The sequence below is a fragment of the Mercenaria mercenaria genome, chromosome 2 (genome assembly GCF_021730395.1).
Source record: "Mercenaria mercenaria strain notata chromosome 2, MADL_Memer_1, whole genome shotgun sequence".
In the NCBI taxonomy this organism is placed as follows: Eukaryota; Metazoa; Mollusca; class Bivalvia; order Venerida; family Veneridae; genus Mercenaria; species Mercenaria mercenaria.
In genome coordinates, this window is record NC_069362.1 from 25,614,653 (window position 1) to 25,839,942 (window position 225,290).

Here is a 225,290-nt window from a genome sequence, read left to right on the forward strand (position 1 = left end):
GAAAATTTACACGTACTATAGTTCGATTACGCTTTATCCAAAATAATGATTAGCGTATTAATATGTTAAAGTTCTAGTACTAAATTTTATGACGTCATCATGAAATATTAACTTGAAGTTTAGCAGGAGAACGAAAGTAAAAATTTGTCTTCTAGTAGTTTATCGACCGATTTACAACGGTTCAGAGTTCAGATGGTAAACCAGATGATGAACAATACGAATCATGATGGTTACCCCTCATAAATAACAAGTTTTAGATGCGTTTTGTAAGATTTACTAAGAAACTACTTTTAAATACATAAAAGTTTTTAAGTAAGTTTTTTGGACCCAAAAGAGTAAACTTGAGACAATAGTTTCAAATTCATAATTGTAAAATTACAACGCAATCTCTAAATCAATACAATTACAACCTCATGTATCGGGCAACGTTCCGCAAACGATCAATGAAGCATGTACAAATAAACTTTTACCTGTGACATGCCTGGGGCTAATTTCCACTACCGGACACGGTTTTATGGCTCTTTAGCCTGTGTATTGCTGTCAAATCAAGCCAACTGCGCTGGTGTATAAATTTGTAAATTGAAGGGCCCATAGTAATAAAATTCGTAACTAGCCAGCCAGCTGGGGGGGGGGGGGGGGGGGGGCCCCCTGGCCCCCACCTGGACACGTGCCTGGAATGCCTTATTATACAATAAATCATAAAAATAAACGGAACTTTACGTTATGTGCTTCTTTGTAACGTCACAGGATGTCTGGCGTCAATTCCGCTTTCTACGCTGAGATTAGAAAATGTTACAAGATGTAAATCAGCGATATTATACCGATATACTATGCCCGACTCAGTTCTACAGTTTGAAAAGCATTTTTAACTGCTCTGTTATTCATATCAGTTGTTTGACAAAGAACTAAAATGAGTAAAATATTTTCATCTATTGCAGATATTTATATCAGAGAGCAAAAACTCTTAAACAACGCTTGTTTCAACAAATATTCAATTATCCATCGTATCGGTAAATGTCTGTAATGTACAGTAGTCTTTCTTTTTTTGAATATTCACTACCTAGTGGTATTCAACACTGGCACCAGATCAGAAAGAAAATGCCTCCGTACGTGTTATACCCTACCCCTAGGTATTCTATAAGAACCATGGTCGTGAACGGGAAATTATACTAACCCGTTTCGATCGTACATTTCTCAACTTAAACGCGCAGTTCGGTGAATGGGTATGTAGCATATTGAACAAGCGATAATTTATCTTCCATCGTGCACCAGTCACATTGTCTCAATATTCCATATTGCTGAGATTATCAACATATTTTATGCTTTCGTCAACGTTACAGAAAAAACTTGCTTGACCTTCCCTAATGAACATCCGGTCTAGAGGTCACAACAGTGTGCACATGTTTGGCGAAACGTAAACAAACAAAAACAGAATTTAAAAAAAATCACAATTTTACACTAAAACTCGAAATGATGAATGAAAGTCATCTTGTATACGATATTTAATTTGAAATCGTACATTAGTCTGCATCTGTTCTGTTTATTTTATTCATTTTGCACATTAATGCTGCATTTTCACATTTTAGCGAACACGTGTAGTAAAGTGACGATTGACATACATTTTCACAACAGCCAATCAGAATGGTTTTTTAATCTAGAACGGAACTTCACCAGGGAAGTTCAAGCAAGTTTTTTGTGTTACGTTGAAATTACTATAAACTACGCGTTGTTTTTCTAAGATAAGATGTATTGAAGAAATGCGACCGGTACTCAATGGAAGATAAATTACCACTTGTTTGATATCCATAGTACACATTTACCGCACTGCGTGTTTTAGGTATGAAATGCGCGATTGAAACGGGTTAGTATATTTTCCCGTTCATGACCATGGTTCTTATAGAATACCTAGGGGTAGGGTATAACACGTACGGAGGCATTTTCTTTCTGATCTGGTGCCAGTGGTATTCAACACCTTTTTCTAATAAAACGGAAAGAACACAATGTTAATTATTTAAAAAATATATATCATGGGCTGAGCGCGAAACTGTTGTATCTTGTTCTTTATTCATATACAGTTACAACAGTTTCGCGCTCAGCCCTCGATATATTTGTCACCTTTTAAAATAATTAATATATGTATTAAATTTTCAGCAGATTTTTATTAATGAAAATAAGTCTAAAGTCATCTGTTTAATTTACTTCAGTGTGCAAACAATGATCACACAGACAATTCTCTGTTAATTACAGTACAATAGTGGGACATATACATGACTGTATCTATCAAAATATTTTGATATCATTTCAAACAAAGATTGATCAAACTTTAAAATACAATACATTTGTATATACTTACCTTTTACATCTACTTCGAGAAGCGCAGTTTTAAAATCTGAGTTTGAAATGCTGAAATTCATCTTAAAAAGTACAGTACAATGTATTTAAAAACCCAGCAGGCTTCCTTCCGAGACACTACAGTTTACCAGCTTAAAGACATTTTACCAGCTTAAAGACATTTATAATCAGGGGTGGTATAGTACGTCATCAACAGGTGCGTGCAACACTTCCCGATGCGGCTTTTTTGTGTCAAAACATCTCGATTCGGTGAGTAAACTTGCGATTATTTCATTGGTAACGAATAGATTTGGAAATGACATATAGCCTAAAGTACCCGCATGTGTCTCTGGTTTATCACTGACGTTTGCATTTTTCAAGAAAGTCTTACGTTTAGGAGAACATTCGAGCACAATGCACTTCATGAAAACACTTCCCCATTCATCACACCATATTATATCGCATAAAAAGAGTTTTCATGTATTTCTAATGACTAAATGACTAAATGCCCTGACGGGTGTTCTTTTATGACAAACAGAGGTCAGTGATACCTTAATTAATTATTGGAGTCTATAGTTTCAAAGAAATCAATAAAATAAAACTTCGCCTTCCCGGTTCACCAACTGAATTGATGTCCTTCCCGGCTCACCAATTTCCAGCATGACTAACATCGGGCTGGTGCTCATGTAAATGCGGCCACGCTTGCCTGCAAGATCTATTAATTCGAATAAGTAATTGTTAGAGTGCTTGCACTAGATGGTCTGTAAACTTCTTTAAGCATTTGAAGATAATATTGAAAGAACGAGGCATATCTTGAACATATGTTGTATACTATAAATATGCATATGTATGATATATGTTCTATCATGTCCTTATATTTGTTATTTTAGGTACATGAAAGATGAAATAGGAAACAAAACTTCTAGTCTGCATCAATGGAATTGTCAATATATGTTAAAAAGGATTGCTGAGTGATCGGCATGCAAAACATAATTCACGTATTATGTTTTCCAAAAGCTGTACGACATAACATTTGAGAAGTGGAGAACATCCTCTAATGGAATTACCCCAGACAAGGATTTCAACGCTCAACTAGGTCTCCGTACACGACTATGTCGGTTGCTGTTTGAAGGTATGGATATAAATAACTGATTTAATTTCAATAATGTTACAGCAGATAAACCTTAATAAGGGTTATAGTTAGATAGGCTCTTCAACACATAATATAAATAAAAAAGTATTTTGGAAACCATTAGTTAACTTGTTAATCTAATTATTTTTTCATGATAACTCTACGGCGTGTCATCGAAAATGGTCGAGTATGATGGCTTTGAATCCGAACTTGAGTTCAAGGCAAGACTCGATGAGACAAATAAGAATACGCATTGATAATATGCTAAGTAAAGCAAAATTATATAGTTAAATTATTATCACGTGCTGTTTCTTTAAAGGAGCAACATTTTAATATATTTTTAAAGGTAAAAAGTCGCACCAGTGCAGTTCAGTTTTTAATGATATGCTACTATTTAATTTTGTTTAACGTTTCAGGGCCACGTGATCATCACAATTGCTAGGGAAAATGAGAAATTACTGTATCGCGCCAACGAAATGTTCTTATTAAGGAGTTTTAGATGTGCGCAGGGAAAGAACAAGAGTGACTGCAACCGAATTATAATTACCACGTAGTAGAATGGGACATCGATTGAATCTACACTAGAAAGCGGTTCAGGATTTAACATTTGACTAATGTTCAGATTTTGCTTGCAAATCTTAGTGCACAAAATTACATGTTAAAACTCGAAGTGAGCTTGAACAATAGTAGAACAGTTTTACTTGCAATGTAAATTATTTTACTTTTCTTAAACTGTTTAGTTGTTGAAAATGTTGTTGTATAACACATTATTTAAAATAGGAAATTTTACTGATTTTTTATTTAAACCCTTACACAGTGGAAGCCGTTGTGACATACACATAGGCACATACACTTTCAAGACATAGCAACATTTTCCTTTTTATCAGCTAATGTTATTTATTTTATGTTTTTCGGTGGTTTATCGAAATATAACGGTGAATTATATCCTGATAAACTCACTGGCCACTCAGTGAAAATTATCAAATCTGATACCCGGATTAATGTCAAAAAGTTTACCGAGCGTACTGAAAGCCGGAAACAATATGACGATGACGTCTTTAAAATGACGTCATCTTTGCGATGCTTCCTGATAAAATTTCCCGCAAATTTCGACATTTTATTGAAATAAACACAACAAAAGTAGAGTTTTAGACATAAAATAAACAGAAAAATTGTTGGTATCGATGTAATATCACGGTAATTTCACTCGCGAACACCAAAAGTTGTTATTTTCACTCGTGGCTGTGCCACTCGTGAAAATATCACTTCTGGTGCCCACTCGGTGAAATTATAACGTGATATTACACCGAAACCAACAATTATCCTCTATATATTCACACATCATCGACGAAAGTTGATTTATTACTTGATTATAGCAATTCTTAGTTTTATACACACTTATGCGAGTATAATGATAACGTTTCGTTAACTTTGGACGTAATTCTTTATAACTAAGCATTTACAAAAATGAAATTCACCTTAAGTTTCATTAAGATCGCATATCAGACAAATGCGTTCCACATTGTATGCTTTAATTTTCTTCGATCAAGAAGTAGTGTACATCTCTATGTCACATATTCTCAACAAATGGAAATATTCAGACACGACAGGGAACCCTAAAATAATTACAAAACTTCTGTGGTAATTTTAGTGTTAAAGAAAAACTATAAAAGACTATTGGTAATACATTTTGTATATTATCACATATTCTTAAACGCACAATACCCTGAACAACATGGTTATTTAAGGTGTTTTATTTTAAATGGCCGTTTGTTTTCATCCACATTCTGAATAGGCGACAGCAGCTTTCTGTGGAAAAAATGTCAAAGAATATGTCAACATCTATAGAGGAAGGAATTACACGAAAAAGAAAGCTCTGAATGTTATTGATAAATTACCGTTAAAACCAATTATTGCCATGATATACACCATGTACATGTTTTTGTAATTATGACAATTATAAAAAGGTTGAAGTGGAGATGCACTGCCTATACTTCATAATCAACAAAAATCAGAATAATATAATAACTCTTGAAACCATTTTGCGCAACTACACTAATTATAACTCAGAAATTTCATTAAAAAAACACAAAAATTGATAAAGTGGCAATGTAGTATAATCTGTGAACGTTTATTGACCGAAACATAGAGATAACAAGAATATTTATATTGTTGTGTTTTACCCATTATGAGCATTAGTGTCAACTACATTTCATACAAAGTTTAATACTGCTGTTGCCTTTCATCAAAATCTGTCAAATGTTATTTAGAAGAAAGGAGAGGCACTGACAAGACTCTGTGACTTCAACACAGACAGACAAAACAAAAAATGTTTCAATAAAAAATCACAATTGTTTGAAGTCACGCAGAATCACATTAAATTCCGTCTACAAAAGCTGTTCATGGCTAAATATTGTGCGGTAGTGGTCACACGTAACAGTGAGCTGTTTTAAACGGTGTCTGCACATATTATCAGTGAGTGAACCTCGAACAACGACTACTTTTGTGGTCTTCATTTCTGACTTTTTCTCAAACATCCACAAGCGGGTATTGTTCTTTCTACAATTCTGATTTTTTGACGTGAATTATTATATGCAGTTTATGTTCATCTGTCTACGGATATCATAATGCTGAACCCCAAGTGTTCGGCTTCATAATTTAATTCTGATAAACAGAATATCTCGGGTGTTTCTGTTGTGATCTGAAAAAGAAAGAGTAATTTCTGTCATAATATAGCCCTTGAAGGTAATTTAAGCACTGTTTTTCTGACATAAACGTTCATTGCTAAATACTAGTTTTGCTGGTATGGCAACCGAAGTACCATGCGTCAAAATAAATTGAAAGGCTACATATAATTAAGTCAAACACGATGCCACACGGGCGGTGAGCCGGGAAGTGCATCGTTTTACCTGGTGAACCGGGAAGGCGAAATTTTATATTACTGATTTCTTTGAAACTATAGATTCCAATAATTAATTAAGGTGTCACTGACCTCTGTTTGTCATAAAAGAACACCCGTCAGGGCATGTAGTCATTAGAAATGCATGAAAACTCTTTTTATGCGATATGATATGGTGTGGTGAATGGGGAAGTGTTTCCATGAAGTGCATTGTGCTCGAATGTTCTCTTAAACGTAAGACTTTCTTGAAAAATGCAAACGTCAGTGATAAACTAGAGACACATGCGGGTACTTTAGACTATATGTCATTTCCAAATCTATTCGTTACCAATGAAATAATCGCAAGTTTACTCACCGTATCGAGATGTTTTGACACAAAAAAGCCGCATCGGGAAGTGTTGCGCGCACCTGTTGATGACGTACTATACCACCCCTGATAATCAAACTTTGCAAAGCATTTGATGATAGAGAGGCAACATATATATGATTTGTTCGTGACATGCGTAAAGCATTCGACAGAGTATGACATAATAGCGGCCTCATTTCCAATGTAATGTTTTAAATTGGTTTTCAAATTATTTAAAAAAATAGAAAATAAAAAGTTTTTGTCTTCTCCACTTATTCATATGAGAAATGTATAACCGCCGGTGTGCCACAAGGCTCAGTATTAGGGCCTCTGCTATTTTTGATATGCGTAAATGACATAGCTGATTCACTAACAAGAGTCACACATTTATTTGCAGATGATAGTTCACTAGCTGTAAATTCTCGAGATATAAATTACATCGAAAGTATCATCAACTGTGATCTTGAAAAAAAATATCTATCTGGGCAAAACAATGGTTGGGGCAGTTCAACGCTTTTAAGACTGAAGTAATGTGCTTTTCACTATCCAGAAATAATCGCGATTCTCCTGATATATATTTTCAAAACACACAACTAAATGGCATAAACACATTTCAGATGTAGCATCGTTTGCTCAGAAATTCTTGGAACAGTGAGAATGCCGAAGTTTAAATAAAAAGAAACACGCTAAATCAAATTTATATATCATAATTAAGTCCGGTTATTGAATATACCTCCTTGTTATGGCGATAGCTGTACTTTCTACAAAAATAAAAATTATTGAAAGTATTCAGTATTGTGACTGGTTAACTAGGTCTGTTTTTCTAGATCAACTTCTTCGCGAAATTGAATGGGTCTCATTGTCAAACAGGAGGAAAATGCAAAAATTAATCTTAGTTTATAAATACAATCGTGGATAATTACTTGGTTACTTGAATGATATCTTTCCAGAATTAGGTCGTGATATAATACGAGGGTTGTTAATTTAATTCCCGGACGACCGCAGTAACTCTTGGACTATTTGATGTTTAGAAATAATAAAACAAGCTGTCTCTTTAATGATTTGCGAATCCATTTTTCCCACTCAAAAACGAATAAATTTCCGAATTTTTAGCATATTTTTTTAAAAAGTTGAAGTATATCAACAAAATTACGGCGCGGGCCGGATCGGCGTTCCTTGGGTTGCTATAGTTAATATAACTTCGAAACTGTTGCAGATTCGTTTTATATATTTTCTACACATATTCACAATATAAAAACCTCGCGTTTTATGAAATTTCAGTACAGTCGGATGATATTGTCGAAATTTAGAGCGGTCGTCCGGGAATTAAATGAACAACCCTCGTACATATGATTTAAGAATTAGTGAAAACTAGCATGTGACTACAGTTGCTCGACTTCTCCAAATTTAATCTCGATCTGTTATATCATCGTCTATCAAAATGTGGAATAATTTAGATATGAACACAATACTCAAACGCTTTCATCGTTTAAATACAAACTAAAGAAAGTGTTCAAACCGCCAGAATATCCGTCATATTTTCTTGTTGTTGACAGATTTCTTCAAATACACCATACGAGAATCCAGAACAATTGTAGCAGTTTAAATGCAGACTTGCGTTTAACGGTTACAACTATTTACGCGATAATTCTTCGTATAATTGTGTGTTTCCTTTAGAAAACCCCGACCATTACTTTTTAGTAACCATTGTACTCGGACCTGAGACGTATCTATTTATTAACACCCGTGTGCATTATGGTACAAACTTTATAAAACAGGCATTTCAGGAAAAAAATCTGAAAATAATCATATCTATGTATGAATTGGTAAGATGTATAGTTAAAATTGTTCAGAATTGTCAGACTTTATCAATGTAGCTGTCGGATTGAAGCAGGGAGATATATGTTCGCCTTTCTTCTATTCTCTATTTATAGAAGACTTAGAATTTTTTTTTGAGTTTTAGAGTTTATTCATTATGCATTGGACCATAGGTCCTTGAGCATACATGCAAACATAAATATATATTTACAAATAGCTACATTGTCAAGTATCAGTTAATTGAATATGATGTAAATATCAGTAGCACATCAATATTAGGAACTGCAATATTATATCATATACATATTAATTCATATATTATGTATCATGTATACTGGGTGAGGAAAGAGAGGGTTTCTATCAATTACAATAATAACAATATTGATTTCTAATGTCAAAAGCTTTATGTACAAACATCGCTAAGTTCTTATTAAGGTATAGGTCCATGTTTCGGAGAAAAAAGTTCGAACGTCATCAAATCATAGAAAGAAAGCATTGTTTTACATGAAAATTTAACAGCTTATAAAACATTTATATTACTCTATAAAACCATTGTCAATTTACTGATATATTTACTGAATTTCGGAAAGGGGCTGCATGAAGGGGCCGCATTTCTGGACAGTTCAGCGCCTTTAAAAACTCACCATTTTTTAAAAGCTGTTACACGTCTTCGTTTTGATGCATTTGCAACATCGTGCGAGTGTTTAAACTTTACATAACTAGGTAAAACATCGTTTTTGACAATTGTTTACATTTATTTCTTTACAAATGGCATTCTTATTTAAAGGGGGAGAACTCATTAAGAATATTTTAAGTATCCAACTCTGTGGGACAGAACAGTAAAACATGTATTGGACAGATAAGTTGTGTGTCAAGTTGCAGTTCATTCGTTAAAAAAATCTGTTGTTTTGTGATATACTGCTAAACCTTAATATGAACATTTCCTGCAGCCATTAATTCAATAAATCTTGGTATATTTGGTCTTGACCAGTAATATTTCTTGATATACTTTTTTCTCAGATCATTATAATGTGAGCATTCTAAAATAAAATGAAATTCATCTTCTAAGCTATTACAATAGTGACATTTTCTTTCATTATAAGGGATTGGAACCGGTTTATGCCATCTGCCTGTTTCAATTTCTAGTCTGTGAGATGAAACTCGTAATCTACAAAGTGCATTTCTAAACTTACTTATGTTTACTAATTTTAAATATGGTTGAAGCTTGAAACTTGAAAACAAAGCGTAACTTTTTGCTTTTGTTGAATCATTAATATCCGCCCTCCAGTTTTGAATAAATACATCAGTTAATCTAGTTTTTAGTACAGATGTAAATGCATCATTATCACCAACTTCCTGAAATAACCACACATCATAAAAGCCAAGGGATTGTAACAGATTTTTCACAGATTTTGCCCAGGAGTTACTATTTGGTTTTACTTCTAATTGTCTGCACATCAAACCATAAACAGCCTTTACATATTTTTCATTCTTCATTTGTATAATTTTCAACCAATATTTAATAACACCCATAGCCCTTCTTGTTAGCAGCGATGTCCTACCTAGCTCACCATATATAAAGTTATTTTGTGTTTGGATTTTGACGCCAAGTAATCTTTTACAAAAGCTTAAATGTACCCTTTCTGGCACCATAGATTCGTTTAACCCCCAAATTTCTGACCCATAGTTTAAAATAGGTAAAATAAGCTTATCAAATAATTCCAACTGACTTTTTATTGGCATACCTGGGTACTTAACAAGAGCTGATTTCAGTTTATACATTGCCTTTGTAGCCTGTCCTGCTAATGTATCATATGTCATTTTAAATGAGCCACCAGTGGTAAAAACTATTCCTAAATATGTAAAATTATTGACAATATCTAAAACCTGACCTTTAAACAAAAATTGTAGATCCTTTTTTAACTGTCCACCTTTCTTTAATATCATAATTTTTGTCTTTGTTGAATTTACACTTAGTTTCCATCTATCACAATAATCTTCTAACAAAAATAAACCCTTTCTTAGTTCTTCTTCCGATTCTGCCATAATAACTATATCATCAGCATATAAAAGTAGAAACATTTTTAACATTCCAGTATCTATTCCATTAAACCCGTGTATCATAAAGTGTTCTTCAATATCATTCAAAAAAATCGAAAATAAAAAAGGAGATAGTGATTCACCCTGTCTTACCTCTAGCAAACATGAAAAATCTTCATTACTTATCTTATTATTGTACTTTACTCTTGATCTTACATTGCAATATATAGATTTAACAATATCAAACATTTTACCTCTAATACCTATTTTTATGAGTTTATACCAAATAATATATCTCACTAAAAAATCAAAAACTTTGGTAAAGTCTACAAACACCGCTTACATTCTTTTATTATTATTCAATAAATGATTTATAAGGTCATGCAACACAAAAATATTATCGATACTTCCCATATTTTGTCTAAAACCTGCCTGTGATTCAATATACACATGATAATATTCAGCCCAAGTATCCAATCTGTTATTTATAACCTTTGTAAATAATTTACCAAATGTACTTAGTAATGTTATACCTCTGTAATTACTAGCTGTATCAATGTTACCTTTTTTATGTAAAGGTACTACAAAACCTTCAGTCCATGCTTCAGGAAAATACCCAGCGCCAAACAATTTGTTAAAAAAATGAACATAAGATAGTCAGAAAACTGTCACACATTATAATTATATTTACGAACTAGTCCTAATTCAGCTTTTAATATTAATGAGGTGATGTTAATATTGTTGATGTACGCCGATGATATGGCACTATTAGCAGAGACTCTGGAAGACCTACAGTGTAGTTTGAACTCTTTGAAAGAATATTGTGATAAATGGGAATTAACGGTTTATGAAGAAAAAAACTAAAATTTTTCTGTTTAGAATAAAAGAAAACGAGAAATGGTTTTATAATAATACACCTTTAGAAATGGTAGAAGAGTTTAACTATTTAGGCGTCGTGTTTAGCTCTTCAGGAACTTTCAGTGTCAACCAGAATATGCTCGCTGGTAAGGGTTTAAAAGCAATGAACATGTTATTATATAATTTGAAATACTTTGACCTGAATCCGAAAATATGTTGTCAATTGTTTGATGCATTTGTTGGGACTGTTTTGAATTATGCATGTGAAATATGGGGCAATACCAAGTCGAAAGAGTTAGAACGCCTGCATTTGAAATTTTGTAAAAGACTGTTATATGTAAAAATGTCTGCTAGTAATGCAAGTATATATGGTGAATTAGGCAGATATCCATTGTATATAAACAGGAATATTAGAGTAATCAAATATTGGATAAAAGTAATCAACTCAGATAATTGTATTATGAAGGCATTATATTTAGAGGCTTTAAAAGACTGTAATAACGAGAAAAGAAATTGGGCATATAATGTTAAATCATTGTTATACAGACGTGGTTACGGATATGTGTGGGATAATCCATCAGCAATAGATCAAAAACTATTTCCAGCTATATTTAAACAAAGACTAACTGATGTGTTCAGACAAGAGTGGCATAAGAACCTCCAAAACAATAAAACATTATAGCTATACAAACACTTGAAGAAAAATTTTATGTATGAAAGTTATCTAAATTCAATGAACAGTAAATATTACAGAAGTTTACTAACAAGACTTAGAACATCGACACATAGGCTTAGAATAGAAACTGGCAGATATGGCAGAAACAGGATAGAGAGAAATGAAAGACTATGTTTAATATGTGACAACAGAAGTTCTGACATAGAAGATGAATACCACTTTGTTTTAATATGTACAAAATACAGCGTATTAAGAAAACTTATATTGCAAAGAGATATAGAAGAAATCCTAGTATGTGGAAATTTATTGAACTATTGAACAGATAGAAAAACTTTAAACAACTTAGCAGCCTTTATCAAAAATGCCTTAAATATACGATCTGCCACTATTAATGATATTTTGTGATTATGAGATAGAAATATGTTTACTATGCTTTATTTTATTGTGTATTATATATTTTGTTACTTCTACAAAAAATGTTTTATGAAAATGTATTATGCTATGTGCATTGATGTAGCCAACAATATTATTTTGATATTATTTTTGATCGTCCTCACTATACCTTCAGAACGTTATATGATATTATGTATATATGTTGTTTTTTTTACCTTGTATTAGATTGTAACAGATTTGTGGACGAGGAACCATAATGGCTCAAGTCCTTAATTTGTGAAATAAACTATTCTTCTTCTTCTTCTCCTTCTGTATTATCCTCTTAGTGCTAACAAATTACTCTTTTAAGTGACGGAGACAATAAAAGGCAATTTCGACGTGTTCACTGTTTTAGGTTTGAAAATGACTAAATATGTTCTATATTTAAATTAGAATACATTTTAAACAATTGCTGTCTGATGTGCATATGGGGCTTAACGGTAGGAAAATATCAACGCAGGGCTTTTCTGTTTTCTTCCTTCTCTCTTTTTTCCCCAAAAATCGAGTGTATCTTTATCTGTTTATTTTTTTTTTATCTTCAGTTGTTTCATTTTATTTATTTTGTTAACTTTATTATTGTATCAAATGTTCTTTATAAATATGTATCTGAATGTTACGAAAATACAAAGAAAACAAGCAACTTCGATGGATTGGTATCCCCCGCCGAATGGGTTTAGGGTGAGGAACGGCAAAGAAATATATCCGGCAAAAAGTTAGGACTGTTACTAAGAAGCAAATAATTTCATAAGTCAAAATCAATTTAACAGAAAACAAATGTTTAAGTGTACATAATAAATGTATGTTACGTTGATCCTAACTAAAGAAATTATTTTGAATGGAATATGTTTACTGTAATAAGCTTAGCTTTTAGAATTAAATGGAGCTATTTGAAATGTGAGCTTGAAGTGTAACTAGAATGAAATATTGTATTCGAGTAGTTTGGCACCAAGTGTCGCTGTTTAACATGTACATTTGAACCAGAGCACAATCTAATAAGAAATCTGGAACGTGGGTGGTGGCGGGGCTGAGGGGTGGGTGTGGTTACAACTTCACATGCTGATAAATATTCACGGAAGGTTTAAAAAATTTAAACAAAAAGGAATGAACAAAAAAATTGTTGTTTTTTTTTTCTTTGAAGGGGGTGGGTGGGCATAGTGGTGGGATGGGGATTGACCGGGTGAGGGTAAAAAACTTCAGATATTGATGGAAAATAAAAAAAAAATGAAGAAAAAAAATGTTGGGGGGAGGTGAGATGGGATGCTGCATGATCAGGGTGGGGGACTGGGTGGAGGAGCCACGTGGGGGAAGGCTACAACATTGCAAGTTGATAAATATTCATGGAACGTTTGAAAAATTCTAAAATAAGGAATGAAAAAAAAATTGGTGTGTGTGTGGGGGGGGGGGGGGGGGGGGGTAGGGGGGGGGGAGGGGTTTGTTATGAACAAATATGTGGATTTTAAACAATTAAAGGGCAATAACTCTGAAGCTACTAAAGAGATCCTGACGAAATGGTGTGTGCGATACCATATTATAATGATCTAAATTCGGTTTAAGTTTCATAGTTCTAGGTCAAATATATCCCAATTTTCGAAGCAGAAATTGCAATATTTATAGTACCCTATATAGTTAACACCAGAAACTTCTAAGGGCTATAACTCTGGTGTTACTAAGGCAATCTGACTGAAACTTGACGGGCCGCATAATAATGGTTAACATGTATGTGAAGTTTTATTTAAATATTCCCAACTATATCCCTCCGCCTTTGGCGGAGGATAATAATGCTTATTTTGTTCAAGTTAATCTAAGTATGACAATCGGGAAGTGCCAATACTCTAAGGTTGTTTAAACTTGTGGTCCGACCCTTTTGCTTCTATATATAATCTGTATAGCTATGCATTTAAGAAATTCTTAAATTCAGTTCGCCCTTTACATGTATGTCTTGTATACTTATTGCCATATGAAGAAAACAATAACATATGATTGAATTAATTCAAATTTACTCTGAACATAATTGAACAGATTTTTCTAGTAAGATGAGGCTGTTTCCTGCACGGTTCGAAACACAAGAACGAGTATCTTAAACATAATTCTAACCCTTATTGGTAACCAATGGAAGAGACTTTAAAACTTCGAAGCTGAGCACGTGCAATTTGACATTTCCGAAAGTTTCTAAAATGCGTATCAAAATTTAAAGTACCCCTAGATCTCATCTGCCACATAGTAAACATCCAGCAACATTTACAGATGAGAAGTTGACCTTAGCTTAGCCTTACTTATTTGGCTTATTGGGATTACATCAGAGGAAACAGTTGTTAGAGAAATTTAGTATATTACGTACAGTATTAAAAGTAAAAGATAAAAGGACAGTATGCTACAGTTAAAATAGGACAGAATGGAAGAATTACACAGTGACCACCGCCAGCCTCTCTGTAAAGATACTGAAGCTGGGGCTATTACTTATTTTATAATCTGTTATTTTGATGGCGGGACAGCGACAGTCAAAAGTTATCACGCGGTTCCAAAACGTGCTATTATTTGGACTAACCTTAGCTAACTGTTGTTTAGTTCCATACATGCTAAATTCAGTTTTTAAGGTGTTCATTTTCAACTTAAACTCAGTCATTCACAATATTACATCATTTGGACATTCCTAAAGCTGTAAGAGAACATTTGACTCATTTTTATTTCCAGCCTGACCGGCGCAGCAAAAATAAATTGACTTTTTTATGGTACGACACTCTGTACGGATTTTAGCATATCGTTAAGACAGAGTTCATTCCCTTTATTAAACTCGGTCAATGGGTCAACCGGATGCTGTGGACTATTTTTTATTTTCGATGTATTGCATTCTTTGTACCTTTATTTCCGCACGTATCTGACAGCGGATGATAATTTTGCTGTACAATTTCATCATATATCTGACATCACACCAGTTCAAGTTTTTATTCAGTTCTCTTCAGAACTATTTTAATTGCGCGATATCACTGCACCAGGAAGATCCGCCATCAAGGAAAAACATAAAATTTGTGACAAGAAGATGTGATTTATTCTTAAAGAAAAGAGTGACGACATATGTTGACTGGTGATATTTTATACTTGTACATACATGACTGCTTTAACGTTGTTGATAACGTTGTTTTATTGTTTTTTGTATTGAAAAAAATGACATTGTAACCTAGCAATTGAAAGTCTTTTTTTTTTTGAAATTATTTTATTTAGTGAAATGATGTGATCAGTTTACACGGATTAGTTACTGATTTGAAAGTTAATCTGAAAATATGGATGTAGTTAGGTCACTTGTCAGCAAAAACAAGAGACGCTACAAGGAGGATGGTTTTGATCTTGATTTGACTTGTATCCTTTTTAAAAAAATTTTTAAGTGAAAAGAAAGTGCTAAAAACTCAGGTAGCTCCTGCTAGTGACACACACTTTTGTTTACTGAGCAAATACATAAAATAATTTTCAGTTTTAGTGTGAAGTGACTTTTAATTGTGGTAAGTGTGATAATTGGAAAGAAGATTCTTATCAGTGATACGCTGAGAAAAAAACATTTCTAAGACTTTTCTTGATTAAAATGGTTTTTGTGTCACAGGGTACGAAAAATGTGCAGTGAGACTGGACTTTAAATCTGTGACTCTGCACATACAGAGCACTTGTTCTTTCTACTAAGCTGCCTACACATCTTCTCCCTTATTTAGTGAAACTTTTAACTTGTCCTAAATAGATCTGATTCTGACATAACTCAGGGCCCATAACTCATCATTTTATAAGTTCATTTTAATTTAAATTTTACATTTTTATGCCCCCGAAGATGGGCATATTAAAATGGCACTGCCTGTCTGTGTAAATTCTTGTGCGGGCTGTAACTCTGTCATCCATAACAGTGTTCACGAAAGACCCTGAATATTCACAGGACAGTCAGTCTGGTAAACATGATTTTTTTACAGGACCGGATAATATTTTACCAGACCGAATTCTTTTTAATAAATTTGGTATCTGATCTTTAAAACTGGTATTTATACATAGTCTATATCGACAGCATAACACGAATCTACATCCTTTTAGTTTATTTCCACAAATTAACTGAAACAGATTTCAGACATTAAGTTTTCAGGCTGTAAAAAGTCTCCCTGTACTTTGATTCAGTGTTGTTATATTTTCTGGTCCTTTTGGACCATGGAGTCCATTCAACATTTGTGTAATAGATTTAGAGTCCAGCTTAAGCCGTTGCTAGGAGGGCGTGAGAGATGTTGCACATTTCATTACCTCTCGCGAACAGACTCTGTCAAAACGAGTCTGCTGTTATTCTTCTTGGTTGCATTCTTTGCTTCCAAAGGATCTTTTTACAGATTTTATTCATATTCATTTGCTATATCATCGCTGTCTTTTCCCCCACAAGTCTATTGTTTGCCCCAAGTCACATTGATGTTGACATATAAAGAGAAAGATGACCTCGGAATTTCCGGAAATTTCCGTCTGGTTCCCGCGTACATAAATCGAGTACCATCCATGATTAGTAAGCATCCATTGATAACGCGCGTTCTTAGAATTGTCGTGACGTCGTAAGGGGTTTCCACTGTTTCTATTTTTAGTACCAATGAAACCAGCGCTTACTAAAATATAGTTTGACATCAATTTCTCGGGATTCCATGTTACAATTTAATGATGAAAGTCAAACTTTCGCGAAATCGCGGAGGACTTTCTTCTTATTTTATCATATTGACCTGCAATTTTTATCAGACACTCGGTCTTGTGAACTTGATATATCACGCCGGACCGGATCAAAATTTACCGGAAATGTCCGACGGTCGGACGGCTTTCGCGACCTCTGCCATAAAAGGATTTTAAAATAACTAATGTTCACAATAATGAGACAACGTGTCATGCGCAAGACCCAGACCCCTAGCTCCAAGGTCACACTAAGAAGTCAAAGGTTAAATGGGTCTGTTTCTTGTCCAGTCCATAACTCTTCCATTTATAAAGGGATTTTGATATTACCTGGCGTAAATGTTCGTCACAGTGAGACAACATCCAGACCCCTAGCTCTAAGGTCAAGATCACACTTGGAGGTTAATGGTTAACATGGTCTGTTTCTTGTCTGGTCCATAACTCTGCCATCGATGAAGGGATTTTAAAATTACTTGGCATAAATGTTCCCTATAATGAGATGACATGTCATGCGCAAAACCCAGACCCCTAGCTCAAGGTCATACTTAAATTAAATAATTCTAAGTCAAAGGTTATCGTGGTCTGTTTCTTGTTTGGTCTATAGATCTGCCATTTGTCTTGAGGGATTTTAAAATAAATTGACATTAATGTTAACCATATTGAGGTGTGTCACGCTTATGACCCGGGTCTCTTAGGTCAAGGTCACAAAATGATTTATACCTAAAGTATTCTGGCATATTTTGCGCAGACAACTGTAGCATTCTTGGGCACACTTCAGGGGCATTTGTCACTAATAGTGAAAGAGCTTGTATCTGGATGTTTCAAAATGTCAAGGGCATTACTTCAGCATCATTTTTTTTTTTTTTTTTTTGATTAGGCAAAACTTGGGGTGGGTAGTATGTTGTTTAGAAGTAAGAGAAATAATTAGAATATATGATTTCATAATAGGTGCAAAGTAAAAGTAGTCTATATGTATACAAAGTAGATTCACAGAGTAAGAAATTGAAACTCAGATTTGGGTTATGAAATTATAATTTTGTTGTATTCCTTGATTTGGTTATTAGATATATACCCCAACATTATAGCAATGGGGTTTCCAGCAGAGAAACTAGAAGGTGTCTACAGAAACCACGTGGATGATGTTCTCAGGTAAGATAAAATATGATAGTGAATTACTGTGAAATTTTCTTGGCATAAATTTTCATGGGGCAAAATAAATGGATTTCAAAACCTTAAGATAATATAAGTGGATGTTTTATTGGCTTATGAGGATCTTATTATGATATGAAGTCCAGAAAAAATAGCGTCCAGCAAAAAAACAATGATTTGACAGGATCTTTTCCTTAAGAGTATAGAGTATGAGGCAAGAGGCTTTTTAGCTCGACTATTCGAAGAATAGTCTAGCTATTCTACTCACCCTGGCGTCGGCGTCACACCTTGGTTAAGTTTTTGCATGCAAGTACATACAGCCATCAATTAAAGGCATATAGCTTTGAAACTTATTTTTTCTATTTCTAGGTCAATTACCAACCTCTCTGGGTCAAGTCCCATAACTCTGAGATGTATTTTGAGCAAATTATGCCCCCTTTTGGACTTAGAAAATTTTGGTTAAAGTTTTACATGCAAGTTACTATCTCCAAAACTAATGCAGATATTGATTTGAAACTTCACATGTGTCTTCGGGGTTATAAAACTAGTTGATAGCAGCAAGTCCCATAACTCTGACTTTCATTTTGGCCAAATTATGCCCCCTTTTGGACTTAGAAAATTCTGGTTAAAGTTTTGCGTGCAAGTACATACAGCTATTTCTAAAAGGCATATAGATTTGAAACTTACTTTTTCTTTTTCTAGATCAATTACCAACCTCACCGGGTCAAGACCCATAACTCTGACATGTTTTTTGAGCAAATTATGCCCCCTTTTAGACTTAGAAAATTTTGGTTAGTTTTTCATGCAGTTATTATCTCCAAAACTAATGCAGGTATTGATTTGAAACTTCACATGTGTCTTCAGGGTTATAAAACTAGTTGATAGCAGCAAGTCCCATAACTCTGACCTTCATTTTGGCCAAATTATGCCCCTTTTGGACTTAGCAAATTCTGGTTAAAGTTTTGCGTGCAAGTACATACAGCTATTTCTAAAAGGCATATAGATTTGAAACTTATTTTTTCTTTTTCTTGATCAATTACCAACCTCACTGGATCAAGTCCCATAACTCTGGCATATATTTTTGGCAAATTATGCCCCCTTTTGGACTTTGAAAATTCTGGTTAAAGTTTTACATGCAATTTATATCTCCAAAACTAATGCAGATATTGAATTGAAACTTCACATGTGCCTTCGGGGTTATAAAACTAGTTGATAGCAGCAAGTCCCATAACTGATATGCATTTTGGTCAAATTATTCCCCCTTTTGAACTTAAAACTCTTTTGATATTTAACCTTTTTGGGTAATATTTTCCTGCTTCTGGGACAATATTTCGAATAGTCGAGCTTGGCTGTCTTACGGACAGCTCTTGTTTGAATGGTTGTTGATTTTAATTGACTTTCATAACCACTGAAATATGATCACCAGACTTCCCCATTCTAGGCTGTTTTTTATATTATGTCTCCCACCACACAGTGGTGTGGGATGCATATTGATTTACTCCAGTCTGTGTGCGTGTCTGTCTGTCTGTCACAAAGCTTGTCCGAACTCTAAGTCGAACATTTCTCATCCGATCTTCACCAAACTTGAACAAAATGTGTTTGACTATAAGACCTCGGCCAAGTTCGATTACTAGCCAAATCGACCAGGCACTTTTGAATTAAGGCCCTTGAATTACTGATTGAGTCCACTCGTCCAAGCCGTCTAACTGGGTCCATTCATCTAAGCCATCTAGAGAAACTAGACATTTTTCATATGGAGCAGTTGTGGGAGACATACGCTTTTCTCAAAAGCGTCTTTAGTTTCTTGAAGTCATTTTGACAAAAAAATCTTCTGAGTTCTGTTTCCACAAATTTGTGAATACTGTACACCTTCGTCTGTAGGCAACTTCTTTCAATCAGACCAAATTGCTGTTTTTGCTACATTCTAAATGACCTCTCAGATTCCTGTATGTACAATGTCACATAACATGATTGTGTCATCATCTCAAACCAATCTGTGTTGTTCTGGGAAAATTAGCAAGAATATAGATTATAGTATCAATGCTATTGAATTTAGATGAGGCTTGATTTTTTTCTCATGTGAAACAGCTGTTTATATAATTTTGAAGTGCCAGTACTCTAAGATTTAAATTATTCTGTGGGACTATGTACTTGGAATTACTTAAATAACACAATTACATTTCACTTTAGAATGTTATAAATACTTTCTAGTCATAAGCTATCTTCTTCAACTTACTAAATATAACCGTGACAGTAAGTGTATATTGGTCAGTTAATATCCAGGGTTGACAGAATATCAGACAAAGTCCTGATTATGTACTTAGCTAATAGCTTATTTTATAAACCACTCGAAAGGTCATTGATACCTGTTTACCAGATTAATGTCTCCAGGAATATAATAAAAGGCATTTAATACTGGGTGTTGTTTGGTCAAAATTTCAATGAACAGTATTGGTTAATTAATATCAGGGTTCTCACTAGCAATTTCAAGTTGCAGTCCTGGGACTCCCAAAGCTGAAAAAGTTGCAGTCCCAACTACTGACTAGACTTTTCGTCAAAACACAGGCCTCTAATTTGTACTGTCAGATTAAATGTAGACCGACAAACGTTTTGTAATCGCAATTCTTCACCCAAATATTGTTAAGATGAGATAAAAAGGTAAAGGTAAAATAAGTAAAATGTAGTCAAAAATTAATGTTGGGACCCACCCCCCCCCCCCCCCCCCCCCCATCCCTGCTGTTTCTGGTCTTCCTGGACGAAATCCTCCTGTGAAATTATCAAGGTGGACAAAATCCCCCTTGTGAAAATATCAAGTTGGACAAAATGCCTCCTGATAACTTTTTCTTAACCTTTTTATTTCAGAATGGAAACGTATATAAACATACAGTGAAAAGAAAATATATGAACAATTATTCTTATATTTTAATACTTATTAAGAGCATAACGTTAAAACATTCGGTCTAAAATACATTAAGAATGCACAGTATGTCTATGATCAACATATTGATAAATGCTACTTCAGTAACATCAGAGATTTTGCAAAAAAATAATCACGTTACTAAGACCGACATCAACATCATCTTAAAATTACTTGGACATTCATAATTAAGCGTAATTATCACATTTTCTGAAAAAAAAAACATCTTGAAAACTGCTTGGTAATTAGTACGTGAGAAAACAATCGAAGTTACTTCAAATACTACGTAATCCGTCGTAAACAATTAGAAATTGTCACCTATGCAATCATGCCGACAATCACATGTATATTCAAGTTGATCATACACATGCTATCTCGCGGTGTAGTGGAAACGGGCAACGCTGATTGGCTATACGCGGCTATCGGTGACAAGCGAGTACCTCTGCCCACATATTTTGTTTTCGAGTCAAACCTTGTGTATTCGCAGGTTTACGTAATCAATTAATTTTCATTGCGTCTTACTGCAGAAACGTGCGTTCGGGGACTCCCAAGCTGCAATAAACACGCGTATACCGGGACCAATTATGCGTACAGGGACGCCGATTTAATTACGTAACTATTTGTAATTAGCTTGTGGAGATATTCCTAACTGCTGTAAATATATTTGTAGGCAATACCCAGTTTCTTTATATTCCATTGCAAGCAAGCACTTGCCTTATTTATTGTTAGTTCCTGGATCTAACTAGCATAGGAAAGATTTAACCCAAGGCTATCATACTAAAGGATTTAACCCAAGGCTATCATACTAAAGGATTTAACCTAAAAGTTCCATGCTAAGATCTAAGCCAAAATCAGTTCCATGCTAAGATTTAAGCCAGAAGCAGCTCAATGCTAAGATTTAAGCCAGAATCAGCTCCATGCTAAGATTTAAGCCAAAATCAGTTCCATGCTAAGATTTAAGCCAGAATCAGCTCCATGCTAAGATTTAAGCCAGAATCAGCTCCATGCTAAGATTTAAGCCAAAATCAGTTTCATGCTAAGATTTAAGCCAGAAGCAGCTCAATGCTAAGATTTAAGCCAGAATCAGCTCCATGCTAAGATTTAAGCCAGAAGCAGCTCTGTGCTAAGATTTAAGCCAGAAGCAGCTCTGTGCTAAGATTTAAGCCAGAAGCGGCTCCATGCTAAGATTTAAGCAAAAATCAGCTCCATGCTAAGATTTAAGCCAGAAGCAGCTCAATGCTCAGATTTAAGCCAGAAGCAGCTCTGTGCTAAGATTTAAGCCAGAAGCAGCTCTGTGCTAAGATTTAAGCCAGAAGCAGCTCTGTGCTAAGATTTAAGCCAGAAGCAGCTCCATGCTAAGATTTAAGCCAGAAGCAGCTCAATGCTAAGATTTAAGCCAGAAGCGGCTCCATGCTAAGATTTAAGCCAGAATCAGCTCCATGCTAAGATTTAAGCCATAAGCGGCTCCATGCTAAGATTTAAGCCAGAAGCAGCTCAGTGCTAAGATCTAAGCCAAAATCAGCTCCATGCTAAGATTTAAGCCAAAATCAGCTCCTTGCTAAGATTAAGCCAAAAGCAGCTCAGTGCTAAGATTTAAGCCAAAAGCAGCTCAATGCTAAGATCTAAGCCAAAATCAGCTTTATGCTAAGATTTAAGCCAAAAGCAGCTCAATGCTAAGATCTAAGCCAAAATCAGCTTTATGCTAAGATTTAAGCCAAAAGCAGCTCAATGCTAAGATCTAAGCCAAAATCAGCTTCATGCTAAGATTTAAGCCAGAAGCAGCTCAATGCTAAGATTAAAGCCATAAGTGGCTCTGTGCTAAGACTTAAGCCAGAAGCAGCTCAATGCTAAGATTAAAGCAATAAACTCTATAGATTCTAAGTAGCTACCGAAAGATTTAAACCAAAAGCTGTATCCTAGGGACTGAGAAAGGATTTGATGCAAGACCTCCTAGCTAAGTAACCAAGATTGTTGGGACATGATAAATTTGGAGAGAAATATTATATGAGGTTCTTTGGTTAAACTAGTGTACCTACGGTATGTCACCACAAAGTTGAAAAAGCCATTCTATTGAGTGGATGTTGTGTGTGTGTGTCAGTGGGAAACATAGAAATGAGGACTCTCAGAGCTCCAGATAAGCTTTTGGTGCAATTGGGTATTTACCCATCACTTTTTGTCTGAATAGGGTATTGGAAATTTGAATTGGGTAAAAATAATATCATTACCCAGCCTTTTCAGAAGTAATTGGGTATTTGCTAAAACCAATTGGGTATTTTACCAATCTCGCACTAACAATTGAGTATTTTTTTGCTTACAGTATACATGGTATATATCATTAAACAGGACTGACTAAGTATTTTACTGTTTAATACAAAAATGTATTTAAAATTGTAATGAATGTTTCATACTGTTGTTTTCTTTTTCACTTTTAATGCAGTCTGAGATCAGTTCATCCACAATATCCCGAACGATGTGGTCACCGCAATATGCATTCTCCCAAAAGATGTCATCCAGTATTGGTGACACTACATCGTCACAAACAGATAACTGTCATTGTTGAACAGCAAAATATCCCACTAATTTGTTTGTTTGTGCTGCAACAATGTTTTTTCCTGCAACCTCTTTACATTTTATCGGCGTAAAATTGTTTACAAAGCGTCCAAATAACACCGATCAGCCGACTGAATGGTCCTGTTATTTTTCCGATAATTGCAACCTGTTCTGCAGTAACGTATAACCAGTCAGTCAAATCTAGCGTTAAAGTCTCGTACCCGTTCTAGTTATAAGGAAAATGCGATACGCAAGCTATTTTTTACGAATTGGGTATTAGGAATTTTAATTGCGTTTCAGTACGCACACTGTATGAATTCAGTTGGGTTATCTGCAATTTTAATTGCGTAAATACGCAAATACGCAGCTTATCTGGAGCTCTGGGACTCTACATGTAGGACCCATTTGTCTTGTCTTCCTTCTGACTTTGGTATTAATGCATATGTGATCTATCAGTTATAGGCAGTAACATATAAGATCACAAGGGGATCCAGTTTTGATATTTAAATTGAGATGAAGTTCTTTTCACATAAATGTTACAGTCTACTAAAGTCATTGAAAATGAGCATGTTTTGGTGTATGACAATCTTGATACACCCCATATATTTAGAGATATGGTACTTATGTGAGATGTTAAAATTTCATAAATATCAGTTTTTTCACTTCAGAAAGTAATGAAGAAGCTCCTGTGAATTTGTAAATTTTCGAAGTTCAATGATCTGAGAATATGATTTCACTAAATGAGCCGTGCCATGGGAAAACCAACATAGTGGGTGTGCGACCAGCATGGATCCAGACCAGCCTGCGCATCTGCGCAGTCTGGTCAGGCTCCATGCTGTTCGCTAACAGTTTCTCAAATTCCAATAGGCTTTAACAGCGAACAGCATGGAGCCTGACCAGACTGCGCGGATGCGCAGGCTGGTCTGGATCCATGCTGGTCGCACACCCACTATGTTGGTTTTCCCATGGCACGGCTCAAATGATCTACCAACGCTCCCAGTCTTTATCCTTAAAGTCACAGGCACCTTTATTTGGACCGTAGTTAATTTGTGGATTTTGGGTACAGATCTGTTGTCCATGTCTGTTCTCACAGCCAAGAATTTTTCCAGGCAAAGTAATTGTCTTGAAACTTAGACCGAGAGAGTTTTCTGTGTTTGGCTGGTACTTTTGGCTGTTTGACATTTGCCCCATTTGTTTTCTTTGGAAAATGTATGAATTATTTTACAGATATTAAAGTACTATAAATTTCCTCCTCATCAGCTACATACTTTATAATGTTGAACTTTGAGATCTATTAGTTATTTCAAGTTAACCAAGTGTGTGGCCTTCATTGGTGTCAGAATTTTAGACAGGTTATCTCAGAACTTTTGAAAATTTGCCATTAGATGTTTTATTGAATGTGAATTGTGCCAAAAACTGTTCAATGAGAGTACTAACTCCTTTTCGAATGTTATTGTTAAACAATTTGAGGCATTTTGGTTTTTGGAATTTCTTTTCTGTGTTTTTGTTTCCTGTGGTATTTGGTACAAGTATTGACACCTATTTTACATGCCATTGTTTTTGGCTAGTGCACTACAGTTTTATATCATGGGCCTGCCAGACAAAACATCTGACAAGTTCGGGAATTTAAAAACTCAAATAGTTTTGTTCAAAAGTGCCTGCTGTGGTAGGAAATTGTATTGTCATTCTTCAACTGTGGCAAAAGTTTAAGCTGTAAAGGTGAATTTCATTTGGCTATATGGTTATGGTTGCTGATTTCAACTTCTTGCCTTTAACTTCTGTGGGTTTTGAACCTTTGTTTTGGATGTAGAATTCTTTCATGGGAGGAAGTGATCCAGTTGGCTTTCAAAACATCAGTGGTTCTGCACAGGTGTCTTCCTTTGCCGTTAATATTGTTAGAAGGGAACCTGGTGTCTTTCTCTGCCGTTAAAAGCTGGAAAGTCACTTTATTGTAACCTTTACAAGAAGGAAGACAAATATTTTCAAAAGAATGGTCTTAACCATGAGACAGCCAAAAATAGTTTCCATTTAACACGATGATATTTGCAGTTTTTCACAATGTACCATCATTTATGTTATATAATATGCAACTAGTTACATTGAAATAAGTTACTTCTTTTGCTACATGACATTATACAAAGAAAGCCAAACTGTTCTTTTTTCTAAAGAATGATCGGGAAATTTTTGTATTTTTTGCAAATTATATAATGTACTTTCAACAGTCTTATGATACAGTTTGTAGCTGTACTTTATGGTTTATGTAATTGTTTCTACTTATAGCTTGTTATCTTGTTTGAGGAGATACAGTGCTAATTGTGCAGCATGATATCTAAAACTTGTTACCAGTATGGATGCTGACATTTGCAGTATTGTGATTAAGAGCTAGAAATAGAAAATATAGACTTCTTTTCATCAGCTGTTTGATGGATCTTTGCCTGCAGTATTTCAGGCTTCTCCAGCTTGTTCAAATTAATGTGTTTGTACCAAATTTGGGGTTGCCACATGAGTTGCTTTATATATCTTCACCAATGCATGGCTTCGATGTGCAGCTTTTGCTATCTGTCCTCATAACAAATTTGTCCAAAGAACCAAATTTAGGACTTTTAAACTAACTCTTTCAAATATGCTAGGGAGTGTTAAGATATACTTACTAATAGCATGAGTTTTCTGTTCTGCTGCCTAGTTTGTTCAGTTTTAAACCAGGCTTTCTGGCCTCGGGGTAAGCAACTCAGACATATATGAGTCTGTTCTGATAACATTATGTTCCTACTATAGTTTTTGACTGCTAAGATTTGTACAAGTACTGTCCCTAGAAAACTTTAAAAATTCACAATATTAATGATAGCAATTTCATTTAATATGTTATTAATGACTTTACTAGAGGGCTTGCCAGATGTGCTGAATCGTAAATAAATTCTGCAGTAGTCTGCAGTTACGAAGAAAATAGTTGTTAATTTGCCTACAAGTCTGAGAAACTTTTTTCTGAGGAACTGATGAAAATGATAATATTAATAAAGGATTATATACTGGTATGTAGATAGGCAGAAAACTCATGTTGTAGAATGAGTATGTTGTAGATCAAGTTTTTTGGGGGCTCCTAGATGGCTATCAGAATTACCTTGTTATCTAGAGTGGAGATGAGATTTTTATTGCCTTACCACACATCTGTGATAAAAGCTGATGAAAGTACTTCATGCACTTTGATAGAGGAGAAAATGGAAAACTTGTTGTGAAGGCAAATAATTAATATTGTCCAGAGAATAATGATGGGAGTGGAGTGCTGTTAAATCTGTCATCAGCTGATGTTTTTGCATTTTGTTGAGAAAGGCTGATAAAGCATATCAGATATAAGTCAGTTTCCATTTTTGTGTAAGTATTCTGGATTTTACCTGAACTTGACCATCTGTGCCCCATTTGCTCAAAATTGTTCTAGGCCTTGCAGAATGTCATTTGTTCCCTGCAATTGGTTTTTACCTGTGCCTGAAATAGAAAGGAATGTCTCACTTTGAGTAAATTTATGAAAGAAAGTTTTGGATAGCTTTAAAAAGTAGCAAATCTCCAAGTACTTTCTGTGTTATCTATGCTTCCAAAGGACCTTCTTGTAGATTTTGTTAGCTCGACTATTCGAAGACATACAAGTTACTATCTCCAAAACTAATGCAGATATTGATTTGAAACTTCACATGTGTCTTCGGGGTTATAAAACTAGTTGATAGCAGCAAGTCCCATAACTCTGACCTTCATTTTGGCCAAATTATGCCCCCTTTTGGACTTAGAAAATTCTGGTTAAAGTTTTGCGTGCAAGTACATACAGCTATTTCTAAAAGGCTTATAGATTTGAAACTTCTTTTTTCTTTTTCTAGATCAATTACCAACCTCACTGGGTCAAGTTCCATAACTCTGACATGTTTTTTGAGCAAATTATGCCCCCTTTTAGACTTAGAAAATTTTGGTTAAGTTTTACATGCAAGTTATTATCTCCAAAACTAATGCAGATATTGATTTGAAACTTCACATGTGTGTTCGAGGTTATAAAACTAGTTGATAGCAGCAAGTCCCATAACTCTGACCTTCATTTTGGCCAAATTATGCCCCCTTTTGGACTTAGCAGATTCTGGTTAAAGTTTTGCGTGCAAGTACATACAGCTATTTCTAAAAGGCATATAGATTTGAAACTTCTTTTTCCTTTTTCTAGATCAATTACCAACCTCACTGGGTCAAGTTCCATAACTCTGACCTGTTTTTTGATCAAATTATGCCCCCTTTTAGACTTAGAAAATTTTGGTTAAAGTTTTACATGCAAGTTATTATCTCCAAAACTAATGCAGATATTGATTTGAAACTTCACATGTGTGTTCGGGGTTATAAAACTAGTTGATAGCAGCAAGTCCCATAACTCTGACCTTCATTTTGGCCAAATTATGCCCCCTTTTGGACTTAGCAAATTCTGGTTAAAGTTTTGCGTGCAAGTACATACAGCTATGACTAAAAGGCATATAGATTTGAAACTTATTTTTTCTTTTTCTAGATCAATTACTAACCTCACTGGATCAAGTTCCATAACTCTGGCATGTATTTTGGGAAAATTATGCCCCCTTTTGGACTTTGAAAATTCTGGTTAAAGTTTTACATGCGAGTTTCTATCTCCAAAACTAATGCAGATATTGAATTGAAACTTCACATGTGCCTTAGGGGTTATAAAACTAGTTGATAGCAGCAAGTCCCATAACTGATATGCATTTTGGTCAAATTATTCCCCCTTTTGAACTTAAAACTCTTTAGATATTTAACCTTTTTAGGTAATATTTTCCTGCCTCTGGGACAATATTTCGAATAGTCGAGCTTGGCTGTCTTACGGACAGCTCTTGTTATTTTAATAGTAGATTCTCCATCCTTTTCCTTTTACAAGGCAGGCTAAGTGCCAGGTGTTGCAACCAAGTCTTGAACTAGGCACAGTATGTTTCAATGATTACTGAGATCTGTATGTTTATATTACTGCAGGATAAAGCGAATTAGTTACTAGAAATCATTGAGATAATCTTTTATCAGATTTTATACCAAGCTGTTCTGCAGGTGTAAGTTTTCTGTAGATCTCAAAAAACCAAAATATTTGATACCATCCCATTAATAATTTCAAACTATATCTGTGTAATAATTGTGTTGTATTGTCTGAAACATGTCTTAGAATATTAATCTAGTATATACAGCCATTGACTTTTTTAAGTGCAGAAATCTGTTTTTATTGAGTCGGCTAAAGGCTGAAAGCCTTTTGACGAGTCCTTGCTGTTCAGCGATTCCCTAAATGGACCGAATAACACGTGAAGGGATGTAGTTCCATTAGATTTCTCAAACTTCAAACAGTTCACTGCATGAATGAAGTTAAGTTGTGTCAATTCCCTTTGCTATGACCAATATACGATGTAATCTGTCATATTTATGACTTGTAATTGTGCAATACTCGAATGTAACTCATTAAGCATAAATGTGCATTTTAAGAATTGCGCAGGCTTTCAAAGCTTGGGTAACATCCAGCGAAAGACAAAAAATAGTTCCACAGGGCTCCAGATAAGATGCGTATTAGCGTAAATTACGTATAGAAATAATGCAAATACGCATGTCTAATAATTTCTAAGCGTATAAAAACGTATATAATATTACAGAAACGCACACAATGCTTTTCTAAAAACAAAATCTGAATCGTCTGGATGCGTTAGGTAACATAGCCGATCAGCCATAATTCTCCCACATTGAACGTAAACACGCATCGTATGATTTGTATAAACTTTGCGTGGGTTGAATTTTGCAGTCAGTAAACGGATAAATTATCGGAAGAAGAAGCTCTTACTGGTTTGTTTAGTTACTACTGATATTAAAAATGATTTTAATTCTTATTTTTCGAGAAATAAACAAATCGGCGAAACATTAAATTGTATTTTCTTGTAGTTTTTGAAATCGAAAGTAGATCGTCTATGTTCGGCTGCTTTCACGAAACGAAACAACTTTTTTATGAAAAGATTTAAATAAGAGGTAATTTAACCGTAAACTTCAATGTCAGATACTGCCAATTGCTGCTAAATGTCTTCGTTTCATCACAATTTGTAAAATATATTGTTGAAACTGGAGAAAAGTGTAATCGTATCCGGATATAATATTTTGGGTAAATATCGAGCTGTGTTATGAAATTTTAAGAAAAAAACTAAAAACAAACTGAAACTGGTAGACTATACTGTCAGTACATCAATCATTAGCCGACTCAGGCCCTTCAGGCCTTTGATTCCAATATTTATGAGAGCAGACACAGCATGGGGCTGAAAATGGTTTGATGATCTAGGGCTTTTAGCGTGACTGTTTTAAATTTATTGTAAGCTTGTTTTGGTGTGTCCACATCACAAAAGTTTTGCACGGAAGCAGGTTTCTCAAAAACTGCACAGCCAAATGCTGTCCAACTGCATACATGTCATAAGCATGGCTTCTTCTCAAGAACCTCGTTGCTGGATTTTCACCGAACTTGGTTTGTTGCTTATGTGAAGTTTATTCAATTGTTTACAGTTTGGCTGTTGTTAGGGGCCACCAAATGTGCAAATTTAGCCTTGTCCGCACTCTTAAGTCGAACAGTTTTCATCCGATCTTCACCAAACTTGGTGACAATGTTTGTGGGCATAGTATCTCGGCCAAGTTTGATAAACAGCATGGCCCTTGAATTATTTGAAAAATTACGAATTTAGCCTCTCTAAGTCAAACACTTTTCATCCGATCTTCTACAAACTTGCAGATAATGTTTGTCGGCATAATATCTCAGCCAAGTTCGATAACCAGCCAAATAGCACCAGACACTCCTGGAGTATGGCCCTTGAATTACTTGAAATCTGCGAATTTAGCCTTGTCCGCTCTCTAAGTTGAACAGTTTTCATACGATCTTCACCAAACTTGCTGACAATGTTTGTGGGCAAAATATCTCGGCCGTGTACGATAACCAGCCGAATCGCCCAGGCACTCTTGGATTATGGCCCTTGAATTAGGCCAAATTCGATGACGGGCGTATTTTATGACAGTCTGCCACTCTTGTTCATCTTAGAAATTTTTGGTAAAGCTTTTGTAATTTAAGCTGGTGTTATGCGGAAGGGTCTCGCAGCTGTTGTTCGGTGCATGGTATGTTGATCCAGCATTTGTTGAAAGTATTGCTTATTGTGTCAATACCTTTTTTCGGATACATAAACTAATAGTTTTTTTTTCATGTATCATATAATTGGTTTCTGAGGTTAAAAACATCACATAGAAAATATTTGTGGTCTGCCTTTAGCCTAGATCTACTTTTTAGTGTGAATGACACATCAATACTTGATAATTGTTTTTGTCCAGTCATAGAAAATTAGTTGCAGGGCTCCAGATAGATGATGTATACACATACCAAAAAATGGTAGCTACACTTGCAGCAAAATGTCAGGTACAGTTTGCTTGAACCTTTTTAAGCGAATTATTCTAACCCTTGCATAATTGTCCTGAAATGAAGATTGACATGACCAAATAGATTTTTGTTACAATCAGATTGTTACGGACAAAAAATATATACATTTATAATTTATATATATAGACCTTAGATAAATCCCTGATACTGCTACAGATTTGGAAAAAAACATCAGCTGAAGCATTATATTTTTTTCATCATCATTCTGCAGCTGGCTTCCTGTTAATTCTTCAAAATATGGTTCCACTTATTTTACACATTAAAAAAAGACAGCTCATTTTGCAAGTGAATAGAATGTTTACCATCTGGGATGAGTCTTTTATAATCAGGAATGCCAATCATGATAGAGTACCAGAATATTTTCCCACGCATCTTCTCATACCTATGTTACCTCAGCACAACAACATGACCTGGTTCTGTGTTCTTTCTGGCATGTCTTTAGATTCTAATTTGTTTTGACATTACCTTGCATCTTTGTTAATTCTTGTAAACACAAGAGTTATTACTTGCTGCCTGTTATCAAGTGCTCTATCATTTCCCCTTGTACTGTTCAACTTCAGTTTGGTTTGGTTTACTCTGCTAAATTTCTAAAATGGATTGGTCCATCTTCCGATTTGGACAGTAAAAATCATTATTTGAAGGGATGTTCCCTGAAAATTTACTGACTGAATAGCGAACAGTGCAGACCATGATCAGCCTGCATGGATGTGCAGGCTGATCTTGGTCTGCACTGGTCACAAAGGCAAAATTACTTGCCGCCAGCGGACTAAAGGTTAATAAAACGCATTTTGACATGACCTTTCTAATCTATTTCCTTTCGCTACAGGCAGATCTGTTTTCTATATCTATTCTTTTTGACTTGGACATGACATGAAATATTCATTAGTTGTGTTTTACATTGGCTTTTACCTTGACCTTAGATCAGAACCATGTTTTCCTTGTCCATACTGGCATTATCTGTCTTGGATGACTGCTGTTACCTGTAAGTGATCTTTTACCGAGTTTATGATGAGCAGTTAGGAAAACATTGAAATGTAAAAACTCCTCCACCCAGAACACCCCAACTGACCCCACTAAAATAACCATTTGAGTATTAAAGTTTCAACTTGTATGTTGTTCAAGCTGGACATGTTATATTCTTACACACACTACAAATGATAGGTAATCAAAATTATCTAAAAATTGGAGATTGATGTAACCAAATTTAGAATTGTGGAAATGTTTAACTTTTACAATATGAAAAGTAAAATGTAATTGAAACTTTTTAGAAAGGAAGGGCACTAAAACTTTCTCTGACAGTTGTCAGGTTGTACCTGTAGTAGGTCAGGACCAGTCATAAGTATCATTTATAAAAATACTTGACAAACACTTGATTATTGATCAATTCACTTGTTTTGAAATATTGAAACAGGAAGAATTTTGAAATTGCAGTTTTCATTATAATTGCGTGTCAGTGTCCAGGTAGTATTACAAGCCTTAGGTAATGCCTTATAAGGAAATTGTCAGTGACACAGTTACGCTTTTATGTTAGGGTGTGATCAGTGATGCAACTATTATATGACTAATTTTCATTAAAATGATATCATGAATGCTTTAAATATACCTGTCCTGGTTTCCCCAAATATTATGATATATCAGGTAAATTTATGAATGATACTAAAAAAAAAGATAGAATTTCAAAAACAAAATTAGATTTGGTCTTACTACCTTACAAGCCATAATTTTATATAATTGTACAACAGAGTATTTTTCAGTAGTAGATTTTTTTTAGAGTAAATGTATAATGTTTGTGATAAGAAAACTATGTAATACTTAAAAATGCTTGCTTGTTGATATCAGTTTGTCAAAGGGAACGGTGGTCTAGTGGTTAAGGTTTTGGCAGCTGAGCTCAGAGATCATTGGTTCGCGCCCCATTGGGTCACGACTCATGACCGCCCCTTGTATGACAGCACTGGTTTTTCCCAGGAAGCGGACATAGTTTAGCGATTCAATTAAGCTACAAGCTTCTAAAATGAATTAGTATGAAATAATACACTCACTTTAAGTTGCAAATAGCCAAAATAGTCGATGTCTTCCAAACTTCTGTTGCTATGTTGGCAGGTTATTATGGTTACTGGTATGAATATTCTTACAGGAATACTTTCAGAACTGAATGTAGATGTCTGTTGAGAAACAGGTATTCTCTATTTTATTGTGCATGTTTATGCTAGTCTGGATGTAAGTTAGTAAGGCAGATAAGTGATAATATGGTTGAATGTATAATGTGTACAAACATTATTCCCTTTGGATGGTTACAAAAATATATAACTTATTACATTACACCTGCTTTAATAATTCCCTTTGTGTATGAAATCTTTATTACCCCACAGTTGCAAGCTTGCTGTTTGTGTATTGATGAATATATATTTCCTCTGTTTTTCAGGTTTCTGGACTCCAAGCACAAAGACCATTACAGAGTGTATAATTTGTAAGTAAAGTGCTACCTCATAGCTGAAAAGTTAGCTTATTATTATTGTAGATGTGTCTGGGACTGTTTGCTTTATTGATGAAGGAAGATTGACAACACAAGATTATATATTATATGTATACTGGAGTCAAAGAAAAGCAAGAAATTCTGCTAAAAACTAAAAAAAAAAAAGAGTATTATAATTTCTTTATCGGAACATCTTGGGCTTTGTTTAGTGAACAATTCTTCAGTTACATAAAATCCAGACGGAATTTGTTTGATTTTAAAGTAATGAGGTTTGAAATTGTGGTGAATGAAAAGTAGTTTTATTGAAAATTGATTACGCAATAAAATCATTGATGAACATGAGTTTTCACAATGGCCCAATTATGGCTTGCTGCACATAAATATTAGAATTAACATATAATATGAAATTTATTTCACCACCCAGCACTTCCAGCCAGCCCACTTAGCTCATTAGGGAGAGCACGGATCTTCGGATTGCAGGGTCGTGAGTTTGATCCCTTGGCAAGGCGTGTGATGAAAATCCAGGAACACTGGTTTAGTTAACTGCCTATCGTTATATAACCGAAAAACTGTTGAAAAACTGTGTTAAACCCAAAACTGACACCACCCAGCACTTCAACATTAACAGTATTGTTTTAGGTGAAAATTAGAATGAACATCATAATTCCAGTCTTCACTTTCAGTTTAAATTACATCATAATATAAAGCTGAAAACCCCAGCTTGCACTTCCAGTTTAGTATCATTGTTATACTTGAATATGAGAATACAGTTGAATGCCCCTGTTAAGTCATTGTTTTACTTGAATGTTAGAATAAACAACAAAATATACAGTTGAAAGTGCCAGCTTACATTTTCAGTTTAATGTTATTGTTTTACTTGAATATATTAGAATTGATATCATAATATCACTTTAACAGTATTGTTTTAAGTGGATATAAGTATAAAATTGATACACCCACCCTCCACTTTATTGTTTTGTAGAAAAATTCCTGTCACTGACATGTAAGGTCAGTGGAACAGTTATTTTACTGCTATTGTATTAGTTTTCCTTGTACTTGTAGTGATTGCTGAAATTTGACACATTTCTTTAAACAGAACAATTTGTGGTTTACTACACCCTGGGATTATAATAAAGTATAAGTACCAGTTTAAGGATCATAACGTGATGTAATACTTCGATTTGGTCTGTTAACAAATTTTTATATTTAGAGCTGTGTGTCATTTATATGGTGGGTGTTGATAATACAGAATTTTGAAAATGAAATTTATTGAAATATAGGAAAGTTTTATGGAAAACTTTGTTCTGTCTGAATGCTATATCTGTTCCTGTTGTATGTGTTCATTATATTGATCACATACACTAGAGGACAGAATTCTAGACATATTAAAAAAGAAAAAAACAAAAACATTTTATATATATTTTATGAGTCATTTAAAGCACTTTGAAGTTTATATGTAGTATTATGTATCAGCTGGTGGTAACATGAAACTGGTTTAATATTTGGTAATGTTCATTAAGTTGCTTTTGAACATAATTACTTTGAAATACAGAATGAAGCATATCCATGTACGGAGTAGATTACGTACAGAGTAGTTTATGTACAAAAAAATTCTTATCTGTAGAAAATATACCTAACATTCTTTTAAAGGAAATGATGAAAAAAAAACTGAGCTGCGCCATGGGAAAACCAACATAGTGGCTTTGCGACCAGCATGGATACAGACCAGCCTGCACAGTCTGGTCAGGATCCATGCTGTTCACTTTCAAAGCCTATTGCAACTAGAGAAACCATTAGCGAACAGCATGGATCCTATCTGTGCTGGTCTGGATCCATGCTGGTCGCAAAGCCACTATGTTGCTTTTCTCATGGCGCGGTGCATTTAAGTTGTTAGAAATGTTCTACCTGCTAGTTCAGGAAGAAGCAGTCCTTATTTTGAAAAACGTTATTTTTATGCCCCCAACATCTACTGATGCGGGAGGGATATAGTGATTGTCCTGTCTGTCCGTCCATCCATTTGTTCGTCCGTCCGTACGAGGTTAACCAAATGAGACGGTTTCGTCTAGCATCAGTACCCCTAGAATGACTTGATACTAATACATATGTAACCTGTGACCATTCCTCATCTTCAGACATCACCTGACCTCAGTTTGACCTTGACCTTGACCTTGACCTCATTTTGGACTGAGGTTGCTTTATATGGGCCATCTTTTGGTTAACCAAATGGGACCGTTTCGTCTAGCATCAATACCCCTTACAAGAATGAATTGATACTAATACAGATGTAAACTGGGACCATTCCTCATCTTCAAACATCACCTGACCTCAGTTTGACCTTGACCTTGACCTCGTTTTGGACTTAGATGCCACGGGTGGGGGGGGGGGCATCAAGCGTTTATTGAACGCAGCTCCTTGTTAATAAAGATTTTTCTTTAACTAGCACTCAAATGATGTCCATTTAAAATACCTGTCACTGTTTGCTGCATCAGCCTCAATGTACAGATGGCTATATGTAATGTTAGCTATGTGCCTGTTTATAACTGTACTTGATTATGTGATACTGTACTTACAGGTGTTCAGAGAGAAAGTATGATGGGACAAAGTTCCACAATCGTGTTGTTATGTATCCCTTTGAAGACCATCACCCTCCACCCCTGGAACTGATCAAACCCTTCTGTGAGGAACTCGACACATGGCTACACACGGATCAGAAAAACATTGCAGCCATCCATTGTAAGGCTGGCAAGGTACATACTCAGTGCAGGTTGTGAAAAATCCTTTCTTTCCCTTTTCACAAAGTTTATTGCAGATGCATGTAGTCTCCTGGTATTTTAGTTTGACTATACAGTATATGGAGAGCTTTCTATGCCTTTGGACTGGCATCTGTGTCAACATCAAGAGCTTTGCACTTTCACCTAATCTCACAGGATGGATTTGCTTCAGTCATGTTTGTCTGTCAGTCTGTCCATCTGTCAGTCAAAAAGTTTGTCCACACATCTCCAGTGGATGCATTTACACTAAACTTCACAAGAGATATCAGTGCCAAGCGTAGTTGTGAATATAGTCAGCATTTTTGGTTTAATGATTTTCAGTGGAGTTAGGCCCTTGATTAATGGTTAAAAAATTAATGCAAATTTAAAGGATTTTATAAATTATATAAGTTTGACATTAAGGTTGGTTTCCTGCTCAACTCCTGATGATAGTAAATGTAGCATAGAGTGAATACACCAAGATTATAATTCTTCACAATTTCCAAATTCTTAAGCTCAATGCAAACTCTAACAGTTTCACTTCCTTATAAGAAAGATGTCTATTTACTTAATAGAAATGCTACTATAATATGATGTTACAACTTATACAAACAGATACGTAATTTAATGCCAAGATGTTTACAGATGATGTAAATGACTTCCAGAAGTGATGCACATTTACAGTATACTTGTAGGTTATTAGGTTTGTATCGAGAAATATTCATGAGTTCTACAGTGGAAATATTGCTCGACTTTTGGAATGCAGTTTATTGCATGGAAGAACAAGTGCATATTTTTCATTGCCAAACTAATAATATTGTTATTGCATACACATCTTCACTATTAATTATGCCATCTTTTGAAGACTGTTGGTTGATAGACTATATGGTTTGTGATCAATAGCTAGAAAAATGTTTTGGCGTATAGTTGTCAAACAGGTTGATTACATGTGGTCAGTAGATGTCCACAGGTGCCCGTCCAGTCTTGGTGCCCATATGGGTGCTGCCCCCCCCCACCAACCAACACACACACACACCCTGAAAAAAAGTTAAAAACCACTGTTTTAATCCCAAAACAAACAAAAAAAATTGGAAAAAAAAATTCCTATATTATATTCTTATATGGAAAAGGTGCTTGTGTTGCTGCTATGGAGGTTTACTAGGACACGCTGTGGAACAACCAAAATGTCCAGTTCAGTAACAGTAGAGGCTACCTTGCTGCAATTTACACATCATGCATTTATAAAATAGTAAACAATCTTGTTCTGCCTAGTCAACAGCCTTAAATAACTTGCATTTAAATTCAAAAACAAGCCAAATTGTCTAGACACTTGCAAAATAAACAGTGACAATCGGCCATTTTGTTTCAAAATGAAAGTAGAAAACCTATTCCTTTCGTGGCATCTTAGAATTTAAATGTAAGTTATTTAAGGTTGTATACTAGGTAGAATAGGATTGTTTACTGTTTTCTAAATGCCCGATGTGTAAGTTTAACAGCAGGGTAGCTTGCATTGGTACTGAACTGGACATTTCGGTTGTACCACAGCGTATCCTAGTAAACCTCCATAGCGTTACGGCAACAAAAGCACCTTTTCCATGTAAGAGTACTATAATTTACAGAAAATTTTTGTTTTCAATTTTTATTTCTTTTTATGCTTAAAACAGTGTTTTTATTTTTTTTCAATTTTTGCTTTGGCGAGGGCGCACCCATATGGGCACCAAGACTGGACGGGCACCTGTGTAGATGTCCCCTAGTATTTTGTTGGTCAGTAGGTTAATAGTCAAGGTTGCAGTGATATGGAGAGTGGAAATGGTTTCTGCTTAATAACTAAAAAATGCTTTAGTCTGCTGTCATCAGACTTCAAAGAGTCAGTGCCTGTGATTTAGATGACCGCTGCTATTTTTGGGGTCAGTAGGTCAAAGGTCAAGGTCACATAGTTAAGATGGTTTCCTTTCAATAAAAAAAAGACTGGTTTGGCCTACAGTCATCAGACTTAATAGGATGATTGCCTTTGGTGAGTAGAGGATCCCTATTGTTTTAGGGATCAGAGGTCAAGGTCATAATGTTATCTATACTGAAAATGGTTTCCACTCAGTAACTAAAGAACACTTTGGCCTTCGGTCATCAAACTTCATTGAATGATTGTCTGTAGTCAGTATATGACCCCAGACACAACAGGCTTTTCAAGACGTTAAAATGACATCACAAATGACATCATGCACCTGATGTGAACATTACCTATTAATATAAAAAAATAGACATCAATTGTAACTTAACTGAGCTTAAAAATGAGTATGTAATAAGGATTTAACAAGGAAAGGAAAGGAAATGGAAAGGAAATGTAAAGGAAGATTATATTTTGAAGCACTGGCTGAACACAAAATGATATTTAATACCATTTACCTGTTTTGATTAACAAGGGAGTGAAAATACATGCAATATATTTTGAATTATTTCAGGGGAGAACAGGGGTGATGATTTGTGCATATTTGTTGCACAGAAGAAGGTTCATTGATGCCAAGACTTGTCTAGACTACTATGGTAAAACTAGGACAAGGGATGGAAAGGTATGTTTAGGTCACTTTGTTATAAATATCTGCTCATCTGTGGGGAGGTATATTGATTTTGTTTTGTCAGTTTTGTAGGGGGTACAGTAGCTGAGTGGTTAAGGTCACTGACTTCGGATCACTTGCCCCTTAACAATGTAGCTTAGAGCCTCACTGGCAGTGTTGAATTCTTCATGTGAGGAAGCGTTCCAGCTGCCTTACAGAAGGCCTGTGATTCTACGCAGGTGCCTGCACATGATGAAATAATGCACAGAGGGGCACCTTGGGTCTTCCTCCATGACCAAAGCTGGAAAGTCGCCATATGACCTAAAATTGTCAGTGCGACATTAAGCCCAACAAAAAACAATGTTTTGTTCAGACTACATTATTGAAACTATGGTTGGAACTTAATTTTATAGGATGTGCCAAGGCTACTAATGCATATTATCGACATTTTCTTTTGTATCAGTGTTTGAGAATTGATAGCCACTTAAGGCCATTTTATATGCCCGAAGGGACGTATTTTGTGATAGCGCATGTCATCTGATTGTGAGCAGCTTGCTTCCACTCTGTAATTTAAGACTTCTTTGACCTATGATCAAACTTGATATGCACTTTGCTCATGAGAAGTACATGACCCCTATTGATTTTAAGGTTGATGGGTAAAGGTCAGTAACTTTTGTTCAAAATTTATATCTGCTCAGTTTCTTGAAGCCCTTCACATACACTTTCAAACTTGGAAGGCACATTGCCATTGCCCATGGGCAGGGAATCACCCTTACTGATTTTGAGGCCAGTGAGTCAAAGGTCAGTTTTACAGTGACTTACTACAGAATCTTTTTCCATTCAGTATCTTGTGAACCTGTTGGTCAAGGATCAACAAACCTAGCAGGCATATTGCTCATAGGCAGTGAATGAAATCTAAGTGTAGGTCAGTGGGATTTTGAGGTTTCTAAGCTATTAAAGGTGATCTGAAAGACATATTATATGATGGCGCTTGTCATCAGTCCATCATTTTGTTCGCTCAGAAACTTCAGAATGTTTAGATCTGTGATTCTCAGACTTGAGAGGCACATTGCTTTGAACGCCTCATGCTTTGAATGAAAGTGATCTTTTAAAGGTTTGTTTTTCCAGACTTCTCTACTTTTTGTAGATGGCCCGGTGGTCCAGTGGTAACACGCTTGACAGTCAATCCAGAGGTCTTGGGTTTGAATCCTGGTTCAGATATTTGAAATTTCTGAAATGCTCTTGAGTGTCTCCCACCTAACCTAACTAAGCGGCCAGTACTGGTTTTTCCATGGGTTACGTTAAAAACCAGACTGTCCATTCAAAAAGAGCTAGGCTAAGTTAGCTGGACAGACCTATATCTAAAAGGATTTCTCACTCGCTGTCTCTGGTCAGATCACTGTGTGTCTGATGTATTTGGTGCCCTGAGAGGCTGCCTTTGTACTATGTAACCATGTGTTTATTGTAAAAAAGGTGCTTTATAAATCTGGTATAATATATTTATATATTATGGAATTTCAATGTAATTACTCGAGAATGGTGAGTACATCCCTAGTATCACATATTCCGTCAGTTTTATTGAATAAATGATTTTTTTGATAAGTTCGTAAACTAAAATTTTGCAGATTGCTCGCTTGACACTGCTGGGTGAATTGCACTAAAAGTTGTATTATGGGTATCAGTGTTATGCACAGGGCATCATGTTAAAGAACTAGGCTGTCTAATCACAAAGAGTTATAGATTAAGTTAGCCAGACATGTGTGTATCTAAAATTTCACTCTTTCTCTATCTCTGTTCTGTGAGCATTTGTCTTATTTTGTCCTGGTCAGATTGTGCAGTATCTGTACTGGTAGAGGAAATAATGCTGCCATTGACTTGCGTTGTATGTATGTACGTGTTTATAAATGTAAAAGACCATTTAAAATATTTATCATGAATAGGGTGCTATATTATAATACAGTATAATTATAATATAATAAATTATAGTTTTGCATATTTTGTTGTTTTTTTTAATCTAAAAATTTTAAGATTGATTCAAAGCTTAAAAAGGAAAAAAAAATATTTCCACTTTCTTTAATATTTCTATAGATATGCAATGATTTAAAAGTCACACCCCAGTATGTTATATTTATGAGACAGTTATTTTACTTCCTGAAAGATATATTGTTTGCAACGCTACAAAAAAATGTAAAGAAATCCTTTGTTTACACAGTGTTCAGTTTGGTGAATAGCATTTTGCATATGTTTTATCTATAGCTTATTTGGCCCAAATGTTTTATCGGAACTATGCCATGTTTTACCTGTTGGTTGTTGAAGAGGTCATGAAGTTCACAGATGGTTCATTACTTCCTAAATCTGCTATAACCCTGTGACGACATTCTCTTTCCAAACATGCACTTCAGTCTCAAGTAGTAAATGCATAACAATTGCGTCCAGACTGCCCTTTTGATGCATTTCCGTTTTCGTAATTACTTTGATGCATTAGGAAATGCAGTATTGACTGACTGGTTCCTAGATTGCTTGAAAACTTGAAGGAAATGTTCGCTTTCATATTGAATGTGTTAATGGTTAAATGTCAATGCTTTTAGAAGTAAAGAAGTATTTTTAATGAAAACCCACAAATACAGGTTAAGTATATGACAGAATGTAGTTTAACTTTTAGCCTGCTGGTGACAAGTGATGCTTTCTTTGCGATCAGTGCAGACCAAGATTGTTCGCTATTCAGTCAGTAAATTTTCAGTGAACACCCCTTTGAATAATAAGTGTTATTGCCAAAATTGAATGATGGACAATTCCATTTTAGAAATTTAGCAGTGTAAAGGTTAATCAAAAAGACTGAATAATATTTTCCAAATGTTGATAACAAAAGGAGGTCCAAACAAAATCAAACTTGATTTCGTATGAAGGGTATATTGTCACTGAGCAACCAAGTGTCATTTCTATATTGAGTAACAACATTTCAAAGTGCTTTCACAATGCTTACGCAGAAAAATCTTAAGTTTATGTACCTTTCCCTTCGTTTGTCATTGGGATTTGTTGTCTTAAGTTTGAATTTAAAAGTGCAACACTCTTCACATAACAGTAAACAGTAGATCATACGTATACTTGAGATAAATATCTGTATTATATTGTTAGATGAAAATCAGGATATTTTGTCAAAAATCAATTGTTCATGTGATTCGTGATCGCTTCTAGATGATAGTATATACGTAATTGAATTTTTTGACACGTAATCATAAATTTCAAGCTGACTTCATAAACATACCATGTAAGGATTTTCTGGGTAGTGTTTATATTTTTAAGCAAAATGAAAGTGAAAGTAGATTATGCAGATAATACTGAGGGTTTTTACAAAGTGATTATGTACAAGTTGAAACATTCACGGTAAGAAAGTATAAAACTCCATCAGTAGAGCTTGCAAACAATGCATTGGTCTGTCATTTTAAGATTGGAAGAAAATATATAGCTTGCTTTGTCTGTCACTGTTCAGACTACTTGAGAGGGGTCTTCTTAGTACAGTGATTAATGTCTCTGACTTTGAATCACTTGTCTTTCTCCCACCACCCACCACCCACCACCACCACCGTCGCCACCACCTTCCCATTGTTGTATGGAAACCTCATTTGGGGTGTAGAGTTCTTTTATGTTAAGCAACCATTCACCTGGCTTTGATTCTACTCTGGTACCAGAAATGAACGCAGAGAGGCATCTTTGCTCTTTCTCAGGTTGGATTTCTGGAAAGTAGTTAAATGACCTATAAAACTCAAAACCCTACAAAACTGACAAATCAGTCCATTAAGATCGCTTAAAGAATTAGAGAATTCATATACATGTACTGTTTATTAAAAAGTTAGAATACACTGCAGGTGGTTCTGTAGTGACAACTTGATTACAAAACAGAGTCTGAAAACAACGTACATATGAATGTCTATAGTTTCTCTAAACACTGTAAATGTCTTCCTTCCAGGAGAAATAGTAGGAATTATGGAAGATCATAATGATTAACACAATTTTGTATGACAAGCTCTATTTATTTTATTCTAAAAACTAGTACAATGTCTGTACCAGTTTTAAAGAGAATATAGAGAATTATGGAGAGTTGATATTAAAAACACAAATGTTTTGATATGAACATGCTTAATATTTATCTAAACTGATACATGTCTGTACCGTCAAAAAAGTAAATATAGAGATTTGATGAAGTTGAATTACAAAACCAGTGTTTGTAATGACATGCTCTATATTTTATCTAACACTGTACATGTCTGTACCCAGTCAAAGAAGAAATATAGAGAATTATGGAGAGTTGATATTAAAAACACAGTGTTTTGTATGACATGCTCTATATTTTATCTTATACAGGTTGTGACTATACCCAGTCAGAGAAGATATGTTGAGTATTATGGAGTTGATGAAACACAATGTATTTCCGGACTTGCTGTATATTTCATCCATTACAGGGTGTGTCTGTACCCAGTAAGGGAAGAAGATGGAGAGTTGATGAAACACAGTGTATTTGATGACATAATCTATATTTTTTCTGTTACAGGGTGTGACTATACCCAGTCAGAGAAGATATGTAGAGTATTATGGAGAGTTGATGAAACACAATGTATCATATGAAAGAAAAACTCTACTATTCACAAAAGTGAAGTTCATTACCGTACCTCATCTAAATAATGGCACCTGCAGTAAGTACTTGTAAATTATCTGTAAAGCCAAGTTCATTCTTTACAAATATAAACAACCATAGACAAAATTTATGTCAGTATCTTTTTCATGGGTCAGAAAAACTGCATAAACACAAACATAAGTTTTCTGTTCTACATTGTTACTGTATACTTTGACAGAAATTTAAAGGTCACTGATAATTTGAAGCTGTGTCAGTCTGCTAGTTTAGTGGTAGTGAGTTCGATCTTCCTTCTTGATGACCTGGAAAAATCACCTTGATAATTTGCAATTGATTCATAAAAGAAAAAATAGAAGTCAGTCTTGGCATTGTGCCCTTCTTGAGAATGACACAATTAAGGTTGTGAACTCGTTATGACAACTGGCATGTGATTTCGGCATTCTCCAGTTGTTACAAAAATAGCAACCCTGTTATGGTTGAGGGATGCTGAAACAGCATACGTCAGTAAATAATCACATGGAAATTGTTGATTGTCTTTGCTGTCCCACTACTGAAAGGTGCTGATTTCGTATCATGCGTTTTGATGGTGTAGGGGTGGGAATAGAAATGTGTGGAAACTAACAATGATTTACTTGTTATGTATTATGAAAGAAATTATTCACCAGTTGATGATGCCAAATTATTCCTCAGCTTAATATTAAAGAAATTGCATTTATTGGATACAAGGAGGTAATTGTAATTGGGAGAATGAGTTTGATGTCAACTTAGATATAAAGATAATGCTGCAGTCAATTTGATTAGGATTTATTTTGGCAACTACTGGTACATTAACATTAGCAAGGAAAACAAATGGCATGTCTTGCATTTGTTGATATTTTGTACAGGAAAGTAATTAACAAGCAAGAAAATCTAGTTCATACCAGTTGTTGGCAGTGCTAAATTTTGAACAAAAGATGTTAATAGTTATGCAAGATGTCTTACTAGAGATAGGTTTACAATTTTCATTCATATATAGCCAGGTTTGGTCAAAGGTTATATGCATATTCTTTATAAATGGACAGTTTGCTATTCAGTTTTTAAAAGTAGGTTGACAGTGCTGTCAGTATGTAATTACAAGATTACAAACTTTTGTTAATGTTACACATTAACGGTGAAAGCAAGCTTGTTTATATTGACACCTTTGTATTGTTCATATAACCGTCTCATTAACAATACTTTCTTTTGCTGGAAAGGTTTATATAACTCAGACAAATGAGCCGTGCCATGAGAAAACCAACATAGTGGGTTTGCGACCAACATGGATCCAGACCAGCCTGCGCATATGCGCAGTCTGGTCAGGATCCATGCTGTTCGCTTTCAAAGCCTATTGTAGTTAGAGAAACCATCAGGGCTCGACACTAACGCTGATCCGCTGGTCCGAGACCAGTGCTTTTCTGGGAGGACCACTAACTTCTTGTATCTGTGTGGTCCGATGGACCACCGAAAATTACAAGCAAGTCATTTTTAAAATAAATTAATAAACATTGAATTGTTCACGGTACCAAAGTACAGCAGTTTAAAAATAGAATTTGGTTTTCCCCGTGTTTTTTTCTTGAAATTTGGAATGCCCGGATGTAATGCTGGTACTAAAACCTGGGAACGGAACACGGTAACTTATCTTTCATCAGGAATGAATATATATCAATTTATGTCCCTGTATTCATTTTTGATCTCACAGGAATACCTAGTCTGCAACTATTGAGGTATCAGTACAGTCTCCAGCGTTCGGTAGACCCGAGGTTCCGGATTTTGACCCGCGAAAATTGAGAAAAAATTGTATCTGACCCTAGGGCTGAGTACCGCCTTGACAAAAATACCATGGTATACCATGTTTATTTCCTAATTACCGCGGTATATACCACGGTATACCACCATATTTATCGTAAGACTTACAGCTGTGGTAGTGGTCATAAAAATATTGAAAAACTCTCAGAAATTATTTATTATGAGCAACAACGGAGACTAGTTACTTGACTAGAATTAAAGAAAAAAATGCACTGGAATATTAACTTGACTTATGACTAGTTAGATTAATGACCCTTAGTATTTTTTACCAGCGTGTATTCGTCGGAAGACGCCATATTGTCTCTAGGGAAGCACTGGGTCACATGTATATAGGTCGCGCTTGTTTGAAGTTCGATTCGTGCACCCGTTTGAAAAACCAGTAACGTTTAGGAAGGCTTCATCAGATCGTTTTCAAACAAAAAATAATAAATTTCTACTCAACATTTTTCATACTATTTATTTCTTTTTTAATACATGCAAATACATACTGGGATATTTAAAACTATCATCATTTAAACAAGAAGTCGGGACTTGCCGAATTTACCAGACTCAAAGTAAAAACAAGTGCGCCCATGACGTCATGATCATCCATCTATACGGAATAATCTAGAGGTTTTCGAAGGTTTTGATTGGGGATCACGCGGTCGATCATACATGTTCAATTGCACCATTGGGTGGTTATTTTTGGAAACTGTAATAGTAGCATGGGAATTCCAGAGATATAAATCGGAAAATCATGCATGGTGTTACAGAAGGCTACATAGACAATGTAAATTAAAAATAAACAGAAGAAAGGATAATGTTGATTAAATACCGGTATTCCCCGATGGAACCGTGGTATCGTTCCACGGGAAGATGGTACCACGGTTACCGGTATACCGGTAATACGGCGCACCTCTATCTGACCTGCACAGAAAATGCCCCATGAGTCGGCTTGACCCGCGGAAATTGTCTCGAGTTCGAAAGTTCTGCCCCTGTACCAATCAAAATCCCGATGAATTTAAATATTGTTCGCCGCCATAAGCGGAAGTATGACAGTGGCGGAGCGTCGTATATTAACTAGCAACTGTAATATGTCAGTCACGCCACGAGCCGACTGTTGTCATCTCGCAGTTTGTATTCAGTACAATTATAATGCCCGTCATTATCATAAGCGTTTATTGTTTAAAGTTAATTGATAAACAGTGCGAAAAACAGTCTATTATCGTGTTTGTAAAACTTGTTAATTAGCAGTATGCTGTATTGTTATGTGCTTGACATGTTTATATGAGCCGGTCGGCCGTTACGATCTATAGCATTTTATTTAATTTATTATCATTACCGAGGCTTTGTTTGGGCCAAAACAAATAAAAATGCTTTAAATAAGCAGAAATTATAAGCATTCAATAGGTATAATGGAAAAAAAAAGAATTTTGTAACACGTATTTTATCAAGAATTTAATGTTACTTTCGTTTTCCATGATTTATCACCCGTTTTCACGGCCGTGATTTTCGGACATTTTTAACGAGATTTTCTAGTGCAATCTTAATAAAAAGTCAATAAAAGTCTGCATTTAAGAAAAAATGACAACTGTTGCAAAAAAAGCTCTTATTTTGAAGCATTTTTCGAGAAAAGGCACCAAACCCCACCTACTTTTCATATATGGCCTGCAATGTGCAAAATAAGACAACTTAAAATATGAATTGCTGAAAAAATCTTCTTTATTGACATCTGTATTTTAAATTTTGATTTTCAAATTATTTTCATTAATTGAACGGCAGATATTTATCAAAATAATAATATAAAAATCACGTTTTGCAGTGTTTGTAAAAGGTACTCCATGGAAGAAGAGGGGGTCTCATATGTTACTGGTTGCGTTAACTTAAAAAGAAACCGCATCCATCTAGGTAGGACCACCTGAAATTCTGTCTGACCATTAGTTTGCAAAAGCTGCTGGTCCTTCGGACCACCACTGGAAAAAAGTTAGTGTCTAGCCCTGACCATTAGCAAACAGCTTGGAGTCTGAACAGACTGTGCGGATGCGCAGGCTGGTCTGGATCCATGCTGGTCGCAAAGCCACTATGTTGGTTTTCCCATAGCACGGCTCAAATGCACCAATTGCTTTGTTATTTCAGATGTGTTCTATGATATATTTGCAAATAAAGTTAAGCTTGGTTCATCAGCATTGTTCGAGGGTCAGCAGTCAAAGATGGGTACAACATTAGAAATGCCACTTTCAAAATCTGTTATTGTGTGTGGTGATTGTTGTGTGGACTTCTTCCACAAACCTCCGCGGATAGGGAAGAAGGTATAGTATTTTTTATACCTCAGGCATCTGGGAGAGGGAAATATAAACTTGTGTCCATAGGTCACACGGTCTGGAAAACATTGTTTGTCTCATTCATTACTAGGCAATGACAATGTATTTATTTGCTAATGGCCACCAGCCCATAACAAGATCACTTTACAATTTTACAATAAACACATAGACTGGTACCTAGGCAGCACTGGGTCCGAGATATAAAGCTGGGATAGGTGTCCAATCTAGAAACTGTATTGGCTTTAAACTTGGAACATAGGTGGGTGGTGAGAGGGTTTGCAGAGTGCAGCATTTCACATTACTCATATTTCGCATCTTGTGCCTTAGTATCCTGTCAAATTTATATCACCAACTGCTGTAGATCTTCTGGCATATTAAGCCCCACTTGTTTGTTTCACTCCTCAAAAGCAAATCCAGAGTAATGATAATTGAAATTTCTACTTGTCAAGATTTCCATATGAACTTTGTTATAATCATTAAACATTATGTTATAGTCTTTTCTGTTGTTCTAAACACAGTCATATGATAAATGATATATTGGTATTTGACTCATGGGCGGAGCAAGAAAACATGTATAAACCTTTGGGTGAACTTTTAAAGGTTTGCTTCAACATTGGTATCATAACAGTTTGCTGCCAGAAACAAGTGTAAGACTGTTAACTAATTTGCAAACCTTTGATTTTTAGCTCGACTATTCGAAGAATAGTCTAGCTATTCTACTCACCCTGGCGTCGGCGTCGGCGTCGGCGTCACACCTTGGTTAAGTTTTTGCATGCAAGTACATACAGCTATCATGTAAAGGCATATAGCTTTGAAACTTATTTATTCTTTTTCTAGGTCAATTACCAACCTCACTGGGTCAAGTTCCATAACTCTAACATGTATTTTGAGCAAATTATGCCCCCTTTTGGACTTAGAAAATTCTGGTTAAAGTTTTACATGCAAGTTACTATCTCCAAAACTAATGCAGATATTAAATTGAAACTTCACATGTGTCTTCGGGGTTATAAAACTGGTTGATAGCACCAAGTCCCATAACTCTGACCTTTATTTTGGCCAAATTATGCCCCCTTTTGGACTTAGAAAATTCTGGTTAAAGTTTTGCATGCAAGTACATACAGCTATTACTAAAAGGTATATAGATTTGAAACTTACTTTTTCTTTTTCTAGATCAATTACCTACCTCACTGGGTCAAGTCCCATAACTCTGACATGTATTTTGGCCAAATTATGCCCCCTTTTGGACTTAGAAAATTCTGGTTAAAGTTTTGCGTGCAAGTACATACAGCTGTTACTAAAAGGCATATAGATTTGAAACTTATTTTTTCTTTTTCTAGATCAATTACCTACCTCACTGGGTCAAGTCCCATAACTCTGACATGTATTTTGGGCAAATTATGCCCCCTTTTGGACTTAGAAAATCCTGGTTAAAGTTTTACATGCAAGTTACTATCTCCAAAACTACTGCAGATATTAAATTGAAACTTCACATGTGTCTTCGGGGTTATAAAACTAGTTGATAGAATCAAGTCCCATAACTCTGACATGTATTTTGGGCAAATTATGCCCCCTTTTGGACTTAGAAATCCTGGTTAAAGTTTTGCGTGCAAGTACATACGGCTATTACCAAAAGGCATATAGCTTTGAAACTTATTTATTCTTTTTCTAGGTCAATAACCAACCTCTCTGTTTCAAGTTCCATAACTCTTAACATGTATTTTGAGCAAATTATGCCCCCTTTTGGACTTAGAAAATTCTGGTTAAAGTTTTACATGCAAGTTACTATCCCAAAACTAATGCAGATATTGAATTGAAACTTAACATGTTTCTTTGGGGTTATAAAACTAGTTGATAGCATCAAGTCCCATAACTCTGATATGCATTTTGGTCAAATTATGTCCCCTTTCGAACTTAAAACTCTTTTGATATTTAACATTTTGGGTAATAATTTCCTGCTTCTGTGACAATATTTCGAATAGTCGAGCTTGGCTGTCTTACGGACAGCTCTTGTTGTAACACTTTTCACAATAATCTGTAGTTTGTTGCATTTGATTTTTAAACATCTGTAACATTTTAGGTGTTGGTTCGCTATAAAGATTAATCAAACTGGGAAAAGTGATATGAACTTAAGGCTAAGCTGTCAGTCAAAATCTCTTTTTCATAAGCTGGTAAATCTTCATATCAGTGTCACTAAATGGTAAACAAACTTTGCTGGCTTGAACTCAGATAATTAAAACACTACCATTCACTCGGGATAATTGTCAGGTCCTTGCAAAATCCCTATATAATTTATTTTGTTTGATGGCTTGAACTACCGATAACTCTGATTAACTCGAATATATTTTGCTGGTTCTGTAGAGTTCGAGCGAACAAAGTTCAACTGTAATTGTATGGTGTTGCTATTGCAAAACATGAAAACATTGTACTCCTTACAGGAGCGGATATTTCAGTGTTGGTTTAACACGTTCTTCATAAAGGATGAGGAATACTGTGAAGACGAGAATGGAAAGAAGAAACGATACTTGACACTCACAATGACCAAAACAGAACTAGATAAAGCTAACAAAGATAAAACAAACAAAATCTATAAAAAGGATTTCAAGGTATTATCAGTGTAGATTTTTTGTTGCGAAATAAAAATAGTGATCTTAAATTCTTACTTCAGTAAATTTGCTAGTCTATCTTTGAACTTGATTTATACAATTATGAATTGTTAGAGGGATATCACTTGTCAGTGTGACTAAAACACAAAACCCAACTAAAACATTAAAGCTCTAAAGTACCAGTTGCCTTTAAATTAACATGTATAATTATAACGAGTTAGCAACTGGTTAGTTGACAACAAATTGTCATTATACCTAGGGAAAACAGAATCAATTTTATTTGGCTTATAGCCCAGGTTAAAGAAGGACTCTGACCTTCATATAGTATGCAATGTACGGTGATTAAGCTAGCCGACTCTGTTGAATATTTGGGTGCATTATTGGATCATTGTTTGAGTTATGAGACTATGGTTACATCAATCATTAAAAAAGCAAGTGCAAGACTTAAGTTTCTGTACAGAAAGCAAAAGTTTTATCATTGTACACTAAGAAAATGCTAATCATGTTCTTGATCCAGTGTCACTTTGACTATGCCTGCTCTGTATGGTACTATGGTATTTCTCAGAGTCTGAAGAACAGGCTCCAGGTTTCTCAAAACAAGATCATTAGGTTTGTCCTTAGACTTGATCAAAGAAGTCATATTAATACAGAGCATTTCTTACAGTTGGGCTGGTTACCTGTTACAAATAGAGTGGATCAAATTACTCTTAAATCGTGTTTATTCCCCACGAAGGGAGGCATATTAGTTTTCAAATGCCCTTCCGTTCGTTCGTCACAACGTTAACTTTTTGCATGAGGGCACTTTACTCGTGAACCACTTCACCCAGGACCTTCAAACTTCACATGCTGATAGTACTTATTGAGTACATGACCCCTACTGACTTTGGGGTCACCAGGTCAAAGGTCAAGGTGCTGCAGGGGGCATTTGTCACCATTAGTGACAGCTCTTGTTTTAAAATACATTCAGGTTCTGCCCCTTCTTACATGAATGAGTATTTTACTCAAGTCAGTTCTGTACATAGTCATAATACCAGGTTTAGTAAAGGGTCATGTTTCAGTATTCCTAAAGTCAAAGGATTTGGTAAAAAGTCATTCTGCTACAATGGTTTTGCAGATGTCTGTCGGTCGGTTGGTCTGTCGGTCGGTATGTAGACCAATCTGTTTCCGGATGATAACTCGAGAATGCTTGGGCCTAGGATCATGAAAGTTGGCAGGAAGATTGGTCATAACCTGCAGATGACCAATATTGATTTGGAGATCTGTAGGTCAAAGGTCAAGGTCACAGTGACCTGAAACAGTTAAACAATTTCCAGATGATAACTTAATGATGCCTGGGCCTTGGAAGATGAAAGTTGATAGGGAGGTTGGTCATGACCAGCAAATGATCCCTATTGATTTTGAGGTCAATAGGTCAAAGGTCAAAGTTACAGTGACCCGGAACAGTTAAACGGTTTCCGCATGATAACTCGAGAATACTTGGCCCTAGGAGCATGAAAGTTGATAGAAAGGTTTGTCATAACCAGCAAATGACTCTTTTTGATTTTGAGGTCAGTAGGTCAAAGGTCAATGTCACAGTGACCTGGAACAGTTGAACTGTTTTTGAATGATACCTCAAGAACGCTTGGGCCTAGGATCATGAAAGTTGATAGGGAGGTTAGTCATAACAAGCAAATGACCCCTATTGATTTTGAGGTCAGTAGGTTAAAGGTCAAGCTCACAGTGACCCGGAATAGTTAAACTGTTTCTGGATGATAACTCGAGAACGCTTGGGCCTAGGATCATGAAAGTTGATAGGGAGGTTAATTATGACCAGCAGATGATCCCGATATAGATTTTAGGTCAGTAGGATTACGGTCAAGGTCACATTGACCTGGAACAGTTAAACCATTTCTGGACGATAACTTGAGAATGCTTGGGCCTAGGATCAGGAAACTTAATAGGGAGGTTGGTCGTGACCAGCATATGACCCCTATTTATTTTGAGGTCAGTAGGTCAAAGGTCAAGGTCTCATTGACCCAGAGCAGTAGAACTTTTGTGTACAGTGACCAAATAATTTCTATTCCTGGTGAAATTACTGAATGCATCAAGGGGAGCATTTTATGTTCTACAAGCTCTTGTTTTATTTATACTGTGATTCCTTTACTGAAACTGCTAATAAATTTGCTCAATTACCTCCAATTTACTACAAGGTGTTGTGCCTTGCTAGGACATGTCATCATTCATCCAGGACCACAATGGAAATAAGGGGATTCACATTCCCCTTTTTGTGTCATCCTGGGTATATGAATACATGTCCTGGTACATTGTTTGCTATTATTGGTATTTTATGTTTGTAATGATTCTTAATTGTCTTTCAATATGTTTTAATTCCTATTAATTGTGTATGTGATATTTGAAATTCTTAATTTGTGTTGTACCATTCCATGTATTTAATATACTGAAAAGAATGAATGAATCAATCAATCAAACGGCTTGATGTTGCAGGTGGTGTTCTATTTTGAATACCCAATTGATGGAACATATATCAACAATCCAAATGGTGTTAATAGATCTCGGACTGAAGATAGTTTATTTACAAGACCCATCGCTAGGAACGGTAATACCAGTAACGGCAGTATTAGAGGAATTGGTGCCAAACCAAGTGTTACAAGAGGTTCGCCGGTTGAACCTATGAGTAGACTACATGTTTCTGAAAGTGAACCGGAGTGTGACTCAAATACGGTTCCTGGTCGGAAGGCTCCTCCAACAACTTCTCAGTCGTATCCGGAACTAGGGAAGTTGGAGAACACTAGTACTTTAGTAAATGCACAAAAACATCTACAAGTCATAAATAAACATACCAAACCTCAGAAATTGTCACCTACAGGTGATCGAAGAGGAAGATACTTGCCCGATACAAATAGTGACAATGATATGGCGTCAACGGGTGAAAGTGAACAGGAGGATAATTTCTCGGACAGTGACACGGATGATGAATGGGATGGATGTGAAGTGACGGCTGTATAGTGATGTTTTTATTTGCTGTCTCATACAGGAAGTTAAAGCATAATAGGTTAATGAAATATTTATAGAACGGCTATACCTGTATGAGGCAGTACAGATTGTTAATGTGATGAATGTATGGCAGCTTAAAAGTAAAATGAAGTCACCTTTGAGTGATAAAAGCATGTTTTGATAAATACAACTGGTTATGGCTTTAAGAGCAGAAAAAAATTAAACATATGTGGGATATAAGCAACTAACTAAATTTAAATGCATTTATTTTTACAGACATAGCAGTATAAATATTAGTACAGGAGTTGTGAAAGGGCCATTTTGTTTTTCTGGGACTTTTTCGTTGTAAATTTTGCCTGTTGTAGATAAATTGCAATTAAATTAATTAATCAAGGCCTCAACTAAAAGTTAATAATTTTTAATGCTAATTTAGTTTATATCACTGGATTTAACAAACTAGTCTACTATTATTTCAAATCATGTTTCAAGGATATGGCATTTTTGTCATATTTGCTTATTATTGTCACCAGGGGTGATAATGATCTTTCTTTTATATGATGCAGAAAAAGTTACCTGTTTGGTGGAAACAGTACAAATTTCACAACAAAAAAAAGTTGTGGAGAACTATTTCAAACAAGCCTTAGTGAAAGACATGAACTGTGTTACAGGTCCTAGCCAATACCAGAACCTGTAATTTTCCAGCATTGGCAAGTCACACATTTTTAGTTTAAAATTAAATCACATGTTGTTAACACATAGTACTTTTTTCTATAGCCTTTCACATGTAAGTTTTGATATAGAAAATGTGGCATTATCCAAAAAGGTTTAATTTTGAACTTTCAGATCATTTCATTTTTTGAATAAATTGTATATATTTTCACTTATATATCATTGCCAAAATAGAAAGTTTTTGTTTTAGTAGGAAAAAACTGTAAAATACTATGTTATATTAAGCAAGTTCGTATCCAGAAGTGGACTGTTCTCACGTGTACAGTGCTCCTTAAATCGTGTTCTAAAGTCTTTTCTTATCTGAATGTTCTAACTTAAAGTAAGCTTTTGGGCAGAAATATGTTTGTATTTAGATGTACCGTATTTGCCTAGGATATTGTTCAAGCATCCAATTTTATATTCAGTCTGTGACAGTTGATTAAATGACCATAATTTCCTTTCTCAGGGAAAAAATATATGAAAAACTTTTAATAACATTAAGTGCAGGAAGAAATTATTTCAAATATGTAAAACAGTCTGAAGAGCTTGTAGTATATTTGTGATAATAGAAAAAATTGTTTGCCTGAGGATTTTGAGACACCTCAATTTTACCTTTTTACTACCACAAGAAATAAAGAAATTTCATAAAATATTAACCTAATTGTTAATTTTTATTGAAGCAAACTTATTTTATTTCCAAGTACAGGACAAAAGGAAGTAAAAAAATTAGCCTAATTTTTGTTGGAGTGAATGTAAACATTTTTACTTCTAAATAAAGATGAGATATGTTAATTGAGGAAGTAAAATGAACATGACTGTAGTTGATACATATAGAGAGAGATTTGAAATCCTGATAGCTGTAAGTGGTATGTAAGTAGTGTCGTATACAGGTTGAATACTATTACTCATGTTTATTTAAAATAAATCACACCATATCCTTTGATAAACTATAATTGAAATTTTGTGGTTTTATAAATAGTCTTTACAGAAAGTTGAAGAAAAAAAAGAGGGAAACTTGGGAGAAAACATTTTCTAGAAGGTAACACTCTGATAGGTGAAACGGTAGTATGAAATGAGTCAATTTATATTAAGATAATTAACCTTTAGCCTGCTTGCTGCAAGTGATTCTGCCTTTGCAACCAGTGCAGACCAAGATCCATGCAGGCTGTTCCTGGTCTACACTGTTCGCTATTCATTCAATAAATTTTCGGTGAAATCCCATTCAAATAATAAATGGTATTGTCTAATTCGTATGATGGACCAGTCAATTTTAAAAATTCAGCAGACTAAAGGTTAAAAATTTATTTTACAGCTACACACCATTTGTCAGTAACTCACCAGCTTTTGACTTGTAATGTGTAGTGACTTTTTCAACTGAGATTTCAAGTTTGACTTTGAACAGGAAACATTTTACAAAACTTAATAATAGGACACGGAAGAAAGCCCTTAGATGATTAGATAAACTCTGATGTGATGAAGTTGAACTTTATCCAGTTATGTCAAAAAAGGATACTTAAAAATAATACAAATTTAATCTTTCGTTCTCTCTGTGAACAATGTCTTTCAGAATTTTTTCTTTATTTTGTCTAGGAAAAATAAATTAAGATTTTTGAATGTAAAACAATTTAGTTACACATGTTTAACTTAACATGATAGCAATCTTGCGAAGGTTTTCAGTCAACACAGTAATTATGCTGTACATATATTACATGGCATTACTTTGAATATGTGCCCATTTTCAGCTTAACACTCATAGAAATTTCATTTTATGTATTTTGAATTAAAATGTATATTTTTATATGTTCTCATCTTTGTGTATATTAATAGACTAAATCAAAAAAGATCAATATTTAGTGATATCAATAAATCATGTTTATATTCTGTTGTTAAACATTAGCACTACAATGGCATGATAGTATTTTAGCAACAGTATTTAAGTGCTAATTTATCTCAGATATGTAATCTGCATGTTTTTTATAAGATTTTTTTTATATTGAGTGCATGGCAGTCCAGATTTAGTCTTTTATAAGATTGGGTAATGTGTTTGGAAGGGGTTATTTTGCAGTCGGAGCAACATGCAAATTCAAACCTATTGTGAATAATGAATAGCATTATCTCCAGTAGTATGAAGCCAGAATTTTGAATTAAGTGTGCTGTCTATCAAACTGAAATAATAGTGACAAGAAAATTACCCAATAATCAGTATTTTATCATAAAACAATGATCTTTTGATGAAAGTTAAGCCAAAAGTTATTAACAGAGTATCTTAGATTAGAAAGGATGTTTAGTTGAACTTTCAGCATTTAAAAAAAATTGCTTGTCAGAAAGACATGACCCACTAAACAATACTGTCAGTGAGGATTTTGAAGGGCATTTGATGTTAGCAGTTTGTTTCAAAAAGTTCTTTCTGTATTTCCAAAATCTGATGTTTAGCAAATAAATAATGTGGACAGTTCCAGTAGATGTTATCAGTACTTTATTGTTGTTTTTCTTGTTCAAAAATATTCCTGTTATAAATGTGTTTGTGAACTTTGCCAGGCACCTTTTAACCTTCAGCCTGCTGGCGGCAAGTGATTCTGCCTTTGCGAAAAGTGCAGACCAAGATCAGCTTGCACATCTGTGCAGGCTGATCATGTTCTGCACTGTTCGCTATTCAGTCAGTAGATTTTCAATGAAGACCCCTTTGAATAATAAGTGGTACTGCCCAAATTGAATGATAGACCAGTCCATTTTAGAAATTTAGCAGAGTAAAGGTTAAACATTGGAAGCGATTATGTTATATACATCTCTGAAGATGAGGGAAACATTTCTCTGCATTTTTTTCTGTAATTAATTTCAGGCTGTCTTTCTCTAGAGGAAATTACATTAACCAAAGCTATCACCATTTTATGATCTCTGCCGCAGTAATTGTATTTTATGTACATTCTCGTCTAGTTTGTAGTAGATGACTGAATAGGTTGGACTAAAAGAAGCTGTGTAATCAATTACGATTTTTGTTGTGTAAATATCTAAACATTTTTGCAGGGATTTAGCATTTGAAAAATAGTTGATTCACATGAATATTGTATAATATGTATATTTAAAGCTATATTGAACAAAATGTATTCCACCGCTTTTGGAATAAAAAATCTTAAGGAAAACAAAAATTGAATTCTTCTGTAACAAGCACAACACTTGTTACTCGGGTTGATATTAAATATGTGTAATTGTGAGAAAATCCTATAAATAGTAACAAGCATCTGTTTTACTTCAAACTTAGGATTTACAAATGATGTAAAATTTTGTTTGTTTAAATTTTGTGAAATTATCAATGTTCAGAATGTTAAAACCTCAGATACTTGTTAAAATGAAAAAAAAATCACACACACAAAAATCACATATACATGGACCTGTGGACCTGCACAAATATGAAATTACTACCTCTCTAAAATCTTAGAACTATGTAAAGCCAAATATCTACATAGGGCGAATCACAGTTGAAGTCTTACCAGTATACTTAAATCTTGTATATTTTTTAGCTTGACTATTCAAAGAATAGTCTAGCTATTCTATTCACCCTGACGTCGGCGTCACACCTTGGTTAAGTTTTTGCATGCAAGTACATACAGCTATCATTTAAAGGCATATAGCTTTGAAACTTATTTTTTTCTTTTTCTAGGTCAATTACCAATCTCACTGGGTCAAGTCCCATAACTCTGACATGTATTTTGGGCAAATTATGCCCACTTTTGGACATTGAAAATTCTGGTTAAAGTTTTACATGCAAGTTGCTATCTCCAAAACTAATGCAGATATTGAATTAAAACTTCACATGTGCCTTCGGGGTTATAAAACTAGTTGATAGCACCAAGTCCAATAATTCTGACCTTCATTTTGGCCAAATTATGCCCCCTTTTGAACTTAAAACTCTTGATATTTAACATTTTGGATAATATTTTCCTGCTTCTGGGACAATATTTCGAATACGGACAGCTCTTGTTAATTCTGTTATTGTAGATAACTTATAAATAATTGGGACTACATACATGGAGATTTTTTTTGGCTTAGAAATGTTTCATAGCCTTTAAACAATTGAAAATTGATCAAAAACTAAAGCTCTGTAGTGAAGTTTTGTTCATTCATACCTTACTTCACCATCCCTATCCCAAGATCAGATAGGTGCCCGTCTGTGATGAAATAATGCACAGAAGGGTACCTGGGGTCTTCCTCCACCATTAAAGCTGGAAAGTCATATGACATATAATTGTGTCAGTGTGACATTAAACCCAACAAGATGAGATAAACTGTTCTCTTTATTTTATAGTTTTGATAAATATTTATCTGGTTTCAAGGTATTTGTTAGTGATAAATCTATTGTTTCTGAGAAAGAATTTACATATAAAACAAACATTTAGTTACTGATATGTAGTGACTTTAGTTACTGGTATGCAGTGACTATCAGCAGAGGAGAATAAAACAGATATATATTGCCATACTTATCAAATGAAATCATCAAAATAATGTTTGTCTTCCTGTCTAGTTGTTAAGATTTGTATTACTTTTTGTGTTATATAAGCTTTGACTCTTTTTGTTTTTATGTCCCCGAAGGGAGGCGTATTAGTTTTCAACTGTCGGTACGTGCGTTCCTTCGTTCGTCACAATGTTAACTTTTTGCATGAAGGCACTTTACTAGCGAACCAGGACCTTCAAACTTCACATGCTGATAGTACTTATTGAGTACACCACCCTATTGACCTAGGGGTCACCAGGTCAAGGTCACAGGGGCCAACGTTAACTTTTTGCATGAAGGCACTTTACTCGCGAACCACTGCACCCAGGACCTTCAAACTTCACATGCTGATAGCACTTATTGAGTACACCACCCCTACTGACTTTGGGGTCACCAGGTCAAAGGTCATGGTCACAGAAGCCAACGTTAAACTTTTTGCATGAAGGCACTTTACTCGCGAACTACTGTACCCAGGACCTTCAAACTTCATGTGCTGATAGTACTTATTGAGTACACCACCCTATTGACCTAGGGGTCACCAGGTCAAGGTCACAGGGGCCAACGTTAACTTTTTGCATGAAGGCACTTTACTCGCGAACCACTGCACCAGGACCTTCAAACTTCACATGCTGATAGCACTTATTGAGTACACCACCCCTACTGACTTTGGGGTCACCAGGTCAAAGGTCATGGTCACAGAAGCCAACGTTAAACTTTTTGCATGAAGGCACTTTACTCGCGAACTACTGTACCCAGGACCTTCAAACTTCATGTGCTGATAGTACTTATTGAGTACACCACCCCTACTGACATTGGGGTCACCAGGTCAAAGGTCAAGGTCCAGGGGCCAACGTTAACTTTTTGCATGAAGACACGTTACATCGCGAACCACTGCATCCAGGACCTTCAAACTTCAATTGTGCTGAATGTACATATTGAGTAACTACCTTACTGACTTTTGGTTACTCAGGTCAAAGGTCACAGCACAAGGGCCAACGTTTAACCTTTTTGCATGAAGCACTTACTCGTTGAACCACTTTCACCCAGGACCTTCAAACTTCACATGCTGATAGTACTTATTGAGTATATACCACCCCTACTGAGTTTGGGTTACCAGTCAAAGGTCAAGGTGCTGCGAGGCATTTGTCACCATTATGTTAAGCTCTATGTTGTGTTCTTTTGCAAAACGTTGAAAGACAACAGGCTTTGTTTGTATACTAGTATTATGTGCCTTGTTTTAGGGTAAGTTAACTGTCCACATTTGTGCTACATTCTGATGAAATCTTTAGATAGGTATTTTGTTACTGTAACTAGATTTATCACTTTGGTGTTAAGATCATGTTTCATAATTGGTGAATTCTGGAAAGAAATATGCATGTTTGCAAAGATTTAGATTTTTCCCAATTTATAAGTTTTCATACGTCACCTGAGAGTTTGTTAATTCTGGATTGGTTAACATTTTCTTTAACCTCTAATGATCAAACTCATCAAGTTAATGTTTTCCTATAAGGGGCCATTTAGAATTGCAGTATCTTTTTAAAATTATCCCCCTTGACAGCTAGAGTCTTTATTTATGCTATATTTCTACAGAATATCCATGAAAGACAGTGTTAACATTTTCAAAACACATTTTGAAATTTGCTTATGAAATAATCCTGTTAATATAGGTAATTTTCAAGATAGATCTAATTGCAAATATTTCTAATGAACAGAATTGTTACAAGCAAAGAGAAAAATGTACCATAATATTTAACATGTTCTTTTAATTGAATAAGGCTACAGCCAATATACATCCATATAATTCATCATTACATATTCCAAAACAAAGTACAATACATGGCCCTGTGAAAGTTGGATGAAACTTTAAGTAATATACAGTTTATAGGTTTGAGCTGAACTTTAATATTGACATGATGGTATCTTTCTTGATATCTCTACATTGATGACAGAATATTGACACTTCAGTGTTTATTTGTTATCTAATTTATCAAAACAGTGTTTAAAGAGTCTAACCTGTGTCTACCCTGTCTGATAAAGGTTTATTGATCACAGTGTTCTTGAATTATAGTTGAAAATTCATTGATCCCATTTTGTATCAGATAGTTTTACTTATTTAACTCTTAGCCTGCTGCAGGCGAATTTAACAGCCTTTGCAAACAGCTTGGAACCAGATCAGACGCCGATTAAATCGGCGTCTGATCAGGTTCCAAGCTGTTTGCTACTCTGACAATATTTCTTCCAGTTTTGGAGCAAATTGAATGAACTTTACAATTTTAGCAGACGACATTTCCAGCAGACGACAATTTATCTAGCATGCTAAGGGTTAAGGCTTCTAATATATGGAAAACTTAAGCGTCTAGTAATCCAGGGGTTAAGTATTTTTAGAGCAGGATGAAAAATAAAATGAGCCGCGCCATGGGAAAACCAACATAGTGGGTGTGCGACCAGCATGGATCCAGACCAGCCTGCGCATCCGCGCAGTCTGGTCAGGCTCCATGCTGTTCGCTTCTAAAGCCTATTGGAATTGGAGAAACTGTTAGCGAACAGCATGGAGCCTGACCAGACTGCGCGGATGCGCAGGCTGGTCTGGATCCATGCTGGTCGCACACCCACTATGTTGGTTTTCCCATGGCACGGCTCAAATTAAGACAGGATAAGGAGGAAGTATGTTACAAGATTTTGCTCATTTAAAGTTAACTGAAAACTCAAGACTTGAGTGTTTCACGTGTGTTGAGAGACATTAGCAAATGTATGAGTTTTTGGAAATCTCATTTGTTAGCATCTTGTTACAGGGCAGAGCAAAATATTGGCATGGTCTGTTTGATATGTTCTGAATATACAGAATGTTAAAACAACTTTGCTGTAAAAGACTGTATTGCCCTTTAAGAGTTTAAGTGAGAAAGTTTGTAAATTCATTGTATTGTACAGTTCATACCTTTCAGGTGGTCTAGTGGTAACACGCTTGACTGTCAATCCAGAGGTCCGGGGTTCAAATCCCAGTTCCTGCACTGGAAATTTCTGAGATGCTCGAGTGTCTCCCACCTACTAGAGCCTATGTTCCTAGGAAGATGTTGCGTATCGTGTATACACCGCATTTAAAACCAACTGTCTATTCAAAGAGCAGCATAGGGACACGTCTGTATCTGAAAAGTTCTCTCTGTCTGTTCTGGGGGCTTTATCTCACTCTGTCCCTCTGGTCAGATCGCTCTGTGTCTGTACTAGTAGAGGATGATTTCGCGCCCTGTGTGGCTGCAGTTGCTGTAAAGTGCCTTTGAACGTGTTTATCATGAAAAGGGCGCTATATAAATCTGGTATAATAATAATAATAATAATAATAATAATAATAGTTACATCCTTGATACATGTAAATAGAGAAATACGGAAAAACCAGGCCATGCCAATTTTTTGACTGCTATATACATTTTGTCGTGTCATATTCGAGATTTAATTTTGATATAAATACAGTCATGTTATATAAGTGTTGTCTGATCACATATCTAGGGCAACAAATTGTGTATATGTTATTGGTGACCATAATTTAAATCTGTTGTAATTGATGAAAAGTGAAATAAAATATTTTATTTTTAAAATCTTGCATATTCATTTATCAAATTCCACCCAAACAACAATGACCTGATAAAGTCCCTTAATGATTCAAAGATTGCAGCTACTTAAGGAACAAATTGTTATCATAAAGTTAATACCCATTTGGAAAGTACTCTGTTCTTTGATTCATATAAGATTAGACATTTGATCTCGGACAACTTAACAATTTTTAGCTCACCTGAGCACGAAGTGCTCAAGGTGAGCTTTTGTGATTGCCCTGTGTCCAGCGTCCGTCGTCGTCTGGCGTCTTCAACAATTTGAATGTACACACTCTAGAGGTCACATTTTTGGCCCAAGCTTACTGAAACTTGGTCAGAGTGTTACCCTCAATAAAATCTTGGAACGAGTTTGATATTGGGTAATCTGGGGTCAAAAACTAGGTCACCAGGTCAAATCAAAGGAAAAGCTTGTTAACACTCTAGAGGTCACAATTTTGGCCCAATCTTAATGAAACTTTGTGAGAACGTTATCCTTAATAAATCTTGGACAAGTTTGATATTGGGTCATCTGGGGTCAAAAACTAGGTCACCAGGTCAGATCAAAGGAAAAGCTTGTTAACACTGTAGAGGCCACATTTATGACTGTATCTTCATGAAAAATGGTCAAAATGTTAATCTTGATGATTTTAAGGTCCAGTTTGAATCTGGGTCATGTAGGATCAAAAACGGTCACCAGGTGAAATCAAAGGAAAAACTAGTTTACACTGTAGAGGCCACATTTATGACCATATCTTAATGAAACTTGGTCAGAATGTTAATCTTGATGAACTATAGGTCAAATTCAAATCCGGGTCAGGTGGGGTCAAAAACTAGGTCAAATCAAAGGAAAAGCTTGTTGACACTCTAGAGGCCACATTTATGACTGTATCTTCATGAAACTTAGTCAGAATGTTAATCTTGATGAAGTTCGAATCTGGGTCATGTCTGGTCAAAAACTAGGAGACTGGGTCAAATTAAAGGAAAAGCTAGTTAACACTCTAGAGGCCACCATATCTTAATGAAATTTGATCAGAACATTAATCTTGATGATCTTTAAGTCAATAGGTCAGGTGAGTGATACAGGGCCTTCATTGCCCTCTTGTCTATATTTTAGTTACATTTAGTTTCTCTTTAATTTACAATTATTTTATCCAGGAATGCATTCTTTCAAACCTCTGTAATGACCAACAGTCATCTGACCAATGTTCATAATAGAAATCCAGTTAATTTACTAATGTCAAGTCACAAAATACACCATCAGTACTGTAGCTCTCACAAAATACATTATCAATGGCTCTTGATTCCTCATCACATTCTGATGCTTATTTTACAATTTCCATTTCCAGTATATTTGGAAAAGGTTGTAACTTTCATGTTTCATATGAATTCTTCCAGTAAGACAGGACTGTTACAGGATATTACTTGATGACATGGGAAAACTATGAGGATACTTTGAAACTTTTTATGTAGGAGAAGGGGAACTGCTATGACAAAATGGTAGAGATTGCGTATAATCAAACCTTGATGGTGCCAGAATCTTCCTTAAAAATCCTGTTCTGTTGAAATGCAGATTGTTGATATGTATGTAGAAATGGTTTCTCCAACTCACAAGTCTTAGATTTTTATACGCCCAAAGGGACTTATTATGTTATGGTCCTGGTGTCTGTCCGTCCGTTAGCAATTTCGTGTCCGCTCTGTAACTCTTGAACCCCTTGAAGGATTTCAACGAAACTTGACACAAATGTTCACCACACCGAGAAGACATGCAGAGCGCATGGTTTGGATATCTCATTTGAAGGTCAAGGTCACACTTAGGGGTCAAACGTCATATGAGTGTGTTTCATGTCCGCTCTGTAACTCTTGAACTGCTTGAAGGATTTTAAAGAAACTTGGCACAAATGTTCACCACACTGAGGCGACGTGCAGAGCGCATGCTTTGGATGACTGGCTTCAAGGTCAAGGTCACACTTGCGTGTCAAATGTCATATATGACTTTGCTTTGTGTATATTGCTATGCATTGCAATGCTCTTGTTTTTATTTGGCAGATCCCTTTTTGTTCTTTTACAATATTTTTTTTTTAATTACTTTCCTTTTTTATACGCCCGAAGGGACGTATTATGTTATGACGCTGGTGTCCGTCTGTCCGTCCGTCCGTTAGCAATTTTGTGTCCGCTCTGTAACTCTTGAACCCCGTGAAGGATTTCAAGGAAACTTTACACAAATGTTCACCACACTGAGACGATGTGCAGAGCGCATGTTTCAGATGACTTGCTTCAAGGTCAAGGTCACACTTAGGGGTCAAAAATCATATCAGTTTGTTTCGTGTCCGCTCTGTAACTCTTGAACTGCATGAAGGATTTCAAAGAAACTTGGCAGAAATGTTCACCACATTGTAACAATGTGCAGAGCGCATGCTCCGGATGACTTGCTTCAAGGTCAAGGTCACACTTGAGGGTCAAAGGTCATATATGACTGCTTTGTGTATATTGCTCTGCATTGCAATGCTCTTGTTTTTATTTGGCAGATCTCTTTTTTGTACTTACAATATTTTTTTTTTGAATTACTTCCCTTTTATGTTACTATAAATAGCTTATTTTGAAACTTTTTTATTATTGGCCGTAGGGAAAAACCGAGACCACTTTTCTGTGGTACAACATGGATGGTACCTCTAATTTTAAGGTGTATTTTTACATACCTGTACCTGATAAGGATTATTTTGTAGACTTTGAATAATTTTTTTTGTGGACTTAGATTTGTTTTTTGAAGTTTTCGTTTTGTTGTTCCAGTCCTTTGGGGCTACAACAGTCAAGTTCTTAAAATTTTGCTCCCATCCTATGATGTAAGCCGCTTGGCGGCGCTCTTGTTGTTACTTTAAATAGCTTATTTTGAAACTTTTTTATTATTGGCAGTAGGGAAAAACCGAGACCACTTTTCTGTGGTACAACATAGATGGTACATCCAATGTTTAGATGTATTTTGACATAACTTTACCTGGTAAGAATTTTTTTGTGGACTTGGAAATTTTTTTTTTGTTTCTGTCATTTGGGCTTCAACAGTCAAGTTCTTTAAATAATGCTTCAATCCTCTTTTGTACCGGTAACCCTTCGTGTGTATATTGCCCCGCTTGGCGGCGCTCTTGTTATGAGATTATTATGGTCTGTGAACAAAAAAAGTGTTTTTGAGATAAAAAAATATATTTTTGTTAAAGTGGTGAATGCTCCTAATCGATGATTTCCTTACATGTTGCATTGTGTTTTACAATGTGTACTTTCAAACCAGGATACAGAATGAACCAGGAGTGACTATATTAGTGCTTAAATCTAGTGACCTACTTAATTAATGAAATGAATGGCCAACTCAGCTTTTCCATTGGGTTTACAAGTATTTTTATTAACACTTACTCATATTTTAGTGACATAATTATAAATAAATATTAACTTAAAAGCTGAAAAATACTGCATACATGCGGAATTCTTGAAATTGCAACCAAATGTAAAAACTCTTTCGCATAACACTGCGAACCCAATTCTGAAGCAATTTCAAAGAAATATTTCTTGTGTGAGCCTCTACCAAGTTCCTTCAATTTATTATGTTTTATTGATAATATAACCACCAGGGAGCAGGGCTTTACCCTGTGTGGCTGTATGGAAAACTTTGAAAATCTTCTCTCGTGAAACTGCTGGCCTGATTTCAAAATAATTTTACAGCTATGTTCTTTAGGTTACTCTACTAAATTCTTTTAAATTATTCTGGTTACAAAAACTTGTAACCAGGCGGTGGGGCTAGTTATCCAGTATGGCTGTTTGAAAATTTTCAGCTTTGAAACTGCTGACCTGACTTCAAATTAATTTCACAGAAACATTCTGTGGGTGATCCTCTGCCAATTTTCTAAAGCTGTTCTGATTTGTCAAAAAACATGACCTCCAAATGCCTGGGCTAATTTTCTCATTGGCTATTTGATCTCAGAAACTGTTGGACCAATTCCAAAATAAGTTTAATGTTCCTTAAGTGACTCTCTACCAAATTCTGTTTTGTTGAACAACTTGGCCACCAGTGGGCTGGGCTAATTTTTCCAGTATGGTTATATGGAAAACTTTGAAAATGTTTATTGAAACTGCGGGCTGAACTTCAAAACAATGCCAAGGCAATGTTCCTTTGGTGACCATCTACCAAATTATTAGAAAAAATGAGCAATCTAGGGCCATCATGACCCTCTTGTTTAACAAATAGTTGTGGATTACTTAGGGATCACACTTTTGGCTGCACTGTCTGAAGATGTCCATATCAAAGATACCACTATAATAAGTTACATTTATCACATTCATTTTGAAAGGTAGGAGGCAAAGATAATGTTTGGTACTTGACGCCTGTATTCTGTATCTTAACCCTAGAAATGGAGATAGAAGTTTTTCACTACTGATGTTGAACCTTCAACAGTATAGTATTCTCCACTTATGTTCACTGAATAAGCCTTGTCATAGTAATCTGTCACTGGTTGTAAACTGTAAGGGATTAATTTATTCATACCATTGGAGTTTATTGTATTTCAGTAAACTTTGGGCTAAATTAAGATCTTGCCTGCAGTAAACTTCTTTGGGGGTAGGCAGCGGTTACTTCCCCTGAGCATACTCTTCTCCAAGGAGAATTTCCGCAGCTGTCAAAATTGAAAAGATTACATTGGTATTACAGGTAATTTATGGTATTTTATACACGTCTGATTATAGATTCCTTTATTTTTTTAAGAAAACATCTTTTATCATTAATATCCTTACTTAGATTTCCAAATTTGCAATCATGACATCTCATATTTTCTCTGCTTTAACTAAAAAAGGCAGTGGCCTAGGGGTCCGGTAACTGGACCTCTAGACAACCCGTACACGGTAATCAATATGAATAGTGAGAACGGTATTTACAAAGAGGAGACTATATTGTATCTTTAAAAATGGGAGATGTTTTCAAAAGTTTGCTCTCGTATTTTTCTCGTTGTTTGACGCATTGGTCCAGAGGGCTCAGGGCTGTAGTGAAAGTAGGTTTATAGGCCACTTCCAACAGCAAGGCTGTTGGGATAACCCATTAGGGACGTGGTTAGAGTGTCCACCTATGGATCATGAGGTCCAGGATTCGAGCCCCAGTAGGTACCTTGGTATTTTCTCTCCCAGGGTTTACTTTAATGGTGTCAGAAGTGTTTGACAGACTCGTGCGTAATGCATGGAGTATCATTCCGGAGAGCTGGTACGCTCTGATAAGTAAAGGGGGATAAGTGTAGTGATAGTAGGTTTATAAGCTACTTCCAACAGCCTTGCTGTCGGGTTAACCCTTTAGTGACATGGTTAGAGTGTCCGCCTACGAATCATGAGGTCGGAGGTTCGAGCCCCAGTAGGGACCTTGGTATTTTCTCTCCCAGGGTTTACTTTAATGGTGTCAGAAGTGTTTGACGGACTCATGCGGTGTGCATGGAATGTCATTCTGGAGAGCTGGTAAGCTCTGAAAAGTAAAGGGGGAGAAGTGTAGTGATAGTAGGTTTATAGGCCACTTCCAACAGCCTTGCTGTTGGGTTAACACTTTAGCGATGTGGTTAGAGTGTCCGTCTACGGATCATGAGGTCCCAGTAGGGACCTTGGTATTTTCTCTCCCAGGGTTTACTTTAGGGTTAAGACGATTTCCTATGGAGGTGAAGGCCCCTGGCTACTCCCATTGTGGTGTGTCCTTGGGCAAGGCACTTTGTCACGATTGCCTCAGTTGACCCACCTGTAACAGGGCCAGATTCAGAAATTTTTGACTGGGGGGTGGGGGGGGGGGGGGCACCAGTTTTGAACGTCATCGCCGAGGCGCATAGCAAGTTATTGTAGGGGGTGCCTTTGCCCATGTTAGGGGAATTCAGGTGGGTCTTCTCCTGTTTTTGTTTTAAAATACAGGTATGAAATGGTATCCTCAGGTGCATTTACTGGTGGGTGTACTCCCGTCATATTAGGGGTGTCAGGGGGCTCTCCCCCTGAAATTTTTGAAATACAGGCATGAAATGGTGGCCTCTGGTGCATTTTTAGGTATTGTAGGGTTATGTTACTCCCCTCTTGATTGGGTGGTCAGGGGGCTCTCCCCCTGGAAAATTTTGAAATACAGGTTTGAAATGGTGGCCTCTGGTGCGTTTCTGGGTTAAAATTTTGAGGAAAAATATTCCATTGCCAAAATAGTAGGTTGAATCTTTGATGAGTATAGGTCACTTGTCAGCCAACCGGTGGGGCAGGACCCCTCGGCCCAACCCTGGATTCGGGCCTGTTTAAATGGGTACCAGCAAATTGCTAGGGGTAAGGTATAAATGGTTTTATATCTGTTCTTAAAATAGGGTCGCTCAAAAGCTCTACAGATTTATGTTAATTCATTGTTTCACAAAGCGATGGTAACAAAAATTTACCTTTGTAAGTGACAGGAAACAGAAGCACTTATAATTCTTTAATCCTAAGATCGCAAATTTAACCTTTGATAAATAATAAAGAGCAATTTGTATGCCGTAATCAGAAAATTTTATCAAATTCTTGTTTTTTTGGGGGGAGAGTGGGGTGCCAATGAATTAAAAGATAAACTTAATGTTTCCTTTAGTATTTAAGACATGGATTGTGCTCATGAATTGTTGAATTCGTTTTACTGCTAGAGTAAATTAAATAGCGGTGACTATCCGAAATCGCTGTTAGAATTTCAAATTCAATATGAAAAAATCAACAAAAAAATCTGAAGCTGTAGCAAACAAATGAATATTATAATTCAGTCACACTGGACCAGTGTTGATGAGTGATTTCAATTATTTGATTTATTCTTACAATGAAATAAAATTTAAGGTTTATGTATTTGCAACAACTTAGAAAATATTTGAAAAACATTGTCCATTGTAATCTCTGAACGTATCTGGGTGTGTTGTTAAGGTTTATGTATTTGCAACAACTTAGAAAATATTTGAAAAACATTGTCCATTGTAATCTCTGAACGTATCTAGGTGTGTTGTACCTCAAGACTCGGGCACAGGAGTCTGAAAACCAGACCCCTAGCCTCTTTCTAAAAAAATCATCTCCTGTGTATGTGTAGTGTAGTAGTGGTATTATAGTGAACTCAACCATGTTATAGATTTTCCCATTTATTGCACAGCGTACCAGTATAATATTAATACAAAGAAAACTTAAAACATAAAACAGTAAAATCAGGAACATGAAACAATACAGATTGTAATACAACAATTGCAACATGGAAATATGCAGATTTCACAAAATACATCTCTCATGGTTATTACTAAAAGAACAAATGCCACATAAAATTGCTTATCAGATACGTCTATAAATAGTACACTTAAATATAATGAAAAGTAAGTTTACTAAAACGTAGTTCTAAATGAACTTGTGTTCACTCGAAAATGATTCTAAAGAATGATGTATAGTGGGCCATGCAAATGTTAGTTTGCGCCAAAAAGTTGTTATTCGTGCAGAAAGCATAGCTGACCAATCAAAACGTATTCTGTCTTACAAAACAAGTTCATATGCACGGGTGGACACATGACTGGACACAATAAAACAAACATGGATTACAACACAATACAACGGAACACAGAGTACAGACATGATACAACGGAGAACTGATACGATAGCTTTAAGGATATATTATATACACAAGTATACAAAATTAATTAAATCATTTCATAAATTTAGAATAAACAAGTGAAGCTTGACTTAACTTCAAACTTCCCCACTTTGTTGGAATGTCTCCTACATTCTGGAAGCTAACAGTAATAAGTATCAAATGAAATATTCCGTATTATAAAAAGAAATTCAAATTCTGACTTTCTGAATAACAGAATAAAATTTGAAGTGGGAATCATTGTTCAATTAATTCTGAATTCAAAATAAGTCAATTTAAGTATTGGAAAACGGTGTGTAATCCATTAAGGGCAGTTAGTAACATTCCAACAGGAGTTGTCTCTCTTGGTAAAATCTATATTTTATACTTGGTATCAGCATAACATGATGAAATAAGTTAAGCTCCTCATTTTCTAAGATAGAAGTTTTAAAAAATAAAATTGTATACAACAACTGACAAGATGCAGTATTCTAATGCTAGAGAAAGCATTAAATCTAAATTATCAAATTTTGCCTAAACTTCCGCAAAATACGTCTGACATAGAAATTATTTTGCAGTTATAGGCAAGATAAAAATCCTTTCGCAATGATATATATCTGAAAAGGAAGTTTCACAAAAATAAATCAAACAACTTGAAAATATGTAATTTATTATGCTGAAAAATGAAAACTGCAAATCCTGAATGTTACAGCTCATTTCCACACATAATCTATATTTATCAGTCTGCATTTATCAAATACTTGTAACTAGGAAATGTTACAAATAGCTGAAATGACACATAATGGCTGTTTCTAGGTTACAAAACACCAAATTTATAGGTTATAAAACACTAATTTGTAAACAACCCTGCAAAATGAAAATAAATATTAAAGTACTCTGTTTTGTCAATGGACTGTTGATAAACCCATTCTCCGTAGGGTTCTGGTTCTGGTTCACGCCTGTTGTATCTGGCATTTGCTATGGAGAAAATGTTTGTAGGGTTACAACTGGTGTTACAACTGGAACTGGTGTTTGTAATAACTGGTTGCCTTGGGCAAAACCAGAAAACACTTACTTAAAAGTACATTGTGTATTGAATATCAACAAGGTGATAAGTCAATCACAGTTTTTAACTCGTCTGATTTTTGAAAAAGATCTACGAGGTATTGTCATCACTTGATCATCCGCATTGGTTAAAATCTTTGTTTAGGTCAATCTTTTCTCAAAAACTATAAGAGCTGAAGCTTTGAAACTTTACATACTCGTTTATCATCATTAGATGACTTAGTAGGCCAAGAACCATAATTCTGATTTACATTATGTCCAAATTATGGCCCTTTTTATACTTAGAAAATTTGAGTTTCTTGGTTAAAATTTTTGTTTAGGTCCACCTTTTCTCAAAAGCTATAAGAGATACAGCTTTGAATCTTTGCACACTTGTTGACTGTGTACGTAATGAACCATAACTCTGATATGCATTTTGTCAGAATTATGGCCCTTCTTGTACTTGGTAAATTTGAGTTTATTGATTAAAATTTTTGTTTAGGTTCACCTTTTCTCAAAAGCTATAACAGGTACAGCTTTAAAACGTTTGCAGATGTAGAAATGTATGTCAGTGGCAGTATTGCTAAATATCTGGTATTCATCAGACAGAATAGTACCAGGTAATCAATGTTTTTCATTATTTTTGTAATTCGTTAAATGTAATGAAAAATCATATTCCATTACCTACTTTGCCTTCAACATGAAGAGTGCACCTAATTAGTTGCGTTGACAGCTTTCTGTAGATATTGGTAATCTGTACCAGTTATTAACTAAGTTTATACTGATTGTATTACATTGCACCAGAAATGGAATGTAGGAGTGATCAGTGCCAAGCCTTATTGTGCATTATGTCAGCCTTTTCTGTATTGATGATTTTCAGCAGAGTTGTGGCCCTTGATTCATCAAATTTTATGAAGTTTTATCCACTCCATTGTATAATAGGGTGGAATTCCACTAAACTTTACAGGAGAGATTAGTGCCAAGTCTCATGCAGATTATCGGCATGTTCCGGTTCAGTGATTTTTAGCAGAGTTATGGCCCTTGATATTTAATTTTTTTTTTTTTTTGTTGGATTTAACGTCGCACCGACACATGATAGGTCATATGGCGACTTTCCAGCTTTAATGGTGGAGGAAGACCCTAGGTGCCCCTCCGTGCACTATTTCATCACGAGCGGGCACCTGGGTAGAACCACCGACCTTCCGTAAGCCAGCTGGATGGCTTCCTCACATGAAGAATTCCACGCCCCGAGTGAGGCTCGAACCCACATCGATGAGGGGCAAGTGATTTGAAGTCAGCGACCTTAACCACTCGGCCACGGAGGCCCCTTGATATTTAATAGTTTACACTGTTTACACTACTTGTTATATACAGTTAGGCTGCATTTCACTAAACCTCATGAGTGATTAGTGTGAAGCATAGTTGTGCATATTATCATCATGTTCTGGTTAAATGGTTTTCAGCAGAGGCTTGACTCTTGATTAGTCAAAACTCTTTGACCAGTGCTACTTTTCCTATACCACTGGTTGGAGTTCCACCAAACTTTACAGGAGTTACCACTGCCAAGCCTAGTTGGAATGTTATGGTTCAGTGATGGTGTAGTTATGGCCCTTAAATTGTAGCATTTTACAATTTCTGCATGGTAAGTGGTTGGAGACATACATTTTTCATGAAAAACAACCTCTAGCTAGGTATTGAAGGGGATACTTGTAGTCCATGCTGAAATATAACATTAGACATAAGTTGTTTTTTTTTAATACCAACTTTTATCTATATCTCAAGTGTCGGAGTTGTGATTGGAGGTAAAGTGTTTTATCAAAATAAAATGCTAGGACTAATGAGTGATGCTGGTCTAGGATTTAACATGGCTCTTTAAGGATTGTCTAGGATTTACTCTGTAATCTGCTTAAAAACTGATCCTTTAACAGGTATATATAATTAGTATTGATGTTGCATGTTTGCTTGGTAATATATGAAGCTTGTACTGCAGTTACTTCATACAGAGTTGTTGTCCTGAAGTAGTGTGAGTGGAATAAAGCTGGAGTAGGAAGCACCTGTTGTACTGTCCATACATTAAATTGTGAACTAAAAGATAGCCTCGACTTACAAAGTCTGTTAGGATCAAGAAATCTATAATAAAATTTGTTTCTGTTCTTATATGGACACTGCAATATTTCTTCTTCTATGAACACCCCTGTTTTCTGTAGACTCAGCTCAAGTCAGAGATAAGGGAGAATGTAAAAATCGTAAGAAAGTGCTATTAATAAGGATTTAATTTTGAAGAGATTCATTTAAAAAAAACAAACCTATTTGCCGATGATCTAGTCAAAATAGAAATTAGCTGTATTGGAGATAAATGTACTAGCCATTTATATTGTTAGTTATTTCCCTTTGTGTCTAAAGTTAAAATGCTATATTTATTGTATTTCAGTGTAAACTTATAAGTGAAATATTTCATGTTGTATCAAATATCTTTTGTGTTTAAATGTTCAAATTAAAGTGTTAGGTCATTACATATGCCTGGAAGCTTTGACAGTTTTGATCTATAACACCCTTGCCTGATCCCTTCTCCAATTTGTTATACAGATCCATTCCATTATTTTTGGTTTGGCCAAAATAGCTATTTTGCCAGGATATGAATAAATGGATTTCAGCTTTTGAAGATTGAATGAATGGGAATTTTATTTGTTTCTATGCCACCAGCATCTACTGATGTGGGAGGCATATAGTGATTGCCCTGTCCCTCCGTCCGTACGAGGTTAACCAAATGGGATCGTTTCGTCTAGCATCAATACCCCTTACTAGAATGACTTGATACGAATGCAGATGTAACCTGTGACCATTCCTCATCTTCAGACATCACCTGACCTCAGTTTGACCTTGACCTTGACTTCATTTTGGACTTAGGTTGCTTTATATGGGCCATCTCTTGGTTAACCAAATGGGACCGTTTCGTCTAGCATCAATACCACTTACAAGAATGAATTGATACTAATACATATGTAACCTGTGACCATTCCTCGTCTTCAAACATCACCTGACCTCAGTTTGACCTTGACCTCGTTTTGGACTTAGGTTGCTTTGTATCGACAAGGATGCCACCGGGGGCATCAAGCGTTTATTGAACGCAGCTCCTTGTTTTTTCTGGATTTAATTTTGCAGATCTTCAAAAAAAAACTTGATATATCTGCATGACTAAGCTAATGGTCTGTAGCACATCCCATAAAACAGGTTGTACTATGTGGTTACCCATGGCCTGTGGGCATGTGGCATTCAGTAAAGTTGTCCGCTCTTTAATTTGAACATTTCCTATCAAATATGCACTAATCTTGATAACAATGTTTATGGGCATAATATCTCTGCCATGTTTGATAACCAGCTGGATTTTCCTAGAGGCTCAGGAGTTGTGACCCTTGAATTACTAGGTATTGTGAAAATTGACAGTGTCAGCTCTTTAACTTGAGAAGGTCCTAGTCAGTGCATACCAAATTGCTCATAATGTTTATGGGTATGGTATCTCAGCCAAATTTGAAAACCATTTGGATTATTCAAGGCTGTCTGAAGTTACGGCTTTTGAATTACTCAAAAATGTGAAAATTGCTTGCTCTCCAACTTAGTAGTTCTGATCCAATATTAACCATTCTTGCCCACAGTGTTTATGGGCAAAATATATGAGCCATTTAGATTCATAACCAGCTGGATACACCCAGTTCTTTTATGTTCCTGTCTCAATGTTGTACAGATGCTTCTGCTTGGTCCTTGTTGTGGGTTACAAGATCTAAAAATAGAAGAACTTTTAAACAACTTCTTATAAACCACTTAATGAATCTCACCAACCTTGGTCTGTAGCATCCTTGTATTATCCTCTCTCAGTTTGTTCAAATGCTTCAGCTTGGCCATTTTAGTGGCAGCAATAACTGAGAAAAAAAGATTACTTCTCCTTTGATCATTACAAGTTTGCCCTGTAGCATCCTGGAGCACCTCTCTCAGACTTGTTCAAATAGTTCAACTTTGTCCATTTCAAGGACCTTCAGGGCTTTAAAGAAGTATTAATAAAAACTTTTAACAAAAAATCTTTCCTAAACTTTGTCTGAGGCATCCTTGGATATACCTTTCTCAGTCATATTCAGAAGTTTCTACTTGACTGCAGGTAGTAGCTGCCAGAACTAAAAATAGGAAAAAAATTCAAACAACTTATTGTCATGATCTGCTTTATTGATTTTCACCAAACTTCATCTGTAGTACCCACTGTAGAACCTCTTCCTCTCTCTCGAGTTTTTTCAAATGGTTACACTTTTTTTAAATAAATAAGATAAAGTAAATAGACTTTTTTTAAATCTTTTTTAATGAACTGCATTATGGATGTCAGAAGCAAGGTGAAAAGGTCGTGGTCCTTCTCAGGTAGGTGACTTTAAATAGACTTCATGGTATATTTCTGTAGAGTATGTGTGACCCGATGTCCAATGACATCATTCTTTTTCTGTTATTGTGAAATGATCACATATTTGTTTCTAGTATTTTAATAATTTGCTGAAAGCACCTAATAAAGTTGGATATCTGAAGAGATATTTTAGTAATTACCTGTATATGGTCAGACAGACTGTCTCAGGTATCTAACAAATGTAGCAATTAGAGAGATACATATAACAGATATTGGATATCTAAGTCTTGAAATGAGGACTTTACCAGATATTATACAAGTATTTTCACAGGTTAGCTGCAGAGTATTACAAAATATGTTGATTCTCAGCTATATAAGATCTCATTAAGCTATGGTCTGTTATCTGTTTACACCAGACTGTAAAAGAAGTGGTCATCAGTTCGGTCCTTAGTTCCTCCAGTTAGAAACACATATGAGCCGCACCATGAGAAAACCAACATAGTGCGTTTGCGACAAGCATGGATCCAGACCAGCCTGCACATCCACGCAGTCTGGTCAGGATCCATGATCTTCGCTTTCAAAGCCTACGGCAATTAGGGAAACCGTTAGCGAACAGTATGGATCCTGACCAGATTGCGTGGATGCGCAGGCTGGTCTGGATCCATGCTGTTCGCAAATGCACTATGTTGGTTTTCTCATGGTGCGGCTCATAAAGTCATTCAGATAACTGGAAACCAAATCATGTGACATGTGTGCCAGGGCTCTTCACACCTATGAAAGTTATTATGGTTACAGACGAGACATTATCTCAGTAAATTTCCAATGGCATCATTAGTTCAAGAAAAAAGAGCATAATTATGCAAAATTTGGTCTGGCGGGCAGTGAGTTATCTATTTACAAAAAGCCTGAATACAGATACACGGAAGAATTAGAGGACGGTTGTGCAGTTTCATCAGGTCCCATGATGGTAATAGGCTTCACCAAGATCCAGAGGTCCAGGATTCAAATTCTGGTCCAGGCACTGGAAAATTCTGAGATCCTGTGAGTGTGTGCCACCCTACTTAGAGAGGCCAGTACTGGTTCTTATAAGGAAAGGAGGCTTACTTTGTATCAATGTTCTACAGTTGGAATGTTAAAGACCAACGTTAACTATTCACAAAGAGATAGGGTAAGTTAGTCAGACATGCCAGTATCTTAAATTTCTCTCTCTTTCCATGTTCTGGGGACTTCGTCTTGCTCTGTCCCTCTGGTCAGATTGCTCTATGTTTGCACTGATAAAGGATGAGTTGGGGCCCTTGGCCATTGTATACCAGTATTTTATGTATATATGGATGTAAAAGCACCTTTGAACATGTTTATCATGAAAAGGGTGCATATAAATATTGTAGAATATAATATATCATACACTCAAATGGCTCAGTCTTGTGGAGAAGTTGTACAGTCATATCAGCACTGGTGGCTGCTATAACTGAACATAAATTTATACACGCGCTTTCAACAGATTTTTAGCCCACCATCATCAGATGGTGGGCTATTCAAATCACTCTGCATCCGTGGTCCGTCATCCTTCCGTCCTTCCGTCTTTTAACAATTTCTCGTTATCGCATCTCCTCAAAAACTACTGGGGGGATTTTGACCAAACTTTGTCAGAATGATGAATTGGTACTCTAGTTATGTCCCCCTGTAAATCAGACTGGTTAAAAAAAAATTTGAGTGAGTTATGGCCCTTTGTTTATTTTTATAGTTTACATAGATTTATATAAGGAAAAACTTTGAAAATCTTCTTGTCCAAATCCACAGAGCCTAGGGCTTTGATATTTGGTATGTAGCATCATCTAATGGTCCTCTACCAAGATTATTCAAATTATTCCCCTGGGGTAAAATATGGCCCGCCCTCTGGGTCACATGGTTTACATAGACTTGTATAGGGAAAAATCTTCCTGTCCAAACCACAAAGCTTAGGGCTTTGATATTTGTAATGTAGCATCATCTAGTGGGTCTTTACCAAGTTTGTTCAAATTATCCCCCCTAGGGTCAAATATGGCTCCGCCCCAGGGATCACATGGTCCATATAGACTTATATAGGGAAAAACTTTTAAAATCTTCTTGTCCATAACGTACAACATTCAAATAAGGACCACATGTTTATTTTTGAGTGGCAAGATGAACCTTAACATGAGTTGACATTGATCTTGACCTAGTGAACTACTTTCACATTTCTGTAGCTACAGCCTTCAAATTTGGACCACATGCATAGTTTTGACCTTGATTTTGACCTGGTGACCTCCTTTCACATTTCTCAAGCTACAGCCTTTAAATTTGGACCACATGCATAGTTTTGGTATACTGAAATGAACTTAATTTGATCTTGAGATTGGCCTAGTGACCTTCTTTCACATTTCTGAAGCTACAGGCTTCAAATTTGGTCCACGTACATATTTTTGTGTTCTGAATTGAAATTTGACATTGATTTTTGCCGAGTATCTACTTTCACATTTCTCAAACTACAGCCTCCAAATTAGAAGCACATGCATTGTTTTGTGTACCGTAATGAACTTTGACCTTGAAATTGATCTAGTGACCTACTTTTACATTTCTCAAGCTGCAGTTTTCAAATTTAGACCACATGCATGAACCATATGCACAGTGTTGTGTACTGAAATGAAATTTGACCTAGATTTTGACCTTGAGCTAGTCTTGAAATTTAGAACATTCAAAAATGGCTCAATGGTGGGCGCCAAGATCACAAAATGGCTCAATGGTGGGCGCCAAGATCACTCTGTGATCTCTTGTTTTACATGAAGTGGGGATCAATTGCAGGACACATTTCATCACATTGAAAATTAAAGTCCTATTCTGGTGTATTTCTGATACAATATTGGTTTTATTTGTAATCGCTCCCTTGGTTCCCATAGTAACAGAATAATTAAAAACAAGACTTGGCATATTTGCAGGAAATTAATTTTCTGTAGTGAAGAATTTATTCTTGTTGGGTTTTAAAGACAATCAGATTTTGGTCAAGTACCAGATTTGTTTGAAACATTAACATCACACTTTTAAAATTTGTTTTTCTTATCTTGATGGAGATATTTAAGCATAAAGTATTAATATAACACTTATTATATTATACTTATTAAAGATTTGCATTGACAGTAATATATTTAGGTGAAATTCATTAGGAAAGTAAGTTTGGAAAATTATTACTGTTACCTCCCTTTGAGATTTGGTTGCACAACCAAAATAGATTAGGGGAAAATATACAGTAAAACACCGCTCGCTCGAGGTCGCAAGGGGATGAGCAAAATGCTCGAGTTATCCATGGTTTCGAGCGACCCAAACATTGACCAACATACGAAGAAAACTAAAGTTTGTTTTACCAACTGTCATTGGGACCGTTTGCAGAGTAAACGGTGATGCGTAATAATAATATACTTGTGACATTTTTCAAAAACAAACGTATTACAAACGTTATCTATTGATAGACGTTTCAATATATAATTTGTAAATGGCACATGTGAAGAAACAACTAAGATTTTTTTTTATTCATCAACAAGTGCATATCATAATTATCGTCTGAATTTTATGAAACGGCTATATTATTTCCTTCATTTGCATGCAAACAATTGCTGATTAAAATACTAAGATCTCATAACTATCTTCTCGATCCCGCAGACAAGATGCTTTAAGTAATCAGTAATTGATCGATATTTGATCAATAAAACTTTTCTTTAAGATTTTATCAATAATTATTCTCATCATAAGATCAACTATACCGACAAACAAACATTTAAGATAGTCTGGGAATAGACTATGCAATTTCAACGGTGTGTGAAAATGTTTAATTAACCGACACATTCTGACCGCCGAAGGTGTGAAAGATTTTGACACCTCTGCTCGAGTTAGCCAGAAAGTAACAAAGAGTAAATTAACACACAGGGACCAGGTGTCATGCTCGAGCGATCGAGTTATCGATGCTCGACCCAGCCATGGTAATATCACATAGAAAATAGAAGGAAATCGGCCGGGACCACATGAATTGCTTGAGCGAGCCCGGGTGCTCGAGTCATCGATGCTCGAGCGAGCGGCGTTTCACTGTAGCTACAACCAGATTAAAAGTTGCCATTTAGTTCAGATTGTGGAAATCCCTGTGTCAAATGCAAATGTAAATCTGGAAGTTATATTGAAATAAAAGAAAAAACTCAGATTTTTATAGATTTTAATTTATGGCAATATGAAATATACAAAATTTTATTAATATCAACATACATTTCTAATAGGGATCTAACTTTTTTTGCCTCCACTCTCCCCCCCCCCCCCCCCCCCCCATTGTTTTGGGGGTGGGGTGGGGGGAAGGGGGCTTGGAGTTGCCCTGTCCATCTGTCTGTCCAAAGTCATCAATCCTCACAGGATTGTCATTCCGCATGTGAAGTTGTGCACCTAGTGTTTTATTTGAGATTTCACACAGCTACACCAGAGCTGTAGTCCTTGACTTAGTCCAAAATATGCATGAAAGGGCATAAAAGTTTGTGTTGCCTGAATCTCAAAAAAGGATTTGACTTAGAGTTGTAAAACATTACTTGGAAGAAGATAGGCTCCAGAACATTACAATATTGATATATAGCGTGTGAAAGTGTGCACCTTCTGTTTTATTTTGAATTTCACACAGCCAGACCAGTGTTAATGGCCCCTATTTTAGTAAAAAATATGCATAAAAGGGCATAAAAATTTGTGTTGCGTGAACTCAAAAACTATTTGACTTACAGTGGTAAAACATTACAAGATTGACATAAAGCATATGATGTTGTGCACCTTGTGTTCTATTTTGGATTTCATAGAGCCAGACAAGAGTTTCGCCTTGACTTAGTGAAAAATACATGTTAAGTGCTGATAAGTTTGTGTCGCATAATATTATGTGTTAAAACATATAAGACCTAGAGTCATGAAACCTGTAGTAATATTATTCAGCATGTGAATTTGTGAGTTGTTTTTAGATTTCACTATGCAAGACCAGAGTTGTTGCCCTTGATATAGTCAAAAAATGCATTAAGGGTATATAAGTTTATGTCACATGTGTCTCAGAAAATAGTTGTCCTAGAGTCATAAAACATGCGAGGATTGTTATATAGCATGTGTTGTGCAGCTGGTTTTTACTCAGCCAGACCAGAGTTATGGTCCTTGACTTTCAAAGTTTATGTTGCAGTTTTCCTGAAGAGAATTTCGCCTAGAATCATAAAACCATACACAGTGAAGAAAAGGGGCACCAGTGTCCTGTCGGCACACATCTAGTTGTTTCTAAAATAGATTTATAACAAAGCATACAAAAAGCAAAAAAAAAGGAAAATGTCGTAAAATGCTCAAATATGATTGACCACCTTTAACATGATATCAATACAAGTCATATAGCATTTTTCCAGCTTTTGATGAGGAGGAAGACCATAAATGGGCACCTGGATAGATCCATCATCCTTCTTTAAGCCAGATGGATGACTTCATGATCATCACATGAAAGAAATTCTATACCCTATTGTGAGGCTTCGAAGCCAAAGCAGTGATGGGCCACCAGTTAGAAGTCAAAAACCTTAACAACTCATCCAGATTGAGCCCCTCTCTATTTCTGTGGGACAGCCAACATAAATTTGAAGAAGATAAAAATATTTATTTCTTTCTTTCTCATAAATGTATTAAAATACATATAGATTTTTGGGTTATATATTTGTTACAAATGTAAGTAGCTTGTTGAGCATCAAAATTGTTATAGTGGACGCAACTTGACCCGATGGTTGACCTTTGCATTACAATACATAATGAGGCACAACCTATTATTGAAAAGAAATGTACGTAAAACACGGGCTGCACGAGAAAAAGGAAATATAAATTTATGTAAATATAAATTAGTATATTGGAAAGTTTTAACTGATCAAATGCTAGTATATATACTTTGATACTGCAATGTATACAGACTAATTCAATATAAATATACACGGCTACCCTAAGCACCCTTGATTACTATAATGAAATAATCGATATGAATAATCAGCCTAAGGTCAACCATCGCGGTCAAGTTGCGACTACTAAAACTGGAATAATAAATATTGACTGTTATGTAGAGGTTGTTGTTCTGGAGAGGTAAATTTGACAGTATATTTCAGCTTAGGTATGATGTTATTATAGAGAGGTTTTTGCTTAAGAGAGGGCCACTCTGGAGAGGTTGTACTGTATTTCATGTTTTTGTAGCATCATCATGTGAACTTTTCTCCTTCAGTAAGTTCTTTTCAGCTGAATAAGGGGCTATGAAATGGGATGTATGCTGATGATAAACTATTTATTTCTAGAAATCCGTAAACTGATGATAGTCTATTTTGGCAAATATAATTATAACTTTTCACATTGTTTTAAACAAACCAATTTGGTAGTTTTGTTGCTCAACCCGAGTGTACAGAAATAAGGTTTCCTGTGCAGAGGTTTGTTGATTTTAGTTGAAACCAAATGACCTTTATACTGTTAATGTATCAGAAAGGCCTGATCATCAAGTTTAGATAAAAATATCTTAAGAGTTAGGTCCATGTTTCGAAGAAAAAAGTTCGAACATCACCAAATAATAGAAAAAGAAAGAATTGTTTTACATGAAAATTAAATAGCATATAAAACATGTATATTATTCTTTAAAACCATGGGCAATTTACTTACATACATATTCCGGAAAGGGACTGAATTAAGGGGCCACACTTCTGGACAGTTCAACGCCTTAAAAAACTCATCATTTTTAGCTCACCTGAGCACAAAGTGCGCAAGGTGAGCTTTTGTGATTGCCCTTTGTCTGTTGTCCGTCGTCGTCAACAATTTGACTGTTAACATTCTGGTCAGAATGTTACCCTCAATAAAATCTTGGACGAGTTCGATATTGGGTCATCTGGGATCAAAAACTAGGTCACCAGGTCAAATCAAAGGAAAAGCTTGTTAACGCTCTAGAGGTCACAATTTTGGCCCAATCTTAATGAAACTTAGTCAGAATGTTACGCTCAATAAAATCTTGGAAGAGTTCAATATTAGGTCATCTGGGTTCAAAAACTAGGTCACCAGGTCATATCTAAGGAAAAGCTTCTTAACACTCTAGACGCCACATTTGTGATGCATCTTCATGAAACTCGGGTCAGAATGTTAATCTTGATGATTTTCAGGTCAAGTTCTAATCTTGGTCAGGTGGGGTCTAAAACTAGGTCACCAGGTCAAATCAAAGGAAAAGCTACTTAACACTCTAGAGGCCACATTTATGACCATATCTTAATGAAACTTGGTCAGAATGTTAATCTTGAAGATCTTAAGGTTAATTTTTAATCAGGATCAGGTAGGGTGAAAAACTAGGTCACCAGGTTAAATCAAAGGTAAAGCTTGTTAACACTCAAGAGACCTAATTTTAAGTTTGAAACTCATGGGAATTGATCAGAATGTTTGTCTTGAAGACCTCTAGGTCAGTTTCGAATCTGTGTCATGTGAGGTCAAAAACTAGGTCACCAGGTCAACTCAAAGGTAAAGCTTGTTAACAATCTAGAAGTCAAATTTATGACTGTATCTTCATGAAACTTGGTCAGAATGTTAATCTTGATGATCTTTAGGCCAAATTGGAATCTGGGTCAGGTGGGATCAAAAACTAGGTCGCCAGGTCAAATCAAAGGAAAAGCTAGTGAACACTCTGTAGACCACATTTATGACTATATCTTTATGAAACTTGGTCAGAACGTTAATCTTGATGATCTTTAGGTCGTGTTCGAATCTGGGTCAGGTGGGGTCAAAAACTAGGTAACTAGGTCAAAATAAAGGAAAAAGTAGTTAACACTCTGGAGGCCACATTTATGAACATATCTTAATGAAACTTGGTCAGAATATTAAACTTGATAATCTTTAGGTCAATAGGTCAGGTGAGCGATACAGGGCCTTCATGGCCCTCTTGCTCAAATACTGTTACAAATTGTCTTCGTTTTAATGCATTTGCAACAATGTACCAGTGCTTAAACTTTACATAACTAGGTTAAATATCGTTTTTGACAATTGTTTACTTTTATTTCTGTACAAATGGCATTGCCTTTAAAGGGGGATAACTCTTTTAGAATATTTTAAGTATCCAATTCTACTGGACAGAACAGTAAAAAGTGTATTTGTTGTTTGTAAAGATATTGTTCGTTTACTAAACTTTTCTGTGGTTTTGTGATATACTGCTAAACAGATTTGCAGATGCTTTTCTGGTTTATATTTACTTTTTCCTATTTTGATTTTGGTGAACAATCAAGGCTTAGCTTTGACATCTTGTATCTGGAAGCCTTATATGGCACAATGGGAGAGTCACGCTGACTGATGATTTATGTAGAGATTCTACGGATGACATAATGGAAAATGATTGATGATGATTATTCTTCTTTGTTTGTAAGACAAATCCCCACTGGGGGATTTAAGTAAGTTGTGTCTTGTTTAGATTTAGTTGTGGGTTGATCTTACAAGGTTGCTAGTGTAACAAAAGGGAAAACTGATTGAAGTATTAACATTTATCATGCTGGACATGAGTGATTCTGCCTTTGCGGCCAGTGTAGATCATGATAAGCCTGCACATCTGTGCGGTCTGATCAAGATCTGTACTGTTTGCCATTCAGTCAGTATCTTTTTGGTAAGCATCTCTTCGAGCAGTTAATGATACAGCCCAAATTGAAAGATAGACATGGTCATAATAGAAATTTGGAAGGGTAAGAGTTAAGAAACTATTTATTGATAATATTATTGATACTGAATGGTGTTGTGAAATTTATTAGAAAAGTAATATAACATAATTATAGTAGTCTACACAGTCATGTAATTCTGAAAACTCAGATTCTTTACAGATAGTTAAAAGATGCAAAACAGGCCCCAATTTCAGGGAAGTGATCTCTGGAAAGTAAGCTTTTTAATTGACTTAAAGATGCGCCACAAAATAACTGTATTTTTTTTTATTTCCATGATGGTAATTATACATGACTTGCATGAAAAAAATGAGAAATACAAGTACTTATAAGCTTTGATAATGTGGCAGTTGAGTCCAGTAAGTCCAGGGGTGTTCAAAGATAACCCATCACAGATCTATTGTAAAGCAATCATTGGATTTACCTGTATTGGAAAATAAACAGTGTCGATTGTATTGAGGTCAACTGCCACATTATCAAAGTTTATTAGTATCTAGTTACAAATTGACAATGACATATTATATGAGGCCAAGACAATGTGTAAGGATTGGATGGATATTTGATGTTTTGAAATTTGAACGTCACCAAATCTTAGAATGAAAGCAGTAAAAGGTATATTACTCTAAAAGCCAGTATGGTCAATTTGCTGATGTGTGCTTGAATACCTGAAATATGACCACAAACTTCTGGACAGTTCAGCACATTTAAAAACTCACCATTTTCAAAGAAATGTTACATATCTTTGTTTTGATACATTTGCAAGAATGTCCAGGTGCTGAAATTTCTAATAACTATGTTAAACATCATTTTCAGGAATTTTGAAAATTGATTATTTCTTTTTCTTTACAAATGGAATTCTTTTTTAAGTGAAAGGGGGACAACTTTTTGAGAATATTTTAAATATGGGATGGTACTGGACACTAAGATAAAACATGTTTTGAACAAGTGGACTGTTGGTAAAATTGTTGTTGTTTTACAAACAATTGTGAGAACCTCATTTCACGGTTTTTAATTCTCTTTTTATGGAATAATCATGTCTATTGTAATTGTTTCCCATAGATTTGATTGCAAATGGTCGTTTGTCAAAAAATGTGTTCGACGGAAAAATAGAAAAAATGATTAAATCAAAGAAAAACTTATTTAATTTTCAATTTAAGGAGTGTCATTTTTTTCTATTTGTCTTGTCATATGCAATTTTTCACAGTTTGCCGTTAAAAAATGAACATACTGACTCATGAAAGAGACATGATTATTCCATTAAAAAATAGATTATGAACCATAAAATGAACATCTCATAATTGTTTGTAAACGTACAACATCTTTACCAACAATCTCTGTCCAATACATGTTTTACTGTCCCCTACTGTCTTGCACGTAAAATACTCTCAAAAAGTTGTCCCCCTTTAAAAAAGAACTCCATTTGTATAAAATTAGAAATAAACAATTTTCAAAATTCCTGAAAACTATGTTTAACCTGGTAATTTGAAATTTAAGCACTAGGATATTACTGCAAATGCATCAAAAGGAAGATATGAAACACCAACAGTTACTGTTCTATGAAAATTGCGCTGAACTGTCAAGAAGTGTGGCCCCTTAAAGTGGTCCCGTTTCGGGAATTCAAGCATACATAAAAAAATTAACAATGTTTTTGTAAATAATATACCTGTTTTATAAATTGTTCAATTTTCATGTAAAATGTAAAGATTTGGTGATGTTCAAATTTCAAAACGTCAGATATCCATCGAAACCTATAATTAATGGCTAAATATAATTATAGCAGTATGCAGAGTATTTGCGGTATTAAGGTAAGTTTAGACCACACTATCTTTCAGACAGTTATCTTTCTATATTTTTAGCTCGACTATTCGAAGAATAGTCTAGCTATTCTACTCACCCTGGCGTCGGCGTCGGCGTCGGCGTCGGCGTCGGCGTCGGCGTCACACCTTGGTTAAGTTTTTGCATGCAAGTACATACAGCTATCATTTAAAGGCATATAGCTTTGAAACTTATTTATTCTTTTTCTAGGTCAATTACCAACCTCACTGGGTCAAGTTCCATAACTCTAACATGTATTTTGAGCAAATTATGCCCCCTTTTGGACTTAGAAAATTCTGGTTAAAGTTTTACATGCAAGTTACTATCTCCAAAACTAATGCAGATATTGAATTGAAACTTCACATGTGTCTTCGGGGTTATAAAACTAGTTGATAGCACCAAGTCCCATAACTCTGACCTTCATTTTGGCCAAATTATGCCCCCTTTTGGACTTAGAAAATTCTGGTTAAAGTTTTGCGTGCAAGTACATACAGCTATTACTAAAAGGCATATAGATTTGAAACTTATTTTTTCTTTTTCTAGATCAATTACCTACCTCACTGGGTCAAGTCCCATAACTCTGGCATGTATTTTGGCCAAATTATGCCCCCTTTTGGACTTAGAAAATTCTGGTTAAAGTTTTGCGTGCAAGTACATACAGCTATTACTAAAAGGCATATAGATTTGAAACTTATTTTTTCTTTTTCTAGATCAATTACCTACCTCACTGGGTCAAGTCCCATAACTCTGGCATGTATTTTGGCCAAATTATGCCCCCTTTTGGACTTAGAAAATTCTGGTTAAAGTTTTGCGTGCAAGTACATACAGCTATTACTAAAAGGCATATAGATTTGGAACTTATTTATTCTTTTTCTAGATCAATTACCTACCTCACTGGGTCAAGTTCCATAACTCTTAACATGTATTTTGAGCAAATTATGCCCCCTTTTGGACTTAGAAAATTCTGGTTAAAGTTTTACATGCAAGTTACTATCCCCAAAACTAATGCAGATATTGAATTGAAACTTAACATGTTTCTTCGGGGTTATAAAACTAGTTGATAGCATCAAGTCCCATAACTCTGATATGTCCCCTTTTGAACTTAAAACTCTTTTGATATTTAACATTTTGGGTAATAATTTCCAGCTTCTGTGACAATATTTCGAATAGTCGAGCTTGGCTGTCTTATGGACAGCTCTTGTTAAAACTATGCTGAAAAGAGATTGATTGAATAAGTTTGCAGGTGAAGTTATAAAAAGACATTAATTCAGGAAGGGCCTAAAGTGTCCACCTGTCACGTGGTAGAATATCTTTATTATACCAGTATTATCAGAATGATTTTGCAGAAGTTAATGTGGGAGGAAAAAGTAGGTCACTAAGTTGTGGTGGGCCTTTAAGTACATTTATTTACCCAAGAAAAGCAAAAACTTAAGCATTAACGTACTTAAGTCAATTAAAATTTAGTATTTTCATGAAAACAGGGCCTGCTGGTTTTTATTTCGTACTTGAATGCAGTGTTACAGGGATATTATGTAATCTGCTGAAAGGCTGACATTTCTAGTGTATGATTGGTAAAAAGAATAGCTTAATTTCTTAAAATTTTTATCAAATTTTATTATGGATTAATGGATAATGTAGTAAAAAAACTTTTCTATATATTATAGAAAATTGTGTTTTGCATTTTCCTTTCGATAATTAAGTCACTATAAATTTTTCTTTATATTAGTCCTTGCAACAGGCTTAAAATTACTATTTTGATGAAGGTATTTTTCTTTGAGCAACAGTAGGTTTTATTGGAGAAATGATTAAAAAAGAAAGCCTTTCAGATTCAAATTTTACCATATATTTAGCAGAATTATTAGATTCTATTACTTGTTGCCATTGTTAAATTTGTCTTCAGCATTCTATATTTAAGTTGTATTAATTGCAAAAAAGTGCTATTTCTGCTAGACAGTATTTACTGTTTCCTTAAAATGGCTTATAATTGCACCATAAAGCATATATTACCTTTACACTGGATACTGAATTGGGTATGATATTGTTGTCATTAGGAAAATCCATTTACTTTACAGCTTTCTCGTTTGTAGATTAAAGGTTTCCATTGACGGCCATCCTGTAATGACTTCTGCTCTGAGGTGACATTTGCCGTCATGCAGAGGCAGAGGAACATAATAGTGTGGGATTTCCTCGATGACACAAGTCAGTGACACAAGATACAGGTTTGTTATATTTGATTTTTCTTTCAGATTTTTTGTTGTTGTTATATTCAAGCATGACTATTGTCTTGTGATTTAATACGGAATATATTTTATTTCTTTCATATTAAGCTTGATTGTAAATTATTTCTTACAGCCTTTTTTTTTTTAAGATGAATGATATTAGTTATATAGCATTGTAGGAAAAAGAGAACCAGATTTATTCTCTTTTTTACAAAAAATGAAATAGAATTAAGAAGAAATGATGTTTTTTTTATTTATTTAAAAAATGGTTAAGCGTACAGTTAGGTTCCTATTTAATTTTTTTGTTCAGTGTTCTACTTTTTCTTGTTCACATGCAACATATATTAATTTTGTTTTCACATTTTTAACATGCCTGAACCAAGACTTCAGGGTAGCTGAAAAGCCTCTCTGTGGTTGCAAGACCTAGAATAGAAAACAAAATTTAGAGGGACTAGCCCAAACATTTTAAGCAAAAAATAATTTCCCTCAAAAATCCGTAAAAAGTGAGTACTCAGAAAGCGAATAGTGGTACAAACTTATTGACATAAGATTTTTGCAAGATATTCTTATAAATAACCGAAAATGCAGAAGGTAGTAAACCATTGCATACTTTTGAAATAGTTCAGAAAAATCAAATTCTTTAGCATTTTTACCAATCTCTAACTTTTATTTTCACCCAGAATGATTTGGCTGGGTGTGAGCCATGGAGGGAGTGCTCTCTTGTTCAGGTTAGACATCTTCACTAACCGGTTGCTTTCAGCAGTTGTGAAGTTCTTCAGAGGAGTTGACCGTTACTGACTAGGCAAGTTTAGTTTGCCTTATGTGCAATGTGATGCTGCATACCGGAGCCGGTATGAGGCTGGTTTGGCTTTTACATGGCTTTCTGGGATACTCATGGTGCTGGCTTTGTGCTGGTGTAACGGTCAGTTTTTTCCCCGGTCAGTTTTTTCCCCGGGGAAAAAACTGACTAGTTAGTTTCTTCCCCGGGGGAAAGAACTGACTAGTCAGTTTTTTCCCCAGGGAAGAAACTGACTGGTCAGTTATTTCCCCCCCCTAGTCAATTTTTCCCCCCAATCGCGACTGGTTACTCTTGATCATTCTTATGGGGGGAAAAACTAACTAGTCAATTCTTTTCCCCCTCATCAATTTTCCTGGCTAGTCAATTATTTCCCGTTAGTGAATTGGAACTGGTTATTCTTGGTTATTCTTAACTAGCCTGTTTTTTTCATTTCCGATAGTCGGTTTTCATTTTAATTGCATATAAAATAAGAAATACATGTATGTTTCATATTTTGTGTAAATTAAAGAAATGTTTTTAAATGAACTTATTTTAATTTCTGTTGTATTTTTAATTTGCCTTTTTCCTGTTTCAATTTCTTCTAAGGTAAGGAAATTACTGCTGGTCAGTTCTTTTCCCACGTAGCCAGTACTTGACCAGTAAGGCCGGGGAAGTAAATTGACCAGTCAGTTCTTTTCCCCCTAGCCTGTACTTGCTCTGTTAGATGGGGGAAGAAATTGACTGGTCAGTTCTTTCCCCTCAGCCAGTACTTGACCTGTTGGGTGGGGAAATGAAATTGACCAGTCAGTTCTATCCCCCCTAACCAGTACTTGCTTTGTCAGGTGGGCGAAGAAATTGACCAGTCAGTTCTTCAAGAACTGACCGGTCAATTTCTTCCCACTTAACAGAGCAAGTGCTGGCTAGGGGGGAAAGAACTGACTAGTCAATTTCTTCTCCCCACCCGACAGGTCAAGTACTGGCTAGGGGGGAAAGAACTGACCAGTCAATTTCTTCCCCCACCCGACAAGTCAAGTACTGGCTGGGGGGAAAGAACTGATCAGTCAGTTTCTTCTCCACACACCACAGGTCAAGTACTATCTATATATAGGGGGGAAAAAACTGACTAGTCAATTTCTTCCCCCACCTGACAGGTCAAGTACTGGCTAGGGGGGAAACAACTGACTAGTCAATTTCTTCGCCCTCCTGACAGGTCAAGTATATGCTAGGGGGAAAAGAACTGACCAGTCAATTTCTTCCCCCACCTGATAGGTCAAGTATATGCTAGGGGGAATCAACTGACTGGTCTATTTCTTCTCCCCATTCAACAGGTCAAGTACTGACTGGGGGGAAAGAACTGACAGGCCAATTTCTTCCCCCACTGACAGGTCAAGTACTGGCTTGGGGGGAAAGAACTGACCAGTCAATTTTTTCCCCCACCTGATAGTTCAAGTATAATGCTAGGGGGGAAAGAACTGACCGGTCCATTTTTTCCCCCACCTGATAGGTCAAGTATATGCAAGGGGGGAAAGAACTGACTAGTCAATTTCTTCCCCCACCTGATAGGTCAAGTATATGTAAGGGAGGAAAGAACTGACCAGTCAATTTCTTCTCCCCACCCGACAGGTCAAGTACTGGCTACGGGGGAAAGAACTGACCGGTCAATTTCTTCCCCTACCTGCAAGGGGGGAAAGAACTGACTAGTCAATTTCTTCCCCCACTTGACTATATGCTAGAGGGAAAAGAACTGACTGGTCAGTTTCTTCCCCCACCTGATAGGGAAATATATGCTGGGGGGAAAGAACTGACTGGTCAATTTCTTCCCCCACCTGATAGGTCAAGTATATGCTAGGAGGGAAAGAACTGACCGGTCAATTTCTTCTCCCCACCTGAAAGGTCAAGCACTGGCTAGGGGGGAAAGAACTGACCAGTCAATTTTTTCCCCCACCTGATAGGTCAAGTATCTGCTAGGGGGGAAAGAACTGACTAGTCAATTTCTTCCCGCACCTGACAGGTCAAGTATATGCTAGGAGGGAAAGAACTGACAGGTCAATTTTTTCTCCCCTACCAACAGGTCAAGTACTGGCTAGGGGGGAAAGAACTGACCGGCCAATTTCTTCCCCCACCTGGCAGGTCAAGTACTGGCTTGGGGGGAAAGAACTGACTGGTCAATTTTTTCCCCCACCTGATAGGTCAAGTATATGCAAGGGGGAAAGAACTGACCAGTCAATTTCTTCCCCGCAACTGACCGATATTAAATAGTAATGGCAATCAAACAGCAGAAGTTTAAAAATTTGATTTGACAAAAAAAAACAATGATTAAAGTTACAAAAAAAGAAACATATAGGTTTATTCAAATGAAAAACAATACCCGTTTCATCTGAAATTTAAATGGAAAATGAATAGACACTTGTATCCCAAATAACAATACCAAAAGAATCCAGTACTTGAAGGGAAAACTTGACTAGGGGGAAAGTACTGACTAGTCAGTTTTTTCTCTGGGGAAAAATCTGACTAACTAGTCAGTTTCTTTCCCTACCAGAAAACTTATTCCAAGGGGGGAAAAAGCTGACTAAGGGGGGAAGAAACTGACTAGTCAGTTTTTTCCCCGGGGGAAAGAATTGACTAGTCAGTTTTTTCCCTGGGGAAAGAACTGACTGGGGGAAAAACTGGGCTGTTACACCGGTTTCTAATTTTAGCGATACTGTGGTGCAGGTAGTGATATATTTTTAGTGGTGCCAGTATGGTGCCGGTTTTGAACTATTTGTAGATAGATGCCGGTGGTACCAGTGATGATCTATTATTAGTGGAGCTGGCACTTTGCAGTTTATATAAGATCATGGCCAAATTCCATCAAGAGTATTGAGAAAAGCGTAAGGTGTTTTATGCAAACAGGACACTTGTCTTGGATTAGCTTAATATTTATTTATTTACACAGAGCAAGATGAATGCATAGTTCAGTACTGCATGGCTGATGCACAGCTTCTCCACATCTCTCTCTGGCATAACCACTTGTTTGTGAATCAGTTTTATTCTGTGACTGTTCAGTCCGTCTTCTACATCTATATACATGATATAGTCCAGTTTTTAATGTATCCCCCATGATTTTTTTAGGAGTTGGTCTAGTAGTTCGAATGTGTCCCCTGGTATCATTTCCAGTGATTGGCTGTATGTACCAGGGGCATCCTTTCTGATAGTAGATATATTGCCAGAATAACAGCTTTGTGAACGTTTGTCCAGATCCTCTTTCCTGACAGAATGCTGAATGCATTTTCGACATTTGTACCAAGTGTACTGTTCTCTTGTGCCTGTTGAAAGATTCACAGTGTTTTTTATGATTTGGCACAAAGTAGTGTACCGTGCCTCTGTTGTAGGAGTTGTTATGTCGAATGATTGACTTGACTTGAATGGTCTGGACATTTTCTAGACATTTGTATGGCATTATTAATGTGCTGTTTAAATTGTGGTTAGTTATATCTCCGTATAACTAATTAAGCTAAAAAGTGTGTGTATTTGCACCTGAAAGTTAAGTGGTTCGTTACCAATGCTATCTTTGTACTTGCATATTTATGGGTAGCATGGGAATGACTCTAAGAAAGACATACATGTATAAGTTAAATTAGGAAGCTCGGATGTTCTCACGAAACGGTATTTATGTGACACCCCCATTGTTCTCTCTATTGTTCTATCAGTCACATAAAAAGAAAAAGGTCACATAAACAGAACGGAATGAATGACATCAAAGAGAAAGTACCGTTATGAAGTCACTTAACCATCATTTCGCGGGCATGTGGATCCAAAAGTATTTCCTGTTACATCTACTATTTTCACCCACCTTATCATTTTTCAGTGTCATATATACATTCTATGCCAAACTTGGTGGAAATTAACATGTTGAAAAATTTCACCCGTACTGTTGGCTAGTAGCCTTAAAATATTTTATCTATTGTAGAACCAACATTTCTCACATTTTATTGACATGTGTAGTTAATAAAAATTGATCATTTCGTACTGATCAGTTTCTAGATTTTGTTAACCTGACCAATTCAAAAGTATGCTAGTTTATCATATCTAAGAATTGCTATAGTGTGTTATATTCCACTTTACGTTTTAGCCCACCTAAGCCGGAAGTGTTCATGTTGAGCTTTTGGGATTATTGAATGTCTGTCATAATCTTTAAAGAACGTCTATTAAACCACAAAGCTAATTTCAGGGACGTCCAGACTTCACAGGAATGTCTCTTGGGTGGTTCTCTTTTAACCCTTTAAAATCTAGGTAATCCATGCAAAATTCTGGTTGCCATGGCAAGTGAAAAAAAAAAAGAGGAAAACCTTTAAAACCCTTCTTTTCAGAAACAGCTGGTCCAGTTTCAAAATAATTTCAGAAAAGTATTCCTTGGGTGACCTTCATGCAAAATATTTGATTACCAATTGTTTTGATTTGTTAAAAAATAGGTCACCCATTCAAATCAAAGGAAAAACTTTTTAACACTAGAGGCCACATTTATGACCCTATCTTCTTGATACTTGGTCAGAGATAAAAATAGAAAATCTCAAACAACATCTCCTATAACCTCTGGCCTGCAGGTATTGATGTAATTCCCTGCAAAAGTTTCCTGGGTGACCTTCAACCAAGAGTGTAAATACTTTCCTGATTATTCAAAATATGATATATTATGCCAACCAGAAAATAGAAATATCTTTGAAGGATGTGTCCTTCTACATAGCCGTTTCAATTTTTAAAAAAGAAATCACAGAAATGTTCTTTGGGACACCCTCTTCCCAGACTGTTCAAATTCTTATGATTTATCAAAAAGTTTCTGCTTAAGCTAGAAATAGATAAAACCTATAAATGCCATTGTCTTGTAAACTGCTTGTCTGATTTTGAAATAATTTAAAAGAAACCGGTCAGTATACTAAATTTGTTCGATATATTCTGGTATATAGAAAACATAACTACTGCCGGGTGTAGTCGCTTTTTCCTATATATTTATGTATAGTGGTCCCTATTATGTACGTGTATAGTAAAAAAAAAACATTTTCTTTTAAGAAACCACTGGCCCAATATAAAAATGATTTCACAGATATTTTCCTTGCACACTTAATTACAGTTGTTCAAGTCTACTGTTAAACTCAGGTTAACAAACAAGGACCATCACGGCCATCTATTTTAATGTTGCTCATATTTACCACAGATAATGTAAGATAATTAAAGTTTGTTGATCAGAAACTTACCTTTCCTAACTTCAGATATAGTCGTTTCAAATATAGTCATTATAAGCTTAGCAAGATTTAATTCCTTAAATTTTGTTCTTTTTCATGAAAAATACCTGAATATGGCTTAAAACAATATTGGTTTTTGAACCACTTCATGGATAATTAGTAATGTTGATCAGAAGCGTTCTTGTATGGTTTGTCTTGATTGCTTTTATAGCCAGAACTGAAATTAGAAAAAAAGCTTTATAAACAACTAACGTCAAAAGCAAGGCCTAAAGGTGAAGGTCAGTCAGTTGTCATGGCATTCGTGTTTATGATAAGAAAGTTTTCGTAAAGCTTTTGTAATATTGAGGAAGGTTTTGAAATAGTTGAGTGCTGCCATTATAGACAAGCTAGTAACATATGAAACTGTGATTTTCACCAGCCAGCAATTTGGGAAACAGATCAAGGCTCATGGTGCATGTCTTTCTAGAATGATTATATACTGATAGACTGAAAGAAAAACAGTAAGGCAGCAATGTTGAGACAAATGGACTGTTGTTTTCTTCTGATTTTTAGCTCACGTGAGCCAAAGGCTCATGGTGAGCTTTTGTGACCGCTCAATGTCCGTCGTGCTTCCGTCAACATTTTTAGCTCACCTGTCACATAGTGACAAGGTGAGCTTTTGTGATTACCCTTTGTCCGTCATCTGTGTGTCGGTGCGTCAACAATTTCTTGTCTGCACGATGGAGGTTTATGATTTTATTTTAACCAAACTTGCACACAACTTGTATCACCATAAGATCTCGGTTCCTTTCTTGAACTGGCCAGATCCCTTTATGGGTTCCAGAGTTATGGCCCCTGAAAGGGCCAAAACTAGCTATTTTGACCTTGTCTGCACAATAGCAGTTTCATTTATGATTTGATTTTAACCAAACTTGCAGACAACTTGTATCACCATAAGATCTTGGTTCCTTTTTTGAACTGGCCAGATTCCATTATGGGTTCTAGAGTTATGGCCCCTGATAGGGCCAGAATTAGCTATTTTGACCTTGTCTGCACAATAGCAGCTTCATTTATGATTTGATTTTAACCAAACTTGCACACAACTTGTATCACCACAAGATCTTGGTTCCTTTTTTAGAACTGGCCAGATTCCCTCAGAGGTTCCAGAGTTATGGCCCCTTAAAGGTCCAAAATTTGCTATTTTGACTTTTGCAGCCATATAGAGACTTCATTTATGGTTTGATTTGATACAAACTTCCAAAATATCTTCAACAACAATAAATCTTGGATTCCATGACGAATCTGTCAGATCCAGTCTTAGGTTCCAGAGTTATTTTATATCTGATAACCTCCCCTGATTGTAATCAAAATGGATTTATATCAGTAAGTACTTATAGGACTTATTTGAAAATTCATTATTGTTATTAGTTGGACTGAGACAATTAGGGTAGATAACTATGGACTGATTTTATGTCAAATTATTTCCCTTTATTTCAAATTAAAATGGGTATATTTCCGTAACTAATGAAGATACTGATCTGAAATTTCATTTATGTCAACAGATGGACTTGGACAATCAGTGAAAATACATATTAACTGAATTTATGACAAATTACCTCCCTTTATTTTTTATCTAAATGAATACACCTAAGCAGCTTCCAATGAGATTGGTATGAAATGTTATTTATGTCTTTCATGGTAAGAAATAGTCATTAGATAACTCTATATGAATACTTTACTAATATATTGTTGTATAGGCTTGTACTCTGTATCTTCTACATGCATATACCAATGGATGATTACCTCCCCTGATTTTAATAAAAACTGATTTATCTCGGTTAATATTTATAGAACTCATTTGAAATTTCATTATTGTCTTTAAATGGACTGAGGCAATCAGGGTAGATAGCTATGGACTGATTTTATGTCAAATTACCTCCCTTTGTTTCAAATTAAAATGGGTGCATCTCAGTAACCAATGAAGATACTGAATTGAAATGTCATTTGTGCCATCAGATGGACTCTGACAATCAGAGTAGATAACTTTTGACTGAAATTATGACAGATTACCTCCCTTTATTTTATGTAAACGAATATATTTCAGCAGCATCTCATGAGATTGATTTTAAATGTTATTTAAGTCTTCCAGGGTGAGGAATAATCATGTTATTACAAAAATGCAGCATTTGAGCCTAGGACCCTCAAACTTGGTATGGAAATTGGCCCTGACTAGGTCAAAAGGGACTGTTACAAGAAAATGTTTATCCTTATGATATTTAATGTGTATGCCTATGTGCTCTGTGTCAAAACTTGATCATATCACTTTGAGCAGTGGTACTCAGGTGAACGATACAGGGCCATCATGGCCCTCTTGTTAAAAAAAAAATCTTCTTAAAAACCACTGGGCAGAATTACACCAAACTTCACAGGAATGATCCATGGATGGTACCCTTTCAAACTTGTTCAAAGAATTTTATTCCATGCAGAACTGTGGTTGCCATGGCAACTGAAAGGAAAAACTTTAAAAAATCTTCTTGTCCAAAACTGCAAGGCGTAGAGCCTTGATATTTGGCATGTGACATCATCTAATGGTCCTCTATGAAAATTTTTCAAATTATACCCCTGGGTTTAAAAGAGGCCCCACCCTGGGGTCCCAAGTTTTACATAGATTTATATAGGAAAAAACTTTAAAAATCTTCTTGTCCAGAACTGCAAAGCATAGAGCCTTAATATTTGGCATGTGACATCATCAAATGGTCCTCTATGAAAATTGTTCAAATTATGTCCCTGGAGTGGAAAGAGACGCCTAGGTGTCCCAAGTTTTGCATAGACTTGTATAGGAAAAAAAGTCAAAAAATCTTCTTGTCTGAAACCACAAGACCTAGGCCTTTTATATTTGGTATGTAGCATTGCTTTGTGGTTCTCTACTAAGATTGTTCAAATTATAACCCTGAGGTTAAAAGAGGCATGCTCCGCTCTAGTCTTTTACATAGACTAGGAAAAAAACTTTAAAAGTCTTCTTGCCTGAAACTGCAAAGCCTAGGCTTTTGATATTTGGTATGTAGCATTGCCTAGTGGTTCTCTACCAAAATTATTCAAATTATTCCCCTGGGGTTAAAAGAGGCCCTGCCCTGGGGGTCCCTAGTTTTACATAGACCTATATAGGGAAAAAAATTAAAAATCTTCAAGGCCTAGGCCTTTGATATTTGGTATGTAGCATTGCCTAGTGGATTTCTAACAAGATTGTTCAAATTATGCCCCTTGGGTGAAAAGAGGCCCCGCCCCGGGGGTCACTTGTTATATGAGTTATATAGGAAAAATACTTCAAAAATCATCATGTCATATTTCCTAGACTGTTTAATTATAATTACCTGATGACCCAAAGTGATAAGGGTCACCTAACTATGACATAGATCTACTGACCTACTTTCTTGTTTTTTAAGATACAGCCTTGAAATTTGGATGATATGATTCAAATTTTATAATTTATATTGATTCTTTTAGTATTATGAGGAGTATATTAAATAATAACTTTTTGACAAACTTCATATTTTGCCATCACAGATTCGAGACTTGACAATATTTCTGCAGCTGAATTTGTTACCAAAAGAAAAATTGTAGTTGTCAATTACAGTGGCTGCAGTGAGTGCTGACAATTAGTGTGTCTCATAAACAAGTTAAAAGTATTTCTGGAAAAGGTTGTATTGACATTTATTGTTTTGTTATTGAGTTCCTTCTCATTCTGCAGATAATGTCAGACATTTCTGGTTACCCTGACATAAACTAATAGTGATATATGTGTGGCTTTTTCTTGAAATCGTCAAATCATAATTCACAGCTTGCATTGCCTTTTATAGATGACAAGTAAATGCAGAGTTATTGCTCCTGATTTGACAATGATTATTGATGGCATTAGTGCTGTAAAAACTGTCACCTTCTACTTTGGTTAATTGTTGGGAAGTTGTTTGTTATTTTTAAACAGGTTTAAAAAAACCAAAACAAGTTATTAAAATGGGGTATGTTTTTATTTAGGCAAGCAGGTGGTGCCAAACTGATTGTTTCTGCTCAATACCTTTATTTTTAGGCTGGCGATATTCGCCAGACTATTATAACCATATATCGAGTTTTTGTAAAGTTCAACAGGTGCTGAGACTGACAACACAAAATATAATTTCATGTGCAATTCAAATAGTCCGCCACGTTAATCAGTTTTGCCATAGAGTTGTATAAAGATTGTTAAACTTACCTGTTTCAATAGATCTACTTGCGCAAACATATTATAATAATGTTTTATTTTTCTAACGGTAAATACTTGAAAGATAACATTAGAAAATATTACATAATGATGGTAAATTAATTCGCCTCCATGAATGAAATGTCCGTATGAATGGAACTAACTCAACGTTGACCGCTTTGTTATAGATTATGACCTCGGTCTAAAAGGAGCTAAGTAAACAAACGCTGGTTCCGAGAAACAATCGTCGATATGAATTATACTGCGCATTATTCGACGACCTGACATAATGTAGAAAATATGAAATATGAAATATTAATTAAAATTAACTAATAGTGATATGAGTTATGTCAGGTCTTATATTTAGGGCTTAAGTTTTAAGAAACTATTCTTTCAGATCATTTGCTATAGGTACTAAGGGACGTAATCGCTGCGTGATTGCCACAGTAATGTGATAAGAAACAAGAAATAAGACCACATTATACCTGTTTTTAGGCTATTTTTACATTAATTCGTTTTAAACATTCTGACGAATACTGAAAGATATAATGTAAAAAGCACTTTGTCACCAATTTGCTTTAAGGGTGGGGGGTGTAGATGTAGCGAGTTTTGTTTAAACACACGTTTTCAACTTTTTTCAGGTTATATTAAGATAGTGGACCCGTATTGGTAATGTTTAACAATTGCACTAACTTGATACGGTTCTGAAGTTAACATATTTCGCATTGTGATTCATCTTTAAATGACTTTTACCGTGTCGTTGTTGTTTGTTTGTTTTTTATTTGTTAATTTTGTATGTTATGTCTTTTTTCCTCCAGCTGAAACAGAGACAAATTTCAATGTGATAGCCATTGTGCAGAACGATCACAGAGAATTCATTTTACCAAATATTTTTCTAAATGAAACCTCAAAATATTGTGTAACAATTATAAAACACTGGGGAGCCTCGAGTAAAAGGATTTAATCGGAAAGAAATTATATAAGCTCCAACTTTTGAAAATTATGACTTTGCTCTATGCATTCATAAAGAACCATAGGGCAGAAGTAAAACCTACCTTTATATATTTATTCAAAACTTTGTAAAAATAAATGCAAAATCAAGAATCTTTACAAATGTAATTAAGTATTTTTCAAAGATGTCTAAACATTCACCCTTCAGGTCAAATTCATTTGAAACAGCAAAAAATGACTAAGAAATGGCTAATCAAATTAATTTCCGCTTTTGTACGACAGATCAATAATAATAAGCTTAAAAAACCAACAGTGTATCTTACTCGAAAAAAGAAAAATAATGGACAAAGTTTGGTCCTAGTAGGGTTTGAACCTACACCCTCCTGAAAAATAAGTTAAAGTTATCTCATGATAGGAATTGAATACTCTTCAAAAATACATTATTACGGGTACGTCAATTTTCCTAACCATCGCATTAAGGAAGCAACATGGCTAGACAATAATCATTAACAGTCCCGTTTATAGCAGGGTTCGAGCCCAAAATTTCCCTCATACCGACAAGAAAATCGCCCCATTTGATCAATGTTCATACATTCACACATAATGTGTGTGTTGGGTGGGGGTTTGCATATCGAAATATAGATGTTGTGTTTGTTACCTTTATATTTTATCTGATATTATGTCCCTCAATGTTTATTATCGCTTCGTAAGAAACATATATATACGGTTATGGCACGCCAATTGTCCAATAATAACGTTAACCCAGGTTTACGGTAAAAAAGTAGACTTAACAATTACAGGTAAACAAGGGATTTCAAACGTAAAACCAGGGTTTTCTAATACTTACCCATATTTTCGGGCGAAAACACGCCCGTGAACCAAGGTTTCAACTAGGTTTTTCAATTGAACTTTGAATTTCGGCCGTTATTTTAAGTTCACGAGCGTGAACCTATGTTTACGGGAGTAAACCAGGGTTCTCTGGTGTAAACCATAGCTTACGAACGTGAACATATGTTAACGACCGAGAACTTAGGTTTACGACCGTGAACATGGGTTTACAACCGTAAACATAGGTTAACGCTGGTGAACATATAAAAATGACCAAAAATCATAGTTTTGTTCGAGAAACCAAGTCTTTCGAACTTAAACCTACGTTCACGTTCATAAACTATGGTTCACGCTCGTAAACCCAAGTTCATGGTCGTAAACATAGGTTAGATAGATAGATAGATTTATTTCAACATAAAATGTACAATTTACATGGCGACTTATAATTAAAACATACAATCAAACAATAAACAAACATGTATGAATTAATATAGCCATGCCAATCAACATTATATGTTAAGGATTACACAAAAAAGAGTTAAAATAAACTCTTATTTCCATTGTGGTCCTTAAGATATAGTATTGTATGACATAGGAAGAATAATTTATCACAGTAAAAAAATAATCACAGAAAAATACCCGAAGATAAGTTTGTATAAAAATCCTATACTTAAAAATGATTGACTAGTATAAAAAATGATTGACTAGTAAAAAAACACAATGCAAAAATCTATCTATAATGCAATCTAACTAAAAGTCATATTAAGCTTAAAAAATGTTCCTTAACCTTACGTTTAAATGAATACATGGTTGTGGCATCCCTAACATTTTGTGGCAGACTGTTCCATAAACAAACACGTCCGTATACAATGGTTCTCGGCAATCAAATTATCAAACAATTACAGTCTTTGTCGAAAAACTATGATTATAGAATACTAACATAAATTTTCGAGCAAACACACAGTATAACGGACTTAAACTATAGTTTACTCTCTTGGACCCATGTTTAAGTCCGACAAACTAGGTTTCTCGATTGAACTTTAACTTGAATGCACAAGTTAGTCAAGATCACAACAATACCCAATGCTCGCCTTAGTTTAATATGGAAAACCCATAATATCTAAGATTTTGCAAACACCTTTCCCGCACAGTTTTCATTCAGTGGTTTGTGATAGCCAGCCTTTCTGTACTTTCAGTACTTTGATTGGTTGAGGAATTGAAATGAAACTTGAGCTGTCTATAGGTTTAAAGTAAGAGTAAGTTTATGAGTTGCATTTGGATTCAGTGGATTGGAAGTCAAGGTCTCTGTTACTAAAAATAGAAAAAAAGCTACTGCTTAATATCTTTTAATACTTTAGATTGATGTATTGGAATTAAACTTTGCATAAGAAATTACATCATTGTGCAATGATTGAAGCATTGGACTGTTGTACGTTTTGTTATGTATGAGGTATAAAACATTAGAGGATTGTTATCTGGCATATAAGGCTGGTGTTCTGTTTGGGATTTCACTCAGCTAGACCAGAGTATGGTGGCTGATTTCTGCCATTTTGTGTATTCGTGTCGGTGAGGCGAAATGTCAAAGTAACAAAAACACGAAAGGTTGAAATGATGCTTATTTGTCGTGTGTTCACCTATCGACCTCCGAGGCGAATACACGAAGTAACGAAACATTGAAGGCGAAATAACGAAATTTCAAAGGCGAACATACAAACTTTTGTATTAATCACTTTTCGTATCGGCGGGTATTAAAACTTCGTTATTTCGCCTTCAGTGTTTTGTTACTTCATGTATTCGCCTCGGAAGGCGAAAAGCAAACACACAAAAATTGAGCTGTTTTCGACCTTTTGTTACTTTGACCCGCCGACAGGAACACATGACAAATGTTTCGTGTAGGGTCTGCCTTAATACACTATAATAATGGCGCAAAATGGGGCGTAATGCATATATGAATTCAGTGCCAGAGCTGAAATACATGAAAAGTGACATGTTTTATTGCATATGAAACATTTAATTTCTGTCATAAATTGAGAAGAATTTTTGTATAAATGGTAAAAAACATTATCTAGATAGCATTCAAAGTTCAGGTCGGGGTAATGATATGCCCCGTAAAACTGACAGAAGCTTTTTGTGTGTACATATAATAATAGTGATAAAATATCTACACAATGACATCTGTCATGGAATATAAATCATTATCTTTCGTTTTAGGACAAATATTATTTTATAAATGGTAAAACACATTATTTAAATAGCATATTCATTTCAGCAGCATATGTGTATATAATTGTTACACGCATGCCTACCGGAAGGCGAATACACAAAAGGACGAAATTGCACATTTGTCGTGTGTTCATGTCGTCGGGTTGAAGTAACAAAAGGTCGAAAACTGCTTATTTCTTGTGTGTTCGCCTTTCGAGGCGAATACACGAAGACACGACAAAAGAAGGGCAACAACCGAAGTTTTGATACCCGCCAACATGAAAAGTGATTAATACAAAAGTTTGTGTGTTCACCTCTGAAATTTCGTTATTTCACCTTCAATGTTTCGTTACTTCATGTATTCGCCTCAAATGTCGAAAGGCGAACACACGACAAATAAGCAGTTTTTGACCTCTCGACCCGCCAACACGAACAAATATGCATTATTTCAACCTTTCATGTTTCATTACTTCGACATTTCGCCTCGCCAGCACGAACACACAAAATGGCAGAAATCCGCCACCATATAGTCCTTGACTTAGTGAAAAACACAGAAGTGCTTAAAAGTTGTGTGATAGGAAGTTGGGATGCCAGTGCCCTTTTGACACATATCTAGTTGAAATTTGACTTCAGGTTAATTTCCTGTCCTCATAATTATTATGTAGTGATAATACCTTTTTCACAATATGAAGGTGGCATAGAATTAATTTGAAAATGTGTGACACAGCTTCCTCAAACAGGGAGTAATGTATAAATGCAGTGAAGGAAGGGTAGAGGGTGGGGCAGGCACCCAATCTCTTATGATAAGTAAGATATATTTATGCCCCCCCCCCCACCCCACTGGGGGAGATATATTGTTTTTGCTCCTTCCGTCCATCTGTCACACTTCATTTCCGATCAGTAACTGGAGAACCATTAGACCTAGAACCTTCAAACTATTGTTTTTGGGGTCACTCAAAGGTCAAGGTCACAGGGGCCTGAACATTAAAAACCATTTCCAGTCAATAACTTGAGAACCACAAATGACCCAGAATGTTGAAACTTCATAGGATGATTGGTCATGCAGAGTAGATGACCCCTATTGATTTTGGGATCACTCTATTAAAGGTCAAGATCACAGGGGTCTGAACATGGAAAACCATTTTTTGGTCAGTAACACTTGAGAACCACTTGCCCCAGAATGTTGAAACTTCATAGGATGATTGGACATGTAGAGTAGATGACCCCTATTGATTTTCTAGCAGCAGACAGAACTTGGAAATCCATTTTCGGTCAGTAACTTGAGAACCATTTGATCTAAAACCTTCAAACTTATAGGGTGAAAGGATTTCAGAGTAGATGACCGTAAATGTTTTTGGGGTCACTCTATCAAAGGTCTAGGTCACAGAGGCCATCTGTCCGTCACACCTGATTTTCGATCAGTAACTGGAGAACCATTTGACCTAAAGCCTTCAATGTTCATAGGATGATAGGGCTTACAGAGAAGATGACCCTTATTATTTTTATTGTTACTAGATCAAAGGTCAAGGTCACAGGGGCCTGAACATGGAAACCGTTACTGATCAATATCTTCAGAACCACTTGACCCAGAATGTTGAAATTTCATAGGATGATTAAACATGTAGATTAGATGACCCCAATTGCTTTTTGGATCAGTTGATTAAAAGTAAAGGTGACAGGGACCAGAACACGAAAAATGGTTTCTGATCAATAACTTGAGAACCATTTGACCCAGAACCTTCAAACTTCATAGGATGATAGGACTTAAAGAGTAGGTGGCCCTTATTAGATATTTGGGGTCACTTGAGCTAAGGTCAGGGTCACAGGGGCCTGAACATAGAAAACTCTTTCCAATCAATAACTTGATCACCACTTGCCCAAGAATGTTGAAACTTCATAGGATGATTGGACATGCAGAGTAGATAACCTGTATTGATTTTGGGGTCACTTAATCAAAGTTCAAGGTCACAGGGACCTGAACATGGAAAACCATTTCAAATTCATAACTTGAGAACCACTCAGCCCAGAATGTTTAAACTTAGTGGGATGATTGGACATGGCAAGTGGATGATCCCTATTGCAGCAAACCATCAGTGTCTATTTGACTTTCGCTCATGTCCCCTATTGACTTCTTGCCTATACGACTAAGTATTGGGGGAGACATGCGCTTTTCTACAAAAGCATCTTCTAGTCTTTTCTGTAGTTGTATGCTCTATGAACAGTATGTTTTATCTATTTAGAAATATAAAAGACCTGTCCAAACTATAAGATTTTAATGAATAAAATTTCATACAGCATTGTATGCAACCTAAATGTAGTTTAAGTGCACATCTACATTAATTTTGTACAGAATATTTTATACCAAAGTGTTGTTAGCTTTTAAAAATATTTTAGATTTTGAATTTTAAGAAAATGATCCTTCAAAAACAGATAAAACTCTTTCCTAAAAATATACAGATTAGCTTTAATGGTTTCTTTATATCACATTTTGATTCTTAAAATGTTTTTAGCCCACCATCATCAGATGGTGGGCTATTAAAATCACTCTGCGTCCGTGGTCCGTCCGTCCGTCATTCCGTCCGTCCGTCCGTCCGTCCGTTAACAATTTCTCGTTATCGCATCTCCTCAGAAACTACTGGGGGGATTTTGACCAAACTTTGTCAGAATGATGTATTGGTACCCTAGTTGTGTCCCCCTGAAAATCAGACTGGTTCAACAATTTATGAGTGAGTTATGGCCCTTTGTTTATTTCTATAATTTATATAGATTTATATAGGGAAAAACTTTGAAAACCTTCTTGTCCAAAACCACAGAGCCTAGGGCTTTGATATTTGGTATGAAGCATCATCTAGTGGTCCTCTACCAAGATGATTCAAATTATTTGTCTGGGGTCAAATATGGCCCCACCCTGGGGTCACATGGTTTATAATGACTTATATACGGAAAAACTTTGAATAACCTCTTGTCCAAAACCACAGGGCCTAGGGCTTGATATTTTGTATGTGACATCATCTAGTGGTCTTCAACTAAGATTATTCAAATTATACCCCTAGGGTCAACTATGGCCCCGCCCTGGGGGTCATATGGTTTACATAGACTTATATAGGGAAAAACTTCTTGTCCAAACCACAAAGCCTAGGGCTTTGATACTTGTAATGTAGCATCATCTAGTGGTTCTCTACCAAGTTTGTTCAAATTATCCTCCTAGGGTTAAATATGGCCCCGCCCCGGGGGTCACATGGTTCATATAGACTTATACAGGGAAAAGCTTTTAAAATGTTCTTGTCAGTAACTACAACATTCAAACTTGGACCACATGTATATTTTTGAGTGGCAAGATGAACCTTGACATGAGATGACCTTGATTTTGACCTAGTGACCTACTTTCACATTTCTGTAGCTACAGCCTTCAAATTTGGACCACATGCATAATTTTGTGCACTGGAAAAAACTTTGACCTTTATTTTGACCTAGTGACCTACTTTCACATTTTTGAAGGTACAGGCATCAAATTTTGACCATATGCATAGTTTCGTGTTTCAAAATGAAATTTGACATTGATTTTGACCTAGTGACCTACTTTCACATTTCTCAAGCTACAGCCTTCAGATTTGGACTACATGCATAGTTTTGTGTACCGAAAAAAACTTTGACCTTGACATTGACCTAGTGACCTACTTCCACATTTTTGAATGTACAGGCTTCAGATTTGGACCACATGCATAGTTTTGTATTCTGAAATAAAATTTGACCTTGATTTTGACCTAGTGACCTACTTTTACATTTCTCAAGCTACAGCCTTCAAATTTGGACCACTTGCATAGTTTTGTGTACTGAAATGACCTTTGACCTTTACATTGACCTAGTGACCTACTTTCACATTTTTAAGGTACAGGCTTCAAATTTGGACCACATGCATAGTTTTGTATTCCGAAATAAAATTTGACCTTGATTTTGACCTAGTGACCTACTTTTACATTTCTCAAGCTACAGCCTTCAAATTTGGACCACATGCATAGTTTTATGTACCGAAACAAACTTTGGCCTTTACATTGACCTAGTGACCTACTTTCACATTTTTAAAGGTACAGGCTTCAAATTTGGACCACATGCATAGTTTTGTATTCCGAAGTAAAATTTGACCTGGATTTTGACCTAGTGACCTACTTTTACATTTCTCAAGCTACAGTCTTCAAATTTGGACCACTTGCATAGTTTTATGTACCGAAATGAACTTTGACCTTAAGATTGACCTAGTGACCTACTTTCACTTTTCTGTAGCTACAGGCTTCAAATTTTAACCACATGCATAGTTTTGTGTACCGAAACAAACTTTGACCTTGACATTGACCTAGTGACCTACTTTCACATTTTTGAATGTACAGGCTTCAAATTTGGACCACATGCATAGATTTGTGTTGTGTACGGAAATGAAATTTGACCTTGAGCTAGTCAATAAGTCTTGAAATTTGGAACACTCAAAAATGGCACATTGGTGGGCGCCAAGATCACTCTGTGATCTCTTGTTTGCATTAACTGTAGGACAGATTAACAGAAAAATCAATGGAAATATCAAATGCTTTGACAGAAAAAGAGAAATCAATAGGCCCCGAGAGGATAATTGTCTCCTCCAATGTCTTAATTTGATATTATCTGTGGAATTATAAATTTGCTTTATGAGTATTGAAATTTGCCATAAAAAGTAACACTATTTACTGTTGAGTTGCATCCCTTTAGTTGCCCCATTAGGCGAAAAAAAAAATGTTTGTTTCCGGTATCCCGACCTACCCAAAAATTTTGGCCCGACCCTAAATGTTTTTATGGCTTTGGAGATTTTTTTTTTCAACTTTTTAACAAAAAGTTGCAAACTGCACTTTTTATGCTTTAAACATGGTCAGTGATGTTAGAAATCAACTTACTGATGCTCTAAAGGCATAACCCCCTTATTTGTATTCATTTTTTGACACAAAAATAATTTCCGAAAGGTCTCACTTAAAACAAAATTTAAAAAAAACCAAAAAACAAACAACAAACAAACCTACCTACCCTGATTATTTTTAGCATGTTACTGGAAATAAAGAATTTTTTTTTAGGCCTTAAAGATAAAAGAACTGGGTTAACAAAAAATGCAGGAAGTGCTTTGAGCAAACTAGATAGATAATTCTTAATATTAAACATGTTCATTATGCAGGTATAAAAATAACAATGATTTGGAACTCCTGATTTCTTATTTAGATTCCACAAAAAGCCTGTAAAATGCTAGTTATGTAAAGGAGAATGTTTAGTAGGTATGCTGCTTACTTGTAAGACCTTGTAATATCTATACCTAATTGGCAGGTTGTTTAAAAATTCATTTTATTGTTTGTTGGTATTACCATTTAAGTTTTAAACATTAGAAAAATGCATACCATGTGGTTTTTTTTAGGTGCATGATCATTTGATTTCTATGCTTTAGGATTACATAGTTCATGATCTACCTAGTGTGGGTTCTATACATAAGTTGGATATTTTAGGTACATGACATGATTAAAATTCTGTACATCAAGTGGACGTGTAACTTGTTTTGTTTTAGGTACCTGACCATTTTAATCCTATACTTTAGGAAATTGTATACCATGTGTTATTTAAGGGTCATGACCATTGAAGTTCTGTATATCAGTTGCATGTGTAACATATTTTGTTTAGGTCATCATGACCCTCTTGTTTTGGGTACATTACCATTTAAGTTCTGTTCATTAGGTGCATAACCATTTAATTTCTATATATTAGGAGAATTTATACATTGTGTTCTTTTATGGTAATGGCCATTTAAATGCTTTACATTTGATTGACATTTAAAGTGGGTTGTTTTAAGTACACAACCAATTTTAAGTTCTTCAATTAGAAAATGGCATTAGGAGAATATATTATAGTATATGTTCTTTCAGGGGCATGACCATTTAATTTTTTTTTATATTAGGAGACTGTACACCATGTGTTCTTTTAGGTGCACCATTCAAGTTATATTCATTTGGAGAAAGTGTAACAGTGTACTTTTAAGTACACAGCAGTTTAGATTCTATTTTGTAAGAGGAAATGCAACAAGTGTTGTTTCAGGTACAAGTCCATTTTTGTTCTGCATATCAGATGGATGTGTAACATGATTTATGTTAGGTGCATGACTACATTAGGAAAGTATATTATTATGTCTCCCACCCTCTGGGGGAGACATATTGTTTTTGCCCCGTCTGTCCGTCCGTCACTTCATTTCTGACCTAGAACCTTCAAACTTCATAGGGCAGAAGGGCTTATGGAGTAGACGACCCCTATTGTTTTTTTGGGTCACTAAATCAAAGGTCAAGGTCACAGGGGCCTGAACATGGAAAACCATTTCCGATCAATAACTCACTCTGTAAAAGGTCAAGGTTACAGGGGCCTGAACATGGAAAACCATTTCCAATCAATAACTTGAGAACCACTTGACCCAGAATGTTGAAACTATACAGGATAATTGGACATGCAAAGTAGATGACCCCTATTCATTTTCTGGTGACTCAATTAAAGGTCAAGGTCACAGCAGCCAGAACATGGAAATCCATTTCTGGTCAGTAACTGGAGAACCATCTGACCTAGAACCTTCAAATGTTATAGGGTGATAGGACTTAAGGAGTAGATGACCCCAATTATTTTTGGGGTCACTCCAAAGGTTAAGGTCACAGTGGCCATCCATCCATCACACTTTATTTTTTATTAATAACTGGAGAACCATTTGACCTAGAAACTTCAAACTTCATAGTTTGATAGGGCTTACAGAGTAGATGATCCCTATTATTTTGGGGTTTGCTAGATCAAAGGTCAAGGTCACAGGGGTCTGAACATGGAAAAAACTTTCCAGTCAATTACTTGAGAACCACTTGACCCAGAATGTTGAAACTTCATAGGATGATTGGATATGAAGAGTAGAAGACCCCTATTGATTTTGGGGTCCCTAGGTCAAAGGTCAAGGTTACAGGGGCCTGAACATGGAAAATGGTTTCCAGTCAATAACTTGAGGACCACTTGCCCCAGAATGTTGAAACTTCATAGGATGATCGGACATGCCAGGAAGATGACCCCTGTTGCATCCAACTATCAGTGTCTCTTTGGCTTTTGCTCCTGTCACCTATTGACTTCTTGCCTATTACAACTATGCACTGTGGGAGACATGCTTTTTTCTACAAAAGCATCTTCTAGTTATATACCATTATTTCTTTTACAAAAATTACAACATTAGGAGGAAGTGTAACATGTGTGCCTTTAAGTACATAACTATATTAGTTCGTTACCTTAAGGATGTGTATAACCTGTTCTGTAAGCATAAGACTCATTTGAGTTCTAAACATAAGGAGGATGTGAATCATGTATTGATTGTGAAAGAGATTGCATAAAGGATATGTTCTTGCATAAACATATTGAAGGTTTTGTGTTGGTGGTATGTTTAAGTTCTGTGCTGTGGGAGAATGTATAACAGGTACGTTAATATGTGACCATTTAAGTTCTGTGCTGTGGGTGAATGTGAAACAGGTATGTTGATATGTGACCATTTAAGTTCTGTGCTGTGGGAGAATGTGTAACAGATATGTTGATATATGACCATTTAAGTTCTGTGCTGTGGGAGAATGTGTAACAGATATGTTGATATTTGACCATTTAAGTTCTGTGCTGTGGGAGAATGTGTAACAGATATGTTGATATGTGACCATTTAAGTTCTGTGCTGTGGGAGAATGTGTAACAGATATGTTGATATGTGACCATTTAAGTTCTGTGCTGTGGGAGAATGTGTAACAGATATGCTGATATTTGACCATTTAAGTTCTGTACTGTGGGAGAATGTGTAACTATTATGTTGATATGTGACCATTTAAGTTCTGCACTGTGGGAGAATGTGTAACAGATATGTTGATATTTCACCATTTAAGTTCTGTGCTGTTGGAGAATGTGTAACAGTTATGTTGATATTTGACCATTTGAGTTCTGTGCTGTGGGAGAATGTGTAACAGATATGTTGATATGTGACCATTTAAGTTCTGTGCTGTGGGTGAATGTGTAACAGATATGTTGATATGTGACCATTTAAGTTCTGTGCTGTGGGAGAATGTGTAACAGATATGTTGATATGTGATCAGTGTTATATATTAAGACAATGTTGTTTATTTGAAAGTTCTTCCTATGCAAAATACATCTTCCATGAAAATATTTTCCAGTTGTTACATTTTTAGCTCACCAGAGCACAAAGTGCTTAAGGTGAGCTTGTGACCGGTCATTGTCTGGCGTCTGTTGGTGTCCGGCGTGCGTTGTCCGTCAACATTTGCCTTGTGAACACTCTAGAAGCCACATTTGTGACCCAATCTTTATGAAACTTGGTCAGAATGTTAGTCTTGATGATCTCTTAAGTTAAGTTTTGAAACTGGGTCATGTGGGGTCAAAAACTAGGTCCGTAGGCCAGATCAAAGGAAAAGCTTGTGAACACTCTAGAAGCCACAGTTGTGACCCAATAGTTATGAAACTTGGTCAGAATGATTGTCTTGATGATCTCTAGGTCAGGTTCGAAACTTGGTCATGTGGGGTTAAAAACTAGGTCAGTAGGCCAGATCAAAGGAAAAACTTGTGAACACTCTAGAGGCCATAGTTGTGACTCAATCTTTATGAAACTTGGTCAGAATGTTTGGCTTGATGATCTCTAGGTCCAGTTATAGTCTGGGTCATTTGGGATCAAAAACTAGGTCACATGGTCAAATCAAAGGATATATTTATGAACACTCTAAAGGCAACAATTGTGACATATGAAACTTGACCAGAATGTTTGTCTTGATGATCGTTAGGTTAAATTTGAAACTGGGTCATTTAGGCTCAAAAACTAGGTCAGTAGGCCAGATCAACTCTGGTGAGCGATATAGGACCATCATGGCTCTCTTGTTTATGATTAATATTCTTATAGAAGGCAGTTAAGCATTTAATGTGTATCTATATTATGTTGAATCTCTATAGGTAATTATACACTCTGTTGTCTGAAGTAGAATTACAAGCAAAACAATTATTTTCTGTTTGATAAATACAAGCATAATGTGCATTCATGTCATGGATATTTTGTTCTCAGACAAAGCAATTAAATTTCAGATACAGATATTAATACATATATATTTGCTAGGCATAAAAGATATTTGTTCGATTCAGTGTAAAATTGAAATATCTCTCACGAATGAACACCAGATGCAATATTTTCACAAGTGGCATAGCCGGGAGTGAAAATGGAAACCCCATCCAAGCACTTGTTGTGAAGGATGGGGTTCATTATTGGAAATAGGCCGGAGGCCGAAAATATATATATTCAGCATGCTGTCCTATCAACCGTATCAAGATTCGCTACCTTTAAAGGCTAAAATAGCCATACAAGTCACGTGACCAACCACATATAAAACCATGAAAAAGCGTGCAAAATTCTTAGTTTTTAAAGTATCATGTTGGCTAGAAAAAGAACTGGGCTGGGGCAAACAAAAAGTGGTGGGTTCCTATATATATTTTCGGCCTCCGGCCTATTTCCAATAATGAACCCCATCCTTCACAACAAGTGCTTGGATGGGGTTTCCATTATTTTCACTAGGCCTTCGCCTCTAATATATATCTGGTATAATAATAATATATATTCAGCATCTTTAAAGAGCCAACATGAATAAAAAGGAACCAAAAGAATAAAAATATTCAAACAATAATTTTTATTCATCCAAAAGTTGTCCTTCAAGAACAATGCCTTTGTATGAAGAATCAAATATCTTCTTAAATCATTAAATACATAAAGAAATATATCATCATTTTAAGAGTCACAATACTATTTGCTACAAGTATTCAGTACAGAGGAACTGAAATTGGACGAACTTGACTCAATTTCTCTAAGATAGTATTTATGGAAATTCTTAGCTGAAGACCAGTCGGCAGTCTTAAGAATATCCACAATTTACATCCTGAAAAATAAAGCAGCAGACGAAGATGCAGCTCTAAAAGAGTGAGCTTTATAAATTCCAACGTCAATTCCAGCACGAAAAATTTACCGCTTTCAGCCACCTAGCAATTGTGCTCGTAGTAACAGCTTTATAGGTTACAAATGAAATAAACAACTGACGATCCTTTCTTAAGGACTTAGTACATTTCAAATAGTAATTCAAAGTCCTCACTGGACAAAGTTCAGTTTTTTCGAAACATTTGATTTCAACTTTAAAAGGAATTCCTGGTTTTGAACACTTAAGGTTCTCACATACACAAACTACTTTATCACTTTTAAAGCAAAGACTGTCAACACACAAAGACTTCAATGTTTGAGCTCTTGCAGCTGTACTCAAGGCTAAGAGAGTCACTAATTTTAAGGTCAATAATTTTAATGATAAAGAATCCAAAGGCATCCAACTGGAAATATGATTCAGAACTATGGAAACGTCCCATGTTGAAGAATATCTAGCCTTAGGGGGGTTACTTACAAAAAGTCCTTTTACAAAACGCGACACAACAGGTAAATTACTGTTCCAATTTCCATGAACAAGTTTTAATGTCTCAAAAATCACTGATTTATGGGTAGAAATAACACTATATGACTTTTTTAGCTCACCTGAGCAATGCTCAGGTGAGTTTTTCTGATCGCTCGATGTCCGGCGTCTGTCGTCCGTCGTCTGTCGTCTGTCGTCTGTCGTCTGTCGTCTGTCAACATTTAGCTTGTGTATGCGATAGAGGCTGTATTTTTCAATTAATCTTCATGAATATTGGTCAGAATGATAACCTTGATAAAATCTAGGCCGAGTTCGAAAATGGGTTATCTCGGGTCAAAAACTAGGTCACTAGGTCAAATCAAAGAAAAACCTTGTGTATGCGATAGAGGCTGTATTTTTCATTTAATCTTCATGAATATTGGTCAGAATGATAACTTTGATGAAATCTAGGCCGAGTTCGAAAATGGGTCATCTCGGTCAAAAACTAGGTCACTAGGTCAAATCAAAGAAAAACCTTGTGTATGCGATAGAGGTGGTATTTTTCAATTAATCTTCATGATTATTGGTCAGAATGATAACCTTGATGAAATCTAGGCCGAGTTCGAAAATGGGTCATCTCGGGTCAAAAACTAGGTCACTAGGTCAAATCAAAGAAAAACCTTGTGTATGCGATAGAGGCTGTATTTTTCAATTCTTCTTCATGAATATTGGTCAGAATGATAACCTTGATGAAATCTAGGCCGAGTTCGAAAATGGGTCATCTTGGGTCAAAAACTAGGTCACTAGGTCAAATCAAAGAAAAACCTTGTGTATGCGATAGAGGCTGTATTTTTCAATTCTTCTTCATGAATTTTGGTCAGAATGATTGCATTGATGAAATCTAGGCCGAGTTCGAAAATGGGTCATCTCGGGTCAAAAACTAGGTCACTAGGTCAAATCAAAGAAAAACCTTGTGTATGCGATAGAGGCGGTATTTTTCAATTGATCTTCATGAATTTGGTCAGAATGATAACCTTGATGAAATCTAGGCCGAGTTCGAAAATGGTCTTCTGGGCTCAAAAACTAGGTCACTAGGTCATATCACGTAAAAACCTTGTGTATGCGATAGAGGCTGTATTTTTCAATTGATCTTCATGAATTTTGGTCAGAATGATTACCTTGATAAAATTTAGACCGAGTTCAAAAATGGGTCATCTGGGGTCAAAAACTAGGTCACTAGGTCAAATCAAAGAAAAACCTTGTGTATGCAATAGAGGCTGTATTTTTCAACTGATCTTCATGAAATTTAGCCAGAATGATTACCTTGATAAAATCTAGGCCGAGTTCGAAAATGGGTCATCTGGGTCAAAACTAGGTCACTAGTCAAATCAAAGAAAAACATTGTGTATGCAATAGAGGAGTATTTTCAATTGATCTTCATGAAATTTGGTCAGAGTGATTGCCTTGATGAAATCTAGGTCGATTTTGAATATTGGTTTTCTGAGGTTAAAAACTAGGTCCATAGGTCAAATAAAGAAAAATCTTGTGTATGCGATAGAGACTGTTTTTTTCAATTGATTTTTATGAAATTTGGTCAGGTTGATTGCCTTAATGAAATCTAGGTCGAATTTGAATATGGGTCATCTGAGGTCAAAAACTAGGTCACTTGGTCAAATCAAAGAAAAAACTTCTGTATGTGATAGAGGCTGTATTTTTCAGTTGATCTTCATGAATTTTCGTCAGAATGATTGCCTTGATAAAATCTAGGTCGAGTTTGAACATGGGTCATCTAGGGTCAAAAACTAGGTCATATCTAAGAAAATGCTTGTTTTATCGCAAGAGACCAATTTTTTGGTCCATTCTTAATGAAAATTGGTCAGAATATTTGTTTCCATGAAATCACTAGGTCAAACATGTTTTACACTGTTATGGAGTGTTTCTTAGGTGAGCGACCTAGGGCCATCTTGGCCCTCTTGTTTAGCTCACCTGAGCAATGCTCAGGTGAGTTTTTCTGATCGCTCGATGTCCGGCGTCTGTCGTCCGGCGTCAGTCGTCTGTCGTCTGTCGTCCGTCGTCTGTCAACATTTAGCTTGTGTATGCGATAGAGGCTGTATTTTTCAATTAATCTTCATGAATATTGGTCAGAATGATAACCTTGATAAAATCTAGGCCGAGTTCGAAAATGGGTCATCTCGGGTCAAAAACTAGGTCACTAGGTCAAATCAAAGAAAAACCTTGTGTATGCGATAGAGGCTGTATTTTTCATTTAATCTTCATGAATGTTGGTCAGAATGATAACTTTGATGAAATCTAGGCCGAGTTCAAAAATGGGTCATCTCGGGTCAAAAACTAGGTCACTAGGTCAAATCAAAGAAAAACCTTGTGTATGCGATAGAGGCGGTATTTTTCAATTAATCTTCATGAATATTGGTCAGAATGATAACCTTGATGAAATCTAGGCCGAGTTCGAAAATGGGTCATCTTGGGTCAAAAACTAGGTCACTAGGTCAAATCAAAGAAAAACCTTGTGTATGCGATAGAGGCTGTATTTTTCAATTCTTCTTCATGAATATTGGTCAGAATGATAACCTTGATGAAATCTAGGCCGAGTTCGAAAATGGGTCATTTCGGGTCAAAAACTAGGTCACTAGGTCAAATCAAAGAAAAACCTTGTGTATGCGATAGAGGCTGTATTTTTCAATTCTTCTTCATGAATTTTGGTCAGAATGATTGCCTTGATGAAATCTAGGCCGAGTTCGAAAATGGGTCATCTCGGGTCAAAAACTAGGTCACTAGGTCAAATCAAAGAAAAACCTTGTGTATGCGATAGAGGCGGTATTTTTCAATTGATCTTCATGAATTTTGGTCAGAATGATAACCTTGATAAAATCTAGGCCGAGTTCGAAAATGGGTCATCTGGGGTCAAAAACTAGGTCACTAGGTCATATCACGTAAAAACCTTGTGTATGCGATAGAGGCTGTATTTTTCAATTGATCTTCATGAATTCTGGTCAGAATGATTACCTTGATGAAATTTAGACAAAGTTCGAAAATGGGTCATCTCGGGACAAAAACTAGGTCACTAGGTCAAATCAAAGAAAAACCTTGTGTATGCAATAGAGGCTGTATTTTTCAACTGATCTTCATGAAATTTAGCCAGAATGATTACCTTGATAAAATCTAGGCCGAGTTCGAAAATGGGTCATCTGGGGTCAAAAACTAGGTCAATAGGTCAAATCGAAGAAAAACATTGTGTATGCAATAGAGGATGTATTTTTCAATTGATCTTCATGAAATTTGGTCAGAGTGATTGCCTTGATGAAATCTAGGTTGATTTTGAATATGGGTTATCTGAGGTCAAAAACTAGGTCACTAGGTAAAATTAAAGAAAAATCTTGGGTATGCGATAGAGACTGTTTTTTTCAATTGATTTTTATGAAATTTGGTCAGGTTGATTGCCTAATGAAATCTAGGTTGAATTTGAATATGGGTCATCTGAGGTCAAAAACTAGGTCACTTGGTCAAATCAAAGAAAAAACTTCTGTATGTGATAGAGGCTGTATTTTTCAGTTGATCTTCATGAATTTTGGTCAGAATAATTGCGTTGATAAAATCTAGGTCGAGTTTGAACATGGGTCATCTAGGGTCAAAAACTAGGTCATATCTAAGAAAATGCTTGTTTTATCGCAAGAGACCAATTTTTTGGTCCAATCTTAATGAAAATTGGTCAGAATATTTGTTTCCATGAAATCACTAGGTCAAACATGTTTTACACTGTTATGGGATGTTTCTTAGGTGAGCGACCTAGGGCCATCTTGGCCCTCTTGTTAAATTCTTCAAGAAAAACAAGAAAGTTACTATATCCGTTTCAGAGGGTGAAACGGGATTACAGCTCCTGATACAACAAACCCCTAGACCACTTCCTCCACGCTGACGAATACTGTTTCCTAGTTCCAATCTCCAGCTCTTGAAATCATGTCCAATAGCCACTAATCGGAATCCTCTATCCTGGGGCACAACCCGAGACAAGACCCCAATCAAGCACAGTTGTTTTCCCCTAGGTGTTTTCAATTGTTGTACCATAGAAGAAGATTCGGTTGTCTGGTAACCTATAGGAAGACAAAATCCAAAATGAAGAAACAATGCAAACAGGTTGTTAGGCCCAGTAAACGGCAAATTAAAAGAGCTTCTTCAACTTCATCCTCCATAATCTTATTCAAGACCTTACTCAAAAGGTTAAATGGAGGAAAAATATATGGTTCTAATCCCTTCCAATTCAGAGAAAAAGCATTCACTGCCCAAGCACCAGGGTCTGGCATCCAAGAGACATAACAATCTAATTGCTTGTTCAAACGTGAAGCAAACAAATCTATATTTGGTTGCATAAAATGTTTGGAAAGTCTATTAAAGATATCCTCTTTCAGCTTCCATTCAGTTGTATCTGAGAAATTACGAGATGCAAAATCTGCTTGCAAATTATTAAAAACCAGGTAAATGGAAAGCTGACAAGAATATATTCTTTCCAAAGACCAACTCCAAATCTGTTTTGCAAGATTGTCCATATCAGGAGAACACATACCACCCATTTTATTCACATAAGAAATTGCAGTTGTATTATCTGATTGGATGCCAATGTGAATATCCCTATGTTTTGAAAAAAGAGACTTTAAAGCAAAGAAAATTGCAAGTAACTCTAAATAATTTATATGATAAATCATTTCCCTACGAGTCCATCTGCCTCCAACAGTAACAGAGGAATCAACATGAAAACAACCCCAGCCTGCATTCGACGCATCACATTGAATCCAAGTTGAAATTGAATCTTGTCTTATCTTCTTACCATTTTTGGCTCTGATATTTTTGACCCACCATTCAATTTCATTGGTTGCTAAATCAGTAAGTTTCAGTACTGCATTATAATCACCAAACAGGCTTAAACCTTCTACTTTCAGCCGCTCAAGACTTCTGTAATGTAATGGGGCTTCAAGAACTGCATGGAAAGCATTTATTAAAAGACCAATGAATGAAGCTAGATCTCTTATCCTGACAGAGTCTTGATCTAACAATTTTGAAGCTTTAGAAATAATTTTTTGTATTTTTTCTTCAGGCAAAAATACCATGAACAAAACAGAGTCTAAAATATACCCAAAGAACACAATTCTCTGGCAAGGAATTACAACTGATTTTTCATTGTTAATGACAAAACCCAATGCTTGCAACTTTTTATACATTGTCATTGCATTATGGCGACAACTTTGTTTGTCTTGATTCATATTAATAGAATCATCAATGTAATAGGAGCATCTTATGCCCAACTGTCTGAAAAATGCAAAGACCGGTTTCATGATTTTTGTGAAAACAAAAGGGGCTGATGAGAGCCCAAAGGGGAGACAACTGAAACAAAATAAGTCATTCTTCCAAGTAAATTTCAGATACTTTTGACTATCATGATGAATAGGTATTGAAAAATAAGCAGATTTAAGGTCTAAAGAAGTAAAGTAATCATTTCTCTGTACTAATTCCAAAACATATGGAAAAGTCTCTTGTTTAAAATGTTCATAATGAACATAAAAGTTAAGATGTTTCAGATTGATAACTGGTCTCCATTTGTTGCTTTGGGGCTTAGGAACTATGAAAATATTTGAAATAAAATCCCCTGACTCTTTATCAGTACCATAAATTGCGCCATCATCTAACATTGATTGTACTTCCTGATCAGCCAAAGCCGTTTCTGCATCATTAAAATTAATCTCATTTGGAAGTGAAGTTTGCACTGGTGTTTTGTCAAAAACAATTTTATAACCTTGCATAGCTTCTAAGACCAATTGGTCAGAAGTTAATGATTTTCATTCACTAAAAGAAGCCAACAATCTCTCAGAGTTACTTACCTTTGCTTTAGAGCCTATCTCAACTAGTTTGGGGAAGCATTAGTAGTTGGCTGAGTGATGGTACATGAAGGTGCTCTTCTCGTCCTATTGCCAAACTGGTGTTGGTACCCAAATTGACCATATCTCTCATTCTGTGTGTACCCATAAGGTTTATTTCGTTGCATTGCTCTACCTCTAGCACGCATAGGTCCTATACCACCTCGGTAGTTGCCTGGTACAACACCATAACCCCTATTGTATGAATTACTTCTAAAATTTTTTAAATTCGGGTATTTCCCAAGTCTCAACCCAGTCTCACATCTTTTCAACTCCTTTGAAATATCATCCCCAAATAAAAGGGTAGTAATTGGAGTATTGATACTACAAATCCCAGCATACCTCGACTTTAAATATGGTCTCAGCAGATAACGCCTTCTAGCGCTAATATTGAACTGAACCTGACCCAACAAAGTCAATGAATGTGAAATCAGAGTTTTAGCTTCAGGTAATTGAGAAACAAAAGGTTGTATCACCTTAGCAAGCTTCAAAACTGGCAATATTCCAGCCAGAACAAGATTCTGAATATCTCTCAACGATTTGTCTGTAATTTGGACTCTTTTTTGTTTGGCCAATTCAGACCAAATTTCCTCGTTCACTTTTGGAGGACACATAAGGTCACAATTAGCTGGAACCTTGTATTGATCAATTATACCATTAATATCGCACTGATTAGTGCAAGCAGTTTTAATGAGATCAGCCAATGATTGACTAATATTGTCTCCCCTTTCAGGGGTTTTCAATTTTGGTAGGTCCCAATCAGTTTCCTCATGAGATACATCATTTATGCCACTAGAATTTACATCTTGATCAAAAAGGGCATTAGCAAATTGGTCATCGACCTTTTTAAGGGAACTGACTGTGTTTGGGTCTTCAGAGATTTGATCATCGTAGACCAAATTAGTCGAAGGGTCTGGGCCATCGTTGTCAATTTCTACCCGAATAGCCCGAAAATCATCATTAAAATCATTTAAATAACCAGTCTGGTCATTCTCATCTGGTGGGGCAACGCCCAACACCTGTCGTAATTTAAATACGTCCCCAGACGATAAATTATCCAGATTAATAAGGTTACCTTTCTCATGCCTGTCAGTTCCATTATCACCGGAAAAGCTACCGGAAGCGCGAACAGCGCATGACGATTTGCTACTACCAGCCTGTATATCGGTTTTCCCAGATTTATTTTTAGATTTTTTCGGAATCTTTTTCTGGGGCACTTTTGATTTTTTGGTGGGGGATTTTTTCTTTTTTGTGAACTTGGGAGTTTTCCCTTTGCCTTTAGGGCGAGCTTCGTCTGACGAAAACCCCGAGAAAGATTTTTCCTCGTCAGAAATTTCCCCTAGAGAAAGGACATCGTCCTTTCGACCCCCTTTATCCGAGTCGGACTGAGACATTTCAATGTACGGTAAACGTACACAGGCAAAAAACCAAAAAACGAAGCAAAGAACGTGCGTGAAACAAGGCAAAAGCAGAAAACTAAAAAGAAAATAAATGAAATAATAAAAGACAGAATGAATTCTGCAAATAAAAAAGGCTCTAACAGCGTTAGAGCAAAAACTCGAAACAAAAAATTTCAACAAATTCAAACAAGAACACGTGGTTTCTTACCAAACAGATTGTCTGCAAAAGGATCGAGTATCTATCTCGACACGTCGCTAGAACAACTATGAATTTTGCACGCTTTTTCATGGTTTTATATGTGGTTGGTCACGTGACTTGTATGGCTATTTTAGCCTTTAAAGGTAGCGAATCTTGATACGGTTGATAGGACAGCATGCTGAATATATATATTAGAGGCCAAGGCCTAGTGAAAATAATGTAAGAGACGGTATTCATGAGTGAAAGATATTTTGACTTAAGGTATAGGTCCATGTTTTGGAGAAAAAAGTTTGAATGTCATTAAATCATAGAAAGAAAGCATTGCTTTACATGAAAATCTAACAGCATATAAAACATTTATATTATTCTACAAAACCATTGTCAATTTATTCATATATGTATTGAATTCTGGAAAGGGACTGCATGAAGGGGTCACACTTCTGGACAGTCCAGCGCCTTTAAAAACTCACCATTTTTAAAAAGCTGTTACATGTCTTCGTTTTGGTGCATTTGCAACATCATACGTGTGTTTAAACTTTACATAAGTAGGTAAAACATCATTATTGACAATTGTTTACATTTATTTCTTTACAAATGGCATTCTTATTTAAAGGGGGACAACTCATTTAGAATATTTTAAGTATCCAACTCTGTGGGACAGAACAGTAAATCATGTATTGGACAGATAAGTTGTGTGTCAAGATGCTGTTCATTCACTAAAAAATCTGTTGTTTTGTGATATACTGCTAAACCTTAACATGTAAAACAAACAAGTTTTCTTTTTATTTCATGTTTTGAATACATTATCCAATTTTATAGTTTCTTAACAGTGAAAAAATATATTTGGTTTTTTTCACTGTGCAAATACCAGATATATTTCACTCTAATATCTCAATAATTCACTGAAAAACATGTAATTAAAGAAACTCTTCTTGTTCACAAACAGAATGGTGAAACAGAAAGGCAGTAAAAATCAGGCAGGTGCTGTGGAAGACAAGCAGGGTAACAGTCAAATGTTGGAGTCTTTGTTTGGTTTCAAGATGTCTGATCTTAGTAGCCTGGACTCTCTGCTCAGACTGCTGTGCAGACCCACTGATCCATCTGGTCTGGGAGTCATGCGCATGATCTTTGGTAAGCTTGATGAATATCAGATTCTGTACAACATTTGACAAACTCATTGTTACAGTAAAGACATTATACATTTATCTATCTGGTATACAGTAACATTATCATTAATTTAATCCAGTTTTTATAATAAAATCTGTAAATAGATCCTTTGGAAGCAAAGAATGCAACCAAGAATAATAGCAAACTCGGTTTGATTGAGTCTGTTCATGAGAGGTAATGAAATGTGCAACACCTCTCACGCCCCCTAGCACCGGCTTTAGCGGAACTCTATTACACATATGTTGAATGGACTCCATGATCCCAAAGGACCAGAAAATATAACAATAAAATCCGGGAAGTAGATCCCTCGGAAGCACCGAGAACAAGGCAAAAAGTGAAAATTGTAGACTTGGTTTGATTTAGTCTGTTAATGAGCAGTAATGGAAAATGCAACACTGCCCACGCCCCCTAGCACCGGCTTAAGCAGTATTCAATCTTCAAATCTAAATGAGTTGAAATCAATGATCCCACACTGAAACTAGCTCTGATTATTATTGTTAAAAACCTGTAGTACTACCTGTATAACAGTTGATGATATTCAGTGTATGAGGGTCAAGGTAGCTAAATGTCCAAGGTTAAAGGTCATTGAGAACTGATGAAGTGATCTTGCAATGATGTTTTTATTTTTCAGGATTACTGATGGTATTTGACATTTGGCAAGAACGTGGACTCAGCAATGCAGTGGAAGAGTTTGGTGATCCTCTTCTGTGTAGATTCCCATTGTTTGACTTTCTGAAACCATTACCACTTGTATGGATGTACATTGTCTATCTACTTATGTTTATTGGTATGATTTTTAGCTCATCTGATTTTTTGAAAAAAAATGATGAGTTATTGTCATCACTTGAGCGGTTGTCGGCGTCGGCGTCGGCGTCGGTGTCGGCGTCGGCGTCTGCGTCGGCGTTGCCTGGTTAAGTTTTATGTTTAGGTCAGCTTTTCTCCTAAACTATCAAAGCTATTGCTTTGAAACTTGGAAGACTTGTTCACCATCATAAGCTGACCCTGTATAGCAAGAAACATAACTCCATCTTGCTTTTTGCAAGATTTATGGCCCCTATTGTACTTAGAAAATATCAGATTTCTTGGTTAAGTTTTATGTTTAGGTCAACTTTTCTCCTAAACTATCAAAGCTATTGCTTTGAAACTTGGAATACTTGTTCACCATCATAAGCAGACCCTGTACATCAAGAAACATAACTCCATCTTGCTTTTTGCAAGAATTATTGCCCCTTTTGGACTTAGAAAATCAGTTTTCTTGGTTAAGTTTTATGTTTAAGTCAGCTTTAATGCTAAACTATCAAAGCTATTGCTTTAAAACTTGCAACACTTGTTCACCATCATAAGCTGACCCTGTACAGCAAGAAACATAACTCCATCCTGCTTTTTGCAAGATTTATGGCCCCTTTTGGACTTAGAAAATATCAGATTTCTTGGTTAAGTTTTATGTTTAGGTCAACTTTTTCTCTTAAACTGTCAAAGCTATTGCTTTGAAACTTGCAACACTTGTTCACCATCATAAGCTGACCCTGTACAGCAAGCAACATAACTCCATCCTGCTTTTTGCAAAAATTATTGCCCCTTTTGGACTTAGAAATCATTTTCTTGGTTGAGTATTATGTTTAAGGCAATTTTTCTCATAAACTATCAAAGCTATTGCTTTAAAACTTGCAACAGTTTTTCACAATCATAAGTGGACACTGTACATCAAGAAACATAACTCTATCCTGCTTTTTGCAAGAATGATGGCCCTTTTTAGACTTAGAAAATCATGGGTAGGACAATATTTCTATTATACAAAAAAAATCAGATGAGCGTCAGCACCCGCAAGGCGGTGCTCTTGTTTCAAAAACTAATTGTACCCACCGACAACGAAGTTGTAAGGGGTGGTATACTGGTTTCAGGTTGTCTGTCTGTCCGTCCGTCTGTCTGTCTGTCCGTCCGTAGACACAATCTTGTGCGCACCATCTCTCCTCATCCCCTTGACACAATTTAATGAAACTTCACACAAGTGATCAGTAACAACAGTAGTTGTGCACGGGGCATGTTAGGTTCTTTCAACGACAAAAATTGCAGAGTTACGGGACTTTGTTTCTTGTTCACATACTATGTACATACACTCTGCATATGCAATCTTGTGCGCGCCTAATCGTCCGAACCCTTGCACACAATTTAATGAAACTTAACACAAGTGATCAGTATCAACCCTAGTTGTGCATGGTGCATGTTACGTTCTTTTAGATAAATATTCTGCATAGTTATGGGACTTTGTTTTTTGTTACTATACTGTATACATACAGTCTATATACATATGTAACAGTCCACATAATTATGCAATCTTGTGTGCGTCTAATTGCAATGTACTGTGTCAGTGCATGTGGGGGGTACATTCATCACCTTTAGTGATAGCTCTAGTTTTGGTTTGTTCAAGAATCCTGTAAAATCTTTTTACATACAGAAAGGTAATGCCACTTAACTCCCTTCTTCTGTCTGATTTGATAGAATGATAATGCCACAGAACCCTCTTTCCTCTGCCTGATTTGAGAGTAAGATGATAACCTTTCAATTTCCGTCCTCTCCCCAATTTGACAGTAAGGTGATACCTTTCAATTTTCGTCCTCTGTCCAATTTGACGGAATGATAATGCCACAGAACTCTCTTTCCTCTGCCTGATTTGACAGTAAGGTGATACCTTTCAATTTTCGTCCTCTGCCCAATTTGACAGTACGGTTGTACCTTTCAATTTTCATCCTCTGCCCAATTTGACAGAATGATAATGCCACAGAACTCTCTTTCCTCTGCCTGATTTGACAGTAAGGTGATACCTTTCAATTTTCGTCCTCTGCCCAATTTGACGGTACAGTTGTACCTTTCAATTTTCATCCTCCGCCCAATTTGACAGAAAGATAATGCCACTGAACCTTCTTTCCTCTGCCTGATTTGACAGTAAGGTGATACCTTTCAACTTTCATCCTCCGCCCAATTTGACAGAATGATAATGTCATTGAACTCTCTTCTTTCGCCACTGATTCTTGTTTAGAAGTTGACAGATCTCTTATTACTACAGTGATTGTTTCACAGAAGTACATAAATGGAACTTAAAGAAAACTAGTAATATATTATCTGTCTAACTGGAGAAGACAGTAATTGAAGTCATTCCGACATTATACCCTTGAGATATTGTTGTTTTCATATTTACTTTGTTTCTTGTTATAACCAAAGTTATATATAGCCAGTTTTTCATGAACAGCAGATGTATTATGATCTCTGTCATCATGTCTTAGACAGACACATTGCCCTAACCCCTCCACCTCTCTTTGAAGATTGATAAAAGATAGTGTGTCTGAAATCATTGGTCCTCCACCTCTGATCCATATGGGGAAGTTGACTTTACATAAAGGGAACAGATTAGTGCTACTGGTACAGAATCCAGAAAAACTGGTTATGTAAACTGCCCACTGTTGCATAACTGAAACACTGTTAAAAATGGTGCTGAATCCAAAGCAAGGGGTTTCTGTGGCCGAGTGGTTAAGGTCGCTGACTTCAAATCACTTGCCCCTCATTGATGTGGGTTTGAGCCTCACTCGGGAAGTTGAATTGTTCATGTGAGGAAGTCATCCAGCTAGCTTATGGAAGGTTGGCGGTTCTGCCTGGGTGCCCGCTTATGATGAAATAATGCATGGAAGAGCACGTGGGGTCTTCCTACACCATCAAAGCTGGAAAATTGCCATATGATATATAATTGTGTCGGTGTGACGTTTAACCAGAAAAAAAAACAAGCAAAGCAAAGCAAACTGTAATGTGTATATTGTACAAACTATTTTAACTTTTAACCTTTACCTTTCTGACCAAAACCACGAAATTTCATGCCCATGAAATGAAATGATTTTACAGTATGTAACAGCTGGCAGTTTCCTGGATTCTGTACCAGTACAGTCCTGTTCTCTGCATGTATTAACTGCCAATTTACCCAATTGAATCGGAGGTGGAGAAGGAATGATTTCAGACACAATGTCTTTTATCAAATCATCACGGAGAATATACACCTTGCCCGGGGATTGAATTCGTAACATTGCAATCTGTAGATATGCGCTTCCTATTGTCTGTAAACAGTGTAATAGCTTCAATGAACTAAACTTCAATATTATTCCATTCTTGCATTTTAATTTAAAGTGACAAAGTCCAATTAAAATACAGAATACTGTCAGACATGGATACAAGTACATGTATTATCTTTCTAAGAACATTCAGATTAGACACATTTTTTGCAGTGAAAATTGAGCTCTTTACCAGGTCTTATCAGGATATTAGAATCTTTTTCATTGAGCATAGCAATTATTGCTTGTACAAAAGAAGCAGATTCTAATTCTTTAATGTATACTTGATAAAACCTGATAAAAGAAAAGGAGCTTAATTAACTTTTGAGTTGGAACTAGTTTTAATACCATATGTAAGCCAATATATAAATTTACAAAGTTTATGCAAATCATACATTTAAGTTGCATAAAGTTGGGATTTTTTGTCGATTTTTAAAGCTTTTTTTACCTTTTAATTTTATTTTTGTAACCTGTTTGTTTAAACACAAAATCAGTCAGATTGCTCTAGTTCATAATGTATGTGTAGATAACAGGTTATACTTGACTCAAACATGAGAACAAAAAAGGCAAAAACTAAGCAGAAAACATATTTTTGTTTAGTCCAGTCTTGATCAGCTTAAAATGATATCGCAACAAGTAGGTTACAGTTAGGCATTTTTTCGTGGTTTCCCCACAAAAAAAAAGAATGTTACAGATATGTAATTGCCATGTTTAGTGAAAAAAAACAATGGTTGTAAGTACTACGCACAGTGAACAATATAATTTTATCTGAAAATTTAACTGAAAAAAGTGTTTTGAGCACAAAAAATGGGAGTTGATTAATCTCTTTTGAGGACACCTGCTATACTTTTTAGCTCGACTATTCGAAGAATAAGTAGAGCAATCCTACTCACCACGGCGTCAGCGTCGGCGTCACCCCTTGGTTTTTCATACCAGTCGACATTTTGACAAAGTCTTTTGAGGTAAAGCTTTGAAACTTTCAACACCTGTTTACCATCACCATGTCCAGTTATAGGCAAGAGTACATAACTCCATCAAGGATTTTGGCTGAATTATGGCCCCTTTTGACTTAGAAATCATGGTTAAGTTTTTCGTACCAGTTAATATTTAGTGTAAAGTGTTTGACATATGGCTTTGAAACTTTTATCACTTGTTCAGTGTAATAATGTCTATCTGTAGAAAAGAGTACATACCTCTGTCATCTATTTTGGCTGAATTATGGCCCTTTTTGGACTTGGAAATTTGTTCTGTTTTCATACAAGTCCATGTTTTGTCAAAACTATTTAACATACATGTATTGCTTTTAAAATATGAACACTTGTTAATCATCATGATTTCAATCTGTAGGCAAGAGTACATACCTCTGTCATCTATTTTGGCTGAATTATGGCCCTTTTTGGACTTGGAAATTTGTTCTGTTTTCATACAAGTCCACGTTTTGTCAAAACTATTTGACATATTGCTTTTAAACTATGAACACTTGTTTATCATCATGATTTCAATCTGTAGGCAAGAGTACATAACTCTGACAACTATTTTGGCTGAATTATGGCCCTTTTTGGACTTTGAAATTGGTTACCACATTGCCATTTAGTGCAAGACTTAACGAAATCCACAAATACAGGAACATTGTTTGTCTAATCTTGTTTTTTTTTTTGTCTGAATATCTGTGGTAATATTTTGACCCCATTCTTCAATCAATTCTTCGAATAGTCGAGCGCACTGTCATCCGACAGCTTTGTTAACCTGTTAACTTGACATACATTATGAACAAGAGCATTGTCACAGTGATTGATCTTGTTTGTAAAGTAGATATTTTACAAAAGATGAAACTTCAAGGTAAAATTGACAAAAGATCACACTTTTAAAGACTTAAATTCATAATTTGCAGAAACTTTGTAAATGTTTGTATTGGATCATAATTATATGGTACAAAAGTATCCCATTTTTGTACTTCAGAATTGAGCTCTTTTTTTATCAGATTTTATCAAGTATACCAGAAGGAATTATAATCTTCTTATTTTGTACAGTAAATCAATGTTACGATATAAGACTTGTTGTAACATTTATCTATCCACTCGGTATAATAACGGAAACTCCACATCAGGGGTTATACCAAGAGTTGGCTCCCTTTACTAGCTGTACCTATTTATAGACTATGATAACTGTCATGGCTGACTTCCTTATTGCAATAGGTTAAACGTCAGTGTGTTAAAATAGTTTGCTTTTTGTCCAGATTTTATGCAAAATTAGTTATTTAGTCAGCAAACATTTAACAGATTCTGTTCCTTTAATTTCTTAAGTCTTCAAATACTCTTTGTTTAGATTTATTGATCTGGTCTCTATTTGCTACTTATGATAGTTTAAACCATGGTTTAAAATGAAATTTTGTCAGCCGCATGAATATTTTCAGCTGTGTGGTATAATAGCATATTGGAACAGCTTTTCAGTATCGCTTCTCGGCCTTTTGGCTAAGATCAAAGTGTAGTATCTGTTCTTATCAGCTTAATATCTGATACGTCCCCCATTGGGGGACTTCGATATTAAACTGATTTTTGGACACAGGTGAGATGTCAGGGGCTTGCTCCGCTCTCGCCACGGGTTGGCCCGGTATTGCAGTACCTCCGGGATCGGCCCACTTCCCCTTGGGGAAGAAAAAATGACATGGGAAACTTCTTAGGAAATTTGTATTTTTAAGGACACACTAAGGAGTGAACTGGCATTTTTGGACATTTTTTTCTTTTCTTTTTAAATAATTTCATCATACAGTCCTCTATCAGATCATGAGATGCCAAAACACGGAATTCAAAATTTCAAATATAAAACCTTTATTTAATGAATTAGCTGGATAAACAGTAAACATCTGACATATGTTTCAAATAACACCTTTCTGATAAGAACAGCCAGGCCATAAATTTAGTCATGGTATTTCTCCAATCATCAGCTTAGCATTGAACCTTAATGATAATGTCCCAAAGGGAGTGTTAATGGGAGTTTTATTGCTTTGATGTAATCCAATTAAAATACTGATTTTCACCAGGTAAATACAGTTCAGAAATTGACAGTCACTGTCTTGGTCAAGAGGCCTGTTTATTTGTAAATATGTCTGAATAATGTTTGAATTGTCAACCAGTTAATACATGAATTTTTAGAATGAAGTAGTTTGGTTTGTTGGCAGAAAATGAATCTGGCTCCTGACTAGATAATCTTCATTGTTTTGAGAAAAAAAGGGACATAATCATACAAAACTTTGAAAAGCCTTAGGAGTTACCTCTTGTGAGCAAAACAGGTTTTGAACTCAGACTAGCAGAAAATGAAAGGATGTTCAGTCTTTGATGAAGGAGGCGCCTAAGGATACAGTTCATAAAATACATTTCCTTCGAACTATTTGACAAGTTTTTAACACGGTTACTGTGATGTCATGACATTGCGACAGTGCTAAGTGTGTCCTTAAGTGGCTTTTCATAGAATTATCAAATGCTTTAGCTTTCATATATATGGATATGGCGTAGTTATCCCAAATTAGATTTTCCTAGATTTTCCTTTGCTTATTAATATTAATAAATATTAAGTAAAGTTCAAATGTTTTAGTCAAGAAGCGAGCTCTGCTGGTACTGCCAACATTCTCAGGGTAGCACAGGGGCGGAAGAACAAGTTTACCAATAAGACATCACAAGTTTTTTCAGAAAACCCTTTTCTCTCTAGGCTTATCTCAAGGTTTGAGTCAGAGATAAGAGATATTCAGTCAGAAAGTGCTATTCAGGGGGATTTTATGGCAGAGATGTTTATTTTAAATGACTCTTTCCAGGAGAACTGGTTAGGAAAATAGTGTTAATCCCATATCAGACAATTCTTATTTTACAGTTGTTTCATACAAGCATGTAAATAGAACTTAAGATATTGTGTAAGATATTTTCATTTTAACTATATAGAAGATAATACTTGAAGTCATTCCTTGAGATATAAATGATGTTTTTTATGATCATTTTGTTCCTTGCTTAACCATAACTGTCCGTATTGCAAAATCAACACTCACTGACAAAATCTTAGAAACTCCTTAGCCAGTAATTGTTGCTTCCTGCATCTGCCACTTCATCATTCTCAATAATTAGGTATCTAGTAGGTGTCTATAATAAAGTAAAACTAAGTTTTGACAAGAAATAATTATGAGATAAAGCAAAACTGTCTGATTTGTTTATGAGTGCTAAGATGCAGCAGAGGAACACAGAAGTTGTGTTGTTTGTTTCTTTGTAAACATTTGAAATCACTTTGTCCTCATTGCAAATATTACATGATTTTGAGTTTAATATTTTCCTTGTACATTGATTATGTAAATTGGGTTGATTTGACTGACAGTGGATTAAACTGTCTGATTATTGTCAGTTTTATCTCTGCATGGTGATTCAGCTCAGGCACACTGAATTAGAAGTTTTAAACACGAAAGATTTGAAATAGAATTTAGAAGATATGAGTTGTTAAAAAGGTTTGAATATTATCACTGTTATAGTAAGTTGTAATATTTATCATATGGGAAAACTCACCGATCAGTGGTTATAATTTGTGTGCAAGAGTTGTCTGCCTTAACTAGTCGCAGCTATTTATAGATTATGATTACTGTCATGGCTGACTTCCTAATTTCAGTAGGTTTACGTTGGTGTGTTGAAATGTTCTGCATTTTTAGATTTTTGGCAAAAATAGTTAATCAGTCAACAAAGATTCAGTCAGATTTTCTCCTTTTATTTCTTTTAGCTATTATGTACTCATTCTCAGGAGTTACTAATGTAGCATTTATTTACTACTTATGATAGTTTATACCTTGGTTAAACATGAAATTTTGTTAGCCGTCTTTATATTATCAGCTTTTAGTATATAGTCTCTATTGAATTCTATTACAGTATCGCTTCTCGGCCTTTTGGCTAAGATCAAAGTGTAGTATCTGTTCTTATCAGCTTAATATCTGATACGTCCCCCATTGGGGGACTTCGATATTAAACTGATTTTTGGACACAGGTGAGATGTCAGGGGCTTGCTCCGCTCTCGCCACGGGTTGGCCCGGTATTGCAGTACCTCCGGGATCGGCCCACTTCCCCTAGGGGAAGAAAAAATTACAAATGAAAGTCTTTTAAAGGAAATCTTCCAGGTGTGTAATGTATAATTTAACGACACACTTGGAATTAGCATTTTATAGACGTTTTTCTTTTCTATTTTATATGAATTTCATCATACAGTCCTCTACCAAGATCATGAGATGCCAAAACATGGAATTCAAAATTTCAAATGTAAAACCCTTATTTAATGAATTAGCCAGATAAACAGTTAACATCTGACATATGTTTCAAATAACATTTTGATAAGAACAGCCAAGCCATAAATTTAGTCATGGTATTTCTCCAACCATCAGCTTAGCATTGAACCTTAATGATAATGTTACAGAGGGAGTGTTAATGGGAGTTTTATTGCTTTGATTTAATCCAATTAAAATACTGATTTTCACCAGGTAAATACAGTTCAGAAATTGACTGTCTTGGTCAAGAGGCTTGATTATTTGTAAATATGTCTAAATAATGTTCGAATTGTCAGCCAATTAATACATGAATTTTTAGACTAAAAGTATTTTCGTTTGTTGGCAGAAAATTAATCTGGCTACCAACTAGATAATCTTTAATTTTTATAATCATTTCTTGACTATATTCCGGCTCTGAGAAGAAAAGGGACATAATCATGCAAAACTTTGGAAAGCCTCAGGAGTTACCTCCTGTGAGCAAAATAGGGTTTGAACACAGACTAGCAGAAAATGAAAGGTTGTTCAGTCTTTCATGTAGGAGGCACCTAAAGATACAGTTTAAAAACTACACTTTCTTCTTTTTCTCAGAACAGAAATTTACAACTTTGTTTTGTATTTGGAGTGATTCAATTCCTTTATTTATGAAGGAATTGCATAAAAAATTGTATGTTTCTTTGAAAGGTGATCAGTAAAACTGTATCATTATGTAAAAGTGGATTACAAACTTTTGAGCCGCAATTTCTTCAAAATTGCCAAACATTTCAAAAGTTTAGCGTATTTTTAGCCCACCATCATCAGATGGTGGGCTATTCAAATCACTCTGCGTCCGTGGTCCGGCGTCCTTCCGTCCGTCCGTCCTTCCGTTAAAAATTTCTCGTTATCGCATCTCCTCAGAAACTACCAGGGGGATTTTGACCAAACTTTGTCAGAATGATGTATTGGTACCCTAGTTGTGTCCCCCTGAAAATCAGACTGGTTCAACAAATTTTTAGTAAGTTATGGCCCTTTGTTTATTTCTATAATTTACATAGATTTATATAGGGAAAAACTTTGAAAATCTTCTTGCCCAAAACCACAGAGCCTAGGGCTTTGATATTTGGTATGAAGCATCATCTAGTGGTCCTCTACCAAGATGATTGAAATTATTTCCCTGGGGTCTAATATGGCCCCGCCCGGGGGTCACATGGTTTATATAGACTTATATAGGGAAAAACTTTGAAAAATCTCTTGTCCAAAACCACAGGGCCTAGGGCTTTGATATTTTGTATGTGACATCATCTAGTGGTCTTCTACTAAGATTGTTCAAGTTATCCCCCTAGGGTCAAATATGGCCCTGCCCCGGGGGTCACATGGTTTACATAGACTTATATAGGGAAAAACTTTGAAAATCTTCTTGTCCAAACCACAAAGCCTAGGGCTTTGATATTGTAATGTAGCAACGCCTGGTGGTTCTCTACCAAGTTTGTTAAAATTATCCCCCTAGGGTCAAATATGGCCCCGCCCTGGGGTCACATGGTTCATATAGACTTATATAGGGAAAAGCTTTTAAAAACTTCTTGTCAATAACCTACAACATTCAAATTTGGACCACATGTATGGTTTTGAGTGGCAAGATGAACCTTGACATGAGTTGACCTTGATTTTGACCTAGTGACCTACTTTCACATTTCTGTAGCTACAACCTTCAAATTTGGACCACATGCATAGTTTTGTGCACTGAAATAAACTTTGACCTTGACATTGACCTAGTGACCTACTTTCACATTTTTGAAGGTACAGGCTTCAAATTTGGACCACATGCATAATTTCGTGTTCCGAAATGAAATTTGACCTTGATTTTGACCCAGTGACCTACTTTCACATTTCTGAAGCTACAGCCTTCAAATTTGGACCACATGCATGGTTTTATGTACCGAAACAAACTTTAACCTTTACATTGACCTAGTGACCTACTTTCACATTTTTGAAGGTACAGGCTTCAAATTCGGACCACATGCATAGTTCTGTATTCCAAAATAAAATTTGACCTTGATTTTGACCTAGTGACCTACTTCCACATTTCTCAAGCTACAGCCTTCAAATTTGGACCACTTGCGTAGTTTTGTGTACCGAAATGAACTTTGACCTTAAGATTGACCTAGTGACCTACATTCACATTTCTGTAGCTACAGGCTTCAAATTTAGACCACATGCATGGTTTTGTGTACCGAAACAAACTTTGACCTTTACATTGACCTAGTGACCTACTTTCACATTTCTCAAGCTACAGCCTTCAAATTTGGACCACTTGCGTAGTTTTGTGTTCCAAAATGAACTTTGACCTTAAGATTGACCTAGTGACCTACTTTCACATTTCTGTAGCTACAGGCTTCAAATTTAGACCACATGAATAGGATTGTGTACCGAAACAAACTTTGACCTTGACATTGACCTAGTGACCTACTTTCACATTTTTGAAGGTACAGGCTTCAATTTTGGACTACATGCATAGATTTGTTTCTGAAGTGAAATTTGACCTTGATTTTGACTTAGTGACCTACTTTCACATTTCTCAAGCTACAGCCTTCAAATTTGGACCACTTGCATAGTTTTGTGTACCAAATTAAACTTTGACCTTAAGATTGATCTAGTGACCTACTTTCACATTTCTCAAGCTACAGCTTTCGAATTTGGACCACATGCACAGTGTTGTGTACGGAAATGAAATTTGACCTTGAGCTAGTCAGTAAGTCTTGAAATTTGGAACACTCAAAAATGGCACATTGGTGGGCGCCAAGATCACTCTGTGATCTCTTGTTATCAAAATCATTATTGACTCGTAATCATGCCTAAAAAAAGCGAAGCATTGTTACGCTACAGGACCTATTTGATAATGGTGATTATTTCGAACTGTTGCAGTCATTTGAGTTTTCAATCACATCAGCATCACATACATAGAGGATATTACATGAGTGTCTTTCATATTGAATTTTTTAAATGAGTTGAATAAAATAATAAAATACGAGGCGCTGCCTAGCATTTTATCAATTTTATTAAACGAGTTTAATAAACTCAATGTGGAAAGTTACAAATATAATATTCTGTTTATCACATGTTATCTTATTCTGTCGAAATATCAAAAATTCTACCTTTTTTACCTATAAACAAGTCATTTTGACCAACGTCTCATATACTATAAACAACGTTGACGCCAAAGCTTTATTACACTAGTTTATTATCATTTTTATGTAATGGCTTTGTTACACTCCTGCGACATCAAACATTGATAAAAAAGCATTCTGCAAAGTTAAAATCAACTCAAAAGTTTTTGTAGTTCAAATCTTGATAATTTATTAATCAGTTAACAGTGTTATGACTTTTGCTGATGTTTGGTATTTCTAACTAGTGATCAATTTTTATGTAATGGAAAAAATTTATCCGAATATGAGTTTAATGTTCGGTGGTGACATTTAATACAGCACAAGTCCATGTGACAAAGGACTTGCATACAGTTTCACAAAAAGATAATGGAAGTTGTATCTTCACTTTCCTCCAGTATCCTGTAAAGACTACCTTCTTTAGAAAACAAGATTTAATTTGGACATGATAAGATTTCATTCAATGTTCTAAAAATAATAGATACAGAGTTTTAGATCTATTGATATGACACCTGTTTATAGTAATGTTACATTATATCATAAAGATGGTTGTAAAATGTGGGGCTTAAGGACAGGTGAATGATCATAACATTAAAGAATTCTGACTGTTAAAATTTAGAATTGTGATTTTTGCCTCTTCTGTATTTCAGGTGAAGTTGGTATCTTACTGGGCCTGTTTTACCGCTTCAGTTGTGTGGTATTTGTGGTAACATATTGGTACCTTTTTCTGTTGGATAAAACAAGCTGGAATAATCATAGTTACCTGTTTGGTCTCATTGGAATCCTACTGTTACTGACTGATGCTAACAGATACTGGTAAGATACTTTACTGATGTGAAGGGATTCTTGTAAGTTACTGACTGATGTTGTCAGGGCACTGTTAAGTGACTGACTGATGCTAACAGATACTTAAAAGATACTTACTGAGGGTAACAGATAGTGGTAAGTTATTAACTGATGCTAACTGATACTGGTAAGTTACTTACTGATGCCTCCATATATTGCTAAGATACTTAACTGATGCTAAAAGAAATTTGTAACATACATAACTGATGCTAAAAGATACTGATATGTCAATATTGGCTGGTGCTGACAGATGATGGTAAGCTATTAATATGAAACTGTTAAGTTAACTGGTAAGTTACTGACTGATGATAACTGATAATCATAAGCTACTAAACTGATGATAACAGATACTGGTAAACTACTAAACTGATGCTCATAGATGCTGATAAGCAAGTAAACAGATAATAACAGAAAATTTATATGTTGATAACAGATATTGTTCGCTACTAAACTTATGACGATAAATACTTATAAGCTACCAAAATGATAGTAACAGATACTGGTAAGCAACAAAACAAGTTACCAAAATGATAGTAACAGATACTGGTAAGCAGCAAAACATAAGTTACCAAAATGATAGTAACATATACTGGTAAACAACAAAACTGATTCTGACTACTTATTTGATGATGCTGAAGGAATCTGCTGTCAAGGTCTTATTGATGCTAACAGGTACTAGTAAGCTATTGTTGGGAAATGGATAAAAGGTACTTTCAAACAACTGGTGACAGATTCTGAGTTAAAGTTGTGTTACTGCCCAATTCCAACAGATACTAGTAAGTTACCAACAGTTGCTTATAGATACTGGTAAGTTACCAATACTTATGCTAATATATAATAGGGAGTTATACAATTGATGCTAATAGATACTGGTGAGTTACCAACAGATGCTGATAGATACTAGTGAGTTACCAATTGATGCTGATAGATACTGGTGAGTTTCCAGTTGATGCTGATAGATACTGGTGAGTTACCAATTGATGCTAATAGATACTAGTGAGTTACCAATTGATGCTGATAGATACTGGTGAGTTACCAATTGATGCTGATGGATACTGGTGAGTTTCCAGTTGATGCTAATAGATACTGGTGAGTTACCAATTGATGCTGATAGATACTGGTGAGTTACCAATTGATGCTGATAGATTCTAGTGAGTTACCAGTTGATGCTGATAGATACTGGTGAGTTACCAATTGATGCTGATAGATACTGGTGAGTTACCAATTGATGCTGATAGATACTGGTGAGTTACCAGTTGATGCTGATAGATACTGGTGAGTTACCAATTGATGCTGATAGATACTAGTAAGTTACCAATTGATGCTGATAGATTCTAGTGAGTTTTCAGTTGATGCTAATAGATACTAGTGAGTTACCAATTGATGCTGATAGATTCTAGTGAGTTTTCAGTTGATGCTAATAGATACTAGTGAGTTACCAATTGATGCTAATAGATACTGGTGAGTTACCAATTGATGCTGATAGATACAGGTGAGTTGCCAATTGATGCTAATAGATACTAGTGAGTTACCAATTGATGCTGATAGATACAGGTGAGTTACCAATTGATGCTAAAAGATTCTAGTGAGTTTTCAGTTGATGCTAGTAGATACTGGTGAGTTACCAATTGATGCTGATAGATACAGGTGAGTTACCAATTGATGCTGATAGATACTAGAGTGTTACCAATTGATGCTGATATGCTGATAGATACTGGTGAGTTACCAGTTGATGCTGATAGATACTGGTAAATTACCAATTGATGCTGATAGATACTGGTGAGTTACCAGTTGATGCTGATAGATACTGGTGAGTTACCAGCTGATGCTGATAGATACTGGTGAGTTACCAGTTGATGCTGATAGATACTGGTGAGTTGCCAGTTGATGCTGATAGATACTGGTGAGTTACCAATTGATGATTATAGATACTGGTGAATTACCAGTTGATAGATATTAATACTAGTGAGTTTACCGATGGATCTTACAGGTACTGGTAAGTTACCAATACAGATACTTATAGATACTGGTGAGTTACCAATTGATGCTAATTAATACTGGTTAGTCATCAATTGATCCTTACATGCTGGTAATAATACCAATACAGATGCTTATAGATAATGGTGAGTTATCAATTGATGCATATATATACCAGTGAGTTACCAATTGATGCAGGTGAGTTATCAATTGATACTTGTATATACCAGTGAGTTACCAGCTGCTGCTTACAGATACTGGTAAATTATTGTACCCCCCGACAACAAAGTTGTAAGGGGAGTATACTGGTTTCAGGTTGTCTGTCTGTCCTTCTGTCTGTCCGTCTGTCTGTCTGTAGACGCAATCTTGTGCGCACCATCTCTCCTTATCCCCTTGACACAATTTAATGAAACTTCACACAAGTGATCAGTACCAACAGTAGTTGTGCATGGGGCATGTTATGTTCTTTTAAAAAAAAAAGTTTGCAGAGTTATGGGACTTTGTTTTTTTGTTACTATACTATATACATAGACAAAATCTTGTGCGCACCATCTCTCCTCATCCCCTTGACACAATTTAATGAAACTTCACACAAGTGATCAGTACCAACAGTAGTTGTGCATGGGGCATGTTAGGTTCTTTTAGAAAAAAAATTTGCAGAGTTATGGGACTTTGTTTTTAGCTCGACTATTCGAAGAATAAGTAGAGCTATCCTACTCACCACGGCGTCGGTGTCGGCGTCGGCGTCACACCTTGGGTTAAGTTTTTCGTACCAGTCCACATTTTGACAAAGTCTTTTGAGATAAAGCTTTGAAACTTTCAACACTTGTTTACCATCATCATGACCAGTTATAGGCAAGAGCACATAACTCAGTCAAGGATTTTGGCTGAATTATGGCCCCTTTGACTTAGAAATCATGGTTAAGTTTTTCGTACCAGTTCATATTTTGGCAAAGTCTTTTGAGATAAAGCTTTGAAACTTTCAATATTTGTTTACCATCACCATGTCCAGTTATAGGCAAGAGCACATAACTCCATCAAGGATATTGGCTGAATTATGGCCCTTTTTGACTTAGAAATCTGGGTTAATATTTCGTACCAGTTCATATTTTGACAGTCTTTTGAGTTAAAGCTTTGAAACTTTCAGCACCTGTTTACCATCACCATGACCAGTTATAGGCAAGAGTACATAACTCCATCAAGGATTTTGGCTGAATTATGGCCCCTTTTGACTTAGAAATCATGGTTAAGTTTTTCGTACCAGTTCATATTTTGACAAAGTCTTTTGAGATAAAGCTTTGAAACTTTCAATACTTGTTTACCATCACCATGTCCAGTTATAGGCAAGAGTACATAACTCCATCAAGGATTTTGGCTGAATTATGGCCCTTTTTGACTTAGAAATCTGGGTTGATATTTCGTACCAGTTCATATTTTGACAGTCTTTTGAGATAAAGCTTTGAAACTTTCAACACCTGTTTACCATTACCATGTCCAGTTATAGGCAAGAGTACGTAACGCCATCTAGGATTTTGCCTGAATTATGGCCCATTTTGACTTAGAAATCTTTGTTAAGTTTTTTGTACCAGTTCATATTTTTTGTAAAGTGTTTGACATATGGCTTTGAAACTTTTATCACTTGTTTAGTATAATAGTCTCTATCTGTAGGAAAGAGAACATAACTCTGTCATCTATTTTGGCTGAATTATGGTCCTTTTTGGATTTTGAAATTGGTTCTATTTTCATACAAGTCCATGTTTTGTCAAAACTATTTGACATATGGCTTTTAAACTTTGAACACTTGTTTATCATTGTGATTTTTATCTGTAGGCAAGAGTACATAACTATATTGACTGAATTATGGCCCTTTGTGGACTTTGAAATTGGCTCATATATTGCCATTTAGTGCAAGACTTATCGAAATCAAAGTAATACAGGAACTTTGTTTGTCTAATCTATTTATTTCTTTTGTCTGAATATCTGTGGAAATATTTTGACCCCATTCTTCAATCAATTCTTCGAATAGTCGAGCGCGCTGTCATCAGACAGCTCTTGTTTTGTTACTTTACTAAATACATAGACACAATCTTGTGCGCACCATCTCTCCTCATCCCCTTGACACAATTTAATGAAACTTCACACAAGTGATCAGTACCAACAGTAGTTGTGCATAGGGCATGTTAGGTTCTTTTAGAAAAAAAATTTGCAGAGTTATGGGACTTTGTTTTTTTGTTACTATACTATATACATAGACACAATCTTGTGCGCACCATCTCTCCTCATCTCCTTGACACAATTTAATGAAACTTTACACAAGTGATCAGTAACAACAGTAGTTGTGCATGGGGCATATTAGGTTCTTTCAGAAAAACATTTTGCAGAGTTATGGGACTTTGTTTTTTTGTTACTATACTATATACATAGACACAATCTTGTGTGCACCATCTCTCCTCATCCCCTTGACACAATTTAATGAAACTTCACACAAGTGATCAGTAACAACAGTAGTTGTGCATGGGGCATGTTAGGTTCTTTCAGCGACAAAAATTGCAGAGTTATGGGACTTTGTTTCTTGTTAACATACTATGTACATACAGTCTGCATATGCAATCTTGTGCGTGCCTAATCTACCAAACCCTTGCACACAATTTAATGAAACTTCACACAAGTGATCAGTAACAACCCTAGTTGTGCATGGTGCATGCTACATTCTTTTAGATAAATATTCTGCATAGTTATGGGACTTTGTTTTTTGTTACTATACTGTATACATACAGTCTATATATATACAGTCCACATAATTATGCAATCTTGTTTGCGTCAAATTGCAATGTACTGTGTCAGTGCATGCAGGGGGTACATTCATCACCTTTAGTGATAGCTCTAGTTATAACTGATGTTAGAGGGTCTTGCTTAAATCATAATGTTCTGACTAGCTTTACTGAAAATGCCCATATACTTTTTTTATCAAGAAAAGACAGTTCTTAGGTATTTTTCATGTCCTTTCACCCTTCCACAAAAGAGTAGTGTAAATGCTTGTTTCCTGCTTCAAGTCTTAGTATTCCTGACCTAAAATAGGAGGGATTTATACATTCAGGCTTATTCCTATCTTTGCAGGTCTCTGGATGGATTGTTGTTCAAGAGAAAGAGGCATGCACATGTACCACTATGGAACTATGCTATACTGAGATTCCAAGTAAGTTACCAGTGGACAGTTGAAGCTTATTTATACTGTCAAGCACTTTATTCACATGTCACCAATTTTGGCGGTTTTACAAAATGAATTTATTGGTGCGGTTTTGAATTTTGGTCAAAATCAAATTTGGCACATATTAAAGGTAATAATGTGCCAAAATGAACTAAGTTATTATACCCACACAAACTTTCGGGGCACTATACAGGTATATATATGGAATCACATGTCATTTCCTGTCTGTCCCATCCAGTCTCATCTATGGAACAAAATTTAATATAGATTTCATTTTAAACTAGCAATACCGGTAGATTTTTAGACTGAAAAGGTCACATAAATCTGACTTCTATACTATTCTCTTATCAGTTTGAGTTAAGAAGCTTGTGTCGCTTTGAAAGAAGATGCCATTCCAAGATATTAAAAAGTATTGCTTTCTATTTATTCATAAGAATAATTAACAACAAATATAACAATATTTTATAAAACAAAAAAATCGATAGACTGTTTCCACTCTCTGTCGCAAGGTAAAATTTATTACTGGTGTCGATGTAAACTCTGCTCAAAAGAATTGACCCCAAATATTTTTTCCCAGGATTTTGAGTTTGAATCGGAGCTATGTAATATCATGTAAGTGCACATTATACATGGGTGTCTATGGTATTAGAATTTATTGTTGGTTAATCATGTTGTGAATCAAATTATCAATATAAATTTAAGAATAAGAAAATCATTAACTGAAGATGAAGTCTGTAAGATGAAGGAAACTTACATTTTTGTAAAAGTAATCATATTCAAATCCTTCATTAATTTTTTTAGACAAGGCTAGTTTTGCATATGTGTCAGCATTTCCCTTTTGAATGATTTGTCATAGATGATAGCATATATAATACCTTAGTATTTAAGACTCCTGTGAGGGGCCATCCTGTGTGGCTTATATGTTTTACAAACAGCTCTTGTTTAATTTTGTTGATTATTTACGGTTGCATATAATTTCTTTTACAGTTTTTGTTCATTTCTGTATAATAAACTTAACTGGATATTGATTATCAATTCACCACTCTGTTTGAAGAACATATGCTTTTTGCTGTGAAAACTAACAAAAAAAATTAGACTCGTGTTACAGTTTTATTGATTGCTACTATGCTTCACTGCCTGTGGGGATTTTTTTATGGACAGAACCTGTGTGAGAGGTTAAGGTCCAGATCACTTGCCCTTTCCTCTATGGCTTCAAGATTTCAGATTGAAGCTATCCAGGTTAATGGTGCTAGAAATAGTGTGTTCTGATTGTTCTACCTAAGACCATGTCTTTGCTGGAAATAATGCATAGTGGGGTACTTACAGTCTTTCTGCTGGTTCTACCTAACACCCTGTATTTGGTAGAAAAATGCATAGTTGGGCACCTACAGTCTTTCTGCTGGTTCTGCCTAAGACCCTGTCTTTGCTAAAAATAATACATAGTGGGTTACTGATAGTCTCTCTGAATGTTCTACCAAAGACACTGTGTTTGCTAGAAATAATGCATAGTCACACTGTGGGGTACTTACAGTCTTTCTGCTGGTTCTACCTAACACCCTGTATTTGGCAGAAAAAATGCATAGTCGGGCACCTACAGTCTTTCTGCCGGTTCTGCCTAAGACCCTGTCTTTACTAGAAATAATGCAGAGAGGCACCTATAGTCTTCCTGTTAGTTCTGCCTAAGACCCTATCTTTGGTAAAAATAATGCAGAAGGGCACCTACAGTCTTTCTGCTGGTTCTGCCTAAGACCCTGTGTTTGCTAGAAATAATGCACAGTGGGGCACCTACAGTCTTTCTGCTGGTTCTGCCTAAAACCCTGTCTTTACTAGAAATAATACAGAAAGGCACCTACAGTCTTCCTGTTAGTTCTGCCTAAGACCCTGTGTTTTCTAGAAATAATGCAGAGGGGCATCTATAGTCTTCCTGTTAGTTCTGCCTAAGACCCTGTCTTTATTAGAAATAATGCAGAGCGGCACCTGCAGTCTTCCTGTTGGTTCTGCCTAAGACCCTGTCTTTGCTAAAAATAATGCAGAATGGCACCTACAGTCCTCCTGCTGGTTCTACCTAATACCCTGTGTTTGCTAGAAATAATGCACAGTGGGGCACCTACAGTCTTTCTGCTGGTTCTGCCTTAAACCCTGTCTTTACTAGAAATAATACACAGAGGCACCTGTAGTCTTCCTGTTAGTTCTGCCTAAGACCCTGTGTTTTCTAGAAATAATGCAGAGGGGCACCTATAGTCTTCCTGTTAGTTCTGCCTAAGACCCTGTCTTTACTAGAAATAATGCAGAGTGGCACCTGCAGTCTTCCTGTTGGTTCTGCCTAAGACCCTGTCTTTGCTAAAAATAATGCAGAATGGCACCTACAGTATTTCCTGCTTGTTCTACCTAATACCCTGTGTTTACTAGAAATAATCAGGGGTCCTGAAATAAGCTGTCCGAGTTGTCCGATTCGTGGATTCCTCAGTCCGGACAAGCAGTTTTTAGAACCTGGCTTGTCTGGGGACAAGTAAAATTTCCTTGGTAAACATTTTATAAAAACGAAACTAATTGGCGTCATCTGTGATTTCCACATGCCTAAAGGCAATATCTAATCTGTTTGTGATCATTTATGACCCTTAAATTATCAAAACAAAAATGTATGCAGCCATTTATAGACACGTGGACTGGTTTACTACATTTAAAGATCATTATTGGAAAATTAAACCGTGAAGTTGAAAATGAGTGCCAGTCTGGGGATTCCCGTTATCTACTTTCATTTTTGATTTTCAGAAAATCCATTAGCCAGGCTGGTAACATTGCCCGATCAGGCTTACGACACAAAAAGTAGTATTTCTTGAAAAATAATGAAGATATTTCTTTCAAACTTGGTCCATTTATTAAGCATAACAAATAATACAAATTAGAATAAAAATAACTTGTTTGCTTTCAGGTTTGGTAGAATTATTTCCCCTTTTCGGATTTTTATGACGCGTAATCTTTGAAGTCCAAAAAACAAATATGTTCTAATCCTAAGTTTAAAACAAAAAAGGGTTCAATGGCTTTCTAATGCTCTAAATTATTGCGCTAGTAAATGAATGTATACATTTTACTCTGCTTTCACTTACAACATTATTGAGAAATGTTAGTTCTAAAAACATTGCTCACACATCTGCATTAGAAACAAAGTATTTACTCTAAATACATAGAATAAAGGTATTGGTGCACAAGTTTGGAGCAATAGAAAGCCACTGAAGCTTTTCTGTTTTAAACATTGCATTAAAACATATATTGTTTGGACTTCAAGAATTATGCATCATAATATACTGAAAAAGGGAAGTAATTCTAACAAAACTGAAGGCAACAAAGTTATTTCTATCTTGTTAAGCATTATATGGTATTCTTAATAAATGGACCAAGTTTGAAAGAAATAGCTTCATTATTTTTCAAGCAATACTACTTTTTGTGTCATAAGCCCGATTGGGGAATGTTACCAGCCTGTTAGCTAGGTTACGCTATGTAAAAAAGTTTAGTAGCCAAAATTTGTGGCTTAATTTTTCGAGTCGATTGTTTTGACATTTAACAACTCGGACAGCTTATTTCAGGACCCCTGAAAGACCAGTGTAGTATTCAGTGATGGTAGAAGTTCTAGGCATACTGAGATTATTTTTGTCAATGGCATGTGTTCAAGTGTTCTTAATTATTCTCTACTCACTAAACTTGCTAGTCATAACATATTTTCAAGTGGATGTTCTAGTCACTAAGCTTGCTAGTTATAACATATTTTCAAAAGGATGGTTCTAGTCATAACATAAAAACTTTATAATCATTGTAAGTTAAAATAGAAGTCAACAGAAGTGTATGTTTGTATTATTTGTTTATTCAGTAATGATAATGCTGATCCTTTCCTTTTTAAACTAAAAAGTACGGACAAGTTCTTCTTTGGTACGGACAAGTGGATTTGTGGGCCCAACTTGTCCGTGGACAAGTAGACTCTGAAAATGTTTCAGGACCCCTGATAATGCAAAGGGGCACCTATAGTCTTCCTGTTTGTTCTGCCCACAAGTGTACAAGTTTATATGTCTGTTTATTTGTCTAATGCCCTGTGTTTGCTAGAAATAATGCAGAGGGGCACCTACAGTCTTCCTGTTAGTTATGCCTACAAGTTTACAAGTTTATTTGTGTGTTTATTTTCCTAAGACCCTATCTTTACTAGAAATAATGCAGAGGGGCACCTACAGTCGTCCTGTTGGTTCTGCCTCAGACCTTGTCTTTACTAGAAATAATACATAGTGGGGCAACTAGTCTTCCTGTTTGTTCTGCTTACAAGTTTACAAGTTTATTTGCCTAAGACCCTGTGTTTGCTAGAAATAATGCAGAGGGGCACCTACAGTCTTCCTGTTTGTTCTGCCTAATACCCTGTGTTTGCTAGAAAAAATGCAGAGAGGCACCTACAGTCTTCCTGTTGGGTCTGCCTCAGACCCTGTGTTTGCTAGAAATAATGCACAGAGGGGCACCTATAGTCTTCCTGTTTGTTCTGCCTCAGACCCTGTCTTTACTAGAAATAATGCAGAGGGGCACCTATAGTCCTCCTTTTGTTTCTGCATAATGCATAGTGGGGCACCTATAGTCTTCCTGTTGGTTCTGCCTAAGACCCAGTGTTTGCTAGAAATAATGCTTAGGGGGGTACCTGCATTCTTTCTGATGGTTCTGCCTAAGACCTTGTATTTGCTACAGATAATGAATAGACGGGCATCTGCAGTCTTTCTGCTGGTTCTGCCTAAGACCCTATCGTTGTTATAAATGATACATAGTGAGGCACATGGATTCTTTTTGATGGTTCTGCCTTAAAGACCCAGTTAATTGACCAATAAAGCTGAATTGTATCATAGCTTGGTGTTTTTTCTTAACAAATTGTTGCAGGTAATTCGTATACACTGAGTACAGGGTACAGTAACTAAAAGTGTGCAGGTATTTAATAGACTGTTGGATAGGAAAGTATGCCAGCGTGTCTGGAACAGTAGACAGCGAAGTGTATTTTATTGATTTTCTGCTCTAGCATTGGTTTATTTTACCTGGGCTTTACACATTGTAAAGCAATTTACACATTGTAAAGCAAGTACATTAAGTACTCACTGAACAGCTGTATATGGCAATGTGGAACGCCTACAACTACCATATATGGATGGCTATGATACAAAACAGAAAGAACATTAAAACTCTCGGGTAAACGATTTATACTCGGGGGTCTACGCCCCCTCGTACAAATCGTTTACCCTCGAGTTTCAATGCTCTTTCTATTACTAAAAGTTAATAATGGAAGAAATTTAAGTTGTATTAAGTACATGTATCATGTAGACTTGAGATAATTGTGCAAAATTAGTCTGCAGAATGAAGAAAAACCTTTTGTGGAATTTTACATGTCTATTGTACTAGAATGATGTTAACTCTATAGATATTGAAGATTTATTTCTTGACTTCAGTATTCTTAAACATTAAGTTTTTTATACATAATAATTCTAAGCTATTTTACTTCATTCACTGTACTCATCCATATGCAATTTTGATAGTGCAGTTGGTATGCTGAATTTAAACTTGGTTAAAGTCATGTTCTAGGAAGTCTAAACACCACGTAAAGAGATACAAGAGCAAATCCAGCAAACAAAAGATATGGTGGGTCATCTTTAAGTGACCTTTTATGGGCTTCCCTGTTTCTGGTAGTAACTTGGTTGTTCTGTAGGAATTGTAGTTGGCAATTTTCCCTGTCCCATCGTAGGCAGCAGATAAAAGGTTTGTCTCTTTGCAGAAATGTAGGAAAGACATTTTTAGATTCGGTAATGAAATGATAACTCTGCTGGCAGAATAGTCTTCAGTTAGTTGTATGACTTTTCCTCCTGTCACAATGTAGATGTTAGAGAACTGGTCGATGCACAGTCCTCGTGGACTGGACATTTGTTCATGTTTAAATCTGTGGAATACATTTCCAGTTTCGCTCAGAAAAATAACCAATTTATCGCCTTGGTCAGACACTATTATAGTGTAGCCATCCACTGCTATGTCTTGTGGATCGTTGAAGATTGGTTTTCCATTGTTATATACTATAGGATGTTGAAGTTTTCCTGTACTGTCATATATGCGGCCTGAGCGCGAAACTATTGTAACTGTATATAAATAAAGAATAAGATACAATAGTTTCGCGCTCAGCCCTCGATATGTGTAACTGTGGAGTTGATGTGGCAGATGCAAAGTCTTTAGGGAACTTTATACAAACAACAACTCCTTTTTGGTAATGGGCTAGACATGTGGCAGGTCCATCCGTTTCGAAAGTGTGCTGCAGTGTAAAAGGCAGTGTGTACCATGCTTTGTTATGCTTCAAGCACACTACATGATGTTTTTGCATTATGACATAAACTATTCCATTCTTTTCTTTTATATGTAATATTTGACCATCTTGGCTAATCCATGGTCTTTTTGTGCACAACCCCAAAAAATCAAGCAGGGTGTAGTCCCCAGGATAAAGGCAATATTCCAATTCATATAATCCTTGGTGACAATGGTATTTCTCATCTAAACATGCCAGAATATGCTTGTTTTCCATCCTGTATTGAAACCTTTGTGAAAGTTTAAAACCTTCATCAATGTTACATATATCCTTGATTGCTACCTCACTTTTGAAATTTAAGTTTGCCATAATTGCAGTCTTGTAAATCAGTTTATCCAAATCTTACGTTACACAAAGTCATTATATTGAATGTATCTGTCTTGATCCAAGGCACATGGCATTTTCTTTGAGATTCTTAAAATGCTGTACTTCCTGTTACCTTAGGGTTAAACTGGTGGATATATTTCTTTGTTAACATACGATTACATCGGTTTTGCACGGAGATGATTTCTATTCATTTAAAAGATACCATCATTATAGTCTGCAATCAAGGTATTGTACCTGTGGTGGGTTATGTTACATTTTGTTAGTTTCTTTTATATACAAAATGTATATAAACTACCATGTTCCCAAGGTCATCTGGCCTATTTGTCAAGTACTTCTTTTAGATTGGTCTTCATAGTCATTGATTTTAATTCATATGCTTTTTATACACTCATGAAAACAGTATGTATTTTGGGAACACCTGTGACTGTGCAAGCGTCCACAAAAGTTGTCTGCTCTCTGACTTCAACATTTCTTATTCAGTGTTAACCAAACTTAGTCACAATGTTTATGAGCATAATAACTTGGACAAGTTTGATCCTCTAAGTCTCCATGGAAGTATGACCCTTTATTATTGAAAATTTGGAAAATTCTTAAATATGGGTAGTTCTTATCCAGAGAACAACAAACTTGGTCACAATATTTATGGACAAGTTAAGTAACCAGTCAGATAGCCGCAGTCACTCTTCTGAGTTATGGCCCTTGAATTATAAGGGAACTCCATGGCCACGTGGTTAAGGTCAGGAACTCCATGGCAACGTGGTTAAGGTCAGAAACTCCATTGCCCAGTGGTTAAGGTCAGGAACTCCATGGCCACGTGGTTACGGTCAGGAACTCCATGGCTCAGTGGTTAAGGTCAGGAACTCCATGGCCCAGTGGTTAAGGTCAGGAACTCCATGGCCCAGTGGTTAAGGTCAGGAACTCCATGGCCACGTGGTTATGGTCAGGAACTCCATGGCTCAGTGGTTAAGGTGAGGAACTCCATGGCCCAGTGGTTAAGGTCAGGAACTCCATGGCCACGTGGTTAAGGTCAGGAACTCCATGGCCACGTGGTTAAGGTCAGGAACTCCATGGCCACGTGGTTAAGGTCAGGAACTCCATGACCCAGTGGTTAAGGTCAGGAACTCCATGGCCCAGTGGTTAAGGTCAGGAGCTCCATGGCCCAGAGGTTAAGATCAGGAACTCCATGGCCACTTGGTTATGGTCAGGAACTCCATGGCCACGTGGTTAAGGTCAGGAACTCCATGGCCCAGTTGTTAAGGTCAGGAACTCCATGGCCAGGTGGTTAAGGTCAGGAACTCCATGGCCCAGTGGTTAAGGTCAGGAACTCCATGGCCACGTGGTTAAGGTCAGGAACTCCATGGCCCAGTGGTTAAGGTCAGGAACTCCATGGCCACTTGGTTAAGGTCAGGAACTCCATGTGAAGAACTGGAGAGTTGCCTTATGACTTACAGTTGTGCCAATGTGACTTTTAACAGAATAATAATTGCTTACATATCTAATGTTAACCAGACATAGTCTGAAAGTTTATGGGCATGTTATCTTTGCCTACCAGATAATTTTTGTTGGGCTGATGTACCACCCTTGAATAGTTAAAATTGAGAACATTGACAACAAGTCTGCTGTGTGAATAGAGTATTTTAAAGTCAAAAGTAATTGGCTGTGATTGGCATATATTAAGACAGTTTGGCATCCTTGTTTGATCATAGCCATTTCAAGCCTTAAATTTTTGTCAAGTCTTTGGTGCAGTATGTAAAACAATAGGGTTTTCAGTCTAAACAAAAAAGGTTTGAAAACCATCTTGAAGAATGTCATTTAAGGTAGTTCTGAACATTTGGATCGAACTTTTTTCTACAATGTAGAATTTGATTAAAGTACAATTTTTCAAAACTTCAGAATATACCTAGAAAATTCAGCAAATAAAAAGGATAGGGCTGTGTGCTTGATTTTTTGCAAGAATGATTTGAAAAAATATGGATCTTACGCAATATTTCATAATGGGAGTCTATGGGTAACTCGTAACTTTCAGAACATTTTCGCAAATAGAAATTTTTCTACAATGTAGATTTTGATGACACTTCTCCAGTTGTAAATAAAGACATGGTCTGTAATTTGATGAAATAAAATGTATAGGTCCATGTGCTTATTTTTAAGATATTTGACCATGATTAAAATGAACCAGACATTTCACGTTAATTTTAAGACATTATTTTGAAATATTTAACGTGTCCTATGTTTTAATACCATATTTTGACTTTAGAAATATAGCAACAGTGTCATTGTAATAAATTTTCTCACAGGTTGAGATTAATTCATAAAATGATTTTCATTTCCGTATGCTGAATCCAGGCTTTATTCTACGTTTCCCAGATAAATGACGTTACGCCAACTCTTCCAGTTTATCAAACGTGCAGAACTACCTTAACATTTTCTTTTAAATTAATGCATTCAGTGGTATTTCATTTAGATCAACCTTCATACAAGGATATACGAATATTAACTATAACAAAGGGATGTAACATTTAATGATGAAATGAATTTATAAGATAATTTTTTGTTTTCAGTCCGTAAGTTCAGTATATGTAATCTGTTGTAAAGTACCACTACAGGACTACTACTACTTTCCTAACATCACAAAGTAAGGGCATCTGTGTCCTATAAATATAATATTATATCTAGTCTACTATTTTTTTTTATAGAAAATACATAGTACATTGATATTTATATGAATTGAAAGAATTACATAACCCAAAACCAGTTATAAGAAGTTATGATGAGAGGTTCTGTCCCCTCTTAACTGCACACTGAAGAATGAATTCCTTTTATCTATATCCAAGGGAGAAAATCTATACACAACAATTATTTGAAATCAGTTAATAGCTTTCCCCCTTCAGACATGTTGAGATTCTCTAATTCAGTAGGGGTCCCCGTGGCTGAGTGGTTTAGGCGGCTGACATCAAACCACTTGCCCCTAACTAATGTGGGTTTAAACCTTGCTCTGGATGTTGAATTCTTCATGTGATGAAGCCATCCAGTTGGCTTACAGGGAGTCTGTGGTTCCAACCAGGTGCCTGCTAAATACTGTATAATGGGTATTTTTTACTTGCTGCTAATTTTTAGCTTGACTCTTCAAAGAATAGGTAGAGCTATTGGACTCACCCATGCGTTGGCGTCCGCGTCGGCATCCCAATTTGGTTTTTGTAGTTTTTGAAGTTTTTGTATGTAAGCTGGTATCTCAGTAACCACTTTGTAAATATGCAAAGTAGAGTTATGGAACCTGTGCAATGCATGTCAGATCATCACAGTAAACAATTGTGTTAAGTTTCAATCTATTCTCATAAGTAGATACTGAGATACCAGCTGACTTAGCAGTTTTTGGTTAAGTTTTTGTATGTAAGCTGGTATCTCAGTAATCACTACTGGGAATGGATTGAAACTTCACACACTTGTTCACTGTGATGATCTGGCATGCATTGTACAGATTCCATAACTCTACTTTGCATTTTTACAAAATTATGCCCCATTTTGGACATAGAAATTTTTGGTTAAGGTTTTGTATGTAAGCTGGTATCTCAGTACCCACCAATGGGAATGGATTGAAACTTCACACAATTGTCCATTGTCATGAGCCGATATGCATTGTACAGGTTCTGTAACCCTGTATTGCAATTTTACAAAATTATGCCCCTTTTTGAACTTTAATATTCATTCAATTGACAAGGCTGTTGAATAGTCAAGCGTTGTTTACGACCAAATCAGATATGTAAATATTTGCCCCGTAAAAATTCACAGCGTAATGTCAAGCAAACCGGTAGACCTTGTGATTTCATAAATTTTAAAATCGTATATAATAAAATCATGTGTTTTTACCCCAAATCCCTAAACTTTTACAGCAGTAAAAATAATCCGTTTTGTTTTACCTCCCACCAGATTCTAACCCTTTCATTGGTTGAGTAGTGTCACATGGTTGCTCTATATATTTCTATAGAGGGTCAGTGGGTGACCCTACATGAGAATTGCAATTCGAAATGGCGGAAATTTGCATTTTGGATATAAAAATGATGATAAAGTAAAAGTAATTACAAGACATTTTATAAATTTCATATAGATTACTGCTGAGAAGTAATTAAGTGGTCGATAAAACAAATCAATTGCAATTGGGTTTGTTACTGACCCTCTACGGAAATATGTTACGGGTCAGTATGCTTTAGCTCTCTATAAAGCATACTGACCCTACATATTTCTGTAGAGGGTCAGTAACAAACCCAATAATTAATAATACAGTAATGCGTGAAAGGGCACCTGGGGTTTTCCTACACCATTAAAAGCTGGAAAGTTGCTATATGACCCATTATTGTGTTGATGTGAGGTTAAACCTAACAAAAATGAAACAAAAAAGCATGTTACCTGCATTAATTTAATATGTGAGAGAATAAGAACTGATTTAAATGTTTTACTTTAGTATTATAATGGTCAGGGAAAAACTGGTATCTACTAAGAGGATAAAAATGGAAACAATGTCTGGCAGGGCTTATTGTTTTTAGGGTCACTCCATCAAAGGTCAAGGTCACAGGGGCCTGAACATGGAAAACCATTTCCGATCAATAACTTCAGAACCACTTGACTCAGAATGCTGAAACTTCATAGGATGATTGGTTACGCAGAGTGGATGACCCCTATAAATTTTGGGGTCACTCTGTTAAAGGTCAAGGTCAAAAGGGCCTGAACATGTAAAACCATCTCCAATTAATAACTTCAAAACCACTTGACCTAGGATATTGAAACTTCATAGGATGATTGGTTATGCAGATTAGATGACCCCTATAGATTTTGTAGTCACTCTGTTGAAGATCAAGGTCACAGGGACCTGAACATGGGAAACCATTTCCGATCAATAACTCGAGAACCACTTGACCCAGAATGTTGAAACTTAATAGGATGATTGGACATGCGAGTAGATGACCCCTCCTGCTTTTGGGGTCACTCAATCAAAGGTCAAGGTCACAGGGGTCTGAACATTGAAAACCGTTTCTGATTCATAACTTGAGAACTACTAGGCCCAGAATGTTGAAACTTAGTGGGATGATTGGACATGCCAAGTACAAGATGATCCATGTTGCAACCCACCATCAGTGTCTATTTGACTTTCACTCCTGTCCCCTATTGATTTACTGCCTAAACTACTATGCATTGGGGGAGACATGCGCTTTTCTACTAAAGCATCTAGTTAAATTTTATTTCTGAAGTGTATTGTACATGTAATGCAGTATGTAATGTAGTAGTTTTAGAAAGTGTGAATGTCACATCTCTATAAATTTGATTGTAATGTCATTATGACATGTGCCAGATGGTGGCCTTTATGTAATTACTTTCTAACATGAAACTAGAACAACTTACTCAATACTGGTTCCTTGTTATTTGCAGTGTCTATGATTAAATTGAACATCACTCTTATATATCCAATTTCACATTGCACCAAACCAAAAATCCTATTTTGCCTGTTTCCTTAATTGTTTGCTAAGAACTGCAAAAGAAAACATCCTTCAAAATGTGTTTTTGTCATGTTTGGTTACCAGTTAAAAATATTAATTACTACTCTGGTATCATAATAAATTAAAGTGTCAGGGAGGTTAGGGCAAAGTATCGTAAAGGTCAAGGTCACTTGGGTCAAATGTTGTAAGATTTCAAATTTTCATATGTAAAGAAGCTATCCAGTTGGCTTACTACAGGGTCATAGAGGGGCACCTACAGTCTTCATTATGGTTCTGCCTAAGACACTGTATTTGCTAGAAATAATGCACGGTGGGGCACCTACAGTCTTCATGTTGGTTCTGCTTAATGGCCTAGCTGTCTTTGCTAGAAATAATGCATAGAGGGACACCTTGATTCTTCTTGATGGTCCTGGCTAAGACCTTTTATTTGCTAGAAATAATGTTTAGAGGGTTTCCTTGAGTCTTAAACTGAAAATTAAAAGTTACATAATGGAAACTTTAGTTAAATCATTAAGTACCATGTATCATGTAGATTTTTATTCAAAATTAGTCTGCAGAATGAAGGAAAACCTCCTGTGGAATTTTACATGGCTATTATACTAGAATGATGTTAACTCTATAGATTTTGAAGATTTATTTCTTGACTGCAGTATTATCAAACATTAAGTTTTTTGTACAACAATTCTAAGCTACTGTACACATACATATGCAATTTTGATTGTGCAGTTGGTATGCTGAATTTAAACTTGGTTAAAGTCATGTTCTAGGAAGTCTAAACACCACGTAAAGATATATAAGAGCAAATCCAGCAAACAAAAGATATGGTGGGTCATCTTTAAGTGACCTTTTATGGGCTTCCCTGTTTCTGGTAGTAACTTGGTTGTTTTGTAGGAATTGGTAGTTGGCAATTTTCCCTGTCCCATCGTAGGCAGCAGATAAAAGGTTTGTTTCTTCGCAGAAATGTAGAAAAGACATTTTTTGTTTGGGTGATGAAATGATAACTCTGCTGGCAGAATAGTCTTCAGTTAGTTGTATGATTTTTCCTCCTGTAGCAATGTAGATGTTAGAGAACTGGTCGATGCACAGTCCTCGTGGACTGGACATCTGTTCATGTTTAAATCTATGGAATACATTTCCAGTTTCGCTCAGAAAAATAACCAATTTATCGCCTTGGTCAGACACTGTTATAGCAGAGCCATCCACTGCTATGTCCTGCGGACCATTGAAGATTGGTTTTCCGTTGTTATGTACTATAGGATATTGAAGTTTTCCTGTACTGTCATATATGTGTAACTGTGGAGTTGATGTGGCAGATGCAAACTCTTGAGGGAACTTTATACAAACAGTAACTCCGTTTTGGTAATGTGCTAGACATGTGGCAGGTCCATCTGTTTCAAAAGTGTGCTGCAGTGTAAAAAGCGGTATGTACCAAGCTTTACCATGCTTCAAGCACACCACTTGACGTTTTTGCATTATGACATAAACTATTCCATTCTTTTCTTTTATATGTGTTATTTGACCTCCTTGGCTAATCCATGGTCTTTTTGTGTAGTATTCTTGATAAAGGCAATCTTCCAATTTATATAATCCTGGACAACAATGGTATTTCTCATCTAAACGTGCTAGGATATGTTTATTTTCTATCCTGTATTGAAAGGTTTTTGAAAGTTTAAAACCTTCATCAATGTTACATATATCCTTGATTGCTACCTCACTTTTAAAGTTTAAATTTGTCATGTTCACTCTATTTCAAGTTAGTTTTAATATCCAAATCTTATTAGACACCTCTTATATATTTTTGTTATCAAGATTGCTGAATAATGTCTGCCTTGATCCGGCGGCATTTTCTTTCACATTTTCAAATCAGCCCCTGTGTCTATTTTTAGAATTACCCGATAACAGCAAGGTTAATTATTCACCACTTTAGGATTCCTCAGCTGGAAGAAGTTATTAAAATGTGACAATCAAAAAATGATGTTGTAAATAAAAGAAAAATAAGGCAGTTAATGAAAGGCTTACATAAAGGGCTGACAATTGCATAAGATTTTTATCATTTCAAAAGATAGCTTTTTAGGAAAATAGGAAAAATGTATAAAATGTATTATGATTATCATTAAATGGGTCAGTTCTCTGCACAGCATGTTCTAATCTCTGGCCTGGCCCAATGAGCCCGATTTTCAACAAGGCCCGTCCAGCCTACACTTCCTTGTCCTTACATCCCTAAGTAAGGGCATCTTATCCTGTAGATATATTTCTAGTCAACTACATGTATTTTTCTATAGAAAATTAATAGTACATTGATATTTATATGAATTGAAAGAATTAAATAACCCCAAAACAGTTATAAGAAGTTTTGATAAGGTTCTGTTCCTTTTTATCTTTATCCAAGGGAGAAAATCATACACAACATTTATTTGGAATCATTTAATAGTTTTTCCCCTTGACATGTTAAGATACCTGGGGCCGCCTTTGCCAAGTGGTTTAGATTACTGACTTCAAACCACTTGCCCCTCAATAATGTGGGGTTGAACCTCACTCTGGAGGTTGAATTCTTCATATGATGAAGCCATCCAGCTGGCTTACAGAAGGTCTGTGGTTCTAACCAGGTGCCTCCTCGTGATGAAATAATGCGTGGAAGGGCACCTGGGGTCTTCCTACACCATCAAAAGCTGGAGAATTGCTGTATGACCTATAATTGTGTTGGTGTGAGGTAAACCAAAAAAAAAAAAGCAAAAAAAAAAAAAGCATGTTACCTGCATTAATTTAATATGTGAAAGAATAAGAACTGATTTAAATATTTTACTGTATATAGTATTATAAAAGGTCAGGGGAAAATTGGTATCTACGTATTAAAGCGGATAAAAATGGAAATAATATCTGTATCTGGAGCTATAATAATCTGATTTGATTTGATTACTACAGTGATGTGGCAGTTATTTTGTTTTAATTAAACTCATATTGGTAAATTACTAGCTTCCCTGTCTGTATATGACGTCTTTTGACCAATAGAAATGCAAGAAAATTGTAGAAGGCGAGATAATGCATAATATTATATACCCTTCTCAAATGCGCTCATTTGATTGGTCAAAATGGCTGCACACGCAGGTCCGCAAAAAGCGATATTGACCCACAAAAATGATAATGATTCTTGTGAAATCACTTTTTCTTATATGTATGAAATATGGGCCAGTCAAATGAGTGCATTTGAGAAGGGGGCATATAATATAACAATTATAGACTTACGCTTTGGTCAGTATATGTTTTTACGGACCTGCAAAGATGATATTGACCTCGGACTGCGTCCTTGGTCAATATCATTTTTTACAGGTCCGTAAAAACATATATTGGCCTCAACTTAAGGATGTACGAGTGTCTTTTTCAGGATATCCGCCATTTTGAAAAATGTTTCTTCAAATATTGCTTTCTAACAAAAGTTTTGCCAAAAATTAATGCTAAATAATAAAAATATGACTAATAATGTACCATTTAATCAAATATATTCTACTTTTTGCGAAAAAAATGTTTTCACCCTTATTTCTGCCTGGCATTTGCCTAAAATTGAGGTAAGATTTACAATGGGGTAGGGGTAGGTAATTTCAAATATCTATGAAAGTAGACCACTTTTGGTTTTGAAATTTTTCTGACTGATACATATAACGATAAGCTATAATTGAAATAAACATTTCCAAGATAACACTTTATTTTATCTAGAAAATATAGATTAGAACAAAGAGCTATAAAAAATAAATAGATTGGCAACTTGAAAGGCATATAGAGCAAATCTCGTCAACCTCCCGTGACAAAAAAACGAGATCTCGTAAGAATCGTTTACCGGAAGTGGCGCTTTCTTCACGCGCCATTTTGTATGCGAAAGCAATTATTCATCGGTAAAATAATTATCACCGTATGACCATGCTTCTTTCGATGGCAAAAAAATCGTGTACTTCGTGTCTTAAGACCATTTCACATTAAACTAATTTTGTTTTAGAAGCTAACGTGTATTTTAAATGTAGTTTTAAAGGTACAAATTGTAACTCCATGCTCGCCGATGTTTGTTTTTAGTAAGATAACGCCGAATCACGCTCTGACACGAGCTCACGCGAGATTACAGCCAGTTGCCATTCTATGTATTTTATACTTCTTTGATTAAAACAAAAAGAACAAAAAATATCAAAATTCACCAGTTTTTAACAGTTTTTTCTTAATAAATCTCTTAGATGCACGGTGACCTCAACCTTTTTTCTTTCCATTTTAAAGCAGTTTTGAGTGTCATTAAAGCTGCAAAATATTTTGAAAATCTTACCATCAGAATTTTTTTTGTAGATCTAAATACATGTTTTCCATTGAAAATAAAGTGGGTGGGGTAATTATGTCAACATGTACTTCTTCTCTTCTTCCATATACTGAGCTGGGCTCTTTATAGAACGTAAGTAGCTCAACGAGACTAGGAGTGGTGGTGGCGCACAGTGTCTCAAATGTTAAAACTATGTACAGTGTCATGTCTGGTAATTTAGTGTCAGGTTACTCTGCGAAGAGTGACCTGAACTCATCCAGGGTAGGCGCAGATACTGTGCTGGCTGGTAGAAGGTTCATGTAAAAATGAAAGAGATTTGTTTGTGACATTAATGCTTATATAATACTGACATCACCTTGTATTCATATTAACCAGTAAGACATGAAATCCCTAAAACATTAAATGGGATATTGTATGTTTTATAAAGTACCACCATTTTCTCAGTTTTACAAAATTTCAGAAATGCTTTAACAGTGGGTGAAGAAAATGCCCTATAAAAATTAAATGAGTTCGGTGACCTGTGTTTTTATGCCCCCAGCATCTACTGATGCAGGAGGCATATAGTGATTGTCCTGTCTGTCCGTCCGTCCATATGAGGTTAACCAAATGGGACCGTTTCGTCTAGCATCGATACCCCTTACTAGAATGACTTGATACTAATGCAGATGTAACCTGTGACCATTCCTCATCTTCAGACTTCACCTGACCTCATTTTGACCTTGACCTCATTTTGGACTTAGGTTGCTTTATATGGGCTATCTTTTGGTTAACCAAATGGGACCGTTTCATCTAGCATCAATACCACTTACAAGAATGAATTGGTACTAATACAGATGTAACCTGTGACCATTCCTCATCTTCAAACATAACCTGACCTCAGTTTGACCTTGACCTTGACCTCATTTTGGACTTTGGTAGCTTTATATGGGCCATCTTTCGGTTAACCAAATGGGACCGTTTCATCTAGCATCAATACCACTTACAAGAATGAATTGGTACTAATACAGATGTAACCTGTGACCATTCCTCATCTTCAAACATAACCTGACCTCAGTTTGACCTTGACCTTGACCTCATTTTGGACTTAGGTTGCTTTATATGGGCCATCTCTTGGTTAACCAAATGGGACTGTTTTGTCTAGCATTAACACAGCTTACAAGAATGAATTGATACTAATACAGATGTAACCTGTGACCATTCCTCATCTTCAAACATCACCTGACCTCAGTTTGACCTTGACCTCATTTTGGACTTAGGCTGCTTTGTATCGACAAGGATGCCACTGAGGGCATCAAGCGTTTATTGAACGCAACTCCTTGTTTCTTCTCTTGTTTGTCTTAGAAACTAATGTTCTTCAAGCTCACAGAGTATGAAAAAATTCTTAACGTTAGAAAAAATTCGCTCCTACATCCTTAAGTCAATAACTGTATAAGATCGAATAGTTAACAAAATACAGATATATTGTATTAAAAAAAGGCTGTAATATGGGATCCAAGATACAAGTATTTTTCTAAATAAACATTTAAAAATAGATAAAACTTTTTTTATGCCCCCGAAGGGAGGCATATATTTTTTGAACCGTCTGTCCGTCTGTCGGTCTGTCAGTCTGTCAGTCTGTCCGCAATTTTTGTGTCTGGTCCATATCTTTGTCATCGATGGATGGATTTTCAAATAACTTGGCATGAATGTGTACCACAGTAAGACGACATGTCGCGCGCAAGACCCAGGTCCGTAGCTCAAAGGTCAAGGTCACACTTAGACATTAAAGGATAGTGCATTGATGGGCGTGTCCGGTCCATATCTTTGTCATCGATGGATGGATTTTCAAATAACTTGGCATGAATGTGTACCACAGTAAGACGACGTGTCGCACGCAAGACCCAGGTCCGTAGCTCAAAGGTCAAGGTCACACTTAGACATTAAAGGATAGTGCATTGATGGGCGTGTCCGGTCCATATCTTTGTCATCGATGGATGGATTTTCAAATAACTTGGCATGAATGTGTTCCACTGTAAGACGACGTGTCGCGCGCAAGACCCAGGTCTGTAGCTCAAAGGTCAAGGTCACACTTAGACATTAAAGGATAGTGTATTGATGGGCATGTCCGGTCCATATCTTTGTCATCGATGGATGGTTTTTCAAATAACTTGGCAAGAATGTGTACCACAGTAAGACAATGTGTCGCGCGCAAGACCCAGGTCCGTAGCTCAAAGGTCAAGGTCACACTTAGACTTTAAAGGATAGTGCATTGATGGGCGTGTCCGGTTCATATTTTTGTCATCGATGGATGGATTTTCAAATAACTTGGCATGAATGTGTACCACAGTAAGACCACATGTCGCACGCAAGACCCAGGTCCGTAGCTCAAAGGTCAAGGGCACACGTAGACGTTAAAGGTCATTTTTCATGATAGTGCATTGATGGGTGTGTCTGGTCCATATCTTTGTCATTTATGCATGGATTTTAAAATAACTACGCATGAATTTGTGACACAGTAAGACACGTGTCGCGCGCAAGTCCCAGCTCCGTAGGTCAAAGGTCCTAAACTCTAACATCGGCCATAACTATTCATTCAAAGTGCCATCGGGGGCATGTGTCATCCTATAGAGACAGCTCTTGTTTTCTGTGATATTTAGAAGTAGTGTGTCAGGGAATTCTGAAAACCATGGCAGTGAAAGCAATATGTGAATGATACAGGATGTTGAAATTACATAATGCCTCAAATAAATTGTACAATGATTTTTCAATTTGTGATTTCTGAAATGTATTGTGCATGTAATGCAGTATTTTTAGAAAGTGTGGATGCCACATCTCTATGAATTTGATCGTAATGTCATTATTACATTATACGGTTTATATGGTGGCCTTATGTGATTACTTTCTAACATGAAACTAGAACATACTTACTGGTACTCCATTTGAGTGAAGAAAATCTCATTCATTTATAAATGTCAATTAAATTCCTTGTTATTCGCAGTGTCTATGATTTAATTGAACAATCCTCATATATATATACAGTTCACATTGCACCAAACTAAGAATCCCATTTTGCCTGTTTCCTTAACCCTTATCTTGCTGGATACAATTGATTCTGCCTTTGCGACCAGTGTAGATCATGGTCAGCCTGCACATCTGTGCAGTCTGTCTGATCATGATCTGCACTCCTCGCTATTCAATCAAAAAGTTAAGATTGAATGGGATTTATGAATATGACATTTGAACTCTACTGACACTCTCTCAAGGTCTAGGCGATGCCTCGGACATGAGTGATACTTACCCAACTTTGAGTCAAGTGCGAGTTTGAGTAACGACTATGAATATTGTCCTATATTTCACGCATCTTGTCAAGCCTGCTGTCCTTCTGAAAGCTCTTGTTTTATTTACAATAAGAATTGGCATAGCTTAGTATCACAACCAGAACTTTGGAACATAAATCTTTATAACAGTAAAAGAAACTTTAGAATTTATGAAGGGCATACTTACAGGCTAATAGACCTTTCTAACGTAAACGTAATTACGAAACGGAATACTGAATTCGTAAAATTTTAGGCTAATTTGTGGTCTAGGGGAACAATTTCAGCCAATAGTAATGCAATAGTATCTCCCTTAGATCATTATTTGCAAATAACATTTACGAATTCAGTTTTCCGTTTCCGATTTACGTTTACGTTAGAAAGGTCTATTCATAAGTAAAGTGTTACAGTAAGCCTAAAACACTGCATGAGTAATGGTATCTTTGTAATCAGAGCTATCAAATGTAACAAAGCAAAGGGATTGAGGAGAAACTCTCTTGGAGGTTATTATCAGCAATATCAAAATCTCATGATGTTCAAAAATGGACATGTATTCCTAAAATAGTCGAGGAACAATTTGAAGGTGCAGGTATATATGCTACTTTTGTCCATAGAAACAATATGTACAATCCTAGACATTCCTACACAGCTTTTCCAACTCTGTTGACTAAATGCTTAAGTGTATGAAATTAACAAGACTATAAATGTCTTTATCTCCCAAGGCTTCATTAAATCAGTAAAAGGTCATAGAACTTGTTAATTTCATTAGGTTAGAGACCACCAATTGTTTTCCCACAGACTAACATTGTAACATTATGGCGTGTATGGCCTTCCATACATCGAAACATGTATATCTAATTACAAGTTTTTCAAGAACTATCTTAGTTCTACCAAACTATTGGACGAAAAACATATGAATAGTGATACTTTATTTAAGTAATTTTCGTGTGAATGAGCTGACCCCCTGTTTAAATCATTGACATGGCGGGAGAAATTCGTTTGATAAAACATTTTTTCAATACACATAAAATGTAGCAAATGTTGTCAAAATGTATAATAAAATACTGTAAATGCAGTGAAAAAATATCAATTTTGAAAAATTAATCACTTCCTGGTTTTGTTTACATGACTGACCAATCAGAACGCACAGACGTTACCTTATTCCCAGTTATACACTTACCTCATTCCCAGTAATTTCCCTGTACTTTTTATGCCCCCGAAGGTAGGCATACAGTTTTTGAACCGTCTAAACCGACAATTTTCGTGTCCGGTCCATATCTTTGTCATCGATGGATGGATTTTCAAGTAACTTGGCATGAATGTGTACCACAGTAAGACGACATGTTGCGCGCAAGACCCAGGTCCGTAGCTCAAAGGTCAAGGTCACACTTAGACGTTAAAGGTTATTTTTCATGATAGTGCATTCGTGTCCGGTCCATATCTTTGTCATCCATGGATGGATTTTCAAATAACTTGGCATGAATGTGTACCACAGTAAGACGACGTGTCGCGCGCAAGACCCAGGTTCGTAGCTCAAAGGTCAAGGTCACACTTAGACGTTAAAAGTCATATTTCATGATAGTGCATTGATGGGCGAGTCCGGTTCATATCTTTGTCATTCATGCATGGATTTTAAAATTGTTGGGCATGAATGTGTACCACAGTAAGACGAATTGTCGCGCGCAAGACCCAGGTCCGTAGGTCAAAGGTCCTAAACTCTAACATCCGCCATAACTATTCATTCAAAGTGCCATCGGGGGCATGTGTCATCCTATGGAGACAGCTCTTGTTTGAATTGGTGGTCTCTGACCTATAGATGAATGTTTCGTATCACGTTTTCCAATTTTAGAGTGATATTGTGAAACATGATTTAATACCAAATGTCTTACAAAGTTTCATCAAGAAATGTTCAGTTTTAAGAAAGATATGGACAGTTTACTGAGGTCACCCCCTGTCAATTTATATGCCCAGACTCAGTCCCTGTCGTCGTCAGATTGCATTTTTTCGTGAAAATTTCAGTTATCTGCATTTGATTTGACTTGGAAGCTGAAATGCGATTCATTCCATAAAAAACAGAAATAAGGTCTAATAATTTTGATCATTCTCTTACATTACAGAGATAAAAATGATTCTTTTTGGCCCAAAAGCTCAGATAAAAATGGGCACACCTGTTAAAAAAAAGGCCACAATTTAAAAAAAAATCAAATTTCACGCTTATTTTTGCACGAAAACTTCTTTCTACATCATTTACGACAGATTTGTGGCCATTTACATTACCTGTGATGGCTTCAGACGCAAGTCATGATTTAGCTCTATTATAGGTTAGAGACCACCAATTGTTTTCCCATAGACTTACATTGTAACATTATGGCGTGTAATCTAATTACAAGCTTTTCAAGAACTATCTTAGTTCTTTCAAAATATCGGACGAAAAACATATGAATAGTGATTTATTTCAATAATTTTCGTGTGAATGAGATGACCCCCTGTTTACATCATTGACATGGGGGGAGAAATTTGTTTTGATAATACTTTTTTTTTCAATACACATAAAATGTAGCAAATTTTGTCAAAATGTATAATAAAATACTGTAAGTGTAGTGAAAAAATATCAATTTTGAAAAATTAATCAATTCCTAGGTTTGTTTACATGACTGACCAATCAGAACGCACAGACGTTACCTTATTCCCAGTTATACACTTACCTCATTCCCAGTAGGTTCCCTGTACTTTTTTGCATTGGTGGTCTCTGACCATTAGTTCATTACCAGTATACTGCATTCGGATGTGACTATCCTGGATTCACAGTCAACAACCTTGATTCACAGTCAACAACCTCGAGACACAGTCAACAACCTTGATTCACAGTCAACAACCTCGATTCACAGTCAACAACCTCGATTCACAGTCAACAACAGTCAACAACCTCGATTCACAGTCAACAACCTCGATTCACAGTCAACAACCTCGATTCACAGTCAACAACCTTGATTCACAGTCAACAACCTCGATTCACATTCAGTAGCCTTGATTCACAGTCAACAACCTTGATTCACATTCAACAACCTCGATTCACAGTCAACAACCTCGATTCACAGTCAACAACCTCGATTCACATTCAATAGCCTTGATTCACAGTCAACAACCTTGATTCACAGTCAGCAACCTCGATTCACAGTCAACAACCTCGATTCACAGTCAGCAACAGTCAACAACCTCGATTCACAGTCAACAATCTCGATTCACAGTTAACAACCTCGATTCACATTCAGTAGCCTTGATTCACAGTCAACAACCTTGATTCACAGTCAACAACCCCGATTCACATTCAACAACCTCGATTCACGGTCAACAACCTTGATTCACAAACAACCTCGATTCACAGTCAACAACCTTGATTCACAGTCAACATCTCGATTCACAGTCATCAACCTCGATTCATAGTCAACAACCTCGATTCACAGTCAACAACCTTGATTCACATTCAACAACCTTGATTCACATTCAACAACCTCGATTCACAGTTAACAACCTTGATTCACATTCAACAACCTCGATTCACATTCAACAACCTCGATTCACAGTCAACAACCTCGATTCACAGTCAACAACCTCGATTCACAGTCAACAACCTCACAGTCAACAACCTCGATTCACATTCAACAACCTTGATTCACAGTCAACAACCTCGATTCACAGTCAACAACCTCGGTTCATAGTCAACGACCTCGATCCACAGTCAACAACCTCGATTCATAGTCAATAACCTTTATTCACAGTCAACAACTTGCATTTTCATATAGGAACAGATGAAAGAAATGATCTTGTTACTGCAGGGCTCGCACAGACCTGGAAATATCATGGAAAATCACTGTATCATGGAAATGTCATGGAATTTCGAAAAGATAGGTTTTATCATGGAAATATCATGGAAATCCCAAACAGAACATGAAAAATCTAGAAATTGCCTTGAAAAATTCTCTCAAGCAGTGTATTTCACAAGAAGGTTGTTCAAAGATTGAGTATCGAAGGTCGTTTGTTGATTACAGATGTCTGAACTTGCGTTTTCGCTAAGTACGAATAGTTGATAATGGTTGATTGATTAACCACTTGTTTAATAAATACCTTATTTTCCCAAAGTCTTGGGACACCCCTAAAATCTGGAAAAATAATAAATTTTTTTTGTCCCTATTTTTGGACATGTATTTTCTCAGCGTATTTTTCATCCCTATGTGTTGGGACTATGGTTGTGTACCATTTCAATATGTAACTCAAATACCATAATTATATATTGTATGGTGTTGTATCGACCAAAATATCAAATAATTATAAGAACCAAAGAATATTTTTTGTAACATTTTCTGGTCGTGTTTTAGTTGATATTCCTTGACAGTAAAGTGTTTTTTACCATACCATTTAAGTGTTGTATTTTTTGTTTTTTTGCTGCAGCCAGGAAGTCCGTTTTCAGATGAAGATTTATTTTTATTTACCACTGACTGGAATTTACCCATGAATCGTACAGATATCAAAACGCCATGCTGGTAATTTTCCAGTTCGAAAATGGGTCATCTGGGGTCAAAAACTAGGTCACTAGGTCAAATCAAAGAAAAACCTTGTGTATGCAATAGAGGTTGTATTTTTCAGCTGATCTTCATGAATTTTGGTCAGAATGATTGCCTTGATGAAATCTAGGGCAGGTTGTAATATGGGTCATTTGTAATATGGGTCATCTGGGGTCAAAAACTAGGTCACTAGGTCAAATCAAAGGAAAACCTTGTGTATTTGATAGAGGCTGTCTTTTTCAATTGATCTTCATGAAATTTGGTCAGTATGATTGCCTTGATGAAATCTAGGTCAAGTTTGTTTATGGGTCAACTTTGGTCAAAAATTAGGTCACTAGGTCAACTCAAAGAAAAACCAGGGGCCTCCGTGGCCGAGTGGTTAAGGTCGCTGACTTCAAATCACTTGCCCCTCATCGATGTGGGTTTGAGCCTCACTCGGGGCGTTGAATTCTTCATGTGAGGAAGCCATCCAGCTGGCTTATGGAAGGTCGGTGGTTCTACCCAGGTGCCCGCTCGTGATGAAATAATGCACGGAGGAGCACCTGGGGTCTTCCTCCACCATTAAAAGCTGGAAAGTCGCCATATGACCTATCATGTGCCGGTGCGACGTTAAATCCAACCAAAAAAAAAAAAAAAAAAAGAACCAAAGAAAAACCCTGTGTATGCGATAAAAGCTGTATTTTTCAATTGATCTTCATAAAATTTGGTCAGAATGATTACCTTGATGAAATCTAAGTCAAATTTGAATATGGGTCATCTGGCATCAAAAACTAGGTCACTAGGTCATATCAAATAAAATACTTGTTTAAACTCAAGAGACCACATTTTTAGTCCAATTCTAATGAAAATTGGCCAGAATATTTGTTTCCATGAAATCCCTAGGTCAAACATGTTTACACTGTTATGGTGTGTTTCTCAGGTGAGCGACCTAGGGCCATCTTGGCCCTCTTGTTTGATATTATCGCTTCAGTTTTTCAACACTGATTGAGAAGTAATTTAGTTTGAATTCTATAACAATTTCAAAAAGGTATCAACAGAAATGTAGGCAAAATTCTATAAAAACGGCCGAATTTTCATAAAATTACTTCCAAAATTTCAAACAGCGCGATCCTAAATACTAATTTCTTTCTAAAAGTAAATAAATGGTACATACTATGGGCATAAAATTCAGACTTTTGACCAGAAAGTACAAAAAACAGAATAGAAAAATCTTTAATAATGAAAAAGCGGCAGCAATTTGAAAATATGGAGTAAAACGATTTTTGGCAAACAGATTTCTGTTAGTGCTTGCGAATAGGTTACGTGACCTCGTGAACGTACACTGAAAATGCGGTTTAAAAAAAAAAAAAAGATAATGATGTCGTTGCATTTTTATAATAAGATACTTTTCAAACCATTATGTAATTTCCTTCAGGGCAAATAGGTCACAGAAGTAGGATATCCGCTATTATAGTTTGACACGTTTACCTGTCAGTTTATACGGGATATTGCACAATCGCTTTAACAAGTTAAAAAAGAAACTTTTTAGCTCACCTGTCACAAAGTGACAAGGTGAGCTTTTGTGATCGCGCGGTGTCCGGCGTCCGTCGTCCGTCCGTCCGTAAACTTTTGCTTGTGACCACTCTAGAGGTCACATTTTTCATGGGATCTTTATGAAAATTGGTCAGAATGTTCATCTTGATGATATCTAGGTCAAGTTCGAAACTGGGTCACGTGCCGTCAAAAACTAGGTCAGTAGGTCTAAAAATAGAAAAACGTTGTGACCTCTCTAGAGGCCATATATTTCACAAGATCTTCATGAAAATTGGTCGGAATGTTCACATTGATGATATCTAGGTCAAGTTCGAAACTGGGTCACATGCTGTCAAAAACTAGGTCAGTAGGTCTAAAAATAGAAAAACCTTGTGACCTCTCTAGAGGCCATATGTTTCATAAGATCTTCATGAAAGTTGGTCAGAACTTTCACCTTGATGATATCTAGGTCAAGTTCGAAAGTGGGTCACGTGCCTTCAAAAACTAGGTCAGTAGGTCAAATAATAGAAAAACCTTGTGACCTCTCTAAAGGCCATATTTTTCATGGGATCTGTATGAAAGTTGGTCTGAATGTTCATCTTGATGATATCTAGGTCAAGTTCGAAACTGGGTCATGTGCGGTCAAAAACTAGGTCAGTAGGTCTTAAAATAGAAAAACCTTGTGACCTCTCTAGAGGCCATATATTTCATGAGATCTTCATGAAAATTGGTCAGAATGTTCACCTTGATAATATCTAGGTCAAGTTCGAAAGTGGGTCACGTGCCATGAAAAACTAGGTCAGTAGGTCAAATAAAAGAAAAACCTTGTGACCTCTCTAGAGGCCATATTTTTCATGGGATCTGTATGGAAGTTGGTCTGAATGTTCATCTTGATGATATCTAGGTCAGGTTTGAAAGTGGGTCACGTGCCTTCAAAAAGTAGGTCAGTAGGTCAAATAATGAAAAAACGTTGTGACCTCTCTAGAGGCCATATTTTTCATGGGATCTGTATGAAAGTTGGTCTGAATGTTTATCTTGATGATATATAGGTCAAGTTTGAAACTGGGTCAACTGCGATCAAAAACTAGGTCAGTAGGTCTTAAAATAGAAAAACCTTGTGACCTCTCTAGAGGCCATACCCTTGAATGGATCTTCATGAAAATTGGTCAGAATCTTCACCTTGATGATATCTAGGTCAGGTTTGAAACTGGATCACGTGCCATAAAAAACCAGGTCAGTAGGTCAAATAATAAAAAAACCTTGTGACCTCTCTAGAGGCCATACTTTTCATGGGATCTGTATGAAAGTTGGTCTGAATGTTCATCTGGATGATATCTAGGTCAAGTTTGAAACTGGGTCAACTGCGGTCAAAAACTAGGTCAGTAGGTCTAAAATAGTTAAAATCTTTTGACCTCTCTAGAGGCCATATTTTTCAATGGATCTTCATGAAAATTGATCTGAATGTTCACCTTGATGATATCTAGGTCAGTTTCGAAACTGGGTCACGTGCGGTCAAAAACTAGGTCAGTAGGTATAAAAATAGAAAAACCTTGTGACCTCTCTAGAGGCCATATTTTTCATGAGATCTTCATGAAAATTAGTGAGAATGTTCATCTTGATGATATCTAGGTGAAGTTCAAAACAGGGTCACGTACCTTCGAAAACTAGGTCCATAGGTCAAATAATAGAAAACCCTTGTGACCTCTCTAGAGATCATATTTTTCAATGGATCTTCATGGAAATTGGTCAGAATTTTTATCTTGATAATATCTAGATCAAGTTCAAAACTGGGTCACATGAGCTCAAAAACTAGGTCACTATGTCAAATAATAGAAAAAACGACGTCATACTCAAAACTGGGTCATGTGCGAAGAGGTGAGCGATTCAGGACCATCATGGTCCTCTTGTTTATTGATTTTTACAACACTAGATCTACTTCTCAGCACTTTAAAGAACCGAGGCGGTATGATCAATCAGTGATGTGCCACATGGCGCGAAAACATGACATAATGTCATGAAAATCTCAGGAAAATATACCGCTTTGATCTACTCTTCAAATGTCATGATACTGACACACTTCTTTTAGCTCTTTGAGGGAATGTTAATTGATGATGAAAACAAGGTTAATTACTTAATTTATCAACAGAATAATTACTGGTAATCATTAACGTTTTTTTTTGCTTTCAACACGGGTGGGTGGGGGATGTTACCAGATGACGATTATTGAATTTGTGTCCATATTTTTGGGACACTTTTCAAAATAATTATTTTTCGGGAAATAAATCTTGGGACAGTGAAAAAAATAATTATTTTATGCTGTCCCAACACTTGGGGAAAATACAGTAGTGCTTCTGCTGATGTTTGTTACTTAATATTTAGTTATATGCAATAATTTGCCTTAATGTCATGTAAAAGCGATACATTATCGTATCATGGAAAAATCACTGAAGATCATGGAAATATCATGGAAATTGAGTAACAGAATTCTGTATGAACCCTGTTAACTGTAAGTGGGGTATTTAGGGTGACTTAAAGGTAAAGAAATGTTGTTTAGAAAATCTACAAAATGCTTGACCTAGGACCAATATATAACTGACCTCAAGCAAATATTTAATGAAATTATGGTGTAGACAAGATCCCTTTGATTGTGTAGTAATAATTAAATAGTTACAGGAATCCATGCGAACAATTTCAATTGCTTGATAAGCAAAATATCTGACTACTAGATAATGGACTTATTCAGGAATTTAATTTGAAATGTTTACTTTCTTTTCTGTAGCATTTTCTGACCGATAGACTGATGAAAATAAAATGAATTCTGTTGTTAGTTCTGACCACTAGCACCAAACCTAAAAGAAAATGGCACTGTACATGTTATGCCCTACTCCTAGGTATACTGTGAAAACTATGGTACTAACCCATGTAGACCATATTGTAAATTGGTTAATATGCAAAATGTGTAATCCACAGAAAATAAAAAAAAGATAGAAATAAAGTCTTTAATAACCCATATCAGTTACCCATACTCACCTAAAACATGCTGCCTGGCCAATCAGGGTGGCCAACACAAGTGACTTTTGGATACCATGCAAAAGTAGAAAATGTCCCGATTAAAGTAATATTTTGTCTATATTGTCCTTATTAATTGGCAGATTTTTAGCCCACCATCATCAGATAACGTTAACAATTTCTCGTTATCGCATCTCCTCAGAAACTACTGGGGGGATTTTGACCAAACTTTGTCAGAATGATGTATTGGTACCCTAGTTGTGTCTCCCTGAAAATCAGACTGGTTCAACAATTTATGAGTGAGTTATGGCCCTTTGTTTATTTCTATAATTTATATAGATTTATATAGGGAAAAACTTTGTAAACCTTCTTGTCCATAACCACAGAGCCTAGGGCTTTGATATTTGGTATGAAGCATTATCTAGTGGTCCTCTACCAAGATGATTCAAATTATTTCTCTGGGGTCAAATATGGCCCCGCCCTGGTGGTCACATGGTTTATATAGACTTGTATAGGAAAAAACTTTGAATAACCTCTTGTCCAAAACCACAGGGCCTAGGGCTTTGATATTTTGTATGTGACATCATCTAGTGGTCTTTAACTAAGATTGTTCAAATTATACCCCTAGGGTCAAATATGGCCCCGCTCTGGGAGTCATATGGTTTACATAGACTTGTATAGGGAAAAACTTTGAAAATCTTCTTGTCCAAACCACAAAGCCTAGGGCTTTGATACTTGTAATGTAGCATCATCTAGTGGTTCTCTACCAAGTTTGTCAAATTATCCTCCTAGGGTTAAATATGGCCCCGCCCCGGGGGTCACATGGTTCATATAGACTTATATAGGGAAAAGCTTTTAAAATGTTCTTGTCAGTAACTACAACATTCAAACTTGGACCACATGTATATTTTTGAGTGGCAAGATGAACCTTGACATGAGTTGACCTTGATTTTGACCTAGTGACCTACTTTCACATTTCTGTAGCTACAGCCTTCAAATTTGGACCACATGCATAATTTTGTGCACTGGAAAAAACTTTGACTTTTATTTTGACCTAGTGACCTACTTTCACATTTTTGAAGGTACAGGCATCAAATTTGGACCATATGCATAGTTTCGTGTTTCGAAATGAAATTTGACATTGATTTTGACCTAGTGACCTACTTTCACATTTCTCAAGCTACAGCCTTCAAATTTGGACTACATGCATAGTTTTGTGTACCGAAAAAAACTTTGACCTTGACATTGACCTAGTGACCTACTTTCACATTTTTGAAGGTACAGGCTTCACATTTTGACCACATGCATAGTTTTGTATTCTGAAATAAAATTTGACCTTGATTTTGACCTAGTGACCTACTTTTACATTTCTCAAGCTGCAGCCTTCAAACTTGGACCACTTGCATAGTTTTGTGTACTGAAATGACCTTTGACCTTTACATTGACCTAGTGACCTACTTTCACATTTTTAAGGTACAGGCTTCAAATTTGGACCACATGCATAGTTTTGTATTCCGAAATAAAATTTGACCTTGATTTTGACCTACTTTTACATTTCTCAAGCTACAGCCTTTAAATTTGGACCACATGCATAGTTTTGTGTACCGAAACAAACTTTGACCTTTACATTGACCTAGTGACCTACTTTCACATTTTTGAAGGTACAGGCTTCAAATTTGGACCACATGAATAGTTTTGTATTCCGAAGTAAAATTTGACCATAATTTTGACCTAGTGACCTACTTTTACATTTCTCAAGCTACAGCCTTCAAATTTGGACCACTTGCATAGTTTTGTGTACCGAAATGAACTTTGACCTTAAGATTGACCTAGTGACCTACTTTCACATTTCTGTAGCTACAGGCTTCAAATTTAGGACCACATGCATAGTTTTGTGTACCGAAACAAACTTTGACCTTGACATTGACCTAGTGACCTACTTTCACATTTTTGAAGGTACAGGCTTCAAATTTGGACCACATGCATAGATTTGTGTTGTGTATAGAAATGAAATTTGACCTTGAGCTAGTCAGTAAGTCTTGAAATTTGGAACACTCAAAAATGGCACATTGGTGGGCGCCAAGATCACTCTGTGATCTCTTGTTGTAAGATAAAGGGCATCGAAGGCAGAAAAATGAGCGCACAAGACGTCTGCTGTCATTTCTTTGCCCTACTGCAAAATTGTTTATGTTGTGTAAACAGTATTATTGCATTCACACTTTTGTCTGCTTGAAGCATTTGGTCAAGTTTTTGTAGGTAATGTGTGGGAAATGATTGAAACTTAACACAACACAGTGTTCACTGTGCAGTTAATATTATTTATCTCTACAACTGGCAGGTACTGTTGTGGCTGTAAATGTCATTAGGAATCAGTACCTGAACTTGAAATAGGTCATACTTATTTTTATTTATTTCCTTAGATATTTATATCATTTGCATATATATAAATTTGTGTGATCTACCTTAAGTGTAAATTGCAAATTGATTGTTTAATTTATTTCAGATATTCATAGTCTATCTTATTGCGGGCATAAAGAAAATGGACACCGACTGGGTCTCTGGTTACTCCATGCATTCAATAGCGGGTCACTATGTGTTTGCCCCTTTTCGGTAAGATTTTATCACTTGATGACAGCTTAGAAAATATATGTCAGTTTACCAGTTTTAGTACACACCAAGATACAACATTGGGGCTATATTGAATTCATGCTTGTCCAAAAATTCAAAACAAATAAATATACGAGAAGTGTTTGAAAAATACTGGGAAAAGTGCTACGTTATCTTTATTTCTGTTCAACTGTTGCTGAAATTGCAAAATCTTACTGATCAGAACATTGAATGTTTATTTGAGCCGTGCCATGGGAAAACCAACATAGTGGGTGTGCGACCAGCATGGATCCAGACCAGCCTGCGCATCCGCGCAGTCTGGTCAGGCTCCATGCTGTTCGCTTTTAAAGCCTATTGGAACTGGAGAAACTGTTAGCGAACAGCGTGGATCCTGACCAGACTGCGCGGATGCGCAGGCTGGTCTGGATCCATGCTGGTCGCACACCCACTATGTTGGTTTTCCCATGGCACGGCTCATTTACAGATTTCAGAACAAGGACGTTAGTATATTTATTTACCATTTCTAAGGCCATGTCACTACCTTTAAAGTGGTCCAAAATCATTATGACACTGTCATATCATACAAAATCATTACACAAATTTTACATATTAAATTTATCATACAACTGACTAGCAGTTGTTCTATTTGTCTTGCCACGAATCCGTGTCTCGGAGCTTTTTAATTTTCAAAACATGACTGAACATTGTTGTCTTCTGACCTCTAAATTGTGAGTCATCAGGGATGATCTCTGGGTCACTTTTAAATCTCCCATACTAAAGGTTTTTTTCCAGACATTGTCCATTAAATCTTACGCCATCCCATATCTGCATTCAACACTAATTTACAGGTGATGACCAACACAGTATGCCTTTTAAAGATTTTAATGATGTCACTTTTGAAATTTATGTCCTGTGTCATACAATGTGGACATTATTCTTCTTTCTACGCACAGTCAGGGCCACAGTCTACAGTCACCAACTACCACAATCCCTAGAGCTTTTGGGCAAAGACGAGAGTCTGCATCCAGCTTTAGGATGCCTAGAGCTAGATGTAAATAGTGTTTCTGTAAAAAACCAACTGTTTTAGCAAGCAACACAGTTTTTAATCAGAGAATTCCAGACATTCTGACCAGAGTTCTATAAGAAGAAGAAAAAATGAATACACTTGAAATAATATGTTTTAGACTGTTTCATTTTTACCGAAGCAGCGTAGAGTCTGTGTTGTAAGAATGATGAATATTTTTACAGGTCTGTGAATGATTAAAAAAAATACACTTACAAATTATATTACTTGCAATGACTTATTGTGACGTTTATGAGCTCACACAATCCTTGAAAAATATATCTGTTAAAGTTGACGTATTTGTCGACTCTTGATATTCACGCCTGATCTTCTGTGTGAAATCATCTCAAATACAGACATGATTTTTTTTATATCATGATGTCATGAATTCTCTATAAATAGAATACCCAATCCTATATTACGTAGATTTTTCATTGTGCTATGCTGAGACAAATTTTACTTTGATAGTGTAAAATACATTATCCAGTTGCATCGCAACACAGTTGGATTACATAGCCATTACTTTATGACCTTTTTGCCTGCAGCCTTGAAGATATTTCTGAGTTGGGTTTTTAGTTTTGCTAGCTTCAGGCCTTCTAGATCCAATGTCGTAGGTAGTTAAGTTAAAAGAGCTTTTCTTTATTTTAAAAACTGTAATAGTTGCACAAAGTCAGTTTGTTTATTATATACCTTTAGTGATGCCAGCCGTTTGGTTTCAGGTTAGTACTTAGCCAGGAACAAGTCAGTTTGTACATCGTACATCTGGGCGGACTCACCATTGATCTCTTCTCGGGATTTCTCCTACTGTTCGACCAGACCAGACCCATTGCCTTTGTGTTTCTAGGAATGTTCCATCTCATGAACTCCCAGTTATTTAGTATAGGTTTGTATATATTGTACTGCTGATCTGTTTCAATATTGAGGTGAAAGAAAAAGTCTTATATTATTCTGGACTGTTTTGACGGATTGTTCAGTTGCATAATTATATACATTCTCATCCATCAGAGGTTCGTCAAAATCGCAAGACGAACCTCTGATTTATTTCTTTCTTTTATTTGGCAAGCATCCGCACTTGTAATTACTGCCAGAAGTGGTTGCTGCCAATCAATGTTTGCCATTATTTGGCATGCCAAATTTGAAACTTCAAACAACATGTTACCAAAGTACAAAAAATGCTGTCAATGAATAAAGACAATATTGTCTGACTGCAATTAATAAAGAATTATTATAACTTTTAATCGGATGTTTAAAGATTTACTGTAGAAATAATAATATCCCTCATAATTCAGTGTCCATATTAGAAAGGATGCAGTCTCACTGAGACTTCATATTTGATTTTGATTGGTTGGGAAGATTTGTCACGAAACGTCGCTGATTAGCTTAAACCTTTTTGCCAAACAAAAAATATTGGCGAAATGTGCCAGAGGTTCAACTAGGGAATTATGATTGACCTCTGATATGCGAGAATGAATTATATAGTATCTGATGAATAAAAGTTTTCATCTTAGTGATTAGTTTACAGTTTTTGATTGTTGGTAAATTTATGATGTTTATATGCAATAATATGCATAGTATTTTTCTTTTAAAAATTGATAACTTGAAAACAAATCTGGAGGTTTTGTAACAGGAATTGAAAAAAAAAAGGACAGGGCTAAAATTCAACTTTTTAAATTAGCAGGTTTTTGAAAAAATTGTTTGCTACAGGTTATAGCTGACAAATTCATTATGATTTTAGAGGCAGTGGAAAAATGACTTCTGACATACACATGATACTGTTTTTGTCTTAATCATCAGAGTAAAGATTAGTCTTTTCAGGGATCAAACTCATGATCTGTTGATTTATGGTCTTGCCCTACTGAGATTGTTTAGAGGTTATTGCCTTTTCAAAAAAAAGAGTAAGACTTGTAAAATACCAGCTTTACTTCATTGTCCTAGAAATACATGTATTCATTGATATTTTGAATGTTTCTCTATAAATTGTCACATGTGTCTTGTTTTAGGAATGTTTCCTTGGATGATGTTAGCCACCATGCCATTATTTTGCCACCCAGACTGGCCTAGAGGGTTGTTACATAAGTTTCCACACTTTATGAAAATAGTATTACCTGCAGATCTCAGTTTACAGACCAGCCAGCACTGTATATACGATAAGAAATCCATTAAACCTGATGAAAAACAGGTAATTTTCCTGCTCTTCTCCATTAGCTGCTTTAATTTTTATACGCCAAAAGGAACGTATTATATTTTGCCCCTGGTGTCTGTCTGTCCATCCATCCATTCATCCGTCTGCCTGTCCATTAGCAATTTCGTGTACACTCTGTAATTTTTAACCCCCTTGCAGGATTTCATAGAAACTTGACACAAATGTTCACCACATCAAGGCGACATGCGGAGCGCATGTTCTGGATGGCTCATTAGGTCACGGGTCAAAAGTCATATGAGTGTGTTTTGTGTCCGCGCTGTAACTCTTGAACTGCTTGAAGGATTGTAAAGAAACTTGACAAAAACATTCACCACATTGAGAGGACATGCAAAGCGCATGTTCTGGATGTCTCGCTTCAAGGACAAGGTCACACTGTTGGCCCAGTTTCAAAATAATTTCACTGGAGGATTTTGTGTGTGACCCTCTACTATGATTGTTAAAATTATTTGAATTCATCAAATACATAGCTGCCACATTCCCAATAATTATATTGCTTGAACATAAAGATATTCAGGTAACATTTTTCACTAATTTAGTTTATTTTTAGATATTAACTTTAACTGTAGAAAGTCCTTGTCAAATGAATTTGGCTTGACTGAATATAATAAAGTAACTGTGCTTGTAAAGCCACATTAAAAATGAAATGTCATGTATACAGCCATATCTTAAAAACTTCCAGTTCTTTTAGTGGCAGTAGATTAGGTGTAACAGGTGTGTACTATTTTAATTCTACACACATGTTAATTCTATATTTACAAAGATACTATGAAGTAACTATTCATATTTTCAAATATGGATTTTGGACTAATATACCTTTAAGTAATCTTGTCAAAACTGTTGGTCCCATTTTGAAATATTCTGACAGAAATGTTCCTTGGATAATCATAATATATTCATAAAATTTTGATTTATCAAAAAATATGGCCACCAAAGTCAAAAGTAGAAATAAAATCAAGTGCCTTCTCCTTAAATACTAGTTTGATTTTGAAATAATTTCAGTGAAATGTTCCTAGGTAAACCTCTGCTTAAATTGTTAAAAGCCATATTTAATTAAAAATAAAAAGCTGCAAGGGATTGGTCATGTTTTTTAGCTCACCTGTGACAAGGTGAGCTTTTGTGATCGCGCAGTGTCCGTGTTCCGTCCGTCCGTGCGTGTGTAAACTTTTGCTTGTGACCGTTCTAGCGGTCACAATTTTCATGGGATCTTTATGAAAGTTGGTCAGAATGTTCATCTTGATGATATCTAGGTCAAGTTCGAAACTGGGTCATGTGCGGTCCAAAATTAGGTCAGTAGGTCTAAAAATAGAAAATCCTTGTGACCTCCCTAGAGGCCATATTTTTCAATGGATCTTCATGAAGATTGGTCAGAATGTTCACCTTGATGATATCTAGGTCAAGTTCGAAACTGGGTCACATGCGGTCCAAAACTAGGTCAGTAGGTCTAAAAATAGAAGATCCTTGTGACCTCCCTAGAGGCCATATTTTTCAATGGATCTTCATGAAAATTGATCGGAATGTTCACCTTGATGATATCTAGTTCAAGTTCGAAACCGGGTCATGTGCCTTCAATAACTAGGTCAGTAGGTCAAATAATAGAAAAACCTTGTGACCTCCCTAGAGGTGATATTTTTCAAGGGATCTGTATGAAAGTTGGTCTGAATATTCATCTTGATGATATCTAGGTCAAGTTCGAAACTTGGTCAACTGCAATCAAAAACTAGGTCAGTAGGTCTACCTCGTCCGAGTGTTCGTGCATAAACTTTTGCTTGTGACCACTCTAGTTTAAGATCCAGCCTTGAAATTTGGATGACATGTACAGTTTTGCACACCAATCTTTAAACTGTCTTTCAGTGACCATAAATTTGACCTACTGATCTACTTTCTAATATTTTAGCATCAGTTTGCCAGTTGAAATGTGGTTCAATATACTTAGGTGAGCGATTCAGGGTCATCATGACCCTCTTGTCTAATATGAAAACTTTGAAAATTTTTGAATCTGCTGGCCAGTTTTCTTGTTTGAACCTGTAAACTCTGTGAACCTCTGGTGAGCAATATAGGGTCATCATGGCCCTCTTGTTTATTTTTGTTACATTTTATTTTTCAGAAAACTTCTGTTTCTCAAGAAAAAAGTCCCCCACCCATCAGTCCGTCCAGGTATCACAAAGTGATGGCTTGCATTTTGTTGTCATATGTCAGTACACAATGTGTTCTACCATACTCTCATGGAATAACTAAGGTATGACATTTACATTAGCTACTGATAGTACATTGAGGTATCTCAAGTCCCCCACCAATTATTCTGTCCAGGTATTACCAGGTATCTCAAGTCCCCCACCAATTATTCTGTCCAGGTAATACCAGGTATCTCAAGTCCCCCACCAATTATTCTGTCCAGGTAATACGAGGTATCTCAAGTCCCCCACCAATTATTCTGTCCAGGTAATACCAGGTATCTCAAGTCCCCCACCAATTATTCTGTCCAGGTAATACCAGGTATCTCGAGTCCCCCACCAATTATTCTGTCCAGGTAATACCAGGTATCTCGAGTCCCCCACCAATTATTCTGTCCAGGTAATACCAGGTATCTCGAGTCCCCCACCAATTATTCTGTCCAGGTAATACCAGGTATCTCGAGTCCCCCACCAATTATTCTGTCCAGGTAATACGAGGTATCTCGAGTCCCCCACCAATTATTCTGTCCAGGTAATACCAGGTATCTCAAGTCCCCCACCAATTATTCTGTCCAGGTAATACCAGGTATCTCAAGTCCCCCACCAATTATTCTGTCCAGGTAATATCAGGTATCTCAAGTCCCCCACCAATTATTCTCTCCAGGTAATACCAGGTATCTCAAGTCCCCCACCAATTATTCTCTCCAGGTAATACCAGGTATCTCAAGATGATGGCTTACATTTTAGTTTTCATATTTGAGCCGTGCCATGGGAAAACCAACATAGTGGGTATGCGACCAGCATGGATCCAGACCAGCCTGCGCATCCGTGCAGTATGGTCAGGCTCCATGCTGTTCGCTTTTAAAACCTATTACAGTTGGAGAAACTGTTAGCGAACAGCATGGATCCTGACCAGACTGCGCGGATGCACAGGCTGGTCTGGATCCATGCTGGTCGCACACCCACTATGTTGGTTTTCTCATGGCACGGCTCATTTATGTCAGTAGGCATAGAGACTACTAGGTTAATGTCTGTCTGAACTTAAAGTTAATCCAGGAAATTTCAAAAACATGAAAAGTTCCTAAAAGGAAAGTTTATCCACTGGAGCACTGTTGAGGGTGGGACAAGCTAGATAAACTTTAGATAGAAAGTTACCTGATAGGAGCCGCACCATGAGAAAACTGATATAGTGCGTTTGCGACCGTCATGGATCCAAACAGTTTCTCTAATTGCAATAGGCTTCGAAAGCAAACAGCATGGATCCTGACCAGACTGCACGGATGCGCAGGCTGGTCTGGATCCATGCTGGTCGCAAACGCACTATGTTGGTTTTCTCATGGTGCGGCTCATATTGTATTTGTCCTGTGGCCAGTAAAACATGTTAAGATCAAAATATTTCATAAAAACTGATTTTTGGTACAAAAATAATCCATGCCCATTTACTGCATTGTCAATTCTTTTGCCCATTGTTGGCTTCATTTAAAATAAATGTTAATCCCTACCTTTGTGTAATATAAATCAGACGTATTAACTGATATTTTGACTTGGGCAGAATATAGCCTAAAAGGATTCTTGAATTGAAATCAAATGCCTGCAGTCTCAGTAGCTTAAACTGCTCTATATCCGGCAGGAAAATGAGAGTGAAGTGAAAGTCCATCTTTAATAAATGACTTAGATACCACCATTATTATAAAGGCCTGCTTAAAACAGGTTAAAAACTTGCATAATCCTGGCATTGTTCCCTATCATAATGGAATGAATGAATTTACATAAAGGGACATAATAATGATATAAATTTATCATCCCTTTTGAATGTTATAAATCGTATCTATAAGTTATAGAAACCATTCGGAATGGTTTTTTGGCGACAAGGTGGACATACCCATATTCATTATATAGCGAACAAAGCCATGGTTATGCCTTTAAAAGCCTCAATTTCTTACGAGAAGAAGATTTATGCTTTGAAACACCAGCTGTGACAAAGTCAAGATTGATTGACTAAGGCTTAAAAACTGTCTTCGAACTGTTTCAATGATCATCACATCTTCCAAAATCTTGACCCAGTTTACAATTCCTGCTATAAATGTACTTAAAAAGTAGTCAGTCAGCACCTGCTGTATAAAGGTAAAGGCAGGGTGATGTGTAAAGGGAAAATTTACATGGCAGCCCAGTTTTAGAAAAATGAAGGGGTAGTGTTCAACTAAGGTAGAACATTGCAGAAAATGAAATGCTAAATTGACCTGTTGCAACAGAGAGAAAATGTGCATGTTAGCAAAACAGTGGTAGAAATTGATTTATTCATTTGTAAAAAATATGATAAGATTTAATTGCTGACTGTGGTAAGAGCAAAGTGGCCTTGAAATGCTTTTTCCTTGCCAGTAGTAAAGTGCTCTTAGCAGGAAAAAGTTACATACCATATTTTTGTTTAACTTATTGTTTCTGAAAAATATTACATAAATCTCTATGACGGTTCTGTTTTAATACCAAGATTCTCTAAGGAACTAAATCTATATTTAAGAAATAAAATATTCCAAGGAGGGATTTTTTCTGGGAAAAAAAATTTTGAGTTCATATTTAAAGGAATTATATCATGAAGGCACAGCTGAACAACAAACAATGGTTTTATATAAGAGAAAATCACTGTTTGAGAAATACTATTTTGATTCTAACGCCAAATCAAGGATTCTTTTCTACATTCTTGACGTCATCCATCAAATATTGGCCCACTTTATGTGGTTACTTGTCCATTGCGCTGCTATGATGTTTGACACTAAGACATAATGATTTTAACAGTGATTTCATTGCATAACAGCATACAGTTTCTGTCTTCTTTGTTTTGTAGGAAAATAAATATATTTGTGTTAGAATGTATGTTTATGATATCGTTTTTGTATTTATATAAACAGGGATATAACCATTGGACCCAGGGTCTATATGGGTACTCCTGGGATATGATGGTACACACATGGAATCTGCAACATCTCAAAATTACATATGTTGATAAAGAAACCAGGGAGGAGGGGTACTTGAATCCAAAGGTAATTAATAACTTGTTCCAGCCTGATTTACTAATTATAGAGCATTTATTCCATCATAACAGTGGAGGTGACAGTATCACAGGTTCGTCTAACTACATCTACATGGCTCATTGATTGAGACTGTGCACAAATTTTATTCAGGGGACCTGTTTTATATAGGGAATTTTGATTTAGGTTTTGTATATTAGGGAGTATTTCACAAAAAAATCTAATGGTGTTAAGAAAGTGCTTAAAATAAAACAATTTTTCTTCATACATCATCAGACATACCCAGGGTATGAAGTGCTAGAAGTAGCACTGTTGTTTTATTGAATTATTCCCTATTTTATGCAGGTGATTCTTAATATTTCAGCTTATAAAAGTATGCTATATTGTTAGAATACTTTGTCATTGGAAATAAGGAAGAAATAATTACAACAAATTTTACTCTATCTTAAATCAGTCTTTGTAACTATTTGTCTTCCTAGGCATGGGTACTAGGAGGTCGCTGGAGTTCACACCCTGATATGATCAAACAGTATGCTAGGTGTGTGGAGAAACGTCTGGCTTCGTATAATATCACAGATATAGAACTACATGTAGATGTGTGGAGAGCCTTAAATGATAGATTTCAACAAAGGTAAACTGAGCCGTGCCATGGGAAAACCAACAAAGTGGGTTTGCGACCAGCATGGATCCAGACCAGCCTGCGCATCCGCGCAGTCTGGTCAGGATCCATGCTGTTCGCTAACAGTTTCTCCAATCCCAATAGGCTTTAAAAGCGAACAGCATGGATCCTGACCAGACTGCGCGGATGCGCAGGCTGGTCTGGATCCATGCTGGTCGCAAAGCCGTTATGTTGGTTTTCTCATGTCACGGCTCAACTAATTTTTTACACCATTATCATTGGTCTTGTTTTTAAACAATTTTGAATGTCCCCTTCACATGATGAAACATGTACATGCAGTTAAAGATTTGTATACGTGCAATTTTTGTGTAGTCTCAGAATTGGTTCATAAACAGTAAAAGGTTCTGGATATAAATAAATTTACACCGATCAGTTGGCTGAAGAAATTCATTAGTGATGGATAGATTTTTTGTCATGGTGTCAATATCATTTACATGGGTTCCACAAGGTGCAAGGAAACAGGGACTATGTATTGTTTACTTGAGAGATTTGCTTTTGCATAAACACAAATTTCACACCAGGATGCAGATCTTGTCCATGCATTTGTGAACAGCTCTTAAAAGTGTTGCATATTCCAAATTTCTGCATATTCTATAACCAGACATAAAATGGAATGCATATAATTTGAATACTCCTAAAGACTTTTTAGATCTTGTCCCTAGATTGTTTTTGTTGCTTACATAATTTGAGTTTTCTTAGATCAAACTGTTCACATTTCATTGAGTAATGTGATTAATGGATGAACTAATTACCTATGTTTTATTGAAGTTGCATGATGTTTTTATTTCTTTAAGTAATATTCTGCATTTTAATGAAATCATTACAATTCATTGGGCACTAATTTTTATGAATTTTATGACTGCAGCAGTGCAGTCTATAAAATTTTAATTCTAAATGGACAGGTAAAATTCTTTTGCATTTCATAATTCATTTCCCCATGAAATTACTATTTTGACCAAAACTACGAAATTTCTAATCCACAAATTTAAAGACAAAATCATGCAAAATTGTGTTTTAGATCTGTAGACCCACGCGTGAATCTGCTTGAAGCTCCATGGAACCCATTCACACAGACTCCCTGGATCTTACCCTTACTGGTTGACTTGTCCGATTGGAGGGGGAAACTATCGGAGATAGAAAAAGATATATTTGAACGTGACAGTGATACTGATGTTGTTTTTGTTGCTGATTTTCCAGGTATTATTTTGATATATTCAATCAATACAATGCGTGTCATTTACAATTCTATTTATGGACAGTTGGTAGTCAACACTTGACAGGAAGGATCATCACAGATTGACAGGCACTATGCTAGCAATATGATATGTTTTTATTTGTTTTCATTCTTATTTTTTTCAAATACAAAAGTATTAAATCTTCTCATGGTGAAAAAAAAAAGGAGAAAGCATTATGATTTTTCTGTGGTAGTTTGTACTTTAACCCGTCAATTATAGTTTGAACTTTGTACCTTCATCTGGCATTCAGGATATCTGTCAGCTCTGTCAAGGATACTGATGTCAAGTCAAATATTTTCAAAACATGGAAAGGTCCTAGCTTTAAGTTTGGTTGACTTGCCAGTTTCTTGATTTTCCAGGTTTATATCTAGAGAACTATGTACAGGAAGAACTGGGAAACACGAGTATCACTGTGTTGAAAGGAGAGGTTCTTGTGGAACTTGTAGATCAGCAGAAAAATATCAGCCTGAAAGAGGGCAACAAAATGCAGGTATATGATAGTAAATATTTAAACCAAATACCTTAGCCTAATTTTTAAATCAAAGTAATTTCAGTATTCTTTAAGTGATCAGCAACCAAAATCTTTTAAATCATTCTGTTTCGTTAAAAAACATGGTCATCAAGGGTCGGGGCAAGTTTTTTCATTGTGGCAATTTGGAAAACTTTGAAAATCTTCTTATTAAAACTGATGGCTGGACTTCAAAAAAAATGACAGAAATGTTCCTTTGGTGGCTGTCTACCAAATTCCAACAAATCATTCTTTTTGTTTAAAAGCATGTCCTCTAGTGTGTTGGATTAAGTTTTGAAAATCTTCTCTTCTGAAACTGCTAGCCTGATTGTAAAATAATTTGATTGTAATACAATTTTATACAGATTTTTCCTCAACCAAATTTCTACAAATTCCCACCCACATTACCCCACAACTTTTTTTTAACTTGTATTTCTTGATATTGTCTCTCAGTATCACATCATTGCCCCCACACACACACACCTTTTGCCCACATTATCTCCTTCACTCCCAAAGCCCCCTCCCTCTCCCCTGCTAAAAAAGGGTATTTTTCTGCTATTCTATTGGTATTTTGCCTTAGATTCCTGTGTCAAAAAAATGACCCTCTACCAAATTCCTTCAAATCATTCTGTTTCATTCTCTTAACTAAGGGAGGGGGCTAGTTTTCCCTATATGGCTGTGTGAAATACTCTTACTAAGTCTTTTTCAATTATGATAAACCACCTCACATACTGTGAAATTATTAATATTTGTGGGGGACTAATTTTCGTGGTTGGGTCAATCCATGAAATTTAATCCCATAATCCCAAAGAACAAGTAAAATTCCAATTCACTTTATGTTTAAAAGTTGTTATCTACGAATTCGTATCCCCACGAAATTGCTGTTTTGACCAAAACCACGAAATTTCATGCCCACGAAATTTAATGATTTTACAGTATAAAGTGTAATGTTTCCAATATGATATGTTTTCAGTTACCTACCCACGAGTTTCACAACATTCATACTGTGTCTGACACACCATCGTGTTACATGTACATATTTGTGAACACAACAGATGTAGAATTCAAACAAACTGTCACCAAGTATGAACAGATCATGAATGGAACCTTCAAAGGTCCAGGTGAAATACATTTTGTGGATCTTTTGCATGTTTTTAAAATATCCTTTAAACAATTTTTTAGCTCGACTATTCGAAGAATAAATAGAGCTATCCTACTCACCACGGCGTCGGCGTCGGCGTCACACCCTGGTTAAGTTTTTCGTACCAGTCCACATTTTGACAAAGTCTTTTGAGATAAAGCTTTGAAACTTTCAACACTTGTTTACCATCACCATGTCCAGTTATAGGCAAGAGTACATAACTCTGTCAAGCATTTTGACTGAATTATGGCCCCTTTTGACTTAGAAATCTTGGTTAAGTTTTTCGTACCAGTTCATATTTTGACAAAGTCTTTTGAGATAAAGCTTTGAAACTTTCAACACTTGTTTACCATCACCATGTCCAGTTATAGGCAAGAGTACATAACTCTGTCAAGCATTTTGACTGAATTATGGCCCCTTTTGACTTAGAAATCTTGGTTAAGTTTTTCGTACCAGTTCATATTTTGACAAAGTCTTTTGAGATAAAGCTTTGAAACTTTCAACACTTGTTTACCATCACCATGTCCAGTTGTAGGCAAGAGTACATAACTCCATCAAGCATTTTGACTGAATTATGGCCCCTTTTTGACTTAGAAATCTTGGTTAAGTTTTTCGTACCAGTCCACATTTTGACAAAGTCTTTTGAGATAAAGCTTTGAAACTTTCAACACTTGTTTACCATCACAATATCCAGTTGTAGGCAAGAGTACATAACTCCATCAAGCATTTTGACTGAATTATGGCCCCTTTTGACTTAGAAATCTTGGTTAAGTTTTTCGTACCAGTTTATATTTTGTGTAAAGTGTTTGACATATGGCTTTGAAATTTTTTAAATCTTGTTCAGTTAATAGTCTCTATCAAACGGCAAGAGTACGTAACTCTCTCCTCTTTTTTGGCTGAATTATGGCCCTTTTTGAACTTGGAAACTGGTTCTGTTTTGTATATGTCCATGTTTTGTCAAGACTATTTGACATATGTCTTTTAAACTTTAAACACTTGTTTATCATTATGATTTCCTTCTCTAGGCAAGAGTACATAACTCTGACAACTATTTGACTGAATTATGGCCCTTTTTGGACTTTCAAATTTGTTCAGTTTTTCTTACAAGTCAGCGTTTTGTCAAACCTATTTGAACTGTGGCTTTGAAACTTTTAACACTAGTTTATCAACATGATTTCCATCTGTAGGCAAGAGTACATAACTCTGTCAACTATTTTGACTGAATTATGGCCCCTTTTGGACTTGGAGATAAGTTAAATTTTTCATATAAGTCCATGTTTTGCCTAACATATAACTTAACATATTTGCCATCATGGTCACACATTGCCATTTAGTGCAAGACTAATCGAAATCCACAAATACAGGAACATTTTTTGTTTAATCCATTTTTTTGTTTAGTCTGAAAATCTATGGAAATATTTTGACCCCATTCTTCAATCAATTCTTCAAATAGTCGAGCGCGCTGTCATCCGACAGCTCTTGTTATACTTCTTTGTGATTGTTTGAGAGTGAGGTTTCTAGGGAACACATATGCCAAGCGGATACTTGTTTAGTTATACTTCATTATTTCACTGACTCCATGCTTTTGGCATTTGTTAACAAGAGACATTTGTAGTATCAGATATATGCGCCACATATTGTATGGGGTTTAGGACGTTTGACTTGGAGGCTTTAAGAAAAGTTCTACATTTCTAGAATTAAGAATATTGTGTGTCAGAATCTTTGTGCTGGGCTGTGTAATTGTTCACTTACACACACTGTAAAACATTCATCACTCTAACCCTTACCGTGCTAAATTTCTAGAATGGACAGGTCTGTCATTCAATTTTGGCACTTCCACTTATTATTCAAAGGGGTGTCCACTGAAAATATACTGACTGAATAGCGAACAGTGCAGACCATGCACACACATGCAGGCTGATCTTGGTCTGCACTGGTCGCAAAGGCGAAATCACTTGCCGCCAGCAGGCTAAATGTTAAGATACAAGGTGTTGAGCAAAGTGCTCAAGTTATCTGGGATTTTAAGTGATCTGAGGAATATGGCTAGTTACCACATGAATTGCTTACATGAGCCTGGGTGATAAGCCTGTCATTGCTGGAGTGAGAGGTACTTCACTGTATGAGCACTTGAGGTTCATAGTAGGGGGAAGGTTAGTCCAACTTGGACATAGGTATCGCTTTCATTTCATTTCAGTCTGATATTACGTCCAACTCAGCCATGTCTGGGAACAAAAATAATCATTAGTGATTCACATCCATACATAAATTGTAAGCTCCAGAGTATTAGAAACGAAAAAAAGATTTTAATATGCTGTAGGTAATACATTTATCTCGCAAATAAAAACGTTCATCAGCACGTTATGCAAAAACAGATATATATATATATATTGTAAAGTCGTACCCAATTGTCTAACGCACTAGCTATCCCGGATGTTTATGAATGAGCAAGCACAGGAGAATAGATAAAGACAGAACTCTCCCAAAACATTTTTTACTTTCAAGTGTTGTAATTTGATGTTAGGCTATAGTAAAACTACAAGTAATAATGCCCTAATACACTTAGAATTAGCCCGATGTGGTGTGTTCCCCATTAATTCTTATCCGGTATCGTTACATGACGGTGAATGAAATATGCCAACAATGACATAATAAAGCTCAGCTGTGACGTCACCATTGTAGGAAAACATTTCGATAATATAGGTCAGTGGGAGACCTGCCCGCATAGCTCAGTAGAGAGAACGCAGATCTACGGATCTAGGAGTCGCGGGTTAGATCCTCGGGCAGGGCACATGTTCTCCGTGATGATTTGATAGAAGACATTGTGTCTGAAATCATTTGTCCTCCACCTCTGATTCATGTGGGCAAGTTGGCAGTTACTTTGGGAGAACAGCCTTTACATAACTGAAATCCAGGAACATTGGTTAGGTTAACTGCTCGCCTTTACATAACTGAAATACTGTTGAAGGACGGCGTAAAATCCAAGACAATGAAACAAAACATAGGTCAGTAGGTGACTTTCTTCAGGTACTGCCACATGCTCATAACATGACATATAGAGAATTACATAGAGAAAATTACGTTACTGTCTGATAAATTTAAATTTATTAGGCAAGTTGAAGAAAATATATTAGGCGAGGCTCTGCCTTTTTCGTAGACGAGCCTAATAAATATAAATTTTTTCAGACAGTAATCTAATATTCTATTTATCCTACCTGCTCAGAAAATTGGGGAAAAGCCGTTGGAAAGAGCAACAACGTGCAGACTTGACATAATATATGACATTTTCAAGTGCAATTAATTTGTGGATAAAATTGAAAAAATGCAATAACTTTTTTGTTTCTGGATAAAAACTTTTGATATTACCACTTACTTTCTTAGTTAGAACATTTCCAATACAATAATAACAGTTTCAATAAAAAAATTCGGAAAAAAAATGTTTTCAAAATTTTTGGTTGAAGTGCTGTAAAAGTGAAAAATAGTGATAACTTTTTTGTTTCAGGATAAAAACCTTTGATTTGACCACTCATTTTTTAAGTTCAGACATTTCCAGTACAATGGTGATGGTTTCAATGCAAATTTTTTATAAAATATGTGATTTCAAAAGTTCCCGAAAAATGATATCTTGACACTGACTAGATAAAGCAAAGTTTATTAGGCAGGCCGATTTTGTGCTATATCTTGTATGAGGGTAGGATAAACAAGAATAATTTGTTATTCCGAAATATTTTTCTTTTTGTCATTAAATCATCATTGTGTTAGAAATCATGTCTCAATGATTGAAGTACCTCAATTACCCATTTTTACCTCGACTTTTCAAAGAAAAGTAGAGCTATTGCACTCGCCCCGGTGTTGGCGTCGGCGTCAGCGTCGCCATTGGTTGAAGTTTTTTATAAAGTCAAATACCTTTAAATAGCCATTGCTTGTGACTCTGTGGAAGGACCACCAGGCCTAACTAGAGTCATGGATTGGGACTAGGAAGAAAGTTTGCTCACAAGGGGACTGATTTCCAGTATGTATAATTTTCTATACAGTTGGGACTGTTATCCTGGTGAAAGAGAAAACTGATACAGTAAGGAATCAGGATACTTCCTCAAAACAGTTGGCATGGCAGTTAGAGAAATATGTTAACTTAAATATGTAATAGTTAATAACATGTATTTTACCTCCCCTAGTTAATGGTACATTTGTTGATGTGGAGTCACAGTGAATTATCACATGAATTCAAAAATTTTGTATATGAGATTGTAATTCATCAGTTGACTTTAATAAAAAAAAATAAAAAATGACAGAGTAGACAAACAATCATCCCCTCATTATGTCTTCCACTGGGGGAGACATATTGATTTAGTGTGATGTGTCTGTCTGTCACACAGTTTGTCTACACAACTCCTCTGACAACACTGAGCAGATTTACACCAAACTTTCTAAGAATGGTCATTGCAAAGCCTAGTTGTAAATTTTAATGGCATTTTCCATTTTTCGATTCACAGCAGAGTTATGGCCCTTGATTCATCACATTTTATGATGTTTTAGCCACTTCTTTCATATTATTGGACTTATTTCACCAAACCTTACAGCAGTGATCAGTGCATATTATGCATATTATCAGCATGTTCCGGTTCAGTGATTTCTAATAGAGTTGTGGCCCTTGAATTTTTGTATTTTACCTTTACCGAAAACTGCTCCAACATCACTAGGCGGAATAACACCTAACTCCACAAAAGTGATCATTGACAAGCCTAGTTGTTCATGTCTTGGGCATGTCCTGTTTAGTGTTTTTTCAGTAGAGTTATTGCCCTTGATTCATCAAATTTTATGATGTTTTGGCCACTTTTCATGTATGATAAGGCAGATTTCCACCAATTCTTACAGGAATGATCAGTGCCAAGTTTTCTTATGCAAATCAGTTCAGTATATTCTGGGTCAGTGATTTTTGTCTGTCATATTTTGTGTCCAGAGTATAACTTAATGACCATTCAAGGTATTGACTTCAAACTTGACATATTGGTAGGTGTTGATGAGACCATGTGCAGAGCATATGAACTTGACAGGTAGTGCAGAGTTCAAGGTCCCAAATTGAGTTGAAATGCCAAGTCTGTCCTCTGTAATTTGTTTCCGGACTTCAACTTTAAAACTATTCAAGGTATTGACTTTAAACTTGGAATATAGGTGGGTGGTGATGAGATGTTGTAAGGAGTGCAGTGCAACAATCCACATTACCCCTACCCCAACCCATTTCCCAGCCCCCATCATGTTTTTTTTTCTTGCAACTAAGTATTCCATCACTTCTGTTGCACCAGTCTCCAAAGCCAAGTGTCACAGTATATACCCACTCTTGAACTTTGGGTGTATATTGCCCCACTTTGCAGAGGATATCACAATAATGTTCCCTTTTACCTTATAATTATTATTAAATTTATTAATACTCTGTGGCAAGGATTTCCTACTGCCTTTAGAATTTTCAATCTCAGTGATATTGTTACATGATTTGCTATTAAATCTAAAGAATGTATGAGTCAAATATTCATTATCGACTGAAATACTTATGCAGTATAACCAGCTTCCAGCAGACTGACTCACTCCTGTAATGGAATGCTTTTTATTTTAGCTGACACAGCACATCTATTGTATATCTACAATCAATAGACTTCCCTGGTACTGTCTCATATATAATTGCATGTCATATTTTCTACAAGTCTAAATAGAGGTGCAGGCTTTCTAAGAAATATTGCTGTAATTGGAATACCATCATGTAATTCTGAAACTATTAAGCATGGTATTGTAGACAGATATTTGAACTAGAAATATGTATTTATAAAAATAGCTGTAAGTGCTTATGCACTTGTCTGTAGTAGTTAAAGACCCACCATGACCTAGTGACCTACTTTTTCCGCCCACATGAACTTCGTGCAAATCATTCTGATAAGACTGGTATAATACAGTTATTTTACAAGATGACAGGTGGACAATTTAGACCCTCCCTGAATTAATGTGTGTTCACAAATTCACCTACTTATTCAGTCAATCTCTTTTCAGCATAGAATAGTAATTATGTTACACTGTAGAAACAAAGTGTGGTCTAAACTCACCTTAATACACCAAGAAATGTGCATACTGCTACATTTATTTAATAATATGTTTAGATTTTAAACACATTGTCTTGGTCTTATATATGTGCCTGTCAATTTGTAACTACATGTAGATACTTGTATTTTTTTTCATGTATAATTACCATCATGGAAATACCAAAGAGTACAGTTTTTGTGGTGCATCTTTTTAAAGTAAGGTTCAGATCCAGTAATAGACAAAAAACGTAAAACACTTGATACTTATTTCTCGCCTTCATTTGTGTTTGCAATTTTGATGATTGACATATGTCATGTTTGGCTACCTAAAGCATGTTACAGAGTACAGTGTACCATCTTCCTTTCTAGCTCACCTGAACTGAAGGTTCAGGGTGAGTGGTTAGTATGTGTAGGTTACTAACTGAGTAGGAGGTGTTCATGAATTGAAAATACCCGCGCTCGTGCGAATCGTGACACCGAGAGCGCATAGCGCTCGAGGTGCTAGCGCACGAGCGTGGGTATTTTCAATTCATGAACACCGATCTAAGAGGTAAGTAACTGACTTACACAACGTCATTTTAATTTTTTAGTTTTTATTTGTTAATTAATTAATTTATTTATTCATACGTCTTTCCTCCCCCCAGTCAGAAAAAAATGATAGTGGGAATTACTTTAACGAAATATTTGTACCCTAAAACAACCAATATAAATAACAAATGGTACAGTGGCATAGTGGTAGCTGTCTGACTGACACGCACGATAGCACGCGTTCAAAATCACCTCAGACCATTTTTTTCAAATTCAATGTAATGTTATTATCGATGTTACTTTTATTCTTACAATATTTGCCTAACATATTTCACGAATTTTGATTGTTTTCTCTTGTAGATCTAGTATTCATTTTCTAAAAATGCTGGTGTTAATACATTGTCTTTTTATCTACAATATGTTTAAATGTTTTATTCAACATTTTCCATAACGTTTATAGACCATAGGGTTTGATTGGATAAGTATGACAATATTTCTACCAATAAAATTTGGGATGATGGTCCGTACGTATGGACTGAAACAAAAAATACAGTTTAACAGCTAAACATTTTTTTCGCATAGCTATTTGCACATGTGACATTGTGAAAATATGCAATATTCATATCGCTATTTAGCTTCAGACACAGATAATTAATTTACAGAAAAATATACGGAATATTCATGAGCGTCAGGTCAATAACATGGGATAAAATAAACATTACAATTCGAACTCATCTAACATTTTTTTCACGTGCTCAGGTATAGTATGATACCTGTGCACGAGCCCAGGTATGGTATGAAACATATGCACGTGCGCAGGTATGGTATGTAGGTATTCATTTTGGTTATTAACCCACAGAGAACAATAGAACAGTTGTGTAAAGGTTGTTACCAGCTTTTCATGAACCACATGATGTATCTTTTTCAAACTTGGTCAACAGCAGTCTTTTAAGGTTCTCTCCCAATTTTGACACTCAGCCCCTTTTAGTGGCCATATATTGAATTGAACTGCTTGATGGATCTAAATCAAACTTTGAGGTTTTAAGCTAGAAAATACACCAACTCTGACATTACCACTGGCACCAGATCAGAAAGAAAATGCCTCCGTACGTGTTACACCCTATCCCTAAGTATTCTATAAGAACCATGGTCATGAACGGGAAAATATACTAACCCATTTCAATCGCGTATTTCATACCTAAAACACGCAGGTCAGTAAATGTGTACTACTGATATTAAACAAGCGATAATTTATCTTCAATCGTGCACCAGTCACCTTGTCTCAATATTCCATATTGCAGAGATGCTCCGTATATTTTATGCTTTAGTCAACGTTACAGAAAAAACTTGCGTGAACTTCCCTAATGAACATCTGGTCTAGAGGTCACGACAGTGTGCACATGTTAAGCGAAATGTAAACAAACAAAAAACAGATTGCAATATATTCACAGTTTTACGATAAGACTCGAAATGATGAATGAAATTCATCTTGTATATGGTTTTGAATTTGAAATCATACTTAGTTATACATCTATTCTGTGTTTATTTAATTCATTTTGCACATTTATGCTGCATATAAACATTTTAGCGTACATGTGTAGTAAAATGACGACTGACATACATTTTCACATCAGCCAATCAGAGTGTGTCTATAATCTAGACGGAACTTCACCAGGGAAGTTCAAGCAATTTTTTGTGTACTGTGAAAAACTGTAAACTACACGTTGTTTTTCTAAGATAAGAACTATTGAAGAAATGTGACCGGTACACAACGGAAGATAAATTACACTTGTTTAATATCAATAGTACACATTTACTGAACTGCGTGTTTTAGATATGAAATACGCGATTGAAATGGGTTAGTATATTTTCCCGTTCACGACCATGGTTCTTATAGAATACCTAGGGGTAGGGTATAACATGTACAGAGGCATTTCTTTCTGATCTGGCGCCAGTGGACATTACACTTTGTTTCCAAACCTTACTTGTATTTCTGATTGTCGTAGAAGTGCTATTGTTTTGAGTAGACTCTAAATTCTATATTTGAAGGAGGTAATTATTGTATACGTCAATTATGAAATTGTATGAAAGCAACTATTTCCATTTTTGATTTATTCTTCTCATTTTATGAAAAATATTAATTTATCACTTAATTTATTGCCTGATGGAAGATTAAATTAAAGCTAAATTTCTAAAACAGGAGAAGAAACAAGAATGAATGACTTTCTACAAATTTTAAAATGTCAAAGTTTCAACAAATGTTGGAATATTTGATCACATCTGCAATATTAAAACATAATTACATATTCTATTTCTATTCCCAGTAAAGTTACAACCAGGTACTTGAATTTCATATCGGGTGCGTGACGTAATTTAATGAGTGTCATTGCATTAAATTCTTTTATTTAGCCCTTTATTGTCAATCTAAATATTCAGGCTATTGAATAAATTTATAATAATTACATTACATTTATACGTGTAGATACCTATGTAATGAAAAGGTTATTATCTTTGCATCGGGAAATAATCATGCACTCGCTTATTAACGGAAGAATAATGCGCTACTAAAGTTGTGCAATATTTCCGCTGCAGAACTCCTGCATATTTGCCCAATACACAGCTAATAACCTATAATTATTCTGTTTTATATTATTTCTATCACCCTTTGTATACCTACTGAACTAGTTTCGGGCAGGTTGCAATCATATCTTACTAGTTGAACAAGATCTGTACCAGCTGAGAGATAAACTTAAAAATGGAAATTGTCATAGAAACGCATGTGAATAAGACTTTGATCTTGACTTAACTGCTGCAGAAGAGAGTTAATATATTGATGTGGGAATCTTTTTGCTACCTGATATTACAGGATAATGAACTAGAATATTCTACTTCAATTTTGTCACAGATTTTGAGAAATTTCCCATTCAGCTCCTTGATATCATTTTGGATGCCTATTGCAAAAAATATGAAAGTCATTTACACTAGATTAGGATTACTTCCTTAGATTATTTGAGGAATATTAATTTTCTTCTTTTATTGATAGTTCTAGTGTAATGCTATATTGTCTTTTGAAGATTAACTGATGCTTGGGTCAGGGGTATATTTAAACATTAAGTGCATAGTGGTCTGAGGCGCTGTGAAGCCATGAGAAAAATACTGAGAACTAGAAACCTACATCACATTGTAGACTGAAGTCAATTATCAACCTTTCCATTGTATCTCTTTTTGTGCATGCGACTGGAAAATGTTATGATGTTGTAAACATGGTGACATTAGAGACGAAATCAGTCAGCAGAAAATCCATTGATTACTGAATAATTGCAGGTGACAGATCTTCGAAAACAGTGCCAAACATTAGCTTATTTGTTTTGCTTGCACTAGTGTTGAGTTTAAACAGGCATGATATGTTTAATTCATGTGGTGTCGCAATAATGGCCTAAACTAATGCTTAATAGTACTTGCATTATACCCAAAACTTTGTAAAAATTATATCAAATAAATTCTTAGTCTTTCTGATACCTTTAATTATTTTATGATGAATCAAACTTAAATAGACTACATAGGGAGCCTCCGTGGCTGAGTGGTTAAGGTCGCTGACTTTAAATCACTTGCCCCTCATTGATGTGGGTTTCGAGCCTCACTCGGGGCGTTGAATTCTTCATGTGAGGAAGTCATCCAGCTGGCTTACTGAAGGTCGGTGGTTCTACCCAGGTGCCCGCTCATGATGAAATAATGCACGGAGGGGCACCTGGGGTCTTCCTCCACCATTAAAGCTAGAAAGTTGCCATATGTCCTATAATTGTGTGACGTTAAACCCAACAAAAACAAAACAAATAAATAGACTACATCAGTGGCCTTTGTAATGTTCAAAGCTTTTGACTATGCCATGTTGTCATGTTCTTATTCACTCACTAAAAAATTTGTAGAGTATGATTTAGGCCCAATTTTGCTACTCTTGTGTTACGTTCTCAGTGTTATTTTCGCTAACCCGACTTGATTCGACTTTAGTGTTTACAAAACAATAAGCTCATTATCTCTGCTGCATGAGCACATTGCAAAAAGTGAAAGGAAGTTTGCTAGTGAATACAAAGTTCTTGTGCCCAAATATGGTCTTTGGAATATAACAATCTATTTTTCTTCATCAGTCAATACTTATTATATCTTGGCTCTCCAGTTAAATAGAATTAACAGTTTGGATACCACTGCATCGCTTATACTAAATATACAAAAAGTACATGTTCTTTAGCTGGCAGTAGGCTCATGATAAAAATATAGAAGACTCACTAAAACTCAACTTTAAAACAATTTTTAACACTTAAATACCTACTTCCCTTATATAGTCAGCTACTGTATATGTTATTGTTATGTAAGTTTCTGCAGTTATACCTATTTGAAAGGGATTGGCGCAGCATGAAATCCATGAAAAACAATCCACCATGCATGAAAATGATAATTGAGCCGCACCATGAGAGACCAACATAGTGCATTTGCGACCAGCATGAATCCAGACTAGACTGCGCAGATCAGGATCCATGCTGTTCGCTAATGGTTTCTTTAAGGTTTATGAGTATATCATCAAAACACAGAAATATTTTATAAACGAACAACATCGTTACAAATATTTTGCCTGACCATTACATGTTCTGCCATACTGTCCCGTACTTAAAATATTCTGAAGAAGTTGTCCCCCTTTGAAAATGAATGCCATTTGTAATGAAATAAGAAAAAACAATTGCTGAAAACTGTGTTCCACCTATTTATGTGAAATTTCAACACTGGCACGCTATCGCAAATACATCAAAACGAACGTGTGTAACAGTTCCTTGAAAATGGTGAATTTTTAAAGGTGTTTGACTGTCTGGAAGTGTGGCCGCTTTAGGCAGTCTTTTTCCGGAATTCAATGTTTATATCAGTATACTGACACTTGTTTTGTAGAGTAATATACACGCTATTATTACAAAAACTACAAAACAAGTGTCAGTATACTGATATAAACATTGAACTCCGGAAAAGGACTGCCTAAAGGGGCCCCACTTGTGGACAGTCAAGCGCCTTTAAAAACTCAACATTTTCAAAGAACTGTTACACATGTTTGTTTTGATGCATTTGCAATAGCGTGCGAGTGTTGAAATTTCACATAATTAGGTGGAACACAGTTTTCAGCAATTGTTTATTTTTATTTCTTTACAAATGGCATTCATTTTCAAAGGGGGACAACTTTTTCAGAATATTTTAAGTACGGGACAGTACGGCAGAACATGTACTGGTCAGGTAAAATATTGGTAACGATGTTGTTCATTTATCAAACATTTCTGTGTTTTGGTGATATACTCCTAAACCTTAATTGCAATACCGTAGTCTTTGAAAGCGAACAGCATGGATCCAGACCAGACTGCGCAAATGGGCAGGCTTATCTGGATCTATGCTGGTCGCAAATGCACGATGTTGGTTTTCTCATGGTGCGGCTCAATTATACATGTAGTATGTATAATAGTTTTGAGTGTAATTGTCTGTGATGATAAAGGCGGTCAGATCAATCTCAGCAGATCATTTCTAACAAAAAGATAGATAGGAAAAGGGTATGAAAAGTAGATCATTATTTTTAATTCCAAATTGTTTTAGAAAACAATTGAACATGCACAGCCTTTAAACATTGCATTAAAATGCTAAAAATGGCCTTTTAAAGCTTTAGCCTGCTGGCAGCAAGTGATTCTGCCTTTCCAACCAGTGCAGACTGAGCAGACTGATCATGGTCTGCACAGTTTACTATTCAGTCAGTAAATTTTCAGTGAACACCCCTTTGAATCATAAGTGGTACTGTCCAAATTGAATGATGGACCAGTCCATTTTAGAAATTTAGCAGGGTAAAGGTTAACTTGGAGTGCAAGGTTTTATAGGCATTAATTGTTTACAATACTTACATCATGTTCAGTGTTGTTTTCTATTCTTAACAAAACACAGTCAAACAGTATAAACTATCATGTGTGTAACATGTATGGAGGGAAACACTTTACGCTCCCCACCCTCCCTTGATATCGGCTAGTAGTATTATCTGCACTCATGTTCTTTGAGTATACATTCCCATTAATTTTGTACCACTTCATGATTAAGTGGACTAATTATTTCAGTTACGAAATGATATGAAGATAAGTTGTTTTATTTTAAAAAACTTTCGCTTGTCATTTGATAAAAAAGATGTTTGAAATGTAAGTGAAAATCATTGATAGGAAGAAAGTGAATCGAACAGAAATTTCTCTCTGTATTATGGTTATTAACCCTTACACTGCTTAATTTCTATAATGAACTTGTCCATCTTTCAAACTGGACAGTAGCATTAACTGTTAAAAGAGGTGCTTACCAAAAAGATACTGACTGAATGGCAAATATAGTCTTGCTATGGCAAACAGTGCAGATCATGATCAGACTGCATGGATGGGCAAGCTGGTCAAGATCTACACTGGTCACAAAGGCAGAATCAGTCCAGTCCAGAATGATAAGGGTTAATTTATGTTATGTTTATTTTGAAGATGAAGAAGCTGTGAGGATCAAACGAGAGGTGGAGGTTGGCCCCAATCATCATCTGTTTGCTCAATATATCAGTGATAAAGAGAGAACAGAAGAAGAACAACGAATGTCCTACGTACAGAAATGGTCAAATTTCATTTCATACAAGTACAGCATGTTGACCAGGAGGTATTAGTCAGTTAATTTACAGGCTTGCTATTTATTATAAAGAAAAGATGTAGACTTACCTATGCAATCATTTTGCTTTAATGTGACAAAATGTTGAAGTTTTGTTAATGACCCTTTCTGAGAATATGCTAAGAAAACATAAGGGACAGAATATGACCATATTGGAGAATTTTGCATATATTGCAAAGGTGAGAAATCTACCACTTAGACACAAGGTCATAACATAAGGTTACATTACAGAAGTTTTGACAAGTTATGTTGGTACTTAGGTTGTGAATGCTCATGGGCATCGTTATTGACTTATGATAATTTCAGGTATCAACAATGTCTTCACCATTGTTAGCATAAGATGAAAAGAAGAAAACTGCTACGACTAATGTATTCCAGCTTCTAGATAAAGTTCACATTGATGCATCAATAATGTCTTTTTGTCCTCCACCCTTATCAAAGAAAAAAATGGGAATATAGAAATAGGGTGTGTCTGTCCAGCCTTTCATCCCTCATTCCATCCATTCCTTTATGTTTCTTGTCTGTTCCTTAGCTCTGCCATAAGTAAAGGGATTTTAATGTAAGTTGGCACAAATGTCCCCTACACAAGACCCAGACTTGTAGCTCTAGGTCACAGAGATCAAAGATTGCAATGCATTCAGATGATTCCATTGTTAACGTGTAAACTGATGCACATCTCATTGCCAGGAGAATAAGTAAATCTATTGTTTCTATTAGTTTTGCATTTCTTACTCCTATTTCATGCATAATATGTGTTATTTTACTGTTGTGTTATAAATTTGGTAAGACTCAAAACTTAAAAAAAACATACATGTATATGGTTGAAAATCAATTTCATTTATATATTTTATTCAAGGGATTTTAAAATAACTTTGCACAATGTTTTGCATAACAAAATAACATGTTACCTGGAAGACCCAGGCTGGTAGCTCTAAGGTCAAGGTCACATACTTAAATTGTTGACAGGGTTGGTTTAATGTCTGTTCCATAAAGCAGCAATTCATCAAGGGATTTTTAATCCCCCGCCAAGAGTGGTGAGGGGTTATAAGAATGGTCTCCTTCCATCCTTCCGTCTGTCCATAACACTTTCTTGTCCGCTCCATATTTCCTAAACCCTTGAAGAATTTTCATGAAACTTGGGTCAAATGATCACCTCATCAAGATGTGTGCAGAACTCATGAGTCAGCCTTGTCGGCTCAAGGTTAAGATCAAAGGTATTAGCCTACCATGTGTCCGCACTATATCTCCTAAACCCCTTGAAAGAATTTTATTAAACTTGGGTCAATTGCTCACCTCATCAAGACAATGTGCAGAACCCATGAGTCAGACATGCCGGCTCAAGGTCAAGGTCACAACCTAGGGTAAAAGGTTTGAGCCTTCCATTTTGTGTCCGCTTTGTATCTCCTAAACTCCTTGAAGGATTTTCATCAAACTTGGGTCAAATGATCAGCTTTCAAGGCAATGTGCAGAACTTACGAGTCAGCCATGTTGGCTCAAGGTCAAGGTCACAACCCAGGGTCAAAGGTTTGAGCCTTCCATTTTGTGTCCGCTCTGTTTCTCCTAATCCCCTTGAAGGATTCATATGAAACATGGGTCAAATTATCACCTATCCAAGACAATGTGCAGAACTCATGAGTCAGCCATGCCGGCTCAAGGTCAAAGGTTTTAGCCTTCCATTTTGTGTCCACTCTATATCTCCTAAAGCCCTTGAAGGAATTTTATAAAACTTTGGTCAAATTATCACCTCATCAAAGTGACCTGCAGAATTTATGAGTCAGCCATACTGACTTAAGGTCAAGGTCACAACTTAGGGTCAAAGGTTTGAGCCTTCCATTTTGTGTCCACTTTGTATCTCCTAAACTCCTTGAAGGATTTTCATCAAACTTGGGTCAAATTATCGCCTCATCAAGACCTCATGAGTCAGCCATGTCAGCTCAAGGTCAAGGTCACAACTCAAGGTCAAAAGTTTGAGCTCTGTATCTCTTAAACCCCTTGAATGCTTTTCATGAAACTTGGGTCAAATGAACACATTATCAAGACGATTTGCAGAATTCATGAGTTAGCCATATCAGTTCAAGGTCAAGGTCATAGCTCAAGGTAAAAGGTTTACCTTTTCACTATCCATAACAGTGGCATGGGATTTAACTGTCTTTCAGGTTGCCTTGTCATATTAGGCCTGCTTGGCAAAACCATTTATCATGCACAAGGTCAAAGATCATGGCCACACTTAGAGATTTAAGGTTTACAGGGTCTGTTTGATGTGAGGATCCTTACACTATCATCCATTAAGAGATTTTGATATTTCTTGATATAATGAGGCTGTTTGTAGGACATAAGACAAAGCCCTATATCACAGAGGTCAGGGTCATACACAGAGGTCAAAGATATACATGGTCTCTTTGGTGTGTGGTTGCTAACTCTGTCAGTCATCAAGAGATATTAATATTACTTTGCACAAATGCTACCCATATGGAGACAATATGTAAGACACGACCAAAGCCCCTGAACTTTGTTTAGGATGAGCTATTTGTATAGGTGGATGCTCCGGGGTCTGTCATCCATCATCCTGTCTCAACATTTTTACTCCTCCAAAACCACTGGTCAGAATTACATCAAACTTGGTCAGTAGCATCCTGGCATGGACTTGTATCAAATTTGTTCAAATTGTTCACCTTGGCTCCTTTTTGGGGCCACCAGAGCTAAAAGTAGAAAAACCTTTTAATGACTTCTTCTCATGAACCGCTTGATGTTCTTCATCAAACATGGTCTGAATTACCATTATAATTCCTCTCCAAAATTTGTTTAAATGGGGGTGCTTGGTCCCTTTTAGCGGCAACTAGAGCTAGAAATAGAAATAGCTTTTAACTACTTCTTCTAACTGCAGGATTGATCTTCATCAAACTTGGCCTGTACCATCATTATAAGGTCCTGTACCAACTGTGTTCAATTTGGAGCACTTGGCACCCTTAAGGGAACTATACCTAGATGGATATTCCTCAAACCTGATCTGGAGCATTGTTGTAAGGCCCTCTACCACACTTGTTCAAGTGGGAGCACTTAACCTGTTTTAGGGACCACTTAAGCTAAAAATAGAAATACCTTTTAACAACTGCTTTGTTTGAACCAATGGATAAATTTTCATTAAACTTGGTGTATAGCATCATCATAAGGTCTCTTGCTAATTTTGTTCAAATGGGGATGCTTGGCCCCATGTAGGGTCCACTAGAGTTTAAAATAGAAATACCTTTAAATGACTTCTTTTTAGCTTGACTATTCCAAGAATAGGGGAGCTATCCTACTTGCCCCGGCGTGAGCGTTAGCGTTAGCGTGAGCGTCACACAAATGTTAAAGTTTGCATACCACCCCAAATATTTTCAAAGTCCATTGAGGTATTGCTTGGATATTTTGCATACTTGTTTGACTGAATTATGACCCCTTTTTGACTTAGAATATGCTTATTGTAATGTTAAAGTTTGCATACCACCCAAAATATTTTCAAAGTCCATAGAGATATTGCTTTCATATTTTGCATACTTGTTTACCATCATGACCACAGTCTGTAAAAAGGAGGAGGCAACTCTATCAAGCATTTTGACTGAATTATGGCCCCTTTTCAACTTAGAATATGCTTATTGTAATGTTAAAGTTTTACTCATAGCTTATATTATACTATCAAGCACTTAGAATAGTCGAGATTAAATTCCGTGGATTGACTCAACCACAAAATCCATAAAAATTAGTCCCCCTGAATATTAATGATTTCACAGTAACACCTTTCTTACATACTGACCAGCACTTGCAGATGAGCGATGGCACCCGTAGTTGGTGCTTTTAGTTTTATTTCAGATGGTTCTGTTTGGCCTTATTCAGTGGCCACTAGAGGTAAAATTAGAAAAAAAAAGTTTTAAAGGACTTCTTTTCATGATGACGAAGATAGATCTTCACCAAATTTGGTTTGTAGTATCCTTGTATGATCCTCTCTCAAATGTATTCAAAAGTAGATCCACCAGAGATGCATAAGGAAAAACCCTTTTAAACAAGTCCCTCTTATAAAGTACTAGATGGATCTTCATGAAATTTGTTCTGAAGCATCTTCGTTTGGTCATTTCTTAGTTTTGTTTAAGTGGTTTCATATACTCCAGTTTTAGGCCACCAAAGCTGAAAATAGAGAAAGCACCTCGAAATGATTTATTCTAATGAAACTCTCAAGGGATCTTCAACAGACTTGTTTTGTTGTTCTAAAGCATCTTTGCTTTTACCTCTTTCCATTTTGTTAAGATGGTTCCACTTCTTATAGCTAGAAATAGAAAAATCTTTAAACAGCTTTTCCAAAAATGCTTGAAAGATCTTTGCTGAACTTTTTATTGGTTGGAGTCATGGACTTTTCTGAATTTTCTGCACAAGTCTCTGCTTGACTTTAGGTAGATGTTGCCAAAGCTGAAAGATTTTTCAAACAACTTCTTAGGATGTTTATGGACCAGACACTCAGTTTTGCTGTAATGGTTAGGTGTTTTTAGGCCATCACAGTAAGAATAGAAAAACCTTTAAATATCTTCAAATGATCTGCTTAATGCATGTTCACCAGACTCAGTCAGAAGATTAAGGTCCTCTTTAGTAGAGTGACTTAGGCCCTCTAAGACCTCTTGTTTTGCATTCTCCTCATATTACATACCCCAACATGAAAAAAAAGGTTTTTGTTCATTTTCAGTGTAAAGTTTACTATTGGTGCAGTGAAGAGTTTGATGACGGGTGTGCCGTTTGAAGATTTTCTAAATGCAACGTTCAGTGAAGAGATGGCAAAACGAGGCACTCAACATTCAGAACAGTACAATGCTTACTGATTGGAACTGCTATATATATGATTGTCAATAATCATATGTAACTGTGTAATAATTGATGCCAAGATGTGTAGTTTTTTTGTTTGAAAATAAATTTTTAGAGTAATATGTAGTTTTATTGAAGGTATGTACCGAGTTGGCTTTCATCGGGTATTAAGTGTCAGATTAAAATGTGTGTGAAATCACTTCTTACAGATTTTATTACTGACCTTCACCAAGTTTTCTGTTAAGGATCTCTAGTTAATACATGTCGTGATCCTGGCATCTTTTTTGGTCCAGTATCAGTTTTTAGCTCACCTGAGGACAACTGATCAGCTTTTAGGATTTTTGGATGTTAGTATCACCATTTCTTTGAAGAACATCTCCTCCTAAATGGCTGAACCAATTTCCACCAAACTTCACAGGAACGTTATTTGGGTGTCCCCCTTTGAGATTTTTCAAATCAAGGCTGTTCATGCAACATTATATAAAATCGCCTCGTAGATTTGTTCCAAAAGGGACACTTTGTCCTTTTTAGGAGCAGGTAGCACTAATAATAACCTGTATACAACTTCTCATGAACTGGTTTATAAATCTTTATCAAACTTGGTCTGTAGCTTAAGTATAAAGTCCAAGCTTCATTTTGTTCAAATGACCTCATAAACCACTCATTATTATAAGGTCTTCTTCAAAAAGTAAAAAAATGGGGGCACTTGACCTGTTAAGTGGCTGTTGGAGCTAAGGTAGAAAAGCTTTTAAACAATGTCTGGCCCCCTACTCCGCTTCCTTTGATAGATCTTTATCAAACTTGGTCTGTAGCATTATTTTAAGTTCCTCCCTAACATTTGTTCAAAATGAACTCATGGCCCCTTAGCTAAAAATAGAAATATCTTTTAACAGCTTCCTGGCATAAACACTTGATGGATCTTTAGTAAACTTGGTCTATCACATTGCCTAAATACCGGTATGTTCAAAAAGTTGCTAGTGCTGGTATAGAAATACTTTTAAACAATGTCTTCACATAAACCACTTGAATAAATCTCCATCAAACTTGTTTGATAGCATCATTATAAGGTCCTCTCTTCACTTTGTTGGGCTCCTAGACCTAAAAATTGAAATAACTTAAAAAACTTTTCGTGAAGCACTTGATGGATCTTCATCAAGATCTAGGCCCCTAATGCAAAGATTAAGGTCAAAGTTAGAGGTCAAAGATGATTTGTTAAACAGTTTTTATCTCCATTGTTCAAAGAATATGTAGAGCTCACCCATTTGTCAGCATCTGTGTCTAATTCTAGTTTTTTTATGAAGTTTGTTTCTCAGTAACAACTAGTGGGAATATATTGAAACTTCACGCACTGAATTGTTCACTCTGAAGATCTGACTTGGTGTATATGCACTGGGTCCATAATTCTGTCTCCCAGTTTTACAACATTATGCCCATTTTTTTACTTAGCAATTTCCAGGTCAGTTTTTTATATAAGCTTGTATCTCAGTTACCCATGTTTGGAATGGATTGAAACTTCGCACAAATAATTGCTGTGATAATTGGACATGCAGTGCATAAGTATGTTTTATATATTCATTTTTCATTTTTTACAAAGTTACACTTCTTTTTTGACTTGGAAAATTCTGGTTAAGTCTTTTTTATGGAAGCTTTTATGTCTATAAACATTAATGGAAATGGATTGAAACTTCAACCACTTGCTTACCTGACAGGCAGTGCCCAGGTTCCATAACTCAATTTTGTTTGTATGGCCCTCTTTTTAGCTCACCTGTCACAAAGTGACAAGGTGAGCTTTTGTGATCGCGCTGGGTGTCCGTCGTCCGTCGTGCGTCGTGCGTCCGTCGTAAACTTTGCTTGTGACCTCTTAGAGTCACATTTTTCATGGATCTTTTGAAAGTGGTCAGAATGTTCATCTTGATGATATCTAGGTCAAGTTCGAAACTGGGTCACGTGCATCAAAAAACTAGGTCAGTAGGTTAAAAATAGAAACCTTGTGACTCTCTAGAGCATATATTTCATAAGATCTTCATGTAAATTGGTCAGATGTTCACCTTGATGATATCTAGGTCAGTTCGAAACTGGGTCACGTGGGGTCAAAACATAGGCAGTAGTCTAAAATAGAAATAACCTTTGACTCTCTTGAGGCCATATTTTTTTGAGATCTTCATGAATACTGGTCAGAATGTTTACCTTGATGATATCTAGGTCAAGTTCAAACTGGTCACGTAGGGTCAAAAACTATGTCATTAGGTCTAAAATAGAAAAACCTTGTGACCTCTCTAGAGGCCATATTTCTCATGCATCTTCATGAAAATTGTCAGAATGTTCATCTTGATGATATCTAGGTCAAGTTCGAACTGGGTCACGTGGGTTAAAAACAGGTCAGTGATCTAAAATAGAAAACCTTGTGACTCTCTAGAGGCCATATTTTTCATGAGATCTTCATGATATTGGTCAGAATGTTCACCTTGATGATATCTAGGTCAAGTTCGAAACTGGGTCATGTGGGATCAAAACTAGGTCAGTAGATTCTAAAAATAGAAAAACTTTGTGACCTCTAGTGGCCATATTCTCAAGGATCATTCATGAAACTTGGTCAGAATGTTCACCTTGATGTATCTAGGTCAAATTCGAAACTGGGTCATGTGCAGTCAAAAACTAGGTCAGTAGGTCTAAAATAGGAAAACCTTGTGACCTCTCTAGAGGCGATATTTTCAATGGTCTTCATGAAAATTGGTCAGAATGTTTACCTTGAAATATCTAGGTTCAAGTTCGAAACTGGGTCACGTGGGGTTTAAAAACTAGGTCAGTAGATCTAAAATAGAAAAACCTTGTGACCTCTCTAGAGGCCATTTTTTTCATGAGATCTTCATGAATATTGGTCAGAATGTTCATCTTGATGATATTTAAATCAGATTCGAAACTGGGTCACGTGGGGTCAAAAACTAGGTCAGTAGGTCTAAAAATAGAAAAAACCTTGTGACCTCTCTAGAGGCCATATTTCTCAATGGATCATCATGAAAATTGGTGAGAATGTTCAGCTTTATGATATCTAGGTCAGGTTCTTAACTGGGTCATGTGCGGTCAAAAACTAGGTCAGTAGGTCGAAAAATAGAAAAACCTTGTGACCTCTCTAGAGGCCATATTTTTCACGAGATCTTCATGAAAATTGGTCAGAATGTGCACCTTGATGATATCTAGGTCAAGTTTAAAAGTGGGTCACGTGCCTTCAAAAACTAGGTCATTAGGTCAAATAATAGAAAAACCTTGTGACCTCTCTAGAGGCCATATTTTTCAATGGATCTTCATGAAAATTGGTCAGAATTTTTTATCTTGATGATATCTAGGTCACATGTGCTCAAAAACAAGGTCACTATGTCAAATAATAGAAATAACGATGTCATACTCAGTTGAACACTGGGTCATGTGGAGATAGGTGAGCGATTCAGGACCATCATGGTCCTCTTGTTTTTTTTGTCTTCCAGTATTCATTTATTTAACCTTTAGTCTGCTGGTGACATTAGTGATTCAGCCTTTGCAACCAGTGCAGATCAGCCTGCACTGTTTGTTATTCAGTCAGTAAATTTTCAGTAAACACCCCTTTGAATAATAAATGGTATTGCCCAAATTGAATGATGGACCAGTCCTTTTCAGAAATTTAGCAGACTAAAGGTTAACTTACTGTAGTGACAAGGCTTTTGAACATTTTATACAAGAACATTTATCTTATACCTAATTTACTTTATAGAAGTTTAGGAGACTTTACAAAGTTACAAAATCTTTGTATGACCAGACTTCCATCTCTTCAAAGTTTAATGATTGTAGGAGATAGTTTCATTTGTTTATTGTCAAGCCTGCTTGTGGTGAGCTCGATATAGTCGTCACTTTTGGGGGGTCACTATGTCAAATAATAGAAAAAACGACGTCATACTCAGTTCAAAACGGGGTGATGTGGGGACAGGTGAGCAATTCAGGACCATCATGGTCCTCTTGTTACTGAATTCACGTAGATACAGCAGAAATGAAGTACATATTTCAGCAGAAATGAAGTACATATGGAGCCATGTTAAGACAGTTTTTTCGGATGTTATTTTACCTACCCAGTAAGAGACTTTGTATAGCTTCACTTCTGTACATTATACATGAATGTTGATATTACAGTCATAATCAGGTCATCACCTTTCTAGGAAATTAGCATGATACACCAAGAAGGTAATTAGAATATTTCCCTATTGAGCTTCATGGGTGAGCATAGACTTGTGTGCTTTGGTCAGAAATGCTAATTTGTTTCATAACTTATTTGTGAAGAAATACTGAAAAAACACTTTTCAATATCCCCTAAGGACACATCGCGTTGTGAAAATTTGTAAATTGGTATCATAGACTTATGACCACTGTAGATTTAAACTGCAGAAGTTCCTGCTGAAAATTTCAGTTATCACAAAAGCAATATTTCTTGTATGCAAAAAATCAGGGGGGAAAAGTCTTTAAAAATGTTGTTTCTAACTCATTTGAACCACTATTGTGATTGGGCTTTGTCATCTGGCATAACTTTTTACCTCTTAACAACTTCTCATGAAACACTTTGTAGATCATCACCAAACTTGATCTTTCGTACCTTGTAGGGTCCACCTGAGCTAAAATTAGAAAAACCTTTGAATTACTTCTTCACATGAAGTACTTGATCCATCATCACCAAACCAAATACTGTAGTGTTTCTGTATGTATGTACGTATGTATGTATTTGAATTTAATAAGGCTCCATCAGGCCATTAAGCTGCAGTATAGAATTATGCTGTATTAGGGTACGGACCCCCGACATGTTAACAGGCATTCTGTTAAAGAGAATTTTTGAAACCTAATGGTAGAGTATTTACCTGTATGCTATTTCCATAGAGTATAAGACAAAAATTTTGAATCCAAAAGTTGATCACTGTTCGTGGCCAGTGAGACCTAAACGACAGCGACCCCAGAGACATGGTTGCAGACAGTATCAAGGTAAGCAAGGTCTCTCTAACAAGTGTGGTTGTAGCCGCTGCTGGTTGCTGGTCCAATCATCGTTGACAAGGTGTTGTGTCCCTCCCATCCCACACTCTATGTTGAGCGTAGAGATTAGAAGGCTCGGGGACTTCTCTGCAGGCCATCTTTGTCCATGCCGTCAGCTGGACATCACCAAGTAGGTCCTCTTTCACAAACGGTCCATTTTCAGGGCCACGTCCTCGGGCTTCATTCAAGACACTGACAGAAAAAGGCCAGTATAATTATTACCTAGTTTGGTGAATGTCCTGTGTTTTCTAGAGAGGTGCACTCACCAGAGGGTCGGAGAAGTGAAGCGTCCTTGCAATGTCCTCCACTTTTATTCAAATGGTTCCGCTAGACTGACTAGGGACAGCAAGAGCTAAAAAAAGAAAAGCCTGAAAAATCTCCTTCCCATCTATACCATCATCTACCCTCTTAGCTTGATAGGGAAAGCACAGATCTACTGATCAGAGGGTCTTGGGTTTGATTCTATGGTGAGTTATATGTTCTCTGTGACGACTGATAAAAGACATTTTATCTGAAATCAATTTTTCTTCCCCCTGCCTGATTCATATGGGGAATTTGGTAGGTTAGTACAGGGTAATATGCTGGGTGTTATGTAACTTAAAGTTTGTTGGAATGTGGCTACAAACCCAAGCAAAGCAAAGGAAAAATGATCTAGAGCATCGATCCATACCAGACCCTTTCTGAATTTGTTCAAATGGGGGCACTGCTGTGGGCTGCTAGAGGGAAAAAACATTTAAACAACTCCTTGTCAGCCACTTGATGGATCTTCATCAAACTTGTTCTATAGCTTCTTTATAATGTTCTCTCTCCGATTTGTTCAAATTGGGGACACTTTACCTATTCTAAGGTTCTAGTGCCAAAAATAGAAATACAATGTACCTTCAAAGGACTTTTTCTCATGAAACACATGCTGACGGTCAACAGATTGAAATTGGTGATAAGAATTATTGTACCATCATTTATGTAAGAAATACATTTAGTCGCCGTGTCATGCTCTTTTAATGCTGAACAGCGACAACACGTATTTGTGTATTAACCTCTGCAGAAGCCCTTGGAATATGCTCATAAAACTCGATCTTCGGTCTCGGTCACAAGCAATCCAACGGGCTTCTGCAGAAGTGCCGATGCACAGAAAACGTATAATCCCCATATATGTCAACAAATATTTTGAGCTGGTTGTATGTATAAACATCAAATGTTCGTCCCAAAACATTATCTGATGCTGAGGAGTTATTTTGGAATTTGGTTGGAAGTGCCCTCTAGAGGTTTGGATTCTAATTAAAGCTACAAATAAGTCAGAAACCCCTTATGTTCAGAGAAAAAAAAACAACAAAGAAGGTATGACTTTTTAGGCTTTTATTGATTCAGCCAAGGTTTTAGATGTAAATATTATTTGGCTTCAAACAACCAAGTACGCCTCATATTATGTCTTATCCACTTGCAAAGATCTTTAAAAAAAAGAAGACATTTTTAACGTAAGAAAGATAAAAGTTTTCAACTTGTTACAGTATATGGACAAAATAACAATATTACAAATAGAATATCCCTTGTCAAAATTACACAGGTTCCATAAGAAACCTGAAATTTTATTTATTGAAATATCCTTGGGGTAACACTGATAAAAGACAACTTTCCAAAACAAGAAATAATAGGATCAATTTCACAAGGTCTCTGAAAAGTTTCATTTCAAAACTAGTATACGTTTTGAGATTTGATATAATTTTGTGTGGTTTCCAAAGCTTAACATGGTACTTCTAATCACATGTAAAAAAGACACACACAAATTTTCTGAATTATTTACATTTAATAACTAGATATAAAAGACAAAATCCAGATATGTCATGTATCTAGATATAAAAGTCAAAATCCAGAAATGCCATGTATCTGTTTCGATGTTTTTATCCAGTTGTAACTATAAACATGTAATATACTGTGTAATATGAGAACGTAATACCAGTCGTGAACAGAAGAAATGTGATACAGACCCCTTATTAAAAGTTTTTTATGCTTATTTAGGTTTTGAGGAGGCCGGTAAATGTACTGCTTGAATCTATCACTGATGGTAACTATAAGACATTTGCATAGAAGTATTGCTATGAAATTCAAGAAAATGTTCACGGTCCAAAAAGATGGCACATTGGCGGATTCAAATAATTCTCAGGTTTTTTTTTCTGCTCTTTTTATCATTTTTCCTTATTTTCTTTGTATTTTTGCTGAAATTACATGACATTTAGGTAGAAACAATTGCACCACTGGGTCTCAGTTTTGAGCTGATTTTAGCGTGTACTTGTTTGAATCGTTTTTGATAATACTTTTCGGAACACTTTGCCCAAATGTTTTCTTCTCGGACCAGATTTGTAGGAGTCTTTCTGCGCATGTCACAAAATCATCATCATCGGAGCGCACGGCAAAAATACGCAAATATTTGCATGCTGCACGCATTTAGTGTATAATATGTATAATATACTGACGAAAGGTTAGGGTTAGGATTACCATGGTTAAAAATTTGTACTTTAAATATTTAAAAAAATCAAATCGCTTGAATTCGGTATATACCGAAGTCTGTAATATGTAACAGGTGCACCAGATATTTTTTAGTCACAGTCTTAAGGTTAGTACAAAATTTAATGAGATAACGGCACTGACCTCCAGATTTTGGCTAAAATGATATTTCTTTGAAATTGAAGAATGTTCATATTATATCCGAGCATGAGTTTTTTTGTTTTTTTTTTATTTCTAAACAATCTTAAAAATACCAAATCAAGAAAAAAGACATGCCCGAGTCGGGAATCTAACCCGTGCCGCCGAGGCAATAAATTGACCAATACGCCACGGAGAAATACTTAACAGCCATTAAATATAAAGCTTTATAATAAAAAGTTTACATCCGGTACCCCGTTATAAATGCTTTTCAATTCTGAATGGAAAAAATAGTAAAAACAGCTAATTCATTTGTGTTTCCATAACATACAATCTGTCAGTATAAACTAAGTTTCAAGGCCTTCTTAAGAAATATCACAATTTTCTGATATCTAAAAAGAAATCTCCTTTTTTTTGTTGTCATACAATCTGGAGATCAGTGCCTTTAAAAGGCATTCTTTTAAATTCTCTAACACCCGTATAACATTCTAAGTGATATATTTTTTCATGATATAAAGATCGTCGGAGCGTTTAAAAAGGAAAAAGCACGGCGATTTAAAATAATTACCTGAAAATGCCAGACATGCTGTCGACAATTTTAATAAATCAATGTTACGCATGAAAATAAAGATAAATATAAGTGAATCCAGTATAATTGTGCAACACTTTTTCCGCTTGGCTTAAACGATAATATCAACAAGGAACCCAGACACTACACAGACTTCAGTCTGATGCTTTATTGGTTGCGGGTTTGTCCCGCTACCAAAGTTAAAGTGTATTTCTGACAATCATAGCATCTTTATTTTATTCCGAATCACACCCAAAGGATGTTCATGTGCTACACAAAATAGTCCCATTCATGAACAATGCGGATAAATTATCAATGAACAAGCAGTTCTTATTCAACCTGTATCCACTCACACTGACCATTTAGATTATATAAGATCTATCAATGATAAGGTATTCAAACCCATGGTTACATCACAAGCTGGGTCAGGCAGAGTTCATCTTAGATATGAGGCATATTAAATTTGTATTTGTTTCTCGTTCATGTATATTCATAGACTGGTATATAAACAGAAAATAAATCTACCAAAGACCCTCAATCATCAGACATTTCAAGGCTTTGATTAACTGTGAAATCTGTTCCAGAACGATGAAGCGGACAAGGACGTTGTTAAAACGGTTACGTATCCTTTTTACATTGCAGTCTTTCTTATTCAAAGTTACACAATAACCTTTGTCTTGTCACATATTAACAATTTTTCTTGAGATATTTTTGTAAAGGTATTGGTTTCATCAATTTTCAAAAGTTTACTACTACTAAGAAATGCCGTATTCATTTATAATGAAACCTTTATAATGAAACCTTTGCGGATCTTGCGGATATGCCACCAAATACTCCTATCAACATTATTATTATTATTATTATAATACCAGATTTATATAGCGTCCTTTTCATGATCAATTTCACGTTCAAAGGCGCTTTACATAGTTCAAATGCAGCCACAGGGCGCATAATTCATCCTCTACTAGTACAGACACAGAGCGATCTGACCAGAGGGACAGAGTGAGACAAAGCCCCCCACGACAGAGAGATCAGAAATCAGATACAGGCTTGTCCAGCTAACTTAGCCTAGCTCGTTGCGAATAGACAGCCTGGTTCTTTAACGTGCCCAGTGTATTGCACTGATACACGCAAGGATTGCCTGGGTACCTGACCAATACACCTCTAGCTGTTAGGGGGGGGGGGGGGCACTGAAAAGCGTTTCTGAAAATTCACGAGTAGCTGCCGGGGATCGAACCCCTGGCCTCAGGATTGGAAGGCCAGTGTGCAAACCACTGAGCTATCCGTCCACCTATGAACATGAAGAAACAATAAATTTTGCTTCTCAGGTGTAAGGTCACGTCGTCACGGGTATTTTTTGTAATCAAAGACAAAGTTCTTCAGATACCCCCAAATACAGAATTCCATCACTTATTATTGCTGATGTTCGTCGTGCCTAGGTAGAGCGTCGGTCTACGGATCGCGGGGTCGCGAGTTCGATCCTCGGGCTGGGCGTATGTTCTCCGTGACTATTTGATAAACGACATTGTGTCTGAAATCATTAGTCTTCCACCTCTGATTCATGTGGGGAAGTTGGCAGTTACTTGCGGTGAACAGGTTTGTACTGGTACAGAATCCAGGAACACTGGTTAGGTTAACTGCCCGCCGTTACATGAATGAAATACGGTTGAAAAACGGCGTTAAACCCAAAACAAACAAACAAATCGTCGTGCCTAGATTGCTGGATATGTCGAGAATGTTTGTGTGAAATGGTGCCGTCACGAGAATGATGCAATGTAAGCCATATACATCCTTGACTAACTGCTATAAAAGCTAAGTTGAAACTGATAATTACAATGTGTCTTCAGTCAGCACATTTGATTTATCTCTTTTATTTACCACTTTATCACAATAAAAAATGTTAGGAAGAATGCTATAATTACTGTTTCAATGTTAAATGTCACGAATATCGTAAGCACCCTTCTTTAATTTCAAATAATGTCACCATGTCTCACAAATCAGCAGTGGGAGTTATATATTCTCTCCCTTGCATGATTTATGCTAAAAGTAATAGTTCCGTTTATAGTAAAATTGACAAATCATGGGAACTTACATAATCATTTATGTAACTGATTTCCTTTCATGGGTCCTGGTAAAACTTAGGCGCAAACTCACGTGCAGTATAGCCTTACTTATTTTGCTTATCAGGATGACTTATTTTATAATCTGATATTTTATAGTTGTCATTCATCTGGACGGAGACAGCGACAGTCAAAAGTTATCACCCTGTCCCGAAACGTCCTATTATTTGGACTAATGGCAGTACACATTTTCATATACACACAGCAGTAAATGAACGAAATTTGGCAGGGTAAACTCTTTCAAATCAGTGCTATAGAGCGAATGCATTACATATGCATATCAATTCATCACATGACATTTTCAGAAAACGAGTTAATTGTCAGTTTTTGAGACAAAAATAGCCTTAATTGTTCATTTAGTGTGAGACTTGTCCTGTTGGAGGAGCGGGGCTCGAGCTCAAGGTACCTGATTTCGTACTCGGATAGTGTTACCACTGGTGCGATGCGTCCGCGTATGATTGCCATAAAGTGGTTGTATATTCTAAAGCACGGGACGAGACTATGTTCATAGTGGTATTGCAATAATGGTCTCATAATCGCGTTTACTTTTATCGCAAATTTGAACTGAGGCTACTTTTCCGTTTTGACTGACATTCAGCACCTCGGGATAGTCAGGCTGTAAGGAGCCAATCATTCCTTTATTTTACATAACAGAGAATACTTAGTTCTACATTATAAATTATAATCATAAATTACCAACCGAATGAAAATGCCTATAAAACATCCGACAATACGAAACTGTTCCTTGTCACTACAACGGCATTATTATATTACACAGTATCATGTGTCAGTGCTCTTACATAACAAATCTCAGGGTTTAATATTTCGTTTGATTTTGCAATCTCCGAATAATCTGCATACGTCTATCTAAAGAAATAAAGAAAATGTTTTCATACGCTACATGTTGAAATCAACTCACTCACGCTATAAAGGACTTTGGTAAAGGTATGACATGCTCCGGTCGCTTCATCACAATGCGCAACTTGTTCTGTCGGCAGCTTTCGACACCATTGACCACACCATTCAGTCACAGACAAAAAACGTGCATGGATGTCGTCATATCTAAGTGGGTGCTATCAAACAGTGTGTGTTGATGGTGAGTCCTCTTCACATGTGTTGATGAAATACAGTGAGCATCATGAATAAGTACTGGGTCCCAAGAGCTGTATAATGTTTACTAAACCCGTTTGGTGCCATACGCAGAATGCCACGGACTGCTTTCTCACTTCTACGCCCAGTTATACCGGTCCTTAATAGTAGTTGAAGGTAACCTATGAGATATGAAATATATAGAAAATACAGTAAACTCCATGTACAAGGAACTCCTCGAGACCAACAAAATCTGTTCATGGATTCATTGTTGTTATATTTTCTGGTCCTTTGGGATCATGAAGTCCATTCAATAGATGTGTAATAGACTTCCGCTTAAGCCGGTGCTAGGGAGCGTGCGAGGTTTTGCACAATTCCATTACCTTGTTGTGATAGTTAAAAAGTCTGTGGAAAGATCCTTCGGAAGCTGCATTATAGCACACTCGGTTTGACCGAGTCTGTTCATATTAGGTATTGAACTGTGCAACACCATTTACGCCCACAAGCACCGGCTTCACGGAACATGATTAAAGTATACAGACCGTTTACAATCTTAAGATTACAAGACACTGTGGCATTAATTGTACCAGAGATTCATGGCATTCGAAGCTTTCGTTCACTGACCCCATGCTTCAGAACTCTCTTGTCATCAAGATACATTGTCTATTTTTAAAAGTCGGCCGAACACCCATTTTTTTCAAGGCGGTCAATCACAGTTGAGCAATTTTTTATGACATACATTTTGTTAGAGATCAATTTAAGGAACATAGATCTCTACTGGAAATGTTTACTTTATTAGTTTTCATGAAAATTTGAAATTACCTCCCTCTCAATCTGACTAAAGTACTTGATCTTCTAAACGAAGCGTACGAGATGTATTTAGTCAGATTGCCTCCCTCTAATATAAAAGTGCAAATTGTTTTAGATTTTAGTTTATACAATTTCTAGTTTTACATTAGCATTTGATAAACATTGGGATATTTCACTTGCCTGAAAATAAGGCAAGTTTTTAAAACAGCATGTAACTTCGGAATTTACCTATTTTCAATTTATCCTGATTGCACAAACTTGCAATTCTAATGAATTTTGGCAATATTTACTTGTCAATGGAAATCTTTGACAAATTTAATACAATAGTACAACAGCGCTTAAATTCATATTTTACTTCGGCAAATAATGTTTATCAGTTTTATACTTATGCTAAAATAACGCTATCTCGGTTGGGCAACCAGGAGAGGAAAATCAAATTTTAAAAATACTTCCAGCGAAAATCTGATATTTATATATTTAGAACTCAGTGAACACTTTTAAGTGTAAATGATCAGTTGTTAAAGTTTGAAAAAATCCATTAGTTGACCAAAATCTGCTTAACCACCTTTAACTTCATATGAAACGGTTACCTGTTTTGTATTGATATAATATTATGCCTGCCTTGTTTATGTATATGGTATACATACAGTTGAAACTCGGTATCTTAAATTCCAAGGAATCAAGCGTTTTACTTTGAGAAAACCGTATATTTTGTGCACGTGTTTTGGGGACGGGACTTGAAAATGTCTTTGACATCGCCGGAATTTGAGATAAGCGGATTGTATTCATATTTGGTTAATCTAAAAACAGTTTGTTTTGTTGTTGTTTCTGTAAAGCACCTCGGTAAATGAAAGGAGTGCTCTATAAATGTTACATAATAAATGTGATGGTCAGTGTATTAATTCGCATAACCTTTGCATAGGCGTAGGAGCAGGGGGGGGGGGGGGGGGGGGGGGGGGGGCCAGCGGGGGCCAGGCCCCCCAAAGCTAGGAGAGGGGGGGGGGCAAACTATAGATTGCCCCCCCCCCCCCCCCCAACAATATTTTGGAAAAGAGAGTCTAATATAACATTTGCTTAGCATCATATAATTCTTTTCAACCTGATTTCTGATTTGCATTTGGCCTTCCTTTGTATTCTGACTTGTCTCTTTCCGTAGTGCGAGTACTGAAATCTGTACGCGCCACGCCAAGGATTTTTTGATTACATTTTATAAAAACAATATATCATTGAGCGCAATAACTACAGTTCCGGTTTGAGCGTCTGAAAAATCTGTGTAACTATTAAGCCTGTTTATGCATGTTTACAAACGTTATGTATTTTTTTGTTTTTCATTGTCCATTAAAGGGAAATGATATTTCCACAACGTTATATCAAAATTAGACAAATGCAGCGCTAATTGATTGTATGTCCAAGGCTTCGACAGAAGAATGTAAAAAAAATGGCGCACTTAATTAGAACAATACATAATCTGACTGATTAAGACAGTTCAGTGCCTAGTAGTATCATCAGAATAACTCAATGATTGCTAAAACATAGAGGCTTGAGGGGGCCTATGGCCCATTTGGCCCCTGTACAAGGCTTTGAGGCTTTGTCATGAATAATGCACCGAGGATACCTTGCCACACCCCGTCCCCCCCCCCTCCCCCTCACTGCCGCCGGTCGAAAAGGTTTGGCCCCCCCCAAAGTTAAACTCGCTCCTACGCCCATGCTTTGATATTTGAATCTCTCTGTGATCATTCAGCAGAATTATCAGTATTCAGTACTGAAATAGTGTTCGTTTAATCCTTCAATGCAATTTAAAGAAAATAATATTTCATGACTCTTCCTTGCGTATGCCGTTTATAACAATGACCATACTGAAAGTACCATTCACTCATATCAGTTAAGTTGGTCTGCAGTTCGCAGTTCGCAGTTCGCGTTTCGAATTGCGAACTGCAAACTGGTCTGCAGTTCGCGATTCGAATTGCGAACTGTAAACTGGTCTGCACTAAATGATTCAAATGTCAATGTGCAGTCTGATCTACACTGTCCTGCGCATTGCAGACAAGAATGCATTTCACGGTTGGTCTGGAGTTCGCGTTTCGAATTGCGAACTGCAAACTGGTCTGCAGTTCGCGATTCGTGTTGCGAACTGCAAACTAGTCTGCAGTTTACGATTCAAATTTCAACGTGCAGTCTGATCAACACTGTCCTGCGCATTGCAGACAAGAATGCATTTCACAGTTGGTCTGCAGTTCGCGTTTTGAATTGCGAACTGCAAACTGCAGACCAGTTTGCAGTTCGCAATTCGAAACACAAACTGCGAACTATAGACCAACTGTGAAATGCGCAAGAAAGTGCTGATCAGACTGCACTTTGAAATTTTTATTGTAATCAGACGACAAGATTGCAGTTTGCAATTCGGAACGCGAACTGCGGACCAGTTTTGCAGTTCGCAGTTGGAAACGCGAAATGCGAACTGCAGACTAATTATGAAATGCATTCTTGTCCGCAATGCGCTGGACAGTCAAGTCAAGTCAAGTCAAGTCAAAAGTTTATGAAATGTAACAAAGGCCTCCGGCCCAAAATACACTACATAATACATAGTAAGTAAATATATAAACAGTTGTGATCCCACAAAATGTATACATATACAATCGGATAAGTTAAAATACATATTCATAGGTTCAGCACACAGTCGACTAGTAAACATAGGCTGCTGAATATCATATTTAGCAGGTCAAACATTATTTAAGAGTTTCTCAAGATACAATGCTGTTAGATATAACACCTTTTCATTATCAGAGCTAAGTATGTTATAAAAACTTTGTATACTTCTGTCAGATGAATACCAATTAAGAAGATACTGATTACGCATCTCACTAAATTTCTCACATTGAAAAAAAGCATGATATTCACATTCAACAATACTAGTGTTACTTCTATTATAACAAAATTGGCAGATACGAAGATACGAGATTCAAAAGGTGTATTGTTGTGCCTACCAGTTTCAACATGCAGCTTATGGCTTGAACAACGAAATTTTGACATTGCTAGTCTGTATTTAAATGGCAAATTTATTGTAAGGTAACGTTCTGTATTTAATAAAGTTTTAAATGTTTATAATGGTGATATCTACTTGATTCTTCGATAGACTCTTTCCAGTTTTGTTTATGACAATCTATGAGTCTTTGACGAAAAATACTAACGAAGTAGTCAATATTTCCAACATCATGTGAAACCCAAACATAACCCAAACCATACAAAAATAACAAGTGTTTGACCTGAGTAGCCCAGGTGATTCTACCTACGTTATCTAAAGATTTTAGCATAAAATAACACCGTTTGGAGTAACTAGAGTTATCCATCTGTATTAGTTAGCTGATCAGACTGCACTTTGAAATTTGAATCGTAAATTGTAGCCCAGTTTACAGTTTGCAATACAAATCCCGAACTGCAGACCAGTTTGCAGTTCGAAATCAAATCGCGAACTGCAGACCAGTTTGCAGTTCGCAATTCGAATCGCGAACTGCGAACTGCAGACCAGTTTGCAGTTCGCAATTGGAAACGCGAACTGCGAACTGGAGACCAGTTTGCAGTTCGCAATTGGAAACACAACCTGCGAACTATAGACTAACTGTGAAATGCATTCTTGTCTGCAATGCGCAAGAAAGTGCTGATCAGACTGCATTACGAAATTTTTATTGTAATCAGCAGACAAGATTGCAGTTTGCAATTCGGAACGCGAACTGCGGACCAGTTTGCAGTTCGCAGTTGGAAACGCGAACTGCTAACTTCAGACCAAATGTGAAATGCATTCTTGTCTACAATTTGCCGGGCAGTGCTGATCAGACTGCACACTTTGAAATTTGAATTGTAAACTGCAGACTAGTTTGCAGTTCGCAACACGAATCGCAAACTGCAGACCAGTTTGCAGTTCGCAATTCGAAACGAGAACTGCAGACCAACTGTGAAATGCATTCTTGTCTGCAATGTGCAGGACATTGTTGATCAGACTGCACTTTGACATTTGAATCGTAAAGTGCAGACCAGTTTACAGTTCGCAATTCGAATCGCGAACTGCAGACCAGTTTGCAGTTCGCAATTCGAATCGCGAACTGCGAACTGCAGACCAGTTTGCAGTTCGCAATTCGAAACGCGAACTGCGAACTGCAGACCAACTTAACTAATATCATTCAATCTTTGGTATATTAATCCTTACCCTGCTAAATTTCTATAAAGAACTTGTCCATCTTTCAATTTGAACAGCACCATTAACTGTTAAAAGGGGTGCTTACCAAAAAGATACTGACTGAATGGTGCAGACCATGATCAGACTGAACGGATATGCAGGCTGATCTTGGTCTGCACTGGTCGCAAAGGCAGAATCAGACGGCTAAAGGTTGAACATTGATATTCATATAGCATGTAAACGTTTATATCCATTATTTGTTACTGATTTAGTTATCATTATTTAACTGATATCTACTCATGGATATTAAAGGGATTACAGTAATGCAGTATCCTTGTTTTGGAAATTGAGATGTACGAAAAACATGGTTACAAATGCATATTCACCTACTTGTATTTAGTCCTGCGTGCAAAGAAATTATTTGTACGACGTGTATAAATAGTGTTAAAACACTCTTTTGGTATAAATTATTTCGATTCTAATATGCCCTTTACGGTGGTATATTTAGGACATGCAATTATTTTTTTTAGATTAAATTATCTCGTGCGCACGAAATCTTATCTCGAGCGATCAACATCTTATCTCGTGCGCACGATATCTTATCTCGAGCGATCAACATCTTATCTCGAGCGCACGACATCCTATCTCGAGCGATCAACATCTTATCTCGTGCGCACGACATCTTATCTCGAGCGATCAACATCTTATCTCGTGCGCACGACATCTTATCTCGAGCGATCAACATCTTATCTCGAGCGCACGACATCCTATCTCGAGCGATCAACATCTTATCTCGTGCGCACGACATCTTATCTCGAGCGATCAACATCTTATCTCGTGCGCACGACATCTTATCTCGAGAGATCAACATCTTATCTCGAGCGCACGATCAACATCTTATCTCGAGCGCACGACATCTTATCTCGAGCGATCAACATCTTATCTCGTGCGCACGACATCTTATCTCGAGCGATCAACATCTTATCTCGTGCGCACGATATCTTATCTCGAGAGATCAACATCTTATCTCGAGCGCACGACATCTTATCTCGAGCGATCAACATCTAATCTCGTGCGCACGACATCTTATCTCGAGCGATCGACATCTTATCTCGAGCGCACGACATCTTATCTATATATATTTAGACCCTTTGTGTGTATTTAGGTCATCAGTAAAACATACGGACAAGTTGATAATTAGGGTCCCGCCTTTACCGACGTTATTTCAACTTTCCACAAGTACATGTACAAGTTTATCACATCATTTGGGAGAGCAGTATAATAATTGGTCATCCTATCTTCAAAATTAAATGAACATAATCAATGATGCTTTCTGTATGTTAGAATAGCGACAAATCGCAGTTCGACTGATAAATTCGCGCAGAAAAGTTATAAAATTGCATGCGTGAATTAAGGGAAAACAAGGAAATTCTTTAATATATGGGCGAGGTCTACGTACTAAATCTTTTTTTGTCAAGGACTTAAATTTTTTGTCAAGGACTTAAATTTATTTCTTTGCGTCATCATTGAATTTTTGCTGCCTTTTTTTATCAGTTTGCTTATTTAAATTATAACCCTGCAAACACGTGAAATGGTTATAAGCATAATCGAAACAAAAGCAAAAACGGTGGCAGTCGTATGTTTTTACTGATGATCTGAATTCACACAAAGGGCCTAAATATATATTAATAAGATGTCGTGCGCTCGAGATAAGATGTTGATCTCTCGAGATATGATGTCGTGCGCACGAGATAAGATGTTGATCGCTCGAGATAAGATGTCGTGCGCACGAAATAAGATTTTGATCACTCAAGATAAGATGTCGTGCGCACAAGATAAGATGTTGATCGCTTGAGATAAGATGTTGATCGCTCGAGATAAGATGTCGATCGCTCGAGATAAGATGTCGTGCGCACGAGATAAGATGTTGATCGCTCAAGATAAGATGTCGTGCGCTCGAGATAAGATGTCGTGCGCACGAGATAATTTAATCTTAAAAAAATAAATGCATGTCCTAAACATACCACCGTAGCCCTTAACCTAAAACAGTATACTGGACATCACTAATCTCGCGGTATTGAAGTTACATTGTGAGGCCTTTGCACATTCTTTTGCTTTGGAGTTCTGACTTTCTTTCGACTTGCTCACAAAGATTTTGCAAGCTTTGAAACAGCAAAATTTGTTCCCTATTCAACGAAAGAAACTGATTTCAGAATTTATTACATCACTGAAAATTGTTAATTGCCGCGAAAATACAGGTGTGCAGTACAGATAAAATATAGAAGCGCTCTTTCTTGGTCGTAACAAAAAACTTTGACGTCACCGCACGTTAACGTGACGTCATTCTAGCGTAAGACTGTTTTAACAGAGACAAGCATATTAGAATAAACAATACAGTTTAGAAAATGTCAGAAGCTCATTTGTTCGTTTATTATTAGTGTTCAGGACGTTCCATCCGCTTTTTCGGGCACAGTATATTTTATGTAGGGTACGGACCGCGGGCATGTCCTTAAAGTGACATAATTATCCTTAATCAAATGTTTGTAGTTAAAAGGTAAATATACCTCCTTGCAATTTTCCATAGAATATATGCCAAAATAAACATGAATTTAGAATCCAAAGTGGGGCACTGCACACGGACAATGAGACTTAACAACAGTGACCAGGTTACAATAAATTGTTGACAATTTAAGATAGGCAAGCAAGGCACCCTTCCATAGGCAGTTGTAGGCAGGTGTTGTGGTGATGCACCCACGTTCAGCGTAGTGATATTGAAGCTTGGGGACTTTCTCGCAGAACTTTGTGGCGTCCCACATACTAAACCAGCCATTTCACGGCAACTACTTCCAGCTTCTGTTAGGACACTGGCGGCTGTAAAACAATATAATTATGACCCACCACCCCTCTTCTTATGATGTGCACGCACCGGAGGACTGAAGAATACTCTATATACGGTGTTTTCACAAATATTCAAATATTAATAAAAAATGTTACCTTATCTTTTAACTATTGATACATCATTCTGAATTAGTCAAAGGGTGTCAATTAATACAAAACAGAAACGTCCTTTGAACTTACCGTTTAAAACGTTTCGGTGGAATATTTCTATTATAAATTTCTGTTATAAATTTCAGCCATTTTGGACACCAGAGTTTTAATTGCAACCTATAAGTGTCAAAATGTAGTAAATTTTGAAGAAAAAATATAACTGTTCCTTTTCTATTTAAAAAAAAAACAACTTCTCTGACCAGGGTATTTAATTAATTCTATATAACTTCACAATCAAGAATTATTAAGTTACCACCAATGAATCTAGATTAAAATGGCCAAGAAACAAAAGATAAATGTGAGAGTAAAATTCAGCAGAAAACACTACCTTGTTGTTGTTGTTTTTTTAATCATTTTATCATCATTTGGAGCAATCATGCCAAAATTCAGATTTTTTATATCAATGTGAATGTATCGTGATACTATATTTGACATGTGGGAGAATGTTACCCCACATTATCAAAGATCTATTAAAATTTTTGATCACTATCGAAGTTCACTGCGAGTATTATTATGAATATTTGATTAATATAATATTCTGAACGTATAACCTCGCAACGTGTTACAGTGATTAGTACAGACAGGTGAGGTATTCATATTTAAAATTGTCATATAAGTGTAAAATAACAATCCCTGAGTAGTACATTTAGGGCACTGAACTGTACACGGAAAAATAACAAGGTGAGCCTTTCGTACAAAGCGTTACAACATAACCGAGATTGGAGGATCTGCGGCTATATCATTTCAAATAAATACTAAAACAGTCATAAAGTTAATAAACTCCTGAACAAAATTAAAATAGTAACCATTATACCAATTTCTGATAAGACTTTTGATTAACTTCTTCAACAAGCGTATTTCCTATATTTTACACAGCGGATCTAGTCTGAATTACATTTGATGGCTTTAAATGTAAATCCGCATAGCCAACAACGGCTGATTGTGATTGGTTAGCTGGCTCCCAATTGCTATTGAAAACAAGGTAAAGATACCCTCCATGGTGGCCTTTTTCGTTATTTTCAGAGTGTAGTCCCATTTAAAACAAACGTTGAGATGGGTCGGAAAAAGCTTATGAAAGAAAAGTTGCAAGACGGTTGTAATCCCGCTCGAAAATAACATAGGCACCCGATTTTTTGGGCTACGCTCCTGCACCGCAGAGCGCGCGCGCGTCGATATATATCGTACCATGTCATGCACTGTAATTCAACCTACCTATATAAAAGGTGAAAAGTCCACAAATCTCCCGTTTAAGAAATGGCATATTTTCTCCTGTTACTTAAAAAAAACTAACAGGAGAAAATATGCCGTTTCTTAAACGGGAGATTTGTGGACTTTTCACCTTTTATATAGGTAGGTTGAATTACAGTGCATGACATGGTACGATATATGTCGACGCGCGCGCGCTATGCGGTGCAGGAGCGTAGCCCAAAAAATCGGGTGCCTATGGAAAATAACTGAGAAATATAGCCACTTATATGGAACGCCGCAGCTGTCTTATGTCGGGACATTTCATGTTATCATGTCATAGCGTGATGTTAACTTGTCAAAACAGTGTCTTATTATGTTTCAAAGCTATGTTATCTTGTCAAATTGTGGTGTTAACTTGTCAAAATAGTGTCTTATTATGTTAAAACGCTATGTTATCTTGTTATAGTGTCGTGTTATCTTGTCTACTGAGCGTGCTATTATGTTTAAAAGCTATGTTATTATGTCAAAGTGTGGTGTTAACTTGTCAAAACAGTGTCCTATTATGTCATAAAGCTATGTTATTATGTCAAAGTGTCGTGTTAACTTGTCAAAACAGTGTTTTATTATGTCAGAAAGCTATGTTATTATGTCAAAGTATGGTGTTAACTTGTCAAAACAGTGTCTTATTATGTCAAAAAGCTATGATATTATGTCAACGTGTGGTGTTAACTTGTCGAAACAGTGTCTTATAATGTCAAAAAGCTATGTTATTATGTCAAAGTGTGGTGTTAACATTTCGGAACAGTGTCTTATTATGTCAAAAAGCTATGATATCATGTCAAAGTGAGATGTTAACTTGTCCAAATAGTGTCTTATTATGTCAAAAAGCTATGTTAATATGTCAAAGTACAGTGTGATCTTGTCTATATAGCGTGTTATTATGTTAAAAAAGATAGACAAGATCAAATGATACTTTAACAAGATAACATAGCTTTGTGACATAATAAGACACTGTTTTAACAAGTTAACACCAAGCTTTGACATGACAACATGACTAGTTAACATAATAAGATTATATTTGGACAAATTAACATCACTCTTTGACATGATAACACAGCATATTAACATAATAAGACACTGTTTTGACAAGTTAACACTACACTTTGACAAGATAACATAGATTTTTAACATAATAGCACGCTCGGTAGACAAGATCACATGGTATTTTGACATAATAACATAGCATTTCACATAATAAGACACTGTTTTGACAAGGTAACACCACACTTTGACAAGATAACATGCCTAGTTAACATAATAAGACACTATCTGGACAAGTTAACTTCACACTTTGACATAATAATATTACGTATTAACATAATAAAACACTGTTTTGACAAGTTAACATCACACTTTGACAAGATAACATAGCTTTTTAACATAATAGCATGCTCGGTAGACAAGATCACACGGTACTTTGACATGATAACATGACTTTTTAATATAATAACACGCTCTGTAGACAATATCACATGGTACTTTGACATAATAACATAGCACTTAACATAATAAGACATTGTTTCGACAAGTTAACACCACATTTTGACATGATAAAGTAGCATTTTAACATAATAAGACACTGTTTGACAAGATAATACAACACTTTGACAAGATAACATAGCTTTTTAACATAATAGCACGCTCGGTAGACAAAATCACATGGTACTTTAACAAGATAACATAAATTTTTAACATAATAACACGCTCTGTAGACAAGATCGCACGACACTTTAACAAGATAGCATAGCTTTTTAACATGATAACACACTCTGCAAACAAGATCATACTTTGACATGATAACATGGCCAGTTAACATAATAAGACTCTATTTGGACAAGTTAACTCACAACTTGACATGATAACATAGCTTTTCAAAATAATAAAACGCTGTGTCAACAAGTTAACACCACGCATTGACAAGATAACATGGCTAGTTAATATAATAGAACACTGTTTCGACAAGTTAACACCACAATTTTACATAATAACAGAACTTTTTAACATAATAAGACACTGTTTTGACAAGTTAACATCACGCTCTGACATGATAACATTAAATTTCCCGACATAAGACAGGTGCGGCGTTCCATACACTAACACCAAACGATTCCTTGGTATAAGACAAAAGTGATGTATCTCTTCTGGAAACCGTGACTGGATCCGGAAATGACGTCATCAATATGTCGACCGATTATGAAAATACATTTTTGTCACAAGAATTCAATAGAAATGATTATAATATCAGATATCATGCCATGAAACATACTCCTCGTTTAAATGGGTCAACAGTGTTGTTGTACTTATAAAATCATTCTCATCCATCAGATGTTCGTCAAAATCCCGAGACGAACATCCGGGGAACCACGGTAGACCTCTGGTATGCGAGAATGTTATAAAATATACTGGCCCGGTTTATGCACCTGTCAATATTTTGCCCGCCCGGGGGAGCGGCGGGCATACACGGGACTTTAGACAGAAGACCATTCCCGACAGGCGGGAATTTGACAAATATTTGATGTACTAACCAGGCTCTAGGGTGGGATTTAGACAAAAAAGGTTGTCCCTAGGGTTGGGATTTAGACAACAAAATTTTTGAAATGTCAAATTCCCCCGGGTCGGCCCGCCGCCCCCCTGGGCGGGCAAAATATTGACAGGTGCATTATAGGTTGGTCAGGGCTACGGATATGTTGAAAAAGACGTTAAACCCAAACACACACACACACATACACACACACGGATATGCGATATGTATTGTATTTTGTCATTATTTTTGAGCATGGCTCCCCTTCAGTTTGGAACCGTCCATGTTTACAAACATTTTTGTTTATTTTATGATTAGTACTTATATATAAAAATATGACATTATAAATGTTTATTTTTACATTTTTAAGAAAGAAATATGTTTAAACCATTTTACCAGTTTAGTTTTCCCTAACCATACATACGTCTTGATATTCATTTTTTCGACTATTCTTATCGAGTTTGAATTTGAAATGTGATTATTTTCGAACGTAACAAGAAATATAACATACAAATATAGGAATAAATGATGAAATTTAGTACAAATCAATATCAAATGGAACAGCATTTGTCTGTCTTAAA

The 225,290-nt window shown here is 36.0% G+C and overlaps 2 protein-coding genes, 2 long non-coding RNA genes and 2 other non-coding genes across 11 annotated transcripts; 5 read left to right on the forward strand and 1 right to left on the reverse strand.

Annotated features, from left to right (window-relative positions):
- Positions 1-5,578: 5,578 nt before the first annotated feature.
- LOC128548423 (uncharacterized) lies at positions 5,579-6,803 on the reverse strand. The gene is made up of 2 exons (XR_008367031.1): positions 6,718-6,803; positions 5,579-6,164 (listed from the first exon to the last, which is right to left on the reverse strand). It is a non-coding gene; the product is annotated as an uncharacterized LOC128548423 (long non-coding RNA).
- An 8,530-nt stretch (positions 6,804-15,333) lies between these two features.
- LOC123562037 (phosphatidylinositol 3,4,5-trisphosphate 3-phosphatase and dual-specificity protein phosphatase PTEN-like) lies at positions 15,334-58,935 on the forward strand. Of its 2 annotated transcripts, XM_053533027.1 has the most exons (9): positions 15,334-15,886; positions 18,265-18,349; positions 33,704-33,748; positions 36,327-36,501; positions 38,964-39,071; positions 43,606-43,747; positions 47,626-47,798; positions 50,246-50,413; positions 52,898-58,935. In XM_053533027.1, exons 1-9 carry the CDS (start codon positions 15,811-15,813, stop codon positions 53,417-53,419), a joined length of 1,494 nt encoding a protein of 497 aa, XP_053389002.1. In that variant the 5' UTR covers positions 15,334-15,810; the 3' UTR covers positions 53,420-58,935. The 2 variants fall into 2 exon arrangements, with proteins under 2 accessions (XP_053389002.1, XP_053389008.1); XM_053533033.1 differs by lacking the exons at positions 15,334-15,886; positions 18,265-18,349 and adding an exon at positions 33,328-33,457.
- A 1,433-nt stretch (positions 58,936-60,368) lies between these two features.
- On the forward strand, positions 60,369-62,194 carry LOC128552064 (uncharacterized). Its single transcript, XR_008368963.1, has 2 exons — positions 60,369-61,546; positions 61,952-62,194. It is a non-coding gene; the product is annotated as an uncharacterized LOC128552064 (long non-coding RNA).
- A 4,552-nt stretch (positions 62,195-66,746) lies between these two features.
- On the forward strand, positions 66,747-201,571 carry LOC123562038 (vitamin K-dependent gamma-carboxylase-like). Of its 5 annotated transcripts, none has more exons than XM_053532996.1 (17): positions 66,747-66,878; positions 87,821-87,952; positions 121,086-121,270; positions 121,938-122,093; positions 134,472-134,637; positions 139,762-139,840; positions 171,203-171,309; positions 173,089-173,252; positions 174,370-174,548; positions 176,677-176,808; positions 179,650-179,781; positions 180,249-180,400; positions 181,467-181,645; positions 182,043-182,173; positions 183,165-183,312; positions 196,453-196,618; positions 201,336-201,571. In XM_053532996.1, the coding sequence occupies exons 2-17, from the start codon at positions 87,924-87,926 to the stop codon at positions 201,466-201,468; spliced, it is 2,238 nt and encodes a 745-aa protein (XP_053388971.1). In that variant the 5' UTR covers positions 66,747-66,878; positions 87,821-87,923; the 3' UTR covers positions 201,469-201,571. The 5 variants fall into 5 exon arrangements, with proteins under 5 accessions (XP_053388971.1, XP_053388992.1, XP_053388981.1 ...); XM_053533017.1 differs by lacking the exon at positions 66,747-66,878 and adding an exon at positions 88,633-88,754 and having other exon boundaries at positions 87,819-87,952; XM_053533006.1 differs by lacking the exons at positions 66,747-66,878; positions 87,821-87,952 and adding an exon at positions 107,278-107,431.
- On the forward strand, positions 127,852-128,044 carry LOC123565103 (U2 spliceosomal RNA). Its single transcript, XR_006689095.1, has one exon. It is a non-coding gene; the product is annotated as a U2 spliceosomal RNA (small nuclear RNA).
- Positions 130,297-130,489, forward strand: LOC123565105 (U2 spliceosomal RNA). The gene has a single exon (XR_006689097.2). It is a non-coding gene; the product is annotated as a U2 spliceosomal RNA (small nuclear RNA).
- Positions 201,572-225,290: the final 23,719 nt, after the last annotated feature.

Bases quoted from the DNA above. Each gene is read 5' to 3' on its own strand.
- LOC123562038 (XM_053532992.1), top strand. From the start codon at position 107,666: ATGATTAAAATTCTGTACATCAAGTGGACGTGTAACTTGTTTTGTTTT. The intron at 121,271-121,937 runs GTAAGCTTGATG...TTTATTTTTCAG, and splicing joins AGTCATGCGCATGATCTTTG to GATTACTGATGGTATTTGAC. The intron at 179,782-180,248 runs GTAATTAATAAC...TTGTCTTCCTAG, and splicing joins AGGGGTACTTGAATCCAAAG to GCATGGGTACTAGGAGGTCG.
- LOC123562037 (XM_053533027.1), top strand. From the start codon at position 15,811: ATGGATGTAGTTAGGTCACTTGTCAGCAAAAACAAGAGACGCTACAAG. The intron at 43,748-47,625 runs GTAAGTACTTGT...TTGTTATTTCAG, and splicing joins TCTAAATAATGGCACCTGCA to ATGTGTTCTATGATATATTT. The intron at 47,799-50,245 runs GTATAGTATTTT...TACTCCTTACAG, and splicing joins CTCCGCGGATAGGGAAGAAG to GAGCGGATATTTCAGTGTTG.